Genomic DNA, 288,358 nt, shown 5'->3' with positions numbered 1-288,358 from the left:
CCGATGACATCCGACATTTAAACAATTACCAACTACCGAAATGAGAGCTATGTCCATTGCTCCCCTCTTGTTTCGTCAACTTGTATGTATATGATGTGTATGTGTACGAAAACGTCACTGATCGTCCTTGCGCAGTTTGATAACAGATAAGTATTTCTCGTTTGAACCAGGTTTATGCGAAGGTTTATGTGTACACTGGTCTCTCCAAACCTTTTGACAAACGCCAGATGTTAATAATTCTAAAAGGACTCTACAGGAACCCAGCATACGATACATTATTATATGTTACTCAAATAACTAAATATATTTAGGTCTTCAACCCTAAACTCCGTTTATTCCGCATATTGAGTCTTTCACGTGAGCGATAGCAAGGTTTTAATGAAATTATCCGTCGGTGTGGTGGATGCAATACTGAATGCAATCAAATACTGGAGAAAAAACTATGTGTGCGTTTTTAAATTTAAGCTTACCGATTGGTGTTACTTGCGTTAACCGTTTCTGTACGTGAACAGAATTTCATTGTGCTTCATACCCGTAGCCAGGGGGGGGGGTTGCGCTAGGTGCGTTCGCACCCAATATTTTTTGACGATTGAAAAATTGTTAAAGCTATAAATGTAAAAGATATCATAACGTAATGATGAAGCCTACTTATTGTGCGTTGAGATCTCAGTCCAATAACCTTTTTTGACAATATATTATATTATATTGTATTGTCATATAAATGGCTAGAAAAACATTTTGATTAACTTTAATGAATAATCTTATAAAAAGAAAGTACATTTTAGATGATTATTAACGGAATGTTATGCCAGCTTCTGAAACTGACTAAAATGAAAGGACACGCTGTCGACTATTGCCGAAGACTAATGAGTAACTGGTTAATAAGCTTGCATTATACTGCGATGTATAACCATTAAACATTGTGCAAATCATTTTCGACAGACTGTGTTGTCTTTTTGTTATATCCCCGTTCAACCATTTTTCAGATCACTTAAAGAGTTTTCCAGTAAAAAAAAATATCAGCTATGCTCAAGACAGGATACTTATTTCGTTGTATGGCAAGAAAACAAATCATTTCTAAAAAGCAATGTAGCTTTTTTGTAGTTTACCAACCTTTTATGGCATCTGTTCTGCTTTACTTTCAGAACTTTCTACAATGTTTTAATTATGTCAAACTTGACGCTAGGAAATATGTCCTACTCTTCTACTCTTGAACAGTTGTTATAATGAATTGAAACGTAATAACATAAAAAAAATATGATCAGGTGGACGTTAACGTTTAATGTTCATTAACTGTGACGGATCTTGAGCATGCTGAGAAATTGAGTCCTTCCTTGTTTCGTCAACGTCCTTATATACATTGTTAAGGACTTTGAGACCATATGGCCAGTAGTTTGTTGTTATAGGGTCTTTATGAAGCCTTAACTTTATAGGTTTCTGAAATTCGTTGAGAAAATGACTTACTTGTTGAAAATAGTTTTTTTTCAACCAGTTATACCATTTTGATTTCTGTTTAGTATTGATGCAGATAAGAGATGACCCAGTTTTGTTAATCAGTGTTTGTTGTTTTATACACTATTAGTACGCTTAGAGCAATGCCATGCCTCTGGTACTATCCATAGTAGCCAACAGACAATTGTTTTGGGAAAAAGTCAAATATTTCTTTTTAATTTGCTTGATTTATGAATGATAGAACTTGTTAATGGTAAAATACACCATTATCAAGATAAGGTTCCAATAAATAATGATATTTCATACCGTTCTTATTGATAATTTTAAATTCTATAAATGTATTGTTGCATATGTAAACAAAGTGTGTGCGCGCATACTAGTGTCGGGTTTAACACTGTATAAAATAATGGTATATCCGTGACTGATTGAAAAAGGTGGTAATAGAATACGGTAGTGGGGAAGACATGTATGTTATATCATATTCATGTCGATCAGTCACTGAGTATGGTCAATGAAAGTGAAATTTCATATAAAAATGCTCTATAACTTCAGTTTCTAAATACAGATTAAAAAGTCACCAGAATGCAGGATGTTACGTTTCATTTTCAAAATTGTGTAGAGAAAAGGACCTCCAAACCCACCGATTGAAGGAGGTGGACACCCCCTCCCGCAACTTAGCCCTTCGTCACCTCGTTGCTCAATAACAATCGTTGATGGGAAAATTCGCACCCCCTTTACAAAAACATGGCTACGGGCCTGTGATTGTGTAATTCAAATGCGGTTCGAGGTTACTTATAGTTAAGTTATTCTTTGTGCAGATTTGTTATATCACACATACACTTAGTTAATTATACACAGACATTTAGTGTACGCATGCGTCAACTATATGTTTTCCATCATAATAGAAAGCTTTATGCATTTCAGGTTTGGACATATCGTAAGCAATTGATAACGACCGTACAATACCTACAACTTTGTCATACTCTTAAATGGAAAAAAAACTTTGTAATATTCACAGATTGAACGCTGTTGCATTTTGTTTGTAATATAATATAGATACTTACCGTACACATGTGTTGATCGTAGTATTCATACAATTTTGATTTAAAAAGTAAATTTGTCATGATAAAGAAAATATGTCAATTTGTTGTGTTGGAAAATCCTAATTATCGTTGTATTGTATCAAGAGCACATCGAAATGCCACTGATTCAATACTTGATAAATAAAATCATGTAAAAAAATAATTTCGTATTTGCTTTGAAGGTTCAAAACAACATTTAACATTGTTCTACACTCATGTTTGCTTTTGAAGTGCCAACATACGTATATATCAAATTAAAGACATAATAGAAAATTAATAATACCGTCAAGAGTTCTATCACTGCACACTAAAATAATGCTTTATGATACACCCTAAATATAAGTAAAGTAGTCATGTGCGTGGGTATCGGTCCTGTCCAATAATCACACCGGCTTATGAGCTTGAAAGTTAGTTTGTACCATGTTTTCGTAGTGGATAAATTACAAACATGTAACCTTCAGCTACACAAGCATGAGATAAACTGTATAATAGCTTTTGTTAGTTTATTTATGGCAATGAAATCGTGCTAAACACTTAGATACTCAGCAAATGTATAAAACAAGGAGTACACAAATAAAAATCAACGCACAGAAATAAAAATTATGATTGTTTAATCGTTATGATTGAGCAAGATTCAATACATTCGTTGAACACTTTGTTAAATCATAAATGGACGTCAATAAAAAGCAATAGGATATCATACAGACAATTGCTTCTATGTAGTACCAATACATAAATCAGTCTGCTTTTCATCTGTTTATTTTTCATGTAATGGAGTGACATTGTTACTGCAAAGATAATGTATTGATATAACCAACAACATACGGCAATATGCTGGTCACCAGCCAGAAATGCATTTCAGTATTATGCATACCATTGCAATGCATTGCGTTGCAATTATCGCTGTGCTCACCATGGGAGTTGTATTTTTTCAGAAGTTCATTGTCATAGCGCAATCTGCAACTGCATAATTGCACAGGATGAAATACCGATGCTTGGATGTATAATGTGAGACTTAAGTATGATATATTATTCTCGAGGGCTTACCAAAGACAAAATATGACATGAACATACGCAGGAAAGTGTTAATAAATTGTACGACAGTAAGTTGTTTATTGGTATCTGTATGTTTGTAAAAAATATGTTGCTTCTTGCTCGATGCTTCTACAAGAATTAACTTCAGAATCCGACAATTTTCAAGCCAAGATATAGGAAACAATTGTGTTACTTAGTTGAAACCTGAAAAGAAAAGGTTATGGGTATATGTAGTATTTCGTATGCTTAATGATCAACTTGTGATTTCAATATGTATAAATTACACTTTTAAACGTTTTTTTATTAATGCTGTTTTATTCGTGCACGTGTTGTGCGATTTTAATGAATGTTTACAGTAATTTTGGAGTAAGTGAATATTCTTTATTATGCATGCTCTACTAATTTTTATTCTGAACTCAAATAATCTTTTAACGATTATTTGCACTTGTTTAAATGAACATTGACAAAAGATGTAAGGTCATTATATTTTATTTTAAATTAATGCTCCATTAATGGGTACGCAATATGTACATAATACTGATATGAAAGTAAAGAGGTTTTCGTTGAAATATACTTTCCTTAAACTTCCCAGCAAGTCCATAATAAATAACGAAATATCTTGCTATTTTAATGCATATTTCATATAAAATCAAAGATTATATTAACTCCAATGAATAAAATGTTTATTACTCAATAGTAAAGAAACACCAGAATTGGCATATACATAATTAAATGTGTTAGGCATTATGTAATAACAATATGTTCACGTTTAGCTTAGAATTTAGAATTTAGCTTAGAATTAGAAATTTTCCAGAACTCCTGGATTAGTTTTATTCACCTTATAACTACATACTATTATCTTTTCAAATGAAAACGTCTAGAAGTAAATTATTGTATTGAAGGCACTGCTTGCATAGTCCACAGAATCATATTTTCATCCCGACACACGAAGTACGTTATCAAAAAATACCTTCAGCGTATTGTTGCATCTCATATGTCTAGTCCATTTGTATCTTATACAATTTCATAACGTTAGCCTGCTAAATGATTAGACACATAAGAAAACATTAACTTTTGAACGAACGCAATCAACTTAAAATCATATTTGCGATCTACAAAAAAGTAGACTGCTAACTAAAATCGGCGGATACAATTACATGCATAGAACGGATTGATGAAGCTTTTCGTGCTGTAGCAGATCACTGTGGCTTTGCAGGTGGCAATAAAAACAATAATTGTGCGATATTATTCAACAGATAAGGAATTGATTAACTCTCGAATGTTAAGTTTTTCTGATAATCCGACTTGTTTGGTACGAGCTGGTTGCAAACAGTAAATGAAGAAAAAGTGTTCATCAGCTGTGTGACCCCTTCATATTCAGTTGAATGTCCTAATCGACAGAAAAAACGTTTTTGTCTTAGGACACTGCGGACTACCATTTATTTAAATGAAAGTCACGTGACTCAATATTTTTTCCCGGCTAATTCCATTTTAATTACCGAGAATTAAATCGCGGGAAGATCATATATAGGATTATTAATAGTTGTTTATGACTTTTTATCATTTTGCCGACATACTTGCCAGACACACGCGTGTACCTTGAACACAGTTAAATGAGATACGGGGCTTTTTTCGTTACAAAAACACATTCAAACACCGTTTAATTATTCATAAATCGACAGTTCGTGGACTTCACTCGCGGTATATCTAAAGCCTATGGATGATATGTTATTGAATTTACTATAATGCATTCTTACATCTATGTCCTTCAAACTCAGGCATAATTGAGATTGTACGATTGTTTGACAATCTTCTCTACGTCTGGCGAAAAATACTCAAATGTCAATAGGCAGTAAACGACATGGCAAACACATGGTTATCACATATTGGAATAATTTTAAAACTAGATCGTTCTGCTACAATTGCAATCAATTGTTTTAAATCATTTGTGTAACAACGCACAAAAACATTGTGTTTGACAAGAATATAAAAAAAACAAGTCATGGATTCTAACTTTACTTATAAATATTAAGATTTGACAAATGTAAAAAAAAAAGTACAAATAAAGCTTTTATGAAAAAGATAGATATAATCTTTTTATATTCAATGTTGCGTATCATGTTTTTGTCTAGTATTTTAAATGCATTTGGTCACTTTCCGTAAATCAAAGGCTATTAACAGGATTCCCACTTAATGTGGCTACTGGCGTTTCATTATTCTTATGCTTTTTATATCAATAAAATTGTCTTATATTAAGTTCCATGGCCGCCTTGAGGAAGCCTGTTTAAGCATTCTATAAAAGTAGTATAAACGCCTGAAAAATGATCTCGCATCTTTAAAAAGGGCTAAGTACACTGTCAGCAAAACCTCGTCGGTAGGTCAAGTGTCAGTATTGGCCACGAGAGTTCAGTTTTTACATCGCATCAATGTAATCAACTTGACACGTATAAAACACAAAGAGTAAATACATTTACTATGTCATAAAGTTGTTGTGTATATGCTAATAATTATGCCATTTTAGTTTCGGATAAAAGCATATATACGGTTGAGAAGTTTCTTAGTGATGATCTAAAGCAAGTCAAAGGTTAATTGACAACAAACTGTCATTGCACCTAGGTAAGACCGAGACAATTCGGTTTGGTTGACGGCAGAAACTTAGGTCACAATCAATTTTAAATATTTCATGTGATGGAACACCCATTTCATCTACGTCATCAGTTATGCTTTTAGGGTTTACAATTGATCAACATGTGTCTTTCCTCTCTATGGCAGTCAGTCATCAAGAAGACCAATGCAAGGTTAAAGTTTTTATATCGAAACAATGATTTTTTTCCACAGATACTAGAAGGCTTTTAGTCATGTCTTTAATTCAGTTCCACTTTGACTTCGGTACACTGTTTTAACTCAAATGTTAAAAAACAAGTTACAGGTCATCCAAAATAAACTTATCAGGTTCATATTAAATGTGCATCCTAGATCTCACATAGGTAAAGAAATTTTGAGTAGACTTAAAACTGGTTGCATATTGAAAGTCGAGTAGACCAGATCACACTTTGCCATGTTTTAACAATTAGCTCAAAGTTGGATTTGCTATATTTGGGAGATAATTTGACTCCAGTCAGTAATATCCACAATACGAATACTAGGTTCAGCGTTAAAACACAGTCAGACTAACCTAATATCGATCTTAACATGCATGATTGCAGAGATGTCAACAGTATTTTATCTTTTAAGCACAGTGTTAGGGAGCATTTTTTTTAAGACGGATATATTTTTTATATGCATCTCTTTAATATTTCTTAATGATGATTTAATACGAATGTTCATATAGATAGATTTGTTGTGTCTTATCTACTTGCTGTATTATTATTTTATAGCATGGCAAATAATTATGTTTATCTTTTAAACACTTAACATGTAATAACTTCTTTATAATGTCTAGTCTAGAACTTATCAGAATATATTCTATGCAAAAGTTAGGGTAACTTATATATTTCATTTGTCTTTCATTATTATATACTGTGATATTATTAAAAACTGTGATATAAAACGTTGTCCTATGTCATACAATATTATTTCTAAAGGAACACAATGGAAATTAGGGTTTAATTGCAAGCCCTTTATTGTGCAATCCTTAACTTATATAGTTGATAGACATGGCTTTGTTTATACATGCAGGTTGTTTTTATTATTCATTGTGTGTATAAAACATGCTGCAATGTAAATTTGTGCATTGTATGTTGAAATAAAACTATCTATATCATACAAGCGCTAAACTAATTGACCGTTATTCACGTTAATAACTGATAAGTTACCCAATGACACTTAGCACATCACGAAAATAGAACGAAGAGTCACTTAATGTGTATAAACAACCTGGAAAATACGGGTACGTTTACATTACAAAAAGGAGATATTTCCTGATAAGCAACACGCGTAGTTATCTTGATTTTTGTTTTATTCAAAATATTGGAGTTAAAAGATTGTTAAGTTAAACGTTGACTAAATATGTTCGCTTCATATTTTCTTGATGGTTGCCGTAAATATTTGTTACCGATAGTCTAACGGGTACATATAAACTAAAAATGCCTTTAAACGTTTTCACGCATGATAGATTTTTCTGTGAATACTTATGTGGCACAATTGTTTATGTCTCTTAAATTAGAAACTATAAGAAATGTTCTACTGAAAAATGTTAACGACTTTAAGTTATTAAGTAAACGTACGTTGTTTCTTTTTGTTTTATTTATTTTGTGGTTAACGCTTGACGGGTCTCTTCTCGTTTAAATGGTTTAAAATACATTACTTTATTCAAATCAAACCTTTTCGCGTATTCCACATAAATTAAATATTATCGTTCCGTGGTAACTTACATCTTACACGTACACGCCAATTTACAATAAAACAGTTTTATTAAACGACGAATCCTGGTAATTTTATATGCTCTCGGGCAATAAAATAACAACTCAACGTAGATTTTCCAAATGTAAATAGCGTTAGTGATTTAGTTTTGTTTTTGTTATTATAACGAACAACGGTTTGAGTGATTTATCCAAACATTCCACATAGTAAAACATTCGAATTTTATTTCTTAACAATACAAGGAAATGACATTGAACAGTTATGTTTAAAACGATTCTTACCAATTTTATTTAGTTACTTACGCAATTATCGGTCTAATATTTTTAAACTCAATTGTGTGTAGATTATTAATATTTAAGGCAGTCCAAGAAAAATGTCTCTCATGGAGATTCTTTTCACATTGCAGTTATCATCTAACCTTTGTGTCAGCGTGATTGACTCATTACCTCTGAAGTCATATAACTAATAGTCAATTTTCACTTACATCTCGCAAGTCGTTTATGTAGATTCTGTTATTGAAGGTAATTGTCATAGAAGACAAATATATATAGTGTGTACATGTAGATCCTATTCAAATACAAACAAGAGCATATTACATATTCGCAACTTGCGTGATTGTCCGAAATAAGTCAAGCAACAATTGTCAAGATATGAATCAATGGACGTATTTACAAAAACACTGGACGTGTTGCTGCCAAATATTTATCCTACTAAATCAGTAACAACGAATATAAACAACATTGAGTTAGCTTATAAATTTACATTACATTTTACATTTTGCATTTGTATACTATACTTATGACTGATATGTTTTTGCAAGATATAATATATTTTTCGTTTGGCAATACCAGCTGTTGCCATTAAGTCGTTTATATAATCTTTAAACGTATAGTATAAAAGTAGGTCATCAACATTACAGAGTATGATATTGCATTTTTTCATTGTTTGCTGTATTCAGATAATATTAATACTAAAGGAACTGTTTTAATACTTTAACGCGTGACATTTGTAATAATGGTAATTAATTAGAGGTACTATGTCACAAAGAAATAACTGCTGATGCGACCAACAGCTGAGATCACGTATCTTTAAATGACAGCATATGATTGATGATGAATGGCTTTTAATAATACACGGGTCTTATCGAGCCATTGTAGCGTTTTGTTTCTACAATTAGTATTATTACAATCGTTATAAAAGCCTTGTTGGACGTTGTCTAAAACTTGTATTTATTGTAAAGAGCTTAATAATCTCTCTTTTGTTTACATGACAATAGTTTTTTTTATAATATTCGACTGGCGCAAAAAGCAAGTCAGAGCTTTGTCGTTTTTTGAGTCAACCTTTTTTTTATTATAAACTTGCAGACAACAGTTATGCTCATTTAGGCAACACTTAATGTGTTTTTTATACCATTCAAAATGTGGTGTTATGTAAAACTATTCAAAATGTGGTGTTATGTAAATATAAGGTAATACAACGGATTGATTTAATTAATTGCAGATCAATTCAAGTAAAAAATAATAAAAACGAAAGTTAAATGTCATCATTATCAAATTTATTCTACGACGAAAAAAAGCTATTTGAAATTGCATTAGTTTATAAACTATAAAATATGTAACATGTCGTTTTCCCCTGATAGTGTTATCGTGTTTGTATATAATGCATTAAAAATGTATTTGTTGCTGTGTTATTTAGGAAATCAATTTTAAGAATATTTTAATGCAAACGTTACACATTACCCCGGATATTGGCGAATTGATGAGAAAATATAGAGCAGATTTACAGCACTTGGGGTTACTTTAATACCAGTTAATACTTGTTACAATACATGTTGTTTTTGTGAATGTTACAAACAGTTGCTAGTGTAGACTGCAAATGATTTTAAAACATGTGCATTCCTCCTTTATACGCATGTTGTGAAGGAATTGTGAAATAATCTCAGTACAAGACCAATGTTAAGAGAAATTATGTGGGTACTCACCACCTTCAGTCAGTTGTTTTTGGAAACGTTAAACCTTTATCAAACACGTGAATCGCCCAATAGGTTACACATGTAATAAAGGATACCTAATCAAAGCTCGCATTAATTCCGATAAATACGTGTAATATTGAATCAAATCCTGTTGTGTCCAGTGTTCTGTGGATTGCTTGTATTTATAAGCTCGTGTAATTTAACTTACTAATGTTTTATTTCGCAAACAGCATGTCCACGTGTATTTTCAAATGAATGATTAAGTTGTTTTTCGTTGCTCATTGTATATGATTTTGGCTTTTGATTTCTGAACGATATGTGTCACTGCCTAAAGGCAAATACAAAATCATACATATCTATGCATATCGAAAATACAATTATATCACGTTTATGTTTTGTAATTTATGTAATATATTGGCATCTAACATATGAACAAATACACAGATGACTTCATGGTTTATCAATATGTGCACTATTAGACATAATAATACCATGATAAGTTTGGTAGAAATTAAAGTTAATATCCACCTGCTATGAACATGCATATGCTATAACAAGTATTATTAAACATTGCTAAAAACACATTATTTTATCAGGGGATAGTGTTGCATGTTGTTTGTTCACAAAATGATATTATTTATTGTACTTTAACAACCGATATTGTAATAAGTATATATAACACGTTTCAACATAAGGTTACAACAGGATTACGCGGTATGTCAATATTATATCGTAGAAAAGTGTTTTAAAAGTATCATATAACATTTCACGTCCATAAACCAACATTTGATCTTTGCGCAGTCAAACTCGAAACATAGACTGAATGTTATGTGAATATCAATATCAAGCAACAACGAATGCATTAATTCTAGAACAACTAATATGAAGAACAATATTTAATAATAAATAAGTTTTATTAACCTCCAGTTTTTCATAATTTGTTGATTTGGTACACAATTATTTTTTTTCTTAACAAAATTAAACAATTGATGCTGATTCAGCAGTACGACATGCATTTCGTTTACATATACACTCACTACAGAATATATTTCGGAAAAGATTCTTAACATGTTTCCGAAACTGCACATTAATGAAACCATAAATATATGGGTTAATCATACTGTTAATGAAATAGGAATTCAGGAAAACTCTATAAGCCACTTTTTCAGAGAATCCGAGAGATTGGTAATATTTGAATGAGTAAGAATCGTGTGTGTAGCGAATAATCAAAATGACCAAGAACGGTGCGTATGACAGCATGAATGCAATCGTTACCATTCTCATCATGATAGTGTTATTCCGTGTTGCCCTTGTTTTTACAGTCGAAAAGGATTTTCGCTCTAATGGTCTACTGATTAGTGATCTAGGGCTAGTAGGTTTCATTGAACTTGGGCGATAGTTTCTTACAGTATTGTTTATTGTCATTGAATAAATTTCCGGTAGAGAGGCACTTTTGGTAGACATGTTCTCAAATTCTTCTGGAACGTAATCGAATATGGGTTTTCTGTTACCAGAAGAAGTTGTATTCGTCTCTGTATGTGCATACATGATATATTCAATGTCCTTGCTTTGTATTTTAGATCCAAAGTGTTTGTTATTAGACGAAATTTGCTTCAATTGAGCGATATCTTTTTTCTTTGTTACACCGGTAATAGCAGATAGTATGCTCTTTCTCATCATTCTGCCTGAACTTGCTGCGTCTTCGCCGACTTCAGTACATGTTGCTATGTATATTGTTCGTCCGATTGCGATGTAAAGTGTGGAAAGAATAATGAAAATCAGAATCAGAAGACCAAACAAAATTGTCGTAAAAATCAAAATTAAGCCTTTTCTAATTTCGTGTTCATCCGCTATGAGACATGTTTTTCCTATAATGTTCACGTTGCCCTTTGGCAAACTTATAGGTATGATCAAGGTATGTGTGCCGTAAAAGACAAATGCAGGCCAAACGACGGCCGAAGCCACTACAAATGAAATCAGACACAATGTCTTGGCAAATCGCGGTGTTAACTGTCGACTCTTCAATGGGTAATGGACAACCAGAAAACGTTCAACTGCAATTGACACTAGAACAAGTGCTCCCGTGTTGTTAATAGCATACGTAAGACCGCGACTGACCTTGCAAAGGATATGATGGTCAAAGGACAATTGTTTCATCAATATAGCAATTTCTAAGGGAACGGAAAATGTACAGTTCAACCAATCGAGTATTCCTAAGCAAAGAATAAATACACGCGTCTTGTTCTTTTTCCACTTGGTTAAGTAGATGTATATTACTGTTGAATTCCCAACAAATCCTAAAATGACGTACAGGAACGCACATATGATCGGGTAGATGTGAACGTCCATGGTCTTTTTAAGCAAACTATCGCATATGGCTTGCGAAACGCACGTCAACACATTTGCATTGGTATTGCTTTGCAAAGACATAGTCGTGTTGTTCATTAAGGACAACAATAAATTCGTTTTATTCATAATTGAAAACCGTCTAGGTATATTCCAAGATCTTAGAGTCGATAATTTAAAACGTTCAATAATTATAAAACAAGTAATCCTAACTACACAGTTAAATTTTAGATAATGTGTAAAAGAAGGTGCTATTTTTAAGTATATTCAACATTTATATTCCTCTTTTAACTGATAAAACATTTTGCTTTTCAGACACAGTTTACATTTTAAGTAGTTAAACAATTTTGCGAATTGCTTTCTTTAGATACTCCAATGAATTAAATCTTGGCGCAGTCTTCTTTTTAATTCGTGATGCTGTATATAGCATTATCTGCTGTATATGTGTAAGTCATTATGATTATACAGCACGTGTTCTGCTGTATTCTTTAAAATCATAGGTTGTTTTCTTCGACTGGCGATGCTATTATCTGCACCTGAAAATATACAAAACGGTAAATAAAACATTTGAAATCACTATTTTTAAAGTTGTCTTTAATACATTTATATAAATAACTCACGTCCATATATTATTGTATTTAAGGAATTGAAACCTTACTAAAGCTGGTTTATACAGATTGTTATGGTTGCAGAACGTTTGAAACATATTATATACAGTGCAAATTCTTATCATACTATGTGGTACAACCTGATAAATGACATGTACATTTCCCGTGGTTGATGATCATGTATTGTTTAACATAAGGCTGAACTTTCCCCAAGCAATGCCTTGTTTGCGTCTTCTCATTGGACATGAATACATTACTATTGTTTGTACAGAATTGTTTACGTTGACAACACTATTTGCCATGTAACGAACATGCAAATAAGAGAACATGCTGACGCAGACAGGGATTGTCATATTTTATAAAAAGAACAATACTTCAGACAGTAATGTGGTCATAGATCACACCAATTTTTAATTACGAATCCGACACCACAATCAAATCCAATAATGGTTAAGTTGGCAATAATAGGCGAACAATACCAGAATGTTCCGGGTACACAGTTCGTGCACAATTTAAACATGTCTTATAAGAAGATTGACGTTGATTGTCTGATAAAGTAAATTAAGAATGACAATCATCTGCTTTTTTAACAAATTATATGGCAATTGAAATACCTGTAGAGTTACAAATTGTTAATAAATCCGGGCTATATCAATTGATATAAACACTCTCGATTCTGATCGTGCTTAAAAGTGCTCGTGATTATAATATCAATATCGAATCTTCTCTTTGAAATTATATGTGACACACCTAACGAAAATTTCGTGAGCGTATATTTTAAAGACAACCTTAATTCTTAATAAAAACTAAGTCCTAATACTGAGTCATTTATGAAAACTAACGAAACTGTAACATATTCTCTTTAAAGGAATACATGTATGTTGTTTGGTGTTTTTAAATACTGTTTAAACAGAGTTTTATTGCAAGAAACACACACACACAATACAAAATACTTAAAAATATCATCGACTTTATGTTGAGAGAAATTTATAAGGAGTATATTTAGTCAATCCGTACATTGGCACAATGCCGATCGAAGGATCGCATTGTTTGTCAAATGTCAATTTCTCTTCTCTTTTTGTTGATTTTTTTATAAATGTTTATATCGAGTCACAATATTTCTCGCTTTGCATGGTATCAATCCTGGAGATATACATGTACTCGATTTATACTTCCTATAACTTATCCATGAAACATCTCAAAATATGTTTAATAAACAAATTCAATTTTACACAAAGACGAAATGTTGGACTCGATTCAGTGTCACTTTAGTTTATGTATTTCCGGAATAAGTGTTGTATTAATGTGAAAATTGTAACTAAGCACAAGACCAAAACAACAGTCGTATTTTGTACGTTTTCGAATACTTTTTGGGTCCGTCATGAAAGAAATAAAACGTTATATTCATGATGTAATCTAAATTATTTTGAAGCCACCATAATCATACATTTAAGTAGCTTACTTAGAAAAGTAATCATCCGGGGACCGTTTTACTAACAGAGTTACGCTAGCGTATGTCTACGATTTTCGTAATTCCTTGCGTACGTTTGAAATTTTTGCGCAAATGCGTTTTACTAAAAAAATGCGTACGTAAGTTTTACGTAAGTTTTAACGCAACTTTACGAACAAAAAAAGCATGCGTAAGCATTCAGTATTTTCGTAAATATGGCCGCGTTATTTCCTAGAAGGAACGCTCGAAGGAGAAATCCAAGGATTTTTAGAGATCGACCAAACTATCTAAATGTTCTGACAGAGCAAGAAATACAGCGAAAGTATAGACTGTCAAAAACACAAATCTACACAGTCCATGAATTAATTAAGGACGACATATCGCCGCAATGTAACAGAAGTCACCCATTGTCGTCAATGACGAAGGTAATATAGATTAACATATTTAATTTTGTTGTATCATTTGAAATGACAACTTGTTAGAGTGACAGTTTGCCTATGCATTCAGAAAAGTACGTGTCAATAGCGCTTGCGTCCTTGACATTGTCAACTTTTTATGAAAATTAAATAATGCGTTTGCCCTTTTTGGAACTGATAACGCTATTAAAATACACAAGTATTCTTTTATTTTGTAACATCTATGATTCATTTTCGAGTGTTACTGAGTTTGTAGAACGCAATATTAACTGGATATGGGGAACTACATATGTATTACTGTGAAAAGGATTTTCATCCGAAATCTGTATCCGAATAGTGAATCTCATCCCCCTTTGTTTGGAAAACATTCTTTGACAAGTTACCTATGTAATATGCCAGAGTTTGGTATATAACCTTGTTGAAAAGATATTGCTCTCTTTGATCAATTTTACAAAATGCAGTAAGGTTATTTTATCAGATAATGGCATGTTAATAATGTAGCTTGTGGCATCCAACGAAGACGATTTCACAATGAAATGGAATTACTGCAGTATGGTTTGATTCTGTGTACAGCAATTGAATTGGTATTGTTTAGATATGTTTTTAAATATATTAAGTATAAAACCCTACTATATCCGTATAATCATAATTAATTGTATTGTCCAGCAATGTCATTTTGTCTTAGAGATAATTTAATTTGTTCATTTGAAGCATAAAAAAAATCTGACACTCATTGTCATTTCAAACCATAGTTTATTAAACTCATCCAGGAAATTCCTTAGTAAGCTCGTCACAGGCTCGCTTACTAACAAAATTCCTGAACTCTCATTTTTTTCAAAGTATATCACTATCTGTTACAATTTTTCAGTTGCTGATAACACTTCAATTTCTAGCCAAATCTGAGTTCTACAGTGAAGGTGGCATGACTCACGGTGTCTCAAGAAGTTCAGTTTGTAAGAGTATTTGGCAGGTACAATAGTTGAACATATTTATAATCAAAATTGCTTTTTCGACATGGAAAATATATATGTTTTGCAGTAACACATAGTTTAAAAATATGTTCTGCGTACTCAACAGCTCCCTTAACACTTCACACATTTTTGTGTCGCCTTTTATTATTAAGTAGATGCGACATAAATGGATCACTTCTCCATCGTCTTGTCTGTCCGTCCGTCTGTCATAAATTGTTTCCGGCGCATAACTAATAAAGTATTGAAGATATCAAATTAAAACTTTTTACAGTGATACAGCTCAATGAGAGGAAGAGTAGTGACAAGGAACCATAACTCTGGGTGGTCCCATTTTTTAGTTATCACCCATCGTTTGAAAATATACTCATTAGGTGAAACATCCGACTCGCGGAGTTCTTGTTTTTAAATTTTATCTATTCCTCAGCTGCTATATCTTGTTTTCCATGTTGCTATATATACTTCACATAGTTTTATCGTAAACATGTGCTATATAACTTATGGTCTCATCAAGTCATTCATCAACATAGCTCATAACATGTTAAGTGTCAGACCAAATGAAATATTTATAAGTTATGTACATTTTATAGAGTATATTATTAGAGTTTCTGAAAGAGATTAAGTGAGGCTGATAAACATGTTTGTCTGAGATATTAACAGAATGTATGATCAAATTTTAATTTGTACGACATTGTGGCTTAAAGGCCCTTCAGATGCTTTGCATAAGTCAATCCGTTCACTGCTTTTAAACAATTAATATTTAAAAGGAACAATTTTTATTATGTAGCTAAATTAAGTGTAATGTCAATTGGTAAATAAATTACTGAACATTCCATCAAAGAGTTATCACTTTATGTTTTGTTGAAGGTGCTAAAAGCTTTAGACCGCCGCTTGAATACTGTGGTATTCCCTACATCGGAGAGAGAACTGGTCCAAGTGAAACAAAAATTTTTTGGTATAGCCGGAATTCCAAATGTGATTGGAGCAGTGGATTGCACACACATCGCCATGTTAGCCCCAAGGGAGAGAGAAGACATATATGTGTGTCGGAAAGGATACCATTCCATTAATGTACAAGCTGTTGTAGATGCAAACATGAGGTTACTCTTTTTCTCTTTGTATAAGTTTGTGAAAGAACTGACAAAAAAGCATATCTAATGATTATCTCCAAAGGTGGAGGGATGTTGCTTTGGTGTTGTCTGTCTGTTCTACTGTTTATCTGTCTGTATCACTTTTCTGACAGGAGATGTTTCTCAGTAACTATTTTGTGGAATAACATGAAACTTAAAATAAATGTTTCACTTTTGTAAATTATTTGAATTATAATGCATATAATATCATGTCAAGAGACAAAACAAATTTTAAATCTTAAGTGAGATTATAAAGCAACGCAACAATTTATTTTTGTTAATCCTTTACTCTGCTAATCTCTGCTCATTCGAACACAACACTACAGTGTACATACCCTTTATGATTCATGTTTTCTGATTTTATGCGTTTGAAAAGAAAAGCTGAAAACTTTTTTTGTAGATTCACTAACATTGTGGCAAAGTGGCCGGGATCCACACATGACAGTGTAATCTTTGACAACTGTAGCTTGAAGGACTGGCTGGTGGATGGAAGCAAAGGATGGCTACTAGGAGACTCCGGCTATGGACTGAAACCATATCTTCTTACTCCAAAGGTAATTTTTCATCATCATTGACAAACCATTAATGTACATAAACATGTATGTTAAAGAGCCAGAGGATATTTGTTGCATTCTGTGCATTATCGATTTTAATTCACGAGTGATCATAGAAAATAATATTTTCACGAGTCAATTAAAATCGATATTTAACCGAATCCAATAAATTTTCCTTTTATTTAATGCTTTTGATTACAGTTTATATACATTGTTAAAGAGTTAAACTAAAGAATTTTGCTGGGATAATGACATCATTTCGTCAAAAAAGTAAACAGTGAAAATTATCGATAATTTTCAGTTAATTTTCACTGTTTGAAACAGTGAAACAATCAGTTTTAATTCACTGATATTTCTCTATAAACCACCGGAAAGCATAAAATAAAGTACTTATGGTAAATGTTTAGTTAGATAAAAATTGTATAAAGATTGTTAATAATCATGATATAAAATGTATTTATGAGAGTGAGCAATAATACAATGTACCTTTGTGTACAAACATTCCTTTTGTTGAAAAAAACAATTCCTCTTATTTCCTATTCAACGGTGATTCATATCGTATTTACCAGTCCAGTAATGTTCAATGTTTTTCAATAACCTTTTTAGCTCGACTATATCTATATATACATTGTTTTTTTTTAATATGCTGGTAGCTGAATCCAATGAGCAGAGCTGAGATCGCGTTCAACTTGGCCCAAAGTCTTTCGAGGATGGTAGTAGAGAGGGCGTTTGGACTGTTGAAGTCACGTTTTAGGTTATTAATGTTATAACAAATAGATTTGATTTTAAGCTCCACTGGCCAAAGGCCAGAGGGGCTTATGTCATGGTCCTTTGTCCGTTGCGCGTGTGTCCGTGCGTTTACTTTTCCTTTAAACATCTTATCCTAATCTACTGGTCCAATTCTGATGAAATTTCTCAGGAATGTTCCTGGGGTGAACCTCTTTCAAATTTGTTCAAATTATGCCCCTGGGGTCAAATTTGACCCTGCCCCGGGGGGTCACAAAATTGAACATATGCTTAAATAAGGCATATTTTGTGAAAACTTCAAAAAATTTCTTGTTCATAACCATCCGGCCTAGGTCTATCAAATTTGGTATGTAGTGACATCTAATAGTCCTCTACCAAATTTGTTCAAATTTTATCCCTGGGGTCAAATTTGACCCTGCCCCAGGGGTCACAAAATTGAACATATGTGTTCGTGTGTTTGTGTGTTGTTGTGTATGCATGTGCGAAAAATTGCAATAATTTCGCGTTTGCTCAATAACTTTGTTATACATGTACAGATTTTAATAATACTTGTTATGGGTATTAACCATATTATGATGTGTCGTGTGAAAGACTCAATATGCTAATACCTTTCTTGGACAGAAACATAACTTGTTTTGCAACTCTTTCTGATGAAACTGTAAGAGAAAGTACATTGTACTTTACTGTACTTTATATCTCCAATGAAAGCAGGCCAATAATGACATAATGGTATATCCACGTGTTTTCTTCCAGTTAATATATAGTATGGTATATTTGTTGTAGGTGTCTTCACAAAACTGGAGGCTATCTACAATTTTCGCCTCAGAAGATAGCTCTGGTTGTGACTGTATGTGCCAAGCTGCACAATCTGTGTCTGAGTGATGGTTTCCTTGACATTGATGACATTGACGTATTAGATGATGATGACAATGTACAACTGCCACTGGAAAACCCTGACCTGAATGTGTTGCGTGCACGGGCCTTACTGATTGAGAGATTTCACTAAAAAGGGATTCTATATTAATTTAATATGGAATACCTTTTTCAGGGAAATCGCTCAATTAGTAATGAATTGATTCTCAATAGCATACTGAACTGTTTAATGTATTGTTTTGTTCATTTCACTACTAGAGTATTGTTTTATTACTATGTGATACTAGGTGATATTTAGTGTTAAAATATAAGAAGTAGTTCTAACAATGACACAATATTTTTTGATAGTTCTTAAAAATTGCAGAGAATTGTAATAACCTTATTAATTTCACACCATATTTAGTACATTTCATTTATAGCAATTTGCTGCTAAAATTGTCATTTGATTTATAATATTTTCCATTTATTGTACTTCACTAGGTGATTTTTTTCCAAACAAAACTTTTAATTGTATCAAAAACAAATATCATGAATAAATGTTTAAAGCCACACACCTTGAAATGAAGTACATGTTAATAAATACATATAGATGCAATTTCAAAATGTGCAAAATTGTCATAAAATCTCTAGCCTTGTTAGCAAGTTATTTATTGTTTTTTTTTAATTTAAAAACCAAAAGTAGGATTTCTATACATATACATACATTTCGACAAACGCAATTATTTTTTTAAGTTTTAAAGCGCAAAAGAGACAGATGTCTACCTTGTAACCACCAGATATATTCTTATTGGCATAGATCAAATATGTTTCTCATTTATCCTTAAACTTACTATGCCATGTATTTCATTTCAAGGTGTGTGGCTTTAAACAATGATTATTTATTGTTCATTAAGCGGAAATGAAAACAGTTTTGCAAGAAGTTCTCTGGTTCTTCTTTGCTCTAAAAATATTGCATCGAGTGTCTCATTTTGCTGTCTCAAAAGTTGCAAGACATCTTCAAGGTCATCTGAAAAAAAAGGTTTATTTTTAGTAATAGAAAGAAATTCAGGCAAAATGGACTTTAACAAAGGTAGGAATAGGTAACGACTCGCCCCATTAACAACTCGCCTCATAACGACTCGCCCATTGTTAATTGGGCTAGTCGTTACAATACCAATAGAAAAACAACATGACTGCGAAATTTAAATAAATTAACATAATTCAACAGTTTATTTCTTGAAATATTACCATCTTCACTTGTCTTCCGCCTTTTGTTTTTCGTGCTTGGACTCCTGTAATAATTCAAATTAACACACATTGAAATAATTTGTTAGACGATTGTTATAATAATTGGAATAAAACAAGGGCTGTTTGTAAAACACACATGCCCCCAAAATGGACTGTCAATTGTAGTTGTTTCAGGTCACTGTGACCTTGAACTTTGACCTATAGACCTGAAAATCAATAGGGGTCATCTGTCGGTCATGACCAACGTCACCATGAACTTTCCTGATCCTAACCCTTAGCATTCGTGAGTTATCCTCCGGAAACCATTTTACTGTTTCAAGTCACTGTGACCTTGACCTTTGACCTAGAGTACTGAAAATCAATAGGGGTCATCTGTCAGTCATGACCAATGTCCCTATGAACTTTCCTGATCCCAGGCTTAAGCGTTCTTCAGTTATCATCCGGAAACCATTTACTGCTTTAAGTCACTGTGACCTTGAACTTTGACCTAGTGACCTGAAAATCAATATGGGTCATCTGCCAATCATGATCAATGTACCTATGAAGTTTCATGATCCTAGGCGTAAGCGTTCTTGAGTTATCATCCGGAAACCACTTGGTGGACGGACGGTCCGACGGAACATGTGCAAAACAATATACCCCCTCGTCTTCGAAGTAGGGCATAAAACACGCCTTATGTTGATTGGCAATAATTACATTTTTATTACAGGGATTGTGTGGATATTAATAATATGTATTATACTGTTGAAATGTATTCCAAATTAATTGGTTATCTTGTTTCAGTTTGAATACTGAATGTATCGTATTTATACTAATAGCATATTTTAGTAGTGTTTTGTCACATTATTTATATGTTTTAGATGCTTTGCTGAATACACACTGTTGTTAACAAATAGATGAAATAAAAAGAATTTGTTATAACGCACTGCACATACATTTTTGTTTTTTGGTTTGGAGTTGCGACTCCTCCTACCACCTGGGGTTCTAAAGCTACAGTGGGCTCCACACACATCGTACTGCATGATTGACCATGTTGCTCTGCAATCATCGGCTGTTGTGTTCCTGTCATTATTGAAAACAGACAAAATGTTTCTTCAACTCAAGTGCATTTCAAAACAATGAAGATTAGAAGCACAAGTACATTTAGCGTTAGCAGCGGGGATAGCAGTAATTTTTACTGTTTTTGCGAAAACAGTACTGTTTTCGTTATCTAGTCATACCGGCAGCGGGGTGTCATTAACTGTCACAACGGCGACTGTTTTAGTGGAACGGTATGGTAAATAATATAGCTAATGACAGTAAGTAAAGATTACTTTTTTATTTGATCATTGCAATAAGGTATGTTACTCACGTTGCACAGCAAACGTGTCCACACCACCGAACCCCACAATCGACTCTTCGCCAATAACCTCTATCATCTATAAGAAATTAGATCTAACTGTACGGTAATCAACAATATAATTTGCCTCAAACTTAGGCCTAAAGAAGTTGTATGTTTTCGCTAACCCGACAGACACGAACTTTTTTACCGACCCTTAACTTGTTTTGCCATTTGAAGTCAAGTTTACAGACAAAAAATCAGTTTTTGGTTACATTTGTTAAACTGGAATATTTTATCGATATAATGATTGTGCCATCTTAGAATTATATTAAATGATGTTTGCATTGATGTTTTCAAGACTTTTGTCAATGGACTTACCTTGTTAGTGGAACACAACGTGTAAAAGTCAAACAAAAGTTCAATGAAAGTTACGAAAACCTACTTTTTTTTATTTTTGGTGATGTTAGCGGAAGTAAAACACAACTTTTTTACGCGTTCAAAAGAGTACAAAACACTTTAATTCTATATTATATGAAAAGACACGTATGAACCCTTTTAATTAATCAAGCAAGTATTTTTTAGATTTCTACGGTAGGAGTATTATTGATTTAACTAATGATACACTGCATTACATAATTAATTTCATCACAGCTATCAGTCAGATACAGTAATTTACATTTGATATCATTGGTTATGAATAAAAAACAATATTCTAAGGTCACTCATCAAATGGAGATATGCTTTGATATAGCTTTCTCTTGGTATAGTCGTGACTACAAATGCATTTACTTTCTCCTCCCACTGCTCCAGTGTGATTGCTGGCCCCCTCCAGTTTGTTTCATTGATAGGCGCCGTTGTCTTTCTTTCTTTCTCAGTTTTGTTTTCGTGTCGGAAATCTTTTTCCGGATCTCTTCCACTGTTCTTTCTTCTGCTCCCAGTGCGTTTATTCTGCATGAGATTATGTTAACATACGTCTAGCATGTTTAGTGACATTTTAATAAGCTATATCCTTATTTAACAAGAAGCCGTCGGAGACGGGTTATGATCCCCAAAGTTTTTTTGTCACAATATTGCACTTTATATTCAGATAAAAGGAAACGTCTAGTAGTTGGGGGGGGGGGGACAAGAATTGCACTATATGTACAGTTAATGGGAAATTTCAAACGGCCATAACTCTGTGAAAAATCATCCGACCAGAACCGGCTGATAATATGCACATCTCCTCTTGGTAGTGAAGCTTCCCATAAAGTTTAATTGAATTCCGGTCATTAATTGCTGAGAAATAGCCCGGACAAAAAGTGTGCACGGACGGACGGACACACGCACGGACAGACGAAGCGGCGACTATATGCTCCCCCCCCCAAAAAAAAATGGGGGGGAGCATAATAAGTTATTATGGTGTTTTTGAGCGTTTAAACTACAGTAAGCACATGTCACGTTGTGTTTTTTTCTAATCTAAAATTGTGTTCATTGTTAAGTTTCAAAGAAAATATAATAGTGCGCTAGATGATACTCACTGTTCTGCAATTTTTTCCCACGCAAGATCCTTATCTTTTCCAGACAACGTCGATGAAAAATTGCCGTTTATCAACGCATGCTGCTTGATGTAAGCAGCTGCTAACACCTCCGTTTCTATTTTTGTCCAATTCAATTTCCTTTTTTCTCTTTTCTTCTCATTAAGCGTTACCGCATCCATTGTGACAAGTTACAACTTAAACAAGTGCAGACGACACTAGGTGACAACACACTTACGAAAGCAGATGGGTTACATAAAACAACAAAGTAAAAATAGTATAGTTTAACCGTCAGAGTTGTTGTTGTTTGTTTACATGTCACCTCCAAGTTGGAGAGTTACGATCATTTTTTCACTTACGTACGATGTCAAACTTACGCAATGTTAGTAAAACGCACTTACGAAATGCGTACGTTATTCGTAACTTGTCAACTTACGCCAATACTTACGCAATACTTAAGTATTGTTAGTAAAACGGTACCCCGGTCCCTACAACTGTTTATAGGTAACTTGATTACGCGGAAAACAGTCGCGTTTTTGTTCTGTGTCGATATAATTAAATTAAAATGAATTTAGTGGTGTTTAGATTACTAGAATTATGTGGATAACTATTCTTTGATATATATTCTGACGGACCGAAAAAGAAATAGAAAGCGAAAAGAAAGGAACAGTAGTAAATAATTATAGAGGGATTACCTTATTAAGTTGCTTTTGAAAACTATTTACCATGATTTTAAACAAGGGCATTGAAACTCTGTGCAATAAAACAATATTATTTCGGATGCGCAGTTTCAATTTAGGAACGGTTATTCAACTGTTGATGCTATTTATATATTGATGTCGATTGTTCAAGATAATGTAAATGAAACTAAACGTCTGTATGTCATAAACGTCGATATGTTAAAATGTCTCGATAGTATATACCGCAATGCAATATGGTTGAAAAAAAGAAGTCTGGTAAAGGATTAGTTACTTAAAGAGTGAAAAATATGTATGCGGATGTTTAATCACATCTACAATCATGTTCATCTTATTCAGATTATTTTAGTCATGCGATTTGATTGAGGCAAGGGTAGGCCGATTTTGTTTTCTTTATTTGTTGAAGATCTTGAACTTTACCAACAAGATAACATTTACTCTGGTTTGAGTATAGATGAAATTTTGTTCATTGTATTTTTATTTGCTGATGACATGGCTATTTTAGGAAAGTCACCTACTGAAGTTCAATCACATTTAGATACATTATATTTATACTGCAGTGCTAGGGGGTTAAATGTTTACACTGAAAAGACTAAAATAATATTTTTTCAGGAAAACAGGAGGATTTAAAAAATGACAAAATTGTCATACAATAGTAATGATATTGAAGCTGTTGATAACTTTGTTGATTTCTTTATAAATGTTTATATCGAGTCACATTATAAAGGCACGGTGTTGAATTATACTGGAAGTTTTTTATTAAATCAAGAACATTTGGTTGGTAAAGCTATTTAAGCATTGATTACATTATTGATACAATCTCATAAATTTAATATAAAAACAAAATAATATGTCAGTTGTTTGACTCCTTTGTCGGTCCTACATAAAATTATGCTGCAGAAGTATGGGGTTTCACGAAGTCAGATTACACTGAACGCATGCATATACAATTTTGCAAGCGATTGTTTCAGGTTAAAGTAAATACATGTTAGGTTGCTGGTTATGGAGAATTAGATAGATTACATTGTATGTAAACAGGTATGTTAAAATAATAAAGTTTTGGTGTAAAATTCTATACTCTTAAAATAATATTAAACAATGTTTACAAACAAGCTTTAAACGATTGTAATAAAGGTAAAAAAAGGGTCACACATGTTAAATAATTATGAATTCGGCTATGTATTTGAAAAACAAACGATGTGCAAGTAAACAGTTTTGTTAGAGGGTTCAAATGTAAACTTGTTGATAATTGTAAACAAGAGTGGTATGGTAAAGCGAATAGTGTATAAAGGTTATAAATCCTCTCTGGAATTCCAAGACGTTTGCGTTTATTTTTTGTTAGATAAAAAGTCTCTGCACATCCATTGAGAATTCAAACTGGAGGATATGCTCAGAGCAACATTCCACGAAATGAACGTTATTGTTTATGTTGTCATTCCGTTGATCTTGAAGACGAATGCGATTTCATATGTATTTGCCGCCGTTACACTGATTTAAGAAAAAAAATAGCTGTATACGTCATATTAACCCATTTGTGTATACATTCCACAAGTTGTTAGTTTCATGTGATAGATTAGTAATTTAAAATGTATTTAAATACATAAAAGAAGCTTTAGAAATTTGAAATACGTTCCTAAATAATACTGATTAATAGATTTCATCTCCCCTCGAAAGAACCTGTTCATCTTCATATCATTTTTTGTATTTGTAACTTTGATGTTATTTTATTTTGTTATTCGTATTCATATGACAGAAAATAATGAAAATAATCGGTCGGTCGGTCGGCCCATTTGTATACATGCACAACTTTGCTATTAGGGAAATATCAATTAACATGTTAGAATTGCTTAAAGGTTGACTGAGTAAGTTGCACGGCAAAGATGCTTCAAACAAGTCAGAAAAATCCCTTAAAAACATATTTCCTTGTAGATTGATGTATTTTTCTGTAGTATTGAAAACAAATATCATGATTATGCGCACATTACAATAATAATAATAATAATATTAATATAAATAAAAATGATAATAATAATTATACTAATAATAATAATAATAATAATATTTATTATTATTATTATTATTATTATTATTATTATTATTATTATTATTATTACTATTATTATTATTATTATTATTGTTGTTATTATTATTAATATTATAATCATAATAATAATAAAAGCAATAATAATAACAATAGTGATAATTGTATGATCATAAGAACCCATTACACACCTTAAACGCATATTAAAAACCTTTAATGTCTCTTTTTAAACCGTACCGTGTGATACAGTGCTTTTTTACATGTTGATAATTACTGTCATCTGTCGCTTACGAGAAATTTAAATAATGCGTCGTTATGATGCAATGTTAACAATTTTTAAAGCACATGTAAATGTAATGTTGTTAAACTTCTATTTAAAAAATCTTTAATTTACAAATGAAACCTATAAAAAATACATGGCAAAATCAAAAGGACAATTTCAAATGTTGTTTTTGTGACGCCCTAATCACACTTTAAATAGTTGATTAAGTACATGTGTTAATATGCACACAAGTACATGTATTGCTATTATTAGAATTAAAAAGTTACATTATTAAATACAATAATATTTAAGAAAATTGAAGGATTTCACGGATGACTTTAAAAACACAATTGATCACTATTAAATATCTGAGCCGGTGACATATAGATTTTCGATCAGAAGAACATACACCTTATCCATAAAAATAATTAAATATCAATTGACAGTGTACACAGAAATTAGACACGAATATATTATAATGATGGTAATATTGAAATATTTCAAAGAAAGTTTGAAGCTTTAACAATAAATTTCAGATACAACAATTCAATGGTCAACAAATAACGGTTCTTCCAATAGTGATCCTTGCGCTCGGAATAAAATAAGTATAATCTAGAAGCAGATTTCTATAGCAGTTAAGGTTTCGGATACTTAAGCTTTTATTGATCTACACATAACGTAGTTCCATTCACATGTAAAAACAAAGTGCCTGGCGTATGCGGAAAGCGGATAACGCTTTGTGTATAATATTCGATGCGATAATCTGACTCGAATAACGTGGTATTTTACGCCATTCAATAAAAGTAACATGATATAAAGTCCATATTTAACAGTGTTAAAACCTTGATTTTTGAACAACAACATGACGTCTAAAGGTAGTTAAACATTATGCAACGTTTTATTTGGATCGTATGCATCCTTTGTTGTGTTGGTGACTTGACATGTTGTTTTTTTTATAGAAAGGAACGTATATAATAAATGAAACTTCATGTGTTGTTCCGAAGGGTTGTTTAGCACTAGTTGAATGTGTGATGTTGTATAGCACGCCCGCTTTGATCACGTGACATACAACGTCACACAATCAACTCGTTCGATAAAACGTTATAATTCCCCACAGCCATGTTATAGTCCCTATATTTCAAGCATTAGGCCATTTATATTTGTAAAGTGTAACATTTTCAAAAATCAGAACAGAATGCTACTCAATAGCACATCAAAACTGACACAAAGTGACCGCCTTGGATTGTCAGAGTATGTTGGTCCTCAAATCTCGTACATATACAGCGATTTTTTCCCATCATTATAAAGTAACCGTTAAAGGTACTTTCCCAATTGCAGAAAAACTACAAAATTCCCAATTGCAATCTATACAATTCCCAAAAGGCAGGCAATTGTCATCATTTTTTTCCAAAAGTGCATTATCTGCAAGTTAACAATTAAAATGAGCACTGACACTGAACATTTCAAGCCAAAATAAATGTAAATCAATATTTGTGGTTATTTGTGCTATTGATACCAAGCAATTAAAATACTCATAATTTCCAATTTCGAGATTTCACGACGCGAATTTTCCCAATTTCAGGGTTTTTCGCGCTATTTTTTCCCAACTGGTATGTTACAGGTTCTTATCCCAATCGGGGAAGAAAATTCGCTGATATAAGGTAGTTATTAAAAACGGCTAAATAAAGCAGCATCGTTTTTGAATCAGAAATATTCACCTTTGGTTATGTAAGAACATTCAATTCCATCATTAAAAATGCGCATTTTTTTATCAACAAACATACATGTATTCCGTATAAGTATTAGTTAATGTCTTCATACGTCATCATACAATAATTAATTGTGGTGCTATTTCATTAATATGGTTTAGCTAGAAGATCCAAAATGTACAGAATTAGCTCACTGCGAATATATACACAATATATAGACACCGCGAATCGATAATGTTTTATTTTAATACAATTCTATATATACCAGCATTTATATAATCCCGACGAAACAAATCTATCACACCCAAGCAGTGAGCCCATCCGAAGAACTATTGCTTATTCAAAAGTTGGGTTCTGGAGCCAAGCGTTCACGGTTTGCTTGTTGCAAGCTGTTTCCGTAGCGCCAATCATACGTCCCAGCTTTAAACTGAAATCAGAGGAGGCACCACTGATGATAAACGCGATCACTTTTCCGATAGTATTTGAAATGGGTAGCGTCTTCCAAAGATGAGAGAAAAGACGCAAACTATTTGAGCACGGAAATAATGAAGAGCCGTTCTAACAATGAAATGCTATTATAGAGCCTTCGATAAATCGAGCATTTTTTCAATGCTGTGTGAACTCGATTTAAAGAATGCTTACAATCGTAAAACTGCTTGATAATAACCGCATTATGAATGATGTCGTACAGATCAATTGTTTATTTTTTCGCGTTGACTTTGTACAGGTAATAAAGCTTGTTTAGTAAGCTTTGCACATATGAATTTAATCAGCAAACATTTTACGCTTGCATTGTGTTCTATACGTGCACTCTGTTCGTATACGTTTTGTATTATTTCATGCCATAAATTTCCAACTTTTTAATATGAGCAAATACACCATTCATTCTGAGTGGTTACACATCACCCCCGGCTATATGCTCATACTAACATTATCTTCATGTTTTTTTATAAATTCATGCATACAGGACAATGCCATTGTTTATATGATATGTATTATTTTCTTCTACCGAGCGCAAATATATATTCTTTATGTCCGGAAAAATAAAAATAACAATTGTTTAACGCAATCCGATCGGTCAAGAGCGAGTACATGACCAGCTAGTATGTTCACTTCTCCATACTAAATCGTCAAAAATTTGTAGAAAGTTAAATACAAAGGCCTTAGTTTCATTAACTGCTTTAAGCTTCATTTTTTATTTTATATCAGCTTGTAATAACTTAACTTATTGAATATTGAATTATGACTAAATACATGTAAATAATCGTATTTAAAAGATATATTTTGATTTGAATTGTTAAGCAATACACAAGTTCCGTCATCCTTAGGCATATTTTCTTTGAATGTTTTTGGAAAGTTCCCATGGCACACACCTTCGTTTGTTTTGTTATATTGGGCATCCAATTGAATAAATGCATCATTTTGTCATATTATTTTTTCCGGTTTATACGGTAACTCAATTAAAAAGCTAAAATGTATTAAAACAAAATACATCAAGAACAAAACCCTGCTTTGCACACCAGACATTACACTTAAGATGGCGTTTCTATGCCTTCATGACGTATGTCAAGTTTTAAGATCTGTTTCTTGGTACAATCATTTCAACTGTTAATTCTAGTTTATAAAGATGGGCTATATTGAATAACATAACACAATATCCAAATATAATGTACTCAATATATTACTAAATTGTACATATATATACAAATTGAAATAGATGTTCTTAAACCTTTAGTAATGCGGTAGTGTTGAAAACTTGATGTCAACAATTTGTTTGCAATTATGTTGTTTAATCGATTTTTGTGTATCTAATAATGTAATCCAGACAGACAAATCTCCGACTACCATGGGGATCGAGCCCAGGAATTCCCGGTTTCAAATCTGGCAGACACTCTAACGCGTCGCTATAAAAGCTAGCTCCTATAGCAAGGCAGTATAAGTTCTCCTAACCCTGCTACACATGAACCTTCCACTTGTGAAATACTTTCACGAATTTCCTATTGCCACGACATCTGAGGGACGTCTGACCCACGTGGTATGTGTTTTACGATCGGCGCCAATGTAACTCAGACAGAAAAATCCCCAACCACAATGGGGATTGACCCGGTAACCCCCCGGTTCCAAATCTGCCAGGCACTCACCAATCTGTGTCCTAAAAGTGTTCATAGTTGGTCATATAAGTGTACAGTAGTTCATAAAAGTTACATTCGTCATCAGCATGTATAGATATAAATGGTGGACGGAGCTCTCAACTAAAGCGTTCCGATTGTGATGCAAAAATGAACAGACACGATATTACCTAGTGTTGATCGAATGCCGCATTTCCATAGTAATAAAAATACAACTTGAACTATTTGTATTGCATGCAAAACTGGAAATGTGTTTTGGATTCGCTCGTGATAAAACATAATCAAACTCTTATGAACAATCTTAACCGGTAACGTTCGTAGAAGCCATGGTAATAAAATGCTCCGTTTAAGTACTGGTATAAAGTATTTGAGTATCTTGTTTAGTTTGGTTTTGTCCCCAAGAACATACTAGAAAGCGTGTATTGATTAACTTTCACAATCTCTGAATGGTTTGCATACACTCATGTCTGTGTTTATGCAAACAATAACGCAAGGTACAAACAAACACACCAGCTGTTGCTTCTTCTTGTTCTTTGTTCGGTAATTCGTATTGGAGATGTTTAGAGCTCAATCGTAAATACCAAATATGTATGTTCTGGTTAACTTTGAAATATATAGTGGTAATGGTTCAAAAGTAATAACGATCGATAAAAATGCACTTCAAACGAAGTATGTGTATCATAACGTTACAGGTTGGTTGGTATTGTTCATGAAGTTTTTTAAAACTCTACACATATACATTTGGTTCAGTTATATCCTTTAAAGGTTTCTCTTCAAATCTTAATTGTCATTTTCATTAAAACACCGTTATATTTAGCTCATCTTTTCTAACTTCAAAACCACAATACTTTTGAAAATTGACCGATTTGACGACATGATTCTTTTTCGTCTCCATGGTTTTTTGGTACACTTGAGAACCTCCATAATTATAAACAATACAGAACTTCAGCAATGTAATGGTGTGCAAAACAACCCGGGGTTAAATATAATAATATCGGTTGGCATGCCAATTAACCAAATACTGGTAATGCATAACTAAAAATAACCACCCTCCAGTTCAAATAAAGAGGCAATTTCATGTTATGGTTTATTTGAGCAGCTATTATGTCCTCGCGTATCCACCTCCGCTTATGCCCGAATTATATTTCCATGGCGACCGCAGCAATGGCCAGACTGAGCAGGTTGTAGACTAGCAGTTCCAGCAGATTACAGGCTTTACAAATCGTTCGCAGTCTGCATCCTTCTCTACGGCTGCGAGACAAGGACGCTTCGCGTGAACACAGAACGCAGGACTCAAATATTTGAACGTAAATGTCTCCAAAGACTTCTACGCATCTCCGATACGGAGCACAGTACCAACGAGTACGTCCGGAACATAACTGCAGCACTTGGTGTCTACAAAAGCCCATACTGGCGACCGTCAAACGACGAAAGTTGGTTTGATTTGGACACGTCACCAGACACGACTCTCTGTTCTCCACGGCACGGTAGAGTGAGGTCGACGTCGAGGCAGTCAGAAGAAAAACCATGATGGATAATTTAAAATAGTGGACATTCCTTCCAATTGATGAATTACTCTCCGCAGCATACAACAGACCTGGCAGGAGAAGGATTTCTGTATTGTCGTCCCTCATTTCCCCCAAACGGCTAAACCGGTCAAGGATGATGATGGTGATGATGATGATGATGATGATAATGACGACGACGACGACGACGATGACGATGACGATGATGATGATGATGATGATGATGATGATGATGATGATGATGATGATGATGATGATGATGATCGTATTTGAAATGCACACGTTATCATCAAAGTATTTATTTTAAATATAGTTGGATTATCGTTAATGATCGTTGAATAAACAATGATGTGCAGTTCTGGTTTGTGATCATGTTACATTTATTGTATTTGTTTTCCATATATACAACCATTATTACTCAAGATGCGTATGGGGAACCCCAGAAGAGTGATGTCAATAAAGACCGGAATAATAAACATTAAAATCAATCATATAAATAAAATAAAAACATTAATGGGCAGATTTCAACGGATATCCATCGGTAAACGAAATCCAACAAAGCCCGATATAATATTTGAACAATATTAAATTTTCTTTAAAATACCCAATATATCGGTTTAATCTCTATAATGCTATTATCCTGCTGTTTAGAGGATTTCACAATGTGAACAGATTAAATTAAATTAAAATTTATAAATAAAATAATATATGTCGAAAAGCATTTATTTAAAATCCATGTATATTTTGCTAGAACGCATTTGCAATTTTCATAGTGTGCTTATTTATTATAAAGCTTGTATGCTTGTGATAATACCACATAAAACATTAAGGATTACGATAAAACTACATAAAACTTAAATGAAACATAATAATGCCAATTGTAAAAATGTGAAGCACAACTTAAATGCCTGCGGTCGTGGTATTTTTGGCACTGTTTTTTGTGAACACACTTCCCGCTTGGCACAGGGATTGACATTTTGTACTTTTATTTCCCGCCGTTCTTAGGGGAATCTTTGTGTTATTGCAGCCAGCCTTGCCATTTTAAAGCCAAACCTTTCAAGAGAATAAATTGTGGTTAAACATTTCTTGGTATTTGTCGTTGAATAAATAATGTTTATTCGCTAAAGAATTAACTGTCTTATTCAACGCAAAGGCTATTTTCCACGTCGAAACTCCCAAACCCCTTGTTTATGCAATGCTGTGGTATAACCCAGTCTATTGCATCACTTGAACTCGTCCACTGTTTTAAAGCGCATGTTTTACCTAGATCGGTCTTCTTCGTACTGGTCGATCATCCGAGTAAGTCACTGATTTATGAATTTCAAAATGTTCCAACCTCCCTCCCACTTGATTTCTTATTGTCACGCGGTTCTTGCCAGATTTTGTTAAATTTCAGTGTTGGTGCTTTCGACGATACCCCTTGGAAGCCTACATCGCCATGGCTGGGACTTCACATGTTTGGACCACAGTCAGGTCGGTCAAGTCCAGAGAAACGGGACCCTGCGCAATAAGATTTTCTAGTGTTGGAGAACAAAGAGCTGTTTATTTGGCACTATTTTTGTGAACACACTTCCAGCTTGGCACAGGGATTGACATTTTGTACTTTTATTTCCCGCCGTTCTCAGGGGAATCTGTGTTTTATTTCAAATCGTCCCAGCCTTGACATTTTAATGCCACACCTTTCAAGAGCATAAATTGTGGTTAAACTTTTCTTTGTGTTTGTCGTTGAATAATGCATGAGTATTGGTTGGATTAAAAGTGTCCATGGGTGTTCTACAATGTGTTTTGGTCTACTTATCAGTATTTGCCATCATTTATATATCAATTCTAAGCAATGCTAGGGCATTATTTCCAAGTTGTGGTTGAGCACTTGAATTACGAAGTTCGATGTATAAGGATACTATTTAAGTAGGGTTGGAGTTTTATAAAGAAAGATGTTACTTTGTCTTAAAAATATTTTCGTTTAAACTGAGAAATGTCAAAGCGCTGTACATTCATATAATATCCAACCCATAGGTGTTTGTCTTTTGCACACTCGTAAATACGTTCTGTCTTGAAGGTTTGTACACGATGAACATTTGTATTGAATAGGTAGCGAGTGTAGTTTTTTTATAATAAATATTAGAAAGCAATAAGAGGTCTTACCTTTTGGCACTGTGCTAATTAAGATATTGCTGCTTCCCGTGCTTATATATATTCCCTGAAAGTAAGCTTATTAATAAACAACCAAACTCAAAAGTAATTTTTTTCACATTAACTTTTTTACATTTAAAATGTTGGATTATACTAGCGTAACTGCATTAGATTTCTAAGATACGCTTATCATGCACAATATGCAACAAAAGCAACCCAGCGTCATGACAATACTTAAATGTTGAAAGACTTACGCAATCTTATCACATGCCATACCCTGTTTCCCATGTAATATAACCATTACGAATATTTTTATCTTACGCATGTGTAATATACTTTTTAAGCGTTTCAATTGGCTTATTTTGGTTCGATTGACCAATCGCATTTTGTTATTTTGCTTTAATGACGTTGCAACGTCAAATGACGTCACGAAATGTTAGCAACATTCGGGATTAATCATTATGTTTGCATAAATATTTATTTAATTTTCTCATTAAAAAGCATGTGATACAAAAGATCTGACACTCGTTGTAATTTCATACCATATTTTATTAACCTCTTCCAGGAATTCGTTAGTAAGCTCGCCAAAGGCTCACTAACTAACAAACTTCCTGAAATCGTTTAATAAAATATGGTATGATATGACAACTCGTGCCAGATCCTATATATTTGTACTTGTACAATAACCACCATGTTATTGATAGCACTATTTGAACAACATATAAGATTCAAGCTCGAGAAAAACTATACATCGTAACTTAAGATTAGATTATATATATATACCGATATGTATATAAAAAAGAACAGGTACAAAAATGAAAAAAACACACATGTGATCGTCTCAAAGCGTCTTGCTAAATACGCAAGTAGTTGATTTGTCTGTTCATATGAAACGTTATAACCATAATACAAATGCGTTTTGAAGAGGTTTTTTCTGTGAACATGTAAACTTCACAACATAGCATACTATATAGTTACATCAGCAAACCAAATACCCGTTGTCAATAACAATTTATTCACTTGGAAAGTGCATCGATCATTACTGCGAAGGCAAACGGTTGACATCGAGAGCAGAACGCCTGAAATAACACGTTATTCAACATTATATCTATTCAAACCCTGTCAAATATTACGATTCAGACTATAATCAACTAGCATTTAGGCGGTAGGAAACTTATTTAATGTACAGTAGCGTAAAACAATCGTGACGGACAATCGTACAAACTTGTAAGTTAAAAACAAATCATCCAAATATAAGTGCTGTTTTTGTTTGCTTTGATCAGAATTATATTTAGCGACCTGAATGGGGTTTTATTATATATCTCTATATTTAACACTTCATGGTTCTGCAATGATATAGATATACAGACAACCGTTAGGAATATGCTGTCAAAATTTGTAACATTGGGTCACAAGAAAGTTAGACCGATCGCTTTAGTATACGCGAATGGTCGGCTGATGTCAACTAGCAAAACGGGAATAGGGAAAATATCGACGTCTGTACAGGTTTGTTATGCGAGAAAATAATATAAATGGTTATTCCCTTCATAACTTTACACTTACTACATAAACAAATAGCCACAAAAACATGCATGTTGATTCCACAGTTGTTCAAATCAACCCTAGAATAATGCTCGCGAGAGTAACATTCTGATAGTGTCAATGGTACTATAGTCCAAAGAAGATAAATGAAGTTTTAATGATATGTTTTATTTCATACATTATTATTAACATTTTGAGCGACAACGTTTCAAAACGAACACCTCGATCGTCAGAATCATAAGCTGAATGTAAAGCAGTTCTATTTTATAAAAAGACTTTTAAAAGCTTTTTTGCTGTCGGTCCTAAGCTATAGAATGGAAATGCATTTACATTCAAGGCAAAGTGAGTACGTGAGCTTGTGTAACATATATTAAAAAATACAGTTTAAGATATTAGTTGCGATTGTTTGAATATATAATATGATCGGATATAACATCGACATAAATCTCTGCATTAGTAGGTCGTATGTTTTTGAATGCTAACGTGTTCTATAAATGGTGCATCTTTTTGTCCATTTGTACCTTGAGAATGTTTTTCCTTATCTCTTATTGTCCTTTGATGTACAAATGTTCCAATGTAGATAATATTGTAACAACCTGTATATGCCTAAGTATTTATGTAAGCTCGTGATTAATTGAACACGCAATTGTTAATATGCATTTTGTATATAGAAATTGGCGTTTTATCAGATAAGCGAGTTTCAAGTTTCATACACATCAGATCGATACTTTAATAAGGTTCCAAACTGTCGTCAGTAACTCACCCCGTTTCAATAATTTCGAGCTTTTCATGGCCTTTTCCTAGCGTGAAGACCAGTGTATAACTTACACAATCCGTTCTTTTAAAGTAACTCGGATTTCTCACACAGATGAAGATACACCATTCGTAAAACAATAACGTACGATTGTAATTATCAATGCGAGTTTTATTAATGTTTATATCCCATTGATCTTAATGGAGTTTCCTTTGTATTTATTGGATTTGAACTTACTTCATTGGACCTTAATTTTACGATTTACTTGTGCAAATACAACCAATTATTATCAAAAAGCACACATCGGGGATGCGGTTTGATATAATGCTGCATGTTTGTTTTATCCTCTATTGTATTTGCAATCGGTAACTTGCCACAAACTTGCCATAAACAAACTAGAGCTGTCTCCATAGGATGACATATGCCCCCCAAAAACGGCTTGATAGAAGTTATGAGCATTTTTCGAAACCTTAACGCGGATTTCGAAACCTCTTAGCGGACCCAAAGTTCAAGGTCAAGGTCAAAGAGGTCAGAATTTTTTGTGCGTATGGAAAGGCCTTGTCCATAAACACATGCATACCAAATATGAAGGTTACATCTGAAGCGACATAGAAGTTCTCCCATTTTTCGAACCCTTAACGCAGATTTCGTAACCTAAAAGCGGACGCTAAGTTCAATGTCAAGGTCAAAGGGGTTAAATTTGTGTGCGTATAGAAATGCCTTGTCAATTTTCAAATGCATACCAAATATGAAGGTTAGATCTGAAGCGACATAGCAGTTATGAGTATTTTTCGAAACCTAAAGGCAGATTTCGAAACCTTTACATTAACCCTAAGTTCAATGTCAATGTCAAAGGGGGCAACATTTGTGTGGTTATGGAAAGACATTGTCCATATACACATGCATACCAAAAATGACGGCTACGTCTGACAAAGTAGTTATTAGCATTTTTCGAAACCTAAACGCAGATTTCGAAACCTTTACGCGGACCATAAGTTCAAGGACAATGTCAAAGGGGTCAAAATTTGTGTGCGTATGGAAAGCCATTGTCCATATACACATGCATACCAAATATGAAGGTTACATCTGAAGCGACAAAGTAGTTATTAGTATTTTTCGAAACCTAAACGCAGATTTTGAAACCTTTACGTGGACCCTAAGTTCAAGGTTAAGGTCAAAGGGGTCAAAATTTGTGTGCAAATGGAAAGACATTGTCCATATACACATGCATACCAAATATGAAGGTCACATCTGAAACGACAAAGTATTTATTAGCATTTTTCGAAACCTAAACGCAGATTTCGAAACCTAAACGCGGACCCTAATTTCAAGGTCAAGGTCAAAGAGGTCAAAGTTGGTGTGCATATGGAAAGGACTTGTCCATATACACTTGCATACCAAATATGAAGGTTACATCTGAAGCGACATAGAAGTTATTTGCATTTTTCGTATCCTAAACGCAGATTTCGAAACCTATGGTTACATCTGAAGCGACATAGAAGTCATGAGCCTTTTCTTCAAAAAGTGACGGACAGACAGGCAGACGGACAGACAGACAGACAGACAGACAGACAGACGGACAGTGCGATCACTATATGCCCTCTTTTGTGGGCATAAATACTAGAGGATATCAACAAGAGTTTAACTCCAGACCTAAAATTATAATTATTTCCTAACTCCACAAGTACATGCCTTACGTATCTGACAATACACCTTGTCGTACATTAATATAATACATTGTAATGCTTTTACCGGTATGAGTCTTACAAATCGGCGGCGGAATGGTTTGATTTGTGTTGGCGATGGCTGTATGATATCCACGGTCGAATGTTTAAGAATTAAAATTAAAATGACAAAAGTTGTAAGTTTTGTGTTGTAACTGATATGTAAGGCATGTATATAGGAAAATGTATATGCGCATTTATCTCTTTATCTTTGACTATCGTGTTAAAGATACAATAAGATGTACTTCTATTTGTATCATTGGGAAAAACAACTTGCACGTAGTTTCAAACTTGTGGTATAAAATAAATACAGCATTTATAAAAACGATGTAGAAAGTGTGCTGTTTATCAAAATTCCTCTTGTTAACTAAGCATTAGTTGTTCATGTTAAATAATGTTCTATAACCAGTCAGCAGAATTAATCGTACAATGTTAAATTAACATGTATCTTACTGCGTACATAAAGTTCTAATAGAAACAAAATAAGTTATCTGAGCATCGTCATGCAAGTCTGAAATTCTGACTCTGTATTAACTGATTTCGATATGTCTGAACACGTGCTGGGTTCAAACGAAGGCCATACGCAAAATTAATAAGAGAATAATGAATCACTAGAGGCACCAATCTGAAACAGTCTCATATCATCATCCGCATCAATTCTATGTAAATTTTATTATTTTACAATCCTGAACGTGTTAGTCAGTGTATATTGCCGTTTTTTCTGATTCAATTTCTTATAATATCCACTGACCATAAGTTAGCAAATAATCAAGCGTGACTTTGATTTAAACAGATCTTAAGTATTCGAAAAAACATCATATTTATTGAATTGATTAACATACAAGTTCCATGGGATGTGTCAACAGGCACTGACTTCGTATCGTATTATATAGTTTTGTGTGAATTAAATGCGTTTCGTTGTTACCTTTAGCGTACAAGAAATGAATAAGCAAGACGAACAAAATATATACCGGGGTAGTCATGTCGTCACGGTGTAAACTACTGACCATAATAAACAATGTTTGTGTTGACAATTCATCGAGAGGAAAGTATTTAACGAATTCCATATTTATCGAAATAAGCAGTTTATTCTTTATTATCAATTTTGTTCTGATATTTATCGTACATTTTGCACCAATATTGGGTTTGTATTCATGTGATGATACAATTTCAAAATTGGGAGAATTTTCAAAAGCCTTAGAAAATTACATAGACTAAATAATTATATTATTATTTTAAATAACCGTTTTAAGTTTAAACCATATTGAAGAATGTATCGGATTATGGATGCTTGTTATATAACTTTTTAATATGAAACGTTTAAGGCATATTGTTATTCTGAACAAATAAAAATATATTGTAAGTATTATTTATATTTAAAAGATGTTTTAAACCTTCTACCTTTGTTTAGAACAGAACTTCGATTCGTATCACCTAACCATTAACTCTTGGCCATAGTTGTCAATAATTCTTAAATTGAATAAACATAAAAATCAAAATAAGTTGTTTTGGAATTTTCAAATCCATAGGAAAGCCCGCATACGTCTAAAAATTGTGTAAAATTTGAAACGAATTGTTTGTATCCTTCATTTTAAATCAGGCTTTGCTTGATTATACACAGTTTGGTAAATAATGTGTTTGATGTTAAAATATTAAGAATAACAAGATTAACAATTCGTACACATTTGTTTGAATGTAACAGTATCTTTTTAACTCACTATATACTGTAGTATTATATGACTTATTTTAACATTTGACAACATTTTGCAAACTATTAAAAGATTGCTTTCAATTTCTTTGTATACATTAAACCCAATATGTTCAGAAGCATACAATAAACTTATAGACAATGAAAGTATTAAACAACTCACATAATATGTTCGGCTTTAGATACTGCTAACATGTAGAAAGTAAAATGTGTATGGCTTAAAAGGCTTTTCCAACCAAACGTTCTTCGTTTATTTGAAGTTAACAGTGTCATTTATAAAAGTATTGAGATAGTAGAATTATTGACTTCAGCTATGACCTTAATATGTAATTTTTCTAATCTTGTCAAATGTTTGGTTTTCAAGTTTCTCAAGAATAACAGCACATGTAAATTTTATCTCGATTTGTACTCTGGTGATATACTTATAATGGTCATTTCATCCGCAAACAACAATAACATTTAATTAAAATGTCATCAATATTTAGGTAATGCAGTGTGTTGTAGTGATGAAACATTCCAAAATCTTTTATTCACCTTGTCTTAGACCGACAGCATACTTGTATTCTATAGCATACTATGTTGTACACGAATTGACACTAGATTAAGCATTCTAATACACATACTTAATAATTTACATTGCGTACCAGATTGATTAAGTCTTAATCATAATGCGCAGCGATATATAATATTAAAATATAAAACAAATCAACATAAAAACGTATCTTTTACATGCATAAACAAGCTGCAAAAAGACATCACATGATTTTCAACACTAAAACAACTTAAAATTGCAACTTGGGAACACACGTGAATAATAAGTAATTCATTAACCGGACCCATTATTTAAATACGGTATAATATGGCCATGTTGTTCTTCCGAACTACGCTGTTGTTGTACTAGAACAATGTAGTCATATACATTGCATAAAACTGAATGCAACATATCATTACTTTTCTTATTCACAATTGGTATAATGTACAAGCCTTATCGGCTCATCAAACATATTTGATCAAAATTACATTTGTATAACATTTGTTCTTGTGTGTAAAAGGTCTTATTGTCGGGGAACAAAAAAAAAAGAAAGTGATTTTAACATCGAAAAATGTGTTACACTAAACTGTTTGACAATTGTCGGAATACGAAATAAATTATTCCACAAATAATGCAGTGATGCAAATCAGGTTCACGATATATTTAAATCTACGAATTTAGTAGAAACATTTCTCTTAATATGATTGAAACATTTAATCATTCTTCAGATTCTGATGCTTATATCAAAACATTGATGTAGACAAAGCATGTACATTTTGGTGTGCGTTGCGTACATGTTTGCAGTATTTCAAGCTCATGAACCGAAGTTCATGAAACTTACGTTCATAAAATGTGAGTTCGTGAACAGGACATGATCATGAGATCGTGAAAAATTAAGTTTGCTAAAAGAAATCGCAGTCATCAGAGTTACAACAATATGTGTAAAATATTTAACTGAACGAATAATGCATTTACGTATTACTTACTCTAAATTCTCGGATAAAAGATGCTATGTATCGCTTTTAAAGCTGTTTTAATACAAAATATAAATTCAAAACATTGTGAAAAGGAATTCTTTATTAAAAGCCATGTTTTAAAAAACAGTACACTGTAAAACATTTATTTAATTGGAATAAGGTAATGTAAAGTATTAAATTACAACTTGGCAAGATTAATACAACAATTCTAGAAGGTCCGTGATCTTAAGTTCATTATCTGTGAATTTTGTGAACTGTGTAACTGAAATTTACCACATGTTCATGAACATTTGGTTCAAGAACATTCAGCACATACGAAATTATTTTACTCTATGATATATGAATTTCAAGATTTCCGGAATAATATAATTGTAGATAGAGTTCAAAATCATAGACATAAACATCCATCATCCTAAAGAATTTGTTTATATCCCGTGTTTCATTACGTGGTTTCTTATTGGTTTTATTATCTACCTGTTAATTTTCACTTTTTCTGATAATTTTATTTCAAAACTTTGCTGGGAGAGAATACGTAATTTTACTGATATGTGACCTGGATTTTAACTTGATATTTACAAAAATAGTTCATTGTTGTGTGCAAAAATAGTTAAATTTTAAAATAAAGTTTTGGCATTGCCATATTTCTTTATAAATTTAATCATACAAATAATAAGGTAGATGTTAATCGTTTTGAAAATTGAGTAATATTTCGGGCAAGCAATTCGGATACTGCTTGGTGTACAGAAATTTCAAGTAACATACATGTTTTTGACTTGCTATAATCAAATTTTGTTTTCGAATGTATGTTTAATCATAATTATTTTAGTTTCATTGAACTGAAAGTACTTACTACAATTGTGAACGCTCTCGAGATATAAGAATCAGTACTTGATGTCTCTGTGCGGAGACCTAAAGAACGCTCCCACAGTTGGGATCGAACCCGTGAGCTCCAAGTCGAAAGGCGAACACCATTTCAATAACACCACGCCGATTTTGTTACGGGTTGGTTCATCTGTTTCATTCTGTTAAGATTCAGTATTGTACTAGCCTGTTTATAAAGAGATGTTTAATTAAAGGAATCAAAATTTAATTATTGAACTTTTATAACTCTCGCACATCCCTTGAATATGCTCATGAACCCATTTGGGATTGAATTTAATCGATCAAGAGTGAATTCATAAACTTTTCATGAGAAAGTTCGCACAGCCAGACAGACGGACGAACGAACAAACGGACCTACGGACAGTCGGACAGACAGACAAAAAGATGATCTACAAACTAACATCTACCGAGTGTTATCAACTCTCATCGAATAGCGTATGTTTGTTGCTCTCTTCATACATGTACATAGAAGTATCATGCTTGAATGAATGATAAATACAAATTATATTGATTTAAAAGTTTAACAAAAAACGTGGGTTTACCAGGATTCATACTCGGTGAATGAAGACGCAAATTCTAATGAGCTACCGTTTGGACGCTCATTTTTTTGTGTGTGTTTTGTTGTGTTTTATTGGCCCTTTTTTAAAGCTTAATTTTGCTGTCAGATTGTCATATTTATCAATTTATATGCTGCTGTTGAACTTATGTAATGAAAACAAAATTCAAGAAAAATCGTTTCCAATCCAATTTAACTAAGGCTTATTTCGATTTGAAAACATTTTCCATTAAAACTTCTGAACAAATTGCTAACAATTACAAAAAGCCATTAATATACTCTGCTTTTTAAGTTATTCATAAGCTCTAGTATGTATGGTATGCATTTCTGCTTTAATAAGAAAATAAATTATACCAACCCGTTAAACATGTTTCAATGACGACAATTGTCAGGCAGCGAATTGTTAAATTATTGCGGATACTAAGAGAGGCAGGGCAATCGTAATAAATCGCCTTTCTTTGGAATCATCCGCAAGGTAGATGTTATTAATCGCCTGCTGATACACTTATGTCCGCATCTTTATTAGTTCAGAGTATAATACTTTACATTCATGTTCATATCAACAATTTTATAACAGTGCATAGATTAAAACAAACTTTAACTTTGAAGTGATTCTAACTGATTCTAACTGTTCTAACGTGTCAGGTTTGGGTCGTGGTTATTGATTTGAATTATTTTCTGTCTGTACAAGTCAACATGATTTGTTTATTGTTTTTCGTATTTTGTTGTTGTTATATTGTGCGTACATAAAAGTTCATTTAGCGAGTATTTCCCTGATATATGCACGAAACCAATTCATTCAAACTACATACAAGATAAGTATTGATGCAAAGCATCAAATGGCGTCGGGAATTTCAGTGTAAAAGGCACTCAATGAAGTTACATGGAACGATTTGTTTCTACTGTAAATATTAATATATTGGCCGATTATTTAAACAAAATAGAAAAAGATACTGGTATAACTATTATCTATGATTGTGTGTTATAACTCCCAAATAACCATTATATATGATGGTGTGTTATAACCCCCAAATAACCATTATCTATGATTTTGTGTTGTAACCCCCAAATATTTCATAGTTCATTTTATTTACATTGGTTTCCTTTTTTTACAGGCATTCGTGTGCAGTTTTCATTAATGGAACAGAACTGTGTAGGTTTAAAAAAATCTGCTTCATCTTGTTAGCGTAATTTCATATTTTTCTCAACTTCAAGGGGATATGATTCTGAACTTATTCTTACGTTGCTCATTTACGATAGGGGTTGAGTACTCATTGGGGTTGAGTACTCATTGATATGAAAACACTGTAAAAGTTTTAATGTGTTTACGAACCCCCCCCCCCAGACCCTCTCACACATATATTTCATGGGCATAATAAACACACAAAAATGTTTGAATAAAACAGCATATTTATTTAAACTAAAATGTCTAAATTAAAACAAAAAGTTAACATAGAACACAAATAAAATAATTTGATTATACTGGGGCTCGAACCTTGGGCCTCTCACAAGTGAAGCGAGCGTGTAACCATTACACTACGGAACCGCTTGAAAAATCACCTTCTAACTAAGATATTTATAAGCTATAAATAGTCGGTTTAAATGTAAACTTGGAAGTTTAAACGCTTGAAAGTAAGCGGGGTTAAAGGTAACCAAAGGGTTCATACCACTGGCAAGATACGGGTCAGGCCTGCGGCCTTCTTTATGTGGTTCTTAAAAAAAAACTGTAAGAGGACTTGATAGTAATGAGACTGGGGTGCTGTGATGGTGCTTCTCATTGATAAGCGGCTGCTTCCTTTATCAAGACTCATTATTACAATTTATAATACGTGTCGCGCTTCGCGCTCTATAGCTAGGTTGTTGCTAGGATAGTGAAACAAAGAAGGTTTTAATGTGTTTACGAACCCCCCCCCCAACCCTCTCACACATACATTTCATGGGCATAATTAAACAAAAAATGGTTACAATAAAACAGCATATTTATTTGAACTAAAATTTGTACATCATAACAAAAAGTTAACATAAAACACAAATAAAATAATTTGATTCTACTGGGGCTCGAACCTTTGACCTCTCACATGTGAAGCGAGCGTGTAGCCACTACACTACGGAACCGCTTGAAAAATCACCTTCTAACTAAGATATTAAGGTAGTGGGAGCCTAATGGGTACTTTTCCAGAAACACTCTTTGTTATTATTTCCGCATACTAAATTGTATATCACAAATTATTGCAAAATTTTAAAACTTTTTACCAGCCGATTATCTTTTTATACTTGGTTGAATACACCTACCCCTTGACTCGGTTGGGCGTTTTCTATGGATTTACCCTATATCCAAAATATATAGTTTTTGTAATGAGATATACATATATTTTGACAATTAACTTAATAAACGTACACGACTGGATTTTGTTAGTAGATACAGAATTAAAAAAATGTCATTAATAGACAATTGTGCCTTTGATGTCCAATAATATATGCACTTATCTGGATAAAATGGCAAAAACGACAACAAATTGTTCAGTGACAAGAAACTTTATTACGTTTTATGTGACTTGTAGTGTGATGAAATGCATATATTTTACATATTTATTTAACACAGCATACTTTCTACACACTGAATTAATTTCAGGAAGTTTTACCGTTCCTATCTCAAGAAATTTTACTTTGAGTATGCCTACCCCAATTCATTTTCACGCAATGAATTTAAGTTGCTTATTAAAAGCTACAGTTATAAACCATGACATGTGAAGCAATTTAGCTAACTTTGATTTAATATTGATATAATAATACATTAACAAGAGCACCGCATAACGGATGCTGCGAAAGCTTGTCAGATTTTTTTTAGAGGTCACAGTGACCTTGACCTTTGACCTCGTGACCCAAAATGGGTGTGGCGTGTAGACCTCATCAAGGTGCATCTTCATATGAAGTTTCAAAGTTGTAGGTGGTAGTACTGTGATATTAGAGTCAAAGTTAAAGTTTTATATAAGAGCTTCCAGTGACCTTGACCTTGACCTAGTGACTAAAAAATGGGTATGGTGTGTAGAACTCATCAAGGTGAATGTACATATCAAGATTCAAAGTTGTAGGTGGAAGCACTATGATGTTAGAGGCAAAGTTAAAGTTTTATATTAGAGGTCACAGTGACCTTGACCTTTACCCTAGTGACCCAAAAATGGGATTTACGTGTAAAACTAATTAAGGTGCATGTACATATGATGTTTCAAAGTTGTAGGTGGGCGCACTGTGATGTAAGAGGCAAAGTTAAAGTTTTATATTAGAGGTCACAGTGACGTTGACCTTTGATCTAGTGACCCAAAAATTGGTGTGGCATGAAGAACTAATCAAGGTGCATGTACATATGAAGTTTCAAAGTTGTAGGTGGAAGCACTATGATGTTAGAGGCAAAGTTAAAGATTTATATTAGAGGTCACAGTGACCTTGACCTTTGACCTAGTGACCTAAAAATGGGTGTGGCGTGTAGAACTCATCAAGGTGCATGTACATATGAAGATTCAAAGTTGTAGGTGGAAGCACTTTAATTTTAGAGCCAAAGTAAAGGTTTTAGCACGACGGCGGACGTCGGACGGCGGACGACGAAGAGGCTATGACAATACCTCGGAGTTTTCTCCGAAAACAGCCGAGTTTATAATACAATCTAAAGGTCACCTAAAGTCAAATGGCAACATATGAATACAGGCTCAGTTCACCACAAAATGTCAAAGTTGTCCCAATATTACGTAGCATAAATATGTATAAGTTATCATGTTTCTTTAAACATGTAGCACAATGATATACAACTTATATTTTAATAAAAACAGCCAGATTAATGACATCTAGATGTACATAATTTAGTATCAGTATAAAGCCATTGCGTGATTTTGACCGGCCGCGTGTCATTTGAAAGCCATATTATCTCGTTCCGTCACTTTTCTTCACTGAAAAACTGACCGATTTTAGGGACCACTTCAGATAAAATATTTTTTTGCGTTTGTGACTTTTGGTAGTCCCTCATTGTTTTTAGCAATGAAAGTATCCCTAAAGTCATCCTCTCCGGAACTAAAAATTATGGCTTTCAAATGACACAAGGCCAGTCCATATCCCGCAATGTTTTCAGCTGTTGGTCGCTTTAGAGTTTCTCTATGCAACAGCACGTCTAACAATCTAATGTTCTTTGCCTTTAAGGCTTTTCATGACTTAAACAAACTTAATTATCGATTGCAGTTACAGTAAAGATGTGGGCCTTATTGCCAGTAATTTTACATGTTTTAAGCAAAGATCCCAGTGCTTCAACATCATCAGGAGCACTGTGGGCGTTGCAGGTTGCCTGGAGAACACGTTCACTAGATCTTCCTGTTTGTGTGATTGGCCAGGATACGATTTTTTAAAACCGGCAAAGAGTCAACAAAACTGCTTACACAATTACAAAACGTTTCAAAACAGTGTGTGTTCAGCAATGCACTAACCAAAACCGGAAAATCAAACCTGCGCCCATTATGAGCAACAAAAATGGCTCTGGGAAACTTTGCAAGCCACATCATACAATCATGTAGAGAAGTTTTAATTGATACATTATCAACACTTCCCTCATTTACACGCATTATGCCATGATCATCAACAGAGATGCCAATCACTTTCTGTGCTGTTGTTTTCACATAATTATGTCGAGAACTTAAAACCCGTCTTCAAATGCACAGCAGCAATCTGAGTAATATCAGGCATTACTGTACCTCGAACTGAAATACAAAATTTAATTCACACAAAGCTTATTTCATGAAGTTTATAAATCCCCTTTAAGTTTCATTCTGACGCCTTATATGATCGTTGGTTATGAGAAAAATTTTCAGCACAACAAGCACATTACATATTGACAAGTCGTTGAACTCAAATTATCGCTTGAGTAAGAATTCACCATTTATATGAATAGCTCAGAATTTTAATATACCTATGCTCCTTCATAAGATTTATTACTAAAAGTAATGAATTTATTTTAAAAAATTGAAATATTTGGAATAGCTTTTAATATTTATAATAACAATCACAAATATTTTTAATAATGTGCCTGCCCTGGGGTTCTAACAATAAATCTTTTTAAAAATGTAATTTTACCAAACTATGAACACTGTGCCTTTAATAAAACAATTATTATTAATATGTTTCATGTTCATCTGGAATAGGATATAAGAAGACAGTTGATGAGAAAAAATACTGAAATTTGGCACCAGAATAGTCAATAACATTGTATTAAAAGTTAGTTTACACACTTACTCCATTTCTTTCTCATAAGCATCAATAGCAGCCTTGTTAGACGACACAGTTGAGATTTTCTTGATGGCCTCACCAGCACGAGCCTCCATCTTCTTAAGATTTCTATTTGCAATAAGCGTTATTTTTAGAGTGGTTAGGAAGTTATTTACCTTCACCGGCCTGCCCAAACTGACTTTCATTGCTGAAAAGAGAATTGAAAATGATAAGAACATGAAAACGAAATAAGGCCGTAGTTACTTAATAATGACGTGACAATGTATTTTCATAGAATCCATTCGTATCATCATTACATTATTAAATAACATGAATGAGCAATCAATTGGATTTAACAACACAAATGCGAAACTAAATTTGAAAACTGAATATGATGGACACCGGAATGTTTCCTTATATATTACACGATAAACAAATATTCACTGGGAATGACACTTGGAATTTTAAGGGGTCTGAAAATGTGTAAGAAGTCCAAAGATCATTGGCAATTGAACAATGATTTAACATTGATAGAAATGGCAGGTTGAAAAATGAAGACATGCATACATGTTCCAAGCTTGGTATTTACGTCAAAGCATGACATTCCACTGATCTTGAGATGCTGCTGCTTTCCATAAGCAACATGGTTGACTTTTCTACAGTCAGGGTTTTCACAAACAACGTACAAATAACCACTGAGGCCATTTTGTAGTTCGCCAACAATGTTATATATTGTCAAAGGAATGGGACACAGATTACAAAACTGACCATACTGTAATTTGTATAGCAAAACCTCCAGCTCAACGAGTCAATCAATCTTCTTCCATCCCCCCACCAACTTCTGCTTACTCTTTTCACGCCATTAAGCAATGAGTCATTTTCACACAAATCGCCATCACAGAGCTCGGTGAATGAATAAGGGTTATTGAACACAACGTTGCCGATCTGTGTTTGCTTCTTTTTCGATTTTGCAAATCGCTCGCTTTTATTTCGCACTTTCATTTAGCTAAGAAACTGTCAACAACCGTGACGTCATGAACACAAATATTTTATGAAACGAATCAATTTAACTTATATTTGTATTGTATAGTTATTAAATCTTAAACAGATAAGCAAATTTAACTCTTTAATAAAAAACTACAAATTTATTTCATGTATTTAGTATAATTTCCGGACTTTACCGTAGATATCGCTTATAGCCGAAACGCTTTCCGAATACGGCGATATCGACCGACTATTCCCGATCTAACTAGGCACCTACTACCTTAATAAGTGACTGTAGTGTAACGGTTATCAATAAAGCAATAAACTGTGTAATCGCTGTCGTCTTGCAAAATTGAAGAAAATACGCGTTAACCGAAACTCAAACAGCAAAAGTCTGCGCTATTGTTAGAAAAACCACAAAATAAATATATTTTTATTATGTCTTTTTTTTATACAAAACCAGAAAGTTTCGCGTATTTGCCAAGGCCCTGTGATCTTTCCCCTGTGATCAGTTTTTATTTAAAAAAATTAGCTGTGCATTATTGGAAATAAATGTTGTAATAATGTTATAGGCACAAATACAGTGCTTATTTACACTAATTCACACAAAAAATCACCACTGCGCAAGATATTCTTAAAACAAAAATATATACATTGATCCGTAAAATAACTTCTCCTCTCATAAGCGAAAAAAATGCATAACATACTAGTCGCCGCACTCCAGTGCGACACCAAAAATAAGCTTTTTAGGACTTAATGCGTAGATTTGCAACAATGCAACAGTTAATGTAAATTTGCAAATATCTTTCCCCAAACCTGGTAGTTTGTATGCATATTTCCGGTACATGTATTCTTGCAAATCATTTTTCTCATTTTTTATTATGTAAATTAATGTACTGATTGTGTGACTAAGTGCATTGCTTCCGTTAATTTAGAGTGAAGCGACGGTAGGCTTTGTTGTTTTTATCGAACACACAAGGTGATCTGATTGTTAGTGTGCTATGTATATAGGAAGAGCATTGTTTTCCATCTTACTACATGTACTAAAAATGCATTGTTAGAATGTCATCAACACTGTTGGCATGGATACAGAACTGATTGTAATTTTACTACAGTCTGGTATATGCTTTTAATCATAATCTACACTGATCAGCGTGTGCCATTTGACAGTCGCAATATTTCCGCTTTTAGATTTGGTTATTATTTTTAAACACATAATCACTGTGAATATTGTGCAGATGATTGCAGGATTAACTATACCTGGGGTAAACCTTGGAGGAAAAGGTCACACAGTTTAGGTCAAGAGCCAATTTAATTCTTTCATAACCTTTGCCTGTCTGATAATAAACAACTTTCGATTCATTTTATGCCACAAACGAATTCAAATGAACTCGCTTACATTGATGACCGTGCGATTTGTTACTTTAATCGTGGCGAAGTGTGTTGCGATGTGCCACTTGACGAAAGTAATAACGCCGGTTTCTGGGCGAACCGAATTTTATGCATAGGCGTAAAGTATCGACACTTCCCATCTAGGCTTAATTTTCGGGTAGAAGAGACTTCATTTAAACTAAATATTTCATAGAAGCGTACCGCACGTTCGAATTTAGTATGACACTTTATGTATGTGAAATAAATCCACTTTACAAAGAGATCGGCTCAATTTGAAACGCAAGTGCTACACCAGTGACTGAAAACCAGCTGTTTTCCTAAGAGCTTGCAGCAAATTTCCAGATTGATTTATAATATTATAAATTGTATAGTATTTTCTTTCATGTCATGTGTGAATTAATTGTCTGCGGGGAAATTGCGCCAAATCTATGTATTAACGCCTTCGGCACATAGGGCATGCCTTTTTCGAGTCCTTATTTTTGCGCATCGCATATTGGCAAATTCACAACTTAAACATTTCGGGAAATAATGATTAAACGACAGGTAATTTCGTTACAATTAACAGCATTTAGCCCTTAAACCAACACAATGATTTAATGGTCTATAACGGAAACATAAACGGCTAGGGTTAACAACTTAATCCTGGATTTCAATGCTAATCTCTACAACCGGGATCTCAAGTGAAGCATCATTTCGATCAATGATAACTTTATCATCTTTCGTCGTACATATCTCTATAACAAGTTAAAAGATGTTAGGCGAAACAAATGGAGATCAGAATATTTTAATAAGCACGGTAAGTACACTTAACAGAAATTAATTATCGAATTTATTGTTTACATCTTAGTGATTATACCGCCATCAGATGAAGATCGCACATACATGTGTAGATAATGTTTTTATAAAAGCCTGCCGAGAAACAAATGCTCGATTATTATTATTATTGGTGAATAAAATGGATACTTTTGTTGAAAAAAAAACTGGCAAGTTTACATAATTATATTACGCAAACATAGATTACCTATTTCAAATATAAAAAACAGCCATGTAAAGATAACATAAATGATTTCGAACAAAATAAAAAATCCGAAATATTTGAAGTTTGTCGCGTAATACTATTAATTTTATATTGGTAGTTTATTGAATATTAAAATTGTATCAATTTAAAATGATGATTAATTTCACGCGAACAAACTATTCCATTTAAGTCGAAATCATAAGTTTGCTCGCATTGCTTAACCTTGCAATTAAAAATACCGCTACATTGAATATATTAATAAGTTATCCTACTTGAATTGGGAGAAATATAAAAAGGACATTCCACTAAAATTCTGCAGCGATTAAACATGTGCACGAACATTACCGAACATTAATAAAGGAGACGACACAAGTGTGTCTTGTTTAATATATGTCACTAGAAACCGATGGCTATATGGACATAACACATGTGCTTAGACCCACAACGCAAACTCTTTTAAATGTACAACTTTTAATTTGTAAAATCAAAATATCTGAATCTAAATAATTCTTAAGTGGTGTATACGATAATGTAATACATCGCCCTTGCACAGTCTGAAACATTTGAAACAGGTAAACCTGTAGATGCACCTTTTCAAAAACGAAACATGTAAAATTATATGTTTAAGAATTGCATTTCCACACAGGATATGACACGGTATTAAGTATTACTTATATAACTTGTACAACTACCTATAGTTAGGTCCCAACTCCGTTTATCTTGCATGTTGAGTGTTTCATACAAGCCATATCAAGCCTTTTGTAAAACGTTTAGTTTGGTGGGTGCAATTATAAGTTCATGAATATTCTGGAAAAACATAATGCACATATTGGGGGTGCGGGGTTAGTGTTAAAGTGTACCTCAAAAAAGTAATATATGAATTGCTTGTCTATTCCTATGTGCTGTTAACAATCAATACCAAGTAAAATGGAGTAAGACAAAACCAAAGTATCGTCAGAATATACCAATGGCACTTCTTAGTGTCAATTAATTCATTAATAAAAATTTTATTAAAAAAACAACAGGTAAACAAAATCGCTCACGTTTGGTTTTGAATAATATTATTGCATTGCCTAATACGTGTTCTATTCCTGAAATGGTAACTAGTCGTAACGAACTACGAACCCAGGAGGGAAGGACATCAGTTATTCAAATAGTGAATCCATGAACGATCAGTGAAATAAAACATATCTCTCTCTCTCTCTCTCTCTCTCTCTCAATATATATATATATATATATATATATATATATATATATATATATATATATATATATATATATAAGGATGGTTTATTTCTAAGGGTGCAGCGGCATTTCTTTTTGTTTTGGTTACCCAATTAGAGCCAACTAGTGAAGAAAACAAAGAAATTACATCAGCTTAGATATAAATGCACGCGCTAACTGCGACGATAGAACATGAATACATCTTCACGAGATGAAACCAATACTTTGTAATCACGTCGAGATGGTAGATTTCTAGGCTATTAGGAAAATTGTTAACATAAAAGACAAACTGACAGATCAATGCAAAGACGGTTGTTACATTTTCATAATGTATCATGATTAACATGTAATAATTGAGGTTATGCTTATGCAAGGAGCTGCATGCATGTAAATATCATTATTCCATGAAATAAAAGGCATATAATAAATAAATAATACCCTGTATTAATCACAGATAACATTTGAGTAATATAGCAGAAACACATGTACATGCTATTGCATTGAAAACAAGATTATATTATAGGGCCTCTGCTTACGCGTTATTTCTTATAATAAATTAAATACATAATTTTCATCTTACTTTTCACATTACGACCATATTAGGATTTATGTTTTCGCATGTATTTACAGACTTCGTAGACATTACGAGGTCATGACAAGCGATTCATAAATGAAAAATAAAGAGCTGTAAAGTCAAATTATCATCGTACACACTTCTTTTGAGGGTGAAAATAAGATCATCATAAATACGTCAAACAAACTTACAAAACCCAAATCGCTCCACTTTCCGGACAAAACAACTATGGTGTGTTGAACACTGAACAGACTTGCGCTCGCATTAATATCACGCATCATTTCCCATACACGAGGCGAACCGAGGCATCGATAGATCGCTAACCACACTGACACGCGCTTGTCGTTATTCGAACAGGGGTAGCATGCAAGTTTGTGGTGCGCTCTCTGTTTGTCAACATCGCGCGATTATGAAATGTTATTGTTGGGTTTCTGCGTATTCACAATTTGTGACGTTATAATGCATGGGAATACCGGATAGTTGAAATCCGGATCTCGACAATTTAGAAAAAACAACAACATCACAATAATCTCTTCCCTCGGAACCCATTAAACTGACCGATGGCATGAACCACTCGGCTCGCAGGATTCAAGATTTCTCTACTGCTTCATGGCTTTTTTGTGTGAGGTTGTTGATGTTAAAAAATAACATTTCGAACTGTATTTAGTATATGTCTTAAAGAATCTACGTCTTATCATACGCTACTTGTTTGATACCGATACGGTCACCATGAATAATTATGTTGTTTAAAAATATAATTATTGCTTGTAAAAGTACAGAAACAATCCAGAAGATTTTGCAATTTAGGTTCGGTGCTTGATGAATTTTAAATTGACTAATGTCTTACCTGTATTGTTCAAGTTGTTCAGGTACTAATATAAAAGAAATCCCTTGTAAAACGTGTTCCAAAACCCATCCAGTTTCCTCATCAGTTAGAATACCCACTTGCCAGAAACATACTATCGTAAGTGTTCGGTATTAATGGATGATACGGGCTATTGGCACCATGCGTTGGCAACGCATGGTTGATTTACGCGGTCCTTTGTATCGATTCAAGTACTTAACAGAGGATTGCAAAAACGGGCGAACGTCTCGAACCGGTATTCGCGTTCCAGACACAGGAACTCTGGTGCACGTGGTCACGTGTATCACATGGTGCATTTGTGGCGTGTTCTCTTTTGACTGAACTTTTACAATGATTTTGGCTAAATCTACTACTACTACTACTTCTACTACTACTACTACTACTACTACTACTACTACTACTACTACTACTACTACTACTACTACTACTACTACTACTACTACTACTACTACTACTACTACTCCTTCTACTACTACTACTACTACTACTCCTACTACTACTACTACTACTACTACTACTACTACTACTACTACTACTACTACTACTTCTACTACTTCTACTACTTCTACTACTACTACTACTACTACTACTACCACAAATACTACTTCTACTACTAATGCTGCTGCTGCTGCTGCTGCTTCTGCTGCTGCTGCTGCTGCTGCTACTACTACTACTACTACTACTACTACTACTACTACTACTACTACTACTACTACTACTACTACTACTACTACTACTTCTACTACTACTACTACTACTACTACTACTACTACTTCTACTACTACTACTACTACTACTACTACTACTACTACTACTACTACTACTACTACTACTACTACTACTACTTCTACTACTACTACTACTACTTCTACTGCTACTACTACTACTACTACTTCTACTACTACTACTACTACTACTACTAATAATAATAATAATGATAATAATAATACTTATAATAATGATATTAATAACAATACTTATAATGCTTAAAAAACGAATAATAATTATTACAAGAATGTATTTTTAAATAATAATAATAATAATAATGATAAGTAAAAGACGAAGAAGAAGAAGTTAAGAAGAACATAAGGAAGAAGAAACACGCAAGGAAGAAAGAAGAAGCAGAAGAAGAAGAACAATTAGAAGAAGAAAAAGAATCAGAATAAGAAGAAGATGAAGAAGAAGACAACGAAGAACGAGCGCTATTTCTTAGAAGTGATCTACGTTTGGGTGATATCTGACTGAAAGCAAACGTTTATAAATCAATTATTGCGGTAGGTGCATCGACATTGAACATGTTTGTAAACTTCGATTAAGATAAATTGACGCTAATTATTGATTTAACTCGTTTGTAACATAAAATGAAAAACTAGCGTACCGTTGATGTTTGATCTGTCAGAGCACGCGGGACACTTCGATAACTGAAAAATTATTGTCTAATTGAAAACAATGCTTTTAGTTATTCTAATGACAGTGATGATAACGATTCGCGTGACTGTTCTCTTGAGTTATGAATCCTTTGAAAGCCAAGTATATTGAACAATGTGCAGGGCAATAGTCGTCGTTAGTGGACACGTATTAATAATTCAATACAAAATAAGAATAAAAAAAAAAGAACCGACGTGAACAATAACTCTTATGAATAATAGAATGAAAATAATTTTTGTTTGGAAAAAGAAATATATAAATGAGTTTATGCCTCGGCTAACCCGGAACATGTACAATCATTAATATGGTGTGCTATTTCTTTCCGCGATCAGTTTTATTCAACCGCTCATGAATGATTAATCAATTATTATATTTGTTTAGAAAGTAAAGAATACTAAAATCGGCAGCGCAAATTGTAGTAAGGTGAAGAACATAGATGACTGAATGCTGTGATGAAACGATCTCATTTAGTAGAGTTACTTGTAGTTCTCTGTTCTCATAATTATTACAATATGGTATGCAATTGCATCACACCCATCTGCTGTATACCATACACACTAATTATACCATAAATTAAATGCGAATCTAAAAAAAAACGCACCAATAACGATGGCCGGCCTAACGATTATATGCATGGGGCTATATATTTGTTTGTCTCCCTAATTGGTTGGATTTTCGCTTATTTTACTGAATTTAAGTTCTATAACGACTGTAAGTGAACATATAGTTTTTCGTACCAACCGTACTAAATAATTGACCTTTAACCAATGTGTACATACTTAAAATAACAACTCCATTCTGATGACATGGAACAGATGGGGACAACCTGACCAGATCGCACACAAAATATGTGGATTTGTTAGAAATAGAACTAACGATATCCGAATTAATACTCAAACGTTATGCTGACTGAGCTAGAGCCGGGACAGACGTTGCTTTTTTAGTTTTCATACGTCCAATAAATCAGTCGGCTCCAAACTATTTTGGTACATATAATTGTTCAAACTCCCACAGATAGGTTGCCTTTATTCCATAAATCTATGTTCCCACAGTATTTAACGGCATACACCTGGCGCGAGCACGTTAAGGGCTATCTGCCAAACCTCTTCAATCTTATTTACGCAACAAAAGAAGACTTGTGGTGTTGCATCAATTCGCAGACATGTCATATTCAGCAACTGATTTTTTCCAGGCGGATTCTTTGTCAGTGAGCCATTAGTATTGGTTGATGATTAATGTGGTGGCTTAGTTGTTTAAGAGTGGCCGTCGTTGATTTAAGTGTTGTTACAGTTGTTGTATTGGTACTGGTGGTGGTGCTTGATGGAAGTGATGGTGGTGCATTATATTTGTGGTGAAGGCGACGGTAGTGGTTGTGGTGGTGGTGTTGCATGTTGGTGGTGGCGGAGGTGTTGGTGGTATTGATCATGGTGGTGATGGTGGTTGTAGAATTGGTAGGGGTGGTAGTAATGGTAGTGGTGCATGGTAGTGGTGGTTGTAGTGGTGGTGGTCGTCGTTGAAGTGGTCGAAAGCGTTTGCGTTGGTGATGGTGGTGGCGGTGACGGTGGTTGCGTTTACAGTGGCGGTAGCGGTGGCGGTGGTTGTGGAGGTGGCGATTGCGGCGGTGGCGATTGCGGCGGGTGCGATTGCGGTAGTGGCGTCGGTGGCGATGGCGTTTGCGGTGGCGGTGAAGTTTTCCGTGGCGATGGTGATGGCGGTTGAGAAGTGTTAGTTGCATCGTTAGCAGTTGCTTTTTTCGTCTTGTTCTTGACGAAACGGCGTTTGAGTTCATTGTTAGGTGGAAGCTCTGGTTTAGGTGCTTTTTGGTATTGCCACATATTTGTTGTTGGAAAAGTGTTGTGCGTAAATAAGAACAGATCATTTAATTTATTTATTCTTTCACGTAATACATCGTATTCGTTCTGAACCAAAAACACACAACATGTACTACAATACAGATCATAAAGCGCACAATACCAAATAGCGAGGATGAATAGAATATCTAAATGTGATCCCTCAACAGTTTTCAAAATTGACAATAAGCTTCTTTAATATGTAATGACAGTTTGTAAAGCTACTGTCGCAAGATTGTACTTCTTATGAGTTATAAATATTTAATACCAATTTGTGTACATGTGTTAAGTCTGATGCACAAATCCCGCTTACATAACTTGCTTTCCTTTGATTTCGTATAAGTATCCCAAAAAAGAAGAATAATTAAGATTAAACGACATATAAAAGAATGTTAAAAAATCAGATAATTTACACATCAATTAAGGTCTGTTTCAAGCTTGTTATTATGCTCAATACTTAAATTGAAGTTTTCATTAAAGTTAAAAAGTAAAACCAAAACCTAAATAATAAAGTTTATATACACTTTCTAAAGTTTTGCTTTACTAAGAATTGGCTGTGGTAAGTACAAGATTCCTTGGGAAGCTCTCCCACATGCTTACATTATCTAAGTTTCAGAAGAATTAAAAGTAAACCCCACATTTTAAGAATATCTGTGTTAATAATCCAAAAAAGCAAATGAGTATACATTTCTTAAGGGGTCTTACCTTCAAAGCCATATCAGCTACAAACAACAGTTATATCATCAAAATATTATTGATGTTCAAAACAGATGGTATGTCGTTTTGATTATATTGTTCGAGCTCTTCAACAAATAAGTGAAAACAGCAGAGGCGACATTACCTCCCCTGGAAGTAAACCAACAGCGTAATTAACATAATATGAGCTGTTAGAACATTGTTTTAGAACATGCTAAATAAATACAAAATTTGACGCATGTTGCTTTTAAGTGGCAGTGCTAGTACCATAATGACCTGATTGTATAGTATTATTATTGTAAGTCCACTCTCTTTTATTCAAATTTAGCCGTTTGAATAGCAGGCGGATTGCAAGTATTATATGGTTGTACTATTATTATTTCATTTTCAGCACTGAACGAATGCCCATGTTATTTGAACAACAGCTTCGATATATTCTATATTAACTCATAAAACGAATTGCCCCGTGTAATGTTTCTTTAGACGTCTATATACACAATACAGCAGACGCGCTATGCATTTTAATGATTCGCCTGCTATATCCGATCAATACAACAGAATAATTATAGAAGATATAACGTCGTGCCTCTGCAATTTCGCGCCGTTTTCTAAGTGCGTTTGCAATATCAGACACAATTACACGGTTGTGTGAAATCATATTCTAGACAATCACTTGAATTCATTTAGTATGTTTTCTTCAATTGTACGATAAAAACGTGTTTTATCACAAGGTACACTGTTATCTATATTTTTATTTAAAGTGTTAAGATAATATTGACACGCTTGTATTTCATTTGTATTTGACAATTTTAAGCGCAATGCATTATTTTATATTTTACACATGTAATATATTATATGTAAATGCATTTACTCTTCGACAGATAAGTGATAATTAAAAAAAAACGTTTCTTTCGTGTCATGATTTATATTCATGAAATGACAGGTGATTGTCAGAATTTTCTTGATAATGGGATGTAATGTTACGCTTAAAATCAAGTTTCCATATTAAAGGTATTACTCCAACAATTATGATCAATGACGGTTTTAAACCGGTCCTTTGCATGGTGACATTAATGCAGATGTAGTCCTTAATTTTTAATGCAAAATGAAGAAGAGAAAATGAAGTTATGCATCAATATGTAAAGTTTAAACTAGAAAACTTACGCAATTTTGTTTGAAATATTGAATCAAACATCAAAACAGCTGGTGAACAATTGCAATCTCAATTGCAATTAGTCGTTACACAATATGAAAGGAATCACGATGAGTCGTTGAGAAAATTGCAGTTAGTCTTTAAGGATGTGTATTTACATCGTCTTTGAAAATTGAGCATATAATGTTTTGAACAATAACACTGTGCACGTTAGAATATAAATTAACAGTTAAAAACACAGTATTGTATATTGCAATAAATTTAGTGTATGCAAGCTATGTTGTTATAGAATAATGTATATATATCACCTCTAATTTTCTAAAATTAATAGCTTATTGTATGACTTTTTTGCCTAAGTACTTCATACGTATTTGGAAATCAAGTGTCCATATCAAAAATTATTTCAACAATCAACATTTATCACATATGTAATAATGCCGCTTGATACATATGCTTAAAACGTTTTATTCCGGGTATGAGCATGTCTTACATGTATATTGCCTGCAATCGCTATCACATCATGTGATTGAAGTTCCAATTGTTCATGCGCTATACATTTAGGTACAGAGATAAATTAAAGTTATTTATAAACATATTTAATATAAGCACAAATGATCAAGTAAATTATGTCGTATATAATCAAACATAACCTTGTGTGAATTCTTTGTAGATGCCAGTTTAGCCATACATTGTGAAGGGAATCACATTGGTGACAATTGCAAGTACTGCAAAGACGGTTTCTATGGTTTAAACTGTGGACGTTTATGCAACACAAACTGCAAGGCATGCCATAGTCAAACCTATTGCTATTCATGTAAAGATTGATTTTACGGTACGAATTGCCAGTTATTATGTCCTGACACATGTCAACAGTGTTTGTTTTCTTCTAAATGCACAATGTGCATTCATGGACACTGCTTTAATAGACAATGTATAAATGTTCAGATGGCTTTTTTGGACAAAACTGTTCTCGAAATTGCTCTAGTGGATGCATGGCAGGTGTGTGCGAAAGGATAAGTGGAACATGCCTTTACGGCTGTCATTACAGACATACCGGTTTGAATTGCTGTCCTTCAAGCTTTGCTGGCATACATTGTAGAGAGAACTGTTCTGAAAAAATGTCGTATTTGCTCTTCGTCAAGCGTGTGCGACATGTGTAAAGCGGGTTATAACGGAAACAAGTGCGAATGTGGGTAATTAGAATTACGATGCAACCAATAAGATGTAAACTGTAATGCAACTGTTCATGAAAATATTAAGGAATATGTAAACTGTTGCCATGAGTTAGAACAGTTGTAAATTAAATATAACTCAAGTAGACCTAGGAGTATGTTTTAATATAAAAACAGTATCTTGTATACAAGAAATGCGTGGCTGTAAGATTAACTTACTGGGTTTACTAAGGTTTACAAAAGAAAATGATACAAGGTAAAGTTAAATTGCTGTAAAAAGGTATCCACGCGCTTTCGTTTGATAAGACAGTATTTAATCAATGTAACATCGAATGTTATGGTTTCGTTTCAGTAGAAAACAATGAGGTGGTCACATTTGGTGAATGGAAGATTGCAGTGGTAACAATTACAGTCGGTGTCGGCGTTATAATCATATTAGTCATTTTGGGTGTCAGCCGGACGTTATATGAAGTACATTTTTCGTTTTGCTGACAGTCCTTGCTTTTATTTCGCTTCACGTTCGCTACGTGAAATAACCTATTTATGTTTAGTACTTATAGACCGTTTAGTTTCATTCATGGGAGACATTTACCTAAAAAATATGTGAATGCTTGTTTTGTCTTATAAAAATATGGACTCTTAGTTCGAAGGAGAGGTGTAATTTAAAGGATTTGTTGCTCTATTTTGATTACGACAATTGTCAATGGTACATAATTGCTATATTTATCAAACTTATCCATAGCAAAATATTAGAAAAACACATCATAGAACTGAGAATAAGGAGCAACCATTTGTATAAATGTATGTGATTTACACATATGGAAAATACACTAATTACCGGAATTAAAATCGTGCACATTTACAGGGAGGCATGCATTGAAATGACTTTTTTTCGGAACGATATTGACAATAGAGAATGTGATTAGATAATTAATATATGTTATTCCTGGGAAAGTTACCTTGTACTTAATATATGTCTAATATTAGCCGGACCATTGCAGTATTCTTACAATGTAGAGACATTTAATCCTGAAATATCTGCAACGTTACCGATCAAAATGTGATCATCTCTGTTCATGTGCATTCTTCTATAATTACCAAATATGCAGACTGTATTTGTAACCAGAAATTTAATTGAAAATTATTTTAGCCTACCTCTGTACGTAATATAAAATATTATAAGAATCGTAGACGATAATCGTCGATAAAATCAAATATACATAAAAGAAGTTGCTGGCTGTAAGAAAATCTATACACCTAGGTTAAATATATCAGACTCATTTATTTCTTTTGTAATATCACATATAACGTGATATCTATCATAAGTTTAATGGAACTTCCTAAGTTACGCAAATGGGGCAGTTTTTGTGTACATTTAAATGAGATTGGTTTAATTGTTTTAATGTTAAGGATGCATAACATAACTATTGCCCAGATAAGCCTACTATTCAGCGATATTAGTGTATATTGTTTAGGCGACGTCAAGAACAAACCGAGCTCGAAACACTACAAATGAAGAAAATAAGTATGACTGGTATGTATTATATTTCTGTATAATCATTGCATGTTATAACGATTGTGACAAAGCAAATCAAAATCGTATTGCATTGATATAAACTATATATTAGGGGTGTGATGCTCATAATAAAGTAGCTGTCAAAATCAACATATTAACGTATTATTTAATTAAAAAATAATCGACGGGTAACCGTTGGTTATTGAGGTAATAACCAATGGTATGGAGTTCCGATGCGTAGGAATTAAACCACGAGGGCGTAGCCCGAGTGGTTTGATAACAAGCATCGGAACGACATACCGTTGGTTATTACCACAATAACCAACGGTTACCCGTCGATTATTTCGATTCTAACACGATTTCATTAATAAGTTATCCGCGACTTAAAGGTTATAAATGAGAATTATATTAACCGAACGTCCTCCACTTTTCCGCAAAAACGCGACGTCATCACAACAATGAAAATCAAATGACGTCGTTTCTTATTCATAAACAGTGCGCGGACAATCAAAAGTGACGTCATACTAACAACCGTTGGTATATCGGGATAATAACCCACGGTAGATTTCCTTCTTTGTATATAGAAAACAAGTCACGTGCCGTTGTAGAATATATATAATATACCATCCATCATTAAACATATCAATCAAAATCGGCAACAGATTAGTTATATATATTGTATAACAACACACACAATAGATCTCATAAAAACGCCAGAAAACAATATCTGATGATTTAGTATGTGGAGTTTGAACATAAATGGCAATATCTTCTGTAAAACAAAAAGAAATGATAGTAACACGTTTCTGGAATTAAAATTCGTCAGGCTAAAGAAAAATAGCTTAAATTACATTAGAAAAATGGGTGGGCAATATGTAATGAAGCTAATGATCAAATACATTTGAAACAAAATAACTATTCAATGCGGGGGCAATAAAACTAATAAAACATAACCAGGAAAATCACCAGTACAATTCTTACACTTTACAGAGCGACGATCGGTTAAATGGTCCAAGGCGCATTTTATTGGCAGTGTTCCCTGAAAACAAACATATGTTACAAACGTCAACGAAAATTTAAATATGTCTGTTTTAAGCCGTTGACATTTTCTATTACAATAGCATCTGCAGGTGTTTCCATTTGCTTTTATGTAAAGTGATTATATTTAATGGTTTGTACTATAAGCTAAGTTTAAAATAAATTAATGGTAAACATTTTCTAAAATACTATTTTCAGGAATGCACAGCTCAAATGCTACTGAAGGGTCCAATTACAACTTTCTAAATGACAGCCGCCGCGACATACACCAATATGAGGAAGTGCTATATAACAAGGTTGTTTTAAAACTTCCCACTTTTCTTTTCAAGTGTGAAACAAGCTACACACATTTGGGATTTTTTAGCCATGTAACGGAATTTTAATTCTCGATATGTATTAAAAATAAGACATTTTTAACAAGTGGTTTACCCATGAGTGTAGTTACATTTTTCAGTAAAGTCACATCGCGAGTTAAATAAATATTCGAGCATGCGCCGAAATACTTTTGTATTTTTTCTTTTGCATATGTTTTAGGACATTGAATTACGCGAGAGTATATCAGACGTCGCACGTTAGTGTATTATGACGTCATCAAATGGACTTTATTAATGAATCAAATATTGTGTTTTATTATTGGGACCAAAAAGGGAAACCTGCATTTCTCTTTACATTAAAATTCGTTTCCTCTGTTTGGTTGTTTTTCTTATTGATAAATACTTCATTGTGAATATTTTAAATGCATTCATATATAAGTAATTGCAACTGGTATTCTGATTTTTTTATGAAAAAATATATTGGTTATAGTTTTACTTAAGCAATACATAACACATATAATTTTTCACAATAAACCAAAATTCTTATACCAATAAAATTGCATATTTCACTGGAAAACAGATTTATATTATCGATTTTAATTTGTATCTAGTTAGCAAATGTGCTACGTGGTTATACAGAAAATAACCGCACCAATAAATATAACCTTTCTAAACTACCGCACAATTAAGCAAAACTGTATAAAATCAAATAATAGTTGAATATTATTATGAATATTGAAATATTGACCCCACTCGTTCACGAAAATCTACGAAATCATTAATCATAATTAAGTGATCAAGAAACGACCAAGTAATCCTTCACTTGATTGATAATGATGTGTATGCGTGTTCGCATGCAACATCCAGTTAAAACGATGTTTTATAAACTGGAGGTTAATATCCGGCATTATGAAACGTGACCGCGAAAGCCAAACAATGGCAGTTTTAAGCGCAAGCTAACTACTTTAAGAAATTAGACCTTCATACGCTTTTAGACAAATCGGAAACAAATTCAGAAGTGATGACAAAGGCATTCATTCACAGATCATCTTCCCGTGCAGGATTATACAACAATTTGTCAGGTGCGTTAAATTTGCTCACCGTTTGACGTTCGACGTTAACTAAACATTCAAATTGTCGAATGTCGAGCTTGCTCGGCATTCCAGCTCGACATTAAGTTCGGCATTCGCATATTGTGTTGTATGCTTACTTTCGAATGTCGAGCTTGCTCGGCATTCCAGCTCGACATTCAGTTCGACATTCGGATATAGTGTTGTACATTTTTTGAATGTCGAGCTGGCTCGGCATTCCAGCTCGACATTCGCATATAGTGTTGTATGCGTTTTTTCGAATGTCGAGCTGGCTCGGCATTCCAGCTCGACGTTCATTTCGACATTCGGAGATAGTTTTTTATATTATTTTTTTTAAATGTCGAGCTGGCTCGGCATTCCAGCTCGATATTCAGTTCGACATTCGCATATAGTGTTGTATTCTTATTTTCGAATGTCGAGCTGGCTCGGAATTCCAGCTCAACATTCAGTTCGGCAATCGCATATTGTGTTGTATGCTTATTTTCGAATGTCGAGCTGGCTCGGCATTCCAGCTCGACATTCAGTTCGACATTCGGATATAGTGTTGTTTTCTTATTTTCGAATGTTGAGCTGCCTCGACATTCCAGCTCAACATTAAGGTCGGCATTCGCATATTGTGTTGCATGCTTACGTTCGAATGTCGAGCTGGTTCGGCATTCCAGCTCGACATTCAGTTCGACATTCGGATATAGTGTTGTACATTTTTTGAATGTCGAGCTGGCTCGGCATTCCAGCTCGACATTCGCATATAGTGTTGTATGCGTATTTTCGAATGTCGAGTTGGCTCGGCATTCCAGCTCGACGTTCATTTCGACATTCGGAGATAGTGTTTAACTTTTTTTTTCGAATGTCGAGCTGGCTCGGCATTCCAGCTCAACATTCAGTTTGGCATTCGCATATTGTGTTGTATGCTTATTTTCGTGTGTCGAGCTTGCTCGGCATTGCAGCTCGACATTCAGTTCGACATTCGGATATAGTGTTGTTTTCTTATTTTCGAATGTTGAGATGCCTCGACATTCCAGCTCAACATTCAGTTCGACATTCGGAGATAGTGTTGTACAATTGTTTTTGAATTTCGAGCTGGCTCGGCATTCCAGCTCGACATTTAGTTCGGCATTCGCATATATTGTTGTATGCGTATTTTCGAATGTCGAGTCGACATTCAGTTTGACATTTTGAGATAGTGTTTAACAATTTTTTTTAAATGTCGAGCTGGCTCGGCATTCCAGCTCGACATTCAGTTCGGCCTTCGCATATGGTGTTGTATGCTTATTTTCGAATGTCGAGCTGGCTCGGCATTCCAGCTCGACATTCAGTTCGACATTCGGATATAGTGTTGTACATTATTTTTTGAATTTCGAGCTGGCTCGGCATTCCAGCTCGACTTTCAGTTCGACATTCGGAGAAAGTGTTTAACAATTTGTTCGAATGTCGAGCTTGCTCGGCATTCTAGCTCGACATTCAGTTCAACATTCAGAGACAATTAACAATTTTTTTTGAATGTCGAGCTGGCTCGGCATTCCAGCTCGACATTCAGTTCGGCAATCGCACAAAGTGTTGTATGCTTATTTTCGAATGTCGAGCTGGCTCGGCATTCGCACAAAGTGTTGTATGCTTATTTTCGAATGTCGAGCTGGCTCGGCATTCCAGCTCGACATTCAGTTCGACATTCGGATATAGTGTTGTACACTTTTTTTGAATGTCGAGCTGGCTCGGCATTCCAGCTCGACATTAAGTTAGGCATTCGCATATAGTGTTGTATGCTTATTTTCGAATGTCGAGCTTGCTCTATTCCAGCTCGACATTTAGTTCGACATTCGGAGATACTGTTGTACACATTTTTTTAAATGTCGAGCTGGCTCGGCATTCCAGCTCGGCATTCAGTTCGGCATTCGCATATAGTGTTGTATGCTTATTTTCGAATTCCGGGATGGCTCGGCATTCCAGCTCGACATTCAGTTCGACATTCGGAGATAGTGTTTCACTTTTGTTTAATGTCGAGCTGGCTCGGCATTCCAGCTCGACATTCAGTTTCGCATTCGCATATAGTGTTGTATGCTTATTTTCGAATGTCGAGCTGGCTCGGCATTCTAGCTCGACATGCAGTTCGACATTCGGAGATAGTGTTTAACAATTCTTTTTGAATGTCAAGCTGGCTCAGCTTTCAGCTCGACATTCAGTTCGGCATTCGCATATAGTGTTGTAATTGTATTTTCGAATGGCGAGCTGGCTCGGCATTCTTGCTCGACATTCAGTTCGACATTCGCATATAGTGATGTATGCTTATTTTCGAATGGCGAGCTGGCTCGACATTCAGTTCGACATTCGGATATAGTGTTGTACAATTGTGTTTTGAATGTCGAGCTGGCTCGGCATTCCAGCTCGACATTAAGTTCGACATTCGGAGATAGTGTTATCAATTTTTTTTAAATGTCAAGCTGGCTCGACATTCCAGCTCGACATTCAGTTCGGCATTCGCATATAGTGCTGTATGCTCATTTTCGAATGTCGAGCTGGCTCGGCATTCCAGCTCGACATCCAGTTCGACATACGGATATAGTGTTTAACTTTTTTTTTGCAATGTCGAGCTGACTCGGCATTCTAGCTCGACATTCAGTTCGACATTCGGAGAGTGTTGTATGCTTATTTCCGAATGTCCAGCTGGCTCGGCATTCCAGATCGACATTTAGTTCGACATTCGGAGATAGTGTTTCACAATTCTTTTTCAATGTCAAGCTGGGGGCTGCGGAACGGAAAGACTTGAGACCATAACTGGTATCTCTTACCCGTGTGATTGCAGCTGTGTTAGTGTACCTAAAAGAGTAAGAATTATTTGTTAATTTCAATGAGATCATGAATATATGTTGGTGTCTGTTTATTAATTATTTTGTATGTTTATTTAGCCGTTTGTCTTAGCCTTCTTATTTTTAAGCTTGGCAGCTTTGATTTGGTAAGCAAACATTCAAAATCTGACTTATAGTCATGATAAAAAACATAAGATCTCTTTTCTGTATGTTTTCTATTTTCTTAGTATTGAAATGCCATGTTAATGGACATAAATTGAAGTTTGAGATAATGAATGAATAAAATATATTAAGTTTGACAAGTTTACACAAAGTCATACCACTACGCTTTAGAACATTTAATTTTCCGGATGCCTTTTTACATAAGTTGGAAATGTGTTTGTCAAAATATAGTTTAAAATCTATTGTAACCCCTAATAATGGAACGTCATCCTCACATTTTATTTTGTTACCTGACAAATCAAAAGAGATATAAGCTTTGTGAGTTTTAGACCCTATTGAGATTTCCTTAAATTTATCAGGATTTGCTTGCATTTTATTGTCTGAGAACCATTTTATTAAGTATATACTGTCATTTTCTAAGGTAGATTTAACTATATCTAGATTATGATGTGAAAAATATAAGGTATTATCATCAACATAATTGTAAAGATTACTCTCTTGAACGAAATGGAAAATGTCATTGATGAATATATTAAAAAGGACGGGGCCTTTGGGTACACCTTTATAAAAAATTTGAAAGTCACTTTTAAATTGACTTATTTTGATACATTGTTTTCTTTCACTTAGGTTACTATGGATTAATTGTAAAGACTCTTCAGATAAACCATAATACTTTAATTTTAGGCAAAGGAGATCATGAGGCAAACAGTCGAACGCTTTGCATAGGTCCATTAAAACTGAGGCAACATATTTGTTTTCATCAAACGTCCTTTTCCAGTCTTCGTTTACTTTCAGTTAAGTTGTTTGGCAGCCATATCCCGGTCTAAATGCAGATAGATAAGTATTGAAATGCTGGTGAAAAAATGTATAAGTTGAGTATTTATAGCCCTTTCAAAGATTTTTGATATTGTGGGAAGGATGCTGATCGGGCGATAGTTTTCTATTTCAAGTGTACTATTTTCTTGTGTAAAGCTGTTACTTGAGCTATTTTTAATTTATCTGGAAATACTGAGTTTTCAAAGGATTTATTAATTAGGGAGGTAATACTTGTTGATACAGTATCTTTTGAGAGTTTAAGTTATTTTGGTGATATACCATCAGCACCGGTGACTTTTTAAAATTCAAAATATCAATTTGTTTTTTGACAAAAGACTCCTGTACGGGTTGAAAACTTAACACAGATTCAATAGTGCTTCTTATTTAATTGAGACTATGCTGGGATGGTGTTCATCTACTGATACTGAGCTATTTTCAATATTTTAGCAACATTTACAAAACAGTTATTGAAAATGTTCCATACTTCCTGTTGATCAGTTATAATGTTATTATTTTCACATAGAACAGTGTCCTTTTTGGTGGAATGACCTTTAATTGTCAGAAAAGGTTTCACTGTTGGCCAGAAATCAGCAGAGTTGCACCCCCCAACACAGCGGTCAATAAAATACTTGTCCATTGATTTCTTTTCTTATAAATTGCATTTTTAAGTGTGTTGTTCATAAAAAGAACTGATTTTTGTAATATTCTTTTCTTTTTATAAGGGCATGTGTTTTCAGTTTCTACAAAGATTTCATTTAAATCAGCATTCATGTTATTTACATCATTATGACATGTGTTTAGGTTTAAAAGGTTGAGCTTTACACCGGTCTTAATAGATAGAATATTTTAATGTTGAAGTTTTTCAATGCTTGTTCAAGATAATTGTCTAATTTGATTTTGATTCAGGAATTGCAGGTTAGGTTCAATTAATTGCTTTAGTGTGTGTCTGATTTTTGTTAGAATTGTGATTGCGTTAAACAAAGTTAAAAACATATGTGAATTTTATGCAAGTGTACTTTTTTCTCAATATGCATTTTTTACAAGCAAGACTTAAACACACACGATTAATTTATAGAAGTATTATAGGATATGGTTAATCTACAATTAGATGACCATAACAAACATGAATAAGAACCAACCCTGATATATATCGTATAGTACTATTGTGTATTTAGTTTGCATAGTTATACATACGTGTAAAGGTTTGTTTGCATTACATGGCGTCCCCGTTTTATAATACCAGCTGGCGCCAGTTAGTCTGTTAATGTTGAGAAAATCGAACAACTGATAAGTATATAATAAACAACAGAGACTGTAACATTGCAACAGAGCATTGATATATTCAGATTATACAGATACGTCTTTCAACATATTATTTTTCTTCCGCTTGAAACAATATAACTCTAGATTGTTTCGGTTAATTGGTCATAAGGGAAATAGATACAAGTAATCACAACACACAATATTAACTTCTTATGTTGCTGACATCTGAAACCCCGTACTAAATAGCATCTGTTTGATAATAAATGGCTACCAAATAATGCAGGGTTCCTATTGGCCTATGCTCCTTAAGTAAAATATGTCCGCCAGTAGCCATGTGACATTTCAGATAATTATACAATGTGCACCATACATGTGTCCATTGGTAGTGTCAGTGCGCTTCTTTAAATTGTATTCCAATGTATGTGTCGTAAAATCCATGGCATCAATTGTGTGTCTATAATATATCTAGTCCAGAGTCTACAAATTGTTTGCTAAAAAACAATTATAATTGATCGACAAAGATGGGTAAATATCTCCTTGAGATACGGATCCTGATAATGAACTTTTCGCTTGGAAACAAATAAACCTTATCTGGAATCAGTTTTCTACAACTGTAACTGTGTGTTGAACGCTTAACGTTAATTGGGTTGGCAAATAATGTTCTTCCATTGCCATGTAACACCAAAGATCAACCCCAGCTGCAAAACGATAACGCTTTTTATGTTACTTGATAGAATCTGTATCAAATAAGTGTGTATTTCATCTCCTAAGAAACATGGCAATATTAATGATAAAAATTTCCCTGTGTTAAACAGTGTGAAAAGGGCACTTTGAATTACATCATTTTTGCTTGTAAATATCCGCGTTGTCTAATATGATGATATGTTGTTGTTGCTATTTTGGAGGGTGTGGGTTATTCATCCGTTGTTGCATTGGTGATTTGTAACGTTGGTTCTCATCGTACAAAGGTATATATAGAAATGAAGAATTATACGGTTGTGGTACTATAATGGGTTGTATAAATTATCGCTGATTGTCTAATATTGAATTAAGATCACGATATGGGTTAATGCAATAAAACGTGACACAATCACATCGAGCGATAATTATATCGCAAAAAAGTCAGGTCATAGTATCTAATATATTTCCTATACAACCAGCTGTAGGTCATTTAAATTTGACAACTGACCGTTTATTTACTTTCAATTAACAGTACAAAACACAAATGCACACTATGATCGCCCTAAACAATCAATACTGAGCGTACAGCATTAAAATCTCCGTATGAGTCCTTAAATCACATCATTCAAATGAAAACGAGTCGTTAATCACGGGCGCCACCTCTTTTCGCGATGCATTTATTAATGAGCAAATGCTACTACCGAGATGGCGCGAATGACCGGATGTTTGAAAAAAATAACGGATTATTCTTCGGTTTTAAAGGTTTTACCAACAAATTTCTAAATAATAAAAATAATCGGGCAATGCAGTGCGCTTTGACAAAGATTAAATCATCCACAAATGTACATAAACATGCAATCACAACCCATTTTGAAACTTGAAGACCTTTATAAGTTGTGACATGGTTGAGTTTATGAGAGCAAATCGATGCATTATGCTTTTATGACGAGCACATTTCCATCAGACTAATTCGCGAACGACATCAACCGATTTAGTTCAACAAAGACTAGTTGCTGCATGCACGGACACCATGGCGTATTTCATACCTACTAGATAATTTTGTATTATTCCAAAAGTGACGAAGCCAATGCAAAGGATGTAAAGCTAAGGACATGAGGATGCGCCAATGCACAATATATGAATCATCACATGACGAACATTTGATAGTTAATGCTCCTTTTTCATATTTCTTTTTATTTGTCAACGTATATACTTAAACCCAAATCTAAACAAAACCAATTACCATTTAGTAAAAGGTGTAAATATGTCAATATATAAGGAACCAACTCAATTAAGAAATCAAGAACCTGAAAAAGCTTATTGTACGATATAAATCCAAAATATGTAATATAATATTACTAATATTTAATTGATCCAATAACTAAATTCTCAATATTCTCAAAAAAGTGTTTGTACAACAAATCTGTTTATACAAAAGCAAAATTCACGAAGTAATTTAAAGATGTTACTTCTCCTTGAAACAATGATTTGTTTTCCCTTTACCAATGGCTTCATTCACTTAATGTAAAGGCAACGAATTTAAATAGGCTGACCTATGTCGTTTGTTCCTTCTAATCTCTGCAAAAAAGTATAGCTTCGGCTTTAATAGTTACCTTTTTTTATAATTATACTCAAGCCTGTTTCCAGTTTATGGTATATTCAATAAAAGAAATCTTCAAATCAAATTCTCTTTGCGACTCATGTTTATTCATAATTATGTAGATTTTACTGATTCATAATGATCGGATTGAGAACAACGATCAAACACTCAACTTGGAATGCGACACAAAAAGTACATAGTCGGCAGCGAATATTAAAGTAGCTGAAAATGTGCATTGGCGCCATCTCCTGTCACCGCATTGGAATTGGCTCCATATCTTTTGATAAAACACAAAAATTATATATTAGATCGCATAACCCCGCTGTTTTTGTGCATGGAACCACTGACAAATGTTCAGAGCAATGGTTTGATATTATTACCGATTTTATTGTGTGGGATTGTGCTCGTAACACAGTCAAAATACATTTATGTTATGTTAAATTCTTCTTCTTGCCACAACTTATAAGCGTCGTATAATTTTCTAATGAGTTGTTATTATATGTTTGTGTACATGTTTGGATGAATAAATCTTTTCTTAATCGCACTACATTGCTCGATTTTAAACTTAATTCGAAATGTGTTGAAAAAGACACAATATAAAACTAACTCACAATGTAGCATTATCCGTGACATTTCATAACATCCAATCCTTAACATCAACTCGGAAGTAGCATTGGCTCATTTATCAATGCATCGCAAAAAACAAGTGGTCCCTGATTAATGGCCGTGTGACATGAACACAAATTAACTTCAAAAACGTTTAGTACGTCTTGTTATCAACCTTTTTTTATTATAACGGGTTTTATGAATACTAGCCTATAACATTACTGTTATAAATAAACATGATTCGTAAGTTATACATAAATGCTCTCTCCTCAACCTAAAAAGCCTATTAAATTGCGATCCTGCTGTTTTGTTAGAAGACATTTCTTACGTAACCATTAAATTATATAGTGTTGAGTAACTTCATTTAATACTCTTTGCTGGAAGCTTATGTATGTGCAAAAAATTGCTCACTAAAAATATGTTCATACCTTCGTAATTAGATTAATAGATAACGATTTAAACAAACAATGTCGCTATATAAGTACAACTCTATAAGAATCTGCCCTTATATTATCGGTGCGAAACTAATAAATTGCCATGCAAGATATGAGATTATCCGTATAACTATTCTGCTTTATTGACCCTTGGTAAATAAATTAATGTCGTAAAGTTAAATTAACAGAAACCATTATTTAGTTTAAACTAGGGATGGCAACGAATACCGATTTTGGTATTCGAATATTCGGTCATCCTACAGAACGAATATTCGGATATTCGGTCAACATATGTTGGAAAAAACACAACAAAATCAACTTTGTTTACCGTACCATTACTCCATGAATTCTTCTTTCGTTTTTACCGGAATTTAACCGGAAGTGCCTAAGTATTAACACAGCGTTGCCGTCGCTAGATATAATTGTAAAAATTGAATGACAAAAACTGTTTTTAAACTTTTTATATTGTACATCAACAATTGAACGAGAAACGTTATATTCACATGACGACAAAACAATTACATGACAAAACAGTTAGATCTAGAAATAATTTAAGCTGAACTTTAACGTATTCTTTACATAGCGACCACATTCAAACAAAAACACATTTATTATATACGGACAAAACACCAACAATAGATACTGAAACAATATGCCACAACACACTTTGAACCTGTTTTACAGTCTTTTACCGCTGTCACATTTCAAAGTTACTCGGATCGGCGTCACTGGGAACATGAACATCGTTCTTATTCAAGAACACAATTGCGTCTAAAAAAATCACTGGCGAGTCTAGTTCTTAGTTTAATGATAAGCAATCCAGTTGTGGAGAATATGCGCTCAGATGGCACATAATTTGCAGCCACAAAAAGAACACTCCTAACAACATAAGCGACTTTCAGAAATTCGCTCTCGTGACGTTTCAACCAGTCAAGAGGTAAAGCATTCGGTTCCTATTTAATCAAACATCTTTTGCATAAGTTCTTATTTGTATTGACACCAAGTCGGCTTTTACTTTACTCATTTAATCTTTGATCATTTTAAATGTAATTCGAGTTATTAGATCAAGTGCGGGTCGGTAATTTAATTACCGACGCGATTTGCACCTATAGTAATTTTGACACAAAGTGACTGTCTTAGGTCAATTAAAGTTTCCTGAAGGTAGGCAATTAGCGGGATTCATGACAGGTATACTGTCATCACCATAGCGACGCATTATCGTGCATACCGGAATAAACACTATGACACGAGGAACAACTTTTTTTAACAATGTTTAAAGCAAATTTCACAAATACAAAGTCTTTTAAATTATTTGATTTTTTTAAAATTCTTCCGAATATTCGATTCGGAAAAACGTATTGGAATATTCGGTGCGGGACCGAATATTCAGATATTCGGATATTCGTTGACATCCCTAGTTTAAACCTACTAATTTTAGCTCAAGTGCATCGAAAGACTATAGCTTATTGAAACGTCATTGAGTCCTTGGTCTAACTACTAGTACCTGGTGTCTTTGAGATGTAAACTACGCTTTCAAGGTGGGCATAACCTCCCGGTCGTTAGGCGAAGACCAATATTCACTACGCCACGGAAACCTGTTAAGCCATTGATTATCTAATATCATCAGCGGCCACTGATGATGAAGTGAATCTCAGTATTAACTGTGATTTCTTTTCCGATCCACTGTATGTCTAGCTCCACAGTAAATGCTCATTTTTGTGCAATGGTATCGTTTTTTAACATATCTACGACACTCGCTGATTGTTTGATTTGTTGGTTTTTGAGCGTGTTCCTCCACATGAAATTGTGGTATGCTCTTCACGGGCGGAATAGTTGTCATATAAACCGGTTTTGATGTAATTAATTTTATTTTTATTGGCCATTATAAACGCTTTATATGCTTTGAAGTAAAGTGAGTCAACTTTAAATGATTGATATGTTTATCGTTAACAATCGAATGACATATATAAAATAAAGCATCGATATTTTTAAAGGGGCCTTTTCACAGATTTCGGCATGTTTTGAAGTTTGTTGATAATTGCTTTATATTGATAAATGTAAACATTACATTTGAAAAGCTCCAGTAAAAAATCAAAAATAAAATTTAAAAAATGAAAAAAAGGAGCCCGCAGCAGGGCTCGAACCAGTGACTCCCGGATCCTTAAGTAAAATCGCATTAGGCAACTGACCTATCCTGCCAAGCATACATAACATGCGTTTTTAAACGTTTAATAAGCATTCTTCGTAATTACACAAATTGAAACGACAACAACAGAACTCTCCAAATTATTCAATCGTTTCGCGTTGCAACGCTTTATAATTTTTAGGTTTTTAAATCGTCAAAGATGCATATAATGGCTATATTAGACCATGGCAAATGTTCAGTAATACTGTTTCCTCACAAATATCATAACTAAACCGAAAATTTGCAGATCTGAAACATCTTTTATCAATTTTGTCAATTTACCAAACCGTGAAAAGATCCATTTAAAATTTACCAAAAAATGTGTTTTCAGCAAAAATAAAATGGTTATGTTTTCATGTTATTGCAAAATTACATATGAAACAAACAACTTATTTGATTCTCTTTTCACTTAGTCTTCGTTTTCTGCATTAAACATAATGCTTTATAAACATAGATTACATAAATTCAAACAGAAGCCCAGTACATGATTATTGGTAGAATGACAACTCCGTTCTACTCGAATCATTAAAATATATGCAACTGTATGATTTAACAAACCATAATTGTAGCGCCCTTACAATATGATAGAGGTTTACATAATATTGTATAACATTCGTGTTCATAAATCGATTTTCATTTTCTTGCTAGGTCTCTTTTTATGACGCATTATTGCACGTTGTCCCAACGTTATTTACGACACACAAAAATAATAATAAAAATCAATTTAAAAAGAAACAATAATGATATTTAAAAGTTTTTCGATTACATTTCCTAAATTGTCATATTTTGAAGCACCATTACCGATGCCGTTCCTAACAAACACATTGGTAATGTCGAAAAATTATTTAATGACTTTTTATGCCCAGAAACGATATAGACGGTTATATTTGTTCATTACCTGCTTCTATAAAAAGGTCCGTAACGTTCAAGTGATGAAATTTAAAAACAAATTAGAGAGTGAATAGTAATAGTTAAACCTCAGGAAAACGCTTTTTATAGAGAAAATGTACCACAATCCGGTATATCCATTAACAAAATAATCTAACTCGCTTTCATCGATCATCATTACCATGGAACCTCGTAATGGATCAGTAGTAAAATTTATGTCCCGCTGTCGGTTGCAGTTAAGTCATTGTTTTTTAGCTTATTCGCTTATGCAAACAAAGTAAATTAAACTGAATTATAAACATGTTTTACGTCCAGTCATTATTTGAAAAATAAATGCAACATGTCAACTGCTAAAGCAATACTGAATCTTGTTTATTCTTGATTGCCTCTTTTTCGAAGGAATCCAGGAGAGTTGTACCAGTGAATGAACGTTTAAAGTTCATACAAACAATGTGTGATTTGAAGTAAGCTGGAAATAGTAAACACAGCAACGTAATGAGCAATAACACATGCGCGAGTGTTATAATCGTTGGCTTTGAAATGTTCTTTTTGTAGCATGGATGTTTAAATAGTAATGTTTTAAAGTAATTATATTACTGCTGACTTGCATACCTAAGCAAGTGATTCATTCTGTTAACTGTTTTATTTATTGTGAACGGTCCGAGTATTCCCACATCTATACCATAACGCACAATAACAATTACAACATGATACAACGAGTGTCATATATGCACTTTTCTAATCGATCTTGTTCGTGTAATATGTTATTATAAAATGTATTTTTATTATTGTATTTCGATTTGAATTGCCTTTCTTTAAGAATATTTTTCATTTACACGTCTGTTTTTTGTTTTAATATATTCTAGCTAAGTGTGAGGTTTTGTTCTTTATTATGCAGACAATGACTCTATTGGCTTAAATAAAGAGTATTGCGTTTTAAAGTTTGTTCTTAAAAGAAAATGGAAATAACGCTGAAGGTCTGACCTGGAACTTATGGTGTCTTGTCACACAATTGCACTCTTAGAATAACGTGTTATGTTCACTTATACAATATGACGAACGACTTTATTGAAGAGTTAATGATTTGTGTCAATCAACTTTAGACACCGTTAATTGGGCTGACGTTTGTGATGTTTCTGATGGTCAGCTTATGATACAATTCACCTGGTAATAAACAACCAAACGAATATGTATATTTTGACACTTAAAAATGTATTAAATTTATCAAGTTGGACAAACAATAATTTAATTAACACATTTGATAGACTTATAATACTATCATACAACAAAATGTGTCTTGCGTCTGCACATACTTTTTTATATGGGTTTCTTGAGGCAACATCTTGGCAACCGCCTGTGATGATTGAATAATATCTTTATGCTGGATAACACAAATATCTGTCTGCACCAAAACATTGATTGTTTGCACTTAAAGCAATTATAACGTAAACATGCATCCATTAGAAACATATTAAGTCGATAATATGTATGAAAAAACATATTGCATGTTGAAATCATACGTTAGAAGACAAATGCGTTTTGAAGACATATTTAGGTGAACATTAATTAAGAACCTCAGCATACGTACTATAGAAAAATTAGCCAGGGAAAATTCTTACGTTTTAACGAAGGTTGTCATGCAGAAAGCGCAAAAATGTATGCTTGATTACGAATGTAAAAGCAAAATGTTACTATTAACAGTCAGCAACTGAAACTCTTAAACAAATATCATTGTAGTCTTATATGGTCACAATCCAGGCCATGATATACAAATTGGTGAAGCATAGAGCGATCACACCACTTGCGTGGTAAATAGGTGTTATAATTAAGATTATTGATTATCTGATTAAGGTATTGACAGGGTTGTAAAGATTACACATTGTTGTTGTGAGGCAATGTTATTTCCAGAACGTAGTGCCTCTTTAATGTAGAAGTTTTAAGTGACAATTGCGCTATGTTTATGGGAAGTATCTCAAGTACTTAAACATATATTGCGATTGACACCGACAAGGTGAACGTTGTGTTGGTATTGCTGAAGATATTGCTGGACGGTAGGAAGAACACTCGTTGTTTGTCAACGCCATGCCTCGAGGCAATGAGGATGTCACACTCAAATTGAAAGCGTATGAAATCGTGTGAATGATTTGACAATTTTAGAACCGTAACAAATATTTGTATACTATATATGGCGGTATTGAATCACAAACCTTGATTATCCAAAGGCTTACAATAGTACGTGTGTATTCGTATTACAGGAGTAGAACACTCGTAAGAATAAGTTCAACGCAGTGCGTCCAGAATTTTAACCTAAGTCATATACCTTGAGCATTTAAAGTCAAAATTACAACTTTTCGACCGGAGCTCTATGATAGGTTGCTAGTCCAATTCGTCACGAACGTAAGTATTGTGCACACGTTGTTTGTTACTGATTGTTTAGACTCTGAAACGATGAGATGCGCGATGATATATTATAATTTACTACGCTTTTAGCTAGGATTGCGATATTTAACGACCTATAAATATACTTTTCATGACTTAACTTTGTCCGATTTCCAGTTTAGATGCGATTGCATACTATCCATTGGGAGCGTTTTGGTCCGATCTCCAGTGTAGATTCGATTGCATATTATCCCTTGGGAGCGTTTTGGTCCGTTTTCCAGTGTAGAGATACGATTGCATACTATCCCTTGGAAGCGTTTTGGTTCGTTTTCCAGTGTAGATACGATTGCATACTATCCATTGGGAGCGTTTTGGTCCGTTTTCCAGTATAGATGTGATTGCATACTATCCCTTGGAAGCGTTTTGATCCGTTTTCCAGTGTAGATACGATTGCATACTATCCCTTTGGAGCGTTTTGGTCCGTTTTGCAGTGTAGATACGATTGCACGCTATCCCTTGGGAGCGTTTTGGTCCGTTTTTCAGTGTAGATCCGATTGCATACTATCCCTTAGGAGCGTTTTGGTCTGTTTTCTAGTTTAGATGCGAGTGCATACTATCCTTTGGAAGCGTTTCGGTCCGTTTTCCAGTGTAGATACGATTGCATATTATCCCTTGGGAGCGTTTTGGTCCGTTTGTGCAGTGTAGATGCGATTGCGTACTATCCCTTGGGAGCGTTTTGGTCCGTTTACCAGTGTAGATACGATTGCATACTATCCCTTGGGAGCGTTTTGGTCCGTTTACCAGTTTAGATGCGATTGCATACAATCCCTTGGGAGCGTTTTGGTCCGTTTTCAAGTGTAGATGCGATTGCATACTATCCCTTGGGAGCGTTTTGGTCCGTTTTCCAGTGTAGATGCGATTGCATACTATCACTCGGGAGCGTTTTGGTTCGTTTTCCAGTGTAGATGCGATTGCATACAATCCCTTGGGAGCGTTTTGGTCCTTTTCCAGTGTAGATGCGAATGCATACTATCCATTGGGACTGTTTTAAAAAAGATTGCTTTTGAGCCTCGGTCCGTTACGGTCGGCGTCTGGGAATGAATACGGTCTTGTTCGAGTTTATACTTTACCTTTTGTTTGTGACCAAAGCGCGGCAAATTCGTTGAATTGTGATATATTTTACCATTTGTTATCGATGGTTTTCAAGAAATAAAGAAAATACATCGACATTTAATAGACTGTATTATTTTTGGGGTTGCAACAGATCTTAGCTGTGAATCTTTTTCTTGAATAATTTCCACTTGGATCATTACGATTTTATAATATTTCAAACGCTGTGTCACAAGGCAATATGATACGATTTGCAACAAAGTTTCCAATAAATAATTTAACCCATTTGATCGTGATGATACTTTTGATCCGTTTTGCCAACGTTCAACATAATTGACGCGTGGGTTTCAAGGCTAAATAATACCTGAGGGATAGGATAGTCAAAATTAGTTCCAAATTAATGTTTTTGATCGTTGCGCCTATGTTATGGTGAGAAAGACGCTTGATATGAACGGACTTTAAGTGCATATTATAATCAATTCTGGTTGACAAAAGCTACATTGAAATGATAGACTCAACGCGTTACGTTCTGTCAGTTTATCACACGAAATGGATATCCATAAATACCCAGCAAAAAACATTTATGTAATACATAAAGCAAGGGGTAAAAACCTTAAAAACTTATTTTCTGAAACAAATTTGTCTCATTATGTTGATTTATTACCAATAAAAAGCGTTCTACTGTTCATATTGTTCCATAACGAAACTTCATCTGCATCAGCGGAAGTCGAACCAGATTATAGCAAGTGGTTATAGAAAGATTATAGAAAGTTACTTTTCAGTTGTGACTGTTTCATGATCAAGAAATATATACATGTAACATATTTTAAGTAAACCATGTCTTTACTTTACATATCGTGTTTTTATTTCGAAAAAAAAAGATTTATTAAATATGTTGTGTTGTGTTGTGTTTTGTTATAAACAAAAAGAAACGATTAAACTGAGTCCTTTATCAGTTAACAAAAAAAGATCACTATGTTAACAAGAAAATGTGGCTAAAAAACGGCTTTTACATTTTACTGACGGGACTATTTCAGTTGGTTAGGCACCGTCAGTAGCAAAAGATCTATGAGCGCGATTTTCAGACCTTAAAGTCGATTACATGTAAGACCGGCCAACAAACTTGCGACCATTCTCTCACCACCTGTATCAAATGTCATTAATTTTTCAGAAACTCATTAATTACCATTTACATGGGTTCGAATCCAATTGGATCTGATCATACTTCGTTGCCCAGCAAATGACTTGATCCAAAATGATTTTTATTCTTCATCACTGATTGTATCACGACATATTAGTATAGTATTAACCAGTATGTAAGTTTTAGCTGGTACACATATTTACAGTAAGTAAGCAGAAATGAGTCGGCTAGCTTGCAGCAAATGTGAGGAATTAACCTGAAAACCGTGAAGCTACTCGTGTTGTAAATTTCTGTGATTTAAACACTTGGAGTATACACAATTCTTATCAAGAAAAAATGGAAGATGTTTCAATGTCTGTCTGTCCGTCTGTCTGTTTGTCTGTCCGTCACACTTTGAGTTTAAGTTTCAAAAAATACTCATTACTTCTATGTCGCTTCAGATGTAACCTTCATATTTGGGATGCATGTGTATATGGACAAGGCCTTTCGATACCCACACAAATTTTGACCCCTTTGACCTTGACCTTGAACTTAGGGTCCGCGTTTAGGTTTTGAAATCTGCGTTAAGGTTTCGAAAAGGCGTTTTTCGGGGGCATACGTCATCCTATGGTGACAGCTCAGATACATTGTGATCAGTAGATACTTGTTTATATCGACATGTATTTTATTAAAACCAATGGACCAAATAGCTATACAACATTTAAAAATACTTACATGTATAAACCAATGAAAATAAAACATAAATATTAATTTTGACTTAAATGTACTTTAATGTATGTTATTACCAAATGCAAAATATCTAATCATATTGTAAAGATCTAGCGCTGCAGAAAAAGAGCGATTGGGGAACAAACTGAGCAAACTAAATTTGTGGCTGTTTTCGACAATCCTTTACAATAACAATAATAATATCTGTTGAAGTTTGCAATATAAATTTAAAGATCATATCGTTTGACTCTAAATATCAATGTATCAAAACACTCTCGGGTTTTGTTTGTGTAAACGTATTCGTGTGCATTTTAGCACAGATGATTAAATGAATTAATTTTTAAAAAAATGTAATGCACATGCAAAGAACCCAATACGGGCTTATTAACCAATATTGAAGATAAAGAATGATACATTTAAGCTGTTTTGTTTGACAAAAAATGGACATTCATTTCCAAATACAAAACAAAACTTGGCCCTGAGTGCCAATCCATAAAACAAGTATCAATAACTCAATCTTATACCATAACTAAGATGCTATATTCAGACAGACATTTGTTTTAAAAAAGTTATGAATTTAATAAATATAAATCCACTCATCTTGATTGAAATCTTTAGTGGAAATGAATGGTATGTTGTATCGTCTTTGATGTATACACTCCATGCAAAAGCTGTCGATTGTGTCTCGTGTATATGTGCTCTGTTACAACCCGTTTTGCAATAAACCCGTTTTGCAATAAAATTATTGCAAAACGGGTTGGAGTGTCTTATTGCAATTTTTTTTTTTAAACAACCCGTTTTGCAATAAACCCGTTTTGCAATAAAATTATTGCAAAACGGGTTGGAGTGTTTTATTGCATTTTTTTTTTAACAACCCGTTTTGCAATAAACCCGTTTTGCAATAAAATCACCACACATTTATTTGCAATAATTTCATTGCAAAACGGGTTGGAGTGTCTTATTGCAATGAGAATTTTGTATAACAACCCGTTTTGCAATAAACCCGTTTTGCAATAAAATCATCACTCTTGTATTTATTCAAATGGATTGGAATAGTTAAAAGTGATGTTCAAATTTTGTATTTAAATAATATTGTTTTAAAATAGACAAAACTGTGAGTTAAAACTTAAAATTAAAAAGCATGGAAGGTGGTGAATTTCGAGATTGAATACGATAAAACAAAACAGAATGTGTGTCGAAACGTGTTGAAGTGTCTTCATGCAACGTCAGTTGTGAGTTACAAACCGTTTCGCAATAAAATCATCACATATATACTATTTTTTTCAAATTTCTTTGAAACGGCATAAAGTAAGTTTAAAATGTCGCCTTCAAGGTAAATATGATAAAACTAGGCTGAATGTATATATTTATGAAGTGATTTTCACCAATTGGGGAATTAAATTAAGACAACCCAGAAGTGCAATAATTTTATTGCAAAACGGGTTGGAGTGTTTTATTGCAATTTGTAATTTGTATAACAACCCGTTTTGCAATAAACCCGTTTTGCAATAATTTTATTGCAAAACGGGTTGGAGCGTCTTATTGCAATTTGATTTTTTTATAACAACCCGTTTTGCAATAAACCCGTTTTGCAATAATACAATGACACGTGTATTAATTAATTCAAATTGATTGTAAACATTAAAAAGGAAATTTAAAATATCGTTTGTTTTTTTTTTCCAAATTTTTTGATTTTGCACACATGAGTTTATCAGAATAAACATAAATAAATAACATGCTTAAGTAAAAAGAAAGAGTGTTTATATTATAAATCTAATGTTTGTTTTGTTTAACTTCGATAACATATAATTACACGATTAAGATATGTTTCTGTATGTGTTATATACAAATAATTATTCTATATCTAATAAATTCATAAAATTCTTCATATGTACCACGTGACCGTCTAATATATTCCGGTATTGGATCCAAAGAGTCTGTATTTTTCCATATTGGACAGTTAAGTACAAGGGCTTGAAGCAATTGTTGTATAACGATAAAAGCCGTTACCGAGAAAAAAGTATCCGAATGTACAATAATCGATTCACACAGGCGTTTGACTTGAAAATAGCATAGATGAAATTAAAGCATTTTGAAATCAAAATAAAATTTAAATGAAACAAAGAGCTGGAGAAAGGGATATCGAAAAAAAGCTTATTTGACGTTTAAACTGTACAATGCATGATATATTTGGACTCGCACACAGTTTGAAGCCATATTGGACTCGCCTAACGGCTCGTGAAACTATGTGCTCGTCCACATCTATCTCCATGTTGTACAGTGAAACGTCTAATAACCTATAAATATTACATACACTCACAATTTGATTAGGAATATGATTCGATTGTCAAAGATTTGTAAATAACATCAGTTTTGCCTCTTTTGTTTTGTTTCCGCTCTTGAACCGGATAATCTTCCCTATTTTTGGAACACATGTCATTTCCCTGTCATATAGTTCTGAAATATACTCTATGACTACATTTTGTTTTGTTTACTTTACTAACATAAATTGCATAAACATACTATAATATACACAAATCCTAAGTTTATCAATATATACAAGATATCGTCCAGAAAGTCCTTATAAATTAAATTCAGTAGGGCAAGCATGTAGCTATGTACTTTCATTTTATCGTTAATTTTACTTCATATAGCCTTTGCTTTGATGTACAAAGCTTCATATGTATGCCATTTTTTAAATTTCATGGGGGTGTGGTAAGAAGATAAGTGAGCTTTATTAACTCGATTTATCGCCTTTTGTATCATAAAGTTGTACCAAGAACGATGTTAACGGAAGTTATACGGCAATGTGTTTGCAATGCATGATGGACACGTGCTTATTAACAAAATAACCGTCAACGTAATTAATGATGAACTAGCAGGTGTTAAAACAAAAAATTGATGTATTGACGAGCTGCAATATCATAGAAAATAGGTAAAGGTGTGAACCGATCAAAAAAAGGCTGCAAATCAGAGGCTTACTTTAGGCTTAATTAAACTAACACGTCAATTTGCATGGAAAAGCAACCTGTCAACAGTAAAACCTTTTTGCGCTCGAAACGCATTGAAAGAGTCACAAATACGTAACATTCAATTAGCATTACTTGGTGCGCGATTATCTGATGATGCCTCTCGATGTTTCGTTACTAAACACTTTATGCGCCATTCGTACGAAGCTTCTGAAGCATTTTTGTCCATTCGAAATAGGGTTCTTCATTACGTCACTTGAAACTATGATATTTCAAAATGAATTGATTAAAATCTCACATTCTCGTGACGTTACAGCCATTTTAGCGATATGGTAACAATTTTACGGAACAACTCTTTTTTGTAAATGTAAATTGCATGAATCTTTTAATTGCTTTTCGGCTCAACCAAAGATGAAGTACATTAAATGCCTTTGATAAATGCAATGGAGTAAAAGATTTATATTTTTAAGAGTTGTATATCTTCGAAGGTTGATATAATTAATATGAACCGAAATGTAGTCTTTTACACAAAACAGCATACACGATTCAGATCGTCGAAGTTGACTGCTTGTAGACAAAGTCAATAACACATGTTAACCGTTTATTTAAATTAGGTCGTAAATTTTAGGTATGTTTGCGTTTGATGTCAAGAGTTTCAGATAATTACCATTTCTTTGACATCTGGACTATGGTATGAAGATAAGTTGGTTAGATTGGCTTGATTTATCACCACCCGTATGACTAAGTTTTATTCAGGACATAATTAAATGAATCTACATTGTATATGACAATGTGTTTGTAATACATTGTCGACGCGTATCTGGCATTTAAATATTATATATGTTTTTTATATAAACTTCAGCATTATTAAGCTGAAATACCTGGCGTCGATAATACATTTCGGGCGCAATACTGAGCTGACACACCAACAATAATAACTAACCATGCATACTACATATGAAGTCAAGAACAATTATAAAACTTACACTTCATGAATGCTAGTTTTGTAATTAACTCATTACAATTTACAGAAATTTAATTATATTGTGAACATTATTATTCCATATTTTATCTCAAATATGAAATACCGGAAACGTATGCCTGCTTCTTATTTTTTTATACATAGTCTGAAACCTAAAAAAACGATCTTAAAAAGAAAAAGAATTAGAAATGATACATGGCATAAGTTAAAACAAAAATATAATCGCATTAAATTTTACATAGTACTAGTCCCCTCGTACAAGTGACTAATGTCTTTATTTTGTTATAATTTCAACATCATTTTAAATATTGCAGAAAACGTTATGTTCTCGTTGTGTTTAGTGATACAAACCAAAGCTTAACAACTAACAAAACAAAACATTCTAACTGATATTTTGTATAATTTGTGTGTACAGAGGTTTGCACATAGAATACCTGTATGTTTCCATAATATGCTGTATAATGAATAAATTAAAATATGGCTACCATTTAACATTAAAAAGACGCAATATATATATATATATATATATATATATATATATATATATATATATATATATATATATATACATGTAGATGTGAAAGAATATTGCATAGCAATATCGATCATAATTATTTTTCGCCATGACTGTAAATTGTAATTAATTCGTGATGTCCGATTAAAACGAATAAATTAACCTAATTCTTGACGTAAAGAGTGAAGAGTAAAAATGTATTACAGATTTTGAATATCCGTAGGAAATCATTTCTGCTTGTGCAACAGTCTCAAAAGTAATGGCATGAAATGTAATCAAATAAACGGTACCTGAGTAGTGAGCATGTAGGAGACAATACGTACTTGTTAAACTTAACCAGAAATTGATGGATTTAATTTCCCTTAACCGAATCAGCCATTTCTTTAAATCATGTCACTTTAAAATTGCGTACGGATTTATCAACGAGTTCGTTTAACGATTGTGCGAAGAAAAAATAAATTTACAACACCGTTCATGAATTATGATTACAACAAATTTGAATAGATAAATGTGAACCTGGAAAGGATGAGTTTCCTGTTCAAACCATCTTTAACTACGTTGAATACAGCTAAATTAAGAAAAATTAAAATGCACTTTCAAAGCTTCTATTTGCTCCTATTCAGTAGTAGCTTTTTAAGGACAATCACTTTTCTCAAAGTTTCAAAACAATTGTAGGAGAGTTTGCTTAGTCTGGCATAAATGCAGTTATTAGAAGACATTTATCAATAGGCCACGAATTCCACATACTTTATAATTGATCTTACAACTCAAAGTTGTCAAAAACAATATGTTCATGCCGTATTTTACGATCAACGTTTTAATCTCTTGGTGTTTCGTTGACCATTGCGCTCATAAGACGAGTGTAACATGCAACAATAAGTCCAATTCGGACCTTGACTTTAAAGACTTTTAATATATATAGCAAAGTTTATATTAGCCCTGTATTATTTGAACAAAAACGCTGTATTTATTTTTTTGCCGAAGCTTTCGACCTCACGGTCTTCATCAGCAGCCATGTTTTATTTTCAGATGTATTATTATGAACGGAAATGACGTCGTGCATTTCCGGCGTCAACGTAGTTTACGCGCCCTTCTATTTACGTTTATTCTTGCACGTTGATGCCATATGGTCGGTATGTCCTTAGTTTTGACTTCCACAATTGCTCCATGGTTTTGCGGTACTCGTCCGACCCGCTGACTTGTTCGAGTCCCATTATTTGGAAATCATCCATGGAATGTCCGTCTGTGTAGAAATGTTCAGCTACCGGGTCACTGTGCTGTGTGCGAATACGCGACAGATTCAATAGATGTCGCTGGTACATAGTTCCGCCGGTCTCTCCCACATACACGAACCTGCGACAGCGACGACAGTTGACCGCGTACATGACATTTGATAATAATGCAATCAACATTGTTTCTGACGCTGTACTTCCTGGCGCTGGGATCTGTGAAATATTCCACCTTCAACATGTACGAGCAAATGGCGCATCTCTGCGCCCCACAGGGCCCGCTCATATTGGGCTTTCCGAAGAACATCCTATTGTGTTTTTTGTGCACTAGGATGTCTTGCAGGTTGCAATCTCTTCTGAAGGCTACTAATTGGGGCTTAGAGAAATCTTCCTTCATTCAATCAGACGTGTGTAGCGTAAGGTGTCTAGGGATGATACGGCCTATGTTCGGTAGTGCGCGCGAAAACTTTATCACGAGCCGAATCCTTGTATTATGCTCCGAGTTTGTCTTTTCGCGTAAAAGGTCCTCTCTCTTTTTATTGTCTATCTCTATCAATTCGGTCTCCACAAACGCCCCGTCATATCCACGGTTCACGAGCTGTGTTTTCACCGCCTATCTGTGCTTCCGGTAGGCAGCCTCCTCTGAACAGATTCTTTTCGCACGCACACCCAAATCCATGTGTAATCGGTAGGCTTAGTATATAGGTCGGTTTGAAGGCGCCAGTTCCGTTGAAGTGGAAGTGGAAGTGGAAGATGGATCACTCCACTTAATGTCGGAGGGTATTGCTGTTTGCGACCGAGTTTTGCGTGATGTTATCAACTTGAAAAATATTCAAATAAGATGTATTCGAACAGTTGTTTACTAAAAAATAATAGTTATTTTTATATTCTCTTTCAAAAGTTTAGGATTACCTACGTCAAATATTACGCTATAAATATTTTTATTGTTTGCAGTTGCATTGCCACAGTTTGTTTTCGTAAATAAAAATCAGTATGACTTACGTTTGAGTATCGATTGGTGGACAGACAATTAGGCATAATGCGAACGATCTAAACACAAATTTGTTTGTACCAGATAATATGCGCTTCAATGCACATATCTGAATTCGAGGCTTTTTTGTAATTGAACACCGATAATAGTCGATAATGATGTACTGTTTTTCTTAATTCTATTCCATTCGTTTGAGGATGGTCATACAGACGCGACAGGAAGTTAAAGACAATGTTACTGTCTAAAATCACATACAAATATATGAAAACAAAACAGCTGATTGTTGATTGTTGATTAATTTGCTCAATCATGTAAGGTTTGGATTTTGAAAATAATGAAAAAGAGGTTACATTATATTTACGGTATCATAATGGTTTCGGCGATACCTCTTGCTCAGTTGCTTATTTAAGCTTACTTATCTCAATTATATTGGGTTACTTACTACACGAAGTAGCTCATTTTACAATTTAACTCGGGTCTCATAACAATAAAACGCGACAAGAGCGTCCATGACGGGAACTAATGCAACTTTTGATAGGCTAGGCAAATTAAAATATCATCCAGTATAATACTTAACCTTAAATGCACATAATCGAACTATATGTCTTGCCGAATAGCATATTACTAAACAATTAATTCAAATTAAAGGTTGCAGATACAGCTACCACTCTGAAGTACTTTGGGTTATGTTAGAATGTTTGCATACTCTCATGTTGGTATGTTTACCTTGTTTGAGTAATTAAATTTATTACACTATTGAAAGATATATGTATATGTGCGTTTAGGTACAGTGCATACATACACTTAAGTTCTTTCCTAAAGAAGTAAACATCAGTGCCAAGGCTCGCGCTCCCGGCGTTTTAAGCCTCGCAACATAAACTTCTCTGTATTCAACGCTAACCTAGTATTCTCTATATACACAACCATTGAAAAATGGTAAATATAAATTGAAGTGTTCGCATGTGTCAAATATATTTTAACCATCTTAATTGAATGCTTTATGCATTTGAGGATTGGTTATAGCACCATCAATCGAAAACGACCTTGCAACACCTTAAAGCTGCCATTTAAATCTTAGAAAGAAAAAAAAGAGTTATTTTCACAGATTGAACGCTGTTGCATTTAGTTTCCAGAGTAATATAGACACTAACCGTACATCTTGATGATCATAATGTTCATATGATTTTGCATTTTAAAGCTAATGGGGATATTAGAAAGTGAATAGCTTGTATACTTTGTTGTGTTGGAAACTCCTGTCACCAACTATAATATCGGGTAACTCCTAAGTATCGTTAAATTGCATCATGGTTTCGAGGGCACATCGTAATGCCAATAAATAAAGAAATTATTAAAACATCATACTTAATTATTCAAATCATTCCTATTTTGCTTTGAAGGTTCACAACACCATTTAACCTGTTTTCGCTGCAAGCGTTGTTCTTTGTAAGTGCCAAAGTATTAGTTGTATTAGGGAATATATCAAATTAGAGACATATTATGAATTAAATAATACAGTCAATATTTCTATCACCACATACAAAAATAATACTACATGTGTATATGATATTAAACCTCAAATTTAAGTCAAGTATTAATGTGCGTGTGTATCGGTCTTAGCCAATCACCAGACCGGCTAGTGAGCTTGAAAGTCAGTTTGTTGATATGTTATAATAGATGATAAGTTGCAAACAGTTAACCATCAGCTGCACAAGCAGGAGATAAACTGTATAATAGATAGTGGTAGTTTATTTATGGCAATCAACTCATGCTTAACACTTAAAACACTCAGTACCTGCACTAGACACGGAGCGCAAAAATACACATCAAAGCACACAAATAAAAATGATGATTGATTAATCGTTATGATTGATAAGCAACATTCACTAAATTCGTTAAACACTTTGTTAAATCATAAATGTACGTCTATGAAAAGCATTAGGATATCATATAGACAATTGCTTCTATGTGGTATTTGCGATTGCTGTACATTAACATCTATATGCATATAGAAATATTAACAGGGTTGGTACTCATACATAAATCAGTCTGCTTTTCGTCTGTTTATTTGTTCATGAAATGAAGTGTCATTGTTTTTGCAAAGATAATGTATTGATATAACCAAAAACAAACGGCAATATTCAGGTCACCAGACAGAACTGTATTTCAATATTATGCATACCAGTGCAATGCAATGCGTTGCAATTACCACTGTGCTCACCATGAGACTGAGTTCTACGCCATAGCATCATCTGCGACTGCATAATTGCACAGGATGAAATACCGATGTGTGAAGGTATAATGTTATACTTAAGTATGATATATTATTCTCGAGAGAATACCGCAGACAAAATAGGACATGAACATACGCAGGAAAGTGTTAATAAATTGTACGACAGCTAGTTTGTTTCTTGGTTTCTGGATGTTTGTAAAAAATATGTTGCTTTTCGCTTGATGCTTCTACGATAATTACCTTTTGAATCCGAAAAATTTCAAGCTAAGATATAGGAAAAATTGTGCTACTTAGTTGATACCTGAAAATAAAAAGTTATGGTTATATGTATTATTATATATTCTTAATGATAAACTTGTGAATTCAATATGTATAGATTACACTTTAAAACGTTTTTTATTAATGCATTTTTATTCGTGCACGATTTTAAAGAATGTTAACAGTAATTTTGGAGTAATATTCTTTATTATGCATGCTCTACTATTTTTTTGCGATTATTTGAACTTATTTAACATAAACATTGACAAAAGATGAACGGTCATAATATTGAATAGATGCTTCATTAATGGGTACGCATTATGTTCATAATACTGATATGACAGCGAAGTGGTTTTCGTTAAAATATACTTCCCTAAAACCTCCCAGCAAGCCCATAATTAATAACTAAATATCTTGCTATGTAATGCATATTACAAACTTTATATATAATCAGAGATTATATTAACTCCAATAAATAAAAGGTTAATTATTCAATAGCAACGAAACACCAGAATTGACATATACATAATTAAATGTGTAAGGTATTATGTAATAAAAATATGTTCACGTTTAGCTTAGTCCCTTCTTTTTAGAATTTTACCAGAACTCCTGGTTAATATTATCACATTATACCTATATGAAAGCGTATACAAATAAACTGCTGTATAAAATGCACTGCTTAAAAAGTCCACAGAATCGTATTTTCATTCCGACATATGAAGTACGTTATCAAGAAATGCATTCAGCGTTACATCTCATGGGTCTAGTCAATTTTTATCTTATACAATTTTATACCGTTAGCCTGCGAAATGCTTACACACTTTATATAACCTCAACTTTTGAACGAACGCAATTCACTTAAAATCATGGTTGCGAACTACAAAACAGTGGATTGCTAACTAAAATCGGTTGATACAATTACATGCATAGAACGGATTTATGAAGCTGTTTGTGCTGTAGCAGATCACTGTGGCTTTGCGGGAGGCAGTAAAAACATTGATTGTGCGATACTATTCAACAGACAAGGAATTGATTAACTCTCGAATGTCAAGTTTTTCTGATTATCCGACTTGTTTGGTATGAGCTGGTCGCAAGCAGTAGTATGTAGAAAAAGTTTTCATCAGCTGTGTGGCCCCTTGATATTCAGTTGAATGTCCTTATCGTCAGCAAAAAAAAAAACGTTTTTGACTTAGGACACTGCGGACCTCCATTTATATAAATGCACGTCACGTTACTCAATAAACTTGCCCGGCTTATTCCATTTTTATTACCGATAATTAAATCGCGGGAAGATCAGATGTATAGGATTTTTTATATTATTTAATTGATTGTTCGTTTTGCAGACATACTAGATAGGCACACGAGTGTATCTTGAATACATTTAAATGAAATACTTTGCTTTTTTCGTTACAAAAAAAAACACATTCAAGCACTATCAATTAAATTATTCATTTGTCGACAGTTAGTGGACTTCACTCGCGGTATATCTTATACATATGGATGATATGTTATTTAATTTACTATAAAGCATTCTTAAATCTATGTCCTGCAAACTCAGGCATTATTGGGTTTGTACGATTGTTTGCCAATCTTCTCTAAGTCTGGCGCAGAATACTCAAATGCCAATAGGCAGTAAACGATGTGGCGGACACTTGTTTATCACATATTGAAATAAACTTGAAACCAGCTCGTTCTGGTATAATGTCAATGAATTGTTTTAAATCACCTGTGTAACAACGTACAAAAACATGAAGTTTGTCACGAATAAAAACAAAACAATTAATTGCTTAACAATTTTCTTATTGGTATTAAGCTTTGACAAATATAAAATAAACAAGACAAAGAAAGCTTTTTTGAAAAAGATAGCTATAACCTTTTTACATTAAATGTTGCGTATAACATTTGTCCAGTATTTAAAAATGCATTTTGTCACTTTCCGTAAAGCAAAGACTGTTAACAGGATTCCTTCTGTATGTTGCTGCTGGAATTTGATTATTCTATGTTTTTCTATATCAATAAAATTGTCCTATATAAAGTTCTGTGCCCACCTTGATTTAGCCTGTGCAAGCGTTCTTCATAGTAAGTAAATATCTGTAATATAATCTCTCATCTTTCAATGGGTTTAACTTTCAGCAAAACCCCGTCGGAAGGTCAAGTGTCACTATTGTTCACGAGATTTTAGATTTTGCATTGGATGCTAAATACCTAGAAACTATTAGAAATGTTATACTGAAGAATGTTTACAACTTCATGTTATACAGTATATTACGTAAACGTTTATTGTATCTATTTATTTATTTCTTATTGGTAAACGTTTGATGTATATTCAACATTTAAACATGATCGCTCCATGGTTACTATTATTCTATTTGCAATAAAACGTTTCATATTAAACAACAAATCCTGGTGATTGTATATGCTATCATACAATTAAATATAATACACTCAAAGATAATTGTCTAATACCAATAGCGTTAGTGAGTTAATTCTGTTTGAGTTGTGTATCGAAACATCGCACATTCTAAACCATTCGAATGTATTATAACAATCGAAACATGTTTTATCTCTTAACAAAACATGGAAATGACATGAATCATTTTTGTTAAAAAAAATAATGTTCTTACCAGTTTAATTCAGTTACTGACGCAACTATAGGCCTTAATTATTTTGAAACTCAAGCATGTGTAGGTAAATAGTATTAAGGTAGTCCACGAAAAAGCTATATCTCTAATCAAGATTAGTTTGACATTGAAGAGACCACCTTAACATTGTGTCATCGTGATTGACTCATGGCTTTTGAAGTCATATGAATAATAGTCAATTTTCACTTGAATATCGCAAGTCGTTCATCTAGATAGAATTCAGAGTATGTGACATATCCGCAACTTGCGTGATTGAAATAAGTCAAGCAACACTTGTCAAGATATAAATCAATGGTCGTATTATCAAAAACTCTTAGCGTGATGCTGTCAAATATGTACGGAATACCGTAAGTTCCATCGTGGTTACACATTAAAATCCAGGGGTCGACAATGCGATATTGCGATGACGACACTGCAACAATACGATGACGACAGTGCGATAATACGATGGCGACAATGCGATACGACGATGGCGACAATGCGACAACGCGAAAGTATGATGGCGACAATGTGACAGTTCGATATTAAGATGGCGACAATGTGATAGTCATATCATACTGTCGCCTACGTATCCTCGCATTGTCGCCATCGGATTGTCGCACTGTCGTCATCGTATTATCGCATTGTCGCCATCGTACTTTCGCGTTGTCGCATGGTCGCCATCGTACTATCGCATTGTAGCCATCGTATTGTCGAACTGTCGTCATCGAATTGTCGAACTGTCTTCATCGTTCTATCGCACTATCCCATTGTCGCCCTCTGGATTTTAATGTGTTACCACGATGGCCCTAATGGTTTTCCGTGAATATGTATCAAAATAAATCAAATAACAACGAATACCCACAGCATTTATTCAGCTTATAGAGTTACCTATAATAAAAAAGTGACTTAAAAAATGCCAGCAAAACCCACGAATGCAGAATCAAGATCGACATTTATGTTTGCATAGAGTTTGTGTTTGTATTCCTGTGAATATTGAACACAATATTCGTTATCTTAGCAAACAAATTGAGTTTTCGACTATATTGTTAATGTGATGAAACGAAAATAATGCGTAGTTTGCCTGTCAGATTTATGTTGCCATGTTTACCAGTACATATAACGGTTATCAATTCACTAACAATGTGGGGTAACTTGTTGTGTGTTTTACAGCATATCAATAAACGTAACATCAATTACTTAGTATGTGAAGTTACACTACAATAAGACCATTCTCATGAGCGAAAAACAATATGGTATAGATCTGTTATCATGATGTGGACGATCATCTCGAGAAATTAGATAAGATCAGGATGTATCATTGGATTCAACTAGTTGCGTGTTCGTGCCGTTTCCATTTCATATTTATCGGTGTTGTTTAAGCTTATGAGAAGAACATGTATAACACGGTTTAAATCCCGGTCTTGCATCATTCATTCTATACATAGATGGTGACGTCACTACGTTATTGTCACCTCTATACTAAAACGCATCACATTCCCCTGTTTTGGGGAATTATGCTTCCGCCAAAGTAGTTCTGCGTAGGAATGAAAATGTTAATAATGAAAGAAAAATCAGTTTTAATGTGTGTTTAAAATGGAATGTTGTTTAAAGAAATGTTATTTTATTATGTTTAAATGTGATTTGAATCTCTTTTAAGACTGATAGCGATTATCAGAAGCACGATAAACCTGACCTACTTTCGCTCTCATTTTTATCTCGTAAAAGAAGTGCTACCCACAATTACTTTCGCGTTAGCACACAGGTCAGTAAGACCGGTGTGTACACAATGGGTCTTGCACAACCTGCCCAAAAATCGAGGTAAAAATAAGAAAATGCTCATCCACTTCTGTCGTTCGATTGTATCTCATCGTGCTAGCAATTTTTTCCATTAATGCTTGCTTTCTACGTTGTTACTTTACATAATCATCAAAAAATTGATTAGCTTTAACAATATTTGAATCCTCAACAACATAGACCATATCAAATAATGCTCATATAATGCTCTCATACTATATTTGTGTGGTTAGTGGTTAGTCCCAAGGTACTATTGGTTACGTTCTTTTTTACACAGTTTTCAGTTTTCCAAGTTCATCTCGATTTATAAAGATGAAGGTTATCACGACTCCTTCAAGTTAATCTTAACTGTTACCTAAATGTTCAAGCACGTTATTCCTTTTGAAATCGCCGTTGGTGGTTTTATCTCAATGTAATTGTTGCTCATACTGAAGAGTTCGATTGCGATTTAAATTGGGTTTTTTCTAAGACCAGTTTGAAAGGTTTAATTTAATATATTAAACAATTTCTGGCAATTTTTACAAAACACGTATGTGTAACTTAGTTCAATTATTGGTTATCTTTATTAAGTTTTCTATTCTAAACTTTTACAAATTTACCACATTAATGCTAGGTACATGTAGCATATTTGACAATTATTATTATGCGATTCGCATTGCACGACTATCGTGAATGTAGTTTGAATTTGTAATCTATACTTATAACTGATATGTTTTTTAAAAGATATCATGTATGTTTTGTTTGGCAATACCAGCTGTTGCCATTAAGTCGGTTCATATTTACATAATCTTTAAACGTATAGTATAAAAGTAGGTCATCAACATTACAGAGTATGATATTGCACTATTTCGTTGTGTGCTGTATTCAGATAATATTAATATATAGGAACTGTTTTAATACTATTACGCGGGACCTTTGTAATAAGGGTAATTAATTAGAGGTACTATGTCACAAAGAAATAACTGCTGATGCGACCAACAGCTGAGATCACGTATCTTTAAATGACAGCAAATGATTGATAATGAATGGCTTATAATAATACATGGGTCTTATCGAGCAATTATGGTGTTTCGTTTCTACACTTAGTATAATAACACTCGTTATACAAGCCTGTAGACGATGTCTACAACTTGTATTTATTGTAATATATACTTAATAATTTATTAATAATCTCTTTTCTATGCATGGCAATAGTTTTATTTATAAAATTCGACTGGCGCAAAAAAAAATCAGAGCTTTGTCATTTTTTGCGTCAACCTTTTTTATTATAAACTTGCAGACAACATTTAAGCTCGTTTATGCAACACTAAAAGTGTTTTTATACCATTCCAAATCTGGTGTTATGTAAAACTATTAAAAATGTGGTGTTATGTAAATATAAGGTAATGCAACGGATTGATTTAATTAATTGAATATCAATTCAAGATATAAATAATAAAAACGTATGTAAAATGTCATCATTATCGAATTTATTCTACGACGAAAATAAGCTATTTAAAATTGCAATAGTTTGTTAACTATAAAATATTTAACATGCCCTGATAGTGTTATCGTATTTGTATATAATGCATTAACTCATTCAGTGCTGGAACCGAATTTTGAAGTCCTTTGCAAACAGTTTGGATCCAGATGAGACGCTACAGAACGTGGTGTCTCATCAGGATCCTAACTGTTTGCTATTCTGATTGTATTCTTTGGGAAAAATCAAGGCAAATGCTAATTTAACAAATTCAGCAGAAGACATTTTAGCAGACGACAAATTTCCCAGCATGCAAAGGGTTAAACATGCATTCGTTGCTGTGTTATTTAGGAAATAAATTTTAAAAATATTTGAATGCAAACGTTACACATTGCCCGGAAATTGGCGAATTGATGAGCAAATATAGAGCAGATTTACAGCACTTGGGGTTACTTTAATACTAGTTATAATAACCAGTTACAACTGGTTACAATACATGTTGTTTTTGTGAATGTTACAAACAGTTGCTAGTGAAGACTGCAAATGATTTTTAAACATTTGCATTCCTCCTTTTACGCATGTTGTAAAGGAATTGTGAAATAATCTCAGTACAAGACCACTGTTAAGGGAAATTATGCAGGTACTCACTACCTTCAGTCAGTTGTTTTTGGAAACGTTAAACCTTTATCGAAAAATGTGAATCGCCCGATGGGTTACACATGAAATAAAGGACATACAATCCGAGCTCGCATTAATTCCGATAATGTGTAATATTAAATTAAATCCTCTCGTGTGGATTGTTTGTATTTATAAGCTCGTGTAGTTTAACTTACTAATGTTTTATATGGTAAACAGCATGTCCATGTTTATTTTGAAAGGAATGATTAAGTAGATTTTCGTTGCTCATTGTATATGATTTGGCTTTTAATTTCTGAACGATATGTGTCTTAAGGTAAATACAAATTCATGCATATCAATGCATATCAAAAATACAATATAATCACTTATATGTTTTGTAATTTATGTAATATATTGACATCTTACTTATGAACAAATACACAGATGAGTACATGGTTTCTCAATATGTGCACTAGTAAGACATAATACTACCATGATTAGTTTGGTAGAAATTAAAGTTAATATCCACCTGTTATGAACATGCATATGCTATAAAAAGTATTATTAAACATTGCTAAAAAAAGTCACATTATTTTATCAGGGAATAGTGTTGCATGTTGTTTGTTAACAAAATGATATAATTTATTGCACTTTAAAGCGGGTATATACGATTTTGTCAAATATTTATGAATTTATATAAACTGTGTAAAAAACTTATTATATATATATTTAAATATAAATTAAAATAAAAGTTAAGAAGAACATGTGTCGAAAAATGCGAAATAAGCCAGATATTTAATTCTAAAATTGAAAACGGCTGTACAGCCGAATTCGCCAGCATGTATACCATACATGAACAATGTGCATGTAAACTTACGAGGGGTGTTCCAGAAGTTCGTGGATTTTCGCTATAACTTTCATTTGGTAACATAAATGGACAAACAAATAGCATGTTAAGAATATTTCGTCCTTTCCAAATCTACTCTCCAAATATCATGGAAATACATATAACAATAAATATATATCAGAGATTTAAACATGTGCACAATGCGCTCACCGACGCACGTGTAACGTTTCTGTTAAACGTCAATGACGTTATGAAGTTAACAACTGTCAAATCTTTTCCACATATTCACCTCCAACGCGAATGCACTTTATGTGTCGGGAAATCCACTTGTCAAAAGTGTCTCTATACAGTAAGCGTCAAAAGACGACACGATTCGCTTTGCTGCAACTGTAAGTTTCCTGTTTACTTGCAAAGCGAATACCGCGCAACTGTGATTAAACTTCCGGGAAGACGCGGAAGTCCATAGGGGCAAAATCCGGGCTGTAAGGAGGACTTAGGCGTTGTAACGTGAAATTTGCCGTAAATTCTTTTTATCAACGACATTTAAACCAAATTTAAATTCGCGTAACGCTCATACTTATAATAAAATACACGCGTGCGCCGCATGTCGTTACTGAGGTCTCTATGGCAACGCGTTTCAAACGCGCTTTATGGAATTCATGCATTTTTAGCTTATATATAAAATCCGTGATAATTGGTTTGTATAATATGTACATTTCATTGACTTTTACCAGCAAACTAATAAGTTATAGCGAAAATCCACGAACTTCTGGAACACCCCTCGTAGTTTAACGGTTTATAATTCAAAGACGAATGCTTCGGTTATTGTAGGAAAATATGTACGTCACTATCGGCTCGGGGCGCTAATTTGTCTTTGCTGCATTTTATGAAATTCGGCTTTAATGTATAATTTTTCTTGCCTATTTTGTGTTATTGTAACATATTTTATCAATATATTACAATAAACACATATAAAAAATCGTGTATACCCGCTTTAACAACCGTTATTGTAATAAGTATATAACACGTTTCAACATAAGGGTACAATTATTAAAACGATAAACATTGCGATCGAAACGTTTATTATAAAATAACAGTTATTTCAAAAATAAACAGGATTAAGCGGTATGTCAATATTCTATAATAGAAAATTATCATATAACATTTCACGTCCATAAACTAACATCTGATCTCTGCGCAGTCAAACTCGAAACATAGATTTAATGTTATGTGAATATCAATTTCAAGCAACAACGAATGCATTAACTCTAGAACAACTAATATAAAGAAGAGTATTAAGCGCGTATCATGTTAATTTTTAGTAATTGCATGACTACTTCAGAATGGCAAGCATTCCACTTATATTGTACTTTATGTGAAATTCTTATGTTGTTTTGCAATATAAATGTGTGTTAATGTGTTCCTTACGAAGCTTATAAGTTTTGATAATACCATACCACTACATATGTTATTGGAAAATATCATATTGACAACAGGCACACACAAACACGACCACAAACAAATACCGACATACTCAAATGTAAACACACACTAACACACACACACACACACACACACACACACACACACACACACACACACACACACACACACACATACGCACACCCGCACATACAGAGCTGCAGACTAAACACTTATTTTTATTTTCAAAAATATTATATGAATCAAACAATTTTCAAATTAAGTAAGGTCAGTTAATAATATTTATAAAAACAAAAATGTATCATGTGAGATTTAAAATTAATCAGACAATACTGATTGATACCATTATATAACTCCAAGTTTTTCCATATATTGTTGACTTGGTACACAATAGTTTTTTCTTAGCAAAATTAAACAACTGATGCTGATTCAGCAGTACGCCGTGAATTTTGTATACATATACACTCACTACAAAATATATTTCGGTAAAGATCCTTAACATGTTTCCGAAACTGCACATTAATGAAACCATAAATATATGGGTTAATCATACTGTTAATGAAATAGGAATTTAGGAAAATTCTATAAGCCACTTTTTCTGAAAGTCCGAGAGACTGGTAATACTTGAAAGAGTCAGAATCGTGTGTGTAGCGAATAATCAAAATGACCAAGAATGGTGTATATGAGAGCATGAATGCAATCGTTACCATTCTCATCATTATAGTGTTATTCCGTGTTGCCCTTGTTTTTACAGTCGAATACGACCTTCGCACTAATGGTCTACTTATTGTTCTTCTAGGGCTGGTAGGTTTTTTTGCACTTGGGCTATACTTTCTTAGAGTATTGTTTGTTGTCATTGAATACATTTCCGGTAGAGAGGCACTTTTGGTTGACATTTTCTCAAATTCTTCTGGAACGGAATTTAATATGGTCTTTTTGTTACCAGGAGAAGTTGTGTTCGTCTCTGTATGTTCATCCTTGATGTATTTAACGTCCTCGCTTTGTATTTTAGATCCAAAGTCTTGGTAATTAGACGAAATTTGCTTCAATTGAGCGATATCTTCTTTCTTAGTAACACCGGTGATAGCAGATAGTATGCTCTTTCTCATCATTCTGCCTGAACTTGCAGCGTCTTCGCCGACTTCAGTACACGTTGCTATGTATATTGTTCGTCCGATTGCAATGTAAAGCGTGGACAGAATAATGAAAATCAGAATCAGAAGACCAAACAAAATAGTCGTAAAAATCAATATTAAGCCTTTTCTAATTTCGTGTTCATCCGCTATAAGACATGTTTTTCCTATAACTTTCACGTTGCCCTGTGGCAAACTTAAAGGTATCGTCAAGGTATGTGTACCGTAAAAGACAAATGAAGGCCAAACGACGGCCGAAGCCACTACAAATGAAATCAGACACAATGTCTTGGCAAATCGCGGTGTTAATTGTCGACTCTTCAATGGGTAATGGACAACCAGAAAACGTTCAACAGCAATTGAAACAAGAACCAGTGCTCCCGTGTTGTTAATAACATATGTAAGACCGCGACTGACCTTGCAAAGGATATGATGGTCAAAGGACAACGGTTTCATCAATATAGCAATTTCTAAGGGAACGGAAAATGAACAGTTCAACCAATCAAGTATTCCTAAGCAAAGAATAAATACACGTGTCTTGTTTTTTTTCCACTTGGTCAAGTAGATGTATATTACTGTTGAATTCCCAACAAATCCTAAAATGACGTACAGGACCGCACATATGATCGGGTAGATGTGAACGTCCATGGTCTTTTTAAGCATAATCTCGCATATAAGGTTTGCATTGGCTTGCGAGACGCACGTTAACACATTTGCATTGGTATTGCTTTGCAAAGACATAGTCGTGTTGTTCATTAAGGACAAAAATAAATTCGTATTATTCATAATTGAAAATTGTTTGGTATATTCCAAGATCTTAGAGCAGATAATTCAAATCGTTCAATAATAATACAACAAATAATCCTTACTGCACAGTTCAATTTAAGATAATGTGTATGTTATTGTTTAAGTATATTTAATATGTATATGTTTTTTTCCTCTTTTAACTGATAAAACATTTTGCTTTTCAGACATAGTATACATTTTAAGAAGCTAAACAGTTTTGCGAATTGCTTTCTTTAGATACTTTAATTAATTTAAACTTGGCGCATTCTTCTTTTAAATTCGTGATGTTGTTTATTGCATTCTCTACTGTATATGTGTAAGTCATAATGATTATACAGCCAGTGTTCTGCTGTATTCTTTAATATCATAGGAAGTTTTCTGCAACTGAAGATGCTATTTTCTGCACCTGAAAATATACAAAGCGATAAATAAAACATTAGAAATCACTTTTTTTAAGTTGTCTTTAAATACCTTTACATAAATAACTCACGACCATATAGAATTGTATTTAAAGAATTGAAACCTTACTAAAACTGGTTTATACAGATTGTTATTGTCTCAGAACGTTTGAAACATATTGTATACATTGCAAATTCTTATCATACTATGTGATACAACTTAATGAATAACATGTACATTTCCAGATGTTGATGGTCATGTATTGTTTAACATTCGCTGAACTTTCCTCAAGCAATGCCTTGTTTGCATCTTCTCAATCGAAATGAATACATTACCTATTGTTTGTACAGAATTGTTTACGCTGACAACACTATTTGCCGTGTAACGAACATGCAAATAAGAGAACATGTTGACGCAGACAGGGATTGTCATATTTAATAACAAGGCTATTGTCAAGCAATATGGTCCCCTACCGGCTCCACCATTGTCAGAAATTCCACCATTTTCAGAATTTTTTTAATTTTTTTGGTTGCCATAGCAACCACAATTTTTGACGAAGGAACAAAATAAAATAACGTGCATAATGTCCATATTGCCATCTATTCATGTTCCAAGTTTCATGAAAAAATATATAGAACTTTTTAAGTTATCGCAGGATTCAGAAAACCACCATTTTTAGCAGTATATCTAGTCTATTTGTTGCCATATTTTTGACGTAAGAACAAAATGAAATGACGTGCATAATTTCCATTTTGCCATCTATCCATGTTCTAAGTTTCATTAAAAAATATTAAGAACTTATAAAGTTATCGCAGGATCAAGAAAAGTGTGACGGACGGACGGACGGACGGACGAACGGACTGACAGACGGAGCGCAAACCATAAGTCCCCTCCGAAGAAAAACCGATAGGAGACAAAACGACCAATACTTCAGACACTAATGTGGTCATAAATCAAAACACTTTTTAATTACGAATCCGACATCACAATCCCATCCAATAATAGTTAATGTTCCGGGTGCAGATTTCGTTCACAATATAAACATGTCTGATAGGAAGAGTGACTTTAATTTCCGAAGAAATAAATTAAGTATGACAATAATCTTCTTTGTTTAAGATAATATATGGGAATTGAAATACCTGTAGAGTTACAAATTGTTAATAAATTAGGGCTATATCAATTGATATAAACACTCTTAAAACACGTAGATTTATAATGTAATCTAAATTATTGTGAAGCCACCATAATCATACATTTAAGTAGTTTACTGTACACTGCAATCATCCGTTCCCCTACAACTGTTTAAAGGTAACTTGATTACGCGGAAAACGGTCGTGTTTTTGTTCTGTGTCGATTTAATTAAATTAAAATTAATATAGTGGTATTTAGATTACTAGAATTATATGGATAATAATTCTTTGATATATATTCTGATGGGTTGAAATATAAAAAAGAAAGCGAAAATAAAGGAACAGTAGTAAATAATTCAAGAGGGATAATCTTATATTATCTTGTTTTTAAGAAACTATTAACCACGATTTTAAACAAGCGCATTGAAACCTTGTGCATTGAAAACAATATTATTTCAGATGCGCAGTTCGGATTTAGAAACGGTTATTCCACTGTTTATTTAAATATTGACGTCGATTGTGCATAATAATTTTAATAATTTAAATGAATCTAAACGTCTGTATGTCATATACGTCGATGTGTTAAAAAGCTTTGATAGTATATACCGCAATGTACTATGGTTTAGATATGACGTTACTGTTTATGGAGAATTAGATAGATATCCATTGTATTTAAACAGGTATGTTAAAATAATAAAGTTTTTGTGTAAATTTCTATACAATTAAAATATAATTACACAATGTTTACTAACAAGCTTTAAACGATTGTAATAAAGTTTGTTTTTTTAAATTGGTCACACATGTTAAGAACATGTTAAATAGTGATGGATTCGGCTATGTATTTGAAATACAAACGTTGTGCAAGTAAACAGTTTTGTTAGAGAGTTCAAATGTTGACTTGTTGATAACTTTAAACAAGAGTGGTATGGTAAAGGAATAGCAGTTCTGTACTAGATATGTATAAAGTTTATAAATCCTCGCTGGAATTCCAAGTCGTTTGCGTTATGTTTTGTTGGATTAAGAGTCTCTACACATCCGTTGATAATCCAAACTGGCAGATATGCTCAGAACAACATTCCACGAAATGAACGTTATTGTTTATGTTGTCATTCCGTTGATCTAGAAGACGAATACGATTTCATATGTATTTGCCGCCGTTACACTGATTTAAGAAAAATAATAGCTGTATACGTTATATTAACCCATTTGTGTATAAATTCCAAAAGTTGTTACTATCATGTTTTAGATTAGTAATTTAAAATGTATGTAAATACATAAAAGAAGCTTTAGTAATTATAAATACGATCCTAAATGATACTGTTTAAAATAGATTTCGTCTCCCCTCGATAGAACCTATGTGTTCTTCTTCATATCATTTTTTTTGTATTTCTAACTTTTATGTTACATTATCTTATGTTGTTATTCGTATTCACGTGACAGAAAATAATGTTTTTATTCTAGTAAGAAGACAATGAATACGAAAACAATACGGAACAATACAGTAGACGGAACAACATCAGAATGACTGGCGTTCTAGACGATTAGAAGCGGCAATCGTCATGTACCGTAACACAGAAAATAGTATCGCTCATAAACGAACACCTAGATATAAAGATAGCACCCAGTGACATAGACATCGTCCACCGATTGGGAAAATTCAAACAGACCGGAAACAGGCCTATTATTATCAAATTGTTCAGGCGACAAACGAAAGTTGACATGTTACGAAAAGCTAAGCAAATCAGAGGCACCGGCATCTGCGTCAACGAAGACCTTACAAAACTTAACGCTGAAGTGCTGGCATCAGTGCGACAAAGATAGTGTTAACGTTGAAAAATGCTGGTCTTTTGAGGGCAAAATCAACGCGCTTTTCAAAGGAAACCAACACGCCACACAAGTAGCTTACGCGGATTACAAAAACTGGTTAACAAAGCCTTGGCCACGAAAATCGTACTCTGAATCTCTCAACACCTCCCCCAGGCGAAATTTAGACGGACAACAAGAAGCAATAATTAACAGTTTAAACCGATTTGAATTATATATTTATGTCTAATGGATGTATTATTAAACTGATTTTTTGAAAAATTACTCCTTTGCATTCTTTTTCTCAAACAGCTGTTACGTTCGTATTGAACGAATATCAAGTGTAGTTATAAGCTGTTATATTATACATATTGCGGTCGTCTTTTTATAAAATAATAAAAATATATTTCTTCTATCTTTAACCAACTGCACCTTTGTTGTAGCTACGTCCTAGCTTTCCGTGCACTACCTATCAACGCAGTTACTCCCCTTGTAATCAGACGTGCGAGTTAATCATCAAGTAATTCAGTATAATAAAATCTGTAATAAACAAATACTGCGTTGTTTGGTCCACTCGTTCTTCTCTATCTTGTTATATAAAATAAACATGGTAAAAACACAAAAATATACTTGTAAATATGTACATATTGGATTTTTTTTTGTATAAGTATTGATCACAACCCTGTATGTATTGAGTATTGTTGTAGGTGTTAAAGTTCTAGAAAATATACAGAAATGGCTGCCTCTTTTTGTTTCCCCTCTCACTGTTTGAACATGAGGCAGAAACAAATAAGTACTTTTCTAGTTAATATGTATTATATAGATTTATCATGTAAAATCCCATGTATAATTGTGTTTAATATGTATTGATATCAAATTAATGATATTTAAAATACAGCATGTATTACCATTTCCACAATACTGCTTCTTTTTGTCTTCCATTTATGAAGAACCTAGTAATCAAGAAAGAAATAAACTTCTGTTTCTATTAAGGATGTAATGCAGAACATATAGAGCCTGGTAAAAAAATGAAACAAAAAATACACAATCAAAGCAGTGCAATATGGGGCATTATGTATCACAAACGCAGCTCTTTTTCAAACTTTTTTGGTATGCTGGCATTTAAAACTTTATGTGAACAATCCATGCATATTTGTTTTAATCTTTCCTATATCAATAGTTGATTAATATAACACTCAATAAACGATAACATAAATAACATACATGTCTGTGAAAACATATTGGATTATATACTTCATTCATGCTAGTACAATTCGCCAGGATTATTTTTGACTAGATGTCAAAATAATATATATATTTTTTAGATACTCCAACTTTAATTCAAAATAAACGTAAACACAAGCTACGCTAAAATATGTACAAGTACTATTTAAAGCTGTACTGACAGTTTTTTTAAAATATCTGTTCTATTATCAAAAGTAATCAACAGTTCACAGCTAACGGTTTAAAGGCTCTATAAAGGTGAAGATACGTAATTATTTACAGATTTTTAAATATTTTTTTCATATTTTATTTATAAAGGTTATCAAAAAACAATATATATATGCTATTGGACATAATAAAAAAAAATGAGCAATACAACTTGTTTTGAGCTCAAACTAAAGTGTCCTCCAAGTCAATTGTGTTTACAAACAATCAGTTTATTTACATCGCTGTTAACTTGCGAAAGAGAAAGTGAAAGTGACTCAGGTCACCAAAAATATAACGATGACTTTTAACGTTTTCCGGTATCACTCACAAAGTAGGTCTCTTCTAAATGGTTAAAACGTTTGCAGTGATCTAATGAGTTACTTTCTGCTGGTAAAAAGTTGTTAAAATAGAATTAAAATAGAATTTTCTTTAGTCTATTTTAAGCATATGTCAACGCTCTGAGGCTACACATCACGTTAGTTGCAAAAATGTAAACATTTCTTCCAATTACGAAACGGGTTTATCTTCCATAATTCTTGACAACGTTGTACCTAAGCTGTGTTATTAGCAGTTTTTATGCAAGAGTAACTGAAATCCGGTAAAAATTAGACCAGTTGATATGCATAATAATTGGATTTGTGACCTTTATAGAGCCTTTAAAGGGATCTTTTCACGCTTTGGTAAATTGACAAAATTGAAAAAAGTTGTTTCAGATTCGCAAATTTTCTTTTTAGTTATGATATTTGTGAGGAAACAGTAATACTGAACATTTACCATGGTCTAATAGAGCCATTATATGCATCTTTTGACGATTTAAAAACCTAAAAATTATAAAGCGTTGCAACGCGAAACGATTGAATAATTTGGAGAGTTCTGTTTTTGTCGTTAAATTTTGTGAAAGCTACGAAGATTGCTTATATAAGGTATAAAATACGTTCAGCATGAGTACTCGGCGGAATAGCTCAGTAGGCTAAAGCGTTTTTACTTCAGGACTCTGGCAGGACTCCAGGGGTCACTGGTTCGAAACCTGGTCCGGGCAATGTTCTTTTCCTTTTTTTAATTTTATTCTTGATTTTTTTCTGGAGCTTTTACGATCCAATGTTTACATTTATCGATATAAAGCATTTAATGAATAAGTTAAAAAATGCCAAAATCTGTGAAAAGGCCCCTTTAAACAAGTGGAAGTCAGGGAATATGCAAGCTTTTTTATGAGACGGTTGAATGCTAACGGTTGATGATAAATGGGTTAATTCTGTTGGGTAAATGCATTGTACGTCTGGTTATGAAAACACTTTAACCGCTGTTATGCTTTGTTTTGTGTTTGTGAAATAGTAACATTTGAGTTGTGCAAACTATTTCTGTATGTATATTATTTTCTTAATTTTGCGACTATTTAGCAAAAACAATATATTTGTGTTGATTTGTGTATATATTTATTAATATTTCACGTATGGTACACGTGTCAGTACAAATCTTTATAACTTATAAATAACGAAATCAAAATTATATGTATAAAACATAAAGTTTGAACACATGTTATATGAACAAATGTATTCAATTGTACTAGCAAATACCTTAATTATATCTTTAGCGAATGCACCACTCAGGCTGTATGAACCTACTAGTACTGTAGATATGCACGCATTGTTGTTGTTACGCTTTGTACGTGTTTTTTACTTTAATTGCTGTGATTGTTTGAACACATTATTTGTTGCGTTTGGAGATAATGTTTTATGTAGATCTACAGTAGTCGCGTCAAATTTAATAGTTTACTATGTTATGCAATACTATTAGACATATAAGTTTTCATGAGATGGCAATATGCTAATGGGTGTATCATGCTATAATACAACACAGTCATGCACAATTAAGAGCACACACACATGCGCGGACACATACACGCACTGCTATTTTTGTTACATACATACACACACCCACTGAAAATACTTTTATTACACACATAGACACATTCACTAAAAATAGGCCATTATGGCTGTCTAAACTTTCGATTTTCGTGTTTAGACTGCCAAAGAGTGGCGTCTCTGAATATATACTAAACAGTTTATAATTATTTTTTTGTTTCGCTTGGTAACCGTAGCGGCAATCTAGCATGCACTAGGTTGTCACAATGTACGGGAAATTTTTTTTATTAATGAAAAAAAAAATGTGAACACATTCATACACATACGAACACAACAAAATACACTATGATAAATTCAATTGTTAAAAAATCCAAATATGACTAAAAGGAAATTAGTAAGTATATTGTATCTTCAGTTGTTTGCATTGAATATTATCTTGAAATAGTGATTTATGATTATATTTACTGACTTGTATATGCTATTTTTATTCGGTTTATCTTAGATGTCAAAAAGATACCCTAAAATGTTCACTTTAGTGAATATAGTCGTTTTTTTTCTCACTTTTGTGATTAATTCTTTTTATTTCTTCATTTCTATGGAATACTCATCTTTTTGTACCCATAATTTTTGTTTTCTTAATTTGTTGTTTGTATGTATGGACATCTTATGTCTTATAACAGAAAGCAACTGGACTCTTTTTTTAAATAGAAAACAACTGGACAAGCACACACAAATTATCATTTACATCACCCTCCACCTTTACAAATGATTAAAATATGTACTTTAAATGTAAAAGGGCTAAACAATAAAGAAAAACGCATAAAAATCTTCAAATGGCTAGACGAAAAAAACAGTATATGCCTTTTACAAGAGAATCACTTGACACATACTTTAGCACAAACCTTAAAAGATGAATGGGACGGAGACATCTATCTCAGTGGACAACATACTAATAAACAAGGCATTGCCTTTCTGATAAAAAATAATATAGGGATCACAGTCGATAATTTTAATGAAATAATAATTGGCAGACGAGCAAGATCTTCCGCATGACTAAAATAATCTAGATATCAAAATACACGAAACACAATTAACATTAATCAACGTTTACGGCCCTAAACACATTCTACGAAACATTACAATCCTTTATAATTAAACACCAAGATAAAAACATAATAGTTGGTGGTGACTTCAATACTGTTCTTAACCCATTATTAGATTAAAAGAAGGGAAACCTTTATACTCATCCTAAAAATAGAAACATTTTAAATAACATAATTGAAAACTACAATATGATAGACATCTGGCGTACAGTATATCCAAACGAAAGCAAATCACCTGGCACTCAAACACAAAACCAACAATATTTTGTAGATTAGACTATTTTTAAATATCTGAGTCTCTTTGCAACATTATTGACAAATGTAGCATAAAACCAGGATTTATGACTGACCACTCTCTAGTCGAACTTAAACTGCACAAGATACAACCTGAAAGAGGCCCAGGATACTTTAAAATTAACAACAGCGTCTTATTAGATACACAATATCAAACGCAAATAGTTTAAAGCTATTCATTTTAGCTCGATTGCATATAAAGTTATTCCTACTTATTTGAAATGCTCTCGAGTCCGTTTCCTGGGCCTAGAACCAGTACTTGGTGTCTATATGGGAGATCGAAAGAACGCTCCAACAGCGGGGATCGAACCCGTGACCTCCCGGTTGCTAGGCGGACACCATATCCATTACACCACGGCGACATTAAACGCAAATAAAACAAGAAACATTCAATACAGATCAAAATAATAAAGATGCGAACCCAAACACCTTATGGGAAGTAATTAAGGAAACAAACGTAACACAACAATTAGATACACATCATTTAAACAAAAAGAAACACACAAACTTGAAACTGAAACCATTAAAATCATTGAAACAATCGAAAAACAATTACACGAAACAAACACAAACGACACCAAAGCCATTGAAGATGAAATAACATTAAAAAAACAAGTATTAGAAGGAACTTATTATACACATCTTAATGGAATAATACTACAAGCATGTGCAATGCATGTTGAACAATATGAAAAAAATACAAAATACTTCGCAAACATCGAAAAACGTAGAAGTGAACAAAAAACTGTACACAAATTAGTAGTCAATGGCGAAGATATAACAAACAGAACTCAAATACTAGAAGAACATCGCTCATTTTTCGAAACTGGTGTATACAGATTGTTATTGTCTAAAAACGTTTGAAACATATTGTATACAGTGCAAATTCTTATCATACTATGTGATACAACTTAATGAATAACATGTACATTTCCAGATGTTGATGGTCATGTATTGTTTAACATTCGTTGAACTTTCCTCAAGCAATGCCTTGTTTGCATCTTCTCAATCAAAATGAATACATTACCTATTGTTTGTACAAAATTGTTTACGCTGACAACATTATTTGCCATGTAACGAATACTCAAATAAGAGAACATGTTGACGCAGACAGGGATTGTCATATTTTATAACAAGGCTATTGCCAAGCAATATGGTCCCCTACCGGCTCCACCAATGTCAAAAATTCCACCATTTTCAGATTTTTTTTTTAAATTTGGTTGCCATAGCAACCACAATTTTTGACGAAGGAACAAAATAAAATAACGTGCATAATGTCTATATTGCCATCTATCCATGTTCCAAGTTTCATGAAAAAATATTCAGAACTTTTAAAGTTATCGCAGGATCCAGAAAACAACCATTTTCAGAAGTATATCTAGTCTATTTGTTGCCATAGCGACCAGAATTTTTGACGTAAGAACAAAATTAAATGACGTGCGTAATGCCCATTTTGCCATCTATCCATGTTCAAAGTTTCATGAAAAATATTAAGAACTTTTAAAGTTATCGCAGGATCCAGAAAAGTGTGACGGACGGACGGACTGACGGACGGACTGACAGACGGAGCGCAAACCATAAGTCCCCTCCGAAGAAACCGGTAGGGGACAATAAGACCAATACTTAAATGTGGTCATAAATCAAAACACTTTTTATTTACGAATCCGACATCACAATCCCGTCCAATAATAGTTAATGTTCCGGGTGCAGATTTCGTTCACAATATAAACATGTCTGATAGAAAGAGTGACTTTAATTTCCGAAGAAATAAATTAAGTATGGCAATAATCTTCTTTGTTTAAGATAATATATGGGAATTGAAATACCTGTAGAGTTACAAATTGTTAATAAATTAGGGCTATATCAATTGATATAAACACTCTTAAAACACGTAGATTTATAATGTAATCTAAATTATTGTGAAGCCACCATAATAATACATTTAAGTATTTTACTTAACAATGCAATCATCCGGTCCCCTATAACTGTTTAAAGGTAACTTGATTACGCGGAAAACGGTCGTGTTTTTGTTCTGTGTCGATTTAATTAAATTAAAATTAATATAGTGGTGTTTAGATTACTAGAATTATATGGATAATAATTCTTTGATATATATTCTGATGGGTTGAAATAAAATAAAAAAGAAAGCGAAAATAAAGGAACAGTAGTAAATAATTAAAGAGGGATAATCTTATATTATGTTTTTTTAAGAAACTATTAACCACGATTTTAAACAAGCGCATTGAAACCTTGTGCAATGAAAACAAAATTATTTCGGATGCGCAGTTCGGATTTAGGAACGGTTACTCCACTTTTTATTTAAATATTGATGTCGATTGTGCAAAATAATTTAAATAATTTAAATCAATCTAAACGTCTGTATGTCATATACGTCGATGTGTTAAAAAGCTTTGATAGTATATACCGCAATGTACTATGGTTTAGATATGACGTTACTGTTTATGGAGAATTAGATAGATATCCATTGTATTTAAACAGGTATGTTTAAATAATAAAGTTTTTGTGTAAATTTCTATACAATTAAAATATAATTACACAATGTTTACTAACAAGCTTTAAACGATTGTAATAAAGTTTGTTTTTTTAAATTGGTCACACATGTTAAGAACATGTTAAATAGTGATGGATTCGGCTATGTATTTGAAATACAAACGTTGTGCAAGTAAACAGTTTTGTTAGAGAGTTCAAATGTTGACTTGTTGATAACTTTAAACAAGAGTGGTATGGTAAAGGAATAGCAGTTCTGTACTAGATATGTATAAAGTTTATAAATCCTCGCTGGAATTCCAAGTCGTTTGCGTTATGTTTTGTTGGATTAAGAGTCTCTGCACATCCGTTGAGAATCCAAACTGGCAGATATGCTCAGAACAACATTCCACGAAATGAACGTTATTGTTTATGTTGTCATTCCGTTGATCTAGAAGACGAATACGATTTCATATGTATTTGCCGCCGTTACACTGATTTAAGAAAAATAATAGCTGTATACGTTATATTAACCCATTTGTATATAAATTCCACAAGTTGTTACTTTCATGTTTTAGATTAGTAATTTAAAATGTATGTAAATACATAAAAGAAGCTGTAGTAATTATAAATACGATCCTAAATGATACTGTTCAATAGATTTCGTCTCCCCTCGATAGAACCTATGTGTTCTTCTTCATATCATTTTTTTGTATTTCTAACTTTTATTTTACATTATCTTATGTTGTTATTCGTATTCACGTGACAGAAAATAATGTTTTTATTCTAGTAAGAAGACAATGAATACGAAAACAATACGGAACAGTAAAGTAGACGGAACAACATCAGAATGACTGGCGTTCTAGACGATTAGAAGCGGCAATCGTCATGTACCGTAACACAGAAAATAGTATCGCTCATAAACGAACACCTAGATATAAAGATAGCACCCAGTGACATAGACATCGTCCACCGATTGGGAAAATTCAAACAGACCGGAAACAGGCCTATTATTATCAAATTGTTCAGGCGACAAACGAAAGTTGACATCTTACGAAAAGCTAAGCAAATCAGAGGCACCGGCATCTGCGTCAACGAAGACCTTACAAAACTTAACGCTGAAGTGCTGGCATCAGTGCGACAAAGATAGTGTTAACGTTGAAAAATGCTGGTCTTTTGAGGGCAAAATCAACGCGCTTTTCAAAGGAAACCAACACGCCACACAAGTAGCTTACGCGGATTACAAAAACTGGTTAACAAAGCCTTGGCCACGAAAATCGTACTCTGAATCTCTCAACACCTCCCCCAGGCGAAATTTAGACGGACAACAAGAAGCAATAATTGACAGTTTAAACCGATTTGAATTATATATTGATGTCTAATGGATGTATTATTAAACTGATTTTTTGAAAAATTACTCCTTTGCATTCTTTTTCTCAAACAGCTGTTACGTTCGTATTGAACGAATATCAAGTGTAGTTATAAGCTGTTATATTATACATATTGCGGTCGTCTTTTTATAAAATAATAAAAATATATTTCTTCTATCTTTAACCAACTGCACCTTTGTTGTAGCTACGTCCTAGCTTTCCGTGCACTACCTATCAACGCAGTTACTCCCCTTGTAATCAGACGTGCGAGTTAATCATCAAGTAATTCAGTATAATAAAATCTGTAATAAACAAATACTGCGTTGTTTGGTCCCCTCGTTCTTCTCTATCTTGTTATATAAAATAAACATGGTAAAAACACAAAAATATACTTGTAAATATGTACATATTGGATTTTTTTTGTATAAGTATTGATCACAACCCTGTATGTATTGAGTATTGTTGTAGGTGTTAAAGTTCTAGAAAATATACAGAATTGGCTGCCTCTTTTTGTTTCCCCTCTCACTGTTTGAACATGAGGCAGAAACAAATAAGTACTTTTCTAGTTAATATGTATTATATAGATTTATCATGTAAAATCCCATGTATAATTGTGTTTAATATGTATTGATATCAAATCAATGATATTTAAAATACAGCATGTATTACCATTTTCCACAATACTGCTTCTTTTTGTCTTCCATTTATGAAGAACCTAGTAATCAAGAAAGAAATAAACTTCTGTTTCTATTAAGGATGTAATGCAGAAAATATAGAGCCTGGTAAAAAAATGAAACAAAAAATACACAATCAAAGCAGCGCAATATGGGGCATTATGTATCACAAACGCAGCTCTTTTTTAAACTTTTTTGGTATGCTGGCATTTAAAACTTTATGTGAACAATCCATGCATATTTGTTTTAATCTTTCCTATATCAATAGTTGATTAATATAACACTCAATAAACGATAACATAAATAACATACATGTCTGTGAAAACATATTGGATTATATACTTCATTCATGCTAGTACAATTCGCCAGGATTATTTTTGACTAGATGTCAAAATAATATATATATTTTTAGATACTCCAACTTTAATACAAAATAAACGTAAACACAAGCTACGCTAAAATATGTACAAGTACTATTTAAAGCTGTACTGACAGTTTTTTTTAAATATCTGTTCTATTATCAAAAGTAATCAACCGTTCACTGCTAACGGTTTAAAGGCTCTATAAAGGTGAAGATACGTAATTATTTACAGATTTTTAAATATTTTTTTCATATTTTATTTATAAAGGTTATCAAAAAACAATATATATATGCTATTGGACATAATAATAAAAAAAATGAGCAATACAACTTGTTTTGAGCTCAAACTAAAGTGTCCTCCAAGTCAATTGTGTTTACAAACAATCAGTTTATTTACATCGCTGTTAACTTGCGAAAGAGAAAGTGAAAGTGACTCAGGTCACCAAAAATATAACGATGACTTTTAACGTTTTCCGGTATCACTCACAAAGTAGGTCTCTTCTAAATGGTTAAAACGTTTGTAGTGATCTAATAAGTTACTTTCTGCTGGTAAAAAGTTGTTAAAATAGAATTAAAATATAATTTTCTTTAGTCTATTTTAAGCATATGTCAACGCTCTGAGGCTACACATCACGTTAGTTGCAAAAATGTAAACATTTCTTCCAATTACGAAACGGGTTTATCTTCCATAATTCTTGACAACGTTGTACCTAAGCTGTGTTATTAGCAGTTTTTATGCAAGAGTAACTGAAATCCGGTAAAAATTAGACCAGTTGATATGCATAATAATTGGATTTGTGACCTTTATAGAGCCTTTAAACAAGTGGAAGTCAGGGAATATGCAAGCATTTTTATGAGACGGTTGAATGCTAACGGTTGATAATAAATGGGTTAATTCTGTTGGGTAAATGCATTGTACGTCTGGTTATGAAAACACTTTAACCGCTGTTATGCTTTGTTTTGTGTTTGTGAAATAGTAACATTTGAGTTGTGCAAACTATTTCTGTATGTATATTATTTTCTTAATTTTGCGACTATTTAGCAAAAACAATATATTTGTGTTGATTTGTGTATATATTTATTAATATTTCACGTATGGTACACGTGTCAGTACAAATCTTTATAACTTATAAATAACGAAATCAAAATTATATGTATAAAACATAAAGTTTGAACACATGTTATATGAACAAATGTATTCAATTGTACTAACAAATACCTTAATTATATCTTTAGCGAATGCACCACTCAGGCTGTATGAACCTACTAGTACTGTAGATATGCACGCATTGTTGTTGTTACGCTTTGTACGTGTTTTTTACTTTAATTGCTGTGATTGTTAGAACAAATTATTTGTTGCGTTTGGAGATAATGTTTTATGTAGATCTACAGTAGTCGCGTCAAATTTAATAGTATACTATGTTATGCAATACTATTAGACATATAAGTTTTCATGAGATGGCAATATGCTAATGGGTGTATCATGCTATAATACAACACAGTCATACACAATTAAGAGCACACACACATGCGCGGACACATACACGCACTGCTATTTTTGTTACATACATACACACACCCACTGAAAATACTTTTATTACACACATCGACACATTCACTAAAAATAGGCCATTATGGCTGTCTAAACTTTCGATTTTCGTGTTTAGACTGCCAAAGAGTGGCGTCTCTGAATATATACTAAACAGTTTATAATTATTTTTTTGTTTCGCTTGGTAACCGTAGCGGCAATCTAGCATGCACTAGGTTGTCACAATGTACGGGAAATTTTTTTTATTAATGAAAAAAAATTGTGAACACATTCATACACATACGAACACAACAAAATGCACTATGATAAATTCAATTGTTAAAAAATCCAAATATGACTAAAAGGAAATTAGTAAGTATATTGTATCTTCAGTTGTTTGCATTGAATATTATCTTGAAATAGTGATTTATGATTATATTTACTGACTTGTATATGCTATTTTTATTCGGGTTATCTTAGATGTCAAAAAGATACCCTAAAATGTTCACTTTAGTGAATATAGTCGTTTTTTTTCTCACTTTTGTGATTAATTCTTTTTATTTCTTCATTTCTATGGAATACTCATCTTTTTGTACCCATAATTTTTGTTTTCTTAATTTGTTGTTTGTATGTATGGACATCTTATGTCTTATAACAGAAAGCAACTGGACTCTTTTTTTAAATAGAAAACAACTGGACAAGCACACACAAATTATCATTTAAATCACCCTCCAACTTTACAAATGATTAAAATATGTACTTTAAATGTAAAAGGGCTAAACAATAAAGAAAAACGCATAAAAATCTTCAAATGGTTAGACGAAAAAAACAGTATATGCCTTTTACAAGAGAATCACTTAACAAATACTTTAGCACAAACCTTAAAAGATGAATGGGACGGAGACATCTATCTCAGTGGACAACATACTAATAAACAAGGCATTGCCTTTCTGATAAAAAATAATATAGGGATCACAGTCGATAATTTTAATGAAATAATAATTGGCAGACGAGCAAGATCTTCCGCATGACTAAAATAATCTAGATATCAAAATACACGAAACACAATTAACATTAATCAACGTTTACGGCCCTAAACACAGATGATCCCACATTCTACGAAACATTACAATCCTTTATAATTAAACACCAAGATAAAAACATAATAGTCGGTGGTGACTTCAATACTGTTCTTAACCCATTATTAGATTAGAAGAAGGGAAACCTTTATACTCATCCTAAAAATAGAAACATTTTAAATAACATAATTGAAAACTACAATATGATAGACATCTGGCGTACAGTATATCCAAACGAAAGCAAATCACCTGGCACTCAAACACAAAACCAACAATATTTTGTAGATTAGACTATTTTTAAATATCTGAGTCTCTTTGCAACATTATTGACAAATGTAGCATAAAACCAGGATTTATGACTGACCACTCTCTAGTCGAACTTAAACTGCACAAAATACAACCTGAAAGAGGCCCGGGATACTTTAAAATTAACAACAGCGTCTTATTAGTTACACAATATCAAACGCAAATAGTTTAAAGCTATTCATTTTAGCTCGATTGCATATAAAGTTATTCCTACTTATTTGAAATGCTCTCGAGTCCGTTTCCTGGGCCTAGAACCAGTACTTGGTGTCTATATGGGAGATCGAAAGAACGCTCCAACAGCGGGGATCGAACCCGTGACCGCCCGGTTGCTAGGCGGACACCATATCCATTACACCACGGCGACATTAAACGCAAATAAATCAAGAAACATTCAATACAGATCAAAATAATAAAGATGCGAACCCAAACACCTTATGGGAAGTAATTAAGGAAACAAACGTTAAACAACAATTAGATACACATCATTTAAACAAAAAGAAACACACAAACTTGAAACTGAAACGATTAAAATAATTGAAACAATCGAAAAACAATTACACGAAACAAACACAAACGACACCAAAGCCATTTAAGATGAAATAACATTAAAAAAACAAGTATTAGAAGGAACTTATCATACACATCTTAATGGAATAATACTACAAGCATGTGCACAGCATGTTGAACAAAATGAAAAAAAATACAAAATACTTCGCAAACATCGAAAAACGTAGAAGTGAACAAAAAAACTGTACACAAATTAGTAGTCAATGGCGAAGATATAACAAACAAAACTCAAATACTAGAAGAACATCGCTCATTTTTCGAAACCCTCTATAAACGAAAACGTTATGAAAATAACACCCTTTTTAAAAATACACATCATGCTTTAAATCAAGAGGAACAACTACTGTGCGATGGATTACTCAATGAATATGAATGTGGATTAGCACTAAAAGAAATGTAAAATAACAAAAGTCCAGGATCTGATGGAATCACAATCGAATTTTAAAAAATGTTCTGATATGATATAAAAATACATCTAACAAATTCACTGAACTATTCATTTAACAACGAAAACTTAACTACGCTCCAAAAACAAGGTATAATATCACTCATTCCAAAACCTGGAAAAAAACTTAGAATTTTTATCAAACTGGCGCCCTATTAGTTTACTGAACAATGATTATAAAATTGCAACTAAAAGTATATCAAACAGAATATATAAAAATATTACCATCAATCATTTCAAGATCACAATCTGGTTTCATTTAAGGACGTTACGTTGGTGAAAACGTACGTCTGATACAAGGATGCATACATTATTTCAACCAACCAAACAATTCTGGCCTTATTTTCTTTGCAGACTTCGAAAAGGCTTTCGATTCAATAGACCATTCGTTTATGTTCTCTTGCTTAGAAAATATGAATTTCGGTGACAGTCTTAATAATGGGTAAAACTATTTTACACCGATATTAATATTATAATTATTAACAATGGCTTTTTCTCAAACAGTTTTAACATCGAACGAGGGGTAAGACAAGGATGTCCACTTTCATTTTCACTATTTATTATATGCATCGAGTATCTATCACACTATATCCAATCAAATAAACACATAAAGGGAATATCGCTAGAACCCGACGAAGAAATTAAACAGGTCTATTTGCTGACGATGCAACTTATTTTTTAAATGACAGTAGTGACTCATTCGATAATTTTATAGAATCGCTAACCCTTTTCGGAATGGCATCTGGTCTTAAACTAAACAAAACTAAATGCACTGTGCTACGAGTAGGTAAATTAAACAAAGTTATATTCATCTTTAAAAAGAAATGAAATTCAACTGGACAACAGATGAAGCAACAACGTTAGGAATAACCTTTACAAACAATGAAAACGAAACAATTCTAAAAAACATATTGCCTTAATTACAAAAATTTAAAAAAAATAAAATCATGGCAGCATCGTAAACTTACACTAATCGGAAAAAACACCATGTTGAAAACGTTTGCACTCCCTAAATTAATTTATACACTAACAGTTCTCCCAAACCCTCCAAATGATATTATTGAAGATATAAAATCAGAAATATGTAATTTCATATGGGACGGTAAACCTGATAAAATTAAGCGAACTCAATTAGTTCAATCAGTAGAATATGGAGGTATCAGACTAACGAATATAGATTGAATGCAACCAAATGCAGTTGGGTTAAACGATATTTAGATAACACCAATACGAGTAAATGGAAATTATTCTACCAGAAAATCCTTAAAACATATGGTGACGCCTTACTTTTTGAATGTTATATCGACAACAACATCTTAGACGAAATTTCAACCAAAAACATATTTATATCGAATGTTCTATCTGCATGGTGTAAAGTTACTCATAATTTAGAAACCAAAATAAACAGTAAAATCATATTATGGAACAATAAAGGCATAACTACTAATAATAAAACGTTTTTCTATAAACATTGGTTCGAACGAAACATAAAATATGTAGATCAATTATACGACTACAGAATAAACGACTTCTAGTCTTTTGATAACTTATGCTACATATTCGGAATACCTACAAGTTATTTTCTGATGTACTACACATTGATCAGAAGTATACCCACACATATAAAAACTGATATCAATACAAATAACATTCCATGTACTCAAAAAACTTTCGTAAAAAACATAATTGCAAAACAAAACAAAACAAACAAAATATTTTATACACTTCAAATTAAAACCCTGCCGAAATATCTAAAGCTCAAACTAAATGGCAAAACCTTCTTGGTGAAAAAGAATTAAATTGGAAACAAATATTTGTCATGCCATATAAATCAACTACTGATAGCATACTGAGAAACTTTCAATATAAATACATCCAGAGAATTATAGCTACAAATAAATATCTTTTTAAGTGCAACCTATCCAACACAAATCTATGTGATATTTGTAGTAAACATATTGAAACAATAGAACACTTTTTCTGAGAGTTTAAACATATTCAACCTCTATGGAATCAATTGACAACCTTTCTAGAGAAACAACAATTAAATGTTAAACTATCTCTCGTAGGCATTACTTTGGGGGTAAATACCTTCAAAATACAAGTGGTGAATAACGTTGTGAATTACATAATTATATTAATGAAATATTTTATATTCAGCATGAAATTCAGAAAAGAAGTACCTACAATGAACTGTTTTATCAATTATTTAAAACTGATGATCCAAATTGAAAAAAGAAATTGCCCTAAATAATGATACACTTCATATATTTGAACAAAAATGGAAAAACATTAAACTTTCATAAACAAGTTCAGTATGCTTTGTACCCACTTTATGCAACTCATCATTATTCATAACTTTTCTGTTGTTGTTTGTTTTTTGTTTTTTTCAAACACCTATCACAAACAACTAAAGAATAAAATACTTATTAACATTTTTTATATTTTTAATTTTTTTTAATCAAAAGGAAACCACAAGGTCAAAAAATATATATATAAGCATATATTGTGTAACATGTTTGAACATTGTTGCTGCTACATAGTATCCCTTTGTTTTATGATCATATACATGTATACATTATATGTTTTATATTGAAAAAAAAGAAGACGATGTACTATTGTTTAAGTCTGAATAAACTGTCTGTCTGTGTGTCTGTGTGTCTGTCTGTCTGTCTATTTGTCTGTCCGTCGGTCCGTCCGTCCGTCCGTCCGTTCGTCCGTCTGTCTGTCGGTCGGTCGGTCGATCTGTCTCTGTCGGTCGGTCTGTCGGTCTGTCTGTCTGTCGGTTTGTCTGTCGGTCGGTCGGTCGGTCGGTCGGACTGTCATTGTAAATATAACTAGACATTCCTACACAAACCGCCGGTTAACAGCGTAGCTTCTCCATGATGTAAGCATATTTCATGCATGCTCAATATTAAAAGATACAATACTTGTGTTTCTGTGAGGTGTTCTGGCATTTTTTACATACATAATTTGTGTATGTAATGAAAGTGAACCTTAGGCCAATGACGTTTTTGATAGACATGTCTTTGTCGTAGCAAAATATTTTTTAACCATGAAGATTCTGTAACTTGTAAAATTATCACGCAATTCATGAATATGTTTTGATTAAAATATGAATATGTCAATTATGTCTGTCAAATGCAAGTTCTTTGTGTTTTGTGAAAAGGTAAATGTCAAAATTGATGTGAGACTTAATTTATCCTATCGACCTTTTTAACCCTTTAACACTTAGATACAGATTTTGACGCTTTTGTAGTCCCTTAGAAAGTTGTGTCTGTCGGTCGGTCGGTCGGTCTGTCGGTCGGTTTGTCTGTCATTGTAAAATATAACTAGACATTCCTACACAAACAGCCGGTTTAATTTCTAAATTAGTGAAGGTGTATGTTTGGTATCTAAAGAAAATGAAAATGTTTATAAAAATATTATATAATATTAATATTTATATAATTTTTTATTAGAATCAAAAAATATATTTGCATTTAAAAATAATGACGTTTTCAATATTAACTCTCTACCATTTTTATACATGCACAACTTTGCTATGAGGGAAAAATGAATTAACTTTGAGAATAGCTTGAAGGTTGACTGCGTAAGTTGGACGGCAAAGATGCTTCAAACAAGTAAGGAAAATCCCTTACAAACATATTTCCTTGTAAATTGATGTATTTTTCTGTAGTATGTAAACCAAATAGCATGATCATGCACAAATTGCAATAATTATAATAATAATAATAATAAGTATTTTTTTATTATTATTATTATATACAACTATACAAATGAAACCTATAAACAAACATGGCAAAATAAATAGGACCATTTCAACTGTTGTTTTTATGACGCGCTAATTCACACTTTAAATAGTTGATTTAGTACATCGGTTTATATGCGCACAAGAACATGTATTGCTATTACTAGAATTTAAAAGGTACATTATTAAATACAATAATATTAAAGTAAATTGAAAGATTTCACAGTTGATTTTAATATCACAATTGAACAATATTATATGTGTCACTGGCCCAGTGACATATAGATTTTCGATTAGAAGTACATACACCTTATCGAGTAAAACAGTAAAATATCAGTTGACAGTGAACACTGAATTCAGACACGGATATATCATAATGATGATAATAACGAAATATTTCAAATGTAATTTGCAGCTTTAACAATAAATTTCAAATAGAACAATTAAATTGTCAACAAATAACGGTTCTTCCAATAGTGATCCTTGCGCTCGGAATAAAATAATTATATTCTTGAAGCATATTTCTATAGCAGTTAATGTTATGGATATATAACCTTTTATGGATCTACACATAAGGGTGTTCCATTCGCATGTAAAAACAAAGTGCATGGCGTATGATGGAAGTGGATAACGCTTTGTGTATGAAATTCGATATGATAATCTGACTCAAATAACGTGATATTTTACGCCATTCAATATAAGTAATATGATACAAATTCAATATTTTACAGTGTGAAAAACTGGACTTTTGAACGACACCATCATGACGTGTAAATGTAGTTAAACATTATGCAACGTTTAATTTTGATTGTATGCATCCTTTGTTGCGCTCATGACTTGACACGTTGGTTTTCATGGAAAGGAACGTATATAATAAATAAAAAGTACATGGTTGTGTTGTTCCGAAGGGTTGTTTAGCACTGAATAAATGAGTGATATTGAATAGCACGCCCGCTATGATCACGTGACAGACAACGTCACACAATCAACTCGTTCGATAAAACCTTTGATAGCCCACAGTGATGTAATAGCCTATACATAACCAGCTCTAGGTCATTTATATTTGTTAAGTGATACATTTTCAAAACAACAGAACGCTACACAAAAGCACATTAAAACTGTCACAAAGTGGCCGGCTAGGATGGTCGGAGTGTTTTGGTCCTCAAATCTCACACATATACAGCGATTTTTTTCCCTTGCTTATAACGTACCCTTAAAAGATACTTTCCCAATTGCAGAAAAACTACAAATTTCCCAATTGCAGTCTTAACAATTCCAAAAAGACAGGAAAATTTCATCATTTTTTTTTATCTGCAAGTTAACAATTAAAATGAGCACTGACACTGAACATTTCAAGCCAAAATGAATGTAAATCAATATTTGTGTTGATTTGTGCTATTGATACCAAGCAATTAAAAATACCCATAATTCCCAATTTCGAGATTCACGACGCGAATTTTCCCAATTTCAGGGTTCTTCGAGCTATTTTTTCTCAATTGGTATGGTACAGGTATTTTTCCCAATTGGGGAAGAAAATTCGCTGATATAAGCTTCTCATTTAAAGCGTATTTACCAATTACGGCTTAATTTTAAATCAGAAATATTCACCTTTGGTAATGCAAGAATATTTAATTCAATAATTAAAAAAGAGAATTTTTGTATCAACAAACATACATGTATTCCGGATAATAATTCAATTAATATATTCTTACGTCATCATACAATAAATAAGTTTGGTGCAATGGTTTAGCTAGAAGATCCAAAATGTACAGAATAAGCTCACAACGAATATATACACAATATATACACACAGCTTATCGAATAATTTTTGGGAAAAAGTCGATGTTTTAGTACAATTCTATATGTACCTGCATTTAGATAATCCCGACGAAACAAATTAATCACATCGAAGCAGTGAGCACGCCCGAAGAAATATTGTTAATTCAAATGTTGGGTTCTGGAGCCAAGCGTTCACGGTTTGCTTGTTGCAAGCTGTATCCGATGCGCCAATCATACGTCCCAGCTTTAAACTGAAATCAAAGGAGGCACCACTGATGATAAACGCGATCACTTTTCCGATAGTGTTTGAAGTGGGCAGCGTCTTCCAATGATGAGAGAATGGGCGCAAAATATTGAGCAAGGAAATAATAAAGAGCCGTTCTACCAATTAAATGCTATTATAGAGCCTTCGATAAATCGAGCATTTTTGTCAATCCCGTTTGAACTCGATTTAAAGACTGCTTACTATTGTGAAACTGCTTGATAATAACCACATTATGAATGATGTCGTACAGATCAATTGTTTATTTTTCGCTTTGACTTTGTACAGGAAATAACGCTTGTTTAGTAAGCTTTGCACACGTGAATTTAATCAGCAAACATTTTACGCTTGCATTGTGTCCTATAAGTGCACTCTGTTCGTGTACGTTTTGTATTATTTCATGCCATAAATGACCAACTATTTAATATGAGCAAATACACCATTCATTCCGAGTGGTTACATATCAACCCCGGCTATATGCTCATACTAACATTATCTTCATGTTTTTATTGGTTCATGCATACAGAACAATGCCGTTGTTTATATGACATGTATTATTTTCTTCTGCCGAGCGCAAAAATGTATTCTTTATGTCCGAAAAAATAAAAAAATACAATTGTTTAAAGCAATCCAATCGGTCATGAGCGATTTCATGACCACCTTGTATGTTCAATACTCCATACTAAATCGTCAAAAAATCGTAGAAAGTTAAATACAAAGGCCGCTGTTTGATTAACTGCTTTAAGCTTCATTTTTCATTTTATGTCAGCTTGTCATTACATGTACTTAACTTATTGAATAACGAATATTGACTGAATAAATGTAACTAATATTTTTTTAAAGATATATTTTTATTTGAATTGTTAAGCAATACAAAAGTTCCGTCTTCCTAAGGCATATTTTCTTTGAATGTTTATGGAAAGTGCCCATTGCACACACCTTTGTTTGTTTTGTTATATTGAGCGTCCAATTGAATCATTTTGTTATTTTATTATTTCCGATTTATACGGTAATTCAACTAAAAAGCTAAATTGTATTAAAATAATTTACATCGTCAACAAAAACCTGCTTTGCACACCAGTTGTCAAACATAAGATGGCGTTACTATGCCTTCATGACGTATGTCAAATTTTAAGATCTGTTTCTTGGTACGAACATTTCAACAGTTAATTAAAGTTAATAAGATGGGCTATATTGAATGACATAACACAGTATCACAATATAATTGTTTCACAATATATTACTTAGTTGTAATAAAAATTAAATAAGATATTCTTAAACCTATAGTATGCGGTATTGTTTAGTACTTAATGTCAACAATTTGTTGGCAATTATGTTGCTAAATCGATCTCAGTGTACCTTATAATGTAACTTAGCCAGACGAATCCCCGACAACCATGGGGATCGAATCTTGGATTTCCCGGTTTCAAATATGGCAGATGATAATTATCGCTATAAAAGCTAGCTCTTATAGCAAGGCAGTATAAGTTCTCCTTATACCGAACCCTGCTACAAACACACCCTCCAATTGTGAAATTCTTCCACGAATTTCCTAAAGCCACGACATAGGATTTATTTCCAAATACATCGGGGCGAAAATGCCCATGAGTACACAAAAGTATACTAAAGATGTTCTACACATATCAAAGTCAAGGTCATAATAAAACATGCATATTGTTACACAATGTTATGAAGTACAATATATTCTCTATGAAAATGCAAAGGCATATGAACAAGTGAAATGTTTAACAATCCAATAATAAAGCATTTGTTTTATAATTCGTAGTACAGAATAATACATGTACTGAGGAAAATATAACATAATGTAGATGCTTATTCAGGAAAAGAGGCAATATGCCCATCATTCCGCATGTAACACATGACAAAGAAACATATAACCGGTTAATGGTGAGATATGTTGCATCATGTTAGATATCTGTTAGATATATGCTGATACATCAGCATGTAGTTTTGATTGTGAAAATACAATAAAAGATAAATAGATAAATAAACGTTTGGAAGCAATGGAAGGAAAAAGTATAAAAAATTCATATAACGTGTATTTGTCTCAGGCCAGGGTTATTGGGTCATTTCGGAGAAAAATGTAAGTTCTATTCTAATGAAATGTAACTAGAGTTTATATATTAAAAAGTGTAAATTTAGATATGAACGGTATATTTAGTATATATTTGAGACACAAAGGTGAGTTAACACAAAATGGATATTAGATCTAGGTAGCCTTTTTTTTGGTGTGTGTGGGGGGGTTGGAAATTGTATATTCCTTGTTAGAAAGCCAAAAATATAGAAAAACTCACGTATGCGTGCCATAGTGTTTGATTTCAGGTACATGTACATATCAGGTACATTTATCAGTAAAGGTTATTTACATATATATTTACATACATGTTTAACAGTTTACAAAATAACATTTGTTATATACACACACACACGCATAAATATATGTATACAAATATTTGGTATCATATAACATTTTTACAACCTTGGTAATGTAATTGGTGCATGTGTATTTTGCAATTGATGTTGGTGTTGTGTAGCCTTTCATATTTAAGCTCATAACGATTTTACTATCAGATATATTAACGCGTGCGTCCGTTACACAATCGATTTATAAGTGGAGCAATGTGTCTGGAAATAATCGGATTAACTACCGTCGTGAATACAGTTAAATGGATTTTATCATGGTAAGTCAACGTTGTAAGTGTGGTACAGTTTTACAAGCTTGACAACCTAACCCGAAATCAAAACGTTAGGTTGAGGCGCATGTGTAAAGTTGACCAACTTTGATTTAATAAGTGTGTAATTTTGCTCATGACTCATGATAGTCGAGTAACCTAATTCAAGGAATTAGGTTACTACACATGATAGAACTCTATCTATATACTAATGATACAATTGAGTGGCTTGATATGTGATGGCCAATTCATCATGCTAAAAAAAATTTTTTTGAAGATTTAAAAGTAACACATTTAGACAATTAGAGCACACATTTATCTGTTGTTATTTGTTATGTGGTAAACAAATGCATTGTATTTGCGTTCACAAAATAAGTAAACCTTACAAATTTTGCATATTTTGTAAGTTTTAGTAACAACATAGAATAAAGTAGCATGGTATATGATGGACAACTGTTATAAACTTAGATACATACATGTACATGTACATAAAAATGAGCAATATACATATACTGACTTACATGTTAATAAAATATGATGTTTACTAATGACGTTTATTTGATTCTTATGTTTGTAATACACCTAATAAACATAATTGTGTGTTATGTTGTATCTATTTGTAATACCAGTGTATTTTTGTCTATTTCAGGTACAACTACTGTTTCTTGACACAAATTGTTTTTCTACCAATTTGGTTAAAAAATAGTGGTGTGTGTTTTCATCGGTGTTGAAAAAAGAGGCTGAGAAAAACATAGAAAAGATGGATTGCCATCTATGATATGTGTTAGGTGAGCGTGTGAGAGGTATGTATTTTTAATACTGTTTAATTATTCATAATATGTATAGTATGTATTTCTCAATTCGAAAGCTTTTTTAACAAAAATTGAAAGGTTTCTATTTATTTTACTATTATTGCACTGAAGAAGTTCGATAAATTTCGGTACGTTTGGTCTGACATAGTAATATTTGTTAATGTATGTTTTTTCTTAATTCAGTGTAAAGTTGGCATTCCTCGTCCTCTAACTTATGACATATACAACATGTTCTATTTTCACGTGGAGTAGGTATTGTTTTTTTCCATCTACCAGCTTCTATTTCTAAATTATGTGCAGACATTCTTAATCTTGATAATGCAGTCCTACAACTGTCTATATTAACCTGGTATAAATATGGTTGTAACTTAAAAATAGAATACATAGTATATGAAATAGATCGTGTTGACTCGTTTAATTCATTTATCCAATTTTGTAAAAATACATCTCTGATTCTTTCTGTAAACGCGAGAAGAAACATATCTATGTCCCCAACACCTTGATATATCCACGCATGGAAAAAAACAATAGATTGTAATAAAATCTTAACATTATATGCCCATGACTTGGTATCATTATTGTTTTCTACATTTTCTACCATGGTATTATATACTATTTTTGCATATTTAATTGGTTCCATTTGTAATATTTTAAACCAATATTTTATAACATTTATATAAAATTTATTTTTCAATGGGGTTCTGCCCAGTTCCCCGTATACAAAATTATTTTGTGTTTGAGACCTTACACCGAGTAGTTCTTTGCAAAATTTTAAATGTATTCTTTCTATTTGTATGATATTTTTGTTTAGCCCCCAAACCTCTGATCCGTAACTTAAGACTGGTGCAATTAATTTGTCGAACAAATCTAACTTGTGACTTATTGACATTGTGGGAAATCTTGTAAAACAACTTTTTAACTTAAAAATAGCTTTCATAGCTTGGCCTGTCAGTGAAATAAACGTGCCATTAAAAGAGCCCCCTGTTGTAAAGACAATCCCAAGATAAGTAAAATGTTGAACAATTTCTATATTTTTCTCCATATATGTAAAAACAACGTTTTTTCTTAGTGTACCTTTTCTAAAAATCATAATCTTGGTCTTATCAGTATTTACACATAGCTTCCATTTTTCACAGTAAGCTTCTAGCAAGTCTAATCCGTTTTGAAGTCCAGTTTCAGTCTCTGATAGCAGTACGATATCATCTGCATATGAGGAACGTCTGACCCACATGGTGGGTGTTTTACGATTGGCGCCAATGTAACTCAGCCAGAACAATTCCAAACCACAATTGGGATTGAACTCGTAACCTCCCGGTTCCAAATCTGTCAGACACTATATCACCAGTTTGCGTCCTAAAAATGTTTATATCTGATCATATGAATGTACAGTAGTGCATAAAGGGCACATTCGTCATCAGTATGCATAGATATAATGGTGGACGGAGCTCTCAACCAAATCGTTCCGAGTGTGATGTAAAATTGAACAGAAACGATATTAGCTTGTGTTGATCGAATGCCGCATTACCATTGTAATAAAAAAACTACTTGAACTATTTGCATTGCAAGCAAAACAAGAAATGCGTTTTGGATTCGCTCGTGATAAAACATAATCAAACTCTTATGAACAATCTCAACCGGTATCGTTCGTAGAAGCCATGGTAATAAAATGCTCCGTATAAGTACTGGTAAAAAGTATTTGAGTATCTTGTTTAGTTTTGTTTTGGCCAATGAACATACTAGAAAGCTTTTATTGATTAACGTACACAATATCTGAATAGTTTGTATACGCTCATATCTGTGTTTATGCAAACAATAACGCAAGGTGCAAACAAACACACCAGCTGTTGCTTCTACTTGTTATTGTTTATTGTCTTTGTTCGGTAATTCGTATTGAAGATTTATAGAGCTCAATCGCAAATACCAAATATGTATGTACTGGTTAACGTTGAATATATACAGTGGTTATGGTTCAAAAATAATAACGATCGATACAAATGCGCTTTAAACGAAGTTTGTGTATCATATCGTTACAGGTGGGTTGGTATTGTGTTTTCATGTTTTAAGTTTTTAATAACTCTACACGTATACATATCGTTCAGTTATGTCCTTTTAATGTTTCTCTCAAAAATCTTCATTGTCATTTTCATTAAAATAGCGTTATATTTAGCTCATACTTTGCTAACTTCAAAACCACAATATTTTTGAAAATTTACAGCGTTGGCGACTTGATTTTTCGTCTCCATGGTACACTTGAGCACCTCTATAATAATAAACAATACAGAAGCATGGTCGTGCAAAACAACCTGGGCTTAAATATGATAATATCGAATATAACATGCATTCTTTATCGTACAATCAGAAATCGTTTGAGTACATTTACTTTGTAGGTTGACATGCCCATTAAATAAATATTGGTTATGCATAACTAAAATAATTACCCTTCAGTTAAAATACAAAGGCAATTTAATGTAATGGTTTAGTTGAAGAGCTTTTATGCCCTCGCGTATACACATACGCTGAGGTCCAAATTATAATTCCATGACGACCGCAGCGATGGCCAGACTGAGCAGGTTGTGGACTAGCAGTTCCATCAGCATCCAGGCTCTAAAAGTGACTCGTAGTATGCATCCTTCTCTACAACTGCGAGACATGGACGCTTCGCGTGAACACAGAACGCACGATACAAATATTTGAACGTAAATGTCTCAAAGACTTCTACGCATCTCCTATACGGAGCACAATACCAACGAGTACGCCCGGAACATAACTGCAACACTTGTTGGTCCACATGAGCTCCTACTGGCGACCGTCATACGACGAAAGTTGGCTTGATTTGGACAAGTCACCAGACGCGACTATGATGATGATGATGATGATGATGATGATAATGATGATGATGATGACGACGACAACGATAACGACGACGACGATGACAACGACGATGACGACGATTACCGACGACGACGAAGTCGACGATGATGATTATGATAATGATGAAGATAATGATGATGATGATGATGATGATGATGATGATGACGATGATGATGATGATGATGATGATGATGATGATGATGATGATGATGATGATGATGATGATGACGATGACGATGACGATGATGATGATGATGATGATGATGATGATGACGATGACGATGACGATTATGATGATGATGATGATAATGATGGTGATGGTGATGATGATGAGGATGATGAGGATGATGATGATGGTGATGATGATGATGATGATGATGATGATGATGATGATGATGATGATGATGATGATGATGATGATGATGGTGATGATGGTGATGATGATGATGATGGTTTACCCCTACAGATACTGATAAGCATGTCTACAATGTCACTCGCTGGTCTTGAAGACATTTTTTTTATTTAAAAACAACCTAAAAGGAAATCCCGACCTGCGCACATTTAAGCTAAATACCGGCGCACATTTAAGCTAAATACATCGTATTTAAAATGCTCAAGTATTCATCAAAGTATTTATTATAAATATATTTGGATTATCGTTAATGATCGTTGAATAAACAATGGTGTGCAGTTCTGGTTCATGATCATGTTACATTTATCGTAATTGTTTTCCATATAAATTACAATTGGTATTAAGATGCGTAGAAGGTACCCCAGATGAGCGATGTCAATAGAGAACGGAATAATAAACTTTAAAATAAATCATATAAATAAAATAAAAAAACGTAAAAGGTAAATCTCATATATTTTTGTCATTTTGGCTCGCATATTATTTTAACCTGCAAACATCGACGCTTTTAACTTAATTGAGTATCGAATTTATTAATAATATATTATAAGTATTGAATTTGTTAATTTTGATATGTAGCAAATTCATACATTCATAATTTATCCTTAATTGTATTGATGAATATTATGCGGATATTATATAAAAACCAGATACGACTTTATAAACATGTCAGCTGAAAATGTATATACATGTATGATAAAAACAATATTGTTGTTCGCAAATACCTTGCTATATGTTATGCCGGTTCCATGAAGAGTTTGATCGTTCCAATGTGGAACGAGTTAGTTTGTTTGTTGTAAGTAAGCGAAATCAGCGGGATACACATAAGAAACAACATAAAAAAGATACCACCTTAATCCATTACTAATCCCGCTGATGTTATTGCAATGACGAGTATCTACAAAGCAATCATACCGGCTTAAATATCCTTCACACAGAACATTTCTCATTAAACATTAATGTGCAGATTTCAACGGATATCCATCGGTAAAGGAAATCCAACAAAGCCCGATATAATATTTGAACAATGTTAAATTTTCTTTAAAATACCTAATATATCGGTTTAATCCCTATAATGTTGTTTTCCTGTTGTTTAGATGATTTCACAATTTGTACTTATGAAATAAAATTAAAATAAAGTATTACGATAAAATAGTGTATGTCGAAAAACAAAGTAAACATGTATTTAAAATCCATGTATAGTTTGTTAGAAGTCATTTGCACTTTTCATCGTGTACGTTATTTATTATAATGCTTGTATGCGACTGAAAAAGCTTGTAATATTTCCACAGAAAACATAAAGGGTCATGATAAAACTACATAAAACTTAAATGGAACATTATAATACTAATTTTTAATTGTGAAGCACAACTTGATTTTTGTTGAGTCTAGTCTGGAAATAAACATATTTGAAAGACGGAATAACAAACACAAATAATTGCAACATCGAACCAAGAGATCGATTATTACAACAAATCATCTTGAATATATTCAATGACATGAGACATAAGAATGCGATAAATAAAAGAAAAGAAGAAATGTAGTGGAAGTATAATAGTGGTTATGTTTCCAATAATGCATGTGTATTTGTAGGATGAAAAGTGTTCATGGGTGTTTTACTATGCGTATTTGTCTACTTATCAGTATTTGCCAGCAATTATTGAGCGATTGAATTAGGATGTTCGGTTTATAATGAAACTACTTAAGAAAGGGTGTAGTTTAATAAAGACATATTTGACTTAGTCTTAAAATTATTGTCGTTATAACTGAAAAATGTAAAAGCGCTGTACAACCTGATAATTTCCAACCCATGGGAGTTTTTATTTTGCACACTAATAAATACATTCTTTCTTGATTGATTTACGCGAGTAACATTTGTTGGAATAGGTATCGAGCTGTGTTTGTGTCCATGAATATTAGAAAGCATTAAGAGTTCTTACATTTTGGCAATGTGATGATGGACATATTGCTGCTTTCCCGTGCTGATATATACTCCCCAAAAATAAGAATATTAATGAACAACCAAACTCAAAAGCAAATTGTTGCACATTAAAATTCTATTGATTTAAAATGTTGGATAATTAGATTCAATTTTCTTAGATATACATATCAAGCAAAATATGCGATAAAAGCAACTCTGTGTTGTTTACGACGTAAAAGATACACATTAAAGTTCAGTGTCGAAGAACATTTTATGGGTGCTATGATATCGGAAGAAGTGCACTGTAAGGTATTATGTCGCACATGTTAGAACATGGGGTTGTGGCAAGAAACCACGGAAACTCGGCAGACGTCCTAGGCACGCACTATGCTTCGACGAGGTTCAACGTGTTGTGGCATATCTTCTGAATTGTTCAGAGCAGGAGGGGATTCCTTTGCCAGCCTCACCACGAGTGCGGTATAATACTCAACCTGGCACTTCAACACAAAACCGACAATATTTTGTAGATTAGACTATTTTTTAATATCTGGGTCACTTTGCAATTTTATTGAAACATGTAGCATAAAACCAGAATTTATGACTGACCACTCTCTAGTTGAACTTAAACTGCACAAAATACAACCTGAAAGAGGCCCAGGATACTTTAAAATTAATAACAGCATCTTATTAGATACACAATATCAAACGCAAATAAAACAAGAAATATTAAATACATTTCAAAATAATAAAGATGCGAACCCAAACACCTTATGGGAAGTAATAAAAGGAAGTATACATAACACAACAATTAGATACACATCATTTAAAAAAGAAACACACAAACTTGAAACTAAAACCATCAAAATCATTAAAACACTTGAAAAACATTTACATGAAACAAACGCAAAGGATACCAAAACCATTGAACATGAAATAATCATAAAATATCATAAAAAAACAAGTATAAGAAGGAATTTATCATACACATCTCAATGGAATAATTCGACCAGCAAGTGCACAGCATGAATATGAATGTGGATTAGCACTAAAATAAATGCAAAATAACAAAAGTCCAGGATCTGATGGCATCACAATCGAATTTTATAAAATATTCTGGAATGGTGTTAAAACACATTTAATTAATTCACTAAACTATTCATATAGCAACGAAAACTTTACTACGCTTCAAAAACAAGGTATAATATCACTCATTTTAAAACCTTAAAAAAAATCCTTGTCAAACGGGCGCCCGATAAGTTTACTGAACAATGATTATAAAATAGCAACTTCAAGTATAGCAAATAGAATTATAAAATATTACAATCAATCATTTCAAGATCTCAATCTGGTTTCATTAAAGGACGTTACATTGGTGAAAACGTTCGTCTTATACAAGAATGCATAAAAATTTTCAACAATTCAAATAATTCTGGTCAAATATTCTTCGCAGACTTTGAAAAGGCATTCGATTCACTTGGTCATTCGTGTATGTTCTTTTGCTTAGAAAATATAAATTTCGATAAAAGTCTAACTAAATGGGTTAAACTATTTTATACCGATATTAACAGTATAATTATTAACAATGGCTTTTTCTCAAATTGTTTTAACATCGAACGAGGGGTAAGACAAGGATGTCCACTTTCATCCTCGCTATTTATTATATGCATCGAGTATCTTTCACACTTTATCCAATCAAATAAACATATAAAGGGAAATTCGCTAGAATCTGACGAATAAATTAAAAAGTCCATATTTGCTGACGATTCAACAAATTTTTTAAATGACAGTAGTGACTCATTCAATAATCTTATAGAAACGCTAACCCTTTTTGAAATGGCATCGGGTCTTAAACTAAACAAAATTAAAGCAATGTGCTACGAGTAGGTTCATTTAAACAAAGTCATATTCATCTTAAAAAAGAAAAGGAATTCAACTGGACATCAGACTAAGCAACAACGTTAGGAATAACCTTTACAAACAATGAAAATGAAACAATTCTAAAAAACATATTGCCTTAATTACACAAATTTAAAAATTGTTTAAAATAATGGCAGCATCGTAAACCTACACTAATCGGAAAAAACACCGTGTTGAAAACGTTTGCACTCCCTAAATTTATTTACACACTAACAGTTCTCTCAAACCCACCAAATGATATTATTGAAGATATAAAATCAGAAATATGTAATTTCATAATGGGACGGTAAACCTGATAAAATCAAGCGAACTCAATTAATTCAATCAGTTTAATATGGAGGTATCAGACAAACGGATATAGATTCATTCCTGAATGCAATCAATTGCAGTTGGGTTAAAAGATATTCAGATAATACCAATACGAGTAAATGGAAATTATTCTACCAGAAAATTCTTAAAACATATAGTGACTCCTTACTGTTTGAATGTAATATCGACAATAATATCTAAGATGAAATTTCAACAAAAAAAATATATTTCTATCGAATGTTCTATCAGCATGGTGTAAAGTTACTCATAATTTAGAAACCAAAATAAACAATGGACCAATTAAGACATAACAACAAACAATAAAACGTTTTTTTATAAACATTGGTTCGAACGAAACATAAAATATGTAGATCATTTGTACGACTACATAATAAACGACTTCTATTCTTTTGATAACTTATGCTACATATTCCGAATACCTACAAGTAATTTCCTGATGTACTACACATTGATCAAAAGTATACCCGTACATATTAAAGCTGGTACCAATACAAATAACACACCATGTACTCAAAAATCATTCGTATGAAACATAATTGCAAAACAAAACGAACAAATTATTTTACACACTTCAAATTAAAAATCCTGCCGAAATCTCTAAAGCTATACTAAATAGCAAAATCTTCTTGGAGAAAAAGAATTTAATTGGAAACAAGTATTTGTCATGACATATAAATCAACTACTGATAGCACACTGAGAAATGTTCTTCTTTTTTTTCTTTTTTTTTATTCAATATAATACATACAATGTATACATGTATATGATCATACAACAAAGGGATTGTACAAAGCAATAAAGTTCAGACATGTTATACAAGATATGCTAATATATATTTTTTTAGAGAGAAAAGAAAGGAACAACTGAGGAATAGTTATGAAAAATGATATAAAGTCGGAAGAAAGCATACTGGACTTGTGTGTTTTATTGTATATTCACAATGATCTTGTAAGATTGAAAAATAGAAATAAAAAAAATAAACAAAACTATTTTAGAAAGATAAACTAACATTTAGAGTGAAATGTATATGAGTGGACAAAATATTATGAGAATTGAATCCGATTCCATTTTTGTTCAAAGATTTGTAATGTGTCATTACTGAAGGCTATTTCTTTTTCTATCTGGATTTTTAGTTTAAGACTATGGACAAAACAATTAAAATTTGGTACTTGTTTTTTGTACTTCATTTTAAAGATAAAATATTTCATCAATATAAGAATAAAATTCACAATATTATTATAGTCTATTGATTTCAATGAGTTAATTCCGAAACTTACATTTAAGAAAGATAGTTTGACGTTTAGTTGATGTTGTTCAAGAAAGATATTAATTGATTCCAAATAGACTGGATGTGTTTGCACTCCCAAAACAGATGTTCTATAGTTTCAATGTTTTCACCGAAGAAGTCACACATATTTGAGTTAGATAATTTGCATTTAAAGAGATATTTATTTGTAGCTATAATTCTATGGATGTATTTATATTGAAAATTTCTCAGTGTGCTTTCAATAGTTGCTTTATATGGCATGGTAAATATGTGTTTCCAATTAAGTTCCTGTTCTCCGAAAAGGACTTGCCATTTATTTCGGATTTTGGAGTTTTCTGTAGGGTTTTTAATTGGTAGTGTGTAAAATATTTTAAATTTTTTGTTTTTTCTTCCAAGTATGTTTTCTACGAATGTTGTTTGAGTACATGGTGTATTATTTGTATTGATTTCAGATTTAATATGTATTGGTATACTTTTGATTAGTGTGTAGTACTTCAGAAAATTATTTGAAGGTATTCCGTATATGTAGCATATATCATCAAACAAGTAGAAATCTTTTATTCTGTAGTCATATAATTGGTCGACATATTTAATGCTTCGTTAAAACCAATCTTTATAGAAAAACGTCTTATTGTTTGAAGTTATGTCTTTATTGTTCTATAAAATTGTTTTACTGTTGTTTTTTGTTTCTAGGTTATGAGTGACATCACTCCATGCTGATAGAACATCAGCTAGAAATATGTTTTCCTTTGCAATTTCATGTAAGATAGTATTGCTGATGTTACATTCAAAGAGTAAGGAGTCACCATATTTGTTTTAGGATTTTCTGGTAGAATAATTTCCATTTACTCGTATTGGTATTATCTAGGTATCTTTTAACCCAGCTGCATTTGATTGCATTCAAGAATGAGTCAATGTTCGTTAATTGGATACTTTGAGTTCGTTTTATTTTATCAGGCTTGCCGTCCCATATGAAATTAAATATTGCTGATTTTATATCGTTAATAATATCATTTGGTGGATTTGGGAGAACTGTTAATACATAAATTAATTTAGGAAGTGCAAACGTTTTCAATACTGTGTTTTTTCCGATTAGTGTAAGTTTACAGTGATGCCATGCTTTTAAGCAGTTTTTTAAGCAGTTAACAGAAATTTTCAATATAAATACATCCAGAGAATCATAGCTACAAATAAATATATTTTTAAGTGCAACCTATATATATATATATATATATATATATATATATATAAACATATATTTTACGCTATGAAATTGACAAATAAAGGTACAAAACTCCAAAAATTACAAACGTAATCGTCCCACAGCGTATTGCTAAATAGTTTACTTCTGTGTTCATATCAAACGTTAAAACCATGAGAAAATACGTTTTGAAGAGGTTTTTCTGTGAACATGTAAACGTCACAACATACTATATATATAGGCGTTTAATCAAATAAGCAAGTTTCAAGTTTCGTTCACATAAGGCACATGCTTAAAAATGCTTCCAAACTGCCGTCGTTAACTCACCCTGTTTCAATAATTCCTTGCCGCTCATGGTCTTTGCTCTGCATGAAGTCCAGCGTATGACTTCCACAATCCGTTCTTGTAAAAACACACGCATTACTCACACAGATAAATATACACCATTCTTAAAACAATAACGTACAATTGTAATTATCAATGTGAATTTTATATAATTTATCCCACATTGATCTTAAAAGGAGTTTGTCTTTAATTCGCTTTTGAATCAATTCATGGGATCTGAATTTTACCATTTACGTATGCAAATATAATCAATTAGTTTTAAAAAGCGACAATCGTTAGTTTAATTTGAGTTCATGCTTTATATTTAACGTATCCTCTTTTGTATGGAACTTGCCATTAACTTGCCATAAAAATAAAAACTAGAGGATATTAACAAATATTTCACTCAAAACCTGATTTTTTTCTAATCATTCCTTTACTTCACAAGCACATGCCCATTTATAAATAAAATTTATTTATTTATTTATATCTTTGATCATCGTTTTGAAGATAACATAAAATGTAATTCTATTGTTAAAATTCGGGAAAAAAACTTGCAAACTTGTGTTATTAAAACTAATAAAACGTTTATCAAACGATTTAGCTTCTGTGTTGTTTATCAAAATATCTCTTATTAACTGAGAGTTGCTTTTCCACGTAAAATAATGTTCACCAGTTGGCAGAATTAATAGTAACATGTTGAATTGAAATGTATCTTGCTTCGTACATACATTTGTTACAGAAACGAAAGCTGCTATATGAGCATCTTCACACTAATCTGAAATTCTGAAATACTGACACTGTATTATCTGGTTTCGAATTGTCTGAACACGTGTTGGGTTCAAACGAAGTTCATACGCAAAATTAATATAAAAAAAAATAATGAATCTACAGGGTGACAACTATCAAACAGTCTCATATCACCAAACGCTTGTATTTTATGTAAATCCAAAGCACTATACAATCCTGGACGTTTAAGTAAGTTTATATTGCTGTCTTTTCTGATAATTACTTATAACATTCACTGACCATAAAGTATATAATGATCGTGAGTGACCTTGACTTAAACAGGTCTAAAGTATTAGAAAAGCGTCAGATCTATTAAAATGATAAACTTATTATTTTAAGTTCCATAGGATGTGCCAACAGGCAGTGACTTTGTATCGCATCATATAGAGTTTTGTGCGAATTAAATGCGTTTCGATAAGACCTTTGGCATACAATAACTGATGTAGCAAAATGAACAAAATAGGATTAAACAAAACAATTCGAAAACAAATTGTATTATAGCAGGTCAAAAACATGTATGTTGCTTGTAATTACTGTACACCAAGCAGTATCCGAATTGTTTCCCAGATATATAACTCAATTTACAAAACGATTAACATCAACCTTATTATTTGAATGATTTAATTTATAAAGAAATAAGGCAATGTCAATATTTTATTTTAAATTTTAACTATTTATTTAAGATCCAGTCAGACATACAGACAAAAGGATGATCTACAAACTAATATCTACCGAGTGTTCTCCACTCTCATCGAATAGCGTATGTTTGTTGCTCTCTTCATACATGTATATGAAAGTATCATACTCGAAAGTATGATAAATAGAAATTATATCGATTGAAAAAAATAACAAAAAACGTGGGTTTACCAGGATTCATACTCGGTGAACGAAGACGCAAATTCTAATGAGCTACCGCTTGAACGCTTATTCTTTTGATTTTAATTTTGTTTTCTTGGCCCTTTTTCAAAGCTATATTCTGCTCTCAAATCGTCATATTTATCATTTAATATGCTGCTGGTGAACTTATGTTATGATAACTAAATGCATGAAAAATCGTTTCCAATCAAATTTAACTAAGGCTTATTTCGATTTGAAAACATTTTCCATTAAGCATTCTAAACAAAATGCTAACAATTACCATGAACCATGAATAAAATCTGCTTTTTAAGTTATTCATAAGCTCTAGTTTGCATGGTATGCATTTATGCTTTAATAAAACATTAAATTATACCAACCCGCTAAACATGTTTCAATGATTCCAATGGTTAGGCAGCGAATTGTTTAATTATTGCGGATACTGAGAAAGGCAGGGCAATCTTAATAAATTGCCTTTCTTTGGAATCATCCGCAAGGTAGATGTTATTAATCGCCTGCTGATCCACTTACGTCCGCATCTTTATTGGTTCAGAGTATAAAACTTGACATGCATGTGCATATCAACAATGTTTATAACAATGCATAAATTAAAACACACTTAAAATTTGAAGTGATTCTAACTGTTCTAACTTGTCAGTTTTGGTCGTGGTTATGGAGTTTGATTATTTTCTGTCTGTACAAGTCTCTATGATTTGTTTATTGTTTTCCGTATTTTGTTGTTGTTATATTGTGCGAACATAAATGTTCATTTCGCGAGTATTTCCCTGATATATGCACGAAACCAATGCATTTAAATAACATAAAATTAGCTTTTTAGGACTTAAAGCGTAGATTTGCAACAATGCAACAGTCAATGTAAATTTATAATATCTCTTCACAAACATGGTAGTGTTTATGCATATTTCCGGTGCATGTTATCTTACAAATCATTCCGCTCAATTTTTATTATGTAAATTAATGTACTGAGTGTGTGACTAGTGCATAGCTTCCGTTAATTTAGAGAGAAGCGACGGTAGGCTTTGTTGTTTTTATCGAACACACAAGGTGATCTGAGTGTTTGTTTGCTATGTATATGGGAAGAGCATTGTTTTCCATGTTATAACCTGTACTTAAAATGCGTTGTTAGAATGTCATCAACAATGTTGGCATGGATACAGTACTGATTGTAATTTTACTACAGTCTGGAAGTACATGCTTTTAACATTTGACAGTCGCAATATTTCCGCTTTTAGATTTGATTATTATTATTTTAACACATAATCACAGTGAACATAATACAGATGATCAAAGTGTTAACTATACATGAAGTAAACCTTGGAGGAAAAGGCCACACAGTATAGGTCAAGAATCAATTTAATTCTTTCATAACCTTTGCCTGTCTGATAATAATCAACTTGCGATCCATTTTAGCAACAAAAGAATTCAAATGAACTCGCTTACATTGATGGCCGTGCGATTTGTTACTTTATTCGTGGCGAAGTGTGTTGCGATGTGCCACTTGACGAAAGTAATAACGCCGGTTTATGGGCGAACAGGACTTAATGCATAGGCGTAACGTGTCGTCACTTCCATCTAGGCTAAATTTTCGGGTAAAAGAGACTTCCATTAAACTAAATAGTTCATAGAAGCGTACTTCACGTTCGAATTTGTTATGATATTTTACGCATGTGAAACAAATCCACTTTACAAAGAGATCGGCTCAAATTAAAACGCAAGTGCTACACCAGTGACTGAAAACCAGTTATTGCCCTGAGTTTAAAGCTAATTTTCAGATTGATTTATAATATTATGAATTTTATAGTATTTTCTGTCATGTCATATGTGAATCAATTGTCTGCGGAAAAATGGCGCCAAATCTATGAATTAACGCCGTCGGCACATAAGGCCTGCCTTTCTCGAATCCTTATTTTTGCATATCGCATGATGGCTACTTCACAACTTAAACATTACGGGTAATTATTTTACGACTGATCATTTGGCTACGAAGAACAGCAATTAGCAATTAAACCAACACTATGATTAATGGGTCTATGATATAAATATTTACGGCCAGGGTTAACAACTTATCCTGGATTTAAAAGCTCATCTCTACAACCGGAATCTCAGGTGAAGCATCCTTTCGATCAATGTTAACTTTATCATCTTTCGTAATACATATTTATTTCGCAAGTTAAAAGACGTTATGCGAAACAAATGGAGATCATAATATTTTAATTAGCACGGTAAATACACTTAACAGAAATTGATTATCGAATATATCGTTTACATCTTAGTGATTATACCGCCATCAGATAAAGAAAGCACATACATGTGTAGATCATGTTCGTGCAAAAGCATTTCGAGAAACAAATTCCCACATATTGTTATTGGTAAATAACTTGAATACGTTTGTTGAAATAAATATCTGGAACAGTTGACCAAACTATAGTACACACACATGTGTTACCTATTTCAAATAAGAAACCAACCATGTAAAGATAACATAAATGATTTCGAACAAAATAAAAAATCCGATTTATTTTAACTTTGTCGCGTAAATATATTTATATTATAATATTCGTTAGTAGAATATTAACATTTTATCATTTTAAAATGATGATTTATTTCACGCGAACAAACTATTCCATTTAAGTCGAAATCATAAGTTTGCTCGCATTGCTCAACCTTGCAATTAAACATTCCGCTACATTGAATATATTTATTAGTTATCCTACTTGAATTGGGAGAAATATAAAAAGGACATCCCACTAAATTTCTGCAGCGATTAAACATGTGCAAGAACATTACCGAACATTAATAAAGAAGACGACACAAGTGTGTCTTGTTTAATATATGCCACTAGAAACCGATGGCTATATGGACATAACACATGTGCTTAGACCCACAACGCAAACTCTTTAAAATCTATAACTTTTAATTTGTAAAATCAAAATATTTGAATCTAAATAATTCCAAAGTGGTGTATACGATTATGTAAAACATCGCCCTTGCACAGTCTGAAACATTTGAAACAGGTAAACCTGTAGAGGCAACTTTTGAAAACCGAAACATGTAAAATTATATGTTTAAGAATTGTATTTCCACACAGGATATGACACGGTATTAAATATTACTTATATAACTTATACAACTACATATAGTTAGATCCCAACTCCGTTTATCTTGCATGTTAAGTGTTTCATACAAGCCATATCAAGCCTTTTGTAAAACGTTTAGTTTGGTGGGTGCAATTATAAGTTCATGAATATTCTGGAAAAACATATTGCATATATTGGGGGGTGCGGGGTAAGTGTTAAAGTGTACCTTAAAAAATAATATATGTATTGTTTGTCTAACTTTAAACATATTTTATTTCCAGATAATGACATAATACAAATATATACATTGGTCCATACATACAAAATGGAAAAAGGGTTAGACCTGAAGTTCTTCAACATTATCGGGGGCCCTTCCCTTGCGATAGTTTTAACATGTTGTAATGGTGACAGATTTACATAAAATATTAATCATGTCATTTACACAGTTTACAATTGGGGACATAAATCTCAATAATTGTATTTATTATATGATGACATCAGTACTACTAATAATAACAGTTGTTACCAAAAATAGTAATACAAATAGAATTATAATAATTAATCAAAAATATAATAATGATTTTACAGAAAATATACATATAACTTATACAAAAAAGGATATTAATAATGATAAGAATACATATAGTAATAAAGATAGTAATAAAGATAGTAATAAGTCCTGTCCAGCAAAATGGAAAAAAGTAGCTAAGCAATGAATCGCTTTGTCGTAATAATATATTTTTTAACTTCGTTAAAAATGATGGTGTTGTTTTCATTATTTAGTGAAGGCTTACCATAAAGGAGCACCTCACAATTAAGCGGATGATACGATCTTAGCGCAGTAAACAGAGCTATTCGCTGCAAATGGTATGTATGGCAATGAAAGAAGTAATGCTCCGCATTTTCAGCATCATTTCCGCACGCACATAGGGGAGTGTTTTTTAAATGATTAATGAATAAGTCTGAGTTAAGGTTGCTGCAATTATTTCTTAAACGCGCATATAGAATTGATGAGTGTCTATCCCCAATGTAAAAGTATGGGGCATTATCTTCGCATAAATTAAATAATTGTTTCAATGAAGTTTTAAATTTCGAAATGGTGTCAATGTTTCTTATTTCAATACTGTGAAACCATTATTAATCGTCAGGCATTAATTTTCATAAATTTCGTCAGTCGACCGATCGGCGAATTTAAGACCCTAACGAACAATCATGCTCTATGTTTGAACAAAAACAAATACTAAGTTGAACAATATTTTAAAACTTTACCGTAGACATGAGGCATTAAATTCCAACATAATCCATGCACACATTCACCGCTGTTTCGTAATCAAGATTAATCCGGTTTTGACACAGAGGGATGTAGATTACACAAGGTACTTAACTGACACGTTACACTTCTTTAAAACGCGTGTGCAGTACAGCTGTATCGAATGCCTTGACTTTGTTTATGTAGAATGGTAATGAATTAGCGCTAATTGTTTATAACTTTATTACCCATTAGGTGCATTGTGTTTTCAGGGGTGTTGCATATTAGCCATCACGCAGCGAATGCCGATGAAAGACAATAAACCAAATGAAAAGATGACGATGTGTGATCAACATGCGTATTTATCACAAATTAATAAAGAATATTTTAGTATGGCAATTAATAGAATAAGACTAATTGGCAATTGGCTTCGTTGTTACAAACACTCGTTAACGGTTATTCGATCCCACTTGTCCGTTAATCATAACAATGAACGTGTGAATGGCATACATTAAGAGGGTCCATTACTGTCCCTTGATAACAAAAGACTAGTTAATTGGCATGTGACAAACAGGCCCCACCTCCTGCAGTGACATTGACAGCACAAGCTTTCTTGCATTCTGTGCTATATACACGAACATGTCTAGCTGTATCCGGTATCAGGGGAATCACTCAGAGTGGTTCGACGTCCTTCAGGGCACGAGGCAAGGTGGACGCAGCTCCCCGTTGCTCTACTTACTCTACATCAACGGGCTTATCAGTACCTTAGAGAAATCTGGGGCTGGTATCTGTGTGTACAATATTCGGGTCAGCTCACCTACAGTCGCCGACGACATGCTGTTGCTGTCATACTCTGTTCATGGATTAAATGCAATGCTTGAAATCTGTAGCAACTAATCAAAACAGTGGCATTACCAATATAACTCGAGCAAATGTGCAGTCGTTGTTTTTAATGAACGCTTGAAGGGAGAGACAAACCGAATTTTCAAACTCGGTACTGACACAATCAAAGAGGCATCTTCCTACGTTCACCTCGGTTTGAAGTGCGACCCGTTTCTACGTTCTACAGGAATGGTTGATGACGCGTGCAACAAGCTTCGAGGGACATATCTGAGTATCGTTAATAGTGGAATATCTCCCCTTGCACTCAATCCATCAACATCTATAAAAGTTTATAACTCTGTTGTGATACCTAAAGCATTATATGGCTGTGAACTGTGGACTTCAATAAGCGCAGACGACATAATTAAGCTAGAACGCTCTCATAGGTTTTGCCTAAAACACATACAGGGTCTGCCACGAAACACTGCAACTAACTTTACTTTATGTGCTATCCATGCCGTGCCTATGGAGACAATAGTTGATTACAGAAAGCTGGTTTTTCTAGAACAACTCTGTAACCTGCCAAATACATACATGGCCAAACATTTGTTTAACAGTAGACTCTTGTATTATGAAAACTTTGACAAACAGCACCATGGTTTTATTTCTGACATACGTGCGATATTATGCAAGTACGAACTACACCACATCCTGGATCAATACATTGCAGAACGCCTGTTCCCGGTGAAAAGTGTGTGGAAAACCATGCTCCGCCGACACGTTACACAAAAAAGGAATGTAAATCTGTTTCAAGAGTGTTCAGAAAAGTACCCCTTTCTTGGCTCAACAATACTACGGTCTGACGGAGTGTGTGGTTTATGGACTATCGCCAGAAATAATCCTGAACTCTCCTCTCTATGTAGTAAGACAATGCGAGTAATTGGGCGACTTACTATGCCCGCGTATATAAATACATGTGTTTTTTGTAATGGAGTGAATTTGAATATAGTGCATCATCGTATTCTGCTCTGTAATGTGAATTCTAACATTCGTGAACAGTTATGGAATACCATAAAAGACACAAACGGACTTGGTGCTTTCAACCAGATGTGTCGCTCTAGTCTTTCCGAGCAGTGCAATTATATACTACGGATGTTTCTTAATATAAATTATGACAACCTCAATCATACAAAACTTTCATCACTAGTCCGCAAAATGTTTTTACAATAGGGGACTCACTAAATGATTACATTGCGATTTCATATAACTTATATATATGTTTATATACAGCACGCTCCATAAGTTTTCCTATGCAGCTTAAAAGAGAGATTGGGCGATAGTTTGAAGGTATGTTCGAGTCACCCTTTTTGAATAAGGGCATCACAATTGCATTTTTCCATGATGAAGGAAATGTGCATTCTTGTAGTGATTTATTAAATAAAAGGCATAGCGGTTTTGAAATTGACTCGCTAGTACGCTTATGAACAAGATGACTTATTAAATCTTCCCCAACAGCTTTGTTAGTTATTAAAATTTTGATTAAATCTATAATTTCAGTTTCAGTTATGGACACATTTTGCAAACTGGCAAATAGAAACTGAGTAGGGACGGGAAGAACTCCTGAAGATGAATCTAAAGTTGAAATGGAAACAAAATAATTGTTTAAGCACGTTGCCTTTTCTTCTTCAGAAGTATATATAGTTACATGGCCATGTATATCGATCGATTTTAGTGGTGGTATCACATCAGAATGTGAATGTGAGTTTATGAGATGTTTTAACATCTTCCAGTATTGGCTGGAATTGCTTGATTTTAAATCAGTTAATGTAGTTTCAATATTGGAGTAAAATTGTTCCTTTGCATGTTTAATCATATTATTGACTTTGTTACGAGCGCGTTTAAACTTAGCCCAGTTGTTTTCAGAAGGTTGTTTTATCGCGGTAACTTTTAGTCGGTCGCGTTTACGGGCAAATGTACGTATCGTAGAGTCGTACCAAGGTTTATCATTAGGACGGACTCTAACTAATTTAAATGGAATACATAATTTCATTAGTTCTAAAAGTTTTGCCGTAAATAAAGTGGTAGCATCTTCTACACTCATCATTGTTATAAAATTCCAATTTTCGGTGTTAATTAAATTGTTGAGACGTTGAAAATCAGCTCGTTTGTACAACCAAACATGTCTCTGCATCGGTTTATTTATGACTGATGGGACTTTAATGTGCGCAGCCGTGGCATGGTGATCACTTACAGATTTATCAATTGGTATAACCTCGGTGTTCAATACAATTAAATTATCTGAGACAAGTATGGGGTCAATTGATGTAGAAGTATTGGAAGTGACTCTTGTTGCTTGAGTTATAACGTTCCTTAAATTAAATATTGCCAATGACTGTTTAAGACGTGTATAGTTTTTGAGTTGGTCTTCATTTATATCGCCAAGCATGATAACATTTTGGTTCATATCCAAGGCTTTGTCAATATTAGTTTCGAGGTCATTCCAAAATGATACGTTTGAGTTAGGGGGACGATAAAAGCAGCAGAGTAAAGCGGAGAAGTAGCCAGTATTAAGTTCAATCCATAATGAGTGCAGACTGGGACATTCTAACTCAATAACACGCCGCGACAGTAAAGACTCATTTACATAAATTAATAAGCCGCTGGAGTGCGGTGTAAAATCTTTACGGTAAAAAGATGTATTAAAACCTTCAATTGTTAAAGCATTATCGGGAACAACATCCGTTAGATGAGTTTCCGTGAAGCATAAAATGTCAAAATTACACAGATTACTAGCTACATAATCAAGTTTGTTACGTATTGACCGCACATTCAAATGCAATACACTGAGTGCCTTGTAATCCGGTCCTGGATTTAACTCGATATCCCCTGATAAAAGTAAAAGAAAGCGTAAAGCGTCAATTAATAACAGATTCATTTCAAAGACAAACGGTCGAATAATGCAACCTGAGAGTAAAGCGCGCGATAGCCCGAAAAGGGTGAGAAGAAATAATACAAATTCGTTTGATGCACTCCACATGTAAACGACTTTTTTACGACAACAATATTTACTTGAATTAAATAACCCCACAGTCATTCGAAATGCAGCAATATCGTTACCCATTAGGTAAAAGTTTAACACAAACACATAAATGACTGAATGGCCGTGAGGTTTTACAAAAATAACTTACATTTCTTGCGACTTATAATGCACAACAAACAAAAAGGATAAGAAAAAGAAAATGAAACATAATGGGAATAAGACAGTTGGATAATATAGGTTTAGTAAAAAATATGTTAGTATGTTATTAGCTGAAAGCTAGCATAAACAACGATCTATGGCTTTGTAATCCTAGTTTACAATACTACAATTGGCATGATATTTGAAACCAAATAATGGAAGAGAGTATTTTTAAAGCGTATATATAAACAATAAAGTCAATTATGAACCCTGAGAAGTGTCGTTTAAACACAGAAAAAACAGTAGCACAACCATAACAGCAATAGCTGCAGTAAATAGTGGTCAGAATATCTCATTTGCGTTTACAGTATAAGACTTATACCATAGCTAGACTAATCCCCAGTTACAAAGGCTATTATCTGTTACTTACACTTACGTGAAATAAATATCGGAAAATTGACAGACGATCATGATAACTATGTGTGAATAACAATAATAATGCAAAGAACCCGAGGAAATGGATTATTACGTGAAAAAAAAGGACAACAACAACGTTTTCACTATATTCCGAGAGTCCGAGAATTACTATTCGTACTCAGAATAAGTGATTGGATGCGTTGCAATTTGTTAAAACTGATTAATGCGACACGTAGTTCACATGGTGGATACATATAATTAGAAATCACCTGGTTAATCCCTAGTAGGTGACAGGTTTCTCTTATACTACATAATTTTACTTCAGACACCCAATGACTTAGGTTAAGCTACTTAGCAAAAAATGTATTCACTGAAAACCGAAAATTACTATTGTAAATCAGTACAGTTCATTTATAATAGATGCATTTCAATAAAAACTGTTCATCACGGCCACGATGTTCGCATGGTAAATAAAAACAACTACAAATCACGTGAGTACTGACAATGAGAGTATGAAACATAGGCTTAATCCTATTAACATGTTCTATACATTGACTAGATTTCGAAATTGTGATAAGATGTGTTTACTTATTTTATAGCCTTTTATAGTGGTGTTAGTAGCATAATGCGTAAAGGTACACACTATTTTTAGTAGAGTTCCACATTTGAGTTCGGGAGGGGATAACAAACGTACATTACGAAAACGAGTAAAGAAATAAAGAACCAAACACGCGAATAACAAAAACAAGTACACGTGCATTAGTAAAGATGATTATGTTACATGATTTTCATAGACAACAAAGCACTACATCAGTTTGACCAACAGCAAAACAACAAAAAATCCGTTCGTAGAAAATGTTTTAATTATGTTTATTTAATTATAACTTCGGGTCGGTGCACTGGTCTCATTTAATTGCTGAAGATATAAGGCAGCATCCTCAAATTTTACCATACGAATATCTTGACAACATTTTAACAACGTTATTATTTATTTTTTAAGAAGTAGTTTAACCCAACTAAAGAAGTGATGGTACCAATATTGATGTTGAGGACGTGCTGTGATAGCATTTTACAACTGAACCATGCCTCAATGACCATGACGCCCGTAAAGTTAACAACGATTTATATATAAGATTCTTGATACCTTGGTCTATGACTTTCGTTTCGAATACAAATGGTCGAATAATGCAGCCTGAGAATACAGCACGCGAGGGGCCGAGAAAGAGGGAAAAACAATAATACAAATTTACGTTCTACACAAGACGTGTAAAATAATATTTTACGGCATGTTGTAATATGTAAGGTAGCATAAGCAACGAGCTATAGCTTGATTTCCAATCAACGGAACAACAAGTAAACAGGATTATTGATCCAGCAAAACAACCTTTACATACAACTACTCAAGGCGAGTCGTATGGAAAGTATATATAAATATGCATAAAAAAGCAAAACTTACACATATTATTTCTAAGTCTACATTTTAAAAGAATAAACAACAGCAACAACAAACAACTATTTGCCTGAATGAAGAGATAACAGTGAACATATTTGCAAACAAATTAACAGTATTAAAGATTGTAATAACATGACCAAAAAATTGCCTTGATTCAAAACCAAAATCCTTACGAGTGACAATCTAGGCAAGTCAAAAAGCATAGTCAAGAATGATAAACACTTTTATTTAAATTTAGTTATCAGTATAAAGTTTTAATTTACATTACATCTATCGAAGTTTATTAAAAACATCGGCATCAGTATCACGTAGTACAAAATGAAATACTCCTGTTTTGCTATCTATTCGACACGAAACAATGGACGGTCAAATGAGATTATTTAATAAGCGCATATGTCACAATTAGTTCAAATATGTACACAAGAAGGTTTAACATAAACAACAGCATGACATGTAACAGCATACACAGTGTCAATAGCTACAGTAATTAGCTACAATAATTTGGTGTCAGAAGATCTCAAATATTTTAAAATCGTTGAGTTCAGTCATAGCTTATCTTATCCCATTTAACACGGTTGTTATCTGTTATATGAACTCACGACACTTTATTGTCGGGATACACAGGGATGAAGAGGATTTTGATTGCCTTAAAGGAATAGCAATACTACTATAAAAACCCAGAGACCTGTGTCATTACTTAATGTAACGTGACATAATAATTTCAAAAAGATCTGAAAATAACTAGTCGTCATCAATAAAAGTGATGGTAGATGCCTTTTAGTAAGATCTGTTCATGACAGTCACGGTGTTTGCGTTGTAAATACAGATAACTATGAATCTCGTGCATAATGACCTGCTGAGTGAGCAATCTAGAGCTTGATCTGTGAACTACTTCGGAAAACACATGGATTTCGTGATTATCGTTATACATGGCCTTGTAGCAAAGAGAGTTTACCTTAAATCCGAAAATTGCTATTTGTACTCGTAAAAATTGATTGATTATAGCTGCATTTTGTTAAAAACTGTTTATCGCGACCATGGCTTTCTCATTGAAAATAAAGGTTATTACAAATCACGTGTTCACTAGTGAGTTTGAACGTATAGGCTTAATCTAAATTGCGTGTTCGATGCATTGACTAGATTTAGATATTTGGTATATAATTATAAGTAAATAAATAGCCATTTAAAGTGGTTTAATAAGCATATTACGTAAATAAGAACGCTAAATGTTTATTGGACATCACGATTGAGGATGCAAGAGGGGTGGGGGGCAAAAGTACATTTCATACACGAAAATAGTAAAACACAAATAAATACACACACAAATAAGCAATTACCCACAAAAATAATACAGATGATCTTATCAGAAGCATTTTATAGACTAGATAGCACTGCCTCAGTCTATTCAAAAGAAAAAATATAACCGTCACTTAGAAATGTGAGGGTTATGTATATACAAGATTTACATCAGATAGCAGCACCGTATAAGTTTTTTTAACTTAGTATACTGAGTTAACATCGCCTTTTTATTGGTATAGCTGGCAACATTTGGAACTCCTGTTTTTATAACGGAATAGCATATGGAAAATTTTAGGTAGTAAGGACAATAATCATGTTAAAAGCGTGCTGTGGTAGCAAAAATAAGATTATATATTATGGAAAAAAACACAACAACAACATAGCTTGATGTCCGTTAAAATGGTACTTTGTATTTACTTAAAACACGATATACGATCGATGCTACCTAAAGTGTTCGGTTGATAGGAATTCGGGTTATTTGAAATTCAACGATTCGAGTCGTCGGATCTGAATGAATTTAAATAGTCATTGTTGTTGACTCTGTGGATTTATGACTTCGAGTCCTTGATTAAAATGGTGCCGTCAGATGACCACGCACCAAGTAGGCGACCTGATTTCACTAGGGCCCTAGCGTTAAATAACAGGGAGCTTCTCTTGGCAGTAAGGTCCTCATTGTTGAACGTTTTGTTATAGCCAACGTATTTCAGTTTTGATCGGCTTAGGTACACTTTTTGTCTGGCTCTGTATGAGGTAAACTTTACTATAATGTCCCGGGGTTTGCATGGATTCGGTTTGCCGACTCTGTGAGATCGGTCAGGGACAGGCCGGAACCGATCGCATCAGACAGTTTGATGATCAGATCATCCGTGTTTTCGGATTGATTTTCCTGTATGCCAGAAACACGAACTAGATTTCGCCTGGAGTACTGTTCTTGGTCATCGAGTTTCGATTCCAGTAGACTAATATTGGCCTTCAAATCCGAGTTTTCTGTAATAAGCAGAGTATTTGCTTGCTCTAGAGCTTCCAGTTTGAAGTTGAACTTAGACATAACACTCGAAACCACGTTTTCTACGATTGATTCAATGTGTGTATGAAATGTAGCTACCAGGGTGTCAGATATTTTCTGGATTGCATCTTCCGAAAGAGTTAATGTCGTCTCACCGGGTGATGGTGTGATGGGCGATGCCATGTTAGCCGGGAAGTAGTTTGGTCGCTTGAGATCGTTTATGAGCTCGTTATCGGGCGAACTAAGCGTTCGCTTGCTGTTTCTAGTGCGATCTGGGGTCTCGAAGAAATTTGACATTACCAGAAATCAGGAAAACGCTAAGGCTAAGGCTACGGCAGAACGTTTTATTCTATTTAACAAAAGATTCGTATGTTGCATGTCAAAAAGGTCCAACACTCACAATCACAACACTTGCAATCCATCACTTTCAATACCATAACACGCACTTTTCACTGCACAATTACAATCACAACATTTAAAGCTTATTCCGGCATTTTAGCTAAACTTCAAATTTTCCATTAAAGATAACTTCAGATAATTTCAAAATCAAATCAAATCAAAAGCATGTTGATTATTTGAGCTTTAATTCACGTGCAACATGCATTAACCATATATTATCCAAGCGGGATTGACGTTTACATCGCTAACAAAAATCGATAACCACGAGCTGTGAAAAAACACGTCTTGTCACCATGAAAGCTAGCAAAGAAGGAGGAATTCAATTGTTTGTCTATTCCTATGTGCTGTTAACAATCAATAACAAGTAAAATGGAGTAAGACAAAACCAAAGTATCGTCAAAATATACCAATGGCACTTCTTAGTGTCAATTAATTCATTAATCAAAATTTTATTTTAAAAAACAACACGTAAACAAAATCGCTCACGTTTGGTTTTGAATAATATTATTGCATTTCCTAATACGTGTTCTATTCCTGAAAAAATGGTAACTAGTCGTAACGAACTACGAACCCAAGAGGGGAGGACATCAGTTATTCAAATAGTGAATCCATGAACGGTCAGTGAAATAAAACATATATATATATATATATATTCACGCGGAGTTATCACTACGCCTAGCACGACTTCTGCCTAAAACACAGTCCCACCGTGGAGAAAGATTGGTTTATAACTGCGCCCTCTTAAAATACAAAATTACTATATTAAACATAGAATTTGACTAGACAGAAAACAAACTATTAACAATGAAACTTGTTTTTACGACACTTTTCAGAGAGAAATATCGAATTTCAAAACAGATTTTCCTTAATACCAACTTAAAAAGTGGGCGTTTGATACGATAACAGCAATATCCTTAATGATACCAAGTGTCCAAGATTTGACTGGTCTCGTATCAGCTTAACTAAAGAAACTGTGGCATTAAGAGATTTCCGTATATTTGTTTTCATTTGAGTTGGTATCAAGAGGAACGACAATATATCAAATTATTTTGGTTTGCCTCTTTCAGGATTAATCCAAATCACAGAAGCGGTTAATTACATGGTCCTGCATTACAAACCTCACACTAATCTCTGCAATAATTACTTACAAATAACAGTATTCTATTTACAGCATACACATCAGCAGCAGATACACATGACAGCAACAGGGATTTAATCTGGGTTCTGGGCTCGTATTCACCAAACAATTCTTGGACTTAAGTCTGAAAATAAAGAATATTCCTATAATTAATATATTCAAGAATTGCCTGAATTTTGAGTCAGACTTCGCAATAAACATCTCTTTCTATGTCATTCTTCGTGTAGAACATTTGTATGACATAATCACCAGTGGCAGCCTGTATGTATTCAAACAATGAACGCATGTTTCTTGGTTCCAAGTATATTCTTTATTTTTAAGTCTAAGAATGGTTTGGTGAATACGGGCCCAGAGAACTTACAACATTATTGAAGTCGTTTATAAAATATTGTAAGCAATAACCAATCGTGTCAGATAACTTATATATGTCAGTTTATAAAGATTATAATGTAGATATTTAAATAAATATTAAAGGGATCTTTTCACGCTTTGGTAAATTGACAAAATTGAAAAAAAGTTGTTTCAGATTCGCACATTTTCGTTTTAGTTATGATATTTGTGAGGAAACAGTAATACTGAACATTTACCATGGTGTAATATAGCCATTATATGCATCTTTTGACGATTTTAAAACCTAAAAATTATAAAGCGTTGCAACGCGAAACGATTGAATAATTTGGAGAGTTCTGTTTTTGTCGTTAAATTTTGTGAAACTACGAAGATTGCTTATATAAGGTATAAAATACGTCCAGTATGTGTACTCGGCGGAATAGCTCAGTAGGTTAAAGCGTTTTTACTTCAGGACTCTGGCAGGACTCCAGGGGTCACTGGTTCGAAACCTGCTCCGGGCAATGTTCTTTTCCTTTTTTTAATTTTATTCTTGATTTTTTACTGGAGCTTTTACGATCCAATGTTTACATTTATAAATATAAAGCATTTAATGAATAAGTTAAAAAATGCCAAAATCTGTGAAAAGGCCCCTTTAACATCAGATTCAGTAAATTATCAAAGACACAACAAATTTCCATGCACCTGTTGTTATATAAGTTTGGCATTGAATCGATGCATTCCGTTGCAAACAAAGTAAACAAAGTCGTAACATAGCCGTTTGATGTTATAGTCATATACTGAGTAATTATAAGTGCCTTGCACTGTCTGTTTGATTCGGAAAGATACTGATGAATAGCAGTGATTTATCACACTTAGTGATTCAACATCTAGATGTATTATACATGCATCATGTAAATTTTCGTCCTGATATATTGTTCACTTTTGAATGGAAAGTGATTCTTAAACAAAAAATGCGTCTATCCTTAGTTTTATTCCGTATTTGTTTATGTCTTACTAGCTGTGGATTCATTATCTTCCTTTTGCATATTTGGTCTATTATACAGTGCATTTATATCTGGTCTTTGCACAGACTTGTCTATGCTATAAAGTGCGTAATTCTGTGTCAAATGGATAAAATATTGTAAATGGAAAATGATAGTGCGTCTGTTGAACCAACTGTCAATTTTAAATTTATTTTTTGCAATTAGTAAGTTATGTTTCATTATAAAAACAATTATCATTCATCTCAAAAAATCTTTAAAAATAATTAAACTTCCATTACATTATTTCTTTCAAAATAGAATAGGAAAATCGAACTACACGGAAAATCCCAAAGTTATTTTAAGCAAACATGTTTTTATTATTTTAATCGTGCCGAGCCTAATACATTTCAAAAAGATCAGCAACTAACCTGTTTTTCTGTTTATCATACCTCTACGTCCCCGATTTTTAAGAAATAATGAAAAAAACACACTAAGCAGCTGCAGCTTTACCGTGAAAGAACCGGGAAAGAACATGCATTGTGTCGTATAAGGTGTTAATAATGACGTCACGAGTACGCGCACTTATTATTTGTAAATAATGTGTTTTTTTTGCTGTTTGAGTTGCATTATTTGTTAAAAATGTATTACATCTTGGTATCAAATTGTTTGTCTTGTTGAATCTGATTCGATTTTACTAAAAATGATTACTTTATAGTTGATTCCGAGTAATATGACCGTTCTCCGCCGCGCGTGACAGCTATATTTCAGCACTGCCGAAATAGAGGAAAATTTATTCCACAGTGGTTTATTTCGACAATGCACGTCTGATGATGGGATAAAATCGTATAATTACAGCGTAGAAACGATGTGAACGTAGACCAGATGTTGTGATTATATTGATATTTGGTAACAAAACTTTAAGTTTGCCATGCCAGTGCATATATAACCCTATAAAACATTGACGAAACAGGCAAGACAAAGGCAATCATAAGTTCTATTTGATTGCAAAATAAATTATTTTAGGTTTATTATAGACATAGATATAGACAATCACTTGAATTCATTTAGTATGTTTTCTTCAATTGTACGATTAAAACGTGTTTTATCACAAGGTACACTTTTATCTATATTTCTGTTTAAAGTGTTAAGATAATATTGACACGCTTGTATTTCAATTGTATTTGAAAATTTAAAGCGCCATGCATTATTTTATTTTTTACACATGTAAAGTGGACGTTATAGAATATATTATATGTAAATGCATTTACTCTTCGACAGAAAAGTGATATTTAAAAAAAACGTTTCTTTTGTGTCATGATAAATATTCGTGAAATGACAGGTGATTGTCAGAATTTTCTTGCTTAAGCATGTTATGTCAGGCTTAAAATCAAGTTTCCATAATAAAGGTATTACTCCAACAATAATGATCAATGACGGTTTTAAACCGGTCCTTTGCATGGTGACATCAATGCAGATGTAGTCCTTAATTTTTCATGCAAAATGAAGAAGAGAAAATGAAGTTATGCATCAATATGTAAAGTTTAAACTAGAAAACTTACGCAATTTTGTTTGAAATATTGAATCAAACATCAAAATAGCTGGTGAACAATTGCAATCTCAATTGCAATTAGTCGTCACACAATATGAAAGGAATCACGATGAGTCGTTGAGAAAATTGCAGTTAGTCTTTAAGGATGTGTATTTACATCGTCTTTGAAAATTGAGCATATAATGTTTTGAACAATTACACTGTGCACGTTAGAGTATAAATAAACAGTTAAAAACACAGTATTGTATATTGCAATAAATTTATATATAAATATGTATATGCAAGCTATGTTGTAAATAAAATAATGTGTATATATCACCTCTAATTTTCTAAAATTGATAGCTTATTGTATGACTTTCTTACCTAAGTACTTCATACGTATTTGGAAATCAAGTGTCCATAACAAAAATTATTTCAACAATCAACATTTATCACATATATAATAATGCCGCTTGATACGTATGCTTAAAACGTTTTATTCCGGGTATTAGCATGTCTTACGTGTATATTGCCTGCAATCGCTATCACATCATGTGATTGAAGTTCCAATTGTTCATGCGCTATACATTTAGGTACAGAGATAAATTAAAGTTATTTATAAACATATTTACCATATGCGCAAATGATCAAGTAAATTATGTCGTATATAATCAAACATAAACTTGTGTGAATTCATTGTAGATGCTAGTTTAGCCATACATTGTGAAGGGAATCACATTGGTGACAATTGCAAGTACTGCAAAGACGGTTTCTATGGTTTAAGCTGTGAACGTTTATGCAACACAAAATGCAAGGCATGCCATAGTCAAACCTATTGCTATTCATGTAAAAATGGATTTTACGGTACGAATTGCCAGTTATTATGTCCTGACACATGTCAACAGTGTGTGTTTTCTTCTAAATGCACAATGTGCATTCATGGATATTTCGGTGAAAAATGTGAACTAATGTGCAATGGACACTGCTTTAATAGACAATGCGACAAAAACACAGGAATCTGTGATAAATGTTCAGATGGCTTTTTTGGACAAAACTGTTCTCGAAATTGCTCTAGTGGATGCATGGCAGGTGTGTGCGAAAGACTGAGTGGAACATGCCATTACGGCTGTCATTACGGACATACCGGTTTGAATTGCTGTCCTTCAGGCTTTGCCGGCATACATTGCAGAGAGAACTGTTCTGAAAACTGTCGTATTTGCTCTTCGTTAAGCGTGTGCGACATGTGTAAAGCGGGTTATAATGGAAACAAGTGCGAATGTGAGTAATAAGAAGTACGATGCAACCAATCAGATGTCAACTGTAATGCAACTGTTCATGAAAATATTAAGGAATATGTAAAATGTTGCCATGAGTTAGAACAGTGGTAAATTAAATATAACTCAAGTAGACCTAGGAGTATGTTTTAATATAAAAACAGTACCTTGTATACAAGAAATGCGTGTTTGTAAGATTAACTTACTGAGTTTACTAGGTTTACAAAAGAAAATGATACAAGGTTAAGTTAAATTGCTGTAATAAGGTATCCACGCGCTTTCGTTTGATAAGACAGTATTTAATCGATGTTAGATCGAATGTTATGGTTTCGTTTCAGTAGAAAACAATGAGGTGGTCACCTTTGGTGAATGGAAGATTGCAGTGGTAACAATTACAGTCGGTGTCGGCGTTATAATCATTTTTGTCATTTTGGTGGCCGCCGGACGTTATATGAAGTACATTTTTCGTTGTGCTGACAGTCCTTGCTTTTATTTCGTTTTACGTTCCGCTACGTGGAATAACCAATTTATGTTTAGTACTTATAGACCGTTTAGTTTCATTCATGAGAGACATTTACCTAAAAATATGTGAATGCTTGTTTCGTCTTATACAAATATGGACACTTAGTTCGAAGGAGAGGTGTAATTTAAAGGATTTGTTGCTCTATTTTGATTACGACAATTGTCAATTGTACATAATTGCTATATTATCCATAGCAGAATATTGGAAAAAGAACACATCAAAGAACTGAGAATAAGGAGAAACCATTTGTATAAATGTATGCAATTTACACATATGGGAAATACATTAATTGCCGGAATTAAAATCGTTCACATTTACAGGGAAGCATGCATGGAAAGGGCTTTATTTTTCGGAACGATATTGACAAGAGAGAATGTGATGAGATCATTAATATATGCTATTCCTGGGAAAGTTACCTTGTACTTAATATATGTCCAATATTATACGGACCATTGCAGTATTCTTACAATGTAGAGACATTTAATCCTGAAATATCTGCAACATAACCGATCAAAATTTAACCATCTCTGTTCATGTGCATTCTTTAAAATTACCAAATATGCAGGCTGTATTTGTAACCAGAAATTTAATTGAAAATTATTTTATTTCATTTTAGCCTACTTCTGTAAGTAATTAAAAATATAATAAGAATCGTAGACGATAATCGTCGATAAAATCAAATATACATAACATAAGTTGATACCTTTAAGAAAATCTATACACATGAAGTTTAAATATATCAGGCTCATGTTGTTTTTTATAATCACATACCATGTTATCTATCACAACTTTAAAGAAATTTTCTAAGTTACTCAAATGGAAGTTTGTGTACGGGTGTACAGTTTAAACTCGGTTTAATTGTTTTAATGCTTAGAATTTAGAAAATAAATATTGACCAGATACGCCTAATATTCAGCGATGTTGTTGTATGTTGTTTAGGCGACGTCAAGAACAAAACGAGCTCGAAACACTGCAAATGAATGAAATAAGTATGACTGGTATTTACTAAATTTATATATGTAGTCATTACATGTTATAACGATTTTGACAATGCAAAGCTAAATCGTAAGGGATGTAATGCTCATAATAAAGTAGCTTTCATAATCCACATATTAACGTAGTATTTAATATATATAATATTCCCTCTATCATAAAAAGCATAGCTATCAAAATCAGCAACAAATTAGTTGTATAGATTATATAGCAACACCCACAATAGATCTCATAAAAACGCCAGAAATCAATATCTGATGATTGATTGAAAAAAGAGATAGTGACAGATTGCCTTTTAGTACGTTTCTGGAATTAAAATTACTCAGGCTTAAACAAAATTGCTAAAATTACATTAGAAAATGGGTGGGCAATATCTAATGAAGCGAATGATCAAATACATTTGAAACAAAATGACTATTCAATATGGGGGCAAGAAAACTAATAGAACATAAACAGGAACATCATCAGTTCCATTCTTAAACTTAATAGAGCGACTATCGGTGAAATCGTCCAAGGCGCATTTAATCGGTAGTGTTCGCTGAAATAATTATATTTTACAGACCTCAACGAATTTTCAAATATGTCCCTTTTAAGTCGTTGACATTTTTTGTTTGTACTATAAGCCATGTTTAAACTAAATTAATGGTCAAAATAGTCTACAATACTTTTTTCAGGAATACACTGCTCAAATGCAACTGAAGGGTCCAATTACAACTTCCTAAATGACAGCCGCGACATACACCAATATGAGGAAGTGCTCTAGAACAAAGTTGTTTTAAAACTTCCCACATTTCTATGCAGGTGTATAACAAGCTGCACGCATTTGGGATGTGTTTAGCCATGTTACGGAAATGTAATTCACGAATGGCATAAACATTATACATTTTTAACAAGTGGTTTACCCATGAGTGTAGTTACACTTTTCAGTAAGTCACATCGCGAGTGAAATAAATATTCAAGCATTCACGGAAAGAATTGTATATCCTTCTTTCATATATGTTTTATGACATTGAATTACGCGAGAGATGTCGCACGTTAGTGTATTATGACGTCATAAAATGGACTTTATTAATAATTCAAATATTGATTCGTATTAGTTTTGTGGGACTAAAAAGGGAAACACACTATTTAATCCTCTTAACATTAAAATGTGTTTCCTTTGTTTGGTTGCTTTTCTTATTGATAAATACATCATTGTAAATAATGAACATGCATTCATACATGGCAATAAAAGTAATTGCAACTGGAGTTCCGATTTGTTTTGGAAAATATATTGGTTATAGTTTCACTTAAGCAATACATAACAAATATATTTTTCACAAAAATCCAATATTCCTATACCAATAAAATTTTATATTTCACTGGAAAAACAGATTATATTATCGATTTTAAGTTGTATCTAGTCAAAAATATGTGCATCGTGGTTGTATTGAAAATAACTGCACTAATAACTATAACCTTTCTAAATTAACGCACAGTTAGACAAAACTTTATAAATTCAAATAATAGTTGTATAGGGGTATATTGTTATGTTAGAATATTGAAATATTGATCTCCATTCGTTAACGAAAATCTACTAAATCAATAAGTATAACTAAGCGATCACGAAACAACCTAGTAATCCTTCGCTTTAATGATATGTGTATGCTTGTTCGCATGCAACGTCAAGTTAAAACGATGCGTTGTAAACCGGAGGTTAATATTTGGTATTATACAACGTGACTGCGATATCCAAACAATAGCAGTTTAAAGCCCCATCAAACTACTATAAGATATTGGAACTTTATACATGCATAGACAAAGCGGAAACACATTCAGCAGTGTTGACAAAAGACATTCATTCACATACCATCTTCCCGTACAGGATTATACAACAATATATCAGTACGACAATGGTAATCCAAACATATGCGTTCTAAAGTAGCAAAATGGCAAAATAGTTCTTCTTTACGTTTAAATACTATCATGACGGTTTATCTTGTAGAGCGAGATGTAGACTATTTACAAAAGGGCGTGTGCTCGATCACAACTTTGACACAGCTTCGCATCAATTGTAAGCAACGGTGTCTAAAATAGTTTTTGAAAAAAAAATGTCGATTAAATGCAACATATATATCTGTAAACCAGGCGCATCATATCAAAGCTTTACAATTGAGAGCTGACTTATTTCATCAATAGTTTATCGCCATGTATTTTATTTATTTATCGACTAAATATAAAAATACAAAAACAAACGATAAAGTGTATACACTTTTCTTGTATTAACATTTTGATCTAGGTTCTGTTTAACATTATGTACGTCATTGACCAGCTATGAATATATTGTGTTTCAATATGTGTATATTATGTGTGTACCCAGTGGGAGTAAAGCCTAATGTATGTTGAAATAAAATCTATATATCGATTTATGTCTTTAAATATCTTAACTGCTAATGTTTCCACAACAATGTGATTGCAGTCGCTCTTACGCATACAAAAGTCACGTTCTGTTACGATATATTGAACTCACAAGAATAAATTAAGACAATCGTCAAACGGCATGTATTTATATCATTGAAATAAAGCCATATCTCTTACAGTTGTAGCGCGCGAGCCGCCGACTTCCTGAGGCCGCAACCGAGCGCTGTGTGCACGACCTCAAACACACTAAACTATTTCGTTGAGCACTATAAAAATTATAATTTTCCTCATGCTTCCTGCCTTTTGATTCGGAACTTAAAATAATCGAATCTCTACGAATATTTACAATGCGATCACAGAGGGGACCGATGCCTTCAACGAACCCTCCGTGTGGCTACTGGCTTCCGCGAAGCCACTGGCTCTTTGTCAACCCAAGGCCTAAGGTGAAGCTTCCGTCACTGCCTTGTACGACGTCCGTAGACTCCACACTCTGAACACCCTCTACAGGAAACAGGAATTCTGCAGCCCGGGCAGCACCGTTTAAAGCTTGCAGCCAACGTAAATACCCAACAGCGCCATAATACTGTTCATGCGAGTACTGTACCTTTCTCTTTAGATGTGGTCAATACGAGCCATATTGTTTTTCTTTAATTAATTTTATGTTTTCTTGTGTAAAAACTTACCTAGAATTATGAAATTGAAATTAAATTGGAATAACATGTATATCGCCTTTTACTACACTGGTGATTTTTCTAACGCAACACTTTCAAAACTTACATATCTCATTAATGAGTAAATATTTTTATTTAAATTGCACATGTGATCATTTGACTACAATATGTGCAAGCTAACGATAACATCATTCATCCGTGACGATCGGACGCTTCAGTAAGAGGGAAAGGTAGCCTGTAAAATGCAAAGTGAGCGATTGCGCTCCTGAATATTCATACGAGCTATATTGTTTTGTAAATGAATTTTATGTTTTCCTTGTGTAAGGACCCACCTACAATAATTAATTTGAAATAAAACAAGAATGAAATCGCGTTTCAACATTTCCACGTGCAAAAATATGGAACCACACCTACCCCACGTGCTTAAGCGTCCAATCGTCAGGAATGAATGATTTTATCGTGAGTTTGCATAGAATGTAGTAAAATGATTGTATGTAAAAAATTTAATCAATATCTTTACTCATAACTGAGATATTCAAGTTTGAAAAGTGATGCGTTAGAAAAATCCCCAAGTGTACTGTAGCAGTAAAGAAACGCAAAGCATCTCTTTCGACCACGAATCCTTTCGTAATACAGTGAATATAAAATCGTGAAAATCGAAACCGCACAAGCAACGTTTTGTTAAATTGTTACGGAGATTATTGATCGTTGATACACGAAGAGTACCGTTTCTACTCGCACAATAATGTACTCAATTCGGGAAACCTGATCTTGATGATCGTGTCTGCCATGGTCGAGAACCAATCGAGGACCGATACAAAATACTTTCAACGGAACGTAGTTTTCAGCCTTTATACTTTTCTTATTTTCGTAGAGAAATACAATAGCAAATAATATTAAAGCGTACATATATATTATTTATCGATAACAATTGTATAAAATAAAGTAGCACAAATAGGACGCGTAATCCCTTAAAAAATACAACACATATCAAGGTAACACTACGAACGATAACGTGTGGCAAACCTTGGTATTCATGGCGACATTGATTAAAACTGTTTAGGCCCCTAAGTATAGTAATAAAACAAGAACTGAAAAGACATCTAGCTGAATTAGTATTTGCAATTACAGTGCAAAGATGTTATCTTAATTAACTGTGCATTGACGTTGAACAGCGTGGACTAACATTTATTTTAAAAACATCCAACGCATGTGTTATCTCGTTGTTTATGTTAAACAGTTATACATATTTGTATGTGAAGAAAAGTATTTTTTTCATAAATAAAAATATTTGCGCAAATAATTTTAAAGGGACCCGAACTATCATGGAGTCCGTTGGACAAAAATATAGATCAGTTGTATTTATGGTGGAAAGAACCTTTAAGTTAAAGGGTATGTCAGATTATCTTCGAATATAAATTGTTCCATTTTTAAGTAATATTATGATTTGCGAGCTAGTCGAAATGCGTCAGACAACAAAAATGTAAATGAACAACTTCTTTAAGGAGCTTACAACAAATTTTACTACATATTACTTACAAAACTTATCAAGTATCTATAAAGAAACCAAACAAACATAAAAATTATTTCATAATTATCATATTACGTATACTCATGTCAAAGCAAAAGTAATTTATGGCCGCTTAGGTGTGTAAATTAATAGGCCTTTTATCATGTTTATTACATTTAATTCTTTTTAATTACACATTTACTCTAAAACATTTACAAATGTATAATTGTCATTGAATTTTAAATTCGCACGTGCCTATAGCGTATGGATATGAAATAAACAACTTAAAATGTCGAAGCATTATTACCTTACCATAATGTTTTAGGTATTGACACTTACGTTTGTCCCTATTATGCTATGGTTGCAAGCTTTTTTCGTTTTTATTCTGTTTTATCACAGTTCTTTTGTTCAAAATGCTAACTTGGAAAGTACGTCAAGTTGGCTTCGTAAAATCATATTTTTTTACATAACAATTTCGTTACCTGGATAAAGTCCGTAGGATAAATATGGCTGATTATTGTCGAGTTTACATAAGGCCGACACCGATAAAGCCAACGTATTTATCAAAATACATCATTACTAAGACAGAAACAACTGATTTGGTCAATGATATTATGCCCTGATCAAGAATGGTGAAGTGTTGATGATCTGTTGTATGTCATACTCACCATCTTGAAAAGTAAATGTTTGAAGTTATTATATCTCGCCCATTAATAACTATGTATTTGATGGCCTTGGTCTCATGTTAATGACTCACATTCTGTCTGTCTAGTACCAGATAGTTAGTACACTAACATGTGAAAAGATTTATAATGTTTTAAAAACGCGACTTATAATCAATCGGGCTTGTTCGAGCCAAGTGATGTCTTGAGGGTATTTTTATCATAAATGTATGTTCCACAGTCGAAGATAACTAAAATGTACAACTATTTTTACTGATCAATTTATTATATCAACAAGTATCAATCCTTTCTCTAGTTTCAAAAAGTACAAAGTATATATCAAACAGAACTATTATTGTTGTACGATCTCATAATTTTACTTGTTCCAATTTAACAACAACTTATTTTGGTTCAAAAATCAATCATCATGCGTAGGAATTAAGGAATTCACGACCTAACAATCACCTTTTTCCATATTTTTCACATTTATTACCGACATCCATAATCACATTTTGAGTTCAAATGAACCCCTTTGTTATTGATAAATATTGGCAGAGCAGTGTAAATTAATGGTTACGTTTAATCAGGGTGGCATTTTTCCATTTTGAAAGAAAACATTATAACTGATATATAAACATAGGTTTCATAATGTCAATTCGCAGTTTATATACTCAAATACTCGCATATAACTTTTATAACACAGGGCGCCGCAGAAACAAATCATTGTATTAACCTAGGTCTATGTTAATTTATTGACAGATTATATTTTTTAACCCCAATAACCAGATAGTATACTTGTCTTTGTGGATTATCTTCAAAAACTTACATTTGGAATCACACTTATTTATGTACGACACAGACATGAATGTTGCTGGTAGCAACCGGTGTCGAAAATTATATTGCATATCGTGTTATTGAGGTTTGAGTAATGTAAGGAACGTCTATATGCAGTGCATGTATCAAAACGAGATACAATTTATAGTTAATATTTTACTGATGACAAGAAATCCGATAGCAAATGTTATTATGTTGAAAACAATAGGTACGTTCAACTGAAAATTTAATTGTAGAGCGGGCTAACATTATTAAAATAATGATAATGGTTTTCAGTATTGTTAAGTTTTGTTTTTAAAATAATGAATCATAACTTCAGTGTACTCTTGATCCTTCTTCTTATTTATAACCCATCAAATATTTCAAAAATATATATCTTTGCCAGTATACAAGTCAGTAATAGAGACAGGTATGTTGACTCAACACACGTTCTAATCGAAATATAATCATTATAGCGGCATTTTAACCCATGTTTTGAATTGATAATTGAGTGTTAAACAAGATTGGCGTGTCACTACTGATCTGTTTTGTTTCAAACCCTTTATTTTCCATTTCATCTGTGAAGGTATTTCATCGCGCCCATTATTTAACTATTCGTTTACAATCATACAATTGTACAATCGTACCATTGCACAATCATACCATTGTACAATCATACCATTGTACAATCACACCATTGTACAATCATACCATTGTACTAGCATACCATTGTTCAATCATACCATTGTACTAGCATACCATTGTACAATCAAACCATTGTACAATCATACCATTGTACAATAACACCATTGTACTAGCATACCATTGTACAATCATACCATTGCACAATCATACCATTGTACAATCATACCATTGTACAATCATACCATTGTACTAGCATACCATTGTACAATCATACCATTGCACAATCATACCATTGTACTAGCATACCATTGTACAATCATACCATTGTACTAGCATACCATTGTACAATCAAACCATTGTACTAGCATACCATTGTACAATCATACCATTGTACTAGCATACCATTGTACAATCATACCATTGTACTAGCATACCATTGTACAATCAAACCATTATACAATCATACCATTGTACAATCATACCATTGTACAATCAAACCATTGTTCAATCATACTATTGTACAATCATACCATTGTTCAATCATACTATTGTACAATCATACCATTTCACAATCATACCATTGTACAATCATACCATTGTACAATCATACCATTGTTCAATCATACCATTGTACAATCATACCATTGTTCAATCATACTATTGTACAATCATACCATTGTTCAATCATACTATTGTACAATCATACCATTTCACAATCATACCATTGTACAATCATACACTTGCACAATCATACCATTGTTTAATCATTCCATTTTACAATCATACGATTGTGCAATCATACCATCGTACAATCATATCATCGTTCAATATTACCATTGAACAATCATATTATCGTACAATCATACAATCGTACAATCATACCATTTTACAATCATATCATTGTACAGTCATACGATTGTACAATTATGCCATTGTGCTATCTTATAATTGTTCATTCATACGATTGTATAACCATACAATTGTTCAATCATACCTTTGTACAATCACACCATTGCACAATCATACCATTGAACAATCATACCATTGTACAATCATACGATTGTACAATTATACCATTGTACAAGCTTACAATTGTTCATTCATACGATTGAACAAGCATACCATCTTCAATCATACCATTGTACAATCATACAATTGTACAATTATGCCATTGTACGATCATACCATTGTATTATAATATCATTATACAGTCATACCGTCGTTCAATCATACCATTGTACAAGCATACCATTTTGCAATCATACCATTGAACAATCATATTATGTCTTTTTTAAATTTCGTAGTCTACAGCCAGTGTATGACTTCAACAATAAGTAGTGTTAAGTACCAGGAAGTACATACAACAATACATGAATACACGTTTTAACATAATTATGTAACATAGCCCAGTTTCAAATATTTATTTGAGCTCGATTGCATCGACTGCCTAAGGCTAATTGAAACATTCATGAGTCCGTTCCTGCGTAGAACCTGTACTTGGTGTCTTTTTGGGGTGATCTAAAGAAAGCTCCCACTGTGGTGATCTAACCCAAGACCTCTCGGGACCCATATCCACTATACCACGGCGACCTCAACCTAGCAAGGCGCACCCTAACGTTACAGGGTTATTAGCTATGGGATTTTATTGTTATTTTCTCACCAGCTGATGTTTTATTTTCCCTCAATTCAATACAAATGACAATAACATTTATTAATGCCTTTGCATATTATTGCTTGAATCTTGGTTGAAGAACGAATTAAAACAAGTAAGCACATTAATAACATATGAAATATGACAATAATCTTGTAGTGTTTAACTTCTTTCAGAAATGCCGCGCGCTACATGCAGGGGTCTTTGCAATACACGACGCCATTTCAATATCATAGCTTTTCTGAAAAATTTTCAAATTGATACTCGGCATTAGCATCATGGTTTGAGTTTAAACGCTGGCAATCTTAACCTCTTTATAATTACTTGCAAGATTGACCAAAAGTGTAGATTGTTTTCATTATCTTACAATACGATTGGTTTTTTTTAATAATTGCGTTTATTACGGCGATTGCAACTGGAATTGTTGTATTCCTATGTACTTTTATCACATGCCATACTCTGTTTCCCATGTAATATAACCATTACGAATATTTTATCTTACACATGTGTAATATGCTTTTTAAGCGTTTTCATTGGCTTATTTTCGTTCGATTGACCAATCGCATTTTGTTATTTTGCTGAAATGACGTTGCGACGTCAAATGACGTCACGAAATGTAATCAACATTCGGGATTTATCATTATGTTTGCGTAAATATTTATTTAACTTGCTCATTTAAAAGCATGTGATAAAAAAAATAACTGACACTCGTTGTCTTTTCATACCATATTTTATTAAACTCGTCAAGGAAATTCGTTAGTAAGCTCGCCAAGGGCTCGCTTACTAACAAAATTCCTGAACTCGTTTAATAAAATATGGTATGATATGACAACTCGTGCCATATCCTATATATATTACATAAAGTATGTGTTAATGAAACTTTGATAAATTCAATGCATTATATATTGAAACAAGTATTAGAGCAAAAGTATGTCGTACATGCTCAATGAAATAAAAAGAGTTGACTTTTTACACACAATGGGTATGAAAAATTGTCTTGACCAAGACATTCACTACAATATCAAGTAGGAAAATTGTTTGGATTGCGAAAATAAATACAACTATGTCATTAGATGATAAAAGATTGAAACTCACATCAAGTTATCAGAAGACAAATAATATAGTCTTAATAATACAGAACAAACCTTACAACTTGACATTAAACATCAACAAGATTTGTGTTGGTGCCACCGCCTTGGTACGGTCAGTGTAAATGCTAAACCTAAAAATTTAGGGGTTAGAATAGCAAGAATATATCTTTAATTTATATATCTGCACTGCGAACTGATTAGAATGAGATCAAAACATAAAAGCGTTTAACATTTTATGGAATTCAAATGTTGAACTATTTATTCTGGCACGTGCAGAAAAACGAAATTAAGAATAAGTTAACCGGTAATTTAACTTTTTTTTAAATTTGTATCTGGGTTTTCTCACTTTTAATTACAAAATCTATCAACTTCATATCAATCATAAATTATTCACCAGCTATTCTTAATACCAATAGTTTTTGCACTAAATGCCAGTTATTGACACATACATAGCAATATGCTCTTGACGGGATGGTTTGTTATTGGCAACGATGCAAATTTCTTTATAATTTTCAATATTAGCTTGGGAACACTCTTCAATCTACTGTTTCAGCACACATGTACGACACATGGATACTAAACGCACGCATGTGTTCATAATGCAATGGGTTGAAATCTGTGTTCGTGTGGTTATTGCACACCAACATCTGATTATACGACTTCGTTTTTTTTTCGCTATAGAAGAGATGTATACATGCATACATAATATTTATATTCGCGTGTGTATGAAATGATTCATTCGGATTAAAGTCCATTAAAGTGTATGAAATTAATGTTTAATTTTTTTATAAATATTAACAATGATATGACATAACATAGGCCTAGTTCTCAATAATAGAACTGGTGCTGTTTGAGTCCGTATTGGACAGACAACGCAATTCTTATGTTCATTTTAAACCCTATTTAATCTTGGAATACCCTTGATGTAATACGTCAATGTCGTCCTGTAAGGTGTAACATCGTAAATTACAGCATGTGCGTTTATTCATTAGAAACAGTTGCTATGACTATATTTATAAAACTTTCTTATCAAAGACATCAAACCTACCAGTATGATGTTAACAGTTTTTCTAATAATTGCTTGCACTAAACGATTTTTGGCTTTTTGCAAAACAATCGTCAATAACACAACAAGTGTACCATTAAGAAGGAAGCGAGTGTGTGTTTATTTATATCTTAAGTAAGGACATCGAATGACAAATGCTGTTTTCTATAGTTCTATAACTGAATTGAATTGTCAGTTGAGTCTGAAATTGTAAGGGCAAGACAACAAACATCATACCCAATTTCTAAATAATGCACTATAATACCAACTCCCATAAACAAAAGCAACGAAATAGTAATGTAATTCGCAATGCATTATCATATATGTATCTTTTAACCATAGTCTGTGCTGCATTTTTTTACAAATCAAGCTGACAGCTGAAGCAGGACGAATGCCACTGGATTTAAGTTTCCACAATAATTACACATGTTTCAAATCTCTAAGAAAAATAAAACAGGTATATTTTCATGTGGCGCATATTGGGTATATCAGGTTTACAAAAATAGAACTTGTTAATATGGTAGTGTGCATATACAATAAGTATGTTTTATGCCCCCGAAGTGATCGCCTTGTCCCGACTCCGTCTGTCTGTCCTTCCATCAAACTTTTGCGTTTGGGTTTCGAAAAATGCTCATAACTTCTATGTCGCTTCAGATGTTACCTTCATATTTGGTATGCGTGTGTATATGGACAAGGCCATTCCATACGCAAAAAAATGTTGACCCCTTTGACCTTGAACTTAGGGTCAACGTTTATGTTGCGAAATCTGCGTTTAGGTTTCGTAAAAAGCGTTTTTCGCGGGCATTAGTCTTCCGATGGAGACAGCTCTTGTTAATTATTGTAATTATCTGTGTTATAATGACAATCCTGTTGATAACTCAGAGACAATGGGATTATATATCAGCATGCCATCGTTGTATACAACTCTGGACAAGACCGCAATGTATAAATTCAGATACATATCATTTTAATGCATTAATGGTCGTGAATAATAACGATGAAACTAATGCAAACAAACGTATTGTTATTCCATAGCTGAATTTACGGTGTAATTTCTTCAAGGGCAAAATGGAATATGAATACATAACGTTGTACGGTAGGTTTATGGCATGCCTCAAATTGATTGTTATCAACGATGCCCCAGACAGTACGTCGCCACGAAGCACTCTAAATGAAAAATAAGTACAATATACACACAGGGCTATTTGCTGTCTACTTGGTTATTAGAATTATGATGTTCACGTTGTGTACTTTGTTTTTATGTTAGGTAAAAAAACAACTAAAAGCATTTATTTTAAAAGGTTAAACTCAGTTAAATGTTGGTTCACATATTTCATAGTGGATTGTCATAACTGATTTTGATAGCATCGACCCAGTTTCACATGAGATGTTTTCTTGGTTGCTGTTTGTATGACATAATACTTAATTCTTTTAAAGCTATCACCAAGTAGACAACATACATTGATATGCCCTTCCGGCATTCAGGCGGAATATATATGGCATTGAAGTATAATGTGTGAATAGCAAACACAGTGTATCAAACCAATTTATATTTTCAATATAATCTTAACAAATACAATTATCTGCATTGTAATACAAATCGTTAACATATTCAACATTAAAATGCAGTGTTCATTTAAAACAAACATCAACATAATACTGAAATAAATAAAACATAACATGTATGACAATAACATGAAATCCTTTAAAATGCAAATTTAGCTAACAGAAATAGGTCATGATGTAAAACCTTCAGTTTAAACACTTAACTACCCATGTCCATTACAAACGACATTTAGTGAAAGTAAATAATGCATTCAACTTAAAAACTAGCATAAAATATATGACGACGATAAAACTATACAAGAGAGTAAAGTTACTCATTGAGATTTATTCTTAAAACATTGTTTAAAATAAATTAAAATTAAGGAACAATTATTTATCAAAATTCACACAGCAACATATGCTAAGTCCAAACAGAGGCAACAATGTTATATTAGATTTCACAAATGAAATACTTCATTTAAAAGGATTTTGTATACCTTTGTTCAAACAACAAACATATTGAAATTACTGTCAAATCCGTTCACGAATGAGCAATATACGCTAAAAAATATGTATAGAACAAGAATATTTGAACAAAAACACAAATTCCCTTCAAGATATATAGGAACACCTGTTAGCAACAAATGATGACCAGTTTTGTGTTTCTATCTTGATGATGCTTGCTTAAAATGTTTTATAAAACATTCATTCATTAATAATTAATAAGTGTAATTTATTAATTATAAAACTATACAGTTTGATTTATTTATCAACTAAAATATGTGTTTGTATAAGAATACACATTTCAAACTGACCAAATAAAATGCTTAGCTGAGCTAATTCTAAATACTTATTGGTACTAATGACTTAGATATTCACAAACTAAGAATTTTAACATTAACAACATAACATTTGAGCAATTTAACTTGTCATATAGAACATCATAAGAATCAATTTTGTTATGCAAAAATAAATTGTAATTCATGTATCTTCGCAAAAAATGTATTGTACTTCAATGCTGCCCAATATAAATACTGATTCATGATGTGTCCATGCTAACAATTATTTTGTAAGAAATGCAGGCACTTTTTGCAGACTATTAAAATACAGTCTTAAACAATGGATTTCATAAAAACACAAACATTTATTATTTAAATAAATATATACACATTTCACACATCTTTTTTGATATTACTTAAAAAGAAAAAACATAGAGGTATTTAACGAAGTATGTACAAATAAATGCAAAACTATCAGATCAAGTCAAATTCAAAAGAGCTTAATATATGAGTCGTGTTCTGAAAAAACTGGGCATAATGCATGTGCGTAAAGTGTCGTCCCAGATTAGCCTGTGCAGTCCGCACAGGCTAATTAGGGACGACACTTTCCGTTTTTATTACATTTTTTCGTTTAAATGAAGTCTCTTCTTGCAAAAATCCAATTTTAGCGGAAAGTGTCGTCCCTGATTAGCCTGTACGGACTTCACAGGCTAATCTGGGACGAAACTTTACGCACATGCATTATGCCCAGTTTTCTCAGAACGCGACTCACATCATCTTAAATGTACATATTTTCAATAAATGCATAACATTGTGAGACAGCCGCACACATTATTTTACAAATGGTCACAATATGAGGTGGTTTTCACAAGGCATCATCAGATTATTACTTGCATAACTTAAAAGTGACCCTGTATTGTGTGATTAAACGTCAATAAGTTTTTATTGACCTAGCGCACAGCTTCAGTCACATATGAATTTATTTCCTCGTATAAGACAATACACAGTCAGTAAGAAACCATTTGACACATTTATCTAACCAAGTATAGTTCTTTTCCAAGCATTAACAAATTACACAACAAGAATTAGCTTTGATGTGTTTAACCCATTTAAGCCTAGTGGACTCTCCCATCTGTCTAAATCAGATCAATTTATTTTAAAAATTAGGGACGTCTAGTACATTAATTTCTATATTAAGAATATTTGTTGCAGAAATTCCTTTAAGCAAACAGCACAGACCCTGATGAGACGCTGTATCATGCGGCGTCTCTTCTGGGTCTACGCTGTTTGCCAAGGCCTTTTTTCTAGACGCTAGGCATTAATGAGTTAATAACATCATTTTGTTATGTTTTAAGGCCTCATTTTGAGTTTATTTTGAAAGATTGATTTTTATGGCTGGATCATGAAACCTAGCTGGCCTGATACAAACAAATGAACATGGTCAGCACCTAACCTGGCATTGAAAAACAAGCATAATGTTTGAGAAAAAAACTTAATTCACAGCCTAATAGTGCCAATTGTATTAACCCTTTGCATTCTGGGAAATTTGTCGTCTGCTAAATTTCTAAAACTAGCATTTTCTTTGATTTTTTTTCAAAGAATACTATCAGAATAGCAAACAGTTTGGATCCTGATGAGACACCACGTTTTGTGGCGTCTCATCTGGATCCAAACTGTTTGCAAAGGGCTTCAAAATTCGGTTCCAGCACTGAAAGAGTTAATTGCATTACTTCATATAAAGAAAGTTCAGATCAACATAACTGTATAAAATTGCATCTAAAGGATATTATTTTGCAAATATCAGGCAATGTCAGACTTTTGTGATAAATTATTTTTTTAAGTGACCACTTCAGAAAAAAATATTGAAGAAAAACTACTTCAGACGTTTTGCGGAAAAGATGGTTCAAAATAACAACAAGACCAACAAAACATAACATCTTTTAAAACAGGCTGGAATGTTCATGTATTTATCGGACATGTCTTCAAAGGCACTTAATTTGAAAGTTCTTGCCAATATTGCATACAATTATAATGGTATAATACAAGCATACACACAGTGCTCAATGATGGTACTATAATTAATTCAAGGATGCTTTTTTATGACAGCAAAAGAATGTCAAGCTTAAATATGCCATAGAACTATGACACGGTTTAGAAATGACAGGAAATTACATAAAAAAATATCCTTTAATGGGATCTCATTTAGAACAATTATATATATCAGCATTTCCAATGGAGATAAAACAAATCCTTGACCTTAAGTGACAAATTCAAAAATAAGTGATGAGCAAGAATTTACTTATTTGTAATACATATATTTTTAAAAATTTAAAATATTTTACTATGAAATCACACTTATTCCAAGCACAAAGATGAAGTAAAAAATAATTCATTCGAAAATAACATGTTAAATTATAAAAGCTTATATTTTCAGTGATGTCATTTTCATTTCAAAATATATGTTTCACACATACTAAATTTTCTTAATTAATAAGTGTTTTGATTGTTAATTTGTGTGTTTTAAATTGTTATTCCTGAGTATGACAGACTTAAGTGCAGCAGGGCTGAGGTAGACTGCATTATGTCCGATACATCATTCTGAAGACTAACGTAAAGCAGCGTCATGCAGAAATGGGGCTTATGCTATATGCCACAGATGCGGCTCAAAACTAGTCTGGGATGAACACAGTCTGCTTGGGAGCTTAACCCTTTGCATTCTGGGAAATTTGTCGTCTGCTAAAATGTAGTCTGCTGAATTTCTAAAATTAGCATTTTCTTTGATTTTTTTTTCAAAGAATACTATCAGAATAGCAAACAGTTTGTATCCTGATGAGATGCCACGTTTTGTGGCGTCTCATCTGGATCCAAACTGTTTGCAAAGGCCTTCAAAATTCGGTTCCAGCACTGAAAGAGTTAAATGTCCGCTGAGACCACAAAACCTTGCATTACTTTATGCACAGGCTAGTCTGGAGCCATGCTGGCCTAATATAGCATAAAACCCATTTTTTTGCACAAAAATGCCATTCAATTTACATCAGAAATCGACAAAACAACTCATGCACATGATATAAATAACTGTAACAGAAATTTAACGATATTACTTACAGTAATCACCGACAAGTAAATAATATCAAAATATCACATTTATATGACTTATCTGTACAATACTCTCATACATTTTTATTCTAAACTGTATAAAACAGTTCAGGTAATACTGTTTCATAAACGCCAGTAGTACTTCAACATATTAAACAACAGTTTATATTTCAGTTATAAAACTGAAGTTTATCATAGCAAGAAGTAACATCATACCTTGGCTTAAATTTCCGCATGATATGTAATTGGCAACATGATTGTCAATGCCACTTTATTGAGCTAATAATACCACAGCACATAACAGTACATTATTTTGTTTTAAAAAGGCCTAATGGAAGCAGACTTAAAAGTAGTTTGCAATAAATTTGAGATATATGCAAGATTATCTCCCTACCAGTGGCAAACTAAGACAACTTTAGCACAGACATGTTAGACCAACTGCATTATAAATCAAGCTGTGTTCTGGGAAAACTTGGCTTATTGCATTTGCTTGAAAGGGTCAGCCCATGTTAGCCTGTATAGTCTGCAAACACTGATAAGGGATGATACTTTGCTTTTACAAGGAATTTTTCATTCAAAGGAATTCTTAGAAAATTTCAGTCTAGACAGAAAGTGTTGTCCCTGATTAGCATGTGCTGCTAATATTCTTTGCTCATGCATTATAAACCCAGTTGTGCTGCTAATATTCTTTGCTCATGCATATAAACCCAGTTGTGCTGCTGACATTCTTTGCTCATGCATTATAAACCCAGTTGTGCTGCTAATATTCTTTGCTCATGCATTATAAACCCAGTTGTGCTGCTAATATTCTTTGCTCATGCATTATAAACCCAGTTGTGCTGCTGACATTCTTTGCTCATGCATTATAAACCCAGTTGTGCTGCTGATATTCTTTGCTCATGCATTATAAACCCAGTTGTGCTGCTGACATTCTTTGCTCATGCATTATAAACCCAGTTGTGCTACCGACATTCTTTGCTCATGCATTATAAACCCAGTTGTGCTGCTGATATTCTTTGCTCATGCATTATAAACCCAGTTGTGCTGCTGACATTCTTTGCTCATGCATTATAAACCCAGTTGTGCTGCTGACATTCTTTGCTCATGCATTATAAACCCAGTTGTGCTGCTGACATTCTTTGCTCATGCATTATAAACCCAGTTGTGCTGCTGACATTCTTTGCTCATGCATTATAAACCCAGTTGTGCTGCTGACATTCTTTGCTCATGCATTATAAACCCAGTTGTGCTGCTGACATTCTTTGCTCATGCATTATAAACCCAGTTGTGCTGCTGACATTCTTTGCTCATGCATTATAAACCCAGTTGTGCTGCTGACATTCTTTGCTCATGCATTATAAACCCAGTTGTGCTGCTGACATTCTTTGCTCATGCATTATAAACCCAGTTGTGCTGCCGACATTCTTTGCTCATGCATTATAAACCCAGTTGTGCTTCTAATATTCTTTGCTCATGCATTATAAACCCAGTATTCCCAAAACAAGGCTCAATAAAATGTAAGACTATTTTGCTATAGGCTGCAGACTTATGGTAGATATACATGCAAGATTTTCTCCCTTCCAGTGGCAAACGTAGGCAAATATAGCACAGTAATGTTAGACTGCATCATGAATCAAATGGAGCCCTATTTTGCTATGGGCGGCAGACTGCCCACGTCTATCTCCTGTTTAGCACTGAGCGGCATGTGAGCGCCGTGTGCTGGATGTGAGCTGTGCACCCCTTGCAGGTTGAGTCTAGTGATCTGCACGTCCTCCGAGTCCTGGCTTGCAGCCTTCCTACCTCCCTTAACAGACTTAGCACTTGGCGCTGAAAGATATGATTTTATAATAAAACATGTACCAGCAATGTTCGAAATAGACTTATATCAAAATTTAATAACTCCATAAGAGTAACATAAACATTTTAAAATAAATAGAAATAATAGTAATTTCCAACAAACTTGAGGGCATTTTGGTAAGTAATATCAGGGAATCTTTCTCCACTAAAAATATTTTGAGCTAAGAATGATTCAAATAACAATAATTTCCCCGTTTGGTACCTCTATATGTCTTAATTTCATCATGGCTCTGCTCTTCAGAGGCCTCAACAGGGGGAACTTTCTCCTCCTTAATGGGAGATATTCTACTCTTAAACAATGTATAGCTTAAAATTATTTATAATGACATTAATTTTCTTGTCTGGTACCTCTATGTGTTGTAATTTTCTCTAAGCTCTACTCTGCAGGGGCTCCCACACAGGGGGAACTATCTCTTCTTTTAAACTATTTCAGCTACAAATGATTCAAATATCAATAATTTTCCTGCCTAGTACCTCTATGTGTCTTGATTTCATCGTGGCTCTGCTCTGCAGAGGCCCCCACGGGGGGAACTCTCTCTTCCTTCTTTCCACTGCGACGCTCCTTCAGGTTTAACATCCACTCATCAGTCTTTGACTTCTCTGAAATCAGCAAAGATACAACTATGAACTCACGCTGTGAAAAAAGTCTTATAAATAAATAAAATTTTAAAACAAGGGCCATCATCCTGAAAAAGCACCTTACATTGATCCCATAAGGGATTGACCCTATGGAAAGAAACCCCATTAATCAATAAGAAATTAAAAATTCATTATCAAAGACCAATAACTCCCTGAAATTATTCGACAGGATGAACTTAAAACGCTGCTCATGTTCATCCCATAGGCTTGAAGTATACCAAGTTTCATTAAATTGGAATTAAGTGTTTGAGATCTTGAGCATTAAGGTAAAGTCACATATTAATAATCAAAGGGCAATAACTCCCTGAAAACTCAATTGATTGGAATAAGTTGACAAGGAATTCCATATCCACTCATATAGGGATTCTGCATATCAAGTTTCATTAGATTTCAATCATTACTGTCTGAAATCTCATGCAGAAACAAAACCAAAAGACAGACATCCAGTAGGGGTGAAATGATTCTTAGGGAAACTCCCTTCAGGCCCATGAAAAGTAAATGCCATCAAAATTAGAATAATACTGATTAAGCCTGGACAATACTATGCTCCATCATATTCTCATACAATATAAGATCTACCAGACACAGTCAAGAAAATACTAGAGTCAAAAGCTTCAACAGCAGCAATGTTTCTATCTACCTTTATAGAAAGGGTGACCTAAGAAGCACCTCATGAGAGAAAAATGCCCGACCCCCTTACAGGGTTCAATAAAACTCTTCATTTTTACATGCGTACATTCAGCAAAGTTTATAACTATTTCTTAAAATAATTTTTACATTGAAAGGGAAGAAATTAGCTGGAAGGGAAGAAATCACACCTCTGTCATGTACCTTTATGAGGGGGTTGTGCAGGAGTTTTGTAAGGATCTGTAGAGTGATCACTGGCTGCAGACTTGGGCTCATTCTTTGAGGACCCATGTTTGGACTGGTCCCTCTTCTTGGAAACGAGTCCATCCTTGATCCATTCATGCTGCAGGGCTTCCTCAGGGGACAGCCTTGTTGTGGGATCCCAGCTGTAAAGGTTACAAGGGAAGGAGGTAAAGGTGATTGACAGCCAATATGGTATTGTATTTTCAACATTAAGAAAAACTCTTTAACTTAAGATATTTACTAAATGGTGGCTTTACATTTAGGACTATTTTTCCATTAAAATTGAGAAACATTATTCCAAGATCTCCCAAAGAAAGCTTTTGGGCAGAAAATCATTATAAATAGTAATATCAATATTAATGAAATGTAAAAAAATAAGGCTATACACATGCCCAAAACTGCAAACAAATAAATTAAAATTGAAGTATATATTTTATGTAGATGTGTGTTTTGATTGTGATTGTTATTGTGAGTTTGTAATCATACATGCCATAATTTTTCAGACCAATTCCGGGACATTGAGTTAAATTGTCCGGGACTTTTGCCGATTTTCCGGGACATGTATAAAATGTAGCAATATTTATAGACATATGCATATTTGGGACGTTTTTTTTTTGTTTCGCATCGTTAATTGCAAAAGTTCGAAAGCCTATCCGAAATACACTTGATCTATTAACGTCAAATTAAACATTACTACTTCCGTTACTAGATACAAGCCACGTGTTTTCAGTGTAAGCGTTCTAAACATAGATGGTGACGTCACTGCCTTATTGTTATTAAGACCGGTGTGTAACGCGTAGTTGATTGATACGCCTTTATTCATTTATAACATTTATATAATAAAAAATACAACAATACAGTACAGCGTTTAGACATGGCGAACGCAATTCAAATTCACTTATTATTTTTAACGTTATGTTTACTGGGGGTTTAGAACAAGACAATAATAAACCTAATGAGGATGACGTTTTTATATGCTTACTTTTTTACTCAACTTCTTTGTCGGTTAAATGTGCGAACATAAACTACTTTTAATTTTTTACTCAGCGATGTTGGACTTCAGATGTGTGAACAACTATCCTTTGCCCTTACGCAGCGGGAAATAATGACGTAGTAGATTAAAGTCAATTAACAACCACATTAAACAATGCCACCTTTTCGGTTTGACTGCGAACGTGAGACAATCGATATGATAACAGGACCCCTGTTAATTGATCGATTTTGACACGTAGCGTAGTCTGCCTATTCGGGTAGGCATTGTCATGGAGACGCTGCAGATATACACAGATTCGAGGTGCAGTTAAGCCTAAGATAAGGTACATGTATATATGGATTTTGTAAATTCCGGGACATTTGACAGATTTCCGGGGACAACTTCTTCATTTCCGGGACTGTCCCGGACAATCCGGGACGTATGGCATGTATGTTGTAATGTTGTAAATATTTTTTTGGAAATGTATACAAGCTTTCGTTTTTATAGATATCAATATTTTATCATGTTACTCGGAAAACATAATATGTGTGAAAAGAACTTTTGTGCAAAGCTTTAAGCAATACCGTCTAGTTCTAGCATCTGTTAAATAAAATAATAATAAATTTAGCTAAAAATTGCATCGTTCATAACAAACGTATTCAAAATATAAAAAATGTCAATGTATAAAATCATAAATTGATGTTGGATTATTGAATAAAAAAGATGAGAGTTGAATAATCAAACTTGTGGCAAGCTTTTTCTGACAATGCTGAATCCTCCTATACCGAGATTAGAAAATAACATTGAAATAAGCCTCCGTCTGGGTAAACAGGGCTAAAGGCATGTGTGTAAAGTGTTGCCCCAGAGTAAACAGGGCTAAAGGCATGTGTGTTAAGTGTTGCCCCAGAGTAAACAGGGCTAAAGGCATGTGTGTAAAGTGTTGCCCCACAGTAAACAGGGCTAAAGGCATGTGTGTAAAGTGTTGCCCCAGAGTAAACAGGGCTAAAGGCATGTGTGTAAAGTGTTGCCCCAGAGTAAACAGGGCTAAAGGCATGTGTGTAAAGTGTTGCCCCACAGTAAACAGGGCTAAAGGCATGTGAGTAAAGTGTTGCCCCAGAGTAAACAGGGCTAAAGGCATGTGTGTAAAGTGTTGCCCCAGAGCCCAGAGGAACATGTGCAGTCTACAAAGGCTAACCTGGGACGACACTTACCACCTAAACTGGTTTTTTGTTTAGAAGATACTTTGTTTAAACAAAAAATTCCATAAAAGTGCAAAGTGCCATTCCTGATTTGTTATTTCCAAGAGACCTCTTTAATGAATGAAATTAATAATTACACAAAAGTGCAGAGTGTTGTCTCTGATAAGCCTGTGTGTACTGCACACACTTAGCTTGGACTACACTTTATGCACATGCATTTACCAAAAGTGCGACTCGAAATCTAGGGAGAAATTAAGATAATAGATTACTCTAGGCATCTCCTGATGAAGTCCAGGAAATTAGCGTCGCTGGTTTTGATGGCTTGCTGCAGATCCTTGGAGGAGACCCGTCTCCTCTTGCCTTTACTATTGGTGATACACCGGGGGTTGCCCTTGGAATCTGTGCACAACAGACGGTTGAGAATTATTTAATGTGTGAAATATCATTAAACATTCCGTTTTACTTAAAAAGTAATTTGGTTGAATTTATTTTATCTGCAAAAAACGGGGGGAAATGTCGTCCCTGATTAAGCCTGTATGGACTGCACAGGCTAGTCTGGGACGACACTTTCTGCTTGCCCGAAAATTTGAAGTAAAGAGTTATCAGTATGCTTCTATAATTGTATGCAGAAATATTATAGGTCTACTATATCTTCTATTTACCAAAGAACAGTCTCCTTCTAGTAGCCTGTTCCAGCACCATGGTTGAGGGGAGTCCCAGGATCTCCATGATACAGGCTAACTGCTCCACCTCATTCTCTCCAGGAAACAGGGGGTAGCCTGCAAGGGGAGATAAATATTGTAGCCTGCAAAGGGAGAGAAATATTGTAGCCTGCAAATGGAGAGAAATAATGTAGCCTGCAAGGGGAGAGAAATATTGAAGCCTGCAAAGCGATAGAAATATTGAAGCCTGCAAAGCAAGAGAAATATTGAAGCCTGTAAGGGGAGAAAAATATTATATTTAAAGCATTAAAAGTAAATATGGAGACACAACAGTTAAAAACTACACTTTAACAATGTTGAAGTGAATTTGTATGTTTTTATGCCTTTGTTCTCTGCAGAACACCTGGGGTATCATGCACTTAGGAAAAGGAAAAAACAGGCCTTTTTGTTAAATATAGGAAAAGTGCCAAATATAATCGGTAATATGTCAGTCTACATTTCCCTTTAGTACACACAACTATTTCTATGTCATTTATTGCTTACTTAATGACACAACTTTTTGTGTCAAAATCAAAAGGAAAGCTTTTAAACAATTTTTTCGTTGCTTTAATATTGCTTGGTGTTCATGATAAGCAGGAAAGTCAAACATTCCGTTCCTTACAAGAGGGGCATTCCATTTAGACTACCAACCTGTGTACAGCTCTGCCAATATGCAGCCAAAGCTCCACATATCTATGGGCATGGAGTAGGGCAGACCTAGGATCACCTCTGGGGACCGGTAGAACCGGCTCTGTATGTAGGTGTACACTGTAACAGGAACACAGTCCATCAGTCAGGTGGTCACACAGTCCATCAGTCAGTTGGTCACACAGTCCATCAGTCAGGTGGTCACACAGTCCATCAGTAAGGTGGTCACACAGTCCATCAGTCAGGTGGTCACACAGTCCATCAGTCAGGTGGTCACACAGTCCATCAGTCAGGTGTTCACACGACTCAGTCCATCAGTCAGGTGGTCACACGACTCAGTCCATCAGTCAGGTGGTCACACAACTCAGTCCATCAGTCAGGTGTTCACACGACTCAGTCCATCAGTCAGGTGGTCACACACAGTCCATCAGTCAGGTGGTCACACGACTTCATGAACACAGTCCATCAGTCAGGTGGTCACATGACTTCATGAACACAGTCCATCAGTCAGGTGGTCACACGAATTCATGAACACAGTCCATCAGTCAGGTGGTCACACGACTTCATGAACACAGTCCATCAGTCAGGTGGTCACACGACTTCATGAACACAGTCCATCAGTCAGGTGGTCACATGACTTCATGAACACAGTCCATCAGTCAGGTGGTCACATGACTTCATGAACACAGTCCATCAGTCAGGTGGTCACATGACTTCATGAACACAGTCCATCAGTCAGGTGGTCAAATGACTTCATGAACACAGTCCATCAGTCAGGTGGTCACACGACTTCATGAACACAGTCCATCAGTCAGGTGGTCACACGACTTCATGAACACAGTCCATCAGTCAGGTGGTCACACGATTTCATGAACACAGTCCATCAGTCAGGCGGTCACACGACTTCATGAACATAGTCCATCAGTCAGGTGGTCAGACAGTCCATCAGTCAGGTGGTCACACAGTCCATCAGTCAGGTGGTCACAGTCCATCAGTCAGGTGGTCACAGTCCATCAGTCAGGTGGCCACAGTCCATCAGTCAGTTGGTCACAGTCAATCAGTCAGGTGGTCACAGTCCTTCAGTGAGGTGGTCACAGTCCATCAGTCAGGTGGTCACAGTCCATCAGTCAGGTGGCCACAATCCATCAGTCAGGTGGTCACACGACTTCATGAGCTATGAGCCTCATTCTGGCAATAATTGGCTTAACCCTTTCCCACTCAGAAGCAAAGTAAAAATGGCTATGTGCAAACAGCATAAAGCCAGAACAGCCTGCAAGTAACTCGCAGTCTGCTCTGGTTTTATGCTGTTTGCTGCTCAGAATCTAAATAAAGCCCTTAACCTTGAATTTAGGAAAAAAGGTCTTTAATCAAATTAACTTTATATGGGACTTCAAGTGCGTCAAAATACCTTTCTAAGTAAAGGATGAATGCATTTGCAAAAAGTGTTGTGTCAGATTAGCCTGTGCAGTCTGCATAGGCTAATCAGGAACAAATGTGTTTAACCTTAACTGGATTTTTGTTTAGAAGAGAATTCTTTTAAACAAAAAAAATCCATTCCCGTGGAAAGAGTTGTCCAAGATTACTGAACTGTACTGCACAGGCTCATCTGAGACTACACTTAACAAACATGCAGTAAGTCAAGTTTTTCCCGGAATGAGGCTCACATAATTGCAGGGCAAGGTCAATCAAACAATATACATGTACTGCCAAAAATAAACAATATACATGTACATGTACTGCCAAAAATAAACAATATACATGTACTGCCAAAAATAAACAATATACATGTACTGCCAAAAATAAACAATATACATGTACTGCCAAAAATAAACAATATACATGTACTGCCAAACATAAACATTCAAAAGTTCTGTCACATATGGTAAAAATATTATATCTGTAATACACAGCATGCAAGGTATGGACCATCATAATGAGTGACTTTTTTCATGTTCATTTTTATAATTACCTCTTTGATGTTCATAACAACTGGACCCAAAGTCTATCACTTTGATTGAGCTCTGACCACGCTGTCGCAGTAGTATGTTTTCCTATAAAAACAACAACACATTTCTTTCAATTTTGTTGTAAAAGTACCTCTGAGGGGAACAGTTTTATTTTGGTTTTAAATCTTTTGACAGATGATTTGATATGAGAGTGAAAACTGTTAAAAGTGCACACACACATAATTCTTATGGGGCTTTATTGATTGAATCTGTTTTCAAATAATAATGAGCAAGTATCTAATATTTATGCCTAAAACAATTGATTAGTCAAAAACATGACTGATACCCCTGTTCCGCCTTGTAAGCTACAAATGTATGTTAATGGACAAATACATCAATAGTATGTGGATCATTGGGAATCAAAACTGCCTTATGCATCTCCACATGAAGGTGATGAAATATTTGTAGTTTTAAAATTTAGATGCTTGTGAAGTTTTGCATTATTTTGTTCCACAAGCTACAACATTTTTTATTCCAAATGACTCACAGCAAAACTAACAGAGTGACTTATAAATACCATGGAAGGAGGTAGCCCCACAAACTTTCAAAATGTTATATAGGACCTTTGGACCAACCAAAAGTGACTCCATTATACCCCTTTGTTCATTGATTTATAAATGAACTTTTCTCTGGGAAAACTGGGTTAAATGCAAGTCCCTGATTAGCTTCTACTGTCCAATCAGGTCAACAGGCTAATCAGTGACAGCACATTCTGCTTTTTAATATATTTGTCATTTAAATATTTTTAAATATTCAACTTTAACACATGTATTATATTTAAATAATATTGTAGCAAAATTGTAGAGTAATTAAATAATATTGTAGAGATGAAAAATGTCATCTCTGATTAGCCCCTGCAAACTGCACAGGCTAATATGGGACAACACTTTACCCATATGCATTTAGCCTTGCTTTCAAAGCACAAGACTCATATAAAAATATTTATTAATTTTGTCACTTACTGGTTTTACTTTGACCACATGTTTTAAGCCCCTTTTTCATATACAACAATTGTTCACGTCACTTACAGGTTTTACTTCAACACATGTATTAAGCCCTGCTTTTCCATACACAACAATTTTCTCACATCATTAACAGGTTTTACTTTAACCACACATATTAAGCCCTGCTTTTCCATACACAACAATTTTCTCACATCATTAACAGGTTTTACTTTAACCACACATATTAAGCCCTGTTTTTCCATACACAACTATTTTCTCACATCATTTACAGGTTTGAATTTAACCACACATATTAAGCCCTGTTTTTCCAAACACATCTATTTTCTCACATCACTTACAGGTTTGACTTTAACCACACGTATTTAGCCCTGTTTTTCCCTACATAACTATTTTCCCAGGTCACTTACAGGTTTGACTTTGACACACGTATTAAGCCCTGTTTTTCCATACACAACTATTTCCTCGCATCACTTACAGGTTTGACTTTGACACGTATTAAGTCTGTTTTTCCATACACAACTATTTTCTCACATCATGTACAGGTTTGACTTCAACAACACGTATTAAGCGCTGTTTTTCTGTACACAACTATTTTCTCACATCACTTACAGGTTAGACTTTAACAACACATATTAAGCCCTGTTTTTCTATGTTCAACTTAAACACATGTATTAAGCCCTGTTTTTCCATACACAACTTTTTTCGCACATCACTTACAGGCTTGACTTTAACCACACATATTAAACCCTGTTTTCCCATATACAACTATTTTCTCACATCACTTACAGGCTTGAGATCACAGTGGATGATTTTCTCCCTCTGGAGCAGCTTGAGGCACTGTAGAAGTGAGAACGCAAACCTGCGGATGAGCGCGATGGAGAATCCCTGGAAGTTGTTCTTCTTTATCAACTCATATAGGTTCATCCTACAACAATTACAGCTAGAGATTATACTGGCATTGCATGGAATCATCTTTGATAAACTCATACAATTTCATTCTACAAAATTTAAGATAGAAAATGATAGGTTTGTTTTTAAAAACCTAGTCACAAATTCTAGAATATGCTTTATCTAACTCATACAGGTTCATCCTACAAAATTACAGATAGAGATAGACAATGTTTGTGTTAAATAACATGGTCACAAATCCTAAAATATTATTTAGTCTGTTTTTAACAGCTTGTGAAAAACTCATAAAGCTTCATCCTACACGATTACAGATAGAGTTTGTGTTAAATAACCTGGCCCCAAATTCTCCAATATTTTTAAGTTTGTTTTAGCAGATTTGCGGATGATCACCTGTGTTTCACAAATGCAAAAAATAGTGAGCAATTTTAATTGTTACACAAGTCAACTCATACAGGTTCAACCGGCAAGATTGCAGATGGAGGATACCAGGTTTGTGTTGAATAGCCTGGTCCTGAATTCTTGATTATATGTAAGACTGTTAACAGAATGTTAGCTTAGGATCACTTTTTCCAATGCAAAAAAGTGTTCCAAAATTAAATTGTTACAAAAAATAAACTTTATATGTTTCATATAAAATTATAAGTGTTATAAAAATCACTGACAACATTTTGCTTATAGCCTTAAATTTAAAACAAGAGCACTGCCTTGCGGGTGCACACCGCTCATCTATTTTTCTTTTTAAAGGTGTAGGGACCTATCTCAATTTCAATCACAAAGGAGGGAGGGGTGGAGTGGAGAAGGGTGTATAAAAATAAATGTTAAGTGTTTTTTAACCATATTTGAAAAAAACAATAGATGTGTTTGTCAGAAACACAATGCCCCCTATTGCGCTGCTTTTTTTTTTTTTTACTTTTGACCTTGAAGGATGACCTTGACCTTGAACTTCCACCACTCAAAATGTGCAGCTTTATGAGAACGCCGCTTTGAAATTATTTTTTTTTTTACCTTTGACCTTGAGGGATGACCTTGACCTTGGAGGATGACCTTGACCTTGAACTTTCACCACTCAAAATGTGCAGCTTCAATATAATGCCGCTTTGAATTGTTTTACATATATTTTTAACCTTTGACCTTGAAAGATGACCTTGAAGGATGACCTTGACCTTGAACTTCCACCCCTCAAAAAGTTATGGCCAATGTTAAAGTTTTCAGACGGACAGACGTCATATATTTGACATTTGACCTTGAAGGATGATTTTGACCTTCACCTTTCACCACTTTAAATGTTCAGCTCTATGAGATACACATGCATGCCAAATATCAAGTTGCTATCTTCAATATTGAAAAAGTTATGGCCAATGTTAAAGTTTTCAGACGGACAGACAACATAAATTTGACATTTGACCTTGAAGGATGACCTTGACCTTTCACAACTCAAAATGTGCAGCTCCGTGAGATACACGTGCATGCCAAATATCAAGTTGCTATCTTCAAAGTGAAAAAGTTATGGCCAATGTTAAAGTTTTTTTCGGACAGACAGACAGACTGACTGACATACTGACGGACAGTTCAACTGCTATATGCCATCCTACCGGGGGCATAAAAATTATTTTTTGGGGGTGGGGGTTTGGGGGGGTATAGTGTGAGGGTGTGGTGGTCATTAATTAGATGATCTTTAATTTAAAAAAATAATAATGGGGGGGATTGAGGGGGGATTTTTTTTTGGGGGGGGGGGGGGGGTTCGGGGGGAGATGGTTTGGGTGGAGTCTATTGAGGTATGTTAGGTAAGAGTTGTTTTGTCAAAGTATCAATTGAATCTAATCATAAATAAAGAAGTTATGGCAATTTTAGCAAAATTTAATAATTTGACCTTGAGAGTCAATGTCATTCAAAGGTCAAGGTAAAATTCAACTTGCCAGGTACAGTACCCTCATGATAGCATGCAAGTATTTGAAGTTTGAAAGCAATAGCCTTGATACTTTAGAAGTAAAGTGGATCTAAACACAAAATGTAACAATATATTCAAAGTTTCTGTCAAAAAAGGGCCATAATTCCATAAAAATGACAACCAGAGTTATGCAACTTGTCCTTTACTGTCCCCTTATGATAGTTTGTGAGTGTTCCAAGTATGAAAGTAATATCTATGATACTTTAAGGGTAAAGTGGACCAAAACACAAAACTTAACCAAATTTTCAAGTATAAAGGGCCCATAATTCTGTCAAAATGCCAGTCAGAGTTACATAACTTTGCCTGCACAGTCCCCTTACGATAGTTAGTAAGTGTTGCAAGAATGAAAGCAATAGCTTTGATACTTAAGGAAAAAAGTGGGCCAAAACACAAAACTTAACCAAATTTTCAATTTTCTAAGTACAAAAAGGGCACATAATTCTGTCAAAATGCCAGTCAGAGTTACATAACTTTGCCTGCACAGTACCCTTATGATAGTTAGTAAGTGTTGCAAGAATGAAAGCAATAGCTTTGATACTTAAGGAATAAAATGGACCTAAACACAAAACTTAACCAAAATTTTCAATTTTCTAAGTATAAAAAAGGCACATAGTTCTGTCAAAATGCAAGCCAGAGTTATCTAACTTTGCCTGCCCAGTCCCCTCATGATAGTTAGTAAGTGTACCAAGTTTGAATGCAATAGCATTGATACTTTATGAGAAAAGTGGACCTAAACGCAAAACTTAACCGGACGCCGACGCCGACACCGACGCTAAGGTGATGACAATAGCTCTTTTTTTTTTTCAAAAAATAGATGAGCTAAAAATGCCAGTTAGTCTATTATAAAACAGAGTTGTGAAAAAAAAAATTGATCGGACCAGAGTGAAATGTTCAAACATTAAGCTTACCTGAGTTAATTATTTCACATACATATCTTTGAAAATACTCTCTAAATCTATGACTTTTCACAATCAACATCAAGTATTAACAAGTGCTGAAGATCAATAAGCTATCGTCACAAATGTCATCTCTGTATGAAAGGAGAGATTTGTTGCTTAACTTTAACCAATATATATATATATATATATATATATATTAACTAATTGTTACAATTCCAACAATAAGGTCCTGGCAGTTTATCTTGTTACACTTAAAACAGTTTTTCATCCCATCTTCAAAGTCAGATTTAACAAAAAATGCATTTCACAATCAAAATTCACCCATTAACCTCACTAAATGTAATATGTACCCCATGAGTTTGAAGGTGATACCGTGATGGTTGCAGAAGTAGAAGAACCAAGGTTTACATCAGCTAACTGTTACAATTCCAAACAATAGGGTTTGGCAGTTTATCAAATGAGACTCAGAACAGTATTTTATCCTACAGCTAAATAATTTTATAGAACAAATACGACTCATAAAGAAAAGATAAGGTTTTCTTTATCGCTATTTTTAGATCCAGTTTATAGCAGTTATTTTTAGAACATGTACATAGGGACTACTTTTTTGGCCTTTCACCCCTGATTGCGTCATTTAGGTCATTGGGTACGCAGTCGTTTAACGAGTTTACGAGTGTGTATGTGTGTTTACAATGGATTACTATAATATTATGAATGTGAAAAACACAGTGTTTGGATATAAAACTGGAATGAAACTGGTGAGGCTGCATTTTCGATTTAGTTAAAATGTCGAATGTACTCGAATAACGTGATGTTTTGTTGAACAATTGATGGATTAAATTTTAAAAAAGTGTCAGTGAATTGTTCTTTAACTTTTCGAAGTAAATCGATGTCGAATTAAAATGGCAATTTCTTTGATGGTTTAGTCGTTCCTTTGTCAGTCGATCAAAGAATGTCTATCCACAAAGAATTGCCTGCTTACATCCAGTGCTTTAAAATGGAAAAGATGGATGGTGATGAAGAAATTTGTCTAGAATTTTAACTCGTCATGGAAGCAAATTAAACATTACGAAAATAAACATGGACGTGGTTATTATACAACTTTTAGTGAGTAGAACAATAATTTTATGTAAGTAAGTATAAAGTGTGTAAAAAGAAGAGTTGTTTAAAGACTAAAATTAACAATATCGGCGGGAATAAATGCTGAATCAAGCTTCACGTAGCCACGGTATGTGTCTACACATTTTGTAAATTTCAAAATGGCGGGAGCCATGTTTGTTTTTTGTTTTTTTCAGTGGTGAAACAAGAATTGTAGTTTGAACACAACCGTCTGTGTTCTATTTGAGTGTGTTACATTTGGAACGCTGGTTAATTTTGAATCGAGGCGTATAGCAATATTTTGTCTCGTTACTTTTCTTTTGCATGGAATTCTTAAGGACTATTTCGATTTCCGTAAACAGGAAAGATCACAATAAATATTACTATGCAATGTTAGATTCAGTTAATTTAATGTGTTTTTGCTTTTATTTTAGGAATAAATTAAATAAAACAATATTGTAGGATAAATAGAATACTATGTTAGTGTGATTGTGTACTTAAATTTATCCCACTCGTGTCAGAAAGGCTTACAAGGCTCGGCAAGCCTCGCCATGTAAACCTTTCTTCACTCGTGGGATAAATTTAAGTACAAAATCACACTAACCTAGTATTCTATTTATCATACCATCATCAAAGCAAGGTTGAACAAGAGATGTGTTTGTCAGAAACATAATGCCCCCTATTGCGCCGCTTTGAAGCCATAAATTTGACCTTTGACCTTGAATGATGACCTTGACCTTTAGCCACTCAAAATGTGCAGCTCCATGAGAAACACATGCATGCCAAATATCAAGTTGGTATCTTCAATATTCAAAAAGTAATGACCAAACTTTAACGAAGGTTAAAGATTTAGGAACGAAAAAAACAATGATATTGACCTTTGACCTTGAAGGATGACCTTGACCTTTATTTTTCACCTCTCAAAATGTGCAGCTCCATGAGATACACATGCATGCCAAATATGAAGTTGCTATCTTCAATATTGCAAAAGTTATAAAAGTTTAACCAAGGTTAAAGTTTTGTGACACACACATACAATGACTGACTGACTGACACAATGACAGACAGACAGACAGACAGACAGACAGACAGACAGACAGACAAAAACAATATACCCCCGATCTTTCGATACGGGGGCATAAAAACAATTACATTTCATAATCAATATTCACTGATTAACCAGATTACTACGTACCCCATGAGTTCGAAGGTGATACAGAGGTGGTTGCGGAAGTAGAAGTATTCTCCCATGTGGATGATGTTGAACTGGTTGTCCTTGTCCTTCCTGCGCAACGCGTCCAGAATCTTCACCTCCACCAGCGCCTGGTGGTGGAACCTGAATAGGGGAGGCAAGCGTGTATGAAGGCAAGGGAGGTAAGCATTTATGCAAACAGCAGAGGTAAGCATGTATGAGAACAGGGGAGACAAATATGACAGCTGCCAGAATATAGACCTCTACCAGTGCACGGTGGTGAAACCTTGACAGGGGAGGAAACTGTGTCAGACCAAGGGAATCAAATATGTGGCAAAAACAAGGAAGGTTAGAATGTGTGAAACAAGTGCATGGCATATCATTATGATAAACAGGGGTATAAATATAATTGTGTGCTTACTTCATTTCTTCAAGACAAATGGTGAAACCTTGATAAGGGAAGTAAATTTGTAAGCAGAAAGATAAATGTATCCACAGGGACATTGACAACTGTATGAGCAAGGAAGAAAATAGATCTTTCTTTAACTATCTTAGCGCCTGGGGGTTGAAACTAGAAAGAAACAGATGGCTATACTTTGAAAGATAAAATACTAAGTACAAATCAAATTGTACATTAAAATTTTATATGTTAAAAACATATCTTGTGTGTTTTACAATGGATTAAATCCATTTAACAAAAATGTTTACATAAATATATTTTACACAGCAATAATATTAAACAAAATACTTGCTTTTAAAATTATATATCCAGCATCAATATTTTATTTCTATACTAGGCTTATCACAATGTGGTGAACACATCAATTGCTTCAATATCTGGTACAATAGATCCTGCGAATCATCAATTGACCAACAAGTATATACTTATGTAGTGCTACAAAGTTTGCCATATATGTTGATGAATTGTCATTGTAATTAAAACTTGTCTTTTATCATATATAGACTTTATATAGACATTTTAATATATAAAGCCTATATAGCTAAATAAAATCTTCACTTGTGTAAGCTGTCATTACTTTTCTTGAAAACACAACTTTAAACAAGTGATGTGTTTGTGAAACACTATGTCCCCATATATTTGACCGTTGACCTTGTATGATGACCTAGACCTTGACCTTTCACCACTCACAATGTGCAGCTCCATGAGATATACATGCATGCTAAATATCAAGTTACTATCTTCAATACTGCAAAAGTGTACATTAAATTAGCGATTTTGACCCATATATTTGACCTTTGACCTTGAAGGATGACCTTGACCTTGACCTTTCACCACTCAAAATCTGCAGCTCTATGAGATACACATGCATGCCAAATATGAAGTTGCTATCTTTAATATTGCAAAAGATATTGCAAATGTTAAAAAACACACAAACCAACCAACCAACCAACAAACCAACCAACAGACAGGGCAAAAACAATATGTCTCCCACTATAGTGGTGGGGGACATAAAAATGACCATATCATTTAGTTGTACAGTGCCTGTGCAGGAATCAGCGCAGATAAAACTCTATGCCAACAAAAAACCTCTGTGATGACTCTAAAAAAGTGTCAGATTTATAAGTCTTAACAAATTTTGTGTTGTAAGGTCTCAACAACATTAGAATCAAACAACCCCTAACACAAGTTCATTTGAAATTCAGGTGAAGTCAGGTATTAGATTCAAACAATTGTGCTCTGTACATACTTGTGTCGGTTACACTGAGGGCGCATGGTTTTAGGGTATATCAGAACCCTAAAATATGGCATGTAAAGCACAGTAAAAGATTCATGCCACATCTGCTTACTAAGTGCTTTTAACTTTTTGGTATAAACACCTAAACAGTCTATTGTACACTCAATAGGAAAAAAACATACAAATATATGTTGTTTAATAGTAGTTTGTTTGAATGGGTACTTATAACCAATATAAGAAGTAAATGTTGTACACATTTTGTCTAGTTTTTGAATTATCAAATTCATCTTGTATGGCTGCAGTTGATACTTAAAAAACAGATAGGGGAGGAAACTGTTGCAAGGATTTTGTCAATTTGTTAAAAACATCAGCAGAGTTACCCACCTTTTCTTATTTCTGATAAGTTTGATGGCTACCATTTGGTCAGTCTTATAATCGTATGCCTTCACCACCTGCCCAAAGGATCCCTTGCCAAGCACCTCGAAAATCTCATAGCGGTAGACTAGATGATCGTTCAGCACCTGCAGGTGTCGTGAAAAAACAGCGTGCTGTGAGAACTGCAAAACCCATTGCCAGTGCCAGGCACACTGTTTTGAAGGCTCAATTCAAAACTAGCATAAATGATCTGTCAACTAAACTGTTCACAAACTATAACAAGTGCTGTTTGTAAAACATGCATGCCCCCCATATGGGCTGTCCGTTGTAGTGGCAGCCATTGTGTGAATACGATTTTTGTCACTGTGACCTTGACCTTTGACCTAGTGACCTGAAAATCAATAGGGGTCATCTGCGGGTCACGATCAATGTACCTATGAAGTGTCATGATCCTAGGCAAAAGCGTTCTTGAGTTATCATCCGAAAATCATTTTACTATTTCGGGTCACCGTGACCTTGACCTTTGACCTTGTGACCTCAAAATCAATACGGGTAATCTGCAAGTCATGATCAATCTACCTATGAAGTTTCATGATCCTAGGCGTATGCGTTCTTGAGTTATCATCCGAAAACCATTTTACTATTTCGGGTCACCGTGACCTTGACCTTTGACCTAAAAATCAATAGGGGTCATCTGCGAGTCATGATCAATCTACCCATGAAGTTTCATGATCCTAGGCGTATGCGTTCTTGAGTTATCATCCGGAAACCATTTTACTATTTCGGGTCACCGTGACCTTGACCTTTGACCTAGTGACCTCAAAATCAATAGGGGTCATCTGCAAGTCATGAGCAATCTACCCATGAAGTTTCATGATCCTAGGCATATGCGTTCTTGAGTTATCATTCAAAAACCATTTTACTATTTCTGGTCACCATGACCTTGACCTTTGACCTAGTGACCTCAAAATCAATAGGGGTCATCTGCGAGTCATGATCAATATACCTATTTAGTTTCATGATCCTAGGCCCAAGCGTTTTTGAGTTATCGTCTGACAACCACCTGGTGGACGGACCGACCGACAGACCGACCGACATGAGCAAAGCAATATACCCCCTCTTCTTCGAAGGGGGGCATAATAATAAAATTGCTGAAAATTCGGAGCAATTATATGAAGTCTTGCACTGAATTTGCATAAAAAGTTTTCCCAAATTATTCTCTGCAGTACTCGTATTCTACTCAGGAAGGACACTTTTGGCCTAAACTGGTATTTGTTAAGAAGAGACTTCCTTCTAAGAAAAAAACCTATAAAAGCAGGATAAGTTGTCCCTGAAAAGCCATTATGGACTGCCTAGGACAACAGTTTTAGCATGCATTAAACCTTGTTTTCCCAGACAAAGGCTCACAGAGAGGAATTCTTTAAGTGCATAAACAAAGCTCTCTATACAAAAATAACCTATTGCAATTCACTGAAATTATACCTTGCATGTGACAGAATGCATTGCATCTTTGTTCTACAAATCCACTCTATGAGCTACAAATCCACTTTATGAGCTACAAATCCACTCTTTGTGCTACAAATATACCTTTTGTGCTATTGATCTTTATTGAGCGCAATTGCTTGGTGCATCATTAAAACAATCGGATTGCAATGCACTTTATGTTCCAGTTCTCACTGGACCCTATTGCTCACTGTGCAATTTACTACTAACAAGACTGTTTGTTGTATAGCAAACAGTGCAATGTACAACCTACTGGACTGTTTGTTGAAGAGCACACTGTGCAATGTACTACCCATGAGACTGTTAGCTGTAGAGCATACTGTGCAAGCACTACCTTTGGGACTGATTGTTTCCGAGCACACTGTGCAATGTACTATCTATGGGACTGTTTGTTGTAGAGTACACTATGCAACTACCTATGGGACTGTTTGTTGTAGAGCACACTGTGCAATGTACTTCCTACGGACTGTTTATGGTAAAGCACATGCAATGTACTACCTACGGGACTGTTTGTTATAGATCACACTGTGCAATGTACTTCCTACGGACTGTTTATGGTAAAGCACATGCAATTTACTACCTACAAGACTGTTTGTTGTAGAGCACACTGTGCAATGTTCTACCTACGGGACTGTTTGTTGAAGAGCACACTGTGCAATATACTACCTAAGGGACTGTTTACGGTATAGCACATGCAATGTACTACCTACAAGACTGTTTGTTGTAGAGCACACTGTGCGATGTACTACCTATGGGACTGTTTGTTGCAGAGAACACTGTGCAATATACTACCAACGGGACTGTTTGTTGTAGAGCAGACTGCACAATGTACTACCTAAGGGACTGTTTGTTGTAGAGCACACCGTGCACTGTACTACCTATGGGACTGTTTGTTGTAGAGCACACCATGCCATGTACTACCTACAGGACTGTTTGTTGTAGAGCACACTGTACAATGCACAACCTACGTGACTGTTTGTTGTAGAGCACACTGTACAATGCATAACCTTTGGGACTGTTTTTGTAGATCACACTATTCAATGTACTATCTACAGGACTGTTTGTTGTAGAGCGTACTGTACAGTGCATAACCTTTGGGACGCTTTGTTGTAGATCACACTATTCAATGTACTTCCTACAGGACTGTTTGTTGTAAAGCACACTGTGCGATATACTACCTACGGGACTGTTTGTTGAAGAGCACTTTAACCACTGTGACCCTGGATTGTTTGTGGTCAAATGTTTTGACAGCCTCGCTGTGAACCCCGTGTCCTAACACTTCACACAGCTCATACCTGTACGCCAGGTGATCTTTGGCAATCTGGGTGTGAAACATGCACAATCATGTTGACAATTCAAAACACAATAAACGAGCCTTGCTATTGAAAAAAAAGCCGCTGAATGCATGTGCCAAAAGTGTCATCCCTGAGTAGCTTGCGCAGTCTGCACAGGCTACTCAGGGGCTGCACGTTCTGCTCTTATGCTATCTTCATTTAAAGCAAATCTGTACTTAGCGAAAATCAAGTTTAGACTAAAAGTGTCCTCAATGATAAGCATGTGCAGACTGCCGCTTGCAGGAACCTTTAGGGAGCAGGGTGGAACCATTAAGAGGCAGGGTGCTGTTCCCTGCTATTCAGGACTAACTGGAGCACTGATTTTATTTATATAGCCTTAAAAAGTAGCCAACTTGATATGTGTAAAATAATGATTCCATTTCACAACAGGGATATAATGTCTGGTCCCATGGTAAAGTGAAAAGGGGAATAGTTATGGTAAATCTAAGAATGTTTATTACTTTCCATTTAGGACTCGAATTCCTTACATTCACTGGAATTATTACAAGCATAAAACATGTCAAATTTATCTTTCTCTTAAAAGTTTAACCCTTACAGTGCTGGAACTGAATTTTAAAGGCCTTTGCAAACAGTTTGGATCCAGATGAGACGCCGCAGAACGTCTCATCTAGATCCAAACTGTTTGCTATTCTGATAGTATTCTTTGAAAAAAATCGAAGAAAATGCTAATTTTAGAAATTCAGCAGACGACATTTTAGCAGATGACAAATTACCCAGCATGCAAAGGGTTAAAGTTATGTATATGATTATCATGCTTATATCTTGCTTGGATGTTTTAGTTGCTCATAATGTGTTTTTATGTCAGGACAAAATAACGATTCATATGGTATCAAAATCCTCTTTTGAGGAAACCATATACCTTTTAATGAAACTTATGGTACATTTGTGGTTTGGATATTTAAGTATGTAATCCATTTCATTTCCATGTGCATGGATTAAAAAGGTTCAACAACTGAATTAGTAGAATTGTCAATGCATAAATCAGCTTTAACACCAATATTGATTTCACCATGTGCCATAGCATGCCCGACAGAGATTAAACCACACTAAAGATTAGTATAGGATTACCAGAAGGCGCATTAAGCAAACAAAAAGGTTCAAATGCTGGCACACCATAAACTTTTTTGTGCTATCATTAAGTTATTCAACACCCCTCTAGAATTAGGTTGGATTGTTTAAATATTATAAAAGCTGTTTTTGCTTGTTTGCTTAGTGTTTTTAGTATAAATATAAACACACAGAAAAAAATTCATTTGTTTGTGAAGGCTGAATTTATGATGATAATGATAGTTTTGATTATCATTATATATGTTTTGATGAAAATGATGTACAGAATGATGATGTTGTTGTTGTTATTGATGATGATGATGATGTTGGTGGTGGTGGTGGTGGAGGTGGTGGTTGTGGTAGTGGTGATGATGATGTTGTTGTTGTTGATGATGATGATGATGATGATGATGGTGGTGGTGGTGGTGGTGGTGGTGGTGGTTGTGGTGGTGGTGGTGATGATGATGATGATGATGATGATGATATGATGATATGATGATGATGATGATGATGATGGATGATGATGATGACAATGATGACTATGACAATGATGATGACTATGACAATGATGATGATGATAATTATGATAATGACGATGAAGAAAAGGATGAAAAAACTAAATGTTTTCTATCACAAATTGCATTAACTTCATGATAAATTTTAATAAAAAGGCTTCCCCGGCACACATCATAAACAATGACTTATACTTCAGTTATTATCAATTACAAATTCAACTTTACCATTTTATGCTATTTATATCCTGTCATGCAAGATTGCATGTCGATAACCGACTTGCACACAATGCAAGAATGTAGAGGGTTAATAATGCAATAAGCTGCTTATCCAGTTTGAAATCTGTTTCAGTTGGAACAAACAATACCAGAAGACCTTGAAGTCTTGTTTAAAATAATTTAAAACAATTACAGCCTATGGAGTTGAAACCTGTGGGTCTCTATTGAATGTTAACTAGTGGTTAAACTACAATTTGCCTTCAACTAACAGTATCTATGTGATAGGAATAAACCATAGTTTTGTTTGTGTATTGTTTTGATTACACGTGTTAAACTGTTAAAGGTATTATTTCTTTAAAAATAGTAGTAAACCTAACCGTGTAGGCTTTTCCTTTATATTATCGACATTGGTAACAATAACAAAATAAACAAGGCTTACATTATTATAAATCTTGGGGTATTGTTTATAAGCATTTATTAAGTATAAATATTTTATTATCTTAGTGGTCTACAAATGAATATCAATAGAAGACACTTGCTAGAGGAGATTCATGTTTAGATTTCCTTTAAATGAAAATTTCCATAAATCAGGAAGTGTTGTCCCTGATAAGCCTGTGTGGATGGCACAGGCAAATCTGAACATCTTGTGCACATGCATTAAACCCCATTTTCATAAAGTGCGGCTCATTTTCTAAATGGGCCAGCGTTGTTTGTACAGTAGGAAAAGGCTGTTGGTCACTAAACAATAACGCTGTTCATGACTAAGCATTGGAATAAGAACCCATAACAGAAACAATTACATCAGCTCTGGAAAATCCCATCTCACCTTTATGTATGATCCATTTTCATCATCGTACCCATTGTTCTGAGCACTTCCTGGTTCCCCCTCTATTTTCTTGGCCTCCAAACCCAGGAACCAGATCTCCGGGTAATCCAGAATCTCTGTCTGCTCAAATGTTGTTAACTTTCCTCTATAGAGCTTTAATGCCTCTGAAATCATCAACTTCACATTAAGATCTACATAGCAAAACATAACACTATTGTTAAACTGTATAAATCGTATTAAATATATGGTTTTCAAAAAAAATTATATTCTGATCAAGATTAAAATATTGCACAATAAAGTGCATTTATGAACATCCTCTAATTGCCATTACAGGTAAGTGAATACCAGTTATCTGAAAAAATTCAAAATTAGAAAAAAAAATGTTGGACAAATGTTCAAGATTGGTCAAAGGCCAAGACTGATTTTGTGCCTACCAGTATTAGTAACTCAGCCCATAATAAACGCTGTCTCACTTAGCCTGAGGCTTTCAATGCAATCAATGCAAAAGAAAGTTGTAAAAAGTTGTATCAATCTGCTGTCTGGTAAAACTGGGCTTCATGCATGTGCGTATAGTGTTGTTCCAGAGTAATTTTGGACAACACATTCCGCTTTTATGGACTTTTATTGCCTCTAGGAGGTCTCTTCTAAATTAAAAGTGTCGTCCAGGATAAGCCTGTGCGGACTGCAGATTGGACAGCACTTTACACACATGCATTAAGCCTGTGCGGACTGCAGATTGGACAGCACTTTACACACATGCATTAAGCCTGTGCGGACTGCAGATTGGACAGCACTTTACACACATGCATTCAGCCTGTGCGGACTGCAGATTGGACAGCACTTTACACACATGCATTCAGCCTGTGCGGACTGCAGATTGGACAACACTTTACACACATGCATTAAGCCTGTGCGGACTGCAGATTGGACAACACTTTACACACATGCATTCAGCCTGTGCGGACTGCAGATTGGACAGCACTTTACACACATGCATTCAGCCATGTGCGGACTGCAGATTGGACAGCACTTTACACACATGCATTAAGCCTGTGCGGACTGCAGATTGGACAGCACTTTACACACATGCATTAAGCCTGTGCGGACTGCAGATTGGACAGCACTTTACACACATGCATTAAGCCTGTGCGGACTGCAGATTGGACAGCACTTTACACACATGCATTAAGCCTGTGCGAACTGCAGATTGGACAGCACTTTACACACATGCATTAAGCTTGTGCGGACTGCAGATTGGACACCACTTTACACACATGCATTAAGCCTGTGCGGACTGCAGATTGGACAGCACTTTACACACATGCATTAAGCCTGTGCCGACTGCAGATTGGACAGCACTTTACACACATGCATTAAGCCTGTGCGGACTGCAGATTTGACAGCACTTTACACACATGCATTAAGCCATGTGCTGACTGCAGATTGGACACCACTTTACACACATGCATTAAGCCTGTGCGGACTGCAGATTGGACAGCACTTTACACACATGCATTAAGCCTGTGCGGACTGCAGATTGGACAGCACTTTACACACATGCATTAAGCCTGTGCGGACTGCAGATTGGACAGCACTTTACACACATGCATTAAGCCTGTGCGGACTGCAGATTGGACAGCACTTTACACACATGCATTAAGCCTGTGCGGACTGCAGATTGGACAGCACTTTAAACACATGCATTAAGCCTGTGCGGACTGCAGATTGGACAGCACTTTACACACATGCATTAAGCCTGTGCGGACTGCAGATTGGACAGCACTTTACACACATGCATTAAGCCTGTGCGGACTGCAGATTGGACACCACTTTACACACATGCATTAAGCCTGTGTGGACTGCAGATTGGACAGCACTTTACACACATGCATTAAGCCTGTGCCGACTGCAGATTGGACAGCACTTTACACACATGCATTAAGCCTTTTCGGACTGCAGATTGGACACCACTTTACACACATTTATTAAGCCTGTGCGGACTGCAGATTGGACACCACTTTACACACATGCATTAAGCCTGTGCGGACTGCAGATTGGACAGCACTTTACACACATGCATTAAGCCTGTGCGGACTGCAGATTGGACAGCACTTTACACACATGCATTAAGCCTGTGCGGACTGCAGATTGGACAGCACTTTACACACATGCATTCAGCCATGTGCTGACTGCAGATTGGACACCACTTTACACACATGCATTCAGCCATGTGCGGACTGCAGATTGGACAGCACTTTACACACATGCATTCAGCCATGTTTTCCCAGAACAAGGCTCAAATACTATCAATCCAAAACAAGTTTAACTTCAATTTAATCTCATTCACCTGCCGGGGTCATGGGCAGTTTATTGCCATATTGGTCCTGCTTGCTCCTCTCGGGCGTCCCAATGGTGGAGTACGTGTTCTGGCGTGACTCGGGCTTTCCAAGAGAGGGTAGCGTTGACCCCTCGTTTCCCTCCTTGTGGCGCCGGTGGTGGTGCTCAGACTGGTTGAGCTGGGGAAGCGTGGTGGTTGGGGCGACGGCTGCCACCAGCTTGCCCTGTGTGGTGGAAGAAAATACTGTAAACATATAGAAATTCGTCGGTATGAAATTTCGTTGTTTAATAAAAAACAACTAATTCGCTGACACGTAATTTCGTGGATATCAAATTTTCGGGAAAGACTGACAGTCATTATGATTAAACTTTTATTTAAACAACCAGAGTAATAACGAAGCATTATCTGCTAATCTGTGTTGACAGCAAGACTTGAGGTTAATGTGCACCAGAGACTCTGTGTGCACTGAAGCATGAAAGTGTTGCCGATAATTGTCGATAAGAGCGATAAAACCGCGCACTTGTTGGTCCCCATTCGGTAATTGCCATCAATGTTGCTTTGACAATATTTGCAATTCTCAGCGCAATCGGTCCCCTAGTAGTATCAATTGAGTAAAAAGGTCCCCAAAATACACGTGTGAAAACCGTTATGTCTCTTTTAACTTTAATTCGCACTAATTGACATATATGATCGATCTGCAAACTGTTACTTTGACGACGTCATGTGAAAGAGAACAATCGTTGATGTACAGTTTAAATGCCGTGCTTGATATAAAAGTTTTATTACCCAAACACTTATCGAGAAAACAACATATTGTATTAACTAGCATATCTCAATCAAACAATGTCTTGTTCAATTTGGAAAAAGGAAACAGTTCAGACACATTCTTCTACTATAGCAGGATTGCTTTGTAATGCTATGTATTATATTTATTAACCATGATGAATAAAACGTTCATTAACGATGATGAATAAAAAAAGAAAAACTCATAGATATAATGTAATGTGACCTTCTGAAGTGAAGTAACTATTAAAAAAAACAAATATCTCGGATAACCGACAACAATAGAAAATTTCAGAAATGACCGATTTCGGATTAAAAATGTATAAAAAATCGTTGGTACTTGATTTCGTGGTTCAGCGGACCAACGAAATCCACGAAAATTCGTACCACACGAAATTTAATGGTTTTACAGTATACAGTTTGATTTGACCATTTGAAAAGTAAATAGAATTTATCAGCAGATCTGATGCCCCTGTATCACCACCACCATAGCATGGTGATTGTGGCGAGCACTGCAACCAGCTTGCCCTGTGTGGTAGAAGACAGTGGAAAGTCTTAGAATATTTATATCACCCCTTGCCACAGCAAAGCCTGTGTTGCAGAAGACAGTGGAATGTTTGAGACAAACTTGTTTGATTTAACCACTTGCCAATTGTAACTCTGTGTGGCGGAAAACAGTGGAATGCATTAGAAAGAATAGTTTAATTTGACCATCAGCCAGTTGTAAAGAAAAATAATTATATCTGCCAATCAGATGCACTTTATTACTTTCATTTTTTTCTGACAATCGAAGGGTGTCATGGAAATAAATTAACGCTTTTCATAGGGAAAAGGTAACATTTTTTTCCTTTAATACATGCCAATTTTTCATATATTGTTGCTTAATGTTAAATAAACAAAAATACCTTGACATCCTTTAGAATTGTATGATTGATTGTATTAACAATTTTGTCTCTCATCAAAGGTCAGTGGATAATGAATGTTAATTCTTATATGAAATGGCTTCACATGCTATTGAAAAAGAGCACATTTTGTAGGGTTTAACCTTTCAAAATAATTTTGAATTATCAATTTTATCATTCAATAAAAACTTTCCCTCTTTGTAAAACTCCAAACCTTGTTTACTTATTTGTTAACAATTATTCATTGAAAATAATGGTGATTAGCCATCTGCAAGCTGAGTAAGGTTGTCCTTGCATATCCTGAGTGCTTGAACCATACTGTTGATTTTAATTGATCTGAAAATATGTCAATTACACTCAGGGCCCTCAATCCATTTTAGGGGAAGCGGGTCGCTACCCATAGCAGGGGGAATTTTCGCGGCGTTTCCCTTTTGGGAGGGATTTTTTACTTACTCTCTAATTATAACATTTGTACATGTTTTCACTATATTCATTGCTTTTTTCATAATTTAGTATGTTTGACAAGATTAAATAAAAATAGAATTGAGATACAATAATCATGAGACACATCTAATCTATAAACAAAAATTTTTTTTTTTAGGGGGAATTTTTCCCCCAAAAAGGGGAAAAAAGTATGCTTTTCAGGGGGGGGAATGCATTCGAATTTCGGCCGTGGATTTGACAGATTGAAGGCCCTGTACACAAACATATTTTTAAAAATTAGAAAAAAAATCTAAGTAAATATTCTATAAACAAAACTCAATTGAAGTTTCAGACAGCAATTTTTTAAAGTATATAAATAAAATGTGTAATTAACCCATTTACGTCTAAAAAAAGGCCTTGGCAAACAGCGCAGACCCAGATGAAACGCCACATGATGTGGCATCTCATCAGGGTCTGGGCTGTTTGCTTAAAGGAATTTTTGTAAGAAATATTTTATTAGAAATAAATATACTAGACATCCCTTATTTTGGAAATAAATTGATCCAATTTAGAAGGATGGGAGAGTCCACTAGGCATAAATCGGTTAATAGGCAATCTCTACACTGATTCATTGACCTACCTCTTGATGCACCAGCCCATTCTTGTGATGTTTGCCAGAGTCCCCACCTTGGTCCCGGCTCTTGTGTGTTGAGATGTGGTTGTTCTGCTGTAGTGAGGATTGGGGGGCGATAGCAGGAGGCTGAGGGCCACTGTTCACCGTCTGGCCGTGACCCAGCGACTGACCCAGTGACTGACCGAGCGACTGACCCTCAGGGCCCTGTTTTGAGCGGTGGAGCCTGTGAGTGCTGGCATGGGTGGGGCTCTGAAACAGGTAAGGATTGGTGTAAACATGTGGGACGGTGTGTCAAGTTAATAGATAAGTGTGTAACAAAACACAAAAGAACCTTAAGGATCTTTGAATATTAAATTGAATGGTCCTCTGGGCTATGCCATCTCAAGGACATGTTTTAGGTTTTCATTTTAAAAAACCCTTTTAAGGCCCCGTGACTTATCAACGAAGCAAAACAATTTTCAAGAAGGAGAATGCAATGAACATTCCTATCAAATTTCTTCATTTCTACTATGCAGTGCAGAACTGTATTTCGTTTAGAGACAGAGGCACACACTCATTACACACCCATAAATGACAAACATCATGGTATCTCTCTCACCAGGAACATGGTGGGCTAAGGTGAGCTAAAACAAAAAGAGTGTCAAGAAAAAAGGCATAGTGTCCAGAAAATTCTAACAGGACTCGCATTTCTCATTTTGTACATTTTTTATATCCTAAGAAAAAAAGGCCAGTGTTGAAAAAATGAAGTCAATTACACTAAAAATGTCCTCTACTTTGAACAAACCCAATCAAGTGTGCTAAGACAAAGGCAAGTGCTGCAACAAAAAAAAGAATTGCAAACAGATTGAAGACCTTGTTTGGTGAAGAAAATGATATCATAGGGCATTTTTATCATATTGTACTTTATCCTATGAAATCAATAGTGTATAGAAAATAGACAAGGAATGAAAAATAGGCTAGTGTGTCAACAAAATAGATAAGTGTGTCAAGAAAGCAGGTAATCAGAAAAAAAGGAAAAAGTGCAGAGAAAATATGTTTGTAAGAAAACTAGTGCAGACTTAGACAATAGGAAAAAGTGTCAAGACAATAGGCAAAAGTGTCAATAAAATAGGTAAAAGTGCCAAGAACAATAGACTTAAGTGTCAATACAATAGGCAAGAGTGTCAAGGAATTGCAAAAGGGTCTATACAATAGGCAAATGTGTAAAGACAATAGGCAAAAGTGTCAGGACAACAGGCATAATGTCAATTCAATAGGTAAGAGTGTCAAGAATTATAGAAAAATGTTGCAAAACAATAGTAACAAGAAACCGTTGGAGACGAGTGATGCTCCCCAAAGGTTTTTTTTGTCACAATATTACACTATATATTCAGATAAAAAAACGTCTTGAGGGCACAGTAGTTGGGGGGACTAGAATTTTTTTAAAGAAAATTTCAAAGGGCCATAACTCTGTGAAAAATCATTCCACCAGAACCCGCTGATAATATGCACATCACCTCTTGGTAGTGAAGCTTCCCATAAAGTTTCATTTAATTCCTGTCATAAGTTGCTGAGAAATAGCCCGGACAAGAATTGCACTATATGTACAGTTAATGGAAAATTTCAAAGGGCCATAACTCTGTGAAAAATCATTCCACCAGAACCCGCTGATAATGTGCACATCACCTCTTGGTAGTGAAGCTTCCCATAAAGTTTCATTGAATTCCAGTCATTAGTTGCTGAGAAATAGCCCGGACAATAATTGTGCACGTATGGACGGACGGACGCAAACACGGACGGATGGATGGACGGACAGATGAAGCGGCGACTATATGCTCCCCCCAAAATAAATTTTGGGGGAGCATAAAAAGTGTCAAGACAACAGGAAGAGTGTCATTACAATAGGCAAGAGTGTCGAGACAACAGGCAAGAGTGTCAAGACAATAGGCAAGAGTGTCATGAAAACAGGCAAGAGTGTCAAGACAATAGGCAAGAGTGTCATGACAATAAGCAAGAGTGTCAAGACAATAGGGACGAGTGTCAAGACAACAGGCAAGAGTGTCATGACAATAGGCAAGAATGTCATGACAATAGGCAAGAGTGTCAAGACAATAGGCAAAGTTTCGTGACAACAGGCAAGAGTGTCAAGACAACAGACAAAAGTGTCAAGACAATAGGCAAGAGTGTCAAGACAATAGACAAGAGTGTCAAGACAATAGACAAGAGTGTCAAGACAAAGGGCGAATGTGTCAAGACAATAGGCAAAAGTGTCAATACAATAGGCAAGAGTGTCAAGACAATAGGCAAGAGTGTCAAGAAAATAGGCAAGAGTGTCAAGACAATAGGCAAGAATGTTATGACAATAGGCAAGAGTGTCAAGACAATAGGCAAGAGTGTCAAGACAATATGCAAGAGTGTCAAAACAATAGGCAAGGGTGTCAAGACAAAAGGCAAATGTGTCAAGACAGAAGGCAAGAGTGTCAAGACAAAAGGCAAATGTGTCAAGTCAATAGGCAAAAGAGGACAATTGGCAAGAGTGTCAGGACAATTGGCAAGAGTGTCAAGACAATAGGCAAGAGTGTCAAAACAATAGGCAAGAGTGTCAAGACAAAAGGCAAATGTGTCAAGACAATACGCAAGAGTGTCAAGACAATAGGCAAGAGTGTCAATACAATATGCAAATTTGTCATGACAACATGCAAGAGTGTCAAGACAATAGGCAAGAGTGTCATGACAAAAGGTGAGTGTCAAGACAATTGGCAAGAGTGTCAAGACAAAAGGCAAAAGTGTCAAGACAATAGGCAAGAGTGTCAAAACAATAGGCAAGAGTGTCAAGACAAAAGACAAATGTGTCAAGACAATACACAAGAGTGTCAAGACAATAAGGAAAAGTGTCAGGACAATAGGCAAAAGTGTCAGGACAAAAGGCAAGAGTGTCAAGACAATAGGCAAGAGCGTCAAGACAACAGGCAAGAGTGTCATGACAAAAGGCAAGAGTGTCAGGAGAATTGGCAAGTGTCAGGACAATTGGCAAGAGTATCAAGACAATATGCAAAAGTGTCAAAACAATTAAGGCAAAAGCTTCACGACAATAGGAAAGATTGTCAAGATTATAGGCAACAGTGTCAGTTCAATAAGCAACTGTTTCAAGTCAATAGGTAAGATGGTAAGAAACAATACGCAACAGTGATACGCAAATATGCAAATGTATTTAGAAGAATAGACAAGAGGGCATGAAAATAGGCAAGATTGTCATAACAATAGCCAAAACTGTCAAGTCAATAAGCAAATGTTTCAAGACAACAGACAAGAGTGTCAATAAAATAGGCAAGATTGTCATGACAATAAGCAAAACTGTCAAGTCAATAGGCAATAGTGTCCAGACAATAAGCAAGAGTGTCAAATCAATAGGCATTAGTATAAAGTCAATAGGCAAGAGTGTCGAGACAATAGGCAAGAGTGTCAAGACAAAAGGCAAGAGTATCGAGTCATATAGGCAAGAGTGTCAAGACATTAGGCAAAAGTGTCAAGACAATAGGCAAGAGTATCGAGTCAATAGGCAAGAGTGTCGAGACAATAGGCAAGAGTGTCAAGACAATCAACAAGTGTCAGGAACAAAGGGCAAGAGGGTCAAGAAAATAGGCAAGGATGACAACAACATATTCAAGATTGTACTGAAAATAAGAGATTGCGCAAATGAAATGAAGACAGGCAAAATCTGTACATTACATGCAAATATGTAAATTGTTAAGGATAATGAAGTTATGAGGCAATTTGATTATTTTATACTTCTTCATCCCATGAAATCAAGTGTATGAAGAAAATAGTAAGGTTATTAGGACAAACAAAATAGCTGGAAAAAAGACAGACTATTTTTAAGAAAAACCTATGTATATAATACAATAATAATAAATGTGAAACAGGATATATGCTGGAAATTAGTATCTTATATAGAAACATTCAGCAAAAACAACCATTTTACACATAACCTTAGAAATTTACTCACTAAATTTCCACTGAATCCTCCACTTAAATAACGCTTCTGAGCTGAACGTAAGTGAGAATGTGTTAACTGAATCTCCATTTTTAAGTTTTCATGTGCTAAAACCATCTTTGAATGCATATGAAATTAGTATAGATATGATTTTTATTTCATCACAATATAATAGAACACAGAATCACAGTCCACATGCAGTTCCGTTAAAAAAACAGTCTGATTCAATTACAGTTATTTTAATAGGTACACACTATTGCTGGCGCCAAAGGCCCAATATCCATATATGTCACCATAACTTTCAATGGTTTACAGAAAATCATTTATCTGTAACATTATACCCTAGTCACTTAAAAGTGTTTTCCTAATTGAGAACCAAAATGTTCACAGATTAACCTCCTGTATCCTTAATCAGAACTTTTAAAATGTTGTCAACATCCCTTCTTAACGACTACAAAATCTTAAACGACCAAACACACAAAAATTACTTAAAACAATTATGTTATCAGTTTGCTAAAAGAATTTCAAATTAATTACTATTTGTTACACCACACATAAAAACATAATCCAAACATAAGTGCCACAGATTTGTCAAGCCAATCATATTGTTTTTCACGCATGCGAAACACAGCATTTTCATTTTTCTAATATACCATTGAACCACGCAATATTCTTGTTACTGAATGTCCAACTATATAATAAGAGGAGCATGCATATTCTTAAAGTTCAGCTCATCAAATAATAAATCCGTGTTTGACTATTTCCTTATTTTGTGGTATATTTATTCATAAATTGTACTTAATTGTATGAAACAAAACTTGTTAAACTAAAACTTTAAACCAAGTTCAAATAAATATGTGCACAAAAACGTTGAGCAGCTATTCATTTTAGTGAACAGGATATTAGCAAAAACAAAATCAGCGCAATTATAGTTCACAAGGTTCAAAGTGGCCCTGTTTGAACGTTAACAATAGGCCACATTTTACTACCATTATTTGTTATCCGACACCCAATCAATAGTCATTTTTGAAAGAATAATATTTCCACACATATCATAGACACAAAACCCACCAAAAAATAATAAAAAGCTGCTAAGCCATAATTAAATCAGTCACCTGTGAAAATAAAAGTGTGACAAACCTAATATACAAAAGCAATAATTTTATAATATGTTTTAGAGCATTTAAAATATATCACCGTTTGTCGAGTCAGATTATATAGAATGGTATTATTTTTATAAGTGTAATTAATTTTATTATGTGTGAAGAACTGCACAGCTTGCTACTTTTTATACAACAACAACAACAACATTTATTAGCTCTTAAGCATACAATTGCTTTTAAGCCAAATGCATTATACAATTATACATAATACACAAGTGTAACGACATGGATGATAATTATTATGAAATGAGGTAATAACTATAAAAATTATGTAATGGAGGAAGTTAACAAATATTTTACTGATTCATAACAAAGGATATTTTCTTCTAGTAACATTGATAATAAAAGTTGTTAATAAAATAATGAGACAAAGAGAACATTGTATACATTGAACACAATGCAGTTGAATGCATGAGCAAATGTAAGTATTGCACATCAAGTATGTCCTTTATTTGACATCATTTACTTGGAAAAGCCATAAAAAGTATAGACAAATAAATCGTCTAGCAATCAAAAAGCTTCTCTTTCTTTAAAGGAAGAGGCAAAAATAACTTTTACTGCTAACTCTTACTGCCATTTCTACTTTGAAGTCAATCTATTTTAATATATTTAAGTTTCATTTTAAGACTTTCGCAATTTTTGGATTTGAATAACAAACAAGAGCTGTCTCCATCAGAAGACATATGCCCCCCATAAAAGCTTTTTGAAACCTAAACGCAGATTTCAAAACCTAAAGGCGGACCTAAAGTTCAAGTTCAAGGTCAAAGCAGTCAAGATTTGTGTGCGTATGGAAATGCCTTGTCCATATACACATGCATACCAAATAGGAGCATTTGTCGAAACCTAAACGCAAAAGTGCGAAGGACAGACAGACGGATGGACAGATGGACGGACAGTGCGACATGCTATATGCCACCCTACTGGGGACATAAAAAAAGTTAAGTTTTGATATAGGACAATAACAATCCAACATGCACAACTTCATAACATAAGGAAAAAAACTCAATTTTTCGATGATTCAAGGGCTGTAACTCAATTTGGCTGATTATCGAACTTGACCTAGATCTTATGACCTTACACATTTTCATGAGGTGTGGCGGAGATCCTATGAAATTCGCTCCAGTTATTGAGCGGCGACGAGAAAAAACGCAATATTTCGATGATTCATTAAGGGCCATAACTCTGGAGTGTCTGGGTCAATTTGGCCGATTATCGAACTTGACTTAGATGTAATTGCCTTACACATTTTTATGAAGTGTGGCGAAGATCCTATGACGATTGCTTGAGTTATTGAGCGGAAACGAGAAAAACACAATTTTTCGATGATTCAAGGGCCATAACTCAGGAGTGTCTGGGTCGATTTAGCCAATTATCAAATTTGATCTATATGTTATTGCCTTACACATTTTCATGAAGTGTGGCAAAGATCCTATGACATTTGATAAAACGCACTTTTACGATGATTCAAGGGCTGTTACTCAGCAATGTCTGGGTGAATTAGGCCGATTATCGAACTTGACCTAGATGTTATTGCCTTACACATTTTCATGAAGTTTGGTGAAGATCTGATGACAAATGCTCAAGTTATTGAGCGGAAACAAGAAAAAAAATCAATTTTACGATGATTCAAGGGCCGTAACTCAAGAGAGTCTGGGTCAATTTGACAGATTATCAAACTTGACCTAGATGTTATTGCCTTACACATTTTCATGAAATTTGGTGAAGATCTGATGGCAATTGCTTGACTCATTGAGCGGAAACTAATCCGGACGGCCTAACGGACTGACTGAATAACTGACTGACTAACTAACGGACGGTGCGATTTTAATAGGCCCCCAGAACCTATGTTCTTGGGGCATAAAAATACTGGATTAATTCTATTTACTCATGAATATTTGGAATAGAAACAATTTGTAAAATGATATATAAAAAAAATAACTGCAGCATTGTTTATAAATCTTAACTTAACTTTGTAACTAGCAACCCAAAATGTATGTAGGCAGTACCTTGGATGTGCTTCCACAGATGTTTGATACGCAGATTCGGTTGGGTATACATTTGAGCACTACAGACAGTATAATGTTGTTGTTTTTTTAACAAGGCAAAGGAAAAAGATCGTTGAGTATAAGAGATGATAAATAAAGTAATAAAGTACACAGGTAACCAAGGGATGGAAATCTAATGATGACTTTTCCAAAGAGGGCAATTCTTTTGTCCAACAAGCAAACTTGTTTTAAGTCTACTTGCCCAATAAAAATTTCTATTCAAAGAAGTAAACATTAAATTCTATGAACAAGTTTGACTTTTGTATTAATAAAAATGCTTGAGGACATAAATTATTATTATGAATATGTCCAGGAAAAAAATAAAATTTTGATATTTATAAATAAATTTCATTGCAGTAGCTGCTTAATAGGTTGCAAATCATAAAGAAGTTAATTAGCCTGAAATATTGTTATCCTGTCCCATTTTGTAGCTTTCCAATTCCCTGAGTACTTCATAACAGATACTATACTGTTGATACTATGTTTTGATCAAAGACAGCTTTCTTTACAGGTAAAATACTAAATATCAAGTAAACTCACCATTTTCAAAAAAATATGAAACACTTTGACCCACACACATTCGAAACACTTGCAGAGTAGAGGTATGGAATTAAATACACATACATTATAATCAAGCCAGACTCAGGCTTTAATGCGTTACCTACTGTTTCAGACTCAGGCTTTAATGCGTTACCTACTGTCTCAGACTCAGGCTTTTATGCGTTACATACTGTTTCAGACTCAGACTTTAATGCGTTACATACTGTTTCAGACTCAGACTTTAATGCGTTACGTACTGTTTCAGACTCAGGCTTTAATGCGTTACCTACTGTTTCAGACTCAGGCTTTAATCCGTTACATACTGTGTCAGACTCAGGCTTTAATGCGTTACATACTGTTTCAGACTCAGGCTTTAATGCGTTACATACTGTTTCAGACTCAGGCTTTAATGCGTTACATACTGTTTCAGACTCAGGCTTTAATGGGTTACATACTGTTTCAGACTCAGGCTTTAATGCGTTACATACTGTTTCAGACTCAGGCTTTAATGCGTTACATACTGTTTCAGACTCAGGCTTTAATGCGTTACATACTGTTTCAGATTAGCCTGAGCAGTCTGCACAGGCTTGTCAGGGACTTCACTTATTACCTAGACTGGATTATTGTTTTAAACAGACTTCCTGTAAACAAAAAAGCAATAAAAGCGGAAGGTGTCATAAAGAGCCCGGAGCCAGTTGATTTTTGCCTGGGCAACCCAAATTCAAAAGTTGGTAGTCCAGTCCGGCATCTAGCTTTTTTAAGCTGGCATCATTTCAGTGTAAGTAAACATTTAATACAAATTGGTGACTGTGGATTTTTAATTAGCTTAATAATGTTCATTTATCAAGGCCAAAGAAATGATTAAACTCAGACTCATATGAAGACAATAGAAAGAGTGTCATATGTTAGCAATGTTGTTGTTTAGAAATCTGTTATTTTATTTAAAGAAAGTATAAGATAAACATGACACTACAGGTATATGGTACCGGGCTCATTATTCTTTAGCAGGGCAACCAAAATACTAAAGATGGATCCAATATGGGCAACCAAAGTGTAAAACATTAGTTTCAATCCCTGGGTAAGCCTGTGCAGACTTGGTTGACACTTTATGCATATGCAGTTGTTTTTTTCCAGAGCAGGGCTCAAGAGTCAACAATACAGAAAGGACAGTCAAGATTACCTGTGAACCATGTTTTGGCTTCGTCATGCTCTCAAGACCCGCTAACCCAACGCCTGGTAAGACTGGTACCCGGTGCTTCTTTTCACCCCCACCCACCATTGGCAGACGCATTCCGTACTCCATAGTAATATCCAACATTCAATACTCAATTAAAAATAGTTGTACCGAGCTTAATTTTGAATCCTTATCCGACAACTTAACGGTTGACCATAAAAATAAGTTTCAATCACAGTAAATTATCATTCTTAAGTTACTTCTGAATCTGGTAGACCTATATCACTTGCGTCCTATGTCTACCATTTGATATTCTGGCACCCAAATGGGTAAGGTCCCCATTGCTTCTATTCAAATGTTGAAACTATTCTACTTCTTCTGAAAATTTCTTCAATAATTATCTCCCTTTGTTAAGAGCAATGCATTTTTTTCCACACTGTGTTTCAGTAATGCTTTATTTAGATATATATTACCATAGATATGTACATGCACTATAAGATACACTATTATCTTTCCAATTATTAGGCACTAATTCTTCCTTTGACAAAAGTTCTTTTTTTGCATAATCACCATCATTGCATACAAAGGGTATGATAAACATCATCTTATGTATCATAAATTAATCTTTAAAAGTTAGATATAACATAAACTTTAAACAATTTGGAATTGTTATCTAAGAAATAATTAACTTCCACTAGTTAAGTTTATGTACAATAATAATTATCCCTTTTCAACGAACTTAATCAGTAACAACTAAATTAAGAGATTACATTTTCGTAAATGGATGACAGAAAAATAAATCATGTAAAAATGTTATTAAATCTACAAATATCATTAACATGCACTATTCTAAAAAACTATCATGGCTGTGTCTTTTTTTATTTCATCATCTATTTTATTATGCATAACAATAGAGTTAAAAGGTGTGCTAATCTGCTTTTATTGCAAGTTCATTTGATTTGATTTGGTATTATAATATGTTGTAACAGTATTGCATTAATGCCACACACAAAAAAGAAAACACAATAATATATATAAAGGATTGAATAAGACACTACAACTTAATTATGCAGCTTAAAGTATCACAACTAATACAAGACAGCAGTTATGGCCCTTATGTTATCACCTGAGCTCAAGGTGTGACAACGTCCGAGACTACATCAAGTGAAACAGTTTTTGACCCCCCTTGACCAAGATTCAAAAATGACCTCAACATTTTCAAGATATACATTCTGACCATGTTTCATCAGGATTGAGTCATAAATGTTGCCTCTAGAGTGGTAGAAAGATTTAACAAGATTGAAGATTGACCTAGTGTTTTTGTTTTTGGATACAAGTGACCCTGATTCATAGTCAAACTATGTATTGTTAAGAAAAACAGTCTGATAAAGTTTCATCAAAATTGATTCATAAAGGTGGCCACTAAAGTACTAAAACTTTTTACCTAATGATCATCATTTTGGATGCACATAATCAAGATTCAAACGTGGCCTTAAGATATTGTCAAGATAAAAATTCTGACAATGTGTTTCAGTGAATCATAAACATAGAAGATGAAAATCACCCTGACAACACCAAACATATGGTGACCACAATTATTCAACAATAGCACTATTTTATGCTCAGGTGAGCTTAAAATATTTGTGCAAAGGATCAGAAAAAAATAAAATAATTTGAAGCACTCTGTAAATGAATTTATACATTAACAAATATGAAACATTACAATTAATTGTTGTACACAATACATAGCTAATTTTGATAAAGTAATTTGGTGTCAATTTACATGTGAGTTTTGTTTCAACTTAATAATTAATTGTTTGTGATTTTGTTGTAAACTTAAACAAGAGCACCGCATAACGGGCGCCACGCTCGGCTGCTAAAGCTTGGCAAGATTTTAATTTTTTTTAGAGGTCACAGTGACCTTGACCTTTGACCTAGTGACCCAACAAGAGATGTGATTGTCAGAAACACAATGCCCCCTACTGCGCTGCATTGAAATAAAATTTCTATTTATCATTTGGCAGGTATAGAAATCATCTCCCTTTAAAGGTTATTACTTCCCTTGAATTTTGTCCAATCCAACCTGGGGGGTGGGGGTGGGGAGGGTCTCACAGTCAATTATGACCATGTCAGACATCAATGACAACCAAGGCCTGTGGTTTAAATGAGATCATAACCAGAGTTGATCATGTATCTATGGACATAAGTCCACAGGTATGTAATGAACATCAAAGAAATTATAATTATAATTATCATATAAAAAAAACTTTGAAAAATCAATCATTTGGGTTATTAATAATCAAAATAATAAATCTTTACAGTAACTGTGAAAAGAACTTCAATTCTTGGTAAGGCAATATATAATATGAGATTTATAATTATATTAATTACTTCCCTTGAAAATAATTGTCTGTAACAAATCATTATTTTTAGTAGCAAATAATTAAAAGACACTATACTGTGACTGTAGATTCACCACTCAAAATGTGCAGCTCCATGAGATACACATGCATGCCAAATATATAAAGTGGCTATGTTCAATATTGAATAATTTCCTCCCTTTTTAAAGCTTATTACTTCCCTTAAATCTGTATTTTTTACCATAGACCATAGGATGACCTTGACCTTGACCTTTTACCACTATGTGTTTGTCAGAAACACAATGCCGCCTACTGCGTTGCTTTGATTTATTTAACAAAAATATATACGTGGGCAGGTCAGATAACTATGTCCATTTAAAGCTTATTACTTACCTTGACATTGTTTTTTTGACCCTAGACCTTGAAGGATGATGTTCATCTTGAAATTTTACCACTCAAAATGTACAGCTCCATGAGATACACATGCATGCCAAATATCAAGGTGCTATCTTCAATATTAAAAAAGTTATGGCCAATGTTAAGGTTTAAGCACGACGCCTACGGCGGACGGTGGACATCGGACGGCGACGGCGGACGACGAGCTGGCTATGACAATAGCTCGGGTTTTCTCCGAAAACAGTCTCGCTAAAAAATCACAATCATGTTACTTGAAGTACACGACACTTTCCGCCTAAACTGGATTTTTGCTTAGAAGACACTTCATTTAAGCGAAAAATGTCATAAAAGTGGAAAGTGTTGTCCCTGATTAGCCTGTGCGGACTGCACAGGCTAATCTGGGACGACACTTTACGCACATGCATTATGCCCAGTTTTCTCAGAACACGACTCATATTATCACAAAATCAAGGCTTTTACAATTACAGTTTTTTTCTAGTTTGTGTACAATCAAGATAAATAACAGCTGAGTAAAAGGTTGTACAATTTAAGTAATTTGAGATTAAAAAATCACAGATGAAAAGATTTTTAATTAGTTTCTTTTGGCTCTTTGACAATCAGTGTTTAAAATCTTATTGGCAGCGACCTATTTTCATTCTAGTCCAAAGACACCTTTTTATTGTTTGTGTCATTATTAATATGTATTTTTTTCTTTAGTACTTATTTTTTTGTTTTATTCATTATAGTTCAAATCCTTCCATTGACATGAAAATAAGGAAAGACAAACAACTTATGAAGTAGCAATATATTGAAAAACTAAATGTATGCATGTAAAGAGTAAAACATTAATGACTTTGTAAATTGATAACTTTATTTTACATAAAATATATATGTAATAATATGTATATATTTATATCTTGTAATATATTTAATATATTCCAAGTCCCTGCCTGCTTTATTTAGGTCACAACTCCTATCAATCCATTGAATTAATTGATTGATCTACAACAACATCCATCTGACAATTATTCTTTTCAATATTCAATCCCACAGTTTTTCACTCTCCTTAGATTCACCCATTCACAAGACAGTTTACTACAAATATGGTTGACAACTCAATGAAAACCTTTGAAAAACAATTAATCACATTTATACAGATGTCTTAAAACCACACTGGTTTAAGAAATAAACTTCAATATATTCATGTAACAAAGAACTATATTATATTATTTATCGCCAAAATCTAAAACAATTGCTGATTGAAAACCAATAATTGGTTTAGGATAACAATGTTTTAAAGTTTAAGCTATAGTCAACAATTCAACTATTAAAGGGCCTGAGTCAATAGGCAATAACTTCAATTGAATTGCTAATTTGCGAAAGAAAATTGGTTATTCAAATTTTTTAAACCATTTATTATTTACAATAAAATCAAATGAATGGGTGATTAACTTGAATATGGAAAGCTTTTAACAGAAATGTGCTGATTTAGCTTAGTATAATAGTCCAATGTCTTTAACATAAAAGAAAGCAATCCAGTGAACATTACCACCTGAGCGCTATAATCATTTAGTTTAATATTTTGACTATTAACTTTCCTTTATATATGCTTGTTTTCATCATAATAAGCAAAATTAATGATGTCAACTGTTTTTTTTTTCGTTGAAATGCACATAAAAGCACAATAAATATCAATCTAATGATGCAGACTTTTTTTAAGTAGTTATCAAAATGTTTAAGACATTCATTTCATTTTTATGTTTTTGAAATCCTGAACTTGGTCAACATGTTAGTTATTTGTGCAAATTTTCAGCAATACCTCTTTCAAATCAAGATATTTAGCAAAAGAGTTTTGGACATCCATAATACATGTACATGTGAATTTTATTACCAAACACCACTTTTTAAGTCGGCCCTCTGACATTTCTAATTAAATTTGCTTAGGTCTGGTAAAATTCCAAAACTGTCTGACCTCTGGTCTGATAAAAAAAGTAAACATTTGTTTTTGTCAAACATAACATATTAAGGAAACTACAAAATATGTAAAAAATACTGATTGATTTATGTTTATTTTAAAACAGATTTTATCAGATTTTATCAACCAGTCTAGCAGTCTACCCCAGCAAGATCTATATCCCCATTGCATTTAACAGAGGAAATCGAAAGAAACTACTTTTTGGTTTGAACGTCTCAAAAGCTAGAGGCTCAGACAGTATCGCAAATATTGCACTCGAGAATGGTGCAGCAAATATTGCACTCAAGAATGGTGCAGCTGAACTCGCTCCAGTCATTCAATACATCTTCAAGCAATCACTGGACCAAGCAACACTATCAGCTGACTGGCCACAGCCATTCAATACATCTTCCAGCAATCACTGGACCAAGCAACACTACCAGCTCACTGGCCACAGCCATTCAATACATCTCCCAGTAATCACTGGACCAAGCAACACTACCAGCTGATTGGCCCCAGCCATTCAATACATCTTCTAGTAATCACTGAACCAAGCAACACTTCCAGCTGACTGGCCCCAGCCATTCAATACATCTTCCAGTAATCACTGGACCAAGCAACACTGCCAGCTGACTGGTGGAATGCAAACATTGACCCTGTCTTCAAGAAAGGAGTTAAATGCCCACCTGGCAGAGAACTATAGACCCGTATCTTTAACATAGATATCATGTAAACTTCTAGCACATATAATCCGCAATGACATACTTTACCATCTAGAACAGAACAATATACTCACTACACTCGACCACGGATTTAGATCTCAGGCTACTCCTGTGAAACGCAACTAATAACACCATCCATGACCTTTTAACAAACTATGATCAAGGAAGCCAAATAGACATTGCCTTCCTCGATTTCTCAAAAGCTAGACACTGTCCCACACAAAAAGCTCCTAAGTAAATTGCCAGTTACGGTATCGATAGACCTCTTAACCCATTTATGCCTAGCGTCTAGAAAAAAAAGGCCTTGGCAAACAGCGTAGACCCAGATGAGACGCCGCATGATGCGGCGTCTCATCAAGGTTGCGCTGTTCACTAAAAGGAATTTCTGTAAGAAATATTCTGAAAATAGAAATAAATATACCTAAGACATCCCTAATTTTGGAAATAAATTGATCCAATTTAGAAGGATGGGAGAGTCCACTAGGCATTAATACATGGGTTAATACATGGCTAAGAGACTTTCTCACAAACCACCACATGCCAGCTGCACTAGATGGGGAGAAATCCACATCTGCTCTTGTTGACTGGGGAGTACCTCAAAGAACCGTTCTGAGCCCACTCTTGTTTTTGTGCCATATCAATGATCTCCCTGATAAAGTCATAGACACAAGTACGACTATTTGCAGAAAGACACAAGTACGACTATTTGCAGACGATTGCCTCCTGTCTAGGCCCATATGAAATATACAAGACAACATAGCCCTCCAAGACGACCTGAAAGAACCCGAAACCTGGGCATTTTCATGGGGAATGCAGTTTAACGACAAGAAATGTTATATACTGAGCATTAAAAACGGCTCATCACACTTATATGAACTAGATTAACACATCCTCCATCAAGTAGAAAAAAATCTTTACCTAGCCATTACCATATCTGCCAACTTAAGTTGGGACACCTATATCAAAAAAAAAGTTAACTCTTTCAGTGCTGGAACCGAATTTTGAATGCCTTTGCAAACAGTTTGGATCCAGATGAGACGCCACAGAACGTGGTGTCTCATCATGATCCAAACTGTTTGCTATTCTGATAGTATTCTTTGAAAAAAAATCAAAGAAAATGCTAATTGTACAAATTCAGCAGACAACATTTTAGCAGAGGACAAATTTCCCAGCATGCAAAGGGTTAAACAAGCAAATTGTTCTCTAGGATTCATACAAAGAAATCTTAAACACTTCTACCTCAAGCTGTAGTCTGATTGACACATGCGTACAGCTTCATAGTATGGAACCAACATCTTCCCAAGCATATTGACAAAATGGAGCCCATCCAGAGACACACCACTAGATTTATCACAGGTGATTACCCCTTTGCATGCTGGGAAATTTGTTGTCTGCTAAAATGTTGTCTGCAGAATTTTTAAAATTAGCATTTTTTTCATTTTTTTTCAAAGATTACTATCAGAATAGCAAACAGTTTAGATCCTGATGAGACGCCACATCCTGTGGCGTCTCATCTGGATCCAAACTGTTTGCAAAGGCCTTCAAAATTCTGTTCCAGCACTGAACGAGTTACCGCTCACACGATTAAGCCTGTGTTTCGTCATTGCTGAATACACTGGAACTTCAAAGTCATACCTTGTCATGACATTAACACCAGCAAGAAATAAATGAAATGTTAAACTTAAATTACTACCAAACTTCAAACATTCTAGTCAACCAAGTGACTAATAATACTAAGTGTTTTAAAACTTTTTCGTGTAGAACAGAGCAATTAAAAAACTTGGACGGGAACAAACTTAGTGACAGAGACAGTGTTGTATGTGCAGTCACCGTCAAGGGTTTCAGGACTGCAATAAAAAATCCACATTTGGATTAATCTTTCTCCCGTTGGGACCTACGCCCTTAAAGGCCCTGCAACATATCAATACAGATTCAGATTCAGTCGGAACTAAATTGCTATTTTGCTGGTGACTTTACATACTCCAAGTGCGATACTAGAACTTGTGAAATGTTGCTCCTTGTTTCGTGATATTATTTCGTGAAACAACAAACATCTCATTGGTTGCAATAAATTTTACTGGTTTCATTCCTTTTGAGAGATGGTAAACTAGAAAATGGGAACCACACGACCTCTGCCTGTTCTGTTTCAAGATTTGATGCGAAAGTAAAAGCGTATTTAAAGTCACAAACCTTTCTTCACTTTTAATTGAAAGTGTTACTAAATGTATTAAAAGAACAGGTTTCAATTAAGTTATTATGTTATTGTATTCAGAATTTTTATAAATTGTGAATGTCATAATAATAAAAACATAAAATAAAAGCTATTTTCTATTGTTTGGTAAAAGTAGAACAATTAGATCCGGTAGAATCTTTCGAACCTCAAGTCCGATATCTTTTATTGTCTTTCACATGGATTGCTTTTATCAATTTGAATGCAAACATATATTTTTTAAAGTTGCAGATGGAAATTCAACCATTTCAATTAAATTCAATTACCTTTCTATCATGTGTTAAAAGTGAAGTATGATTATATGACTGTTCAAGGTAAAACCAGTTAGAAACGGACATTTCAAGGTCTAAACACGCCCTGAGATTGTTAATAAACAGAATATCAAAAGCCCCTTATCCTTCACTAAATGATGTAATCTCTCTGATAATCCACACAATCAAACCAACTGTCTGTTATTCCACCCACTTCTTTAACTATTTCAGTAGAAATATAATTATGCAACAAAATCTTCAATAGATAGTCCATACATTTAATTACTCAACTTTTTTTATAAACTTTATCAACAAAATAAAAGAATGAGATTTTTCACAGTCCTAAGCTTGTCCTACTTATTAAAATTAACAGACAAAAAGTACAATTTTTAGCCTCTGTGCATTTTACACACTCAAGGGATGCAACTCCGACAAGGTGATAAAGAGTGATCTACCTTCCTACTCTGTTGAAACTCCACATCACTGAGAAAGCTCTTCTGCTGTAAAAACAATCAGAGGACACATAAAGTCATATTTTTCCAGCTTGCAGGTTATTTTTGGAATCTATCATATTATCATAGTGTTTCAAATCACCAAACTTTTAGGATACGCTCAAGTTTAAATCATAGTCTGCTTGAGAAATATTTAAGTACCGTATACTTGCGCTTATTAGACGCCCTCGCTTATAAGACGCACCCCGACTACGGACTTTATAATGGGTGGATTTGAGACTGACCCGCGTGTAAGACGCGGTCAAATTTTGCCGTTTTCATCGGCCGAAAAATGGCAGAATGTTAAAGAAAATTGTGTCGCCGCTTACACACGTATACTATAATGGCCAATTTATATGACATTTAACGACGTCGCGCGCAGACAATCAGGTGATACAAACTTTTCAAGAATAATCACGGACAATATAACGTCTTACGCCCCAAAAATAACAAAATTCAAATTAAAAATAATAGACAAAAAAATCAGTAACATTACATTTTATTACAAATAAATCGGTAACTGACCATAGCGTTCCAATACACGGTACGGGCCAATACAGACTTTAGAGAAAATGCAAAAGGCTGCCGCGTAGTTCTGGCTACCAAAACTTTAAATGTCGCTTTTTATGATTTTTGACTGGCGCGACTTTATAAGTACAGGTCTGTCAATACTATATCAACTGTTCGCTGTAGTTTCTTTAGCTCTAAGTTGCCGCGATGATTCAAAACAACTGACAAGTGTCCAACTTGGCTAGCATAAGCCCACCCTTCCCAAAATAAAATACGCTTTTTACCAAAATACGCTTAAAAAAGTGTTTTTTTTCTGCGCTTTTTACTAAAAGTGTATTAAAAGTGTATTATTTCTGCACCTTTTTCATTAGTAAGTGCACTAAAGTGCATTTTTTCTGTATCTTCATTTTCTTCAAGCGTATTTTTCTGTACTTTTTTATCTAAGAAGTGTATCTTTTTCAAAACAAGTGTATCTTTTGTAGACAAAGCGTATCTTTTTATGCAAGAAGTGCATTTTTTTTGTATTTAAGTGTATCTTCTTATTTGTCAAAAAATACGCTTTCTGTACAAGTGTATCTTCTTAAAAATAAGTATTAGGTTCACAGATGGACAACAAGTATCACTGCCAAAAACTATAAAAATGATCAAACTTAGTTTTATACCTGAAAATGAAAGAGTTTGTGTTTCACTTTGATTTTTTTCTTTATATTTGTTTTTATTATAAACAATATCTTATGATTGTTTTATGTCTTAAAATTATTTTATTTTTTTTAAATTTTAAAACAATCTTATATTGATTGTTTATATTTGTTTAAAACAGTATTTACTTGTTAAATCTGCATAATTAAATAATTATGGTATTGGAAACATTATTTTGGAAATAATCTATTTATTTGTGTATATAAGTTATGCAAGATTTTGAAATTTTCATATTATACCATCATATCCATTTTCTTAATTTGCAATAAAATAATAAGATGCCAAACATGACCTGTGTTACATAAACAGTCAACAAAATAACAAGACAATACCTAAAAACACCCCTTTTCACACCACTAACAATAAAAAGATAACAATCTGTCAGGCATTCAGAGTTAAACAGGGTACTGATTATCTAGGGGCAGATAAGGCTACTGATAGGGGTTGCCCAGACATAAGGCTGGAATAAGGTATAAGACTTTTGATTGGTTCAAATTTTTGCACAGGAAATTATTTGAAAACAACAACTTTTGAAAAACAAGCTGGTTTCAGCAATTGGATATTGAGCTAAATTAAATTAACATTGAGACTTATAATTGTTCTGTAAAATGTATTGAAATACTGTCAGCATGAAGTTTTGTGTGATGAAAACAATGTGTTTTTTTACTACAATTTAGAAATCAACAATAAGTTTGCTGGAAAAGAGGTTCAACTGTTGTTTTTTTCGGCGTAAGCTGCATAAGCCAGCTTTTCACCCTGACTTGACCTTTGAAAGTGTCCAATAAAATTCAAATAAAATTTCCCGCAGCTAGGTACGAATGAATACACTTCATTTATTCCATTGGCTGATTTGAGTATACCACCAGAACATTGGAAACATATCCGCGTCTTTGTAACACTGTTTTACTGTATGAAACAATTTTATCTCTAATGAAAAGGCTTAATAGATAGAACAGTTTTACACTCAATTCTCGACATCAATACAGTTTGTGCGTACACCTTTTATTTTCAGAGTATTACCAGCGCAAAAGCGTTTATACTTAAAAGGCTATGTTCTCATATTTAGTACTTACTTCCATATTCCTGTCAACATGTTAACATGTAAAAGTATAAAGAGCAGTGGAAGCGAGGCCTCACTTTAAAGAATTGCATTTCAACCCGCGAAGTTTCGGGTCAAGTCGCGGACATTCAGAGTTTATATACAGGTCATCACCGGAGTTCGCGGTCAGTAAAATAATCGTTATATAATAAAGACGCTATCCGTGAACTAGGTGACCTGGAATTTTCTTTAGACCAGAAATATGTTAAAAGAAGATATTCAGCAATATAATTATGGTATGTCAATAATAGATTCTTAATGTGTTTTCAACAATACAATGATAAATATTATTTTTAATAAATTTAACAATAATTATTCCACCATATTGCCTAATGTACTAAAGTGATATTATGAGCATGTAACAGTTTATAGGTGTCTATCGCAACCGTTGATTATTTTTGATGTTTCTACTTCATATACACTTATAGTAATTAATGCAGCATCAACATACTAAAACAATATACCAGAAAGAGAAAAATAATGCATTTGAATATTAACCGTACTTTCGTTTGACAACTGATCATGCGTTTACGAGTTGAACCTAAATTTAGTTTTAGTGCAGATTTGTTCATACGACACAAAGACACAATATTGTTTTACGGATCATTTCGGCTTACAGGACTGGGTGGGTCACGTAAGAATATCGAATATAAAATATATTTTTATAAACAACTGGTAGCAAGGTGAGTTGCAGATAATTGATCAGTAACCACATTTTAACTAACTATTTTGACCTGTTAATTCTTTTCAGCTCAATTCAACAGTGTAAAATGCCCATAATATCACTTTAAGCATGAGCACGATGATTCTCGATACTGTTAATAATCGAATCAAATAGCAATGCCCGACAGACCACTAAAACAGGTTTGTTCTCGTGTGGCCGGTTGACTCATATGTTTAAATTTCACTTCCATTCTTCTTTTGGTTTTCTGTTTTGTATCTATAGGTTTATGACCAGCAATATGTTATAATGTAAAATAAGCCGCGAAAACTCCCCGTAACATCCCGTACTGCGTGTGATGCAGCTAAGAACTGCACAGAAAAAGACATTCGCTATCCTTGATCTCATTCATTAAACTATTTACGCCGTATATCTTTTTTAAAGATATTTCTTGTTTGGAATACTGAAGAACAGTTTTAACAGGTTTGTATTGTCATTTCTTCATCCTTTTTTTTAATTTAGTTTATTGAATTAATTATGATCATTATTATATTTATGTATAGTCACTGGGAAATGTAAATTGAGAAGTTAATGTATTGCAATTTAAAGGAAAAACAACACAATTTTAAGCAAATATAGATAAACACACACATGACAAAGTGTAAATGTGTACAGTGAATTGTTGTGGTTGTGTTTTATGATTATTGTCATCTTTATTGTTATTTATAGATATTTCTGGTTATTACTGAAAAGATTTCTTTCCCTCGTTTTAATGTTGAAGGTTAAACTCTTGCCCCAAGAGCAAAAGGGGTTATCATACTACCTGATGTATGGACTTTTACACCAGGCTTTTACCCTGCACGAGCTGGCCAACTTGAGGGGAACTGAAGTGGGCAAACCTCGCCCTGTCCTTGAACAAGAAAGCTGGATTTGTTGAGAGGTAAAACTATACAGGTTATTGCATTTTAAAAGCGTCACAATTCTGACCAATGTGACAAATATTTTTAGAGTTTGAAATGTGATGAAAGTAAATTACAAGCTTTGGAAAATTACCAATTTTAAATATTTTGTCAAAACTCCTTTTCTTTTTTTTTGGTTCCAGAGTATCATTAAAGCTGAAATCCAGCACGAAACCAGGGAGGTGAAGGCCATCGCACAGGCCATGTGCCGACTATTCACTCCCCACCAGCTTGTGACTTGCTCCATGAAGGGAGCAACAACTACAATGGGGTCACCAAGACCAAGCCTCCCCGCTGCTGAGAGAAATGCAATAATTGGTACTTTTTCTTCATCATAAAAATCTGAAGTACCAGTTACCCTTATAGAAATTTAATACACAACCTACAAATATTTTTCAGATCACTTACTGTTTACAGTCGCATAAATGATCATTATATTACATCATTTGTGAAAAGGGGGAGTTTTTATTATCCAAGTGACAGTTAACAATGTTTTTTTTTTAATTCATGAAGACAGGGATTGAAAAACTTTGTCCGTGTCTCTAGTCACTGTCTCCAGGACAATCAGTTCTAAACTCATTTGTGTTGACTTCCTTAATATGCAAATATTTTACCTCTTTTTCTGGCTAGAGTATTTTATATTTAAGAACAGATTTTTTTGTGCATGTTTTTAAAATGCATAGTCTTTAATATTTTTTCAGATGTCATAGCCAAAACCTTTGACAAGCCTCTGGTGGATGTTGAAGAAATGATGAGAGATTGTTTAAGGCGTCTGCGGCTGATGCACAAGTAGACTGAAGTCTTTGTAAATAAAATGTGCTGTTAAAATGATTATTTAACCATTGTAAAAATACCTGATTGTATGCTGTGATTTCGTTGAATGTAGATATGTTATTTAATGTTAATAAATATGTTTATTTACAACGTTTATTTGCTGTACTTGTTTCAGTTCATATTTAAACTGGTCACTTTTCATGTCCAAATGAATGTATCTTTAAAATACTCATTTTTCAAAGATACACTTAAGTGTATCTTTATCTATCTTAAAAATACTCGTTTAAAAAAGATGCACTAATAAGCTTAAAAATACACTTGAGCGTATTTTTTATAAAATACACTTGAGTGTATTTTAAGTGCACTAATACGCTTAAAAATACACTTTAGCGTATTTTTTTCATAAAATACACTTGAGTGTATTTTAAGTGCATTAATACGCTTAAAAATACACTTGAGCATATTTTTTATAAAATACACTTGAGTGTATTTTAAGTGCACTAATACGCTTAAAAATACGCTCGAGCATATTTTTTTATAAAATACACTTGAGTGTATTTTAAGTGCACTAATACACTCAAAAATACGCTTGAGCGTATTTTTTAGTATAAAAAAATACACTTGAGTGTATTAATGCACTTAATTAACGCAGTTAAAATGCACTAACAAATAAAACTGAAGCGTATTAGTGCACTTTAGTACACTTAAATACACTTAAAAATACACTTAAGCGCATTAATACACTTGAAAAGTGTACTTTTTGAGAGAAAAATGCAGAAAAAACACACTTTTTTGCACAGAAAAATGCACTTGGTAAAGTGAATAATACGGTGCCAATACCGCTGCGTTTTATGCGCATTAAATGCGCATTTTATACACTTTTTCGGGAAACTCGATATTTTGAAAATTTTTGTTTATTTTCACCAGTATCTCGCTTAAAAGACGCGACCCCAACTGTAACTTATTAATTTAAGTCTTAAAAATGCGTCTTACAAGCGAAAGTATACGGTACCGGGAATATGACAAAAATACCATACATAATACGCACATACTGTGGCAGTTCGTTTTCCTGTCCTTTTACACAAACACATTATTAAATAGAACACATGAATTCAGTTTCATAAGATTATTGGGATTGTAGTTATAGATCTAGTTGCTATTTAATTTTTAATGATTTTAATACTTTTAAATACTATTTTGTTATATGTTCAAATGCCATCAAACATCATGATATTTATTCAAACTGGTTGATTTCATTCCCGGAATCTTGCACTAATTAAGTAATTATTGGCATTGTTGAATTTTGTAAAATAATTGATTTGTGGGTAGTGCTTAAAATAGCATGATGACTAATTATTTTAACCTCGTTATATGTTAAGAACTTAGAGTAACATAAATACTCAAAATTTCACAAAATATTTCTTAACCCTTTGCATGCTGGGAAATTTGTCATCTGCTAAAATGTCGTCTGCTGAATTTCTAAAATCATCATTTTCTTCACTTTTTTTCGAAGAATACTATCAGAATAGCAAACAGTTTGGATCCTGATGAGACGCCACGTTCTGTGGCTTCTCATCTGGATCCAAACTGTTTGCAAAGGCCTTCAAAATCTGGTTTCAGTTCTCAAAGGGTTAAAATAAAGTTAAACCATAACGAAAATCAGTGTTCCTTCTAGCAATAGCCAAAATTTCAACGCTATATAGATGTGGTATGGTAACATAGATTTAACGAGATACAAAATTGTTGTTTTTATTTTTTTGTGGCACAATATAATATTACATTTAAATTTCCCGCAACAATATATATTCATACGACACACAAACACTTGAATATGGTACATGAACATGCGTTAAATATATATTGTCCTGCAAAAAAAAAAATATATATCATTTTGTATCTTCATTCTTGTTAAATCTATGTAACAAGACCACATCTAGCATTGAAATTCTGGCTATTGCTGTAAGGAACAAAATTTGATTGTATATTTGTAAACATTATTTTCCAAAATATTGTACAAAATATTTGTTGATTTTGAGTGTTTATGGGCTTTTAATAGAAAAATCCATTCAACAATTTCGCACAATTTATCATTATTTGTAATCATTATTTACAACTTTGTGTAAATTCCAAATAAGTGTCTAAAACTGTAAGATTTTTACCAATTTTATGTTTATATAAAATCTAAAACAATAGGAATTTGTATATATAGAAATACATTATAATTGTATTGTTTATTTTCATTCAATATAAATTAGTGTAATAAAGCTACAAACTACATCAAATTTGGCCGTTTTAACATATATAAGAGATAATTGTTTGTAGTTTTTTCGGCGGAGCTGACTACGCCAGCTTTTCACCTTACGTGACCTTTGTTAGCGTCCAATAGAATTCAAATAAAACTTCCCACGGCCAAGTACAGATGAATACACTTCATTGACTGCATTGGCTGATTTGATAATACCACTAGAACATTGGAAACATGTCCGCGTCTTTGTAACACTGTTTTACTGCGTTTTCAGCATGAAACAGTTTTATCTCTAATAGAAAGGCTTAATAGATAGAGCAGTTTTACACTCAATCTCGACATCAATACAGTTTGTGCGTGCACCTTTTATTTTCAGAGGATTTCCAGCGCGAGAACGTTGTGTACTTAAAGGCCATGTTCTCATATTTAGTACTGACTTCCATATTCCTGTCAACATGTTATATGTAAAAGTATAAAGAGCAGTGGAAGCGATGCCTCACTTTAATGCAACCCGCGAGGTATAAGGGGTCAGTTCGCGGTTAGTGTGTTTGAATGTCAGAGTTTATATACAGGTCCTTACGTGCTGATCGGAGTTCGCGGTCAGTAACATATTAGTTATATAATAAAGACGCTATAGCGTGAACTAGGTGAACTGGAATTTTCTTCACCAGAAAGATGTTAAATGAAGATATCCAGCGATATTATTTTATGGCATGTCAATAATAGATTCTTAATGTGTTTTCAACAATACCATGATAAATATTATTTTTAATTAATTAACAAGAATTATTCCATCATATTTACTAATGTATTATTGCATCATATTGAAAAATGTATTAAGTATGAGCGCGATGATTCTAGATACTGTTAATAATCGAATCAAATAAACGTAGCAATGCCCGATAAACCACTCAAACAGGTTTGTTCGAAGAACGCGCGTATACATATTTAAAATATGTACGGAGACTTCGCGTGTGGCCGGTTGACTTTGGTTTTCTGTTTTGTATCTATAGGTTTATGACCAGCAATATGTAATAATGTGAAATAAGCTGCGAAAACTCCGCGTAACATCCCGTATTGCGTTTGATGCAGCTAAAAACTGCACAGAAAAAGATATTAGCTATCCTTGATCTCATTCATTTAAATCTTTACCTTCCATAAACTCCAACCACAATCAACGCCGTATATCTTTTTTAAAAGATATTTCTTGTTTTATATAAGATAAGAAATTTAGCAGTTTTAATGCAAAAGTACATGTAAGATAATTACCAACAAAACCAAAATATGCCTGGTGAACCTGTTTGTTTTTATGTCATTTTTCACACAGAATTTGTATGAGCTACCTTCTGACAAATTTTCATAGATATCGATTATTGGGAAAAAATGAACAAAAACTGCTGCAACACCTCTTAAATTTATTATAAAAACAATGCTTTTCATTAAAAGCTAATGTAATATTTGTTCACACTTTATCTCATTATGAAAAAGGTTAGCTTATAAAAAGGTAAAACTGTTAAAACAAACAGATAAATTCAAGTTGGGAACATGATTTCGGGTAGAATGGGAAGTTGCAACAAAAAATAAAGTATTATAATTAGATGTAAATGTTCTTATATGATTCATACAAAAGTAATTTACCTAAAACCAAACATAAAATACCTTTCGGAAGAGACTATAAGTAGACTTTTCAGACGCTGCAAGATTGGATTTCTCAGAATCAAAAATAAGTCCTGTCTTGTCGTACATTGTAGTAACAGTTGCGGATCCTTGCGCAAGGATACTAGAGTTTTGTTGTTACACTACATGTATCCTTTATCACTTTTTTATTCACAAAATCTTTAGTACAGTTGAAACATTAAAACCATTTTACTTTTATAAATGCCAAATCACATGCAAGAACAAGTGTATTTTGATTGTTTTATGATACCGTAAATCCACTTTTAATTTTACAAGACTGCAGTCAAGTACCCATTGTTTACAAAATGTTTGGCATACATGTACAAACCTTCATGGCAACAAATTAATTTAAATTTACCTACACTTTATCATCAATACAACTCACTGATTTAAAACATTTTTGTCCAATTTAAGTTATGAAATAATAAATTAAGTTTTTTTTGTTTTACAGATCTTCACCAAATATGAAAGCATAACTACTCCACACAACTAATAGATCACAATAAACTTTAAAGATCAGGATTGCCTCACTGGATTGTTAAAACAGTTATTTAATTTCAAATTCACGGATTAAATAGTAAAGCATTATTAGAAATAGAAACCATTCGCCTCGCAACTAACCAAACATAATGAAACAAAGGAAACACAATGAGCATGGAATTAAAACATCTTAACTATATTAGTAATGGACTTAATCTGTATTAATCAGATTTGAGAAAGTAAGTCTTCCATACAGGTTTTTTTAGCCTTATATAACTGAGGTAAATTAAAGGCCTCTTCCAAATGATAAGTTTGTTTAAACTCATGACATTTTTCCCCAAATCTAAACTTACACCAGCTTTTTCATTTCCAAATCAGCTATTTAAATGTTTTTTCTCCTGAAAGTTACTTTGCCAGGGCATCTCCAAAATGAGATGAGAAAAGCCCTGCCATACAAGTAATTTAAATTTAAATGTTGAAGTGATTATAATTTACAGTGGCATATATAGGGCTTATATGGAAAGATTTTTTTTACATAATCTTATCTGTAAAAATACATTAAATTAATGTTACGCGTTAATTGCTTGAAACATTGTTCATATTAAAGTAATGTAAAATATTCATGTCTACTAAGTGTTTACTTAGGGATAAATGTGAATATGTAAATTTAATCTATATTGTGGGGGCAGTCAAAGTGCCCCCTTTAACTTGTTTTACAATTGATAACCAACTGATTGGGGTAAAATACCACTAACTATTTCACTCAGTATTTGTATCATCATTTACTCAGATCTAGACTGATAGACTTTTGATAACTGCTTATACTTACGTTTACTAAAGAAGACATAAAAACCTACCATTTAACAATAAAATTAAGACCAAATCCCTACTAGAGCAACTAAGTCTGCTTAAACAGCAAAAATGATTGCAAAGCAATATTAGACCATAAAGATTGCCATTAGCTGTGAGCCAAAAATAACCTGTATTGTGTAAAAATGGGACTTACGGCAAATGCAAAAATGGGACTATTGACATATGCAGCTAGGGTAGCTCCTTTAAACCAGCCTGTGCATTCAAAAGACTGGTCAGGAACTAAGCTGTTTGCTGTAATGTCAAGCAAGGTGCGTTGGTCTCCTGACCAGACTGCATTTCTGGTCAGTAGTAACACAGGCCATGTATGGAATAAGACACATTTTTGAAAGATTTGACTCAAATAATGTACTGAGTTTACAGCTATACAACAAAACAATAGTTAAACACTACATGGAATCAGACTCAAAACATATATGTTCCTGTGTGGCTAGATGCAAAAGCCGCATTAAGTGCAAAATAACAACAACAAAGGATCATAAAATATTATTCAGAACTAAGTTCATTACTTCTCTGAGCAAATTCAGAATAAAAAGACACAATGAAAAGCCTGTCAATTTATGAAAAATTAAATTAAAGCGTCTTTCTGTAAATCTTACCGATTAAAAACTCAACATGTTTTTTTTTTTTATTAAACACAAGAGCCATGTTAACATGGCGATCCCCGCCGAAATGTGTTTGCTTGTATGAGAACATTTGTTTTAGAGAGTAGAATAATGTTTGTAAAACATGGCACCTGTGTCATATATTCATATTTCAAGGATCAATTAGTTATATATTGTTGGAGTTATGCTGTAGAGAATACAATATATGGAAATGAAAGAAAGGGAGTTAGTTAAAAAAGAAGACTATACACAGTTACTGTTCTTGATCACTGTATTTTTCCTTTAACTCATCTATTCATTTAACAGTGAATACTTAAGTGTTCAAATTAAATTTAGAGTTATTCCCTTAAGTAGATTTAGAGTTATGCTTCGGACAAAACGGATACAAATTTACTATGAAATTAAATAAAGGGAGACAATTCAAAAACTACGTCCGAAAGAGTTATGGTTCATGTTCACTGCACTTCTCCTAGTTGCCATCTGTTTATATTTCTAGTTTTAAGTAAATCCCTTCAGTTGATTTAGAGTTATGCTACGGACAAAAATTGACTTTGAAATAAAAAAAGGAAGATAATTAAAAAACTAAGGTAGATAGAGTTATGGTTCTTAATCACTGCACTTCTACTACTGGTCATCTGTTTATATTTCAAATTTCAAGTAAATCCCTTCAGTAGATTTAGACACTGCACTTGTCTTCGTTGCCATCTGTTTATATTCTAAGTTTAAAGTAAATCCATTGAATAGATTTGGAGTTTAATTATGCTCTGGACAAAGTTTTGGACAGAAGGACGCACGGAAGGACGGAAAATATTACTACATCCCCTCCGAAATTTCGGCGGCGATAATAATTGTTGATATGTACAATTGACAGCTTTTAAATCATTCCCAATATACATTTGTTACCAAAATTAAAATATCTCAATGTTTTATGCCGTTCTATGTTTTTATTAAAAAATCTTTATATCCACGCTTTTACCTGTGTAGGATAATATCGCGATTTTAATGGGACCAACACGAAGTAAATGGGCATTGTTTATTTTAAGCTAGAATTTGTATGAATTGCGTTTAAATTAAAATTCAAAAATGTGATTCGGATTACAAATTATGAATTTAGTATTCAACAAAACACAGAATATCCAACGTTCAAAGGACTTTCATCATTTGTAAAACGAACGTATGACTGCAGTTTTGGGGCGCAATTGACGCCAGATGTCCATAATTAACAGAAGTGCTGAAAAAGTCCTTAAAACATTTATTTGTTGAAACAGTCTGCTGACCACTCTATTCGCAAGATCAAAGCAGTGAGGGGGGGGGGGTACACTTTAGGAAAAAATTGATTACATGATTATTTTGGACTTTGTTATAAAATATAAACTTACTGATTGATTGCATAGAAAGCATAAAGCTTATATGAAACGCTCTCGAGTCCCTTTCCTGGGACTAGAACCAGTACTTTGTGTCTATGGTGGAAATCTAAAGAACGCTCCCACAGATGGCTCAGATTTAGTCAATTTTGTCCAAAATTAGTCCTATTTTTTCAATAAAACTACATATGTGCAGTTACAGGGATGAGACTTATTAAGAATAAGAGGAATAATATGGGGAAAAAATCAGCCCAATGTTAACCTTAAAAAGTCAAAGCGAGGTATTTTACAGAATTTGAATGTTACCTCTAGGCATATAGACTGGTCTTCCAAGCACCATGGTACAAGCCTCGTCCGCTGTAGTTTTAATCGCAGACGTTTCAACCATTCAATTTCACTCATTTTTTTTTTAAGACTAAAAACTGGTCCTTATTGTTTATGTTGTTGACGGAACTTATATAAATATCTTTAACACATTCTTATATTCATAATATTTTTCATAAATGTTGTAAAAAATTTATCATCTGAAGTATCCACTTTTGGTTGTTTTAAACGACACAATCACTTACTGTACCAATAAAAGTCAGCTACTTGACTTTCATTCTCCCTGTACTCTTTAAAGATAAATTTACTAAAATGCATTTAAAAAAATGACATGAAATACATTAAAAACTTATTCTTTACATGCATGGTCATGTATATTTCAAGATAAAAAAGCCAAACAGGTGATGGTGATAAATGTTTTTCTCTGAATTTAACTCTTACAGTGCTGAACGGAATTTTGAAGGCCTTTACAAACAGTTTGAATCCAGATGAGACGCCACAAAACGTGGCTTCTCATCGGGATCCAAACTGGTTGCTATTCTGATAGTATTCTTTGAAAAAAATCGAAGAAAATGCTAATTTTAGAAATTCAGCAGACAACACTTTAGCAGACGACAAATTTCCCAGCATGCTAAGGGTAAAGTACAATTCCTGTTTCTTTTCAGTTACAAGGCAATCTTCATCCTAACAGCTGACATATATATCCACCACAAATAATTTATCAAGCTTACTCAAGAACAAACAAGTGGAATTTGACTAAGGAGGGTCACCAGTTATTGGGAAAATAATTGAGAAAACCGTTTATGTATAGAGCATGTCCCTATGTCTTTTGTAAGGGCATGGCAGGTTGAAGAGTGTTTCGCACCTTTCGCCTACATAATGTTGTATAATATGTTGTTGTTTGTTGTCCATTCATAATGTTGCCTAATATGCTGCAGTTTGCAGCTCAGTTGTGAATACATGCAGGTTCAGGCAGCTATGACCTCCTGTTTATTGTAATAGCCATAATGGATGGAGTTCATCATTGAAATATACAAATATAAAAACACGAAATTTACTGCACTATGCACATAATAAGGGACATCATACAAAAATTGGAGTTAATGTTAATATTAGCACTGTTTATTTATGAAAATGAGTTTTACATGCACATTCAGATAATGATCAAGAGATGATGAGTTACAAAGGGTCACTTTTTAACCCTTTCAGTGCGGGAAACGAATTTTAAAGGCCTTTGCAAACAGTTTGGATCCAGATAAGACGCCACAGAACTTGGCGTCTCATCAGGATCCAAACTGTTTGCTATTCTGATAGTATTCTTTGAAAAAAAAATCGAAGAAAATGCTTATTTTAGAAATTCAGCAGACGACATTTTAGCAGACGACAAATTTCCCAGCATGCAAAGGGTTAATATGCTACATAAATAAGCTTAGACATATGAACACATTTTATCGTTATATAGAATAATACATTTTTATTATTTACTCAATATTAATAGTTTCTTGAATTATGTACTGGACTTTTTTGGCTGATTTTATAGCTGTTATTCAGTCATTTTTAAATGGCAAAAATGAATCTTTATCTCCCAAATCCAGACCTTAAATTCTCAATTGATGATTTGACTTTAAGATGTTAAGTGTAGAAATAAAGTGGTTAAGTGTTGAAATAAAGTTTTTTGAAGTTGTAATAACCATTTTACTGATACATTTATGATAGTCATTTTCAGTTTTATTTAGTTTAATGAAGATTATAAACTTTAACTGGACCCCTCCTACTTTTGGAAACCATCTCAGTTGGTACTTAAAAAGTTCATGAAATCTGTATTGGACATTGCAACCTAAGGGTGTGCTCACAACTCTAGGTGTTCACAAGGCCGAAAGGATTCTCACAAATTCACATGTTAGTCCATTTTACTTACCAAAGAAGGATATGATAAAACAATAAGGAACTAGGCAATAATAATAATAGACTAATCAATAAGCTCACCATGTGATCCATTGAAGGTATCAAACCCGAGAACCCCTGGTTACCATGCAGACATGATATCCACAACACCATCGCAACCTTCGACATTGAATTTATAAAAACTAAGGATGGATACCGATAAAATTACCAATTACAATGCAATGAAATGCAAATATGACTTATAATAATGTTACTCACGTGATACTCATTCACAATAGGTGGCAGAGTGACCACTGTTCCCATAGCAAGAATCACAAATCTGTATAGAGGTTACATCACACCTAGATTTCATAGTATTTCTTCATTAATCCAAATAATTGTCTATGGTGTACACAACACTTCTTTGTCGGTTTGATCAATTCATTTCAGGCTTAAAATGGGGGTATATCTAAACATGATTTTCCTAATGAGTCATTTCAATGTATTACAAACTGCTACATTTATCTCACATTCCTAGATATTGTTATGAAATTAATAACACAAATAATCATCAAAAAACTATTAATTTTATAAGTAAAGCATTCAGATTTTTTTTTCAAAACTTTTGTTTGCACAAAAATAATTGAACATTTATGTAATTTAAATTCAATTAATAAAACAAAAGTAGTGCCAAACATGTCATACACATTATCCAACAAATAAACATAACCCTGGAGTGTCCACAAGTTATAAATACTGTTTACAATAAATATCATCAATAACATATCGCAGTACGTCATGACAGACAAACAGTCCACTTTTAATGCCGATTATTTCGCAAATTTTATAACAACTTTGAAAATGGAATGAAGAAGTACATTCATTCAATTATCTCACATACTTAACAAAGCAATTTGATTGGCAATTTTAACCACATGATCCTCAAATATATTTATGTCCCAAAAAATCCAATTAAATAATTATTTTTCTATGAAATAAACATGGTACATAAAAGGACCATTACAATGAATAAATTAAACCACTCAATACAAAAAATTTACATTAATTTACAGAAGTGTAATCTTTTGATATTAAGTAAACATTTTCACCACTAAGCCAATGTCTATTGATGATATGTTATGACCTAATCATAGTGAACTAAATATAAATCATTAAATATGGTCTAAAGAGTCTAGATCCAATTCTTGTTGTTGTTTGATTAATGACTTGAAAAATGATTTGAAATAAAGGCAGCACAGTTAACTTGCTATTTAAACAGCAAGAACATTTTGCTAGCAATATATCTTCAAAAATATCTTTTATCTGCTGCACAAAAAACTATTGCAGAAAACCAATCAAATATTATATTTCATTACAATTGAAATTGATCTGAAATTGAAACCATGATAAATATTGTACCATTTGAAAAATTTCAGTCAAGCGTTTTTATGAAAGGTTCAAACAGATAGTGCCATTTATTTGCAATAAATCACGAGGGATTCATTCTTCTTTATGCGCATTCAAGGGGACTGGCATTCAAAACCAAGCAAGTGCGTTGAATTTATCGCCCGACAAATACATTTTGTTCATGGATGGGTGTAGAACTAAAAGAAAAGGTATAAGTGAAGGGTTGTGCCTGATAATTGAGAAAAATTACATCAGGACATTTTGAGAATCCTTTTTAGCATGGTAGAATCCTAACCAAATAAGGCATATTTAATCAAAATGTGTGATTTTGACCTTTGTGTGTGACTTTGACCATGACCCTAGCAACCTGGATCTTATATTTGACACTCAGCTAGATAATGGAGAACAATTGTGGACAGTTATTAAAGAATCCCTTGATGCATAGAAAATGATTGACTAAATAACGAATAATTCATCAAATTTGTGACCTTTGACCTAATTGTGTGACCTTGACCTAAGCCCCTAGGATTATGGGTGTTGAATGTGAAGCACCCCCAGATGATTGAGAACAACTATGGCAAGTTTCATGGCTCTGGCTCATGTGTTAATGGAGATAAAGCTCTAAGCTTACATTAAAAAGCATTTTTTCAAGACAAAAAGGGCCTTAACTCTGTTATTAACAGATGGTGTACAATGCCATTTGGTGCGCATCATCCTCTTATCCATATATATATATACTCATACCAAGTTTCAATGAAATCCGCCAAAGCACTTCCAAGATATGGCTCCAGACACAAAAGTGAGCATTTTTTCAAGATACAAAGAGCCATAACTCCGTTACTAACAGATGTTGTACAATGCCAATGGGCGTGCATCATCCTCTTATCCACATATATACTCATACCAAGTTTCAATAAAATCCGCCATAGCACTTTCAAGATATGGCTCCGGAAACAAAAGTGCCGGACGGATGGAAAGACGGTTGGACAACGGCAAAACAATTTACCTCTGATACTTATACTAAAATAAATGTTTAAAAGTGTATTCATATTTTATTTGCCTTTTTCTGCAATAGTTCAGTCATGTCACAGAGGTCAGTTTAGCTATTCACTCATTTGCCTTGATAAACTGTTTCATGAGAACTCAGTGCAGATTTCACTAGAACTAGGTCCAGATTTCACAAGAACTAAAGTGCAGGCTGTTTCACCAGGACTATGTTCAGGCTGTTAAACCAGTACTAAGTGCAGGCTGTTTCACCAGTACTAAGTGCAGGCTGTTTCACCAGTACTAAGTGCAGGCTGTTTCACCAGTACTAAGTGCAGGCTGTTTCACCAGGACAAAGTGCAGGTTGTTTCACCAAGACTAAGTTCAGTTAGTTTCACCAGAACTATGTGCATGCTGTTTCACCAGTACTAAGTGCATGCTGTTTCACCAGTACTAAGTTCGATCAGTTTCACCAGTACTATGTGCAGGCTGTTTCACCAGTACTAAGTGCAGACTGTTCCACCAGTCCTAAGTGCAGGCTGTTTCACCAGTACTAAGTGCAGACTGTTCCACCAGTCCTAAGTACAGGCTGTTTAACCAGAACTATGTGCAGGCAGTTTCACCAGTACTATGTGCAGATTGTTTCACCAGTACTAAGTGCAGACTGTTCCACCAGTCCTAAGTGCAGGCTATTTCACTAGTACTAAGTGTAGACTGTTCCACCAGTATTAAGTGCATGCTGTTCACCAGTACTACGTACAGGCTGTTTCACCAGTACTAAGTGCATGCTGTTTCACCAGTACTAAGTACAGGCTGTTTCACCAGGATTAAGTGCAGGCTGTTTCACCAGAACTAAGTTCGATCAGTTTCACCAGTATTATGTGCAGGCTGTTTCACCAGTACTAAGTGCAGACTGTTCCAGCAGTCCTAAGTGCAGGCTGTTTCACCAGTACTTAGTGCAGACTGTTCCACCAGTCCTAAGTGCAGGCTGTTTAACCAGAACTATGTGAAGGCAGTTTCAACAGTACTGTGTACAGACTGTTTCACCAGTACTAAGTGCAGACTGTTCCACTAGTCCTAAGTGCAGGCTGTTTCACTTGTACTAAGTGCAGACTGTTCCACCAGTCCGAAGTGCAGGCTGTTGCACCAGTACTATGTGCAGGCAGTTTCACCAGTACTATGTGCAGACTGTTTCACCAGGACTAAGCGCAGGCTGTTTCAACAGGACTATGTGCAGGCAGTTTCACCAGTACTATGTGCAGACTGTTTCACCAGGACTAAGTGCAGGCTGTTTCACCAGGACTATGTGCAGGCTGTTTCACTTTTACTAAGTTCAGACTGTTTCACTTTTTTTAAATTCCATCAGTATCAAGTGCAGACTGTTTCACCCGCTATATATGTAGATTGTCAAAGTTGAGTAAGCAGCTGATGTATTCATCATTAAGTGCAGAAGAGGAACTGCTAAATAAGTGTAGAAATAATATCAGGACTGATCCCTACACAAGATTACAGGAGTGGGATTTTTCCTCTTTTCAATAGATTTCCCCCTTTTCAATATTGAACTAAGTTTACAAATAGTTCTAAATATTGCTTGATCTATACAGAAGCGCAGAGTTTAGTTGAACCAAGTTGTATGGGGGGTCTAGGGCGTTTTCCTCCCTTATAGATGGTTGTTAAATCACACACCTGGATAGGTTATGTTATTCAGTAAAGTTATTGTTAGACATGACAATAAATCAGAATATCACAGGAATTGTTTTCCTGATCTCGTCTAACTGGCTAATTAAATAAAAAACACAAATATCTATAAAAACATGACTATATAATATTAAATCAAATTAAAGAATACTTAATTTGTGGATGACAAACTGCTCAGGTCCAGTAGCAATAGAGGAATTGTTGCAGTGAATAACAATTTCAACCAAACCTAGTTTAACACTTTCCCACTCAAATGCATGGTGAAATTTGCTTTGTGCAAACAGCATAAAACCTGCAGAAAAGCCTGCTAGTAACTTGCAGTCTGTTCAGGTTTTATGCTGTTTGCTGCTCATCTTTATCTAAGGATTGGAAATGAATCCTTTAAAATTTAATATATATACACCAGGGATCATATTTCCCCGCAACATCAATCGGTCCGGATATAAATGGGGAAAAAGTATCCAAAAATTTATGTCCGAAATCATGACAAATTACCTTAAAATATATACCATTGATTTTGCCATTCATGAAGGTGGTATAATAAATGTAAATGTTAAAGTAAAATTCCCTTAGGCATTTTTTTTTTAACAGAACGAGTTTTCTGAACTGGTTTTATCATTTGCTATTTCATTGTTGTTTCGTGTGCTGTTTTATCCGACTTTTTCATACTGGTCGTGTACGTAATTCCGGCCACTTTTGGGACTATTTTAACAAAATCTTTTGTTTTAGGCAACTGGTTGAAACTAAACTTCACATATATAATCCTGGGTTCAAAACTCATCTAGCATGAAAATTTCAATAGAATTAGATCAGTGTATGTTACTTTTATGAACAGAAATTAATGACATATAAACTATCAATTTTCATAGGGCAATTGTACCTAAAAAATCGGCCACCTTTTAGTTTAATCTGCAGGTAAAATTACAAAGCAATATCTTTAGACAAATGTCCTCATTTTAGGAGTATTAATAAAGGTTTACACAAACAATTTTTTTTCACTTGAAACTTAAAATAATGCGACATTATATACCAGTTACTCCCCCTACCTAACTTAATAAATATAGTGAACAATCACTTTCAATTGGCAACTGCAAATTCCTAAAAACTATTTGTTTTTAATATATTTTATAAAAAAAAAAAATATAGCTAAGAAATTTAACACATTTTGTATATAAATTTTACTTCATTGTCGATTTTTAGTAAACGCTTGTATTTAATTTTACAACAAATAACCTATTATTATTCTAATCAAGGGAGGTAATTCATATATTAAAAAAGTATGTATTAGGTCCTAATTTTTATGTTTTGATATATGTTTTGATACAATTAATTGAAAATACCTTAGTTAAAGTTTATTAGATAAAAAATAACAACAATTTTAACAAATATATTTGTTTCTTATATAAATATAAGTAATACAAATATTGATAATGTCACTTTTTCCACATGACAAAATCATCGTCCTTCAAATGTGACATTGTGATATAAAAGTTCACAGTGATATGCTTCAAATGATTTGCAAAATATTGAGAAAAGGGTTGGTTTTTAAGTTGATTTTAATAAAAATCAGCAAAATGTGTATGCTAAGATCATGAAAATGATTTAACACAGGTGGCCGATTTTTTACGTACAGGCCGGAATTACGTAAACGACCAGTAAGTCTATAACGATTTTTTTAATTGTTGTCGACTCGATAATAGCTTACAAACATGCACTGATACAAACAAATGTCTGTGCGTAGGTTGGCTACTGACAATAACACACCAATTAATTAAGAAATATTTCATGTACATTATAGTTTGTTGTCAAATAGCCCACGGCCGATAGTTAAGATGCGTAGGGATTTAATCACGAGAGCGAAACATTTGAAACCACGCATCTAATTTTCCGGTCGTGAGTTATTCAACAACAAAGTACAAAGTACACGAATTATTTCGATTCTAGCACGGTTTTACTAAAGATTCATAAAATGTATATTATTTTCTTGTGTACTATTTTATGTAAAGTTCCGCCCATAAAAAATAACTTTCGGCTGTTCTGTAGATCAGATCCGCGACTTTCATTCATAATTATATAACCGGATTATTACGCTGGTTGAAAATGTATGGGCATGTTTTGTATAGTTACAGTGCGTGCTTTCAGACGCGTCTTTTCGGATGCGTCTTTAATCCCCTGTTCACAAGTTTTTGATTCTTGGTCTGACGTGCAATAAACCGGTTCTGACCGGTTTAGAGACTGCAGCGAATGGTTTATCACACCTAATCAAGATAAGAATGTCATAAGGGTGTGTTAGCATGTACACTGTGTAATCGATTTCATGACATGGGAATTTTAGCAAACAGAATCAGACCGACTGTTTGGAATTTTCAATCGGTCTTTCATGACCCCAATCGGTCTAGTACCGACAAAACCGAAAAAATATGATCCCTGATATACACATGTATTAAATCTAACTTTCTAAGCGACTACAAATGCATAAAAAAATATATATCTACCGTAATTAAGTGGTAAAGGGTAAAATAAAGAAGCACATTTCTTTGTATTGATTCAAATTAGGAAATGTTAAAAGTTTTCATTATAAATGGTGTTAATCTCAGCAAGCCTGATTTCAAAGTATCAATTAAGGGCTTCCAGGATGTTTGCTTATTTCAATCAATGCCTGGACTTTACTCTACATGATATGCAATAAAATAGCCCTGAATAACCCAGCATAATTGAAGATAACCCCATAAAAAAGTCATAAAACCGTCTTGCCCCTAAAGATTCGCTAACATCAGTATTAGACTCCATCTCTTCAGCTAATATGCAACTTATTAATAATTCAAGAAAAATCCATAAACCTAAGGCAAATCCACCCTGTTATCTGGCGTATCACCAAACCAGCCTTCATGGGGAACATTTTCACTGACCAACCAGTGAATAATAGAACAACATCCTGTTTAAGAAAATCTTTGATGTCACATTAAAAAAAATCAGCATCTATTACAATTTGCTATTACTTCAAAGAAACCAGTGAAAAATCAATCTATGATACAAAATTTATTACCGATCTAGTCCCCAATGAACTGTTCTAATTTTCCAGCAAAAAAAAAGACTGGAAAGTCTTTATGCAACGAGCTATGGAGAATCTTGACCAGTTACACCTGAATGATTTATAACCATAATGCTGCGTTTAAATTATGTTCCTGGCAGCCACGGCAGTCCCATATGTCCGAAACGTATCGCGCCGTGTGACTGTTGCAATGTTTGACCTTTATCCAAAGTTTGCTAGGTTGTGCTAACTTTCCTCACGGTTTATCAAGGTATCTGTGACATGACGTCGAAGCGAAAACGCGGCCTTTCGATGGTGCTCTACGCATTCATCCACAGTCTGCCACGGATATATAAATGTTGCTTCAAAGTACGTTGCGTTCTATTAAGTTCCCGCACGTTGTTTGCATTTGTCATGCAGGTTTGATATGTTGCACACGTTTGTCAAGGTACCGTGCGGATCAAACATGGACATCCGAGAGGTTTCGGGCATGATTGTGCTCCTGGTATAAAAGAATACTCTCAAGCAACAGTATTAATTATAACGAAATAATTCCAGTGACATGGATGTGAACAACAAGGCCAATTTTGTGTTTGCCTGCTTATTTGCAGCATTAATAAAATCTTTGCGTTGTTAAGAGCTGAAAGAAGCACAAAAGTGCTGGAAAAGAGGAAGAAGGAGGCCAAGGTCCCTGTTGGTTCATACATTGCTATTGGGAGCTAAAAGGCAACAGCAATGGCCTTTGATGCATTTTTTACCAGGGAACTTCCCAACGAAGATATCAACACCTTTCAGAATTATCTGAGGATGACCCCAGAAGTGAATTCATCTTCTGCTTGCCCTGACTTGGTGGGTGCTTTCTTCAGTTTACCAAGTTAAGTGCGCATGCTCTCATACCACATTTTCAATTCACTGGGCTGCGTTTCATCTTTCACCCAGAGCCTGTCTTTTGCCTCTTTGAGCAGATAATTGGATTTTGCTGGAGGAAGTCAATTACGAGCTCTTTTTCATCTTCAGCAAAATTTGTTATGACCCTAGAGGTTGTAGTCTTCCTAGCACATGCACCTCCTTCTGCTTTTTGTTCCTCATTTGTAAGGGGCGCATCAACAGGAGCAGTGGGTTCTTCTTGATCGTGCGACGGTAGGCATGGACTTTCAGGTTGCTCCTCAACTTAAGCGTCCTTTGCAGCGCAGGGAGCCTTTGTTCGGCGCTTTCTTGGTGGCATTATACTGATCGAGTGTTAGGACTGAAATGAAAGCTTCCTGAATAGCACGGCTTTTATATACTCATCTTCAGACCGCGTGAATTGTGCCAGACCATACAACAACTCAACTGGCAGTAACGCATCTGCCTGCAAAACGCAACACGACGTAACGGGTCGGAATAAACACGTATCAAAACAGCTGTCAATTATCCTAGCTTGTCGTGGTAATCTTGACAAAATGTAACAAAACGTAACAAAACTTGATAAAAACTTAACATGTCAGGGAATGAATTAGATTCCCGTCAGAGTACCGACCCTTTTCGGGTTCTGTTATGGCCTGCTACGTACTGTCAAGTTTTGTTGCGTTTAAAAAGTTCTATCACGTTTCTCACTTCCGCAGTGGCTTCTGTGGCAAATTTTTTGACAGTTTTAAATTTTGACACCGCAACCACGTTGTGTCATGTTTGGCTATACCGTTCCCCTACGTTGCCTCACGTTCATCCCGTTTCCTCCACGGTGGCCCGAAACGGGATTGCCGTGGTCACCGGGAACATAGTGTAAATGCAGCATAAGAAACTATAACTGAAACATGTCATAATGAATTTTTAAATATATTTGTACAGGCCAACTCAATATGTCAAAGATTAGCATGTTTAAGTGTAAAATAACAAACTTTGTACTTTTTTTCATGAAACAGATTAATATAGTGCATTTACATGTTTAAATGCTTATTTTTGTTGTTTTTTTCCAGAAGTTTTAGTAATTTATCATTGCCTTTCAAATTTGATATGCGGTTTACACCTTTGTACAGTATATGATAAATGCAGATGTATAACAGTTTTATGCTGTTTGTAAAATCATTTTAAAGCACACTATAACAGAGAAGTTTCACACATTATTTTTCTATATGTCCATGTTAAAAATATGACCTCTTGAGCTGCAGGGTCAATTTGGAGCCCAGAGGAATGATGTCTACACACTTTATATAGGACCTAGAGCAGGGTCAATTTGGAGCCCAGAGGAATGATGTCTACACACTTTATATAGGACCTAGAGCAGGGTCAATTTGGAGCCCAGAGGAATGATGTCTACACACTTTATATAGGACCTAGAGCAGAATGCTACATACCAAATATGAAAGGCATGTTTTTTTCAGTTTCAGACAAGATTTAAACCATTTTCCATTAAATGTACAACTGGTGACCCCTTGACAAGGCCACTTTCGAGACCCCTGAGAATAATTTGAACAAACTTTGTATAGGACTTTAAAATGATCAGTTCCAGATAAGCATCATTGAGGCCCATAGGCCGTGAAACATTTGGGGCTCAGGCCCCTAATCAGCCTAGCGCCTAATTAACCACCATTGTCCAATCGATTTCAAAAGTTTAAATTAGCCTACCTGTGCCAAGGCTGGAAAGACATAAATGTGACAATGTCCTTTTATAGGAATAAAATGTTATCATAATACCGTAATGCAAAATTCAACCCCAGTATGAGCAAAAGCCTTCAAAATTCAGTTCCAGCACTAGAAGAGTTAACATTTTGAAAATGAAATAACCAGCACAACAATACAGTTTTTAAAAAAATAAATGATTGTCACTTGATAAGACAAAGTTGTCAAGCCTTTTATCTGAACATAAAATTGATAATTTATAAAATAATTGGCTTTATGAAGTTAGATTAGGCTAAGTATATAAGTAACAAAATTCTTTCGCAATGGTCTCATGGGGCCCCTAAACATTTCGGGGGACCATAGGCAGGTGCCTTATTGAGTATTCCAGGGGACTGTTTCCATTAACATCGTAGTACACATTTATGATACGATACATTTTTCGAAGGTACATTATTGCTTAAGTCCATATCATATTATTATAAATTTTCAGTACTTAATTAATTACATTGGCATCTCAAGCGCCGTATATATTTGACGAGCATGGCGAGCTAGTTTGTTTACTTATTAAGATTACAAAATTCTCTCTTAAGTTTAAATTGTCATACAATCGTTTATGAAACGGCCCCCAGGACTGAAGATGATGCTTCATATTGAATATGAAAGCCTTGTGCTTTATAGTTTCAGAGGAGAGGGTTTTCAAAGTTTTTACTATGTACACATATGGGGAAAACAAGTAACTTCCAGGGCAAGGCCAAGTTTGCATGACCCCAAGGGGATGATCTGAACAAACATTGACGAAGACCACACTACAATATAGCATAACAATTATTAAACCAATGCGCCATGCGTTAAAGGAGATTTGAAAATGTTTCATTTTAGACCCCTTTTGGGCCCTGTGACCTTATAAGTCAGCAAACAAGAACCATTAAAACAATTTAATAGAGGACAACCCAGGAAACATTCTTGTGACATTTTGTCAGATTCTGTCCAGTGGTAAAGGAAATTAAGTTTTTTCACAGAAACATGCAAGCACACACCTACTGACAGATCGACCATAGACACTTAGTATGGAAATAGTGCTCATGGTGAGGGAAAAACAGACACAGACGCCAACAGCTAACTATGATGCCTATAAAAATATATGTATGGATAATAACCAACACATTTATTGTGTGGCACCTATAGCAAACATTTATGTAAACCAGGTGTTCATTATACAAGATTATTAGCATATGTACCTCATATAAAGAAAGAATGATTACCTGTAGGGGTTCATCAAATAGAACCATTGTTTTGCAATTCCAAATTTTCTGAATTCTTTTGGTCTTTAACCACTTTTTATTGTTCAATATTAACACAAATCATAACTATGCTGGTTTTTTGGTTGTTTTTTAACTTTGTTCAAATTCCAAACTTAAAACATGATCTAGGATCAATTCCTAAGCATCTTAACTCCAAATTGTTGTTAAGTGACTGATACACCATGACCAATTCTACACTATTTCTTAATGATGCTATAAGCTCACTATGTATCTCTTCACGGTACTTAAGTAGTACATGTCCAGCAGTCTTTGATGTTGTATATAACAGAGTGATTAGAGGCAGTGCTGCATTATTGACCAGAGAATCAATACTGATGGATGAGCCACTATGATTGTACTAATGAACTCTACTATTGTACTACCATGAAAGGATTTGCTGAAGGAATCTAAAGATATTTTCAATGAAAATTTCATTAAAATATGACCTCCAACATGGTTCCAGTTTTCCAAACAAGATGTCTATTCCATATTTGTGTTCTGAATCTGCTACCATTTTCATTTCATTTTAAGCAAAGCAAAGCAATTTAGATTTGAAACAAAACATTTACTTTTCACCTAAGTTATTTTTGTTTTATTATCTAAAAGTTCTTATTTTTCCAATCTAAAATACATGTACTCGAAATCAATTATTCATTTTCGATAATGCATTAAAATGTATTTATTATAATGAGACAATTAGCACAACATAAATAAAATTACTTTTTGATTAAAATTGTATTTAACAATGTGCATAATGGCCATCACATACGTATGATAGTTATCAAATTACTTATGAGCACTTGTTGTGGAGTACCTGTAAATTTAAGCACATTTACACAATCATTATAATAATTATATATATATATATATATATATATATATATATATATATATATATATATATATATATATATATATATATATATATATATATATATATATATATATAAATCCAATTCAAATTAACCTTTTTCCTTCACTTAATTTTCACACCCACACAATTTGAAAGTAAAACGTCTTATGATTTATTTACTTATAAATCTATTTAAGAGTTAAATCTCAAGATATTACTGTGTGTTTAACATCAGTACGTGACAATCCTAAGACATCAAGAGAGGGATTCAGGTACTTATGTGGCACTTAGGTATGTTTGCTCAAAGATAAAAAGTAGATAAAGGGGATTTTAACTTATGACCTAAAGTTATGGCACCTTATTGTTAAATTAAATTAAAAATGAATTATTGTTATGCATAAAGAAAATAATAATATACCAGATAATATTTTTAAAAGGAGTTGTTCACCAAAAAATTTGCATTCTTGAAAAATATAATAAAATGCATTTAATGACAATGTAATGTTTGTAATAATCTTGTTTACTTAGAGCATTGCTTATATTATCCAGACATAAGTTGAAAAAATGTTTTCCTGTTTCTCTAGGTTTTTGAATCCTGAAAATTGCAAGCAAAATGTTACACACTTCCACTAGGCTTTCAGGCTGAAACATTTTCTAGTGTATTTAAAAGAATATATTAGTACTTGTAAACTCTTCATAAATTAATGTATTGTTGTTATTTTTAATAGCCCAAGAAGGAAGATATGGTTTGTTTTTTTAATTACATGTTTGAATATTATACCCAGCTTCTTTTTTAATGTTAGACTTTTTTATTAAAATTAAATGTAACTTTTAAAGCAAATGTTCGAAAGACATATCCTAGCTTGCTTTTCGAAAAACTAACAAATCTGCTATTACAAACACACCTGACCTATTTATGATCCTTTCAAATACCCATACTGTTTTTGCAATTATTAATTTAATGAAACCACCATTAGTGGATAAAAACGACCAGCAATGTATGTACTGAGTGATCAGTGAGGGAACTGTCAGCCCTTGCATAACCTGATGCCAGTACCCACATGATACCCACTTACCTCAGGGAAGACTGCTCTAGGTATCCGTATAGGGAACTGTAAGCCCTAGAAAAAGAACCTGATGTCTGACCCCAAATAACCCCTACGTACTTCAGGAAAACTGCTCTAGGTGTCAGTTTTGGGAGCTGTCGGCCCTAGCAAAACCTGATGTCTGACCCCACATAACCTCTATGTATTTCAGGGAGACCTCTCTAGGGATCTGACTAGGGAACTGTGAGCCCTAGGGTAACCTGATGTCTGACCCAAAAGTGTCTCATTAAGACTGCTTTAAGGATCAGAATAGGGAACTTACTGTCAGCCCTAGCATAAACTGATATCTGACCCCACAGGCCCATACTTACCCCAGGGAAAACAGCTCTAGGGATCAGTATAGGGAGCTGTAGGGTCTGCACATGCTGGACTGCAGGCTCCAGGATCCCGTGTACTCCCTTGTAAAAGTCACTCTCTTGGTAGGCCTCTTTGGACCGCTTCTGTCTGAATTAAAAAATGTTTAAGAATTGTATTCAAATTATTTAATGTATTGGTTCAATTGAGGTTTGTGACCATCAATTTGACCATTCATGAAATAATTTTATCATATTTTACATGCCCATCTGCCTACTATCATTTTTTGGAGATGGCATTTTAATTAAATAAAAGTCTGGTGAGTTACAATTGGTTTAAAAGTTGACACTCTTTCAAAGCCACAAATTGCAATTTGCTTAAATCAATTTGTCTTGTTTTTTCATCTCGACTTACTTAACATAAGGCCTTTAACAAGCCTATCTCACTATATTGCAAAATAATTAATTTATTTCTAAGTGTTGACTTTAGATGTAAAGTTTAATAAACAAATAAATGTACAAAACATTCGGCTAAGAGGAGCGAAAATTCTGCAGACTTTTATTTTTGAGCCAAAAGAGATATATACATGTACAATAATACACTTTATCCAGCTATATACAATAAGTGAAATAGAAAAAAGTCCCCGATTACAACCGATCCAGCTTCATTTGAGGCTCAATCTGGGAAAACAGGGCTTAATGCATGTGCATAAAGTATTGTCCTAGATAAGCCTGTCTGAACAGTCTAATCAGGGACACACTTTTTGCCTTGGCTGAATTTTTGTTAAGAAAAGACTGCCTTCAATTGAAAAATATCTTGAAAGTGAAAAGTGTTGTCCCTGATTAGCCTGTGCAGACTGCACATTCATTAAGCCCTGTTTTCACAGAATGTGTCTCAATTGTATATTGCTTTGTTATGCAGGTACATAATTGTTTATTGAAAAGCAATAGCTGTCATTAATCTTTACTTAGCCAAAGCTTCGAGAAAGAGGTTTGTTAAGAAGGTTGTTTGCTATCTTATTAGTCTCTTATTACTGTCACCAAAGATATTTAAGGCATGTAATGTTCACTCAGATTTACATAGAAGTAGCTGGTGGGAACTTATGTCAATAGCTGTCTCATGTGACTTATGTTTCAGACTAGTGAGCTATATTACATGCTTTCAAACATGTGATGATTTATTATGGAAAAAAAAACTATACTTAGTTCTATGTAAGCAAAATATTTCAGAAACAACTAGAGTTTTAAATTACAAACAAGAGATTGCCAAGCAATATGGTCCCCTACCGGTGAAACTCCACCATTGTCAGTAAAAAAAATTCGTGAGGTGCATAATCTATATATTGCCATCCATCCATGTTTTAAGTTTCATAAAAAAATATGAAGAACTTTTAAAGTTGTTGCAGAATCCAGAAAAGTGTGACTGACTGGCAGACAGACTGACAGACAGACGGAGTGCAAACCATAAGTCCCCTCCGGTTTCATCCGTTGGGTACAATAATGTGTGAGAACTACACAATAAATAGACATTGCAATAAATTACCTCATTCTTCTGTTAAGCACAATTTCAACAACACAGTAAAAAGTTACCACATCATATCAGCCCAATAACAGCATTTCAAACATTCACAGATATTTTCCTTTTAAAACAAATTCCAAACATTGACATCACATCTTTCAACAATTTACTTCATGCAGGCGTGCACAGAGCTTTCATGGGGTCAAATGAAGAAAACTGTGGAAGCATTAATCAATTTTGAAAGTTGATACTTAGCTTATCTTTGCTGTTTTTAAGCCAAATAAATTAGAAAATCAAATGAGCAAATTCAAAAAACTTTTTTCTTCAATTAAAGACAATAATCATTTATCTTGTTTTATGGGGTGTCAAAAATATAAAAAGAATAGAACATTTATTAACCTTGCATTAAATTTTATAGCCCATTTCGTCTCACATTTGGTTATCAACAATTATGTAGAGTCAAGTGTGTGACTTGTTTGATCGAATTTCAAAATTGATTTCTAAGGGTTGTCAGTTACTTAAGAGTAATTATACATTGAACTTAAAAAAAAAATTAATGAATATTTTACTCTAAGCACTTAGGCAATTAATTTATAATCTATGGGTGACTTAAAAAGCATATAACATTTGTTTGGAAATGATTTAAATAATGGATAAACATTGATTTTATTAAAAGTGTGCTCAAGTTGTTTGTGTTTTAAAAGATAATTAACCTCCTATATGAAAACAAGAGAACTGCCATTATATTTTTAAGTTTAATTATATTTCAAGCACCTTTGGGCAAATTCACCACTAGACTCGCAATTTCTGTCTAAATCTCACATCGCCGCATTTGGGCCAACGTGGAAAAACGCGGTGATTCGCTGTGATAACACTCTATGGGTGATTCGCGGTGATGTGGCCGTGATTTCACTGCGACCATCTCGCGATAAAGATCAGTTGTAGCATCATCGCAAAACACCGCGAAACGCAGTGATTCGCGCTGACTACTATATTTAAATTTCAACTTATTAAAAAAAGTAAACATTATTTACGATCACATACTATCGCGAAAATGTATGCCAATATGAAAATAAACACCCTACTTGCTGAATGTCGAAATCCTGATTTCCAAACAAGATCTTTATTTGTTGAAATAACACTTGTAGTCTTTTGGACAGCATATAAGAAACCCCAACAAATCCATAATGCCGTAATGTTATCGATTTGCTAACACAAACAATAACTCTCAATTAGATCATAATTAAAATAATTACCATCGTTTCGTTTACTCAGTTCGTTAGTAAAATGGACGCTACAAGGTATATAATTTAGTCAAGGGTTATCCTGGCCTAACCATCAGTTTAGCTTTTGTTTTATTTGCTGTATGGAGTTATAACAGGAATCTTAAGTGTTTAGTGTTAATATTGGATTGTCTATTGTTTCACTGAGTGCATATGGGATTGTTTAGTGATTGATTACTCTGTGAATAAAATGGCGTTGAGGAAACTAAACCGTCAAGTGACTCACTATTTAGTTAAGTTCGATTGCGATGGAAGTTGATTCTCTGTTTTGTGGGGTTACTTATACGCTTTCCAAAAGACAGTTGTTTAATCAACAAATTAAGATCTTGTTTGGAAAGGATTTGCAAGTAAGTTCTTTTGTCACACATTTTCGCGACCCAATTAAATTGTCAACAATTTCGACAGAAGCTAATAAGTGGAAATAAAGTATTGTAAAACTAATATCTCCGATAAGTATTTATCAACTGTTAGACTAATATTAATCTTAAAAACAAACGCTGATTTCAGAAGAAACTCAAATATAACAAACCAATTTCTACGAACTATGTGCATGTAGTTGTAGATATACATTTACTTGAAAATTATTTTTTGTATAATGTTGGCAAATTGAATTTCACTGCATCATCTATAAACGCTATGAATCGCAGCGAATTGCTGTGAAGATTATACAATTTAACGTAGGAAAATCGTACTTTGAACGCGAATGCTGATGCTGGGCATCTAGATTCTATTTATAGCATTAGCGATGATCATGATCGACCTAGCGTGATGAAACGTGCCAGATCGCTGCGATTTGTCACCCAAAATAAATAATGACCACTGCGTGTCGGTGATTTAGACAAAAATCGCGGTTCGGGTAGTGTACAATTACAATCAAACTTGACTTTTCTGGAAGTCACTGTGTGACATTTTCATGATTGTCTATGCATCAATCTGTGAAAACATCATTTGCTTTTATATGTAATTAATTGGCTCATCATTATGCCAAAGTCAATGCCTGGTGGGCCTGTAAATCAGACACCATTAATTACATACTCTCTTAAGAGAGGTTAAGGGTTGTACTCACAGTCTACTAGCAGTTCAAAATGTATAGAAAGCCCAGTCAAGGCAAAGAAAATGTGGAAAGCCCAGTCAAGGCAAAGAAAATGTGGTCAGAAGAGACCAGGACAAACGGTACAAAGAATCTATAGTTGAGTGTTTAATAGAATACCCACAACTCACTGTAAAAAAGTTATCCTAATACCAGGATTAGACAAAGACAGGTGCTTCCTGGTTAGAACAGGCCTGTATGGTTGACAAGGACATTGTTTACTACTGATTGCATATCAGTAAATCTGCACATGATATGGAATGTCAGGCAGATTTACCATTAGCGATGTCATGTTCATACATCAGGGTGTGATCACATCAGCAACTTCAGGGCATCCACACATAAGCAACTTCAGGGCGTCCACACATTAGCAACCTCAGGGCATCCACACATCAACAACATCAGGGCGTCCTCACATCAGCAACGTCATTGCGTCTATACATCAGCAACTTCAGGGCGCCCACACATCAACAATGACATGGCATCCACACATCAGCAACATCTAGGCATCCACAAATCAACAACGTCATGGCATCCACACATCAACAACGTCATGGCATCAACACATCAACAACTTCATGGCGTCCACAAATCAGCAACTTCTGGGCATCCACACATCAACAACATCAGGGCGTCCACACTTCAACAATATCAGGGCGTCTACACATCAACAACATCATGGCGTCCACAAATCAGCAACTTCATGGCATCCACACATCAACAACGTCGTGGCGTCCACACATCAGCAACATCTAGGCATCCACAAATCAACAACGTAATGGCGTCCACACATCAACAACATCAGGGCGTCCACACATCAACAACATCAGGGCGTCTACACATCAACAACTTCAGGGCATTCACAAATCAACAACGTCATGGCGTCTACACATCAGCAACATCTAGGCATGCACACATAAACAAGGTCATGGCGTCCACCCATCAACAACATCAGGGCGTCAACACATCAACAACATCAGGGCGTCTACATATCAACAACTTCAGGGCATCCACACATCAACAACATCATGGCGTCCACACATCAGCAACATCTAGGCATCCACACATCAACAACACATCAAGGCGTCCACACATCAACAACTTCAGGGCATCTTCACATCAATAACTTCAGGGCGTCCACACATCAATAACGTCATGGCGTCCACACATTAGCAACATCTAGGCATCCACACATCAACAACGTCATGGCGTCCACACATCAGCAACATCTAGGAATCCACACATCAGCAACGTCATGGTGTCCACACATCAGCAACATCTAGGCATCCACACATCAACAACATCTAGGCATCCACCCATCAGCAACATCTAGGCATCCACACACCAACAACTTCATGGCGTCCACAAATCAGCAACTTCAGGGCGTCCACACATCAACAACATCAGGGCGTCCACACATCAACAACTTCAGGGCGTCTACACATCAACAACTTCAGGGCGTCCACACATCAACGTCATGGCATCCACACATCAGCAACTTCATGGCGTCCACAAATCAGCAACTTCAGGGCGTCCACACATGAACAACATCAGGGCGTCCACACATCAACAACATCAGGGCGTCCACACATCAACAACTTTAGGGCATCCACACATCAACAACTTCATGGCATCCTAACATCAGCAACATCAGGGCGTCCACACATCAACAACTTCAGGGCGTCCACACGTCAACAACTTCATGCCATCCACACATTAGCAACATCTGGGTGTCCACACATCAGCAACATCAGGGCGTCCACACATCAGCAACATCAGGGTGTCCACACATCAGCAACATCAGGGTGTCCACTCATCAGCAACATCAGGGTGTCCACACATCAGCAACATCAGGATGTCCACACATCAGCAACATCAGGGCGTCCACACATCAGCAACATCAGGGTGTCCACACATCAGCAACATCAGGGTGTCCACACATCAGCAACATCAGGGTGTCTACACATCAGCAACATCAGGGTGTCTACACATCAGCAACATCATGGTTTCCACACATCAGCAACATCAGGGTGTCCACACATCAGCAACATCAGGGTGACCACACATCAGCAACATCAGGGTGTCCACACCTCAGCAACATCAGGGTGTCCACACATCAGCAACATCAGGGTGTCTACACATCAACAACGTCATGGTGTCCACACATCAGCAACATCTAGGCATCCACACATCAGCAACATCTAGGCATCCACACATCAGCAACATCAGGATGTCCACACATCAGCAACATCTAGGCATCCACACATCAGCAACATATAGGCATCCACACATCAGCAACATCAGGGTGTCCACACATCAGCAACATCTAGGCATCCACACATCAGCAACATCAGGGTGTCCACACATCAGCAACATCTAGGCATCCACACATCAGCGATGTCATGAGGTCTATATGGCAATGTCACAGCGTCCACACTGGCTTCTAAGCTAGTTTTCTCCAATCTAAGTGTTAGCTTTTGTATCTACAGGCATCCTAAAGGTGATTCTACAGAGTTATAGCCAGTACGCAACAAGAATGCAGAGACTCACTTAACAAACAAAAAAAACGTAAACTAAATGTGATAGAAATTTTAAAATGAAATAAGGGCATACCTTTTGCCATATAGGTAAATAAAATTGCACAAGCACAGCTTTGTAGCATAGGAAACAATCCATTCAAATTGTGCGTTGTAAAGTATTATAAGGTGCCCTTGTGGAAAGTATTTGTCTACCAACAGACGGACAGACACAAGTCCAACACACAAACTGTTAATCCATTATATAACCCTGTACTTTGTTGTTGAGGGATATAAATACACTGTAACTCCAATATAACGCGGATGACGGGGTCCAAGCCACGCAACAGCGTTATAAACAGACAGCGTTATAAGTTTTGAGCTTATTTATTTCAGAGGGCTATAAAAACAGGTAAAGTGTAGCCTATACTATAGGTCCTGTGTATTGTCATGCTGTGTTGTCATCCGCAAATACATGCATATAAACCGAATCGAACGATAACAGTATACATACCGCTTTTCTAATGTGCACATTTATCCGATAATCCAATATAATTACAACATCACTTACGAAAAAATAATGATAAACATTTATGACAAGAAATATGTTTACGAATTTCGTAAACAAATTCATATGCCTACGCCATTTTTCAGAAAAATTAGTACAGTGCATTATGGAACACAGCTTTCATTGGACGCGCGAATTTAAATTTAGATTGAATGCAATACGATACATGTACAAAGAAATATTTTATTGCGTCATACGCAGCATGTAAAAAACGTGCTTTCCGTGGACTTTCTGATAACGGGCACAAATTTAAGGGCATCTCTGTTAACTATTACATTGCGTTAGCATGTAAATAAAACGCAGGATTTTTTAATTTCTTTTTCGTAAACGCACTGAAACATTAAACACACACACAGATATTTTTATTTATCAAGCATGTGTAGCATATAATGAACGATAACACACTTACACAGGCATAGTTTATACAATGAAATACAATACACGATAAATACAAAACATAAACAGGTAATCGTTTTAAATAACTTTAATTTGATAATTATTCCGCTTGCACTTGCCTAATTGAAATTAGCGCACTGAACTGCTCTGATAGGGAACACATGTAATAAATACGGACTCGCGAGTTTTCACACCTTTATTGACATTACACAACAGAATAACATCATTTAGCTGTCGAGTGTCGTTTAACATCTAATCGATTAAAATCAGTTAAACGGACGGATAAAGCAATCAAGCTGTGATCGCCGGCTTCTTTGAATTTTCTGAAAATACATGAAGTTGCATAACAAGGATTTGAATCAGAAATGGAAGGTTGGAGAAAAAACGGAATCCAAGGACCCCCCGCGTTATATTGGACACAGCGTTATAACGGACCGCACTATATTGGAGTTACAGTGTATTAGTAACATACAACAAAAAAGATAGTCAATTAGTGTATTAAACATTCCACCACCATGAGATACCTTTGCTGCTCATCATCAAGAACTAGCAACAATTTCGTCAGCGAGGGCACATGATGGCTTCAAAGAGTAAAACATCTTAGCCACCAAATATATTATCCACGACAATTTATGTACAACAATTTAATGAAATCATACTTAATATAAATTCATTTTTAACACAGACAATAATTACTGAAAAATAGCACACCAACAATTGTTTCATCCATCAAGCCACAATTCTTATTGAATAACCTGCAACACAAGTCCAAAATGTAGTTTTTGCTAAAGTTTTGGCTGTAAAACAGAGAAAAACTACACTAAAATACCCATGCACACAATGCCATGTACTTTGTTAAATAAAACCATTCAAAGTATTTGCTTTAAAATTGCATTGAAGTGAATGTACATTTTTATATCAATGGCATATATCAATGGCATATTAATAATTATTATTTATTTGAGTAAAAAACACAGAAAACCAAGTCTGCTAGATAACTATCAGCCAGTTTGTTTTAAAACAGGCAATCTGGTATTTGGCATTATACACAGAGAAAATCAACAAGAGGGTCAGAGTTTCAAGCTGTGAAAGACTAACTCTTGTGTATATCTGGGATAACATTCCATGGGCGCTAAAACATACACTTATATTTCACTTCATTTATCTTTAAAACTTTTTATCCATTGACAGAGTTTTTTGCATCAACCACAAACATTTCACAGTGATTGCAAAGTTTATCAACAGGGGTTTCAATATAGATTGTTTTGATGTTCAGATCAATGATCAATGGAGATGTAAACATGTTATGGAAAACTTAGGAACTGTATTATCTACCTGGGTACCTGTTAAAGATTTGAGGTTTCCTTGGAAACTGAGTAGATTTATTCACTACCTTTTAAAATATAAACTATCGGCTCCAGATTTGACAACTGTAAAATAGCATCAGACTCTGGCTCAATTATCTGTTTTATATCAACAGGCTTGTTACATATTTAACTCATAAATCAGGGTGTTTTCTAGCCAGTTTTGGAAAAGCAGTCTAGTGAAATTGGGTCTTTTTAAATCGATAAAATAGCAAATTCGGAATTCTTTATCAACAAAATGGACAAAGAGGAATTTTTTATCAACAAATACTGACAGATCAGGCCTTTTCCTGGCCATTTTAGAAAAAAAAATCATATGAATATTAGTTATATACTTTGTTAGATGTTTATGAAATAAAATTGAGATATTATAATCATTAGACACTTCATTTTAAAAAATAAAATTAAATTAAAAAATGGGATTTTTTTCAGTTTGGGATTGGGTCCGTTTACTTCGGGATCGGGTCCCTAAATAAATTTTACAGCCTCTTTTACAAAGCAGAAAAAAAACTCAAGATAAAGAATGTAAGCTTTCTAAATAGTAACAAGAGGCCCATGAGGGCCTGAATCGCTCTACTGGCTGGAATCAATAGGGCTCAAGCCCTTGATAGTATGAACAATCTGAGAAGGTTTAACACAAACAGACCCAAAAATGGGAAATACATTGCATAAACAAGAAGTAATGTAAAATTTAAACTTCAAATGGCTCCTTTTCAACAATAAATTGGACAAACTTTCTTCACTCTCAATGGGATTCTGGCCCTTGATGATATAAAACATCCGTTGAAGTTTCAAAAGGATAGAACTTTATATGTAAACAAACAAGAAATGTGTTTGTCGGAAACACTATGTCCCCTTCTGCGCCGCTTTGATTTTTTTGTTTTTGACCTTTGACCTTGAAGGATGACCTTGACCTTTCACCACTCAAAATGTGCAGCTCCATGAGATACACATGCATGCCAAATATGAAGTTGCTATCTTCAATATTGCAAAAGTTATGGCAAAATGTTAAAGTTTTTCATTTTTTTCTCAAATTCAAGGGGAGATAATTCTGGACTTATAACTCCGATATTGCTCATTTTCAATACGGTTTGACTCATCATTCAGATTAAGACACTGTGCAAGTTGGAAAATGATTGGATGAAAACTGTGGACTTTATTGTGTAAACATGCCTTATTTCACAGTTTTCTCAAATTCAAGGGGAGATAATTCTGGACTTTTTACTCTGATGTAAACCATTTTCAATAGGGTTTGAGTCCTCATTAGTATCAACACACTGAACAAGTTTGAAAAGAAGCGGATGAAAAATGTGGACTTTATCGGATATACAAGAGAAAGTCTACGCACACCGCGAGACAGCCAGACAACCAGCCAGACAGCCAGCCAGCCAGACAGACAGACAGACAGACAGACAGACAGACAGACAGACACAGACAGACAGACAGACACAGACAGACAGACAGACAGACAGACAGACACCATGCCATCAAATAAGCTCTTCTGGCCTATGGCCAGTAGAGATCAAAATGATATGTTATTTTGCCACAGATAGTTATATATGCTCAATACAATAGTTTGAATCTTGAACTTGAATTATGACCTTGACATTGGAGCCTGGTTCTCTAGGGTGAGACTCTAGTCTAACAAAACTTTCTCTTGCAATGTATTTCAAAATCCATTAACACCGGACAAAGTCACAACCAGCAGGACAAAATATCACAGGTTTGTTTCTAATATTAGACACTTGACTTTGAACTGTGACACTGACATTTAATACAGTGACTGTCTTCTTGTCTTTGACAAGTAAATTTCTATATTTATTTTTTAACAGTGAACTGTGACCTTGAATCTGGATACCTGGTCCTTCTTATTAACATTTTTTCAGGTGACCATTGTCACTAATGCAAAAAAAAATTACAAACAAGACTATTGCCAAGCAATATAGTCCCCTACCGGCTCCACCATTGTCAGAAATTCCACCATTGTCGGAATTTATTTTTGTTATTGCCATAGCAACCAGAATTTTTGACGTAGGAACAAAATGAAATGACATGCGTAATGCCCATATCCCCATCAATCCATGTTTCAAGTTTCATGAAAAAATATTATGACCTTTTATTTAAAGTTATTGCAGGATCCAGAAAAACACCATTTTCAGCAGTATTTTTAGTCTATTTGTTGCCATAGCAACCAAAATTTTTGATGTAGGAACAAAATGAAATGATGTGCATAATGTCCATATTGCCATCTGTATCCATGTTTCAAGTTTCATGAAAAAATATTAAGAACTTGTAAAGTTATCGCAGGATCCAGAAAAGTGTGACTGACTGACGGACTGACAGACTGACAGACAGAGCGCAAACCATAAGTCCCCTCAGGTGAAACCGGTAGGGGACAATAAATACATGCTAAACAAAGTATTATTCCTACATTTCTTATCTTTCACTTAAGAATGTGAAATCTGATCATTGGACAAGAGTCTGGTTTCTGGCTTCTGTTGTGTGGCATCATGCTTATCCTTTATGTCTAGTTATTTGAAAATCCATACATTCTGGAGAAAGTAATGATCCTGACAAGTCTCTAAGGATTAATTTCTTACTTTTGATGTCTGACCTTGACCTTTGCCCTTTAGGCCTAAGCATGACACTCTATCCCATCCTGCTAATCACTTCTGCAAAGTTTTTTATTATCCATCCATGCTGAACAAAGTTCTGCACCAGATCAAATGCTTTGGATAATTTCTTCTGATGGAGCTTGGACCAAGAATTTTGATCCTGACCTTGGATCCAGGGACTTGGTTGCTGCTAGCAGCACTGTGTCTGATCATACTCGTCATTTACGACATTTTATTTTAAAGGGGCCTTTTCACAGATTTTGGCATGTATTGAAGCTTGTCATTAAATGCTTTATATCGATAAATTTAAACATTTCACCTTAAAATCTCCAGTAAAAAAAAATACAATTAAAAAAAAGAAAAAAAAAGTAACCCTCAACTGGGCTTGAACCACTGACCACTGGAATCCTGGAGTAAAAAGTCTCCCGCTTAGACCACTCGACCATCTGCGCTCATGCTATGAGATGATTATTTTTTACTTATATGCCCAATCCTCGTAGTTTCACAAAATATAACGACAACAACAGAACTTTCCAAATTATTCAATCGTTTTGCGTTGCAACGCTTTATAATTTTCAGGTTTTCAAATTGTCAAAAGATGCATATAATGGATATTTTAGAGCATGGTAAATGTTCACTTTTACTTTTTCCTCACAAACATCATAACTCAAAAGAAAATTTGCAAATCTGAAACAACTTTTTTAAATTTTGTCAGTTTACCAAAACTTGAAAAGGCCCCTTTAAAGTAGATCCATGCCATACAAAGTTATACTCCTGTAAATATTTTCAACAGCCCCCTTTGCCAACCATCCTACCAGTTTTGATGTTCTCATGATACTCAGGTTGTTTGTCAAATTGACACTTTTACAATAATAATAGAATCATAATACTCCTAATTAATTTTTGTAGGTTTTGATTTTTTTCTTGAGTTAACTGAATTGTTAATCTGCTCACTGAACATAATCAGGTAATCCAGACCATATCAGAGCAAGGCAAACCAGGCCCTGCTGATATCATGTCTGCCTGAATAAAAATGCTTGAGGCTAGTATTCCATCTATCCGCATCCGTATCCACATCCGTATCAGCAAAATCATAATACTGACACTATATTCCATTCATCCGCATACAATCGTATGTTTCTTTTTGGGGAAAACTTCTGAACTGAAAACATGTATGCAGAAGAAGAGTTTTCCAATTTTTTGTTAATTGGTGCTGCTCTTGTTCATGTGAAGAAGTGTAAACGTAAACAAAAGCACAGATGGAAGGCACGTGCAATAGTAAGAAATCGCCAAACATTTTGTCGAACTTACAACCATTTCGTTAAAGAACTTGAACTTGCTGATGAGGAGTTTAAAGGTTACTTTAGACTAAACAAACAACAATTTGGATTCGTTCTCTCTATAGTTGAAGAGTTGATTTCAAAGACAGCTTTCCCCTCATCGTGCTCAATGCCGTCCTTATCTTGTCTGCATCCGCATTAGAATGCTCACTTGAGCACTTTTTTGCGGACCCCTATTGCGGATGCGCATATGCGGATACGGAAGATGGAATACTAGCCTTACTCAATCTCCTAGTTATAGTGAGACATTAGTGAGACATTAGTGAGACATTAGTGAGACATTAGTGAAACATTTGACCATCCTCAGGTTTTTTGTGTAGACATCACTCACCTTTTCTTCTTATTGCTATGGTGATAATGCTTGTCTGACATCGTCTACTGTTACAAGGTCAAACATGCTGACCTTTCTGGTTGACCTCTGTTCTGCAAAGCATTGACCCTCATTGTTAACATTTCATCTCCTGGAAAAAAGCAAACAGAGGGTGCATGAAAACTGATGAAACCAAAATACCATGATTATCTCTTAATTTTTCTATGGCAAAGCTTTCTTTTCTGTAACCTAAAAATCAAAAAGGCAGGAGAGGATATATTCAATATACAGTGATTTTTTTCGCTTTATATTTCACAGCCTGTGCCTTTTTGATTGGGAAAAAAGCGGGATAGACCATGAAATTGGGAAAAATTAAACATTATTAAAATGGTTATAGATTACAGTATAACTATTGTTTATAAGTGCATGTTTAACTGCTTTCTAAAATGTATATTATTTAGTGCTAGGGAATTAAATTGCTGTAAAATAAACGAATAAACCAATTATTGTAATTTGAGTTTCTTGGAAAAGGTTTGCATATATTTTGGGTGAGTTTTGGTCAGAATTTTGGCAAAAAAGTTACTTTTTGCCATTGGGAAACAGCCTTTATTTTTTTGCAATTGGGAAACAGCCTTTATTTTTTTGCAATTGGGAAACAGCCTTTATTTTTTTGCAATTGGGAAACAGCCTTTATTTTTTTGCCATTGGGAAACAGCCTTTATTTTTTTGCAATTGGGAAACAGCCTGTAAGAGGCTGTAATCTTGGGCAAAATAAATCACTGTAAATTAGACAAATTATTAAACCTTTAATATTAAAGAAGCACTACAGCAAGTATAATTTTAGTGAGGGATCTTCAACTTCAATGAGGTATTTCTTATAATCACTATTGGACAATGCTTGAAGAAGCAGGTAAAATTGTACATGTACACCAACAATATTTAATAATGTCAAATGGTGCATTTTGTAAATAACCCCATTAAAATTGAAAAATTCCTAGCTATCCTTGTAGAATTTACTATGCAAAGCTATATTTACAGTAATTTCTCAATTTCGAATATAAAATATGTAGCTATATAATGGGAAAATTCTGGTTTTAACCCTTTGCATGCTGGGAAATTTGTCGTCTGCTAAAATGTGTCTGCTGAATTTCTAAAATTAGCATTCTCCTCGATTTTTTTTCAAAGAATACTATCAGAATAGCAAACAGTTTGGATCCTGATGAGACGCCACGTTCTGTGGCGTCTCATCTGGATCCAAACTGTTTGCAAAGGCCTTTAAAATTAGGTTCCCGCACTGAAAGGGTTAACAAATGAAACCTGTTATAAAGGTCATGTAATGGCAATAGATTTCTTAACATTTCACAGTAATTTATAATAAATAAAATAATGTTAAGGTTTTACCTGACTAATTGTATTACAACTGTTTAGTCCTTACAAATATCTATATTAATAACTTTCTTGTCAAAGAATGTGGGTATTCCATTCACATCAAGTTGTTGATGTCTGTGTATAGCTCCTCAAAATCATTCAGCTATCTTCAACTTGGTACTTGATTAGTCATTCAAACATAAACCTAAACTCCTCTGATATGATAACTTCTTCAAAAATTGTCATATTTGTGTTAAACCACATTCAGCTGCATTGCATAAACACATTCCACTAATAAAATCTCTTAAATCAATGCTTTTTATCGTCTACTAGCCATAAAAAGGCAACTCAAGATTACAATCTACATACACTTAAAACTACCATAAACTAGACAATTGTAATGAATGAATTCTACCTTCATTGTTTATCACGCCATCTCTTTTGAAAATGGCTGAATCAATCCCAATATCGGTTGCTTTTGAAACAGTCTAGCTGTTATTGACCATTCTTTTACAACAACCCTGCATCAGTATTGTTTATTCAGCATTGTGAGATGGACCTTAGTCCATTACGTTCAAGCAGCATCAAAACTAGTGTGTGTGGGGTTCATGGATAACTAACGAACATATGAGCTGGTCACAGTAGTGACCCAGACCTGATGTCTTATTTTGTATTCAGTATTAATAATCATGTTATAGCCATACTGAGTTAAAAAAGAGGTTTAACTCTTTAAAATTGTGAACGAGATAGGACGATAAAAATTGTAGATTCAAACATCTTCAATTATGAGCAGCCTTCTGGTAAAACTGGGCTTAACGCAAGTGCATGCTGGGAAATTTGTTGTCTGCAAAAATGTTGTCTGCTGAATTTCTAAAATTACCATTTTCTTTGATTTTTTTCAAAGACTACTATCAGAATAGCAAACAGTTTGGATCCTCCAAACTGTTTGCAAAGGCCTTTAAAATTCGGTTCCAGCGCTGAAAGGGTTAACGCATGTGCATATAGCATTATCCCAGACTAGACTTGGCAGTACACAATGGCAAATCAGGGCAAACACTTTCTGTCTAAAATGCATTTTTGATACATACCTTTTTACAAAAAATTCCATAAAAGCGGAAAGTGTCGTCCTTGATTAGTCTCTATTGTTGATCAGTATCAGGGGTCTCGATCTGCAATTTTTGGGGCCGAAATTCAGAACTTAACAAAACAAATCAACAATCTGTCAATACCTGGACGTTGTTACCGCTTCCGAAATGTAATGAAAACTACAAAACACTGTCTTGTTCTGAAATTGACACCCAAACAATTCTTGATTCTTCGATGTGATTACCCCACCCACCATGTAATGAATTGAAATGTTTTTAAGTTTTTAACTGTATTGACAGTAAGAAGATAATACAAACCAATAAATGATTTAAAAGGTATATATTTTGTATTCACATATTAATTGGTGGAAAATCCCCCTTTTTAAACAAACGATGCTAATTTTCCCCCACCTGAGGGTACAGGTACTGTTCCCCCAGACCAGGCAGAGACCCCCAAGTATGCACTAGAATTGTGTAGTCCTAGTCCAACGCTATAACAAAAAAACTGATGGACTATAAATTATACCCCTTGTCATAGTCTGACTGGACTATAAAACGTCATCAATACTGCTGTTACTTAACCTCCATTTCCTTGTACTTTCAACACTGAAGACTTCAATCATATACCTCTTTTACAAAACTACAATGCTATGAGCTCTGTCTAGAAAGCCTATTTAAACAAATCAAAATTCAGCAATACTTGCAGAGGACACCAGCAGCCAATTGTCTAAACCTTGGTTAAAAATTACCACAGTAAATAATTAACCAAGGTTAAAATCCAAGGTTAAAATCGTAGATAAGATAGCATGGTTAATTTTAACTTGTATAAAGCTTTTAACCACAAGGTAAGCTAACCATGGTAAATACTCATTTTTAACCTAATTTTTTTTCCCATAATTCCGATTTTGTATTTCCGTAAACATTACCAAACGATATCACATGTTTTACCAGTTTATGTTTACATGTATTATCATTTTCTTTATTGAATTTCATATTGTTCTTATATTATTGCAATTATGTACAGAGTAATTAAATTTTCACGTACAATTTCACTCATGCTTATGTTCAGAATTTGTGAGAAAAGGACGAAATGAAATAAAAACAATCACCAGCCAGATGTTTTAGAAAATATAAAATAATGTTTACATAAAGTAATTGGCAACAATTGTGTTCCGAACTCTTCTGCCATCATTTGCCGCTTGAAACATGTCGCCTTGTGGTACGTCATCCAGCTGTTCTTGCTCCAATGATGGTTCACCCCACATCAATCTCAAGTTGTGCAGTACGGCACAGGCTATCACGATTCGCGTGACCTTGGTGGGTTTCATGCGTATATGACATTGTGCATGAATGTTATGTAAGCACACATATTACATGCATTTAAACGCTTCAAAATAAGAATCTCAAAATATTAATGTATAATTAAATATCTATGGACCACAAAGAGACGTGTGTTTATTTAACTACGAGATGCATGAAGTTAATCGGCATGGACGTGTAAATATGTATGAACGTGTAAACATAATGATATTTTCTGATAAAGTAAGAAAAGGGGAAAATGTATATATACCATGTATGACGACAAACTCAAAGAAGAAAAGATAGCAGCATGAAAATCAGCTGTATAAAATATGTATTCAACTGTCATTGTAAATTAATTTAATTTAAAAATGACATTAAGATATTCATTACGATACCCACCAATTAGCCTTTCAAATCTTTCTTCATTATACAATTCAAAATTATACCTTTTTTAATCGATGTTACATAATCTGGGAATACATACCTCCCCATGGAGTACATGGAACGTCCTTTTCCAAACTCCAAATGCTCTTTCTATACAATTCCGTGTGCCGATGTGAGCAGTATTGTATCTCTGCTGAGCATCTGACACTGAGAAGTAATAAATGATTTTCTAATGTATATCACTTATCATTACATGTTGAAATTGACATTTCATATTCTAGAAACACATCAATTTTAGATAACTACATGTGCAAATAAAATGAAGGGATTAATTATGTCAATGCAGGGTACTGTTTTACTAAGCTACTTAAGGCCCAGTCTCACTATGATGCCGGTGGAGCCCCGGTGCGTCAATCGAGGCTCTACCGGGAAAAACCGGGGACCACCAGATGAACCGTTAACAACCGGGACGGCACCGTAGCTCCTTCGGGACCCATACAGACCCGGCAAAGCCCCGGCCGGTGGTGCCCATGTGGAGCCCCGGTGAATGCCGGCAGAGTCCCGGTAAATTGGCGCTCTGCCGGGATGCCACTGCCATTCTCCGGGACTCCGCCGGGGCAATTTACCGGCGACAACCGGGGTTAAACCGGGGCATTGCCGTATCTCTGCCGGCCTCTGATGCCGGTATTGCCCCGTTGATTGCCGGAGGAGTTACGGGCTCCATCGGGGCATTATCGGCGAAAACCGGTGCTCTGCCGGGGCTTCATCGGGATTAACCGTAGCTAGTTTGGGGTTGACCGGGACTCTGCCGGGTTGTTGATCGGCTTCAAACGGGGTGGCACCGGGAAATTGCGTGAGCGGGTATAAAAAAATCCAACAAATCATCCCGGTTCTCACCGGTCGACTGGAGTTAGCAAACCGGGATGGACCGGGGCTCTACCGGCAATAGTGAGACTTGGGCTTAATGCAATTATTCGACTTTTGCACATATTTGAAAGTCAGTATGGTTTCTTTACCGTAAATTGAACTGAACATTCCAGGTAACAATTGAATTGCCTTTACCTGAAAGAAATGAAAACCAATTATTTAAAAATATGTGCGTAAGTCTAAGGCTTGCGTAAGTAGTTTAGTAAAACGGTATCCTGATACACAAATAAAATAAATACTTCTAAGATACAGTTGTTCATTGTTAATTAAATGTGTACTCGCTTTACCTGGCTGCAGGAAGGGAGTCATCAAAAAAGGACGACACGGAATACCGCTGTCACCCAGTAAATATCCACGCTCAGGATCTGCAAACAATATATTAAAGCAAATCATTTCAGCAATTTGAATTTACGTAAAAATCACTATAATCATACTACATGTATTTAAAACTGAACAGTTCAAAGGATTTAAGAAAATAAATTATTTCAATGTTAACAATAAAATGTGTGTCATCATTTTATTTTCGACACTTTTGCAATGTATATAGGGTTAATTATCTGTAAGTGGTACATCAAATAGAAAACTTCGAGTTGACAAAAATTTGACAGAAAGGAAATTTACAATAAAGTAATACCTTGATGGTGACTGGCCAAATGCTGTCCAATGTTGGACATCCGAAGAATGTGTGAATCATGACAGCATCCAACATGTGTTTATGCTAGTGAACATCCCTGTATAGTAATAAAAGTATTAATAGTCTGGGTAAAACCACTATTAAAATGATATAGGTTGATTGTGATAGTTTATTGCTCTAGTAATGAAACATCTTCATTAATTTATTATAAACCATGTACATTTAGTACATTAGATTATTACAGTGAATATGATTTTAATTGATAGACGTTGACTTCAGAAAATAATTTGAGAAACCTTAAAAATATTTAAGTAAGCGTAGCCTGTATAAATAGAAACAAAATAAATTGATATACAGTCCTTTAAAATTTAAATTATGATACACAACCAAAACAAAAATCCCTGTAAGGCGCCTCAATTAATTCTACAATCGTGTCATGATGGCGTGTGTCACAATTATGTATACTTGTACGCGTCAAAGACCTATAGATAACATAGATTGGAAACTTCGCGCCTTATCGGGCTATCTCTCGGCGGGGTCACGTGGTCGAGAAACTGATAAGAACACTTGGGATCAGCAGAAGATTTATTCCATGAATCAATCGGAGTAGTCCGGAGATAGCCGGTGTATCACGATTGCGATAAGATAGCGACGCGTCAGTAGCAACGGCTACGATTATCGAGAAAAGTTATGCGAAAATGTTACGGCGCTAAAAAAGGCGGCTGTAACTTGGTCAATAATGATCCGATTTTCATAAAATTAAGTTTCATAGAAACATGAGTAATTATGTTTTTATAAAATCTCGATTTTATTTACCTACAATAAGAATTCATAACGCCGCGATCATTGAAGCAATTGCGCTAAGAACTTCCAAATCATGGCGAGAATGCTGTTGAATAGTTTATTTGAAAGGCTTTTGCTGATAAAATATTCTTGTATAATTTGGTATTTCAGACAGTTAAAACCTTATAAAATATTATTATTTCAAAACGGATAGATATATGTGGACACATAGATTTAGGTCTCTGATTAAAACAACATTACAGTATAATAAATGCTATGATCGTTCGATCCAAAAACGGTTTTAGTTCGACTTATTTCAATATTGATTGTGTAGATTTTTTTCAATTGTTTAATTCTCTTTTTATTTAGATCTTATTCATGAGTTATAGGTTATTAAAGTTTTGTTTGTAATCCAGTTTTTTTCTTTTGGTAATTAAATTAAGCTTTCAGTATCGTGGGCTAGGATTTCGCGAAAAGCAAAAAACAAAAACATTTCACGCGCGTGTTAATCGTCGGATCAATTAGCGAACTGAAGATGCTTTGTGTGTATTTTTCTTTACTCTTGAGAATTAATTAAAAGAAGGGATTCTTACTTCAATTATCAGTTTGCGTTGTTGATTGATTTTAATTGTGTGATCAGTGGCCGCGGCCGGCGAATTCATTCTTTATATGTCATTGCGATGTCCAATTTAGGTAAGTCTTTGTTGTGAATGTGTTAGTTTTTAATATACTTGTTTATAATAGTACGTTATAAACACAATGAAATGCTGTATAAAACTGTTTAAAAGAGGCTATTCTCGATTGTGTATCTTATAAGTTGGACATACTAGTACATATTTTGGATTTTACATTTTTAAATTCTGTATCATTTGTGCAATCATGTCGCGTAACAGAGACCCTGATTTTTTCGCTTGGAGTGATAGTGATTTAGACCTTGATGAGCTTCTTGAAGGGGACTATACTGACAATGACTCTGTTTGTACTTATAAACATAGTGTTAGTGTTGATAAGAAAGATATATATGTGTGTCCAATTTGTTCACGAGAATACAAGACGATATATATTTCTTACTGTAAGAGGTTTTGCAATTACAAAACTAATAAATAAGAAAACTGAGAAAAGTGCAAAAAATGAAAAGAAAACATCCGCCAGCCTGAGAGATGCTTTAAAGTCACTGAATACCGGTAATTTGAAATAAACTGGGACTATAGGTCTGTACCAGAAGTTTAACATCAGGACTATCAGTATGGGAATATTGAAACTAATAACGTGTGCTCTGCTATTGCTTACGCTTTTAACAATGACAATTTGTGGTTTTTATAGTCATCTCACAGCTTTTGTGTTTTAATAGTAAGCTCACAGCTATCTGTTAAAATATGTTTGTATATTAACTTGCATGTGTAACATTGACAGGAAAACTGGTAATACTAATAAAATAAGATATTAAATGAGAATTTAAACCCATACATTGTACTTTCATCTAGTTCTTTTATTCATACCAAGATAAACATATTACCCAGAATAAAAATCTTATTTCTTCAATTTTGAGGTGAATAATGACAAAGTTTTTCACAATGAACCAAAGCACTTTTGACAACATGTGTGTATAATAGGGTAAAAGAGCTTAAAATTTTACCATTTTTGTACAAGGCCAAAATCCTTTAAAATGAACATTATCCTGCAGTTTAATTAATTCATACCAAGATTAACATATCACCAAGCATAAAAATCTGACTTAATCTATTTGGGATGAAAAATGAAAAAGTTTATCAAAAAGAACAAAAACACGTTTGACAGCTATCTTGTACAACAGAAGAAAAGAGCTTAAAATTGTACCAACATTTTATAAGGCCAAATCCTTTAAATTGAATATTTTCTTCTAGTTTGTTTAAATCTATACTTAGATTAACATATTGCCTAGCATAAAAATCTTACTTCAACGATATGGGATGAGAAATGGAAAAGTTTTCACAAAGAAACAAACCACTTTGGCGACAGGTGTGAAAAATTACTGAATGAAATAACAGTATAAAATTGTACAAAATGTACAAAGGCAAAATCCTTTAAAATGACTTATTTTCGTCTACTTTTTATTAATCATACCTAGAATTACATATCATTAAGCATAACAATCTGACTTAATCGATTTGGGATGAAAAATGAAAAAGTTTATCAATAAGAACAAAAACACGTTTGACAGCAATCTTGTACAACAGAAGAAAAGAGCTTAAAATTGTACCAACAGTGTATAAGGCCAAATCCTTTAAATTGAATATTTTCTTGTAGTTTGTTTAAATCTATACTTAGATTAACATCTTGCCTAGCATAAAAATCTTACTTCATATATATGGGATGAGAAATAAAATAGAAAAGTGTTTCAACAAAATACAAACCACTTGATTGAATGAAATAACAGTATAAATAGTACAAATTGTACAAAGGCAAAATCCTTTAAAATACCTCATTTTCGTCTACTTTTTATAAATCATACATAGATTAACATCTCACCTAGCATAAAAATCTTACGTTATCAATATGTGATGCTGAATGAAGAAGTTTATAGAAAAATGCTTCGGGCCTTTCAATTTTTCAAAAATTCTCGAAAATGAAAGAATCCAGTGTTCTCTTTCAAATTCCGATAAATTAATAATTAATTAGAATAATAACTACCAAAACCTAAAGAATTATCAAGACAGAAAATAAATACTTATTTCTAATCACACAAAAAATATTCAATATGTCTTTTTTCGGAGACCTACTTTGCTCACTACGTAAAGTTCGTAACGTTGCGCTTTCAGGCATTCATTGCTCTGCAAACTGACAACCGAGCGCTAAAAACACAAATTAACACATTAATATTGTTAATAACAATATCAAAATAATATAAACTAACCAGATCATGCTCAGAATACCCTACGACATCAAATATTAACGACTAATTACGAAGAATAATTGTTTGCTTTATAAGAAAATGGCCGACAGCAGCTGGAACAGGGAATAATCTACAGGTACACCGGCATCTCCAAAATCAATGTCACGTGACCCGCGTCCGCCGATAGATATTATCGCATATCGCTATAGCGGAGACGAGAGATTCCAATCTGTGTTATCTATAGGTCTTTGTACGCGTGTATGAGATTTTACTCAGAATTAAATGAAATGTACACGGAATAGGACCTACAGTGATTTATCAGGGACATTAAAGGGGCCTTTTCACAGATTTTGGCATGTTTTGAAGTTTGTTATAAAATGATTTATATTGATAAATGTAAACATAAGATATAAAAAGCTCCTGTAAAAATTCAAGAATAAAATTTAAAAAAGAAACAAAGGTTACCCTCAGCAGGGCTTGAACCACTGACCCCTGGGGTCCTGGAGTAAAAGTAGTACCCTCTTAGACCACCCGGGTGTACATTGTCCAGGGTAATCATGGAACTTAGGCTGGAAATCCATGGTATAACATGGAATTCCATGGAAATCCCTGGAATCTGAAACAGTTTCCAGGGTTTTCCAGGGTTTTGTTCTAGAAATGTCCATGAAACGTGGACTTTTTTCCCAAGCATTTTCCAGCCTTGGATGGAAAAGCATGGAAAAGGAATGGAAAACGCTGGATTTAGGCTGGATAACCATGGAAAATATTTCCAGACAGCATGGAAAGTGGAACATAGAATTTTTTAAGCATGGAAAAGACTCTAACATTTTCAGCTGACCCTGGAAAAAACTTAGACTTTATAAGAGGAGAAAATAACTTATAAAAATGCAACACATTTTATTCAAAGTAAATCAGAGTTCAACAATTTACACAACATATGAATAAAACATAAAACAATGTGCATAGTTTGGGCAGAAATAGTAGTAGTTATAGTAGTAGTAGTAGTGGTAGAAGTAGTAATGCTGAGGCTGGCAGTAGAATATGTTGTAGGAGTAGAAGTAAAAGTGGTTGTTGTATAAGTTGTACAAGCAGTTAAACTACTGATAATTATACTATTGGTGCAAATTAAAGTGACAGTAGCAGTAGTAGCAGTTATTATTGTGTTGTTGTTTTAGCATTTACAGGAATAGTAGCAGTAATGGTAGCAATAGTAGAATAAATAATAATAACAATACTAGTAGCAGCAGTAGTAGTAGTAGTTAAGGAAGTAGCATTAGTAGCAGCAGCAGTAGTAGTAGTAGAAGTAGTAGTAGTAAAAGTAGCAGCAGCAGCAGTAGTAGCAGTAGCAGCAGCATCAGTAGGTAGTAGTAGCAGTAGTAGTAGCAATAGTAGTTGAAGTACTAGTAGTAGTAGTAGTAGTAGTAGTGTAGTAGTAGTAGTAGAAGTAGTAGTAGTAGTAGTAGTAGTAGTAGTAGTAGTAGTAGTAGTAGTAGTAGTAGTAGTAGTAGTAGTAGTAGTAGTAGTAGTAGTAGTGGTGGTAGTAGTAGTAGTAGTAGTAGTAGTAACAGCAGCAGCAGCAGCAGTAGTAGTAGTAGTAGTCGCTGCAGCAGGAGTTGTAGTAGTAGCAGCAGCAGTAGCAGTAGTAGTAGTAGCAGCAGCAGCAGCAGTAGGAGTAGTAGCAGCAGCAGCAGTAGCAGTAGTAGTAGTAGTAGTTGAAGCAGTAGTAGTAGTTGAAGCAGTAGTAGTAGTAGTAGCAGTAGTAGCAGCAGTTTTAGTAGAAGTAATAGTAGTAGTAGTAGAAGTAGTAGTAGTAGTAGTAGTAGTATAAGTAGAAGTAGCAGTAGTAGTAGAAGTAGTAGTAGTAGTAGTAGTAGTAGTAGTAGTAGTAGTAGTAGTAGTAGTAGTAGTAGTAGTAGTTGTTGTTGTTGTTGTGGCTGTTGTAATAGTAGTAGTAGTTTTGCAGAAGTAGTTGTAGTAGTAGTAGTAGTACTAGTAGTAGAAGTAATAGTAGTAACTTTCAAAGCAATGTCTACAAGTTTAAATTCCTTAACCCTGTTCAAGGTGTATACACACTCAATATTTAACTACAGTCCAGGTTTGCAATTAACAAACTATCTGATAAACCTGTGTGTGAGTCAGATATGTCTGCTGCTAATCTATTGGTTATAAAATATCACAGCCTTTTCTGATTGGCTGAGTTCAAATACAGAAAGTTTACCTGTTAGATTGAAATTCTGGAGCAGGCGTATTGTAAAATATGCAGGTTAAACTTGTTGTTAAAATGAAGTTAATGTAATGTTCACAAACAGTAGAGTTAATGAGTTTTTCCATTAACAAGAATTTCTTAAAATAATAATGTATGGATATCATTTGGAAAGTGACATGAAATGTTGTTAAAAAGTGATGCATACAAGTGTTTCAGAAGTCTGTCTAGGAATAGAACAACAACTGAAGGTCTGTGCTTTTCATTATTTCTAAATATTCCTTTAAATTTATTCTTCTTATGTCATCATTGTAGACCTTTTTTATGTGACATTTTAGGTAAAAGTATGGCAAATATAGAAGTTTAAAAGCAGCTGTCACACACATTTTCACTAAGTGCAGTTTGCAGCTTGATAAAGGAAGTCCTATGTGGAGATTTTAATAAGCTTGAATGTAGTATCGGAAGTTTATAATGCATGGCTAGGGAACTGAGGCTAAGGGAGTTATGTGCTGTGCATGATGAGAACTCAATGCTCATTAATGCTGTTAATGTTTATAAATAAATTAATTAAACCAATAGCATTGTTTTTTAGGTTTCACTGTGCATTTTCATACCAATAGAATTACACATCATTCTAATTATAGCAATAATAAATTTGTACTAATCATACCTACAAATTTTGTTATGCTATGCTTTGTGATGTATTAACTTCATTGTAAGTTATTATTTAAAGACCATTTTACTAAATATTTAAAACAATACTTGAATTATTTTCTATATACATTTTCATTATGTGCTTTAACTGTAGCTGACCAGTTGATGAAAGATACTGCAGAGTTTGGCAGGGAAATAACCCAAGACAGCAAAGCGGCTCTTTTGGCGCATTTACTAAGAGGACTAACATGGCCACAAATTCATGGTAAATATTGTTATGCCCCGGGCTCATATAAGAAATTTAGTGTTAACCACCTGAAAGTATTTTGTCTTTTTGGTATCCAATATTTTGGTCTAGTTTCAATTACAGGTTATTTTTATATGAATTAGCAAATTAGCATAACTTTCATATAGCAATATCTGAATATAAAATTCCTATATACATGTATGTTTGAGTTTCCAGATACATGCTAGTGTTCCCCGTTTTGGGGCATTTAACAATATAAATTTCAAAATAAAAGAGAGTCATATAAAAATATAAGTTAAATCACCAATTTATTCACTTGAAAGTCTCAGTTTTCCTGTGTGGTTGCCTGTTTGCAAGTAGATTAAAGCCCGCTTGCAAACTTTAAGAGAATAAATTTCAGTAAATGGAAAAGAAATAATTGCTAACTACTTAGGATCGTAAATGTTCGTTCAAATACAATAAAGCCACATGTACCGAATTGAGCAGTGATATGAAATATCTAAAATAGATTAAAATATGAATGAGCATTGAAGTATAGATATTCAATCATATGATTGCTGCACATTTACTTTTACAGATGAATGTAAAAAACTTATGACTTTCTTGTAATATTGTTTGCTTTGTTTTTCTTTCAGAGATCATGCAGGAGCCGTACAGTATAACAGCAGTACAAGTTCTATAAAAGATCCACGACCTACTGAAGCCCAGCTAATTACAAAAAAGTTTTTAAAAACTGTAATTTTATCCCACCTGGGTACTTATAATTTACAAAGCTGCCTACACAAGTTTTAGACTTGCAATTATATTTTAAACTGTCACTTGGAAAGTAATACATGCACATGCATTATGTTCTGAATTTCTTTGAACAATAAAATTATATAAAAGTATTTTAATGAAATTGAGCACCTAAATTGCATTAAAGTGAAAGTAGCTGAGAAAAATAGTATCCTTGTGCTCATGGGCAGCTACATATATTGTGTCAAACATGAATTAGCTAAAATAACTTAAATTTTTCATTTTGTTTCTTGTATATCGTTTGTACAGGGTTCGTGAATTGTTACTGTATATTACTTGACTGTAACACAATTTGTAATCTGATGTTATATTTTGATGAATTGTGAACAAAATAATACATCGAAGAAACTAAGGCATTATGTTGATTTTTTGTTTTGTTTTAATCTAACCTTAAATTATGATTTATTTAAGCTGTGAGTATTGTATTCATTTAATACATGAATATTGTTTTTAGACCAGAAATTTCTTTTTCTATTCAGTGACCATGGTAAGCGCTGGACAATTTTCCATGTTATACCAGGCATCCATGGAATATTAAACAAGGAAAAACCTGGAACATTTTCCAGGGATTTCCAGCCAGCATGGAAAAAATACCGTCCGAATACTCCATGTAATCTGGAAAACCCTGGAAAAAAATCCATGGTTTTCCATGGTTTTCCAGATTACATGGAGTATTCGGACGGTATTTATTCCATGCTGGCTGGAAAACCCTGGAAATTGTTCCATGGTAATTATTCCAGGGAGCCTGGAAAACCATGGAAACTATTCCAGGCTATTTCCACATACCATGGACAATTTTCCACCCTTTTTTTTTAAAATATTGACGCTGGAAAAGGCTGGAAACTTAGTCCGAATACTCCAGCCTCATATTTTCCATGGATTTCCATGGAAAACCCTGGACAAAGTACACCCGGGCACTCGGCAATCCTTCTGGATACAATGCCCAAAGTATTTTATACTTTATATAAGCAATCCTCGTAGTTTCACAGAATATAACGACAACGACAGAACCGTCCAAATTATTAATGCGTTTCGCATTGCAACGCTTTATAATTTTCGGGTTTTTAAATCGTCACAAGATGCATATAATGGTTATTTTAGAGCATGGTAAATGTTCAGTATTACTGTTTCCTCACAAATATCATTACTAAACGAAAATTTGCGAATCTGAAACAACTTTTTTCAATTTTGTCAATTTACCCAAACGTGAAAAGGCCCCTTTAATGTTGTAGAGGATCGTTTGTGTTTGAGAAATAATTGATTTGAGACTTATAGATTTAAATAAGATTTTGAAGTACGGCAATATTTATGCCACTGTTAAAACGATCAGTGAATCATCTATATTGCTGTATTTACAGCGACTCGTGAACACATTTGTTCATAATCATGCTTGGATTTACAGAATGAAATTGGAGCAACAAGTTTAAAAATAAATCAGTTTTATTTTAATTTGTCAAATGAATAAGCATACCACTGCATAGACAGACATAAATTCATCTCACCTTTATGGTCGCACAATGCCTGCACATTGAGGGAGTGCAATCCTTTCCGATAAACATAGGACGGTTCGTCATCACCTCCGGGAGAAATAATGCGTACATGGGTGCCATCTACACAACCGATTACTACCGGGAAACCCCTCACAGCGAAAAAACCAGCCATAATGCGGTGTCAGTCAGCGTCTGTCAAGGGAAACTTGATCACAGTGTCTTTTAGTGCGAATAGACCGTCAGTCACGTTTGTCACCACCCGGCACACAGTAGCAATGTCTACACCGAAGGTATCACCAATAATTTGGAGAAATGCCCCTGACGCCAGAAACAGCAATGTCAGATGGATTTGTTGCCGTACGGTCAGAGCCTTGTTCCGTCGTGTCGGTCTTTGAAGCGACGGCTCCAACAGTCGTACAAGTCTGTCAATATTGTCGGAAGAAAACCTGTACCTCCGACGCACCTCATCGTCCGTCAAGTCCGTCTCCTGTCGGTCAATTTGCCTGAATTTTCGAGGTCTGCGGTGTCTGACCAAGTGAATGTCGGCCGTCTTTGTTGTGGTTAAACACACTTACCATGGTAATGAAGGTGGGTAAAAATTTACCATGGTAAGTGCGTGGTTAAATTTTGTTAAATCGTTTTTACAACTGGATTAACTTAACTACGGTTCATTTTAACCATAGTAAAAGTATTTACTATGGTTAAATCGTTTATACAATTGGCTGCAGGTAGTTATTGCACAAAACAAGCTAGGTGTTTACCAGGAACTACCTATATTTTATCATAAATTGATATTAAACCAGGTAAACCTCAGCTATTTGCATTTACATGTAGTGACAGTCAGAACTAGATTCATTACTCCCAATTGCAGTAAGGAGTTCCTGTTAATGAAATATATTAAATGGCCATTTGCAGTATTGTTGAAAATTATCAGTGACTTTCAGAGAATCTAGTTGTGTCAGTGGTTATTTTATTTGTTAGAGGGGCCTATTTCCAATGAAAAAAAAGGTATATATTTTACCTAAGGGGACCTAAAAATTCCCAATTAAATGTTTCAAACATTTTTTTTTATATATAAATTTCAACATTTAGTTCATCTTCCACACAGCTCTATGAAGTTGAACCTTAGTTTATATAATATATAAAATCTTTTTAATATCAATTTTAAAGTATGTTTTAGCAAAAACCAACAACACAGTCAACTCTGATTTCCCAATTTTTGTCAAAACACATGATTTTTCCAATTCCAATGAACGAAGAAAGACGGAAAAATTATCACAAAATCTTAATACTAGGGTTTCCTGCTCGGGTGAGCTGTATAAAATATTCTTAATATTACCTGACTATTTTACATTCATGTTTGTAATTCATTGAAAGACACGATCGCGAAAATCAATTATTTGTTTTTGTGCAGACAACACGATGTCTGGTTCCCGAAGTTTGGACAAACTGCAAATGTAGTGATAGGGGAAGTAACCCTGATTACCAACAACGTGTAGGTTACAAGCACCTTAACGGGCTATGTACAACAAATTAATCCTTGAAAACAGAGGAGTAATTTTAATTTTTATGTCTAATGAACTGCTGAAACTATGTGAATTTGATGAAGTTAAGCTTTTGATAGTGTGTTATATGTATGCCCCCACTTTTAAAGGGCGCATGATCACGTGACATTGTGGGGTTCCCCCTTTTAACTTTCGACGGTACGTGCATCGTCGGATACCCACGGCTGCTGATTACGCCCGCTCATACATCACTAGGAATGGAAAGTAACGTAATAAATAGACCGGGGGTGTTCGACGATGCGGTACGTGGTGCCTTGTTTCAATAACTTTAAAAAAAAAATAAGAATTTCAACTCGTGCATATAAGACATATTTTTATGCTGCTTATGGCAATGTGAAATACATCGGAATAACTTTATTTAATAAGCGTGTGTTCTTGTTAAAAAATTCGGTATATACTGCATGAGACGTAGATGTTTTTCATTGATACACGGTTATCCTTCTCGCAACGTGAAATTTTGTTAACGCTTGCAGACCTATTCAAGGATTTATTCTTTTACCTTGAGCTATTGGCACAAACTGCAAGAAAAACTGTCTTTTATGCACTAAGATTTTTGCAAATGTATTTCAATTACTTAAAATATTTGAAAAAAATGTTTTTAACGGTGTGTTTACATTCTGTCCAGCCCGAGTGTAAAACACGAGAAACCCCATTGATTCAGCACCCTGTTTAAGTGTCGATTATAATATCGATTACATGCATCTTTTGACGCTTTAAAACCCTAAAAATTATAATGAGTAGCAACGCGAAACGATTTAATAATTTTGAGAGCTCATATAAAGTATAAAATACAACAACTATAGTATGAGTACGGTTGACCGAGTGATCTAAGCGAATGACTTTTACTCCAGGGGTTAGTGGTTCGAGGCCAAATGAGGGTTACTTTTTACATGTATTCTTTAAATTTATTCTTGGCTTTTACCAGAGCTTTTAGATCCAATGTTTACAATTATCAATATAAAGCATTCATTGCATTTAATGACAAACTTCAATATATGCCAAAATCTGTGAAAAGGTCCATTTAAGCAAAATTAATATTTTGATTTTACTGCGTTCGTAACGCGCAAATTAGTGATGCTTGAGTGAAGAAACATACAAAGACCATTGGAACTTTCGCAACTAAGTATTAAGTATCGACCGTAACCGGACTATTAATTTCTTTTAGGAAGTGACCATGTCGGAACTATGCCGCACATAAGCATGATCAAAAAAGCTGCTGGAGTGATAAACTTCATAAACCACCTCGTTAACTGTGGCTTGGAAACCTGGGGCTTTTTTCCAGTTTTAAGCGGAGATTTAGCCGTTTTTTCAAACGGCTGCATTCTCATGCATCGACTTATAAACTTTGGGCGGTGGGTCATATTGATTTGTCTGTCCGCTCGTTATAATATCCCTACGTCGGAATTTGTGCCACAAAAATATTTGCAGCTTATAAGAGAATAGTTTACAGATATGGTAATCAAAAATGTGAACAAATCTATAATATTTGAATATTCTTTACCACCGTGTATTTACGAAATGAAGAAAATAAAAAATATTACCTTCCCGGTATTTGAACTCGAGCCCTCTGGAAGTACAGGCAAGTGCGCTACAACTGCGACACGCATACTGTAATTTTAATAGCGAATAGCGTTTTATAAACGCTTTTAAACAATACACATATTTTTCAAATTATCGGTGATATTTATTGTACCGATTTCGAATGATGATTGCTCAGAGTACCACCAATTTTACTTTTTTTTCTTAGTGAGGAGTGTTATTTCGCTCGTTTTATCAAAATGTATCATTCCTGTCTAGGACATTTAATTTGAAATTAGTCATTTTGCCAAACTGTGAACTAGTTCTTTTAATATTGTGTTATTTATTTCTCCATTGGGATTTAATTTACAAAACATATTAACCAGCATCTACAATTAAGCACCAGCATAATTTGGTTAAAATTGTTTCTAAATTGATCAGATCTTCGACCCTTGTTTAGCCCAGGGCCCTATACAAACAATAGGTTTGGTTGATGGTATAGGTCCCTGTTTAGCCCAAAAATACTTTTTGACGATGCTGCGAAGCATCGTCTAAGTTATCATATCATGAAAAAATTCTTCACAATGGCAACCTATGTAAAAGACCGAGCCAGTCCGATTGAGATAGCTCGATTTTTCTAATCGGCATAACTCGCTGATTATCATTGATAAAGGTATAGGAAGCTCAGCTATAAATAGGACAGCATATTCTGGGAAAAGATTTAATAATAGTTTGAAAACGTTAATTTTAAAACAGTTATATTCAATCCATTATAGGTTTATAGATCAATGAAACAACTATGCATTTTCGGTATTGTATTTGACATTTGTCGTGATTCAGTAAACACAATGCGAATTAAAACGTGTATAATTAACTTTTAACGCGATCATGAGTGTAAAGAAAACGAATTATTTCGAACCTGCCATTTGTAAACGTTGTAGCGACTATGGTATATAAACAGCATAATAGCCGTAACATATCTGCGATACTCGCTCTTCTGCGTGCTTTTTCATTTTGCATATTTTATAAACTTTTCAAACATAAATTACAGAGCCACATCAGTGCACATACTATGTTTGACAATTTATTCGTTTGTTGGATATTGTTTGCTGTTTTAAACACATATTAGGTCATATCGCGGAGATTTAGTTAACCTTACCATGTGTTCATGGGCGAACTCACGTATCCAAGTGCTCTAACGACTATGTGCTTATACCCACTTTCGATCGGGAATCATCATGAAATTATTGCCGTACTTAACGAACAAACATGCCTTAGCTTATTGAATTAGAGAAAAAGAACGATAATCAAAAGAGAAAAAGTATATGTTTATGCACATGGGATTGTGAAATCACGTCCGTACACATAGCATCATTAACTTAGGAAAGGAAACAACGAAATATAAAGTATGGTATGATATACATGTGAAATAAAAGAGCATGGTGTCATAAAAGAGCATGTCAAGTTTTGAATTAATATGCTGAAACGTAATGTTATAACCCACAAAAGTTTTACTGTAACAGACAGTTTTTTTAAGATAAGTGGTACAGAAAATACACGTCGAATACCTTTTTAAAGATATTTCTTGTTATATTTGATCGAGAATGTAACCCGCCTCCCAGTTTCGCTGAAAGGATCAAGTTCCCCACGGGTACTACTTCCCCGTTACCCCAATTTTTTTTTCGTACCCTTCATTTTTCGTACCCAATTTTTTTCGTACCCAATTTTTTTTCGTACCCAAATTTTTGCTCGTAACCAAATTTTTTTTCGTACTCATTTTTTTCCTACCCAAATTTTTTTCGTAACCAAATCCTTTTACGTACTTATTTTTTTTTGGCATAATTTTTATACCCAAAATGTTCGTACCCATTTTTTTCCTACCCAAAATTTTCGTACCCACATACACAATTGTGGTGATGTAGATAAACTTAAATAGATGCTTTTATATCAATCCTCTTCAAAAGCATCGTCACACCGGTACTGTCAGTACTTTGATTTTAACTTGTGTCGCACGTTAGAAGCACACACAGTATTTATGTTGAGTGATGAAACCTTTGAACTATGTTAAACAGTCCGTGAACTTCTGCACCTTCATAGTGAAACAGTTGTGCGGCAGTGAACTTCTGCACCTTCATAGTGAAACAGTTGTGCGGCAACAAACTTTGAAAACATAGAAATCTCCATATGAACTTTCAAACCTATTTGGTTCAATATTTTTTGGATTAACTGCCATTTTAATTTTGTTAAATGTTAGTTTTTAAATTATGTCTCTAACTCGAAGGGTATAGATGATAAAGTTACACAACTTTACATGCAAATTAATGTGCATGAGAACTTGCACTCCTGCATATTTTGTTACGTTTTTTACTGAGTTCATTTTCCCATTTTGCAAAATAAGCATATTTTGATATGTGTCGCAAATTGCACAAATACCAAAACAAAATACCATCAGTGTAATGAAAATTTTATACTTGTGCAGTAGGCTATTTTGATGCATTTTTTTTAACATTCATGGAGGTGGAATGTAGCGGCACCCGTATTCTACAGACAAATGCCTATTTACATTTAAAAAAAAATCAGCTAAGTGTTGAAATTTAACCTGAAAACGTCTTTTCTCTAATGCAAAGGGCCCAACGCCTACACGATAAAGGACAATATATACAATGTAAACTTAAAGACAATGCAATAAGTAAAACTGGGGTCAACGCCATGGAACGGTCCATGGAAAGTATTGGTAGTTAAAAGGCATATGCATGACATATCTACGGCTAAACACTCATACCGGTGCATTATGATGTGTGTATTATTCACTTTACGCGTCCAATTATATGTGTGGTATCGTTGGACTGAGTATCAGGTAACCAGCCTCATCGTGTCCTCTTGCATTAACGTAAAGAATCTAAAAATTTGTGCACCTACAGTTTATGCATAGCTGTCAGTATAGAGGTCCTGATAGAATGTTCATGTATGCGTTTGTAACATTAACTTGAAATTATGTTTAATACGTGATCTTTTATTTAAAAGATCGATACCGAAAATGCATTAAAACATAAATCGTGCCCAATATTGGATTGGATGGTAAATTCAATTGCTTCTGGAGCGCTTATGTAATATTTTATGACTTCCGGTAAGAAAAACATTACACAACATTATAGTTGTATTCCAAACCTTACTTGACATTTGCCACTAGTGCCCATTAACTCATGATTGCAGAAGAACGCGTGATTTGGATAGCTTAACCAATAAAATTGTCCATGTTTGTCACCAAATGAAATCAATTATCGATGAAATCGTTCCAATTACGTCAATGAGTGGTACAATTTCTCTAACGTTTTTATTGACCAATGAGCTTTTTCGGATGTTTTAATATGTGAAAGGGTTAGCACTATCTCTTTTTCGGCGTTAGCTGTATACGCCAGCTTTTCACCTTAGCCTGACCTTTGTTAGCGTCCAATAGAATTCAAATAAAACTTCCCGCGGCCAAGTACAGATGAATACACTTCATTGACTGCATTGGCTGATTTGAGAATACGACCAGAACATTGGAAACATGTCCGCGTCTTTGTAACACTGTTTTACTGCGTGTTCAGCATGAAACAATTTTATAATCTAATGAAAAGGCTTAATAGATAGAACAGTTTTACACTCAATCTCGACATCAATACAGTTTGTGCGTCCACCTTTTATTTTCAGAAAATTTTCAGCGCGAGAACGTTTGCATTTAAAGGCTATGTTCTCATATTTAGTACTAACTTCCATATTCCTGTCAACATGTTAACATGTTAAAGTATAGAGAGCAGTGGAAGCGAAGACTCACTTTAATGCATTGCATTTCAACTCGCGAGGTATATCGGGTCAATTTGCGGCCACTGTGTGAATGTCAGAGTTTACATACAGGTCATCGCTGCGTCTCTACCCTATGTGCTGATCGGAGTTCGCGGCCAGGAAAATAATCGTTACATAATAAAGACGCTATAGCGTGAACTAGGTGAACTGGAATTTTCTTTAGACCAGACAGATGTTAAATGAAGATATCCAGCGATATCATATGGTATGTCAATAATAGATTCTTAATGTGTTTTACAACAATACCATGATAAATATTATTTTTAATTACTTTAACAAGAATTATGCCAGCATATTGACTAATGAATTATGCATGAGCGCAATGATTCTCGATACTGTTAATAATCGAATCAAATAGAAACGCCAGACAAACCACTAAAACAGGTTTGTTCGAAGAACGCGCGTATAAATATTTAAACTATGTACGGATACTTCGCGTGTGGCCGGTTGACTCATATGTTTTAATTTCACTTCCATTCTTCTTTTGGTTTTCTGTTTTGTATCTATACGTTTATGACCAGCAATATGTAATAATGTAAAATAAGCCGCGAAAACTCCGCGTATCATCCCGTACTGCGTTTGCTGCAGCTAAGAACTGCACAGAAAAAGACATTCGCTATCTTTGATCTCATTCATTGAAGTATTTACCTTTCATTAACTGCAACCACAATCAACGCCGTATATCTTTTTTAAAGATATTTCTTGTTAACATCTACCTCTACTTCTACTCCGTACTTGCAACAGTCAATTGCTGACTATTACAGGATGGCCTATTATAGCCAGATATGGACATTGTCGAGTCCGTTTCCTGGGAAGATCCAGTACTGGGTGTCTATGGAGGAAATAATGAGAACGCTCCCCGAGTAGTGAGCGAACCCACGAACTGCCGATCACTAGGCGGACACCTCGTCCACTACACCACCGCGACCTTAATGCTAAACATAATCTTATCATAAGATCAATTATAGATACCCCGGTATATGCAATGCAAATCTATATGCTTTGTAAAATATGCGCAATAATATTTTGCATAGTGTTATTTACGTAAGAAAAGCAAGTAGGTGAACAAACGCTACTAAAGCCTTTTATGTATAAAGTTTATTCATATAATCCGCATGTGGTAAAATAGCGTTGTGATTGAATGTTTCCAATGACCAATACAATTCTTTAAATGTTTCAAACGACCAATGGAATATTGGTAAAGAAGTAAAATTTATTATGATTTGAAGAAGACCCAGCTTTAATACATACACATAATTATCGTAAATATTGTGTGTCAGTGGTCAGGAATATAACCTTATATGAATTTCTGTTGTAGAATTGTAAAGGGGTAGTTTCACGTTTTCATTAGCTCACAAGAGCACCATACTCTGGCCAAGAGCTCAAAGTACTCGTGTTTTCTTTTATCAAAATTGTTGCCGAATTCGGTCCAATAACCAAATTTGAAAAGAAAATTTTTCCAAATGACGGCCTAAATTTCCAAATCGAACGTTTCCCCAAAAAATAAATATATTGTATTTACCAAAACAGAGACGTAGATTACTATGTCAATGACCAAATTGTTCAGTTCTTCCCCCACAGCATGCTTCTGTGAGTTGAACCTAAGCCTTTATTATATTTAAACCTGTTTTTGTTCAAAATCTTATAATACAAGTGTATGTGTAAGCAAAGCCGATATAGCAAATTGTGTGCGGTCTTTGTCGCAAACATTTAGCTCGATACCTGTCTAGAGAAACCAAAAAGGTCAAAAGAGAAAATCTTCGAGAAAAACATGTATCTTCTGACCAAGTTTCATGACGATCGGACAATAAATGTTGCCTCTAGAGTGTTAACAAGGTTTTACTACAGCCATATATAGCCATATTAGGAAAAATGCCCCGCCCCCTGGTGGCCATGTTTTTAAAGCAACCAGCATAATTTTCGAACTCGTCCAAGATTTTATTGGGACGAATCTTCTGACCAATTTTAATGAAGATCGGACAATAAAATGTGGCATCTAGAGTGTTAACAAGGTTTTACTCACAGCCATATACATGTATAGCCATATAAGGAAAAATGCCCCGCCCCTTGGCAGCCATGTTTTTCAAGCAAACATAACCATTTTCGAACCCAACCAAGATATCATTAAGGCCAATCTTCTAACCATATTTCATAAAGATTGGACAATAAATGGGGCCTTTAGAGTGTTAAAAACAAGGCAAATGTTGATGACGCACGACCGATAAAAGGCGATCACAAAAGCTCACCATGAGCACATTGTGCTCAGGTGAGCTAAAATCATAATAATCACATATCTTTGATGAATACAATAAATGATGTTTAAATTCCAATCCATGAAGGAACAAACAGCCCTAATTTGTCAAAATGTGCATTTTAGGCCAGGTTTAATGTTACAAAGACGTCATCCCCCTTTACGGACAATATCCAAAATTACATAAAGCTCTTGTAAAAATATGAGATAATATAAGTGTATCTAATAACAAGAGCACCGCCTTGCGGGTGCAGACCGCTCATCTATTTTCTTTTTAAAGGTGACGGGACTCTCAATTTCAATCACAAAGGAGGGAGGGGTGGAGTGAAGAGGTGTGTATAGTGTGGGGGTGTGGACATTTATTACATTATCTTCCAAAAATGCGAAAAAAATGAAAAAAAAAAAAATCGGGGGTGGGGGGGGGGATTCTTGGGTGCGATGGTTGGACGGTATTTCAAACATAAAATAATAAAAATAAATATTTGTGTTTTTTAACCGTTTCAAAAAAAAAATTGAGGGGTGGGGTGGGGGGGGGGTATAGTGTGAGGGTGTGGTGGTCATTTGTGAGATGATCTTAAAAAAAAAATTAGGGGGGGGGATTCGAGGGGGGGGGAGGGCACGGGGGATGGTTTGGGTGGAGTCTATTGTGGTATGTCAGGTAAGAGTAGTTTTGTCAAAGTATCAATCAAATCTAATCATAAATAAAGAAGTTATGGCAATTTTAGCAAAATTTAATAATTTGACCTTGAGAGTCAAGGTCATTCAAATGTCAAGGTAAAATTCAACTTGCCAGGTACAGTAACCTCATGATAGCATGAAAGTATTTGAAGTTTGAAAGCAATAGCCTTGATTCTTTAGAAGTAAAGTGGTTCGAAACACAAAATTTAACCATATATTCAAAGTTACTAAGTCAAAAAAGGGCCATAATTCCGTAAAAATGACAACCAGAGTTATGCAACTTGTCATTTTACTGTACCCTTATGATAGTTTGCGAGTGTTCCAAGTATGAAAGCAATATCTATGATATTTTAGGGGTAAAGTGGACCAAAACACAAAACTTAACAAAATTTTCAATTGTCTAAGTATAAAGGGCCCATAATTCCGTCCAAATGCCAGTCAGAGTTACATAACTTTGCCTGCACTGTCCCCTTATGATAGTTAATAAGTGTTGCAAGTATGAAAGCAATAGCTTTGATACTGTAGGAATAAAGTGGACCTAAACACAAAACTTAACCAAATTTTCAATTTTCTACGTATAAAAAGGGCACATAATTCTGTCAAAATGCCAGTCAGAGTTACATAACTTTGCCTGCACAGTCCCCTTATGATAGTTAGTAAGTGTTGCAAGTATGAAAGCAATAGCTTTGATACTTAAGGAATAAAATGGACCTAAACACAAAACTTAACCAAAATTTTCAATTTTCTAAGTATAAAAAGGGCACATAATTCTGTCAAAATGCACGCCAGAGTTATCTAACTTTTTCTGCCCAGTCCCCTCATGATAGTAAGTAAGTGGACCAAGTTTGAATGCAATAGCATTGATACTTTCTGAGAAAAGTGGACCTAAACACAAAACTTAACCGGACGCCGAAGCCAACGCCGACGCCAAGGTGATGACAATAGCTCATGAGCTAAAAAGAATACCTCACAGATTGCCTTATGATATAATTGTTTACAGCCAACAGCCGAAATTGTAAGGACTTAAGTCAAACATATAATATACTTTATTCATATACATATTGTCATGTCATACATGAAAATATTAATTCGCAGATATATTGAGGCTTTCTACAATGACCATGTGAAGACAATACAGTAAAGATGGTATAATTTATGATGAGATGCCTGAAACAAATGACTAGAACGGTTTAACTATTGCAATATCCTATGCAAAGGTCATAAATAGAACTAGTAGCATCAGATTTTGAAGCATCTTTTTATTTTTCTACATCTGAAAGGTGAAACTCTTAAATATATGGAACTTTTCTCAGGTGTTTACAAACTCAAGGAATCAGTTTACAATATATGCTGAATGGCATGCTTTTTAAGCACCTGTTGAGGACTGACCAGTGACTGGATGTAACCCTTGTAATCAATATGGGTGCCACACAAAAACTAAACAAGAGCTGTGTTTGTGAAAGGCAATGCCCCCTACTGCGCTTTGAAGCCGCACTTGCAGCTTTTTTAGAAACAAGGTTATATTTTGAATGTTAAGGTCAAAGTGACCTTGACCTTTGGCCTAGGGACCTCAAACCATGTGTGATTGTGGATCTCAATGAGATGTATGCACATGTAAAGCTTAAAGAACATAGACCCAAGAGTTTTAATTTTATGGGAAAGGTTAAAGTTTTGGGACAGACACACACATACAATGACAGACAGACAGGCCAAAAACAATAAACCCTCTGACCATTCGATCTTGGTGCAAAAAAGATTACAAGTACATGTAATATTCATAGAAAGATAAATTCAGTTCAATTCTACTACAACCTGCAATGTGTATTCAATTGAAAAGGAAGGAAATAAGTGTGGATCATTCTGCAACTTTTGACAAAAAATATTTCTGCAGTAAACCAACATATATTGCACAATTGTTATGTTTGAATTCATAAGAATGCTTAAGGTTTATAAATTTGGCATCAAATGAGCAAGTATTGTCATCATCAAATGGCTTTACAGTGTTGAAGTAATATCTATAATCAGTAAAATGTTTCTTTGGATTGTCTTTAGTAAGTTTACACCACAGAAATGCGCAAGTGTATGTGTTTTTTTGCGGAACCACCAGTTTGACGCCAACTGCCCGTCCACAAAACGCATCTATAATAACCAGGATTTTGATTTTCTTTGTAAAGCCACTGTGCCAAAACGTCAGTAGATGCTCTAACTGTATGATGTGTGGCAGGCATTATTACTTTTGCCTGGTTTTTCGTGAAATAGAAGTTCCTACATTGTAACTTTGACCGTATTTGGATAAAACAGCAGAAGAAAAAAAAAGAAAAAGAAGATTTAATTAATAGTTTCTGTATGGCAAGCGAATTGCACATTAATGCCTTAAACCACGGTTTAACAGTTAACTATATAGTTAAGAGACTTTGAACCTGGATTCAAAGTGCCGATTGAACATTTATTCCTTAAACCCGGGTTCAAGACTTTGGGGTATAATGTGGGGTGTGGTCATTTATTAGACGATCTTTCAAAAATAAAAAAAAGGAAAAAAAAAATTGGGCGGGGGGGTAGGGGGGAGTAGGGGGGGCTGAGAGGGGGGTATAATGTGGGGTGGGGTAATTTATTAGATGTTTAAAAAAAAAAAATTGAGGGGGGGGAGGAGGTTGGGGGGGGGGAGGGATTCTGGGTAGGGGCGTGGGGTATTGTTTGGGTGGAATCCATTGTGGTATTCAGGTAAGTGTTGTTTTGTCAAAGTAATAATAAAATGTGATCATAAATAAAGAAGTTATGGCAATTTAAGCAAAATGTTCAATTATCTAAGTGTAAAAGGGGCCATAATTATGTCAAAATGCTTGATACAGTGGTCTGCTCTTGTTTATAGGTTGGGGTCATGTTGGTAAACAAGTATGCAAAATATAAAAGCAATATGTCAAAGGATATAGGAAATATATGGGGTAGTACGCAAAGTTTAACATAGATTTATCAATAATATGCATATTCTAAGTATAAAAGGGGCAATAATTCTGTCAAAATGCTTGATACAGTTGTATGCTCTTATTTATAGGTTGGGGTCATGATGGTAAACAAGTATGCAAAATATGAAAGCAATATGTTAACTTGTCAAGGGACATTGAAAATATTTGGGGTAGTACGCAAACTTTAACATTTGCTGCATATTCTAAGTGGAAAAGGGGCCATAATTATGAAAAAATGCTTGATAGAGTTGTCTGCTCTTGTTTATAGGTTTGGGTCATGTTGGTAAACAAGTATGCAAAATATAAAAGCAATATGTCAAAGGATATAGGAAATATTTGGGGTAGTACGCAAAGTTTAACATAGATTTATCAATATTATGCATATTCTAAGTATAAAAGGGGCAATAATTCTGTCAAAATGCTTGATACAGTTGTATGCTCTTGTTTATAGGTTGGGGTCATGATGGTAAACAAGTATGCAAAATCTGAAAGCA

The 288,358-nt window shown here is 34.0% G+C and overlaps 5 protein-coding genes and 1 long non-coding RNA gene across 19 annotated transcripts; 3 read left to right on the top strand and 3 right to left on the bottom strand.

Annotated features, from left to right (window-relative positions):
• Positions 1–10,503: 10,503 nt before the first annotated feature.
• On the bottom strand, positions 10,504–12,782 carry LOC127874523 (neuropeptide FF receptor 2-like). Its single transcript, XM_052418890.1, has one exon. It carries the CDS (start codon positions 12,376–12,378, stop codon positions 10,882–10,884), a length of 1,497 nt encoding a protein of 498 aa, XP_052274850.1. The 5' UTR covers positions 12,379–12,782; the 3' UTR covers positions 10,504–10,881.
• Positions 12,783–14,426: 1,644 nt separating this feature from the next.
• Positions 14,427–21,150, top strand: LOC127871959 (putative nuclease HARBI1). Of its 5 annotated transcripts, none has more exons than XM_052415256.1 (6): positions 14,427–14,732; positions 15,592–15,693; positions 16,559–16,791; positions 17,288–17,375; positions 18,029–18,129; positions 18,906–21,150. In XM_052415256.1, exons 1-6 carry the CDS (start codon positions 14,523–14,525, stop codon positions 19,126–19,128), a joined length of 957 nt encoding a protein of 318 aa, XP_052271216.1. In that variant the 5' UTR covers positions 14,427–14,522; the 3' UTR covers positions 19,129–21,150. The 5 variants fall into 5 exon arrangements, with proteins under 5 accessions (XP_052271216.1, XP_052271215.1, XP_052271218.1 ...); XM_052415255.1 differs by having other exon boundaries at positions 14,446–14,732; positions 17,222–17,375; XM_052415258.1 differs by lacking the exon at positions 14,427–14,732 and adding an exon at positions 14,802–14,922 and having other exon boundaries at positions 17,222–17,375.
• LOC127871960 (uncharacterized) lies at positions 19,331–23,538 on the bottom strand. 2 transcript variants are annotated; one of them, XR_008045653.1, is made up of 5 exons: positions 23,061–23,538; positions 22,333–22,491; positions 21,574–21,640; positions 21,158–21,284; positions 19,331–20,266 (listed from the first exon to the last, which is right to left on the bottom strand). XR_008045653.1 is itself a non-coding variant. In XM_052415260.1 (4 exons), exons 1-4 carry the CDS (start codon positions 22,495–22,497, stop codon positions 20,140–20,142), a joined length of 486 nt encoding a protein of 161 aa, XP_052271220.1. In that variant the 5' UTR covers positions 22,498–23,009; the 3' UTR covers positions 19,331–20,139. The 2 variants fall into 2 exon arrangements, 1 of the variants encoding a protein (XP_052271220.1); XM_052415260.1 differs by lacking the exon at positions 23,061–23,538 and having other exon boundaries at positions 22,333–23,009.
• A 36,248-nt stretch (positions 23,539–59,786) lies between these two features.
• On the top strand, positions 59,787–159,399 carry LOC127871958 (platelet endothelial aggregation receptor 1-like). Of its 5 annotated transcripts, none has more exons than XM_052415251.1 (5): positions 153,889–154,057; positions 156,064–156,639; positions 156,974–157,091; positions 158,098–158,147; positions 158,826–159,399. In XM_052415251.1, exons 1-5 carry the CDS (start codon positions 154,003–154,005, stop codon positions 158,912–158,914), a joined length of 888 nt encoding a protein of 295 aa, XP_052271211.1. In that variant the 5' UTR covers positions 153,889–154,002; the 3' UTR covers positions 158,915–159,399. The 5 variants fall into 5 exon arrangements, 4 of the variants coding, with proteins under 4 accessions (XP_052271213.1, XP_052271211.1, XP_052271210.1 ...); XM_052415250.1 differs by having other exon boundaries at positions 153,891–154,057; positions 158,098–158,156; XM_052415252.1 differs by having other exon boundaries at positions 153,921–154,028; positions 158,098–158,156.
• Positions 159,400–170,213: 10,814 nt separating this feature from the next.
• LOC127871955 (dual specificity tyrosine-phosphorylation-regulated kinase 4-like) lies at positions 170,214–276,504 on the bottom strand. 5 transcript variants are annotated; one of them, XM_052415248.1, is made up of 19 exons: positions 264,539–264,633; positions 263,899–264,065; positions 262,756–262,836; positions 260,321–260,450; positions 247,317–247,449; positions 219,841–219,885; positions 202,584–202,826; positions 199,845–200,058; positions 197,498–197,661; positions 192,045–192,181; positions 189,967–190,107; positions 184,704–184,842; positions 182,916–182,997; positions 180,950–181,066; positions 180,260–180,376; positions 179,867–179,996; positions 177,387–177,568; positions 176,391–176,516; positions 170,214–175,886 (listed from the first exon to the last, which is right to left on the bottom strand). In XM_052415248.1, exons 4-19 carry the CDS (start codon positions 260,359–260,361, stop codon positions 175,705–175,707), a joined length of 2,193 nt encoding a protein of 730 aa, XP_052271208.1. In that variant the 5' UTR covers positions 260,362–260,450; positions 262,756–262,836; positions 263,899–264,065; positions 264,539–264,633; the 3' UTR covers positions 170,214–175,704. The 5 variants fall into 5 exon arrangements, with proteins under 5 accessions (XP_052271208.1, XP_052271205.1, XP_052271209.1 ...); XM_052415245.1 differs by lacking the exons at positions 263,899–264,065; positions 264,539–264,633 and adding an exon at positions 276,383–276,504; XM_052415249.1 differs by lacking the exons at positions 219,841–219,885; positions 263,899–264,065; positions 264,539–264,633 and adding an exon at positions 276,383–276,504.
• Positions 271,569–273,827, top strand: LOC127871956 (uncharacterized). The gene is made up of 3 exons (XR_008045651.1): positions 271,569–272,108; positions 272,666–272,776; positions 273,394–273,827. It is a non-coding gene; the product is annotated as an uncharacterized LOC127871956 (long non-coding RNA).
• Positions 276,505–288,358: the final 11,854 nt, after the last annotated feature.

This window comes from Dreissena polymorpha, chromosome 3 (genome assembly GCF_020536995.1).
Source record: "Dreissena polymorpha isolate Duluth1 chromosome 3, UMN_Dpol_1.0, whole genome shotgun sequence".
Lineage (NCBI taxonomy): Eukaryota > Metazoa > Mollusca > Bivalvia > Myida > Dreissenidae > Dreissena > Dreissena polymorpha.
The sequence above is the reverse complement of the archived record's forward strand: the minus strand, read 5'-3'. Positions and strand labels throughout refer to the sequence as shown.

What these genes read in the sequence shown, in the direction of transcription:
- LOC127871955 (XM_052415245.1), bottom strand. Translation starts at nt 260,361, where the DNA reads ATGTCAGACAAGCATTATCACCATAGCAATAAGAAGAAAAG. An exon ending in ATGGGCTGGTGCATCAAGAG is followed by an intron (nt 200,059 to 202,583) that starts GTAGGTCAATGA and finishes TCCACCACACAG; the next exon opens with GGCAAGCTGGTGGCAGCCGT. An exon ending in ACTGCCCATGACCCCGGCAG is followed by an intron (nt 197,662 to 199,844) that starts GTGAATGAGATT and finishes TGATGATTTCAG; the next exon opens with AGGCATTAAAGCTCTATAGA.
- LOC127871960 (XM_052415260.1), bottom strand. Translation starts at nt 22,497, where the DNA reads ATGCAGAATAAACGCACTGGGAGCAGAAGAAAGAACAGTGGAAGAGAT. An exon ending in GGACACGTTTGCTGTGCAAC is followed by an intron (nt 21,285 to 21,573) that starts GTGAGTAACATA and finishes CAATAATGACAG; the next exon opens with GAACACAACAGCCGATGATT. An exon ending in CCAAACCAAAAAACAAAAAT is followed by an intron (nt 20,267 to 21,157) that starts GTATGTGCAGTG and finishes GAATTATTACAG; the next exon opens with GAGTCCAAGCACGAAAAACA.
- LOC127874523 (XM_052418890.1), bottom strand. Translation starts at nt 12,378, where the DNA reads ATGAATAAAACGAATTTATTGTTGTCCTTAATGAACAACACGACTATG.
- LOC127871959 (XM_052415255.1), top strand. Translation starts at nt 14,523, where the DNA reads ATGGCCGCGTTATTTCCTAGAAGGAACGCTCGAAGGAGAAATCCAAGG. An exon ending in CATTGTCGTCAATGACGAAG is followed by an intron (nt 14,733 to 15,591) that starts GTAATATAGATT and finishes ACAATTTTTCAG; the next exon opens with TTGCTGATAACACTTCAATT. An exon ending in CATATCTTCTTACTCCAAAG is followed by an intron (nt 17,376 to 18,028) that starts GTAATTTTTCAT and finishes ATATGCTGGTAG; the next exon opens with CTGAATCCAATGAGCAGAGC.
- LOC127871958 (XM_052415250.1), top strand. Translation starts at nt 154,003, where the DNA reads ATGATAGTGCGTCTGTTGAACCAACTGTCAATTTTAAATTTATTTTTT. An exon ending in AAATTTATTTTTTGCAATTA is followed by an intron (nt 154,058 to 156,063) that starts GTAAGTTATGTT and finishes AATTCATTGTAG; the next exon opens with ATGCTAGTTTAGCCATACAT. An exon ending in TAATGGAAACAAGTGCGAAT is followed by an intron (nt 156,640 to 156,973) that starts GTGAGTAATAAG and finishes GTTTCGTTTCAG; the next exon opens with TAGAAAACAATGAGGTGGTC.